Source organism: Lytechinus pictus, chromosome 3 (genome assembly GCF_037042905.1).
Source record: "Lytechinus pictus isolate F3 Inbred chromosome 3, Lp3.0, whole genome shotgun sequence".
In the NCBI taxonomy this organism is placed as follows: domain Eukaryota; kingdom Metazoa; phylum Echinodermata; class Echinoidea; order Temnopleuroida; family Toxopneustidae; genus Lytechinus; species Lytechinus pictus.
Window position 1 is genome coordinate 53,905,868 of NC_087247.1, and position 288,358 is coordinate 54,194,225.

Consider the following 288,358-nt stretch of genomic DNA (forward strand, 5'->3'; position numbering starts at 1 on the left):
TTAAATGCAATGTCGTTTCTTATGTAGAGACAAACACCACCACCTAGCCCACATTCACGATCTTTACGTAATATACAGTATCCATCTATACATACTTCTTCATCATTTACAGATGAGTTTAACCATGTTTCAGTGATGGCAATAATAGCTATTTTACGTTTAGAAAAAAGAAGCCGAAGTTCAGATATCTTATTCAATATTGATCTCACGTTTAAATGAATGAAATGCAACCCTTTTGTCTCAAACTTTTCTTCAAAGGACTTATACACTGTTGTTTTATCAGAAGGTGGGGTATTATTTACATGTTCAGTGTGAGGCAAAAGCGGTTCGGTATGACCAACATTTGTTTGAATGGGGTGCAAGAATAAGGAATCACAAAAAGGCGGTAAAGAGCATGTTAAACAAGTCCAACATTCATTAGGGTTGTAATATAATCTTGTGTACTCCTGTTAACTTATGCCTTCACATTTGGAATGGTGCCACTTATTACAAGTAGAACACAGGAGGCCCGTTTGGTTTTTCTTCACAGGCTTTTGACATTTTCTACATGGAAATTTATAATTTGGACCAGGATTTGTTTCCACATCCCCAGATAATAACAAAAGATAACAAAAATGGTTACTAGGTTGACATAATTCGGCTTGAAAGGTTGCTACAGAGTTATGATAGTACAAAATAGGCGAACGAAAATATTTTAAACGCTTTATCGCTGGAAGACTAACATACTGAGAAATTGTATTGACATTATGAGAACATATTATAGAAATTAAAAAATAAAGTACCAATACATTCATCTCAGTGTAGTCCCACACCAACAAACAGTGTTTAACAAAAAGAAACAAAATACAAAGACAATTAAACGTGGATAAAAAGAAACTCGATTAAAGATGTAAACTTAACTACGATGCTACAAACTACAATACTGCATAAAAGTTCATATTCTTCAGTCATAGAGTCCCTCAGTGTCGTCTACTTCAGCCTCGATCCTATGGCACCCCTGGCAGCCAGACTTCTCCCCTCCAGCTTTCATCTGTCCTCCCGTCTGTCCTGCTCATCTTAGATTCTCCTCCACGAGACTGGATACGGATCAGCTCCATGACGACGATGAGACAGCAGCAGATATACAGAAAATTCCAATATTAAAAATGTCATGGATATAATGGGACAATACAAAGACTGTTCTGAAGTGAGACTAGTAGTGATTGATGTACAGAGCCCTGACCGGCTGACAGATAGTTGACAGGTGGCAGCAATAAAAGAGAGTTTGAGAAGGTAGCGCTCCAAAGAAATACAGAAGAGGAAAGTGACCTGAATGTGAAAGTGAATCACATTATACTCCCAGAAAGTACTATGGGTGGGACAACAGTAAGCACAGTGCTAGATGAATCACACAAAATATATCCAGACAAAATCAGGAAAATAAGTCCATTCACGATCATGTTATAAAAAGATCTCCAAAAGTCTCCAAGAGACCTATATATAAAAATATGTAGCACAATACATGATGACCGAAGTATCCAAACAAGTCCAAGGAAGAAAACTAGAATTAAGAGCACACATGTGCTCCCCTTACAGTCACACCAACACGGGCACCAACACTAGCAAATAGACCTAACGTGACACTAATATGAAATGTGGACCCTTTGATTGCAAGAGGTATAAAAGTCATTTTATTACTAATAACATCAGTATGTTATGCAGGGCCCGCTGGTAGAGCAGATTCCTATATAGCTGAATTTGCTACACAACACAGGAAACTGCCTATATTCACACCAGATACCTAAAGTTTCGTATATGCATAACACAAATAATTTAAAATTGTAAACAAGAAGAATAGAATATAGATAAATGAGACAATGCAAATTGGGATGGGGTATTATAGCGTTCAAAAATGTAGGAAGTAAGTCCAATTGGACTTGAATTTTTCATTTTATATGCAATATGCACACGAAGTAGGGCTACAAAATTTCTACCATCTTTGAAGCCAGGTTTAGAAATTTAAAAAGCTCACGTACCTATTGTTGCACATTGTCACAGGCAGACAATTTTTCAATTTCATTTTAATATCATGAGTTGATATATGTGTGAAAATGTAAAAAGATATATATCAGAAGGAACAGGACATTTTTGTACTTTTTTTGTATCTGCACTGAGGAAGGAGGTGGATTCAAGTTTCACCGTGGGCACGGACGGACAACATAACAATTAATAAATGAGATTATTCGCATCACTTAATTTCGTAGCATTTATTTTCATTCACCCATCGTGTATTGACAAACAAAATTTTCAAAATATTTTTCAAAAATGAATTATGAAATAGTCAATAATCACCGTCGGTAACATATTGAGCAACCCAAAACGGTCAAATCGAAGTACGGTTTTGAGCAGCGAACATAATATTTGAAAATATAATTATAGAAACTTGAGATATAACAGTTCAAAACCTGAAAACATTTTACCACAAAATAGGAAAATGTTAATAACCGGGACCTGATACACACACTCTTAGCCGATCAAGCACACACACATACAGACGGTCATATATATATATATATATCCACCTGTTAAACTATTATTTTCATTTCACATCACGTGCATTCATACAATCTAGTAAAGAACTCATTCTAGTGACGGGGGGGGGAGGAGGGTGTACCAAAGCTAAAGACACAACGCCTGTGTGCAGCAACATCACCATGATTGACGTGCAGATTTTAAATTGGAGAAATTGTCACCATGGAACCATGTGGACATGGCGGAGAGGAAATAGGTTGAATTGTAGTTCATCGTTTCACGATCAGTGACGACAAAAAAGTCACGCTCCGAAGAGAATGAATTTGCCACCCCCCCCCCCCAAAAAAAAAAAAATCAGACAAGATCATGCATCCACATTATTCAGTCTGTCAAAAGATGAAGATGGACATAGGTTCATATAACATTGGCATTTAATTATAATGCGTCGATTCTCTAAATTCCTATTCAATTTCGATATTTCACTGACTTAAGCTGGCTTAAGCTCCAGCTGCTAGGCGGTCGGTGCCTGCCGAGTACCCATTTTCCTCACCTGAGTTGAGTGCAGCAATGTGGATCAATTTCTTGCTGAAGGAAATCAGGCCGTGGCTGGGATTCGATCACTCGGACCGTGACCCTCGGATCCTCGTCATCATGGGCCGCTGAACGATTTTGAAAGTAGTAGTGGTGGTGGTGGGGGGGGGGGGTGAACATGCATAGCATCACAAGTTGGTTGTACATGCATGACATGGTATATAGGCCTACTGAAAATGTTTCATGACATTAGTTTGCTCTGGCGCCCTCTGGCGACAATTGCTCCGATGGAAAATCCTCATATAAACATAACCTGAAGGACCTGAATCTATATCCTCCAATCCCAATTCCAAAACACTAACCGATCCTAATCTTTTCCCTGGATTCTTTTACATTATTTTGAACCAAAAACTCTACCACAACCCTAACTCTAACCCTACACTTATAGTATAGGCAGCTATGATCGCAGCCATCGCAGCAATGTCGCAGGAGCAATTATATAAATGTACCAAGGAAATACCAAAATAATGAATCTAGTCTCACTGCTTCAGACTCTGCATTATGCACTATGCGAATTGCGAAAACCAAGGGTCTTGTTCACAGAGATACGATCTTACGTATACGTAAGCTCCCGAAGGGAGCTAGAGAGGGAACTCTTTCCGCGCGTTTTTGATTTTCCATAGGTTTTGTACATAACAAACATGGCTGCCATTTGGCCAATTTGAAGGTTGATTTTGGAAGGTCAATGTTTAATTCATGAGTAATGACGTCAAAGTACGCATAATGCTCTTGTATGATTGGATAAAACGCTAATGTTTTATTCATTTCCTCATGCATTAAACATATTATTCCGTCCCACAATTCCCTACGATATCTGTGCGAAGTGTCGTTCTTTTTGACTCTGCGAAATTCAACTTTTTAACATACAATAGCAAGACTAATTATCTGTTTATAGAATTAATGTCCGGAATCATGATTTCTGAGTGAAATTCAGTTAAGCTGAAAATCTTTGAGGGAACATCTACATCAAAGTAATGGCATTCTATACAAATAAAAGTAAGTTAAGTTCAATTTCGTGCTTTGATCTCAGTTGTAATTGTAATGTGTTTGCTGGGTTCGGCGTCGCAATCAGTGTAGTGCCTTATTACGGTACGTAATCCACAGTACAATTCCATATTTCCATTTCTTTTTCCTGATCCCAAATAAATCTGAGATCTGACTGACATATTTTCTCAGAAAATAATACAGTTTTTCCTAGAACTAAGTTGGTTAATTGGAATGCTTCATGTCCGTCCTTATTAAATCTGTATTTCAGTTCTATTGTCAAATATCAGGAGTAGATGTGGACTTAATTGTTCAGTATCGGCAAAGCTGCATCAAATCTAAGCCAAATAATATAGTCAGAGCGGGATACGGCCATTGATACCGCCGGTGCCAGCCGGCTGCGAAATTGTCGATGTAGGCAAAGTCATAGTAGGTGTTGGGGAATTTTAGTGTCAAACAAGCTTGAGATGAAGATTAAAGTTTGGCCTGGGCCTAATGATTTTTTGACACCGCTATTTCATCTTTATATAGATCAATATAATTCTCTGCATCTAAAAAGAAATTGAATTAAATTTAAATGATCTAAATCTATTCGGAATGATATCGGTAGATTTTGCCCATGCCATGCCCATGGTCATGGAATGATTTGAGACAGATTTTAACGTTATATTACTAAAAGTAAGGCCCTAGCCTAGGGATAGGTCTAACTTAGATCTAGATTTCTAAAAATAAAATTCTAGATCTGTCTGGTTCGACTTTTTTTCCTATGAGATTTAAGTTAACTTTATTCTAGTCCCTGCCTGGATCACCGTTGGACTAAAATTATAATTAGACTCTAGCCTAACATAACGGAGTTAAATGATTCTTTTTTTTTTTTGGGGGGGGGGGCAACATTTCTTTGTCAGGTTTCAAACTGCTCAATTATCGTATACCATGAGTGCAATTTTTATGGGAAGGGATTAGAAAATTTATAGTGCCCTATTTTGAATTTTATAAGTATAAGCAGAGAGAGGGGCTGATCCAATTGATTTATCTTTATTGTCTTCCTCACTTGACCTTATTTATGGTGAAAGGCAAAGGGTCATTTAAACTTGCGAGCAAGCTAACCTTTTTTAAAATCAAAATCAAACTTAAAGAGGAACTCACTTAGACGTAGAGATTCACATGTTTATAGACGAGTGCAAACAATTAAATAATTGTTTTGCACTGGTGAATGAGCGAGAGCCAAATTATCACACAAATAATAATTATTCTACATCTGTCAAAGCTGGATTGGTGTATATATATTGAAGATTGACAAAAGGCCTCGCTATAGAAGGCCACGTATGCTTGAACCATTTACTGACTCTTATTGTCTGATAATGAAGATGGTCAGTGGAAACAGAGCCAGGTATGCCTATTTCGTCAGTGGAACATGATACAGAGAGAAGGAAGTTTTCGGTCAAGACCAGCTTTTTTTCTAGTTGGGAACTTTGATAGGCTTAGGATATGACTAGCTGGAAATTTTGAAAATATTGTTTTAAAAGAGGAATTTTGTTTATCACCTCTAAAATTTTAAACTGTTAAGTATTGTGTGTATTTTGAATTGCAGATCAAATGGGATCAAGTTCTTAGCAGTCCCAGCCTAGTCAGAATTACAAAGTCAACTACAATTTGCACATCACCAAGAGTAACAATCTGATGAGGAATAGGATATCTGAACTGAAAACTTGCAAGGTATGCTTGTTTTTGTTAAAAAAAGGCCCCCTATTTCCTTTTTTTTTTGGGGGGGGGAGGTGGAGGGCATAGCAACTTTCTGAATCATGTTACCCCATATAGTAACGCTCCATTGTGAGTTAATATTTATTTGGATTCAGATTCACCAGTATTTCCATTCTCATCAATGCATACTTATTATTCATGTCTCTATATTAGTCATACATGAAATCACTTTAAAACTCAGTTACTATGTAGACAGAAATAAAAAGGACAAAATATTGAGAGTAATCGTATGATATATATTTGAATTAGTTTGCACACTTAATCAAAAAAGATCTATGAAAAACGATCTATAAATAGTGATCTATGATTTTTATCTGGCTATATAGATCACTACATGTGCATTATCTAAATAATATTTTGCATGGAAGAGTAGGGCCTAATAAAAAGTCTTTAAACTTCTTGATAAACTGGACTAGATGAGTGAGAATAATTATATCAGCAGCTCATTTTGTACTTTCTCTTTTTGTTTACCATGCAGGTTTCGCAGGCTGTTTGAGTACCACCAGGGCAGATTAAGAAGAAATATGGAGGCCAAGTTCATAACAAGTAGTTACTTAATCAAAATTACACATTTTAAAAATTGAATGAATTTGAATATTGTCAATACAATTGCTTGAACTAGACATCTGTAGAAAAAAATAACATTGGAGTATAAATATTTAGGTCCATAGATTTCACACAAGATTAAAATATTTCCCCAAAGGGCACACCTTTTTCACCCATTATTAATGTTCTAATCATCTACATGTAGTACTTATAGTAGTGAAAGAACTTTTAATGCTATTAGTAGTTTGAAAGGGATAGTTTGTATTCTGGTAATAAAATCAATTCAGAATGGGTTTTTACTAAGGTCTGGACTATGTAACATACATGCCTACAAACATACATAAGACAATAAGAAATAATGGATTTTCATTGAAATATGTGCATTAAAAAAAAACAAGGTGACAGAACAAAGGATTAAGAAATCACTCTCATTCCTGGACCCCATTTCATTAAGACTAACCACTATATTCTAACTTTGCCATTCTGGTAATTACCGTGGAAACATTAAAGCAACGGATCAACAGTGAGTTTTCCATGCTAGTTGCTAGTTACAATTGGGGCAAATTTACCATAATTGAAGTCTTTATGAAACAAGGACCTGTAGTGCTGGACATTAAACTGTTGAATTTATTTTTTTGGGAAGTGAATACCTATGAAAGTGAATATACGTACTCATTTTTTTTTTCGATTTTTTTTTTTTCTCTAGATTTTACCTTAAAAAATACACCCCCTCCCTTATAACAGCCTTGCAATTTCTGTTGCATTCATTAATGTTTTTTGCTGGTGTAATGTGATGCTTTGGCGAGAAAAAAGGATAGGAATATTTTTATAACATATTTCAAAAATAGATTCCTTATTAAACATTTTAATTTGAAATATACTTTCTAATCTTCATATTCGTGATTTATTTATTCCACTGATTCATATTGCGTGAAAGATAAAGTGATGATGATGTTATTACTACCAAACTGTGTTGAGATGAAATATTTAGATGATGGTATGATGATAATGAAGAATACTTCTATATGACTGGAATATGATGGTGCTACTGATTGATTGATTTTGTTTGTCAGATATCTATGGGTATAATACTAGTACAAAAGGTAAGAGTATAACATAAAGTATAAAAATACCATGCATGGCAAGATAGCCCATAAAAGCTATTGCAACATGGCATACTGTGACATTTTATGATCAGGCACAGCCAAAATAAATATTCTTCCTAAAGAGATAAACCTATTTGATTTAAGAGTGGGATAGAAATAAAATGATATGAGAATAATTGTTTGCTCGCATGATTATGTGGTATGTGTGTGTGTGGAGGAGAGAGAGATAGAAGGGGGGGGGGGGTGAGATTGATAGATTTAGGGGGCGGGCAGGTACAACAATTTCATTTTGTTTGGAAGTCACCTTTATAAGACTTGTTGAGAGCCTTGTTGGGATACTGGGCTGTCTTTTGCTCCAAACTTAAACTCAGATTTTTTTTTTAATATTCATAAGATTTGCAACAGATTGTTCTTTTCAATTTCAAAATAAAGACAAAATGACCTTCTGATTGCTTTGCTCTCTTGCTCAGATTTCTCTGATCATTTTAAGCATTTAACCCCCCCCCCAAAAAAAAAAAAAAACCCAAACAAACAAACATATATATGGCTAGTCGTGATGTGTAATTAAAAATGAAAATAATATGCAGTGATGAACACCTGATGAATAGAGCAAGCAGATCCCTAAGTTCAATCCTATTAATGAATCCTTTGAAAGCTTCCATATGTCTTCCAGGGAAATAGCTAGCAAATAAATAATTGTATTAATTGATGTAGTAAAAATCGCGACAGATAATAGTTATTAAAAATATGTAAACAAGAAAAGATGAACTGAATACCGGGGGGGGGGTGAACGGGGAATGAATGACGTAATCCACCTTAAAGACGCAGCTCTATGAATTCATTTCATATGCAATCACGTCGCGCATTATGCTAATTAGTGACACTATACTTATTTGCATATTTTTACGCTGTGCGCGCAGGCCAATTATGACCACGCCTCCGTTTCGCTGGTGTGCCATGAAGTTGCGGTGTCCATAGGCTTGTACGCGAAAAATGGAAGCAATGTGCACTTTTGACCTTCCAAAATTTCCCCATGTCTGACCGGATGCAGAAGCGGAGTTTCACCCCCCTGGTCTTGTTTTAGCTTTACGGGGCTTTACGGTGCGTATCATTTAGACTAGACATAACCCTCGCCTTTACTTCAGTCTCTGGTTTTAGTCTCCCTGCATATATATATAAGAGTCCCTTACACACGGACAAGAGAAAATGAGAAAACAAAGAACGTGTCAAACAGTCCAAGGCCAATTAATACAAGGATATCAAAACGACTTTTGAAAGCTTGAACTTTATTTGCAAATTTCTCTCGACCACTTTCGGGGTAAGAGAAATACACAGATATTTGACATCTATGATACATTATATGGGAACAAAAATATGGCAAAAGAGGAAACAATAAAATATAACGCACCGTTATTAATACTGTCTATGGCAGTACTGTCAAAGACGGTACGGTATACATAGAGCCGACACCTCAATCAAAGACTAGTAGTGCTGGTGACGTCACCTGTTTGGTCACATGCCGATTAAAAGTCACGAGACTTGCTTGCATCATCAATGTATTGTGTTCGTTATGCAAATTCATTCTGTGAATAGCGGAAGCGCCATCCAGAGTCACTGTACCGTAATCTGAAAGATCACGAGACAGAAGTTAGAACACTGCTGAACTCGACCCTTCTTATAAAAGCCGGCAGAGCAACATAATCTGTAGTACTTTGATTGAATACCAGTTCAACGTGGTTGGTAAGTTACGATTTATCTTTTTCCACAGCCCAGGCACAGCTACTGAGCTAGCAAGCTAACTTAGTTAGATCATGGACCTATTAGTATTACGAATGGACGTTCAACGAATCCCCTCCTTTGACACAGAGACCGTCGCATCTAATCCTTTTATAAACAGAGCGCTGGCAGCTGACACCCATCAAGCCGGTCGTAAAACATGCTCTCACTGATTGACAGCGGAAATCAATTGTACGCTGCTCCTACCCATTGCGATGTTGTTCGTTCACTTTATCAAAAGCAACGCACAGCAGTGAACGTTAGCGCTATGAAAATGATAGCAGAAACAAGAAAACAGGCGTGCATAAACGTATTTTTTACGTACATCGCTAACAACCGGAAATGAAATGCATTGACATCACCTTGCAGATCCGTATATCTACGGCAAAAAAGCAGTTGAAATTCGACGAAAAAATCTGCGGAAAAACGTTAAAATCTCAGCTTTTTCGGACAGTATCGATGTCGATAGTAGCGCTTACCTTCGGTCAGAAGTTGATTTTCATTTGGGCATAAAATTCCACAGGATTGATGAAATTTAACGGGATTTTTTTTTATGGACAGACGACAATCGCACATTATAGAGAGCCTAAAATAATGTACTGAAAAACCGGATATGAATTGCGCATTGCATTCTAGGTAATGTTAGGACTTTCCCTATTGGCAATCGGGGCTACAACATGACCGTCTTTGGTCGAAAGAGGGCTAGTGATCGATCGGTGACGATCATCGGGCGAAAGGAGCTTGTGTAAACAATCACCCCGGGCGGTCGTTGTAAAAACTGCGTAAAGAGAAAGTTAAGGGTTAGACAGCAATTTTGACAGCTGGAAACATGTGGTGGTCATAAAATGCTCTCGTTGAATGTCCATTCGTAATAGGTCCATGGTTAGATCTAGGCCTATGGCTAGGCCAAGACCCAAGTATGAAGTAATTTTACTAATAGTCATGATAGTAATTAGATCTAACTTAGGACCCCTAACCAAAGTTTAATAATACAATAGTCCTAACTTAGACTTAACTAGACCTAACGTTAGTAACGTTGTCTTTACTTAGCTGTCAGCGCTAGAATTATAATGACTTCCATAACAACAGTTTGTAATTGTAAGATGTACATGTTGTCTATGATTTTTAAGCCATTTAACTTTTTAAGGAGACAATCAATTTCAGCAGGTCTTTTCTTCCTTGCCTTGTGATTTTTTTGTTACGCCACATAAATTTTTGATTATTTATCTCTTCCTTTCTCTTGCAGAAAGCTTTTTATTTCTACAATGTCAAATCTAACATTCCTCATTGCAATGGGCCTTGTTGCCTGTACTGTTGCTGCCAGTGTGTCAGTTACTAAACCAGACCTTGACACTTATTGGGAAACATGGAAGGAAACCCACTCAAAACAATACCAAGATGGTCCTGAGGAGATGGAAAGGAGACTTGTGTGGGAGAACAACCTCAAGAAGATTAATTTGCACAACCTTAAACATGGTCTTGGTCAGACGAGTTTCAAGCTTGGAATAAATGAATATGGTGATAGGGTAAGAAACTAAGAAGATATCCCTTGTCTTTGTCATTATTGCCTAAAAAACATAGAGTTTAATTAATGTAAAGTCCTTTGGAGGCAGTCTGAGGTATAGTATTGTATATATCCCTTGTCTTAATCCATTGCATCGAGTGTACACACAAAGCAAATTGATAGTTTTTTACTACGAAAAGCGTTCTCATTAAAAAGTTCATTTTCCTTCAAAATGACACATACACAACATGTGGCAGTTCAAGCAATTTTGCATCTGACTAGGACTAGGTGCACCTTGCCCGGACTGCTTGCCAAGGTAGCTAGCTAGCAGCAAATCCGAAAAATTGAATTAAAATTTTCATAAGTCAGAATGAACTTTTTAAATATTCCTTATTTGACGTGATGAGAATCGATCCAGTTCATGAGTTGGATGAGATGTGAAACTAATAATCATTCTCAGAAGTCGGAACAAGCTGAAACTGTTCTCACTCAGCAACATCAATAGTACAATTTTCCCACAGGCTGTTTGCCCTCGGGAGAAGGGTACTATTGATGTTCCTTCGATGTAAATAGTTATAGCCAGGTCCTCAAGCATAATTGCATGTTTGTATAATTTATCATCATCATTTGTCTACATACACCATTCCATCAATGATCATTCTCCTCTATATAAAATATATCTCTTTCATTCTATGAATGAGATAAGTGCACTTAATCTGTGGTTTTGTAAACTATTGCATATTTGGATTCCTTCCTTATTCAACTTCCTACATAAATTTAATTAAGTCGTATACCCCTTTCACAAACCCAATTATGCGGATAATATCCGCATAATTTGGTTGTAAAATCAGAGCGGGACCAGAGTTATCCGCATTATTTCGATGCTGCAATTATCCGCATAATAGCAGTATCGGGACCAGATTTTGGCTTTGTGAACGCATTTCCAAATTAATGCAGATAATTGCCATGGTGCGGTCACAAAAGGTCACCCTTTTCCAACACAACCCCATCGGAGGGGGCGTGTGCAGTTGCCATGACAATTATCCGCCTTTTTCAGGTCGGGCGCTCGTAAAAAAATAGTGCGGATTATTTTAGGAGTTTGTGAATGCAATTTTTATTGAATTATCCGCATTACTCTTAGGCGGATAATTGGAGGATGGGTTTGTGAAAGGGGAATAAGTGTCTACTATCAATACTAGCTGTGGTTCATATAATGACATTTTCAGGAAATACATGAATACAATAATTCAATTATTATTCAGTGCAGGGTGTGCAGCAGTCAGCAGTGTACAATGTTGTTTAATTAGATTATAAACAAAATATTTTTATTTATTTGTTATTCCTTAAAGAAAAAGAAAACATATGTTGTGAATGAAAATAGGAATTACTCTTGATGACTTGCACTGAAAGCTTTACAGAATTCAACATTGTGTGAATGACTAAGCTAAATTATTAGCATCACAATACAAATACCAGTACATGTAGTCCTTGCTATATTTTCTTTGTTTGTATATATACTATACGTTCCTGATTATGCAAACTTGCATGCCTCCTATCTGTGTGTGGGTTTTTAGATTCCCTTTGTTAGATTAACAATAACAGAGATATAGTGGCTATTGGCCAATACATGCTTCTCACCTCTAACCTACTAGACATCACATGTACTGTACATGTATGTAGTTTTTTACACTGTATGAGTCATTTTCACAGATTTTTTCCCCTGTTATTTCTCCCAACTTCCAACAAAGTACCGTACAATTATGTAGGATGTAATATGTACAAAACATTCATTGTAACAAGTGCAGTAGAATTAATATTTATGAGGTCTACAGCAGTGTTGACTCAAAGATTTTACTATTTCGGTGTCATTACATTGAGAGTGTGCATATAGTCAGCATGTGTGACAACAAGTGTTTTTTTTTTTTTTTGGGGGGGGGGCTGCTTGATGCTTCTTCCTTTAAAAAAAGTATAGACGGGTATTGTACATATCTCTACTTATGATGTTGACCCTACATGAACAGTATGTTTTTAAGTTGAATAAGAATAAGAATTGGTAAAGGAGGGGAAATCTGACTCCCTGATTAGTTTTAGGTTTCATTTTCAAGTCTATTCATATCATGTTATTCCAGTGCCAAAGCATGAGACTAAATTTCCCTCAACACCGATTTCCATTGTCCTGTTCCTCCCACATCCTTCCTTTCTATGATGACTTTGTTTCACTTTTTGTCATGAGACCTTGCTATTAGTGTCAGGTGATTTTGCCTATGTCATACAGTCATGTGATCTCAGACTGCCTGTAGAATCCATTATTTTGTGGGTGTTATTCATTCCCTGTACCAAACCAGTGAGCTGTGAAGTCTGAACCTCACAAAAAAGGGTTTTATTTGAGTACAATGTTTGTCATCGTATTAACTCTGAATAAATACGTGAAGATACAGTCATTTACATTTAATCTTCTAGTGTATAGAACCCTATCTTGCATAAATTGCACCTTTTTTTCTTTGCAATATCTTTTCTGATAGCAAATTCCTAATAAGTTTCATTATGGACTACCATTTGTTTCTGGGCAGAGTCAATAAGAGGCAGTCTCATGTTTGTTGAAATTGTAAACTTATATTGTCTTTTAACTTGTGACTCTTTTTATCTTGTCTGTCATGATAAGATTTGACAAACTTTTGGCAGGTCACATGATTGCAGAGACAATTGGGATTTTTTTTGTAGAGAAAAGGTAAAAAGTTTGGTTTAGGTAATAGTACATGTAAGTGTGGAAATTGTCTTCTAAATAAATAAACAGGGTGACTATTTGTTTAAATTAAGTTAGTATTTTAAGCAGACCCCCCCCCCCAAAAAAAAAATATATATATATCAATATTACTAAAGACTGAATATCAACCAATGAAGATCTTTACCGTATTTTCCTATTCTAGGTTTAACTTAACTGAAAATTTCAAACCTTTAATCAACCAAGTAGGGCTGTGGAAATATATGTACCAAGCAGGATTTCACAATTATCTGACTGAATTTTATTGGCCTGTAAGGTTACACTTTGTTGGTGTGGCCATTTTCTTCTGTCCATTTACTCCATTGAGTAACTAAGAGTCACAAGAAGACCCCCCCCCCCCAAAAAAAAAAAAAAAAAAAAAATGGCATGCCTATGCACCAGGATTATAAAGTTGCAAATTGATAAAGCTCCAGCAAATCCTGGACCCTGTTGCATAAAAGTTACCATTATGGTAGCTGTGCCTTCTAGTTAATGGTAACTTCCATGGGATCATTGATTTTGATTGGCCGATCCATGGTAGTTACCAATAGATGGCAAAGTTACCATAATAGTAACTTATATCCAACATAGATTTAATCCTGTATAGTGATTGGTTCAAATAGCATCATGTGAACAAATATATTTCAACTATGATGTTGCGTGACATCAGACCTCAATATATTTTGCTACATGTATTTCTGACATCATTATTTCAGAAAACTGGATATTTACATGTAGCTAAACTCTCAGGCGCACTGGTCAGCGAGCCGTCTCTCCCAGGCAAGTCCTGTGATGCGTCGGTGCAGGCACTTATTTGCGTTCTGCTGAGCGCGGTGGTTTGGGGAAAAGTAGGTCATTCAATGCAAGTAGGCGGTAACCGGACTCTGCAAGATCAGCGCATATATTTTGGTTCTAAATTATTTAAAGTAGGGTATAAAACAAATATATCACAGTACATAGATTTTTAATACGGATTACATTTGTGCATACTCGTAGCATTTACCTTTCCTGATAAATTCATATGAATATTGTATGTTTATGTATGTATACTAGAGGCTAAGTGAGATTCGTACCAAAATGAATGGCTACAGAAGATCCAATACCACCAAGCACCAAGGAAGCGTCTTCTTGAGACCATCTAACGTCCAGGTACCAGACACCGTAGATTGGAGGACACAAGGTTATGTCACTCCAGTAAAAAATCAGGTAATCAGTCATGCATTGCTTATGGAGAGGTTCATTTTCTAACAAGTGTTCCCATGCACTGAAAAATTAGCTGAAGGAGAACTTTGCTCCCAAATGAATCACTTTGAATTGTTATTGGATTTTATAACAAATTGTAGGCTCAGAATGAACAGAAATTTGAACGAAAAAAATCTCCCATCCCCTGGAAACTCTAAGCATGTTCCATGTTCTCATTTGGTAAGTTTCTACAGTATTATCCAGTGGAATAGCGCATAGCTGGTGGGGTTTCCACTTACTAGTTATATTGGGCAAAAACTGGATAATATGCTTTGCCACTTTTTACAATGTAAAACTTGTGTGACTGACAGTCTAGCAAGGAGTATGATTACTGTACTAGTAGGGTTAGTTACAATTTGTCTTGTTACATTTACTTTCCCCAAGATCACATTTCATGTCGTGTGTTTGCAAATTAAACTTCAGATGTTTGTTTTATTGCTTTTAATATGATCGGACATCATTTTTATTGCTTTAGAATGGTATTTAAATTGTGCAAATCTGTGGTACATGTAGATACATAGTCTCTACAATTAAGAAACGATACCTCTTTTTATCTGATGACCATGATAGGGCCAATGTGGATCTTGCTGGGCCTTCAGTACCACTGGATCCCTTGAAGGACAGACCTTCAAACACACAGGCAAACTCATCAGCCTTAGCGAACAGAATCTTGTTGACTGCTCCCGCAAGGAAGGAAACATGGGCTGTGAGGGAGGTCTCATGGATCAGGGTTTTGAGTACGTCAAGGAAAACAATGGCATTGACTCTGAGGAATGCTACCCCTATGAAGCTGAGGTAATTGGAGTGTTTTTTTTTTTTTTTTTTTAATAAGAGCACCTTTAATATACACATTGTACTTTGCAAGGTGGATGGATGTAGATTTTCATTTTGTTTCTGACAGCTAAGTTTAAATTTGACAACTGGGTGGTTCTATTTTTAAGTCTGTCAGTATGTTCACCTTGAACTTGTAGTCTTTCTGCAATTTACTTTGATATTTTAAGGAGGTAAGTACATTTATAAAGAAAGCAAATATTCCATTGAAGTATTGGAAAAATTATTCTGCTAATACACAATCAACCGTGCAAGCTGCAGTATGGAGAAATTAAATAGTAAATGTTCTCATCTTCTCTCTCTCTCTCTCTCCCTCTCTCTACCCCTCCCATCCTTGTTTGGAAACAATATCCCCTTTTTAGCTCATCCGGCCCGAAGGGCCAGATGAGCTTATGCCGTGGCGTGGCGTCTGTCGTCCGTCCACAATTTCAAAATGCTTCTACTTTGTCCTTTCAAATCCGATTCCAATTCTGTTTGCTTTATAGGATAGCACTAGGTGGGGGATTCAATACTTTTATACAGAATTTTGAATCATTAAATATGCTGATTTATGCACATTTTTCAAAATTCACAAAAAATGCTTCTGGAACAATTTTTGTTTTGCTTCCATCTGGTAGAGCTTCATGAGGGTCACCAATCTTCCTCACAGAATTTTGAAATTTTGACTGGAAAATTATTTATGCTAATTTATGCAAAATTTATTCATAAATCACACAAAATGTTTTTTCTCCTTCATTTGTAGATCAATTTCAATTTTGTTTGCTTTATATGATGGCACTACAGGGAATAATTTTCCTGGTAGCGCATCGCAGACTGCTATGCATAAAGTCTTATGTATAGCATATTTTTACATAGGACTGTACATTACTTAGTTGAGAGCTTTACTCTTATGACCAAAAATGCTATTCAAATTTGTAAAGCAAAATTATTACCTGCACTAGGTGGGGATACAAAATTTCTGCACAGAATTTTGAAACTCATTAACTCTGCTAATTTATGCATATTTTTCAAAACTCGCAAAAATGCTGTTTATTTATTTGTTGACTGATTTTGATTTTTTTTGTTCCATCTGAGAGCTACATGAGGTTCACTAAGGTTCTACACAAAATTTTCACTAAAAAATTATTTATTCTAATTTATACAAAATTTATTCATAAATCACAAAAATCATCCTTCTCTTGTCATTTCTTCATCAATTGAAATTCTATTTCCTCGATTTATGTTACCAATATAATTCACTACAGTGTCAAGTGGGCTGAAATTAAAAATTGTGTTTATTTTGTTGCAAGATGCTGGATGACCTCCACATCATTGATGTGCAAGGTTAAGAGTCTATTCTGTGTATAATTTTTCTGTGTAATGTATCTTGGCATTGTTATTTGTCAGTGGTTTAAATGATGCATTTTGCTCCATCTCCTCACTAGGATGAGACATGTCACTACAAACAATCATGTGATTCTGCTGAGGTTACTGGATACACTGATGTTACCAGTCAAGATGAGGAAGCCCTGATGGAAGCTGTTGCTACCGTTGGACCTGTTTCTGTTGCCATTGATGCCAGCCACCAATCCTTCCAATTGTATGAATCTGGTGAGTCTTCAAATGCGATATCTAGCTTTCTACTAACATGCTGATAAATAAAATCTCCTTGTCCACTTTTGTGCGTAGCAAGAAACATTTAATTCTGGTTGGAAATAAAGTGCAGTCCTGATAAGAGATCAGTTTAATCTCAATATTTCAATGATAATATGCTTACTAGACTTGGGATGATATGAACTATCTGATTCTCCTTGAGGAAAAAGCATCTCTTCTTGATTTTAGTTCAGGATAGGCAGTCATAGAGGTTTAAAACTTCAAGCAAACAGGGTTCATGTAATCCAGATGTTGCACATTGTTATCCATCATAGGATCCCTATTCAGTTGGATCAGTATACTTAAAGCTCTCAGTAATGTCTTACTTTACCTTGTAACATTGTCATGTTTGACTTTCTCTTTTCTTTCAATAATATTTGTTAGGTGTGTATGATGAGACTGACTGCAGTAGCACTGAATTGGATCATGGTGTTCTAGTTGTTGGTTATGGAACCTCTGATGGACAGGATTATTGGCTCGTTAAGAACAGGTGAATTATTTTTTTGACATTGATAATGTAAATTTTCCTTTCATCCATTTTAAAGACATGTGCTTAAAGCAAAATATCAACCAAAAGAATTTCTTTTTAAGTTATGTCTGATTGAAGACAACAATTAAGACACCATTTTTTAAGTCTGCTGACAAAACTAGATGAAAAGGAGACTTGTTTAAAACCTTGAGGGCACTGTTTTATGAAGCTTGTTATCTCTGAAAACTTGACAATCTGACAGTCACTATTGTAACACTAAAAGTCAGAACAAATTTCTTTTCAGCCAACTAAAACCACAGATTTTGTTGAATTATGAGAGCTGATAAAATTAGTCTTTGCTGACAACTGATGACACTGCTGCCCTATGTGTGCATTACCTGTACATGGGTAACGGCTTGCATGTTTGTGCCAGCCAATGAGCATATAGTTTGTAGGCTTCAGTGATGCCATGATATTTAAAGGGGAAGTTCACCCTGACAAAAAGTTTATTGTAAAAATAGCAGAAAAAATAATAAAAAATATTGCAGAAGGTTTGAGAAAAATTCATCAAATAATTAAAAAGTTATTAGAATTTCAATTATTTGATTTGTGACGTCATGTGCGAGCAGCATTCCTACATAGCGAATGGTAAAAAATCAATGAAATGTCATTTTCTCAGAAAATTGAAAATGGTTTTCACTGTACCTTTTGTATATCAATAGACAAATCATTTCACACCCGATCATGAATAGAAAAAAAATTAAGTCATCAGGAACCATACAAAATTTGAAATTCATGCATTTTATATTACATAACACATGGGGCAGCTGCTCGTTTATGACGTCACAAATCCAAAACTTTGAACTCTAATAACTTTCTTACTCTTTAACGGATTTTCATCAAACCTTCACCAATATTTTTTACTATTTTTTCTGCTGATGGGCTGATGAAGTCACATCCCCACTTTTCTTTTTCTTATGTTATTACATGAAATCATAAATGTTTTATTTTTTCATGCATGTGTCTCCATAATGAAATAAGTTGCGGCAGTAAATAACTAATGCACTTAATCAGTTGTCAATCCAATTGTTTTAGTTCTTGGTAGAACAATTCTGAATATACCTAATTTTATATAATAAAATACAAAAGAACAAGTGGGGATATGACATCATCAGCCCACCTAATGAATATTCATAAAGACATGCCTTGAACTGTTTCACCGGAATTAATGCAAATCTTTAAAATTCAATAACTTTGTTTATCTTTTATCCGATTTTGATCAAATTTTCAGCAATTTGCTTTGTGAATTTTACTCTATTTATTGAGATATAAACATCCCAAGCCTGGACCATCCCTTTAAAGGCTCAACTCATGTAGTTGTAGAAAGCAATGATTTCATGAGACAGTCTTTTAACATCAGTGTCGATCATTATCATATTGTATGTCCAGGGGGGTGTTTCACAAAGATAAAAGTGTGACTTAAATCGCACTTAAATGCCGACGCGTATTTCAAATGCAACGCGACCAATGCGGGTATGCCTTTTACACCACATGCAACTAGGCATTTAAGTGCGACTTTAAGTCATACTTAAATCTTTGTGAAACACCCCCAGATCTAGTAGTTAAAATCTAAATCTGAAAAGCAAGCACACTGAAGATTGCCAACACACCTTAGCAATTGGAATGTATATTATTAATGCTAGGATAAAGACCCATTACTTGGCAAGAATGAAATGTTGATTTTGTTCATTTTTCAGCAATGATACAATTTCTACCAGAATCATAAATAATTTTCATTTGTACATACAATCTCTTTGCTGGTCATTTTCTTGGATTCTATTTAAACTGATAATCAGAGCTGACATTAACATTTTATATTACATCTTGATCAGATACATGATGATGTTGAATCTAATGTTGTTTTTCCCCAGAATTTCAGAATTAACACTAATTGTGACCATTAGCTATTATTTGAATACTCACCACTGTTATGTTCCCTTTTTACCACCACAGCTGGGGAGAAAGTTGGGGACTGAATGGTTACATCATGATGTCTCGAAACAAGAACAACCAATGTGGTATTGCTACCTCAGCCAGCTATCCTCTTGTCTAAACACACCCCTCACTACCTCTGCTTTTTCCATTGGTATATGTTACCATTTTCACATATTTTCAGTGTTTTCAGATGATGAGAAAGAATAATTCAACATTCTTCTTTATGCTTATTCATATCTAGTAGACCTCTATATACATATACACCATCCATTTATGTGTAAAAATATCTCAGAATGGAATAAATTATCAGAAAAAGAATGAGATGCATCTTATGCATACAAAAGTGCATCTAAAGTTGCAAAAATATAGTGGCAAAAGTGTCATTTCCTGAAGAAAGTATGGAAAAGGGGTAAAATAAATAGATCTGTAATTTACACTAAAGCTAACAATGTTTTACCATGATGACATATTTAACATATCTCTATGCAGGATGTGTGTTTGCCCAACATTGCACCTAGAAGAGCATTCTTAGGTAAAATAAATTTTCAAATCCTCATGTTAAGTTTACCCCCTAAGTGATAAGTGAATCAAACCTGAGTGTGTCCCCTTCTCTTTGCCTTGCAATGAGAGAGGTTTGTGGTACTGATGACTCTCATTTGCTAAAATCTCTTAAGGACCATCAATTATGTAAAATATTTACATCAGTCAGCACTTTTATAACTTCGTAGGCTATTTGTCTTTGCATTATGCCATATGTGCATGTACTTACAATATCATCTGTGTTAATATCATTGTTGAAAACTCCTATGGAAAATTATTATTGAACCCTTCTTTTAGTTTATATTTTTCAAATTTCCTGTGCATTAACATTCATAGGTTTTCAAACTTAAAGTTCAAGCAATCAGATAGGGGCTTAAGTAATGTATTCAAGTTGGTAAACTAAATCACAAAATTAGACAAATTCAAGATGAAGTATACATGATCTTTAGAATATGCTATATGTTTATGCATGTATTACACAAATGCCTCAAATCTTTTGGTATTGTGGCTTTTTGGTGACCATTTATTTCGTTTTTGACAGGCTGATGTTAAAAATGTCTGTGTGCTGCATGTATTTATGTATGAATGGTCTGTAAGCCCACATAAAACAGTGTTGTAGAGGAAGATATATTGCAAAGATATATTATTTTTACTTAATGTATGATTTTTATCTCTCTCTACTTTGTTTTCTTGTGTCTACTAGTGCCTTCCGTGTTGTTATCCATTTCAGAACTTATCACATCTATACAGGATTGAACTACTATTTATCACTTGTTGATTATTGGTGGCACTTTGATTTAAAATGAAAGCAAAGGGTGATACCATGAAGTTTTAAACATTTTCCAACCACTTGATGTCATGATTGAGTACAGATATGCATTGTGCAATTGAATTGATTTGTATGTGTACTTGCACTTGATTTACTTGACTTAATTTTTTTTTTTTTTAAGGTAATTTTCCGTTTCAGTTTGGTAGATAAAGAATTTTTTAATAATTTATTTTTTTTCTTATAAGTGTTTTTTTTTTTTTTTTTAACAGAATTTAAAATGTTATTGGGGTCCTTTTTTCTCTCATGCTTTTGTCTCTGTATGTCTGGGTTGTTGAGTGATGAAACGGCATTCATTGATTTAGATTAGATATTGAATGTTTAGTGGAAACCTCTTTATTATGTTATTTTTTATTGTTGTAATGGGATGGACATTTTTCGTTTGCAGAAACGGGTTAAGTGTTTGATTGTTTATATATATGTGTAATTTCCGATGTAATACTTTAGTAACTTGTTATGTATATGACTTTTTATACTGATAATTATTGAAATAAAAATCATGAAATGTTATTGTAAATTGTGATATATTGATTTATACACAAATACATCATCATGTAGATAGAACTGGAACAATATGGATATGTACATGAGAAATAAAGAAAGAGGTGAGCAGAAAAAAATGACTGGACTTGGAGAGAGAGGGGGAGGGGGTGGAGAAGGTGAGGGGGTAATGAGGAGAGTAGTTGAGAAAAGAGAAGATAGATGGAGAGTAGTAGAAAGTAATAGGGAAAGGGTAGAAAGGAAGATCTAAGAATAGAAGTACCATGGAAGAGTAGAGGGAGGGAAGGTGGACCGGGGGGGGGGGGGTAGAGGATGGACATGAAAAGAAACACGTAATGTGTAGAGAATGTATAATAGCTAAACTAGGAAAGAAATCGGACAATGCATGTCCGTAAATCAAGGCTCAATGGGAATATTTGAAATGGTGATTTATAAGGAAGGAATAAATGGCTTATGTACATCAAAATTTTGTTTATTTACGAATACATTATGATCACCGAACTACATGAACAACAAAACCTTAGTATACTTATGCTCGTAGAATTAATATTATGTAAACATGGCAAATGTAAAATAAAAAGGAAACGCATGGTGCATATACCAAAAAGCACCTTGTCAGACACCAAAAATATGAGCACCCATTTTCTGCTTTGGTTTGGTTTTACTTACCATTAAACATGAAAGCAATGTACAGTGTACAAAAATAATGAATATAAATGCGAGTATTTACATGAAATAAATCTTAAAAAGATACGGATAGATTCAATGCCATTGATATAATGGCCCTGTTCTTACTAGAGGTTCAACCAAATTAACGTAAATTAATGATATAACGTATAAGAATTCATGAATAACAGGTACTTGAATAATTATAAATTTGAAACAAAAACGCAAATTTTTTTATTGTTCATATGTTTTGTACAGGGACAACTCAGTTCCAGAAGGCAACAAAACATTCAAGATCAGCTTTGAGATATTTTTCGACATGTCTCACTGTACAATAACCACTCTCGGATAATGCAAGGTGTGCATGGTACATAAATGTTTACATGATAAACAACATTTTACAAAACACAAATTTATAATTACCATATCAACTGTCAATATATGAAAATGTCACCATTTACCTTCTTATTACACAAGTGGAAGACATCATCTTCACTGTTCATTTGTGTCTACGCACAGTAGACGTTCATGATATGTTTATTGTTCTTTTTTTTTTAAATCACAATGTAACAAACCCTTTGTTCAGTTGTTTCTTCAAGACAATGTCCGAAGGGCTCCAAACTCTTCCCTAAAGTCTGAAAACATTTACAAGGGTGCTGACGATTGTTCCACTAGTCATTTTTATAATCACTCTTTCCCTTTTCCTAATTCTCTGAAATGTTGGTATTTTCTTCTGATTCATACTTCTCATCTTTCACATCCAACTCAAACGAGCCGCCGCTAGGAAGTGTGTTCAGGGACTTCGGACTGAAAAAAAAGAATAGAAGGTAATAAATCTGGTGGATATTTTGTTTTCCTTATTTGTTACGCATATGAGATTTGAATACATGCATGTCCTTATTTTTCAGATAAAATAGTACATGCTGAATATAATGGGAAAGACATGTAGCACTGGATTTTTCAATTTCATTGATTGAATATAGGCCTACCACCATCTTATTTTCAAAGTAACTTGCATTGTAACTTGCTATTGTGAAAGTTCAATCAATTAATTGTCAATATGCAATATGCTTTTCTTTCTCCCTTTCGCAAAGTTACATCATGGATTTATTATTCAGATAATAACTCCTTGGTTAGATTTTGGCCTCTGATGCAATCTTCAGGTTTTCGATTTACTTGAAGCTGTTGTGGCATCGGCCTACTGTATTTAATTTGTATACATTTAGAAAATTCAGAAGAAAAAATATAAATGTTTCGACGCCACAGTTATCATGTTGACTCCATGGTCCAACACAGGGCCTTGGGAATGATTTTTTAGTGGGGGAGCTGAAGTAAATTTGAAAAGCGAGAAAAAACCTTCCAGAATACGTGGGGTGCTGCCTATATATGGAGAATAATACACGCTGCACCACAAGGTAATTTTTGGGGTACTTCAGCACCCCCGCAGGGCCATGGTCCAACAATAGGAGGGATTCTGTACGTTTTGTTTTCTAAATCCATGAAAATCTACTTACCGAAGGAAAGGAGCCAACAAAAGCGGGTCAACCTGACGATTTCTCTCTTTTTCACTGAACAGACGTATAATCTCACTGGTCGGGATCCCAATGATTATCGTTGTAATACACGATATCATGCTATACCACATAAACGATATCTATATTAAATGTTAAAGAAATCATGATTTCGTTATCACTAAGGAGTTCATTTACACCACAGAGGATAACTATCAACATTAATTTCATTTAATTATCAGGTGTACATAATATTGCAAGATTAATTAGTATTCATTTATTGTACTGCTGATTAACCAATTTGTTTATTCATGCATTTAAAATATCTAGGCATATAGCTCTATCCACGGATGGCATCAAGATGACCTAATATAAATGTATTGTCATTTTCTGTTCTAAAAAATGGGGTTATACATGAATACAGTTAAATGACAGTGACTGTTCACTATACTTTTCTTTCTTCTTTTCTTGTTCTTCCTCCTGTTTCGTTTATTCTCTTTTTCATTTTTAAACAATCATAGGGGCAGCCCCTGTATCTTTATCCCTTTTTTCATATATATTGTTTAATTGCATTTAATCTTTTTAAAATATAGCCCCCATTCTGTCTCTGTAAAAATAAAATTCCTTCATGCATTTATAAGAGTAAATTAGTTTTGAGCAAGATTTTTTTCAGGGGGGGGGGGGGTATCAGGGAAACAGAGGAGATATCATACCTTCAAGATCCATAAATCAGAGTCAATGGCCGATCCAACAGACAATCCTATTCCAATAATAGATCCGACGATAAGACCGGCAATGGCTCCTCTAAATGACCAAGAGAGGAAAGAAGAATTTCGTAAATTGTTTCCAAAAGAATAAATGTTCAATGCAAAAAAGGGAGAAAGAGATGAAGCGCACACTCGTTTTTATTTTACTATTTTTAATCATTATTTTAAAAAGCCTTGGCCATATAAACCTATATCGCAAGCGGCTTTTTGATCGGCAGATGGGCGAGTAGGTATCCTTCATTAATGGTGGACCTATGTGGAAAACACAATAATTTGAACCTGGTTCTCTCACCGAAAATCTTAAACCTTTTTATTTATTAACATGCTCATTTATATTGATTTAATTTTATGTTATTTAGAATCAATGATGAGGTTTATATGGCCTTTGTAATATATCAGTCCAAGGTAAGTGGATTGTTTGGGTTATAATATCTGGGTTTAGAGTTCCATACAACAGGGACGACCACTTTACAAACACGACATTAATAACATGTCCTTTTATCCAATAGGTACCATAATGGTAAACGTTCAGAAACAATGTCCCTTTCAGAAAATCGAAATCAAGGAAAGTTTTGATAACTTGTCAGACACCAAAAATTGATGAAAAACTCCCGGGGTGTAATTATAGAAACATGTTTGTTATTCATATTTCGTTGTAACATCTTGTACAAAGTTTTCTCATAGACTTCAGCTTAATTGAAAAAGAAAATCGTGTTAACCACAATGAATACGCATTCTGTGAACAGAACATGGCAAGACAACCCAAATGTATTTGTGTGAACAGTGAAGGGGAAAATGGCATGTTATACGATTCGTAAAAATGTGAATGATTTCCTGTCTTTGGAGTAATAATTGAAGTCATTCCTGCATCGATAGATGGGGATTCTTAAGTGGCAATCGTTTGAGTATAACTACAGTGCGTATAAAAAAAACGGGACAGATTTTAAAAGTCTATAAAATTTTTGTTTCAAATTATAATGTCTATATTTTGGTGTTAATAATACCTTGGTCACATTTGCTCTACGGCGGCCGTACGGCGGCCGTAGATACCTGAATTCGAGAGATTTCTGCGGCGGCCGCAGAAAATCTGCGGTGGCCGCAGGGTCGACGTACGGCGGATTCCTACTTTTTACAGACCGTAGGGGTGGCCGTAGAATTTTAACTCGGAGTTATAACATTTTTTCTTTTCTACGCTCGCCGTAGAAATTAGACTAGCCGTAGGCATGGCGTAGAACGGTCTACGGCGGCCGTACGTCGAGCGTACGGTGGCCGTGCGGCTGCCCTCGTGTTTTTCTTCCCTCCTTTCCCCTTCTCCTTTTGTGTGATCTGCTCGGGAGCCACCAGGCGCGTGTTTAGAATTTTGCACCTCGGGGGCCCGACCTATAATTTTGGCCCATATGCATGTGTACTTTTCAAAAAAAAAATGGCGACCCTTCCTTGTCAGGCAAACAGGTGCCATAAATGCATGATGAATTATCTTATTTCATTATCATATGAAAAAGGGCAACTGCAGACCACTTTTTTAATAATGACTTGATAAAAAGTAATCTATCCATGAATATGATGTAATTTAAAAAACAAATGTGACCAGGAAGCACAGATATTGCCCTTTCACCAGCGGCTAACTTGGGTGAAATATGACGTTATTATCATTATCATTATTATTAGTATTATCATGGGGAGTTAAATGCTGATTTTTGTTGTTTCCTAGGGTGTAGTTCTTACTTAAGACTAACGCGTTTATTAACATATTAATTTTATTCATACAAACAAGTTAACATGGTTAAGGGAGATTTATTTCATAAGTCCAAATAAATAATGCGAACGTGATTTTTGATAGCTTGTGTATAGACCTGAAAATAGAATATTCTGAGAAGTTTTGTAAGCATGAGCAGGATGGGTATCTCTCTATATGTCAGGGTGAGCTGAAAATTGTCTATATTCCAAAATGACCCAAAGTTTGGAAATTCTAAGCATTATTGGCAATCATGAACAGGATGGGCACTTAAAAATTATTCGATCCGAGCGCGAAGCGCGAGCTGAACCTTTTTTATATTCCGTTCCAAAACTAGACATTCTACGCAATTTAGGTAATCACTAGGTAATCATTAACAGGATGTCCATCTAACTAATCATTCGATGCGAGCGCGAAGCGCGAATCACCCCAAAGTTCGATTTGCCCCCCCCCCCCCTTCCTAGGTCGAACATTACTGATCATATAATATTCAGATCAGTGTCAAACATTAATTTGGCGAACCCCCCCCCCCTTTCCTAGGTCGAACATCAATTTGCCCCCCCCCCCCCACACACACACTTTTATTAATCCCCCTTTCCCCTTTTCTCTTCTCTCCTTTTCTCTTCTTCTTGTTTCCTTCTATCTTTCTTTTCTCCCTTTTCTCTTTCTCTTCTTTCCCCTCCTTTTTTATCTCCCTCCTTTTTATCTCCCTTTTCTTTTCCTTTCTTTCCTCCCTCTTTCTGGCGCCCCCTTTCCCCGCCCCCCCCCCTCCCTCCCAACCAGAATACGGGCATGGGCATGGTGCGACACTTTGAAAACTTTCTGAAATGAAATGTCTAATGTAAAATATCATGATGAGTGTGACAGGCAATTCATGGTATACTCACTGTATAGTCCCCCTGCAGCCGCCGTGAGGGCGCCTTGCGGCCACCTAGCGTCTGCCGTAGTATTTGTCAAAAACCTACGGCCAGCGCAGGGTCGCCCTACTGCGACCGTACGTCATGATTTCAAGGACATGCGTCAGCCGCAGATTTTTTTCTCCATAAATTAAAAAATACGCCGTGCGGCGACCGTAACATATGTGACCGCTAGAGTAAATGGCCGTGGAAATTCTGCGGCGACCGTAGAATTGCTACTCGCCGTAGAAATTTTAGAATCTACGGCGGCCGTAGCAAATGTGACCAAGGTATTAGTGCTCTAAGGTCTTATCTTTCAAATGCTATTAAAAAAATAGTTTCATTCATGCTTGAGCGAACACAGAATGTTTTTGTCTGGGGTCGAAAAGGAGGCTTGCGCCAAAATGGCCTAAAATTATAAATATGATGATCGGACTTCTTGCTAATTAGCAGACTTCCTCTTAACCTTTTCATTATCTTTGCCATAATTTTCAAATCATGCGGTCAAAATTCATTTTCAGATCTATTTATTTGCTTGAATTGTTCTGTTGTTTCTTTTTAATATGCTCTCTGTTAGCTTTGAATATTCCTTCTTCAAGCTAAAACAATTTTGTTTCAACCGAAGTATGGGAAAGTGTGGATTTTTTTCATATCCTTTCACTGTGTGCTGCAAAGGTTATGGTGCCTTTTGAATAGTGCCACACAGATGGGCGGGGGCTTGGGATGCTCCCCCCCCCCCCCCTCAATAAAAAAAAATTCATGACCAATAAAAAAAGTGGACAGGAAATAAAAGGAAAGATAGAAAGTAAAACATGATATTATTTTGTAATAAAAAAGTGGGAATATTTGCGTGCTCACTTCGCTCGCTCACAACTTTTTAATACATTTTACCCGATCTGCCGTATCTAGCTCCTTCAAAATTGACTCAATACACCATTGTTATTGAAAGACATGAATCCCTTCCTATGTTTCCTGTCAAGCAATTAAACTTGGTCAAGGAATCAATGACCACTTGAAAAATAGATTCATGTCTTTTAAAGGTACATAACATAATTTGTCCCACATAATAAAAGGATTTGAATAATCACAAGTTACTTTTGAAGGAAAATTAAAAGGTAAGAGAAGTTTAAATGAAAAAACAAAATAATTCAAGTAAATAAATAAATTTGTTAATAAAATTTGACAGCATAATTCGAAAATTGTGGCACAGATAATGAAAAGGTCAAGAGGAAGTCTCCTGATTAGCAAGAAGTCTGATCATCATATTACTCATATTCTGCAATTCTGGCGCAAGCCTCCTTTTGAACCCCCAACAAAAACGTCCCGTGTTCGCTCAAGCATGAACAAAATTTATTTATTTTTAATTGCATTTCAAAGTTACGCACTGTATTATGTGTACGCATATTAAACATGAGATCGATCAATCACTGATAAATGTTGATAGGAAATCTGCCCCTCTTGCCGTCTCCTCAAATACGCGATCATGTCCGCAGAAAATGTCTCCACGCCACATTTTATTACCGTTTTTCGATTTTTTTTAGAATTATCAGTATCATGGTTCTAGTGACGCACCCTTAAAAAGAGTTTTTTTTTCAAGTGAAACAAGCACATAAAAGTTTCAAGAATTTAAGTATTATAATTTTATTCATTATCACATTTCTTTCAGGTATACTTTCAGAATTTTTTAAGAATATGAAATGGATTGCCGATATTAGTGCTTATACTGCAATGCAATATATATAAGCCAGAGCAACGCGCATCCCCCTCTTTTTTCTCCCAAAGTAAAAAAATAAATGGTTTTCAAAATAAACTTACCCAGAATTTGCTCTCTTGTAGAGCATACCAAGTGAGAAGACACCGACAATGGGTCCACCTATTGGTCCTAGTACGGAGTTTGTCATCTGAATCAATGATCCCAACTTCGTGGCGACGAAAGCAAGCCCAATCGTGATACCACCATAAATAACCGCTACAAACATAACATGATGATAGGAAATGCGAAAGTGACAAATATTAACCTCTTTGTATATCGCAATAATAAAGATTTTCAAATGATTTAGGACAGCCAAAAAGTTATTTGAAAATATATGAAGAAAATATTGCAGTACAAGCCCATACTCCGATTTTTTTTTTTTTTAAACACATGTCAGTAAATTTATCACTATCCCCTCTCCTTGTTCCTCTTCTTCTTCCTCCTTTTCTTCCTCTTCTTGTTCTTCTTCTTCTTTTTCATCCTCATCAGGAAATCGAGAGAGGGGGTCCATGTGCTAACCTCGGGAGAGATGGAAGAAATATATTTATTTAAAAATTAATGAAAAAATAGAGAAAGAAAATGTCTTATGGTGCAAGAAACTTGCTCTATAACGTTCACACGATTATCTGCAGCATTATAACTTTGTTCCAAGTTATCTTGCGCATGACTCCTTGGTCATTTTCAAAGTCTTTTCGTGGCATCATTGCAAGCACATCGTTCTGATACGAATGTATCTACGTCTAGTTTGACTAACTCTTGATTTGGAATTGAACTTTGTCGCGACGCCCCACTACACTCTTAAATTAATTGGGCAAAAATCCTAACTTTTAACCAACCCTGGGCAACATACTGTCCATACAACTATTGCTTAAAATCTGCCCAAATTGGGTTAAAAATAATAATTGGGTAATAAATTTGTTCAGTTGGATAATAATTGCCTATAATATATTTATTTTTTACCAACATACATTACCCACCACAGTGGACAGTATGTTACCGAACATTATAAGTGTGTATATACATGACATAATACCCCCCCAAAAAAAAGTTCTTACTGTATATTTTTGAGAGTCTTGTATCTAGATAGTCTTGCTCAGCCGTCTCTTCATGCTCAACGACCTCCCCTACACGACTTGACCTCCACCTCCTCCACGGTTTGACGATGTCAACAAGAGTCACAGCAGCGAGTGAATTCAACCCAGAAGTCACTGTGCTATAAAACGCATAGATACTCATAAAGATATAATTTCTTGTTTATACTTTATTGTGCACTGTAAATGTGTTATTATACAATGTATGATCGTAATTCCTTTGATTTATTTGCAATTATGTTATTGATTATGTTGTTATAATTTATTATTATTATTTATTTATTCATTTATTTTTATTTATTTATTATTATTATTATTTTATTTATTATTGTTATTATCGGTTTTTTGTGGGGGGGAGGAGGGGTAAAAAGATATCGACAGTACACATCATGATATCAATCTGCAGTGTGAGTATCAATCAGAACAAAACTATAGGGACCATATACCCCATGTTTAGAAGTTTTGGTGAGTGAAAAAGTTGTTCATCTGGGCAAATGAATCGAGAAATGATTATCATGATTTCTGCAAGCTTTACAAAAAATAAATATCGGATGGAAAGTGAATTTCTTCATCACATTCATATTATACCTGAAATTATAAGAATTATGAAAAACATATTCACAAGTGTTACTTCTATCCATAATACCTGATCGTTCCTGCATACAGCGCGGCGATAAAGAGGCCTTGGATTCCTGGAATCTTTCCAAACTCTTGACTCACAAAGAATATCAAGATCTGACAAAGTAGAAGAATTATATTGACTAAAACGTGTATTTACAGTGATGTCTTTTTCTTTCTGTAGATGAATAAGCGACAGGACAACAACAAAAGTAAAGAATAACTGATGTTTGTATGAGATGATATTCATGTGGTATGTGAAGACTATGTGGTAAGGTATAATTTATCGAATGACGTTCAACATCTACAAGTAAACAACATCATTTTAAAATCAATGGTATTCCACCTTGTGCCTAATTATGATCCCATGACAATATTGCCTTATGAAATATGATTTGACAATATACATAGTCGCTAGAGGGTATTCATTTGTCTCGCAATCTACTATGGTCAACAAGGAAATTCGTGATCACTCTCGCAAAAAGTGTTCACTAGCTTACAAGTTCACGAGCTTTCGAGTGCCGCTTTCGAGTAGATTGCGAGACAAATGAATACCCTCTAGCGATTATTCCAGTCCGCAATAATGAACCTATTTGGTAATATACATAGTGCAGAATATAATATATTACAAACTAAGAATTCTTGAAAGATACACTCTCTGTCAAGTTTTTTTTTCTATTTTACTAGTCCCACGTTCTAGATAACAATTCACCGCGGTTGTGTCAAAAACATATCGGATTTCATTAAGTTTACCTTCAATATCAATGATCATTTGATTCGTACCTGATCAGATTTTGTGTAATTTGGTTCACCTCTCCCAGTTTCGTCATCTAAATAACAAAATGGAAAGATAAGAAAAGGTCGATAGAAGGAAACGATCAGATAAGAAGAGGTCAGTAAATTAAATACTTAATTTGCATACATCATTGGAAAAAGAAAACGTACCTGTACATGCACAACCCACATCAGAACCTACATTGTGGCGGATTCAAAGGCACGGAGTTGGGGTGGGCTCCATTCCTAGATCGTCCTCGCCTCAATCCGTGATGATATTTTTTGTTCTTGCCAAATCAAATAATATTTTACGAAGTAGTCAACTTTTTTCGGCGACAATGACATCACTTCTTGTCAACGTTCACCGGTATTTTAAACCCCCTTATTATGAATAGGGGTGCACTAACACATGGCATCCGATGACAGGACGATACCAGGCATGGTTTTATGAAAGTTATTATGTCATTCAATGATAGTAAACAATAATACCATATTTCATTGCTTTTTCATTGAATGAAACTTTTCATTAACGTGACTTTATACCCGGATTTGAAAATATCCAGCAATTTATGGGGGTCAGGGGCAGCGCCACACTTGATTTTAAGTAATGAGAGGGGAGGACGAAGAAACAGAAAAGGAAAGAAATAGGGAAAAAGGAGAAAAGAGAAAAAAGATAAAAGAAAATAACAGATTCGTTGGTGGTGCAGCTACTTGATATATTTTATTTTATGAGAAAATAATTATGTTTTACTTATGATTCATGTTCTTTTTTTTTTCTCGGTTTTGAATGATATTTGTTGCATACGTAAACAAAATGTAACGATGCCACATCCGGTGGTTATTGATTTGTAGCGATTATATTAAATGTAACATGATATATATCTAACAAAGAGTAGAATTAACTCCTAATTCAAAATTACTTGTCATAAAAGGATATTATCGTCTGGTCAATGATGACTGTATTCCTGCATATGGGCATTTATTGGAAATTTATTAGGACTTAATTACCTTAAGCCCGTCTCACACGATTCGTTGTGATCCGAATTTCAAATTAATATGATATTCCAACTAATAAAATATTACGGAACAGAGTTCAGAATAGTGGTAGGACTATAATATACTGAATCGAAATTCAGGCCAGTTAGAGCCTCCCTGAATGAATAAAAGCAAATTCAATCCCAAATCGTAATGACGTCATCATTGGCTGCGACTTGAAGCCGATTTGGACTTTACTCCGACCGTCATGACCATGGGGCTTGTCGCAAAGTAAAGATATGATTTTAGTTTTTCCTAACAATATGCCAAACTTTAAATACATTTACTTCTTGGAACTTTCATATTAAATGCAAAATGCGATTTCTTGAAAAATCGCGTAGCACCGGATCGCATTGTGTGAGACGGGCTTAAGTTAAGGGGTAATATTTACTTACTGTTGTAGTAAGCATACATGACAAGACCACTGATTGACACCAACGTTACCATGAACCATGAACATGGTATACCATACCACAATGACCTGAAATAAAAATGAGAGTAAGGAGTAACTCAGAGGAGGTTCATGCTGTGATCAACATCACATCCATCAGGGGGACCAGTCGCTTTGCAGTGAAGCTCCCTTTGGAGGGAAAAGACTGACAATTCACTCCAAATTAGGAGATGAAATTCACTCTATATAGAGATGGGACTAGTCCATAGTCTGTGTGATGGGGACCACATTAACTCTTGTATTTAGAGAGTAAATAATAATCGTCTTCGTCATTGTCACAACCGCATATAGCCAAAAAATAATAATTATACAGCGGTGTCCAACATTACGTCACTTAAGTTAAGCTACAATATTTGACCCTTTTTTATTAGACAATTTAATTATCAAGTGTTAATGGGCTTTTTGGTTACGCGTTTTAGATGTGGATACTTTGGTTAGACACAAAATTGGTTGATTTTATTAGCGAGTTACGCCACGTATGGTACTGGTTTATGGATTTCCACATTCAACGCCTTTTCTGGACACAATCAATAATCGTGTAAACGGGTGTTACATATACACAAAATCAGTATTATGATTTCAGTGTTCTTTTGAACCAAACACTGAATGTACTATAACATATAATCATGACAATAAGGCGACTCCAACTCTTTATTCAACGGGTTCAAAGTTGCCTCCATATAAAAGATCCCTGAGTTTGCCAACAAAATAAATTTATTTGATATACCAAAGTACATTTTGGCGGGCATTAGCGAGAGACTTTTTTTTTGTGGGATTGGAAGGATCCGTGACCGTAATGCCACATGAGATATTAACACAAAAATATGACATTACAACTTTCCCCAGGGAGGGGGAGGGAGATGGCCAGCCGAGGCCGAGAGAGAGGGGGGGGGGTATTGGCTATGGTGGCACTCCTCATCCCTGCCTCTTTCATTGTGTCATTGGACTATATACATGCATGGGTCAGCTTTATAAGGGTAGTATTTTAGAAAGCTGAAATAGCATCGCTTTTGAATTCATCTTCTTCATAAGTTGAGGGATGACATACGCCCAACACTACCCCCTATGAAGCTACGCCCCCTCATTTTATTGAAGGTCACGTCCATCCCAGAAAAACGTTGATTTTAATAAATAGAGAAAAATCAAACTAGCATAAAGGCCCGTTTACACCGCATCCGGCACGGCGACCGTGCACGGCACCACGGCAATCCGGCACGGCAAAAAAAAATCGATCCCCACTAAATCCTATGAAACTGTTTCCACTTCAACGGTGCCGTGCCGTATTGTACAACACGGCGTAATTTGCCGGATTTGCAGATCGATCAGCAAGCCATTTTCAGAGCACGGCACACGGTTTTTTCACTTCTGGCCAATCACAGTCCAGATAAATTACGTCATTGCCCACATATTTTCTGATCAAGCGACAAATCGCCTGCGGTGATAGTCTATGGGAGTTTACGTGTTAAATGCAAAATCGCACATACACGTAGGTCTACGTGTATTACCTGCTGAAGAGAGGTGACTGAAGGAGGACTTGATCTTGCAATTCTTGGTCTGGTAAGCAACTAATTAAGAACAAGTGCCCAGAAGGAAAAACCAGTAAGACCAGTATTTTTTTTTACTGGTTTCCAGTAGATTTTTACTGGTTTCCAGTATATTTTTACTGGACCAGTTGATTTTTAACTGGACCAGTAAAAATCAACTGGAGACCAGTTCCAACAACTGCATTCCAGTTGAAGCAATTAGTAATACCAGTTAAATTGTTTTTCATCAAACTGATGCTACTGGTCCAATAAATGGTTTCCAGTAGATTTTTACTGGTTTCCAGTATATGTTTACTGGACCAGTTGATTTTTAACTGGACCAGTAAAAATCAACTGGAGACCAGTTCAAACAAAGTAGTAATACCAGTTAAATTGTTTTTCATCAAACTGGTGTTGTACTGGTCCAATAAATAATGACTTTATTTCAAGTCAGATCATATGACGAATTATGGAAAATGAATCTTGCAATTCAGATAAAGTTATTACCGTTATCATTTATCATTGTTATCATCATTCTTTTTATAATTAATATAATTATTATGATTATTATGATCATTGTTGTTATCATTCTTATTACTGTTATCATTGTTATTGATTTTGTAATTATTATTATCAATATTATCATAATTATCAAGTATGAACATTATCATTAAAATAATTATTTCCTTTTTTAAATGATTAAGATAAATCAAGATATATTCCTCTGATAGAGTCAACTGGTCTAAAGTAATTCATTGTTTGAAATTGAACTGGTCAAGACCAGTAATACCAGTAATTCTGATGATGCTGATCACGTGGTTTACCTCATTTGCATATTTCCTGTTTTTTAAAGAAAAATCAGGATTTAGAATGGAATATCCTTGCAATGGCACTCATTGTTGTTTAAAAACTTTCTAAATAAGTGTGTGAACTAATTCACAATGAAAATGTGTAATTTCATACATCACATTTAAAATAACAGCAGAAAGATTAATTTACTAACCATTTTTTTCATCACATTTCACTGACCATGGTATATAACAAACCAAATGCATGTAATAAATTGATCCAGTAAGACCAGTACGAGGACCAGTTCGACCAGTACCAGTAAAGACCAGCTGAAAATGGAAACCAGTACGAAGACCAGTGAGACCAGTAACAGCCACCAGAAACAAGACCAGTATAAAATTCCAGTAGTTCAAGACCAGTAAAATTTTAACTGGACCAGTATGACCAGTTAGACCAGTAAACCGATGTTCCAATTTCCAGAGTTACCAGTTAAAATTATACTGGTCTAACTGGTCCAGTGAAACTGGTTTTTCCTTCTGGGTGTCATTTCGCATACTGTAGAACCGAGCCCCAGAAAGTAGAGCACAAGAAAATAAGGCCAAATAATATAAGGCCGGCCTGGGATACGGCCTAACGTTATGATCTAACGAAGATCTATTCTAACGTAAGTTAGCTTAGCCTTAGACTCGGTCATAGGTTCTAACAAGATATAGGCTCCTATCTAATTTAGATAGGCTAGATGTTTATCCTAGCCTAAGTTACATCTAGATCTAACGTTAGACCTAATAGTAATGTTAGACTCGATAATCAATTAGACTGGCCTAACGTACCGTAATTAGGCTAGGCCTACTAAGTAAAAAAAGTTAGGACTTAAAGATAAATGAAAGTAGGCCTAGGCCTAGGCCTAGTTCATTAGTATAGTTGCAGGAAACACTGATTTCACGAGAAAGTGTGTAAAACCGAGCTTAATTGTCACTATATTATCGAGGATCTAGATCTGGTACAGTTACATGAACTGAACTTTGTGAAATCTTGAAATCTACGCTGAAAAATGTTCATACTGAAGATCACCAACACAGATAAGCGCACGTGGGACAGTGTACTATTAAAAATTATTGCTTTGAATGTCGGCCCGACGGCGACGCTTGACCCAAATCCCGTGCTTATTTGCTAATTTCTCAGCAATTACATAATTTCTTCCGGAATCCTTTGGCACATATTTTTTATTTATACAAACAGACACTTTGGTGGTCATTTCATTGGATTCTGTAGACTGTACGAACTCATTTTGAAATCGTTACCACAACTGGCATTTATCTTTAACTTAGTTAGTAGGCCTAACTTAGAGTCTAACTAAGTAACAGTAAAATTAGGCCTAACGTTACTTATAGTTAGATCTAACGTTAGGTAGACCTATAACTAACGTTAACAAAAGTTAGACCTGTTGTTGGTCTAACGTTAGGCCTCAGTAGTCTAGAGTCTACACATAGGTCTAACGTTAGTAACATTAGTACATGTAAGTTAGACCTCTGAACGAATATGATGAATTCCGGGATGAATTATTAAGATATAGACTGGCCTAGCCTATAGTAGTAGTGCTTTAGTTTTAGTAGTAGGGTCTATAATAGATGAGAGCTAGGCACTGAGTCGTTTTGTCAGCAGCAAGAGTGGCAGATAGGAGGGTGGCAAGGAATTAATAAGAGGGGATCTGGAGTGGTGAAACTTGGGTAGCCTGAACTGAAAGAAGTTAGACCGATTGCTCAGTTTGACCATATTTTTGTGGGACCCTCTGGTCGATCTGTTCTAGATCGAAACAAATGATGGAAAGTAGATCTAGACCCTAGTAGGAATTTTGGAGTCCTAGGCTAAGGAGTAAGGCTAACTTAGTTATTTCCCACAAACTCTCTGGAAAAGACTAGGCCTACGAATAAATAATGTAAAAACCTAGACTCTAAATCCTCCCCATATGACGTCATACTTAGGCTTAGCTAATTAACGTTAGACCTTGTTTTCATTGAAATATAGAGTCTAGGCCTAGTCACTAAATTTAGGCTACTATAATTTTGGAGAGAACTTGCATTAAAAAAAGTTATTGTTTCTAGTTTGTCAAAAATTGTCAGTCTGTTATTATGTAAAGGATTTTAAAATGAGCGCACTTTCCTTTATCCAGGGGCAGCTCAATCGTGGGGCGATGGGAAGGAGTTTGGGTTGGCACTGGTTTGCCCGAAATAGAAATCCCCCAGAACAAAAGTAACCCCTTTTCAATATGAAATATGTCCTTTGTGTGCTGGCATAACTTTTAAATCTGCACATTTCTGTTCCAAAAATTGATTGCTTTATTTGTGTAATTTCATTCTTTTTTCATTGGTTTATTTCTTATTTAGTATTTTTTTGGGGGGGGGGGGGGCTGAAGTGATTGGGTACGTATACTTTACAGAGAAGACATAATTTGCTGACATTTTATTCAACAAACATTTCATCCCTAAAAAAACATTATATGGCTTAGCTTATAGGCTCTCATGGAGGCAAAAAATTGTGCCTGTATCTTTTTTTTTCTTAACATGACCCTATGTTTACATGTACTTTTCAAATGATAAAAAATTATTATTTCAAGCTCTTGAAGGAATTTCTAGACGATCACTTTTCTCTACAACTAAGCAAAATCATTTCAGTTAGGAGAATTTCTATTTGTGCATTATAAAAATTGGACCCTGATCAGCAAGCCTGCCAGTTACAATGTAAATGTAAGAAATTGCTGATTGGGCACTGGCCTTTCACTAATCGCTTTTGCAATTCTTTAAACCTTTATTATTATTATTTGCTACTAAAATTTATATGGAATGTGTTGCATGACAGATAACCAACATGGAGGAAGCCCTTATCCTAGAAGTGTAGGAAAATCCATTCCTGTATGACAAGAGATTGGAGATGTTCAAGGATACAGAAGTAAAAAAATGATGTATGACATGACATTGGGCGTCAGCTTGTAATCTCAGGTTGGTATCATTTTACGTCATATTAAATTTTTTCAAACTTCACGATTTTGTCACTATCAATTTGAAGAAAAATATTGAACAATGTAAAAGAGTTATATTTGTATGTGGATGTTTGAAAGCAAATCAAGTTCACAATCTAACAACTGTAGCTAGCTTCTGGTTGTTGTAATTCAATGAATACCAATGGTAAGTTTTGGTCATTATGGCCATTTTTAAAATTGTTTGCACATGTGTAAAATAGTCTAGTGTTTAAAAAAAAAAAATTAAATGAGACACAAGAGCAAGGGTATGTAAATGCAGAAAGAGACCTTGCTTTGTGATGTGGACCAAAAACTATATACCAACCCCTCCTCACAAATACGTAATATAAATATCACGTCACTTTTACAAGCAAAAAAAAATGGAGGCAAAATTATTTACTATCAAAAGCATGTTGTCCAATTTCACATTGAAATATTTCGGGGGGGGGGGTGGGTAGGGCTTGAAATGAGTCATAAACAGAAATGAAAATTTTCAAAGGTTATAGGAATTAGATTTCGTGTTGTTTTTTCATTATTTGAAGGTGACGTAGCGAGTTGAGGGACAACTTCCTAAAAAACGACAGAAATGGAGAGGAAGAGTGGTGACGGAGCTCCCTCAAATGCAGCACGTAAATACAAGTACAGTGAGGCAATGGAATTCCTACTTCCCCACATACATAATCGAGAGTAGGATATTCAATATTTTGTTTTCTTATCCCAGGGAAGAGAGAATATTTGTATATCCAGTTGAATTCATGCAAAGAAATGTATTTTATAAATATGAATTCTGATATTGTGCTCCCTTTTGTGCTGCACTTAACCCAGGTTTAGTTTCTGGGTTCTGACAGGAATTCCTTGCAACAGGAAACGGTCGGGCAACAGCTATGGTATTAATTTGCACTTTGTGCACTCTGCAGGGTGGATATGAGCGCTCTCATACAAACTATACAAATCATTTTGAATTATACATTGATGATTGGCTCATTCTCTCATGTTTACATTAACCCGTTTCCTGTAATTATACATCCACATTTTCATTCAATATGATTTATCATATTTGTACTTGACTACCTGTGTAAAATAGTACAGGTTAATGGGTGTTGCATTTCCTTGAAGTGAGAGCCATTTGCCTTCAGAAAATTACCCTTAAAAAATATAATATAATAAAATAAAACTAAAGATGTTTCGAATATTAATGAAGTAAAGAACAGACAAACTGTATCAACTTGGTACATGAGAGTCGATTTTTTTAGTATTCATTATTATGAGTAAAACATATGAAATAAATTTGAACATATGATTTTTCTGTCAGCAGAACAAGTTCAATCTTGGATCCTGTGTTTGATGTGGACACACCAGGAGAAGCCTGTACCAAGCAGGAAGAAACTGAGCAGGAGAATGGTGGGTGACATCTGTCCACAACGTGGGTCGATCAGTCTTCCTCGTCAGCATCCTCAGGCACGTCCGCAACATCAGTCCAGTCTTCAAGTCCCAACTTCACTTCAAATCGAGGACACAATGTTGCAGTAATTTCAAAGCACTGACAGTCATGGTGACAACATAACTGTAGAAATTTTTTTCTCCAGCTTGTCCCCCTTTGTCCCACACTGTAAAAGTTACCTCAATGCCAGCTCCATTGCTATGAGGTTAAATTTCGGTCGTCTGAACATTGAACATACTACTATAGGAATTAAAGGTTTTGTGTCATCTAACTCCAAGTCGATTCTCATTGATGTTATAAACATCTCACAATTTAAGAATCCAAATATGTTTCGTAGATTAAAAAAAAAGTTAACGGAAAATGCTCTAACTTGCTATGCTCCACCGCTAAAAGGAGAGCTGATATCTTATTCCCTCTGACCATGGAGCTAATAGCTCTATGCTCTGACATCACTCAATACTCATCTGATTGTTAGCTAACAAAGGGACAGTGGTTTGTAGTTTGCCAGAGCTAACAACCTGTTAACAGTCTCAACATAAAAGATGCAATGTCAGACATGCAGCATCACCAACAAATGGAAATCGGTGTGTATATGATTACATCTGAATTACTTATGATAAATCCATATGAAATAAATCATTTGCAGGAAATCTACAACTTTAATGACTGATATCGTATTATAAACAACGACACCATTAAATGTGTTATTCTATAATTTCCACTTGAATTTTTCACTTTGACATCTCCATAGGCGGCGGAAGCGGATACAGGTCCCCCCTAAATTTGAGTTGGGGGACGGTCCCCCCCCCCCTAATTTTTTAGTTGATAACCTTTTTTTTATTTTTTGGCTTCCACCGCCAATGTACATCTCCCATTGTTACAGTTGCAAGTCAGTCTCAATTTGCAGAAATTACGATTGTAAAGGATTATGATCTTCCTCTTTTGTAGATCTGGAAAATATCGTCTGAGCATGTTCACCATTTATTAAAAACATATTTATTTCTTAAATTATACTTGAATTTAAATTCAGGATTTGTTCACAGATAAGAGAAGTTGAGCATTTTGCACATCACAGAAATTTGGTTCATGCAAATACATGTATTAACATGATCACTATGAGGCGCCGAATGTACCAATATTATATAGAACAATTATTTGTTATATAATCATTATTTATTAAATAATAACTATTATTTATATATAATTTGCATTTTATTTGTAAATAACTATTATATAAAATATCATTTCTAATTATTTATATATAATTCCAAGTAATACTTCATTATTTGTAAATAATAATAGTTCGACATTCCATTATTTATAAATAATGATTATTTGTTTTTCATTATTTATAAATAATGATTATTTGTTTTTCATTATTTATAAATAATGATTATTTGTTTTTCATTATTTATAAATAATGATTATTTGTTTTTCATTATTTATATATAATGATTATTTGTTTTTCATTATTTACAAATAATGATTATTTGTTTTTCATTATTTATAAATAATGATTATTTGTTTTTCATTATTTATAAATAATGATTATTTGTTTTTCATTATTTATAAATAATGATTATTTGTTTTTCATTATTTATAAATAATGATTATTTGTTTTTCATTATTTACAAATAATTATTATTTGTTTTTCATTATTTATAAATAATGATTATTTGTTTTTCATTATTTATAAATAATTTGTTGAGTTTTCCATTACTTATAAATAATGATTATTTGTTAAATAATGAAAACGTCTACTTCATTATTTATAAATAATTTTTTCGAGTGCACCATTATTCTCATTATTTATAAATAATCATTATTTAATGTTCGAGTTTTCCATTATTTATAAATAAAGATTATTTGTTAAATAATGAAATATCTACTTCATTATTTATAAATAATAATTTTGTTTCAATATCCCATTATTTATAAATAATCATTATTTATAAACAATTTTTACAGTTTGCCATTATATGCAAATAATCATTATTTATATACAAATAACCATTATTTATTAAATAATGCCATTATTTATTAAATAATGCCATTATTTATTAAATGGTCGCGTCGCTGTCTCGCTTTCAAGATTTTTTTGAGAAACTTTACGCGCGTCCTAGCTGCCCCCCCCCCCCCCCCCCGGTAAAAATTCTGTGTAAGGCCATGATGATAATGTGATAAAAATAATGAAAATGAAAAGTACATATAAATCAATGTGCCAGAATGGCCGTTCACAGAATTTCTTTCGGGGGGTGGGGGCAGACGCGTGTAAACGTTCTCAAGTTGAAAGCGAGACAGCGAAGCGACAAAGCTTGTCATTTGGGCTTGGTCCCGTGGCTGTCTCGCTTTCAAGATTTTTTTGAGAAAGTTTACGCGCGTCATGCTCCGGCCCCGGCCCCCCTGGAAAAAATTCTGCGTAAGGCCATGTTGATAATGAGATAAAAATAATGAAAATGAATCAATAATAAATCAATGTGCCAGGCTCTTTAGAGCATGGCCGTATACAGAATTTCTTTCGGAGGAGGGGGGGGGGGGAGCAGACGCGTAAACGTTCTCAAGTTGAAAGCGACACAGCGAAGCGACCAAGCTTGTCATTTGGGCACTTTTCGGAGTTTTAAAAGTGAAATACGAAGGCTTTCGTGCACACTTTTGGTGAATTTTGTGATAATTTTCAATAGAAAAATAAGTTTTTAAAAATTTAGGGGTCATCATGCCCCCTGTATTGTCGTTGCGAGCATTTTGGGGCCAGGGTGAAATCGCCCCAAACGCCTCAAACAGACACTCCAAAATGTATTTGAAGTGCATTATTAGAACTGAAACTTATCTCTACACCAGGAAAAATTAACTTAACAAAAAAAGCAACAAGAAATATTTATAAAAAGTAGAAGGGCCTGTACAAGTACACTGATATTTCACTCTCTCAGCTCATATGCACTTGATCGACTTCCATCGAGGATTCGGGCTAAATTCCGCCCGCCACTTCCGGGGACCAACCAACGTAGTATTTCGATGAAGAGCACTCCGTCGATTCACCGGTTGTCCCTACCGTACACGCGCGCCTATGGGGATTGTGAACTGTAGGAAAAATCGTATAAAATTACACTTTTTGATATTTCTACGAAGACGAAGTTATATAGAAAATGAAGAATATTACAATCAGACCATATCCCTAGAAAATTGCTTCAAGAAATGTCATTATGAAGAGGAAATGGACAAAAATTTGTGAAGAAAAATCACGAAAAAGGAAATCGCATAATGAATATTCATATCATGGGCGGTCCCACATTTGCATGTTATAGCGAGTTTTCCATTATTTAATAAATAATGGCATTATTTAATAAATAATGGCATTATTTAATAAATAATGGCATTATTTAATAAATAATGGCATTATTTAATAAATAATGGCATTATTTAATAAATAATGGTTATTTGTATATAAATAATGATTATTTGTATATAATGGCAAACTGTAAAAATTGTTTATAAATAATGATTATTTATAAATAATGGGATATTGAAACAAAATTATTATTTATAAATAATGAAGTAGATATTTCATTATTTAACAAATAATCTTTATTTATAAATAATGGAAAACTCGAACATTAAATAATGATTATTTATAAATAATGAGAATAATGGTGCACTCGAAAAAATTATTTATAAATAATGAAGTAGACGTTTTCATTATTTAACAAATAATCATTATTTATAAATAATGAAAAACAAATAATCATTATTTATAAATAATGAAAAACAAATAATAATTATTTGTAAATAATGAAAAACAAATAATCATTATTTATAAATAATGAAAAACAAATAATCATTATTTATAAATAATGAAAAACAAATAATCATTATTTATAAATAATGAAAAACAAATAATCATTATTTATAAATAATGAAAAACAAATAATCATTATTTATAAATAATGAAAAACAAATAATCATTATTTATAAATAATGAAAAACAAATAATCATTATTTATAAATAATGAAAAACAAATAATCATTATTTATAAATAATGAAAAACAAATAATCATTATTTATAAATAATGGAATGTCGAACTATTATTATTTACAAATAATGAAGTATTACTTGGAATTATATATAAATAATTAGAAATGATATTTTATATGATAGTAGTTATTTACAAATAAAATGTAAATTATATATAAATAATAGTTATTATTTAATAAATAATGATTATATAACAAATAATTGTTCTATATAATATTGGTACATTCGGCGCCTCATAGATCACTAGTAATGCACTATCAAATATCAACACATGGAACCAGTTACTGTGAGAATAAAAATGATGGGTACTGGACGGAACGTTTCTGGACTAATGTTTTATTTTGGAAACAGAGATCTAGGATTGTTTGAAATATGACAAAATGTTAGAAACAAAATTTCATCTCTAAACAGAATGGCAATGACACTCCTGTGGCCTGTTTCATAGAGAGGTACAACTATCATAATTTTGTCTTTAATATGGCGCAACATCCAATTATAATTGTGGTTTCCATGGTAGTTGCCATAATGTTAAAGTACTTTTGAAATGAGCCCCTGGACATGAAGAATACTGACAAAAGAAAGTTGATTGTGAAATAAAAAGAATACATTCATCTTCAAGAATTTTTTTGACGCCCCATGCATTTTTTGTTGTTTATATATCCCGTATTATTTTTTTCTGTAATAAACTAATGAGCATCACTTTTTTTTCAACAACAAATATAATGTAGATTGCTGAAGAACCTAAAATATATTTGGAGCTGAACTAAACTCAAAATAAAGATGTCGACAAAATGAAGTCCAGTGTTGCTCTTATTTATTGGGCCAGACCTCACTTGGCATTGCTTTTAAAGAACAAGTCCACCCCAACAAAAAAGTTGATTTGAATAAAAGAGAAATATCCAACAAGCATAACACTGAAAATATCATCAAATTCGGATGTAAAATAAGAAAGTAATGACATTTTAAAGTTTCGCTTAATTTTCACAAAACAGTTATATACACATCCTGATCGGTATGCAAATGAGGAGACTGATAACGTCATTCGCTCACTATTTATTTTGTATTTTATTATATGAAATATGAAATGTAATTTTCTTCTCATTGTCAAGAGAAACAACAATTAATTCCTCCCTGAACATGTAGAATTAGCATTGGTTTAGTCAAGTTGGTCATTATTGTCAAATAAATGAAATATTGTATTTTTCAAACAATAAAAAAAAAGAAATAGTAAGGGACATCAACTGTCTCATTTACATATCACTGAGGTGTGCATATCACTCTTTTGTGAAAATAAGCGAAACTTTAAAATGTCATAACTTTCTTATACATCCGATTCTGCATGAATTATGCTAGTTTGAATTTTTTCTATTTATTCAAATCAACAGTTTTCTTGGGTGGATTTGACCTTTAAACAAATAATATACCGTATTCAAATATGTTCAGAAATAATTTCGAATAACCAATTTAACTAATAGAAACAGAGAGAATAGAAGAATCAAGAAAAGTGGAAGAACTAAGGGTGAAAGGTGAACCAATGAGCACGAGGTCATGAATGAAGAAGAATTTTCTGAATATAAATGAGAAGACAATAGAAACATGTGGAGTTGTAATGGCAATAGAATCTGATATATAAACTAAGGAATGAGATAAACTAAGGAATGAGATGAACAGGTGACAATGGCATAGAAATGGGAAGTGAAGTATGGAAAGCAAAGTGTAAAATAAAAAGATTAATCATGACAAAATTCAATTACATAATAGAACGATCCATTCCGTATAGATATGAGTGAATAACAAAGAATATTTGTGTCTGTCCAATGAGCAGTCCGTCAGATTGATGCTTCTTGGTGGAATTCAAGACAAGATTAATTTATACATAGGACATAGATACACGAAAATCCTTAAAAATTACTTCTTGCCACGCCTGAAGCAGGCTTCTTTGCCTTGGGTTTTCATGGGTACATTGGACGGTTTTTGCCTGCTGGACGGGATCCGTGCACGGCTTTATTGCCGTGCCGTGGAGCAGTGGAAACTGGAAAACAGGACGGCGTGCCGTATGCCGTGCCGGAATGCCGTGCACGGTCGCCGTGCCGGATGCGGTGTAAACGGGCCTTAACGCTGATTTTTTCATCAAAATCGGATGTAAAATGAGAAAGTTATGGCATTTTTAACTTTCGCTTATTTTTCACAAAACAGTGATATGCACAACTCAGTGTTACGTAAATGAGTCAGTCGATGATGTCCATCACTCACTATTTCCTTTTTTTTTATTTATAATAATTTATACAATATTTCTTTTTTGGGGGGGGATTTGACAATGAGGACCAACTTGACTGAACCATATAGTATTAAACAATGCTAATTCCATATGTTCAGGGATGAATTAATCGTTGTTTCACTTGACAATTAGGAGAAAATTAGAATATTTCATATTTCATATAATAAAGTACAAAAGAAATAGTGAGTGGATGACGTCATCAGTCTCCTTATTTGCATACCGACCAGGATGTGCATATAACTGTTTTGTGAAATTAAGCGAAACTTTAAAATGTCATAACTTTCAATTTTACATCCGATTTCGATGAAATTTTCAGTGTTATGGTTGTTGGATTTTTCTCTTTTTATTCAAATCAGCTATTTGTTGGGATGGACTTGTCCTTTAAGTGTGAGTAACCGTTCGCCGTTTTCAACAACCTGCGTGCATGTTTGATAGACTTGGCAGTGAGGAAGCGTTGGATTGCTATTTGACTGACAGCGTACTGGGTGAGACCACTAAATCCTGCTCCGATTGTTGATCCCCAGAATGTGATGCGTACAGTAGGATCCAAGGAAAACCTGAATGAAGAAGACAAGATGTAAAGAATCAATCTTGTGCGATTGAAATATAAACGAATTTAAACCATTAATCCAATAATAAAACTATGCCTGACATACCTGGCGCATATGAATACCATTTTGTTCTCTCTTTTTTTTTTTTTTTTTTCAATAAACGTGTCGACATACTTCCCTGTGGGGTCAGAGCTCATCTTCTGCTGTGATTATATTTGACATGCTGGATGGATCATTATAATTCATAACTTCCACACTCCCACCAATACAAAAATCAAGTTTAATGCACCCTGTATATAGTGCTTTGTACTGTCTTGAACTTCTTAGAGGCCCATCATTAGTAATTTATTAGTAATTGTGAAAACAAGGAGCATTGGCTAACATAATATTACAATGGAACTATAATAATACTAACCACCAGAAATTCAGGTGACCATTTTGTTTATTGTACTCCCAAACGTAGTCAAAACCTCCAGTACGGATAGAACCGAGTACAACTACGATGACGAAGGAAACTAAGAGGACGACGAATTGGATGACGTCAGCCCAAATAACACCCTTGATTCCTCCCTATTTTGGTAATAAAAGCGATCATGGTTTTAATAATACAACTTTAAGACACATCTCGTCCATGCATCGTATATCTCCTCTATTTTGTTTAGGCCTGTGATTTGGTTAGCACCCATCTCTTCCAGCTGTCTCACTTCTTTCCGTTCCTAGATGTTTTCAGGGGGGGGGGTATTCTTTTTATTTGGCAATCGGTCAATTTGACTATTTTCATGGAACAATAATAGTCTTGACAGTGACTTTCACTGACTATTCAACTTTTAGCCAACCAGATACAAGTATTTCAGTAGCTATGACAGCGTCAGTAATCTATCACTTCATACAATGATTTCCAGATCCAATTGGCTCAACTGTTAATTGACTCATCGCCAATGCTAACTTCCGTTTAAAGAAAATGTGTCCTTTCTTTTTTAGAAGGAAAGTATAATAAGCAGGTGCACATTCAGATCGATCTCTCAGTCTCTCTCCATCAATCTTTCTATATTTACCCATAATACATTCATGCTCCGAGGTATTTCTTGATCATCTTATGTAAAACAAAATTACCACTTGAAGTAGGCCTATCCCAAATTTCGTATAAAGTTATCAGTGAATATCAACCATAATTTCTATATAAACAATATATCAAATCCACTATAGGACATACTTTACCAATGCTGTATAGATGACGCATACTGCTCCGCTCAGAAGGATAGTTGCATAAATTGGTAGGTCAGTTACTGAAAACAGATGATGAGGATAATCATAATTATCAAATGCTCCACCTTCATCTTCAGATCATAATTTCATAACCGATTAAATTTATTTCCCCATGAATAAATATGAAATATTGTGTATCGTGGCTTCGATGTTTATACAAGCAAAAGAGGATATTCACCATAAATTAATTGAAATACAAGATCTTGGGTCCCGTATCATTGTTTGTACTATTTATGAAATACTGTACTTGCATTTTTAAAGTTTTCATCATTAGCCTCGGAAAGCAATAACTAAATTTGTGAGTATCATAAATTAATTTTTAGTCAACCTAATATACCCTAATCAGAGACATCTAGGTATCTCAATTGAAACCTATCGATGTACATCATATCCATACACTGTGGATTTTCCCCCTTTTTATCATCAAGGACTTAACCTGCATTATTGCAAGTCAATTGTCTTTCTATTTCATTCAATGTGTATAAAAAATCATTGATCAATCGAAGACCGTTTATATACTTCATATACTTAAACATTAATTTTCAGACACCACCCCATTATGACAATTCAAGTTCAAGTTCAAGTTTATTTAAACCAATCAAAACAAGAGACATTACACAGTTTAACAAAATTGAGAATAGATGATAGGTTTGGGACCCCAAAGAAGCAGAGCTTGTGAGAGGGGCCCCTTGTAAAGTACATTACAACAATAATGAGAAAATATACCAAGAATGGCTCCTACTTATATAATATAGCCCCCAACCCCTGACTCTTTGTGAGATGTGAGGTTTTTTTTTAGTATAATAGGTCTGTGTACCTGCTTGGATTGCCAATGCAGGGGCGTATATCACTATAGCCATGTAGAACTCCGTCTGTAGAATGAACAAAACGGTCCCAGCAATCCGTACAATCACACCAAATCGGAGATGAAGATACTGAAAGATAACACAAACTGCTTCGAAAGAGAGCACTTTTTCAAATTTCATATGATTCCATTTGCCCCCAATTTGTCAAACATGCTCCTGAAAGACTTTACTCTGGTTGAGTTTGAATGAATGCAGGATGGTGGTATATGAACTATAGGAAAGTTTCATGAAGCTTCTAATCAGTTATTTTCACCCCATGGCTTTTATTCACCAGCGTATTTTGAAATGGGGACCAGACGAACTACAGGTGACCAGGGCTGCAGGTGACGTCACATTTCTTTGAATCAATTGAGTTATAGCATGGGTCCATGGTTATAGAGGTAAAAAAGAATACAGGGCACAGGCATCTACATTATATATTCTTATTCCTTCTTTCTCCCTCTCCCCCACCCCCCTCCCTTTTCACTATACTTGGGGAATCACTGCTCCTTGCCCCCTATAGTGACAACGCATTTATTAGTCGATGTCCCCCTCCCCCTTTTACAAATAGTTTCGTGACAACTGTACAATTATATCACTGAACTCTGTACGTTTTTATATTCAGTTTCTCAAATATTGTTTCGCCATAAACCATATCACTATTACCAGCATAGCACAAGCTATTTTGTATAAATCATATGCTTATTACATGTATATCTAAATAAGCGCTGTATGGTCTATATAAAATCGTAGATGATTATTTAACCAAAGCATGTAGTCAATAAAGTAAAAAATAATTGTCGATATTTTCATGTTATTTTATCATTCTGTCATGGGTGTCCGATATGAATAAATTAACTTTCCGGACTGAGTAATCTTTTTTTGTAAACATCATAAAAATGGAAGAGTGAATACTTAGATTGTGGTAGCTATAAACTTACCCACACTCTTAAAATGTTGGGCAACATGCTGTCCACACAACAATTGGTAATTTTTTTTTATCCAACTCTGTGGTAGTTTTCACCTAAAGCACACATTGGCTTAAAATAACCCAGAATTGGATAAAGTTTTAACAAATTGTTGGGTGGACAGTATGTTGCCCAACATTTTAAGAGTGCACATAATTTATCAATGTTACAGTTTGTAACAGATTCTATAGAATATTGAAGCCCGATTGAAGTAATCGTGTACTAGTATAGCGGTCTACCGTAGTGAGTTGCTCATTTTGACATTGTCGTAATTTTTTTCGTCAATACCATTTGGTATAATGTTACCAATATCCATGGTCTATTGATCATACTAATCATTAGTCAGAAAAAGAAGGAGGAGGGTGGGAAGGGGAATGTGGGAGAAAATATGCACATCGTTTGTCTTCATTCACTCGTTTCGCTTGATATAATAAAAGCGAAGTGCTCTCCATCTCAGCAAATGTTTTGGGTGATGGTCAAAATATCATACCTTACATTTTTATTAGACCACGAAATATGCATGTATAAAAATTTATTTCCTCTTTGCACTGTTGTATATTATAAAGTAGAGCAAGTGCATGCTTAACAATTATGGTAAGAAAAAAGTAAACGAATAAGGTTCATCGAAGGCGTTAGCAAGCGAGGTAAAATCTGGTTTAAGATTTTATCACAAAATTATTTTCTCTGATTTTCATCACTTACTGCGTATAAGATGCATGGCAGTTCAATTAATTGTTCAAAAGGGGAAACTTAGAGGTCAAAGTGAAAGGAGAGTGTTTCCCTCTTCGAATCCTTTATCTCACTCGAATTTAGACACTATACTATACCATATAATTTTTTTTTCACAGTTTCTACAAAAGAAGTACAATACATAGGCCTACAAATGTTATGAAGAATAAACATTTCATGGTGTTTTGTCATACAAGCGTAACAAAAGACGGACAACAAGACAATTGTGTTGGTGCGCAAACCAATGTCTTGATGAAATACACATTGATAACCGACTTTCATTTTCTTTTATTTTTAAACTTTGGAACACAATACCCGAAGGCTATTCGTTTTTTAATTGCAAATGACTAGGTCCACCACTCATGAGTGGATCTATAGTTTTTTTTTCTCCAAGGGGAGGGGGTGAACTAGAAGGACCATCACCGATTTTTTTTCTCTCACTATTTTGAACGCGCGAAGTGTGCTTCCTAGGGGGGAGGGTGCTTCCTAGGGGGGAGGGTGCAAGGAGGGGGAGTTACCCCCCCGCGAAGTTTTCGATGTCTCATCCATTTCAAATAAAAAGAAGAGGTCTCCTGTGTCTACAGTAACCTTATCAGCTCGAATTCGAATCGACTTTATTGCTGTGTCAAAAAAAAATGGTTTTCGAAAGAAAATATGAGCGCCTAAAATTGGGAAAAGATCGAGGAACATAATCCCTCTTCCCGCGCAAAGCGCGGAAGCTAAATCATTTAATATAACTTTTGAGAACAGAAAAGTGAATTCATTGAGAGGTATAAAATGCCAAACTTGGTATGAATTTGAGAGCAGAAATTATTATAGACAACGTGGCAATCTATTGGACGAAATGGTCAATGGACAATAAACTGGACCATTTGATCTTGACAAGTCGTTCATATAGACGAAATGCCAATAGACCAAAAAATCATGAACATTGAGCCAGATGGCGTCGGACCGGCGGAAAATTTATCATCAGTAGTTGACCTGAAATAAAGTAAAGGGACACTCAGAACAATATGATACGAAATGTGGTAAATGAAAAGTGGTGAAATGAATAAGCCGATTAGCACAATCTATCATGATCTATTAAGAATATGCATAACTTATATTTTTCTTTCATCGAAATTATGCAAATGTTTTACATCCCACGAGTAATAGTTAATTTTCTTTTGATGATATTTAGTATCTTGCTCTTTTACATTTATATTACATGTGCAATTCATATATATTTTTCAGGCTGGGTGGTCCCTTTAATTTTGAAAGAGCAGGTAGTTACGATGTCAAGTACTCACTTCATATGCACTGATTAAACCAAGTCCGTAGTAGACAGGTATGAATATCACCGCAGTTATAGACATCTTGATGATAAATGAGAAACTAGTCCACCAATACTGGACACCATAGGTGTAGATCTCAGACGGTATGCCGAGGAGAGTGATGGCGGACAGAAATGAAACAGCAGTCGACAACGCGATGGGGAAAGCACTCATACTACGATCAGCGAGTAGGTAACTTATGACAAGAGATAATGTAACAGGTATAACTGGTTGTGAAAAAAATGACAAAATGTTTTTTGCAATGCATATAGACTTCGATTCATAGTTTACAATGTTCATTATATTACAGCAATTAAGCATTTTCTAATTGTATAAAGCTTAACTGAACAAGTGAGAGATACATGGAGTTCGCTAAAAATAGAAGAATGTTTTCTGAAATATCATTTGTATACTATTTTGACGAAGCAATAATAATAGTATATATCATTCACAAAAGGAGATCTGGAACTATCAGCATCATATATCGTTGTTGTCTTTACCATTAGTGGTGCTGGACGATTATAATCAGATTTAGGGGGTGTTGCAAGAAAATATTTGAAATCAATTGCAAATTTTCTGTTGCAGTTTTACAGATGATTAATCGATTCTAACTGTAGCAAATCTGATTAAACTGCTTGTTTCAAGAAGCAGACGAGAAATTAATCGCAAATTCGCAATCAATTTCAAAACTTCTGATTGATATAGGAACTAAAATGGGCTTGCAATTGATCGCAAGTTTCTTGCAATGCGCCAATAGAGTTAGGGAGTCGAACCATGGGTTTGACCCCCAACTCATTGTCTGAGCAAAACGTTCAGGCACCACTGATCACTGTGACGCCATCACCTCCACTACCACTACCATCATCATCACCACCACCACCACACTACCCCCACCATCATCTCAGTTCATCATTATCATCATCGTCACACCACAACCATCACCATCACCACCATCATCATTACCATCATCATCATCACCACCATCATCATCATCATCATCACCACCATCATCATTACCATCACCACCATCATCATTACCATCATCATCATCATCATCACCACCATCATCATCATCATCATCATCATCTTTATCATCATCACGGCATCACCACCACCATCATCGCCACTATATAGATAAAATTTATAATACCTGAATATGTTCTTCCTATACTTATATAATCATCCTATGAATGTTATCATAGAGTTGTGGTTGCGGTAATAGACCCATGTGCTAATAATATGATATCAAAATGATATCAAATTAAGATTTCCATACACAGTAAAAAAAATAGTACGCTGTTTAAGCATGTCACCTTAACAACAAGTTGTTTAAACGTTTTTGTAATTGTTTAAACTTTTTAAACAAGTTGTTTATAAAGTTTAAACAGTTGTTTAAAAAGTTCAAGCAGTTGTTAAAAAAAATTAAACAAAAGTTGTTAGAGTGACGGGCTTAAACAACGTGCTTAAAATTTTAAACAGCGTTTTTACAGTGTACACAATAAATTGTGCTCAAAAGTAAGTGAACCCCACCACAAAACTCCTATCGAGTGTTGAATGCAAACAACAACACTAGGCCTACAATGTTCGGAGAGCCCAGAGAAACAAACTTTATTGAATAACATTTCATCACCATCATGACTTCACAATTGAATATCTAAAACATGACAGAACTTATCGGGGAACTTATAAACACTTAAAACAATTATGTTCATTTTCTGGTGGGGTTCACTAACTCCTGACGTAACTCCACTAGACGTAATAAGAAAGGTTTGAACCGTATTTTATGAATGTAGTACAAATTGAATCGAAATCACGATTAATATGTTTCGAAGTATGCCTATACCTTGAAGTCGTTTTCTGTCCTCCCCCAGCAAAAGCATGGTAGAGTCCTGTAATGATCGAAGCTACCAACATACTAATGAAAACCACATAGTCGATGGCCGTAAATGGCTCTGTATCCCCGGACAATGTCGAGTTCATTGTCGTGTTCGAATCCATTTCCAGAATGACGGGTTATATGCAAGAGTATCAATGTTGCGTTTGGGGAACTTCTTATTACAGTTTTTTCCAATGGAGTTCGTAATAGCTGGGTTAGATTATAAGAGTCCTGTGGGGTGCAGTGTAGATAGGCAGTTGGTGTGCAGTCGCGATGTTACTTTGAAGATAGGAGAGCTACAGTTGACATGGTAGAACCATAGATATATACTCCTATTTATATATATAGTAACGAATTCATTCGATTACCCTGTCTTCAGAAAGGTAAATCAATATACTAATTCCTTTGAGAGAATGCACATTGAAGTTCAACCACTCGGCAACCACTGAGCGAGTCAAGTTCCACTTAAAAATAAAGTGGAAGGTTTTATTGCGCTGTGCTTCAGTTTCACAGGGTCGATACGGTCGTTAATGCATGAGAGGGACCAAAAGGTCAAAATTAAGGTCAGGTCGCTCAGATTAATTGTTGGCGATCGCGTATCTAGAGGAGGGGAATTAGGGATATGAATTATGATATGTACCTCCAGGGCGTACCCCCACCGCCCCCACCCCTCCTCTCCTTGTAGGCAAACTTTTCATATGCAGGATATACATGATATAGGGCACTGAAGTGAGGTCGACTCCTTTGCATTCAAAGAATCACCTTTAAAAATCTCTGGTCAGTGTATTTGATGACAAGTATAGGGCCATAGCTATCTGATAACCAAACAGACCAAAACCTGCAATAGGCCTATACAACTTTTGCCATTTTTCAATCGATGGAATCGTAACTTAATAATGTGCGTTTATACATGTATACATTTCATAAACGCCTAGATTTTCTATAGCTATAGCATTTGAGCTTAAATTGTGCACCATATAAGATGAAATACCCCATGCAGTGGCGTAACAGGCGGGGGGGGGGCAAGCTGTCCCCCTGGCAGAAGTTCAGCGGGAAAATAAAAAATAAAATGGAAAAAGATAAAAGGGAGAAAGGTAAAATAAAAAAGTGAAAAGAAAGGGAAAGAAAGAAAATAAATAGGGAAAATTGAAGGAAAGCGGGAATAGGAAGAAGAACATGTGAGGAAATGCAAAATATCCTACTCAGTGGCGTACCGTGGGTCACGGCATTGGGGGCACCAGCAAAAAAATTTAGTCACTTAGTGAGCGTGCAAAGCGCGCTCAATTGTCAGGTATACTGACCTAATAGAGACATTTTAAGGAAGCACTTGTAGTCATTGTAATCATGAATAACATACGCATCTCAGGGGAGCGTTTCATCAACATTTTTGTCCGACAAGTTGTCAGATCTGACAACTTTCCCTGATTCTGATTGGGTGAGAGGTACTGTTACTATGGTAATTGTCGGATAAAACAGGACTTGTCGGATAAAATCCTTTCATGAAACGCTCCCCAGTAATCAAATAATGCGAGCGCGAAGCACGAGCTGAAATTTTTGTATATATTGACCCCAAACAGGAATTTTTTAAGGAGTCTGATTTAGAGTATACATATCTCACCATAGTCATGTATGTATGAGCTGAAAAATTTTGATATTCAGACCTAAAAAGGGACATTATAATCGAATTTTTGTAATCATGATACGTACCCGTCTCGCTAAACAATGCGAGTGCGAAGCGCGAGCCGAAATTTTTGTATATATTGACCCCAAACAGGGAGATTTTAAGGACAATATTTTAGGAATCCCTTAATATACATATCTCACATAGTCATCTAATGCGAGTGCCAAGCGCTTGCTGATTTTGTTAGAATTACATTTAAACACATATTAAGCACTTGTTGTCATTGCAATCATGAATAACATACGCATCTCACTAATCAATATTGCGAGCGCGAAGCGCAAGCTGAAAATTTAGAAAATTCAGACCTGACGAGGGACATTGTACGGCTTGTTTGTAGGAATTCACGAAAGCATACGTATTTCACTAACCAAATGATGCGAGCGCGAAGCACGAGCTGAAATTTTTGTATATATTGACCCCAAACAGGAATTTTTTAAGGAGTCTGATTTAGAGTATACATATCTCACCATAGTCATGTAATGCGAGTGCCAAGCGCTTGCTGATTTTGTTAGAATTACATCTGAATACATGAAGCACTTTTTGTAGTCATTGTATCATGATTATCATACGCATCTCACTAATCAAATATTGCGAGCGCGTGCTGAAAATCTAGATAGTTCAGACCTGAAGCGGGGCATTCTAAGGCTTGTTTGTAGGAATTCACTAAGACCATACGTATTTCACTAACCAAATTTTGATATTCAGATCAGAAAAAGGGACATTTTAACCCTAAAAGGCCTTGGGGGGAATCCGCCCCCTCCTCGACATTTTTCGCAATTAATCCGCCGCACGAAATTTTTTGACCGCGCCGCTCACTGACTTTTTACTTTCAAGTCTCGCGCAACTTTTGACACCAAATTTGCGATGACTGGGTACGCGGTTACGAAATTACGCAACATTATGTAAGTGCATGTCAGACCCAAAATTGCTCAAAAACGTGAATTCATGTACAAATCCAATGCAAATTGTGTATTTAGCCAAAATTAAAATATGTATCATTATTTCTACTTTTACTGATTAAAATTAATTAATGTTGTCTTGCTTATGATCAGAATTAAGTCTGCAACAATTTCCATCAATAAAACAATAAAAAAACAAATATTAAAAAACAAAGAAATACATAAGAAGTTAAAAAACAATAAAATACATAAGAACAAATCTGCGATACCAAATTTTTTTGATGTACATTTAATCAGAATCCTACAAAGAGTCTGTGAATAAAAAATTAGCAATTTGGGGGCATAATAAGTTAATTAGAGGAAATGTTTTATTTCATGCATAAATTAGCATAATTAATTCATTAAAAAAAATCTTCTTTTTTCAGAAAAAAATTAATCATACAGCCTTGTAGATTTTATCGCACACTATACCACTGTGCAATTTTTTGCGGCGCTCGTGCGATCGACGGCCGAGATCTCAGGGGGGGGGGGGCGGAATCCGACCCCCCCCCCCTCGGCTGTGAGATGGGTCCGAATAACCCGACTCTTTTAGGAATTCATGGAGAGCAGACATATCTCACCAATCCACTGATGCGAACGTAATCACGGACAGGAAATGTTTTATATTAAGACCTTAACATGGGGCAATCACTTTAAGTAGTCATGAAAAAGAAGCATAAGTCACTACATCTACATAAAACAATGATATATTTGGTGTATAATTGACTTGAAAACGGGAGGTTTTCGGTTTATATATCTCGTTAAACAGACAATGCGAGCACCAGGAACAATGAAGACAGTCCCTGAGCAAATTATGTTTCATAAAGTAATGAAAAAAATGTTTCGTATGTAATATAACATAACATGATTATAATATAATATATGCATTATAATGAATAATAATTTTTTTCCCCACTACGTTCCTCTTCCTTTCTCCCTCTTTTTCTCCTTTTCCCCGTTTTTTTTTTGGTCAGCCGATGGGGGGGGGGGCGCATGCCCTTCCCGTAGTTACGCCACTGATCCTAGTGAAATACTATTATATTAGCACGATTAGAAAGAGAGAGGTATAACATTTTTAAAAATATGACTCATTGGCACGGATAAGAATGGGCAAATTTGGAGAAAGCAAAGAGGTAAAACGAAACGGGAAATGAAAGGAAAACCAAAAGCTAAATGGGAAAATCAGAGTATGAAGAAAAGGGACAAGAAAAAAAGAAGAAAGGATTGAAAAACATAAAGAACGGGAAGAAAGGTGGATGGCGTCTATTATAAGCTTGCTTAATTTGATGGTCGCAATCAGGACAAAAAAATCTCATTGGCAAAGGGTTCGCCAAGGGCTATATATCCCCCCTTATCATGTCCTAAGTTACCAAAGTAAAGATTGACGCTGCATGGCTATAGATTTAAAACATTTCCTCTTAATGTTTACTTTGGCTAAGTTTCTAAAGCTACTATCACATAATTAGAATTTAATTTAAAAGTCATTTTTAAAGGCCAAATTTTTCTGGCTTGCTCCGCTCGCTGGCTACTTTACAAATTTTACAACATTGCTATGCTGCCTCAAAATATTTCGTTTATTATCCACAACTGCGTTGAAGTTAAAGGAGAATGAAACCCTTGAAACCAGCTGAATCCATATATCAAAGAGAAAAATCAAAGAAACATATTGTTGAAAGTTTGAGGAAGATTGAAAGAATAATAAGAAAGCATTTGATTATTGAGATCACTAATGCCATGTAGATCCTCCCATTGGCAATGCGACCAAGATCTGTGATGTCACACACGTACAACTCCTTCATTACTTTAGTACTTATTTCACTTATATTCTCACTTTTATAGAGTCTATCACAAGGTGAGGTGTTCTCTTTATGAGAGGACAAGTACAGAGGTTTCACAACATTATATCATTGATGAATCGTTTGTCATATGATTAGAATGAGCAAAAAGAGATGTTTTGGGGTATATTTTCAGTGTCCAAAAGGGGAGAGTTGTTCATCTGTGACATCATAGATCTTGGTCGCATTGCCAATGGGAGGATCTCCATAGCATTAGTGATCTCGACATTCAAATGCTCACAACTCTTCTATTTCTAGTCCTATTTTACTCAAACTTTTGTTGATCTTATTCTTTGATTTTTCTGCTTTCACAAAAGCTAACTTGCTCCAAGAGTTTCATTCTCCTTTAATATGTGTTGTGTATGGACCCGCGATTTGATACAAACGTGGCCATCTGTAATGTTGACGTCCTAGACCAGATCCAGTACCAAGGGGGAGGTACGGAGTAATTGTCATAAGCATCCTACTAAAGCTGCAAAGTGCTCCAAAACAGCTTTAAATTTTGAACATTTTCTCATCTATTCCAGGGGCGGATCCAGCCTACGCCAATAGGGGGGCCGGGGTGGAATTTTTTTAGCCATATTTTCCCCGATCGGCCGCTCGAAGAAGATTTTTTGTTTCTTTGAAGCAGTGGCGTAGCTACGGGGGGGGCATGGGGGGGCACGTGCCCCCCCTGAGATTTGGTGTGCCCCCCCAGGTGCCCCCCCTGAAAAAAAATGGCAGAGCAAAAAAAACAAGAAAACAAGGGAGAAAGAAGAAAAGAAAAACAGAAAAGAAGGAGAAAGAAAAGAAAAGAAAAAAAGAAAAGGAAAATAAGAGGAGGAAGAGGAGTGAATGAAATAATGTACGTGAGGGGAAGACTTGCAAAAATAATCTTTCATGTTACTATATAATTTTTTTGCTCGCGCTTCGCGCTCCCATTATTGAAATATATACCGTCTTCGTGGGTAACTGTAAGCAGTCCTTAAAGGGTCCCTTTTTGACAATGCTAGAACAGTTAATATAAATTTCTGCTCACGCTTGGCGTTCGCAGTTATCATCTAGTTACATACGAATCTTGTTCAGGATCATACATAACATTTCCCAGAATATTAAATTTTCAGGACAAAATACATGAAAGTAAAAAAAAAATCGCTCGCGCTTCGCGCTCGCACTTTTTATAAGGCTTATGAGATTATTTCATGTTTATGTTGTTTTATAAGAATAATACTAAGAAGTGACTGATCGGGGAAAATGTAGGTGAAGATAATTTCGGGCCCCGTCCCCTATTGGCGATAGTCGGATCCGCCCTTGTGCATACACACACACACACCGGAAAAAATTGTGCCCCCCCCTGAAAAAGCAAGGACCCCCCAGTGCCCCCCCAGGAAAAAAATCCTAGCTACGCCACTGCTTTGAAGGGGTAGTTTAATAGTCATTTCTTAGCTTTATTCCTATAAATCAACATAAATATATAATATCATAATCCTTATTATAATGGGAGCGCAAAGCGCGAGCTACTTTTTTTTAAATTCTTATGTATTTTTCCTAAAATTTGAACATTCTGGGCAATTTTTGTTGTCCTGAAAAAGATGTGTATGCAACTAAATAATTACTACGAACGCGAAGCGCGAGCAGAAATGAACTGATGGAAAATGTACCTGTTAAAGACTGCATGCACTTTTAGCCATGAAGACGTTACTTATTTTAAAATTCAAATAATGCGAGCGCAAAGCGCGAGCTAAAATTTTTTGAGGTTTTACACAAAGAATGGATTTTCTAAGCACTTTTTGTAACTTAAACAGAATAGGTTTATAATTAAACAATTGATGCGAGCGCGAAGCGCGGAAATTTCGAGATTTAGACCTACTGAACGAAACACTCTATCATGTTTTGTAAATCATGAAAAGGATGAGTACTTGGGGATCTTAAATGATGAATTATGTAAAGTGTCTACTTGGTTCAAATGCAACAAATTGTCTTTAAACGTAAACAAAACACATTTTATGCACTTTAAACATTATAATACCCATGCAGTTAACGAAGAAATAATGATAAACATTGACAGCGTCACCTTACAACAAAAACAACATTCAAAGTTTTTAGGAGTAACTATTGATGAAAATTTATCGTGGAATAATCATTTACGCCATATCACCACTTCCGTATCCAGAGGTGTTGGGATCATTTCCAAATTAAAATACTTATTACCCCCCAAAACTCTTTTTCTTCTTTATAATGTCTTGGTTTTCCCTCACATATCATATTGCAACATAGTTTGGGGTAACTGTGGTAATACAAAACTTAATTCGATTTTCTTTTTACAAAAAAGAGCAGTTCGTATTTGTACAGGATCACAGTATCTCGCTAGATCTAGTCCTTTATTTTTTAAATTAAGAACTTTCAGATATAAATACATATCAAGCTGCTATCTTCATGTTCAAATACAAAAAGGGAATACTTCCCCCTTCCTTTCAAAATATGTTCACAATCAACAACACCATTCACTCGTATCCAACACGAAACTCTGACAAATTTCATCTCACAAATCCAAAACTAATAATAGCACACAAATCAATTAGACATTACGGTGCAGATTTATGGAACAATTTGTCACCTGAAATTAAGTTATGCTCTACACTTTATTCATTCAAGGCTGTTTTGAAGAGAAATACACCGTTAAAATATAATACCTAAAATTTATGTGTGTTACGTACCAACCGATATTACAACCCTCCCCTGCACTTGCACTCTCGCACACTTGCACTTTAACTTTTATCAACATGATTATAACTTCCTCATTTTAATTTTTCTTTCCCTATCTACTTTTTTGGTAATATTTCTATTATTTTGTGCAATAAAATATAAGTCTCTTTTAATGCACTATTTGTCTGATTTTCCTTCCCCTTTCCTTTTGAGGCCTTTATCAATTTCAAGCTCTAAGCTTAAGATGAAGGTCTCCCACATTTCAAAATGTATTATTGTTGATATATGTATATATATATATATATATATATATATATATATATATATATATATATTTGTTTTTTCTGCTATTTTTTTTTAACAATAAAAAAAGAAGAAATTTATCAGGTATAAGTATATTTCAATTAGATTGTATATTATGCATATGTTATTAATTATATCATTTGCTTATTATGTTATGCTAAGAAAAAAAATGATTACACTTGTATATGCTTTTTTTGGAATGTGGAAATAAATAAATCAAATCAAAACAAATCTTCCTTACATTAATAACGCGAACGCAAAGCGCTAGCAGAAAATTTTTAAATATTTTATTTTATTTATTTATTTCCGTTTTATTTCAACAGGGTAGCCCTTTCAGTTACAAAACCGCTCTACCAATGGGCCCTGTACAATAAAAAACAAATACACATAAATAACAATTTACACACAGAAAACTTAAAACTATATACTTAACTACAAATATTTACTCAAGTAAAATCACATTAAATTGAAATTAAAAAAGTAAAATCACATACAAGCAGAGTATTCATATTAAGTTTAAATTAAATCTAAAATAACACAACCATAATATTTACATTAAATCAAAGTTAATACTGCTTTTTAAAATTCAGAGTTAAAAGTTAAAATTCTAGATTGTTTCTTAAATATGGGAAAAGATGTTATAGTTTGCATATTCTGGGGTAAACTGTTCCATAGATTTAAACCATAAAAAATGCAAAGATTTCTTGTAATACTCTGTTCGAGGTGTTTTGATTTTTAATGGGCAAGAATGTGCATATCGAGTTTGAAAGTTGATATCACGATAAACAATATTTTCCTTTAAATATGTTGGAACTGAATCATTAATCAATTTAAACATGATGAGGTAGGTCTGATACTGTTGTCTTTGTACAATGTTTTGCCAGTTTAATTGTGTGCGAAGAACATTGGAAGGTATTGAAAAATCAGCATTAAAAATCAAACGAGCATACTTGTTTTGAAGTTTTTGTATTTTCTTAATATTGCACTTCCTAGTTCTACCCCAAATAATGATACCGTAATCAATATGTGGCAGGATTAATGCATTATATAACATGATTAATATATTTTGCGGAATATTTTGCTTTATCTGTCTGATACAACCAATTATTCTTGAAATCTTCGTAAATACGTTTTGAACTGATTGAAAAGGTACCTGTTAAGTTCGATCTGCTTGCACTTAGCCATGATGACGCCACATTTCAACAATCAAATAATGGGAGCGGGAAGCGCGAGCTGAAAATTTTAACATTTCTACATAAAGAATGGAAAATTTTGATCAATTTTTGTAATCATGAACAGGATAGCTATATAACTAAACAATTGATACGAGCGCGAAGCGCAAGCTGTTGAAAAATCGAGATTTAGACCTAACAACGGGACATTCTATTCATGTTTTGTAAATCATGAAAAGAATGAGTAATATAGGGGATCTTCCTAATAATGCGGGCACAAAGCGCGAGCAGAAAATTTTTGATATTGTGATCTTAAACTGGATAATGATTTAAATAGAGAACAAGTTGAGTATCTGAATAAACATGCGCGTGCGTGTTTCATATTTAGACCTAGAATATAGGCATTCTAAATTCATCTTTTATCATGAAAATCAAAGCGAGCGTGAAGCGCGAGCTTAAACTATTTGATATTCCGATCTGAAAAAAGAGTCGATTTCAGCTCTATATTTCAAGCACTTTGTAGGAAAATTGCGAGGTGGATATGGATCGCACTTAATATAGAGCTGATATTTTTCATTATAATCACTTTGAGGTTTGACATAGGACCGGGACATCCCTAGGACATGTCATCATATGAAAATGATGACTGTCTTCCTATTCCTCTTGCTAAGCGCGAGATGAAACAAAAGGAACAATTCAATTATTAAATTAATATCTTATTCATTAATGCCTAATGAGGGCGCGAATCTGATGATATTATGGCCTGAAAACTGGACATTTCAAGCACTTTTATATAGTTATAAATAGGATGCATCAGTTAATTTATTATAACCATTAATGCTGGCTCAAATTGCATGCGAGCCTAAATTTTTTATACACTGTCATAGTTTAAATGTTGTATAATCAATATTGAGACATACATAACTCACTAATCAAAATGTGAGTGTGCGGCGCTAGCTGATACGTTTTGACAATCGGACCTGAAAAGGGATATCTTGAAAACTTTATGGAATACACGAAAATAATAGGTACCTGATAAATCGAAATTTGCGAGCGCGCAGCGCGAGCAGAAAATGGTAACATTCAGACCATAAAACTGACATTTTTACAAAGCACTAAAAAAAAATTGTAAATCACACAAAATAATGAAAGTTCGATTTTATTCTCTTGATAACTTTTACCATCTTCACCATGTTCACTCTTTTTAAACTGTTACACCTGTATCGAGCAACTTTTTGATCAGGCCGGGCGGCACCAGGAGGATTTAATAGGCGGAAGATGGCCTACATTACGTCAAACCCCCGTTTGGAGAAAGACCGCAGTTCAGATTGCAAACTGCGGTTCTATACCCCATTTTGCGTTTGTAAATCCCAAAATCATTTCCAAGCCCAGGGGGCCGTTTCATAAAGCTGCTCGTAAGTTAAGAGCGACTTTAAGAACGACTGGTGATCCTTTCTCGCGCGCTAGATCTTCGCCAATGGTGTGTACCATTTACCGCAAGACAGGATCACCAGTCGCTCTTTATTTACGAACAGCTTTATGAAACACCCGCCTGATCAATCCCGCTAGGCCAGGTAATCCCCGCTGTCTCAATTTTACCTCCACAGGCCAGATTATGAGCGTTGAGCCAAGGACGAAATGATAAACAACAGCTGTGCTATTACGTAAGACTTCTCTGCCTGTAGTAGGACCTTCGGAATGAAATTATTGTATTCGATATTTAATCACGTTTTCAAATGCATATTGTATTCAGAAATCCAATGTTAGTCCATTTTCAAGTTCGAACGAAGAAAATCGACCTCGAAATAAGGAAAGTAAGTGAATTAAAATGACGGCATGCTTTGCTCGGGCTGTTGTGTTATCTTCGGACCGAGGTCAAGAAACAGGTGTTTTGATACTTAAATTGCTTGCTTGGGGCAGTTATGGTTTGTCGTACCAATAGGTCCATGGTCGTACTTGGAGAAGAGAATTGATTGAGGGAAACTGGGGTATAGTGTTTTCAAATGAAAGGTTTTCGTCATGTATTTGACCTTATATTTTCAGTATAGTGGTAATATAGAACATAGGTTGGTTGGTTTGTTGTTGGGTAGGCCTATATGTGTCGCTGGGCCTTGTCCGGGGGGTTGAGGCTAATTGCCACGTGGCCGGATGAAATTAATGTAAATAATTTCTGGTTGAAAACCTTTTTTTTTTTGCTCGTCAAATTTTCTTCATGTGTCCCTCCCCCTGCTTCTGCTCCAAATTCCTTTCCTTCAAGCTTTTTCCTAGTCCTGGCTCCCTTTCTTCCTTTTTATATGCTGTGGACTGTACTTTAACGGATGATGATGATGATTTATTTGTCTATGGCTGCACCCAGGCTGCACCCCCCCCCCCCCCCCCCCCTCCTCCTCGGCCTCCTAGCTCTGCCTCGGCCTCGCACGCGTACGCGCTCGCGCGCGTGATGCACAAGCTTCCAGTAATGCAAATGGCGGAGGCGAGGGCACAAGTGCTGTTGTGCGGTGTTGAGCCTGAGGTGAGAAAAATAAAATTGAAGTTTTGTTTTGAATTAAATAGACTCTACGTCCTTTGCTTCAAATTTAGATTAATATATTTTTAAAGTATTTAAACTATTTAATTTTGAACTTCTTCTGTTCTTTCGAAACAAATGATTTGTTATTTCTTAGGCCTAACAGAGGCTAGACTATTTTTCTTGTTCTCTGAGTCTGATTCAGTGATTGAACTTTGAGTTTGAAGCCAATTCGGCGCTAGCTGATGTAGCTTTCATCATGGCGTTTATTGCAATAGATTAACGTTAATTTAAAGCCGGGTTTTAAGCTAGACAGGAATAACCGTCGTTTCTGTGGATTTATTTAACAATTTCTGACATTTTACTATCACCCCCATGTATTGGTGAGTGAGCCAAGTTAGCCAACGCAGTTCAGCGGAACAACCAAAATACAGAGACTGAATGAAGCTTTACTTTAGTTTTGCCTAATTTTAAACTAAGACTAAGTCTACCTCAAGTCACTCATTCAATCAATGAACAAGGTTATGATATAACCTCGTTCTCAATTATAATTATATCTCCATGTGTGGCAAAATAAGGATGGCAATGTTTGGCTTATTTTCTCTTTTTCTTTGGGACAAATGGTGAAATGCTTGATTTTTTTACACTGACAGTTTCCATTACACCTATTCGTCATTACAACTTGGCCCTTTGGCTTTAGTAAATTTGATTCTTTAAATTATTTTTTTTCTTAATTAAAAATAGAGATAAAAAAGAAAATTTTCTTGCCATATTATTTTCCACCAATAGAGGGCGAACACAAAAATATGCCAAAAATTCAAGGTTTTGAGCGCTCTAGTGAATACAAAAATTATTCCCAAGTTACAAATGAAAAATAAATTGCAACTGTATGGAAATTAGTAATTTTGGTCACAAAAGTAATATTTTAATCATTTTTTAAAGTGTGTGCTCTTTACAGCATTGGCATGCCATAGTCCAACCTGTAGGCTGTAGATTCCCCACAGGCAGGGTGGTTGCAGTGAACAAGTGCCTCGAGTAAAGTTTGTGCAGGCTCCACCTCACTACCACTACCGCTACACTCCACCTACCCGAACTTCTACACCCGTATTTCACTCCGTGTCCATCCTCCGGTTATCCTCGAAATTGGTGATTTTGGGCCAGTATCTAATTCCTCACACGTATTATTCACTGCCAATTTCAAAACATCGCATGCGATCGGTCGCAGGTCAAACAGCATAAATATTTATATTATATTGGATGGCTTAGAAAATACCAGAAATATTCTAAGTCTAAGAGTTTGGAAAAATATTCCACGAATCAGTGGAATATTTTTCACCAATTTTGAGGCGAACCGGAGGATGGACACAGAGTGAAATACGGGTGTAGAGTAAGAAATTAAGCTATTTTTCTTTCACGTTATATATTTTTTCTTTAATTTTTACAATAAATAACTTTTTGATCCCACCTTTGTCACTCGGAATATCAGATCGAGTCCACGGTCCCGAAGTTCATGTACAGGTGGAGTGTAGTGTAGCGGAAGTGGAGTGGAGGCTGCACGAACTTCGCTCGAGGTAGCTAAACTTAAAGTCAAATTCGCTTGACCGAATTATCCTAGCCAGGTCAACATGGACAAGGCCAAACTAAAGCCTTTTTCGCTGGTATCATGATCTCAAAATTCCATGACCATGACAATTGACTAACGTTAGTGCATGCTCAGCTGAAAAAGTATCATAAAAAAGTGTATGGCAAGTTCCCCCAAGCACAAGTCTACGTCTGTGTAGTCCCCCTTGTCTGCGTACATGCCTATCTGCCTGATTCTAGAGTAAAAGGAGCCCAGGAGTCGACCGTGCAAAACGAGAGAGACACTGGGGTAGATTGGGGTCTCAATAGTAATCTTAATAAAATGTGGAAACATAAATCATGCACTTACTACGATTATATCGATGAAGATGAGGTCTATCGTGACATACAAATCCTGACATCGAGGCACAGACTGGAACCTAAAAAAACCTGAAAAGTTCTGTCGCTATACCTCTCATTCTTTCAAAATTCAAAACAAAATGGCCGATCGAGAGCGAGGCTATATTCTGGTTTTTTTTTAGGTTCCAGTCTGTGCCTCGATGTCAAGATTTGTGTGTCACCATAGACTTTCATCCACATAATCGTGGTAAGTGCATAATTTCTGTTTCCACATTTTATTAAGATTACTATTGAGACCCCAATCTACCCCAGTCCCGTGTCTCCCTCATTTTGCACTGTCGAAGATACGCAACGAACACAAAATTTACACATGCAACACATACCAGTGGATGTTCATTAAAAAATCTGACTCAAAATGGTGGGAAAATAATGAGTTTTGGGCATTTCATGTGACGGCCTCAAAATGCAGCCTTTCTCATCAAAATACCTGAATCGTGTGCAAAGTGAATGGGTGCGCAGACATGGGGTACATTTTTTTTAAATCTGAAAATGACTGCCTGAGGTTCTTTCCAAGAAAATCCTATATTTCTTTCAAATTTTTATGAGATATTAGGTACACTTACTTATGATAATATAAGAAACATAATTAATTGAAAGATTTTGTGAAATAAAAAGAAATTAATGTTAAATCTTAACTCAAATCGTTAGGTGGGACCACCATCATAACCTTAATTTGTGCATGATCGTTTTGCAAAGAGACTTTTAGCCGAAATTGAGGGATTCGGCATAGGTCTATCTAAGCTCATAGAATGTGAGTGGGTCAGGTCATTTCTTGTTGGTCGACAGCACTGTGTTTGTGTAAATGGTGTGTTCTCTGACTGGGCTGATGTAACCAGCGGAATACCGTAAGGGAGTGTACTTGGACCCCTGCTTTTTGTAAGGTACATTAATAATCTGCCAGATCAGATTTTGTCAAGTAGTGTTTATTTATTTGCAGATGACACCAAGTTACATGTATACAAGCATGAAAAAAATGATAAAGATGCTGAGTTACATGTATTAGAAGGGGACTTAGATTGTCTTGTTTCACGGTCTGACAAGTGGCTATTAAAGTTCCACCCGGATAAGTTTTAATAGGTAAAAAGAATGATGAATTTAATGACTATACAATGACACATGATAATGCCTCACATATATGTAATCTATCACAAGTTGAAACTAGTAATGATTTAGGAGTGATAGACGACACAAAGCTTAGTTTTGACCAGCACTTTCAGTTAAAGATAGGCTAATGAATCTAATTAGAAGAACTTTTTGTCTCGCCCACCAGAGGTGAAGGCGAGACTTAGGGATCCAAATGTCGTCCGTCCGTCACAAACCTTATGACATATAACTCCACAACCGTAAGTCGCTTTTCAACCAAACTTGGATGGTAGATGGACTTTGGGACCTGCATGTTATGCTGCAGTCGGAGGTCACATGGTAAGGTCAAAGGTCATTTTCAGGTCAACGTTAAAGTTTTCATGCAAGACTCTCTTATGACACCTAACTCTGCAACCGTAAGTCACTTTTCAACCAAACTTGGATGGTAGATAGACCTGGGAGACCTGCATGTTATGCTGCAGTCGGAGGTCACATGGTAAGGTCAAAGGTAATTTTCAGGTCAACGTTAAAGTTTACATGCAAGACTCTTATGGGCATTTTCACCACAGATGGACACAGAGGCAAAAAAATCAAATTGATATTTATGTCAAATGCTTTATGTTTTTTAATAATACAAGACCTGAAGTTTCTGGAACAATTTTTTTTTCCAACTGTGGCAGCCATTTTTTATTTCAAAATGGCCACCAGAGTATGGATACAAATTAGTGTTGAAAATGGTATATTGATACATATTTTGTTCTGACAGATATTAAAAGAACAGGTTTGATCATGATATTTTCCCCCGTGATTTAGCTTGCTATTATAACTTTTTATAAAATCCCATAAAAAGAATCACCAGTAATTCATTTATCTGATAAAAAAATGTTGATGAAGTATGTGATATGGTATGTAACGTCAGTTACCAAAAACATGAACTTTTTTTTTTCATTTCCCAGATTTCCTCCTTAGGTAACACCCCTCCCTTCTACACCAAAATAAAAGATAATTAACAATCAAGCCATAGGGTACCATAAAATATGTGTAACGTCAGTTACCAAGTGGAAAATGTAATGTCAGTTACCGAGATGTAATGTCAGTTACCATGATAAAACATTATTATCAATAGTGAAATGCAAATTTGGTCAATTTTATGGTGAAGAAATATTGTATACTTGTTATTTAAGCCTTTCACTGTCTTAATTAAATCACACCAGAAGGAGCTTGCTATTGACTTTTAAAAGGTATAGTTCACAAGGAATACTATATAAAATTATGAAGAAAGTTGCATTCCCATCATGCAAAAAAAATTACTGTGAAATTGCATATGTACATACTTACCAAGTACCTAGTTTGTATCAGACAAAAAGTATTTTTTTATTTTTCGGTTTTCGTGGGGGAGGGGGTACTTTTCCCAACCTATTGCCTGAATCTGCAACATTTGATAAGCTTAACATTGTAATGAATGGGAGTTTCCAGGGCCCCTTTTTTAGTTTCTAGGATTCTTTTGAGCATTGCCGGGCTAAAAGTAAATTCCTGGTTTTTATACCTGTTAGTAAGGTAGATGTGTGATACAATTTTTGTTTTTGGTTTAAAAGTATAGATGAAAAGTGAAATTTGATAGTTCTGATCCAGGGAAAAAATTAATTTTTTTTTTCGGGGGCTCCATTTTTAATTTTTTGTAAAATTTCGGGGGCTCCATTTCTACCTTTCGGGGGCTACTTTTTGCATTTCGGGGGCTCTTTTCAAATGCAACTTTTTTGTATTTTGAGGAATACCTGTTCACTTATTCATGAATTATATTACTTATTGTTTAATATTGTATGATTTTTTAAGTTATTTTTTTTCATGCTTAGAATCTTGGATGTGGGTGTGTGTGTGTTTGTGTGACTGTGAGTTGAACTTGGATATAAATGAATTAAATTTCTAATTTCTACTCCATCTATTCCAGTACAATAACCTGTACTTGGCCATGTTATAAAAGGCCCACATACCCTAACTTTTCCTAAAGTTATTTGAAAACGCAGATCTCAACGAAAATTGCATTTCTCTATTGGGGAGTATAAATTTGGTGAGAATGAACTCATTACTAACTTAAATATACATGACAATGAAGAAATCATCAAACTTTATTGGCAGTTTTTAATAATATACCCGAATTAATAATATACCCGAAATGTAGACTCTGTCTGAAACAGAAAATCACCATCATTGAGGCCTTTACTGAGCAAATTGTCCCCCAGAGCTCTGGCAGAGAGACAGAGCTCAGACTGGCTAGCTATTACATGCGGCAATGCGTTCGTGAGCCTCCCGCGGCCTTGTAAAATAGATGGAGCTTTGTTTGATGATTTATTGTCTGATATTTACCTCATCCCCTAGAAAAATAAAGCAAATGATTTTTAAGTAATAATCAACAAATAAGGTAAGTTATTATGGATGTTAATAGGCCGTTTTGAATAGCAAAGCCGAATGACGACTCACCAATGCGAGGTTACTAGACTCTGGGATTTATTTCCTGTGTAATTCGAATTATTTTATCACAGAATTGTGATATCTGTAGGGGAAAATGTGCATTAGAAATTGCACATGGTGGTAGTCATAATGGACCCTTATACATGCAACCGTTTCCCGACCGTTGCGTTGATATTTTTTTCATACCATGAGTATGGAAAAACGTGGTACAGAAAAAAAGACGCAACTTCGGGATTTCAAACTGTGCTCCTCGCTATTTTCAAGGCTTGTTCTTGATTGTGAGTGCGGATTTTTGATGTTTTTTAAATGGTTAGGCGAGCTCGAGCATATGGTGCTCGTGGGCCGCCGAGTTGTATCGCTCGGCAATAATTTCGGGGGCTACATTAAGATTTTATGTCGCCCCCGAAAGCATGATTTTGGGTGATTTCGAGGGCGACTTTAGGCATTTCCGGGGCGAATTCGTGTATTTTTTTCGCTGTTCTGATCAATGTTGCATGGATCTACTAAAACTGTCTTTTTTCTTATTTACAAATAGTTCAGTTTCAGTTTAGAAGCTGGAGTTTATTTTTTATTGACAGCTTAAAAAAGAAATTAGCAAAGAGAATGATTAAACACATTGTGAAGAAAATTGAAATCCGACAGATATGAACAAGCACTGCTTGCACTGACCAGAATATAAATCAATAAAACTGCATGGCTGCAAGAGATTCAGGGAGGGGTAGACTAGGGGAGGTGACCCTTGTTCATTTTGCCTTTTTTGAGGGGAGGGGGAGGGTTGAAGAAGGAAAAGGCTTAAAAAGTCAATATAAAACTGATGAATATATGTAAATGGGTGCATAGTCAGAAAAATCCATGTGTACAGTCAATGCAATATTAAATTACTATAGGAATACATGTAGCTGGTATGACCCCCCCCCCCCCGGGTAAGTAAAACATACATTTATCTTTTTATAATTTAAACTGTGAAATATTATAAAACTTTTATGATTTTAAAAAACCTTACATATAATATAAGTACCAAGAAAATTATGCCTTTGGAAATTATATAGCACTGGTAAATGTTAATGTGTAATGTCAGTTACCGACAAGCAATAATAAAATGTTCAAATCAAACAAAAGGAATTAAGAAAAAGAAAAAGTTTTTTCATTGAAATGTTCTTAGTATATAAACTCAGGTATACTTCCACATCAAGCTCACTTTCATATGAAGCCCTGCACAGAAGATACAATGCAATGATTCCACACATTTTACTTCCATGTGTTATCTCTATGGGAAATTCAGTGTAATGTCAGTTACCAGCATGGTCGTGGAAAAATTATCATAGCCCCCAAAAGACAAAAACAAATTACTTAATATTTTGACACATCTTAACCTAGTAATGAAGGTATATTACATATTCAAATTATTACTCTAGCTACTCAGGGACATGAGATATTTCAGTTTTACTGAACACCCTGTAATTGCATCCTTTTTGCGTAATGTCAGTTACCGACACATTTTTGCTTGCTGATGCGAAACAAATGTGGTTACATTGAAAAACTTAGTATTAGAGTATACAGCAAGGTTCCCTTTATTAACTCTATCAATAGCAAACTCTCATCATTTGTTGTTCTAGAGATACACACAATTAAAGGTGTGTAAGATTGTGCCGTGTAACGTCAGTTACCGTGAAAATGCCCTTATGACAAGTGTTATTCCATCCCAGTCATTTCACAATGAAGTTTCGATACAATTCTGTTGCGTGCCGTCGCAAATCACGATATTTCTGGTTATTTTCATCAGTGGGCGAGACACAAAATCGCTTTTGCCTTGTGTTTATCTTCACACGGAGAACTTTTTACTCCTTTACAAAGCATTGCATTGATTAGACCTCATTTGGAGTATGCTCATGCAGTATAGAGTCCATACTTAAAGAAACATATTCAAGTTATACTAAGTTAGTACCTGAAGTAAAGAAACTTCCATACAAAACAAAGATTGAAACTAAAACTTCCTACATTAGCATATTGTCACTTTTTCATGTACGCAAAGTCTATGGGGAAAGGGGAAACAGAATTTCCATTTTCAGACATGCTGAAATGGAATTTAAGATTTTCTAAAACGGAAAAGGCAATTTTTAGAAACGGAAATCACTGTCCCTAAACCCTATTCTTTGAGAAACTTTACTGGCTGTGTAATTGATGTGCTCTTTGCTCTTTCCAAACTAATTGTTCATCAAACATGACACCAAGATCATATTTAAATTTCTTCACTCTCTTGATGTGCTGATTGGAGAGCATTAAATACAGAAAATAGAAACATAAATTTTGTTTTCTTTATGTTCAGTGTCAGCTTATTGATAAAGCATTTTTGCTACCTGTAGACCAACTTGCCTATCATTTTGTAATTCATCAACATATTTTGCTCTAAAAAGCAAGAGGGTATCATCAGCATACATATACATGTATATGTACTTTGCATTCGAGATCAGTAAAAGCCAATTTAAGAATATTGATGTTTATTACAAACATTAACGGCCCTAATATTGAGCCTTGAGGCACTCCAATGGTAACCAGGGCAAGTGAAGACATATGATCATCTATTTTAGTTACTTGTGCTCTCTTTTCTAAATATGATCTGAATATCTATCTTGTGACCTTTGACACCAGCATGATCAAGAGGTTTCGCTGGTATGGCGATCTCAAAATTCTATTCCACAATGAGTGCACGCTGTGCTGGAAAAACGTTCTGAAGAAGTGTGATCTAACCTCGTGGAAAAAAGTTTTTTTGAGATTTACCCATCCACTTCAGTATTCAAATATAGGTCTACATGTATGTAATTCAGAGATTTTGGTAAGAATGACTGCATTTTGATGCCGTTACATGAAATGCATAAATATGAATTTAAATAATATTTCGACTTGGATTTTTAAGTGAATTCATATCTTTCCTAGTATTGCAAGTGTAAAGTTTGTGGTCGTTGGCCTGGTGTTGCAGAACGCAGAATAACTTTTTTTAGAATTGCGCAGATACTTGTAGACATGGACAAGGGGCAGAATTAGGGTACCACACTATACATACAATTTATGATATAGTTTTACTTTTAAGCTTGTAAACTTGTGTTCAACATTCAACATATCTAACCAAAGGGTGATGATTCATTTTCATTTGTATTCACTTCATTTTTACAAGTATTGTTAATATATTTCACTTCACTCCAGAAATGATAGGATATTAAAGTGAATGCTGTATTATTTGATTTTTTTTTTAATAACACTTAATAAACATATGCCAATGGACACCATCTAGGCATTTCTTACTGTCTATTTTTCAGATTTTTGTGTGTATGTATTAAATGTACACTGTATGTAAACTTGTGATGATTTAAAAAGTTCTCTCTTTTTCTTCACAGTTCCCCTTTTTCATTCAAGATACCCAATGAGATGCAATACTTGCTGAAAAGTCTTTCTATCCATCCAACACCTCAACCCAGCTCAACACAGCACCGTGCAAACTAAGATCTTGAAGTCAAGTCAACTAATGTTATACTTGAACTTTAGAAAACAGCACTTTGCCAACTGAAGACCTGTTGAAATAGCAACTTGAATTATCATTAAAGAGACTTAAGCACTCCAAAGTTATTCTTCAACGTTTCTATCGTCGGGAGACCAAAACCACAGTTGTAAAACATGGCGAGTCCACAGCAGTGGAAAATGCATGTAAGTTTGATTTTTCAAGCATTTTGAAAATTAATATTTTGAATTACATTGATTCAGTTGTATACAGATTTGAGAATGCAATGGTTGCAAGATGAACGATTGTATTCAACAATGTAAAGCAGAGATGAACATAGTTCTGTGTGTCCTTGGCTCTATGTACATGTAGCTTGCTCACTTTTGTGAGCATAAAATAAACGTCAATCACACAATTTTTAAAGAGGCACTCAACTGAGAGTCATGAAAAATGTAGGCCTATTCTTGGACAAGAGAAGGAATTCAGTTTGCTCTGTTGTAGTTTGAGACAAGGACAGAAATTTATTGTAAGAATCATGATGTATTGCCTGATGGTATGTTTTAAATTTGATATGTTGATAAGTAAATAAAACGTCCTGTTGTAGATGGAGCACTCCCAGACTAAGCATGAAGGGTGATATGGGGTGCGTCTGCGAGAAAGAAGTTTGTTTCAAATGTATACTTGTAAACACTATGAAGGATTTTTTTTAGGAATAAAGCAATCACAAACCTGCTTCAAGTCTAGAACTACAACTTAAGATTGACCTTTTTAACACTTCAAGTTTGTGGTGTCAAAACCTTGTTATATTGTGCTAGTTAATGATGTTCCACAGTTATGTTTGTGGGCATCATGATCTGTGCATATTTGAAACTATATACATGTACATTTACATGTACTTCACAATGGGTAAACATGTGATTAATCAGCCTTGATTATGTCCTTAATTATATTAAGCTGATTTTTCCTCATGATCTGCATTCTAACTGCAGATCTGATGTGTTATTTTATGAAGCTAATCAGCTTAGAATAATCAATTTTTTAAAAACACCCCTACAGTTACAGGATCATTTATTTTGCCGTTTTGAAAAGTGTGACAAAGATGACCTCGAGTTTGAATGAATGGGAGAGTGGTTAGGTAATTTACTTCACATACATGTAGATACAGCGCTTTTGACCATGTGCATACTTGGTGCTTTAAAAAGCCCATTTGCTCCTACAAAAGTGCTGATAGTTTGAAAAAAAGCACATGAATTCCTATTTTTGTCTCACCTGCATAGCAGAGTGAGACTAAAGGCGCCACTTTTCCGATGGCGGCGTCAACATCAAATCTTAACCGAAGGTTAAGGTTTTGAAATGACAGCATAACTTAGTAAGTATATGGACCTAGTTCATGAAACTTGGATATAGGTTAATTAAGTGTTACTGAACATCCTGCCCGAGTTTCAAGTCACATGACCAAGGTCAAAGGTCATTTAGGGTCAATGAACTTTGACCAAGTTGGGGGTATTTGTTGAATTATCAAAACTTTGAAATTTTATGGATCTGATTCATATTACTTAGACATGAGAGTAATCAAGTATCACTGAACATCCTGTGCGAGTTTCGGGTCACATAACCAAGGTCAAAGGTCAATGAACTTTGGCCATGTTGGGGGCATTTGTTGAATTACCATCATAACTCTGTAAGTGTATTGGTCTTATTCATAAAACTTGGACATAAGAGTTACAATCAAGTATCACTGAACATTTTGGGCGAGTTTCAGGCCACATGACCAAGGACAAAGGTCAATGAACTTTGGCCATGTTGGTGGTATTTGTTGAATTACCATTATAACTTTTAAAGTTTATTGATCTGATTCAGTAAACTTGGACATGAAAGTAATCAAGTATCACTGAACATCCTGGGCGAGTTTCAGATCACATGACCAATGTCAAAGGTCAAGGAACTTTGGCCATGTTGGGGAACTGTTGAATAACCATTGTTGAATAACTCCGAAAGTGTATGGATCTAGTCAGTGGCGGACCGTGACCCGGAGGAGACAAAGATTGGAGGGGCACTGTATTATTTGTGCACAATGCTGTGCCCCTCCAACAGAGCTGCCAACCAGTACATTTTTGGCATATTAAGTACGTTTTTGCAACCAGAATTCGATGTACGCTTTTTTCTTTAAAAAGTATGATTTTGGGAAAAAAAAATATTTTTTTAACAAAATCATAATTTAATGAGAAAAATCATCCCTATATGTCTCTATTTCATAAAACTTTCACAAATATGGTTATTGGATTAATGTAGTTTCAGGTAACTTTTTTGTCTCACCTGCATAGCTGAGTGAGACTATAGGCGCCGCTATAGACACTATAGACTATAGACACCAAATCTTAACCGAAGGTTAAGTTTTAGAAATGACAGCATAACTTAGAAATTATTTGGACCTAGTTCATGAAACTTGGCCATAAGGTTAATCAAGTATTACTGAACATCCTGCCTGAGTTTCAGGTCACATGACCATGGTCAAAGGTCATTTAGGGTCAATGAACTTAGACCATGTTGGGGGAATCAACATCAAAATCTCAACCTATGGTTAAGTTTTTGAAATGTCATCATAACATGATAAATATATGGACCTAGTTCATGAAACTTGGACATAAGGTTAATCAAGTATTACTGAACATTTTGCTTGAGTTTCACGTCACATGACTAAGGTCAAAGGTCATTTAGGGTCAATGAACTTTGGCCAAATTGGGGGTATCTGTTGATTTACCATCGTAACTTTGAATTTTTATGGATCTGATTCATGAAACTTGGACATAAGAGTAGTCAAGTATCACTGAACATTCTGTGCAAGTTTCAGGTCACATGATTAAGGTCAAAGGTCATTTAGGGTCAATGAACTTTGGCCAAATTTGGGGTATTTGTTGAATTACCTTTATATTGAAAATTTATTGATCTATTTCATAAAACTTGGACTTAAGAGTAATCAAGTATCACTGAACATCCTGTGCGCATTTCAGGTCACATGGCCAAGGTCAAAGGTCAAAGAACTTTGGCCATAATGGGAGTATCTGTTGAATTACCATCATAACTTTGAAAGTTTATGGATCTGATTCATGAAACTTGGACATAAGAGTAATCAAGTATCTTTGAACATCCCATCCGAGTTTCAGGTCACATGACCAAGGTCAAAGGTCATATAAGGTCAATGAAATTTGGCCATTTTAGAGGTAATTATTAGAATGCTGTCATAACTTTCAAAATCTATAGATCTATATATATACATGTAGTGTATAAAATGTGGATATAGGGGTAATCAAGTATCACTGACAAGTTTTAGGTCACATGATCAAGGTCAAATGTCAATGAACGTAGTATTGTATCATTATATGAATGGTGTTTTTTTATAATTGTTTTATAGTAGTTTTCAGGGTCAGCACTGCTGCTATATTGAATAGCGTGATGCAGGCGAGACCGCCAGAGGCATTCCACTTGTTTTAAAGGAGAAATATATTGATTATGAATATTACCTTATTATATATCAGTGGAAAGGTCATGATGTGGGGATTATCATTTGGTCATTCAAAAATAACGAAAGTAATACATAAGGTGGAAATCGCCAATTAAAAAGCGCTAAATTGCCTCTCCGAAATACGCCTCCCATCGGTCTATGAATTGACTCGAATTTGATGACGTGTATGAGTGTACGAGAGATGTGATTGGCTCTCCCACGTCAAGCTCCACTTGCATGCAAAACCTGTTGCGAGGGTACGTTTTCTCCACACTGTCACTGAATACTTCGATCAAGAAATGAAAGAAAACCCAGAAGTTTATCTAGATTTTGGATTTTCAAATTGATGATTTTGAAGATGAAGAGAATGATGATGAAGTTTCTAGCTCTAGTGACGTGGATGGAGGTAAATTAGGGGAATTACGTCTATGATGATGAGTCGGACGATTCAACTTGCATGCCGGCCGATTTGCTACCAACTCATGCACCTGCTAGTGCCAGCTGCAGTAGGCCTACCGCGGGCCAAAATAAATCCATGAAAATTCCAGCCTGACCAGCCATACAGAGTCTCTTCCCTCTGTCAAGGCTCTAAAGAAGGAAAATAATGATATAACTGTACTTACAAACAAGTGAATATATCCGAATCTGAAGGCAAATCAACTCAACGAATAGCAGCAGACGATATTCACCGACGATAAACTTCACGTGGCCGTGGCTGGGATAAATTGTCACTTGTTCTGTTAGATGTAATTTCTATCTCATTATTTTGACAAAATTAAGAAACTCGGGGAATTATTCATTTATATAAAAATGTAGTAACACCTCGTACTATTTTTAAATTACGATAAAACTTTTTTGAAGCAAAAAGTTGAGGTAAATTAGAATTAGATTTAAAAGATCATCCCCAACATGCATAGCTCGTATGTGATTGTAAACAAACCTTCAAACACACATTGCTTGCTCTCCTTGGCTGAGAGATGCACGTGTTGCACAGCTCTCAATCGGCAATTTGGATGGTTTGTTTACAATCACATACGAGCTACGCATGTTGGGGATGATCTTTTACATCTAATTCTAATTTACCTCAACCGTTTTGCTTCAAAAAAGGTTTTATCGTAATTTAAGAATAGTACGAGGTGTTACTATATTTTGATATAGATGAATAATTCCCAGAGTTTCGTAATTTTTTCAAAATAATGAGATAGAAATTACATCCAACAGAACGAGTGACAATAATTTATCCCAGCCACGGCCACGTGAAGTTTATCATCGGTGAATATCGTCTGCTGCTATTCGTTGAGTTGATTTGCCTTCAGATTCGGATATATTCACTTGTTTGTAAGTACAGTTATATCATTATTTTCCTTCTTTAGAGCCTTGACAGAGGGAAGAGACTCTGTATGGCTGGTCAGGCTGGAATTTTCATGGATTTATTTTGGCCCGCAGTAGGCCTACGTGCAGCTAGCACTAGCAGCTGCATGAGTTGGTAGCGAATCGGCCGGCATGCAAGTTGAATCGTCCGACTCATCATCATAGACGTAATTCCCCTAATTTACCTCCATCCACGTCACTAGAGCTAGAAACTTCATCATTCTCTTCATCTTCAAAATCATCAATTTGAAAATCCAAAATCTAGATAAACTTCTGGGTTTTCTTTCATTTCGTGATTGAAGTATTCAGTGACAGTGTGGAGAAAACGTACCCTCGCAACAGGTTATGCATGCAAGTGGAGCTTGACGTGGGAGAGCCAATCACGTCTCTCGTACACTTATACACGTCATCAAAAAACCCCAATTTCGCGGACGTAATTGAGCGTGTTTGAAGCATTCAGAGAGAGAACTTTAAACTATCAATTAAGTGAGTTTCATCGGTCTCCATAATAATTGATGTACACCATCGTGCTCTTCTTATTTTCCCCTTTAATTTGATATATAATTGTTCATTTTTATGATTTTCAATATATTTCTACTTTAAAAATCATTTTGTTAAAACCAGGGTGAGAAATGCACATGTTTCAATGTTTTTTTTTCATCTGCAAGAGCAGTGCGCATTTTAGCTGGCATGCAGCTTGAGTGCTGCGATGAGCGCGCGCCACGCATTTTAGTATGAAATACAGATTTTTTTGGGGGAAAATACAGATTTTTTATCTCAGAATACAATTTTTCATTCCCAGAGGTTGGCAGGTCTGCTCCAATGCTTTTTCTCCTCAGGGTCACAGTCCGCCACTGGATCTAGTTCATAAAACTTCGACATAATTATCACTGAACATCTCATGCGAGTTTCAGGTCACATGACCAAAGTCAAAGGTCATTTAAGGTCAATGAACTTTGGCCATTTTTGAGGTAATTATTAGATTGCTGTCATAACTTTCAAAGTTTGTGGATAAAGGGGTAATCAAGTATTATTGACAGTATTGACAGGTCGCATGATCAAGGTCAAATGTCTTTTATTGTCAATAAACATGATTGTATCATTATATGAAATGTGTTTTTTGTGAATGATTATGTTAAAGTAGTTTTCAAAGTCAGCACTGCTGCTATATTGAATTGCGTGATGCAGGTGAGACTGCCAGAGGCGCTTCTCTTGTTAATGTTTACACCTCTTAACTCTTAAATATGCATTTATTCCTCTACAACTTTGCAAAGTTTTGTGAAAATAACATGGGTTTAGAAAAAATTGCAGCATTTATTGCACTTCTCAATTTTTTTTATAGAAATCTCAATTTTTTGGGATATGTTTTTGTCATCTGTCACAAAGAATTTGAAGTGCTCTCTCCATAATAGACCAAACAAAATATGAATTGATTCCTATTCTAAAGTGTGCGATCCTGAACTTTACTAACATGGAGTTTGACTAAGTAATAAATGTTCAAACTCAATGTACGGTTTAGGTTTAATGAAAATGAAGGAATTACAAATTGTTTATGAGAATTTACAAGGAAATTCACTGCACAAGGATGTACAAGTATATATCATGTCCCATGTGAATATACAGTGTGACATGCTGTAATCATTTTATTTTTCGAATGATGATGAAATGATGATGACATAAGTTTAGGCCTACACGTACATGTACAGTACATGCACACTGGTGTTTATGTAGATGTATGCCAACTTGAACTACATTTAAAGAAATCCAGATGACTGAAGAATGAGGCCAAGTGATAAAAGATCTATTTTTGTTTCATTTTATTGTTAGATGTTATTGTCAATTATGACTTTTCAGCTGGTTAGTGTACTATCTTGATAAGAATATAATGCTGTCATGTACATGTACAGTATACACACATGTTTTTGTTATGAAGAGGTATCTGTCTGGGCCTGGGTAATTTGTGTGATGTACATGTAGCAGCATTGAGCAACCCCTAAATCTCATGCTGCTGCTGATGTCAGATTCACGTACCGCATTCCTTCATGCTTAAATCTATGTGATGACAGTAGTACATGTAACTTTGTAGGCTTGTTCGGGTTACATTCATGTTTGATTTCTGTTGATATGTGAGTCATGCCCAAGTCTATGGCTGTGTTTATGCATGCTTACATGTACATATCTGAAGGCAAGTGAGCATTTTAAAATTATATTGTAAATACTGTTTAAAACACAGTTCACACACTGTTTAAAACACAGTTCACATGGTGCTGTAACATGTTTATGATTATACATGTAAATATTATTCTCCACTTTTTCAGGTTCAAGAGAAATAAATTTCACAAGTGCTGCATACATGTACATAATTTATATAAAATGTACTTGTACTACAATGTACATGTATGTTTATGTACATGTATGTTTGTGGAAGTGGCTTTTTGAGTGTCTTTAATCAATCAACATGTATACAAATCAACAAGGACATGTAATTAATGACATTATACATGCACCATGAGTGTATTTGGACAGTGCGTCACTGATACATGTAAATCCCCAACATTACTTTTATTATGCCTGTATTTTATATTGGAACACCATTCTTTAATTCAGGATACAAATTACGCACCCCTGCTTTCTACATAGATCTGTTATAACCATACAATGCTGTTTACATACTAAAGAGTCTATATTAATGGCTTTTCAAACTATCAACCATCAAAATTCAAAACAAACTTTATCTGTAATTCATAATTTTGAAAATGTGCCTCATGGGACTATTCTTATCATGGCAAGATACTATACTAATTTTTTTTTTTGGTCTCACCTGCATACATGCAGGAGAGCGAAACTAAAGATGCTGCTTTTCCAATGGCAACATCGAAATGTTAACCAAGGTTAAGTTTTTAGAATGTCATCGTCTTAGAAATTTGTATAATTGAACTTAAAATTTTTAGTTTAGTGATATTTTTTTCAAAGAACCAGCACAGGATAAAATAAAATTATATTTCATTGATAATATTCCATATTAGAGAAGCCAGTTTTTTTAATATATCCAGACTTCTTTCACATGTCTGTTGACTTCAAAATTGCACTTACATGAAGACAGTACATACATGTACATAATGTAAGGTAAACTGATTTCTTATACACAACCTCTTTTGAAATATATTGATATATAATAAGAAAAAATGGTTGAATGTTGGTGATATCTATAGTGCATGAATGGTACATTATATTCATGTACATGTATAAATTTGGAACATTTTACACATGTGCACAGTAGTTCAGCATTTGGAAGCTATCACATGCTTGTGTTGGCCTGTTCAAGCCACATACTATATGCTTTAGGCCTTACTGGGCATTAGGCTTGGCATCACAATTGCTGTGATGTAATACAAGGTTACATGGATTAGACAGACTCTCACTATGACATTTTAGACTGCACATCATGTACATACATTATGTTACATCAATACACAGATGTGTAGTGTGTCTGCACAGACAATTATTTATAAATACTCCCGGGAGGGGGGGGGGGGCCACTTCCATTGACGAGTGGATACCATGCGCGACCATGGGGTCTCGAAAAGCACCCTAAACACGTATTTTCCATATTCTGAAATGTACCCCTTAACAAGTATTGACGTGTGAAACTCTACCCTTAACAAGTATTGGAAACAAAACGATACGCTTGCCAAGTATTCCCTGAATTGAAACCCTAAACAAGTACAGCGATATTTTAATTCTTATATGTCACGGTCGTCGGTTACCTACATCATTGGGTTTAATACAGCCCCACCACATCTCGCGCAAATCGTACTCTAGACACGTAGTGTTGAATATTGGGGCAAAAAGTACAGCCTTTATAAAACATTTTAGTCTTAATTTTTTACACCCTCGCAAATTTGACCCTAAATTATTAAACACGTAGCTTTCCTAGCGAAAATAGATACACTTTTTTCATTATTTTAGTGTTTTTTACACCCTTATTACATTACGAAAAACGAATAAGACATCCTTTTTACGTGTTTTTTGGTTACGCATGGTATCCACTCGCCAATGTAAGTGCCCCCCCCCCCCGGGTAAATACTGTACAGGTGCACATGTGATGTGTCTCTTGTGGTAGATAACTGCTTGCCAATAAATAAAGACAAAATCTAGTGAAATGAAAACAAATGACAAAATGGAAACAAAGGGGGAGTGGGGGCTATATAAAGAATGAGACAGACATTTGTCCGTTGTGTGTTTACAAAGTTTTATCTAACGATTTTTTTCTACTTTTTTTCACTTCACAATCCAAAGTCTTATTTTTTATTGTTGTATTTGGCCTCTTTATACACCTTTCTGTCCTTAGCGTTGTAACTCCCAAGACCAGTCAAACAATTCCAACTATAACAAGCCAAGCTTTTCACCTAATGGTGGCAACCTAACCTTTCACCGATCCACAAGTTACCCAGGCCCTCAAATCAACAATGGGTAAGCTGAACAAAAATATCCAGTTTTTATTTGAGCCTAGAAATTTATATTATGTGGCAGTCACATTTATAGGCTATGATTTTGTGATGTTATTGCAATTTTCCTGCACTTCTTGTATAGTTGTATATTTTTGTTCATTTTATCATTTTGAACATTTATGCAAAAAAAGTTTGAATTTTGTAATTTAAAAATCTTTTCACATCAGAATTTAGAGTATGACTTTCTTGTTTTATGCAATTCATCATATACATGTAGACATTAACCCTTATTTCATCTTCCATTAAAAAAATGCATGATACTCAACCTGTTTAAAGCTTTCTCAGTCAATCCATTATAGTTTGACAAAGAATTGTTTAAAATTATCATTCACCTGTCATTTCATTTCTCTTGATGAGAGATCTGTAGTTCAACTATTAAACTGTTAAACCATTTGGAATGTAATATGCATTGAATTACCCTTTACTTTGATAGATTTAACATTGTGGAAAATGTCTAATGGTAATTTTTTTTTAAATCGTTTCATTTCAGCATTGCACCTGTGCCGGTCAGAGAAACTGGAATCATTGAGAAAATGCTTGTAAGTATCAAAGGCTCGATTAAAGGTTGTTTGAGGTATAGAGGGATGCTATTTGCATGAAAAAATTTGTGGCTTAGAGATTTGATTTGATAAACAAAACACTTTATCGACAATTGAAGGACACAGCAACAATAATGTTTGATAGATTTCAATATACATTCTTTTAAGAAATATTGTGATGCCAGGTTAAGATGCTTAACATATTGACAGTGATGTACATTATAGGTAACCTGCATGTTTTGAATATTTGTTTGCTTAAGCATAATCTTCAGCTAGACAAGAACATGTTTATTGTTTAACTTACTGGATCATAAAATAAACTAGTCTTTCCTCTTTTCTTTCAGTCTTCATATGGTTTTCTCCAGTGTTGTGACCGAGACGGAAGGCTATTCTTCCATTACAGCCATTATGAAGGGCCAATTGATACCCTACATATTGGAGGTGAGTAGAATCATTGCATCCCAAATATAGCCCAATAGGCGGTGCTGCACCATCCCGAGTTTGCTCAATCTCAAGATTTTATCCCGATCGGCCCTCTTCGCGATAAATTTCGAGATTCAAGAAACCCCGTCTCCACCATCGCAAGAAGAGCGATTCCTGCTCGAGCGAGGCATCGATGCATTATGGTCTGACGCCGTGAATAAATAATCCCGAGTGCGTCTGCACCTACGAATTAGCGCGATAATTTGTAAAATAGCGCGCTATTTTGCAAAAAATCCCCAAGTTGACTTGGGATTGCAATCTCGAGATTAATCCTACGGACTAGCGCGATAATTGCGTCTCCATTGCAAATAATCTCGAGATTGTTCAGATCGGGATAATTTGCTGGATCAGAAATAGCGCGCTAATTTGAAAACTCTGGATGGTGCAGACGGCCCTTTTGATTTTTTTACTCTTCTACAGTATTAAAGGCTATCCCCTTTGAATTCCAAAGTCTAAATGTAGTTAGAGGGGATGAATTTATACCAGAACAGTCCGAGACTCATCTCACTCCATCCAAATCACATGCTGGCTACATGTAATTCTTCCTTATACCAGGAACTCTGGTTGACAACAATTCCCACCAAATGGCAATGATAAGTGCTTTATTGTACATCTGTCATGTAAGCATAACTTTCATTTTTATTTCACATGTTCAACACAGTGTTGACCTTAAATTTTCAGTTATGCTGACTTTTTAAGTCAATATAAATATAATAAATGATAATAATAGTTCCATTTATTTAGCGCTTCATACATTGGTTTCTAAGGGCTTTACATTGTAATTATTATTACCCCGTTCATAGGATCTATCACTGTTCCTCACATACAGTGCACCATCTCCACTCCCTGGGGACTATCCTTTCCAGGCAACCATCGATCGGTGCACATGTGCCAATCTAATCACATTGACATCCTACCGGGTACCCATTTAACACTTGGATGGAGAGTGACAAATGTTGATAAGTGCCTTGCCAAAGAATGTTAGCACCAGGTGGGATTCGAATCCTCGACCCTTGGTTTAAGATTCAAGTGACTGAACCAGTACACCATTACACCTCCACATTGCAAGCAGTCAGTCATGCGGGATCTAGTCACATTTCTACTAAAGATTCTAATTTTCTTCCGTTTATTTTCCTGTTTTCTCATGTTTTTTAGACCCTGTAGAATTTGAGATGATCAATGATCGACGTACAGGCAAACACATTGCAAGCAGGATCATGAGGTTACCTCCAGGCATGGTCAGTACAGAGATCCTAGCTCCAGAACAGCTACAGGGAGTGATCGTCACTGAGGCTAAACCACCAAGGACCAAAGGAGTAAGTCTAGGAAAGGAAGCCATGGAGGTTTCTACTTTCTAGATAGAAATCTACATATGTGTTTATGTATTATGAATCGGAGAAAAGCATTGTACATTGTAACATTTGTATGTTTTCATATTTCATACTAATTACGTGTTCGGTTGTATCTAATCATCATTATGTCTGTATACTTTTTTATTTAAGTTTTTTAAAGAGGAAATCTGATGAACGGGTATGAATACATACCCTGTCCGTAATAACCAAGTCTTTATTTAATAGTGAAACAATGTAACAGACATATGACCAGTATTTCCTATAATATATTTCTTAGTTTTTATGACAATTAATGCCATATAATCATACATGTATACATCAATTTTGCAACAAATCATTTGTAGAAAATTTGCGTTGTATACATATGGTAGATGAGTGTACCCCTAAATCTAGAAACACGTTGAACAAGATTAAGAGAAATATAAAATTATCACAAAGTAATCAATAAAACAAATTGTACATGTATATGTGGCCCCTCACGTCTCGTTTTCTGTATAGAGGTGTATGTGGTTACCACAAAACCTCTTTCTGAGGGAAAAACCTATTGATAATGATAGTGAACTTAGATTTTTGTAATGCATAAAGTCTGAATCTCATTGAAGAATTTGCATACTGTGCTCCATGATTTATGACTATCATATTTTGATTCTTTGTCTAGCATGCTGGACCTGGTGAGTTTGGACAAGTTGCTTATGAAATAAGTGGGGTAAGTTGTTGTTATAAATGATTTTGTCAAGTTAAATTTCTCATTAGTTGGTCTGCATGAAATACCATAAACATATTTTGCCTATGCAGGTAAATTTGAAATTGTATCCTTTATATTCAGTATTTGAGTTTACCATTACATTAATAAGATTGTATTCAGCATAGCACATAACTGAGCATGTCCCTATGTACCATTTTGATCTGACCATCGCAATGGAACAATAGAAGTACACTGTACATATACAAATTAAGAAGTGAAATTAGAAAGTAAGTTGGCCGGATAAGAGAGGTCGGACTGTAATAAAGGTGAATAATCAAATTTCTTTAATCTTGTATATTAAAGCTAAATGATAATGTTAGAATGCAAATTGTAGGCTGAAATATATTTTTGGGGTAAAATGTATATATTTTCTTTTTTATTTTTATGAATTTCTTAATTTGTAGTGTAATATTTTGTTTTGTTTGTAAATGCATTATCTACATTATCAACATAAATGCAAATTATTTGATCCAAAAAGAAACATGGAAATAAATGTTTTGGAAACATGATTCTTATAAAACTTAAATATTGGTAGGTAACAAACACCATTTTCCCCTGTGAGTGTCATCACAAAAGATATTACAACTCAGCAAACTCATACCCAGTCAAACCAGAGTCTTGGAATCTGAATCAGCCCCCTCCCTCCAGTTTTAAGGTTAAAGGGATGGTCCGGGCTGAAAATATTTATATCTCAATAATTAGAGTAAAATTCACAGAGCAGAATGCTGAAAATTTCATCAAAATCGGATAACAAATAACAAAGTTATTGAATTTTAAAGTTTATCAATATTTTGTGAAAACAGTTATATGCACATCATCATGAATATTCATTAGGTGGACTGATGATGTCACATCCGCACATTCCTTCTTCTTATGTTATTACATGAAATCATAAATGTGTCATTTTTTCATAGATGTGTAAATGATGTGTCTCAATTATAATGAAATAAGTTGCGGTAATAAATAACTTATGCACTTAATCAGTTGTTAATCCAATTGTTTTAGTTCTTGGTAGAAAATTTTTGAATAAACCTTATTTCCTATAATAAAATACAAAATAACAAGTGGGGATATGACATCAACATCAAGAGTTCAAATGCAAAGGTAGAATTCCTAACTACATTAAGCTTATGAAGAGCTAGCAATGTGTGTCTACTGTAGTTCCATGTTTGATTTGAAGTATGTGATATTAATTTGTCTTTGTTCATAGGAGAGTTTCTTCTTGATGTATAGCTATGAGGATGTACCTGAGATAACTGGCATTAAAAAGGGTGACAAAGTTGCCTTCCAAGTTGCAACTGACAAGAGGTGAGTCTGACATATCGACCTTGATTATTATAGTCGGACCCCTGTAATCAGTAACAATGTAATTAATATAGATTTGTGACTTTTATTCATTTTTTCCAGTTATGTTTGATGCAGCAGTGTCCATATAGATATTCTGATGTTAGACTTGTGAAATTATTATTTGGTAAAACTTCATAAAATGTTCAACTGATGAAGTATACATGTAGATAGATAGAATGAAGGAGGTTCAGCATGAATCTTTTCCCCTGCCATGTTTGACTACTGTCAGCAATACTAGCTTGCTTCTGCTGACTCTGGTTAACACTCCATTGGAACAAAAGAAATATGCATTTTTAGATATATATATATTGTTTACTTTCGTGCTCTTATTCTCCACTGCATTATAAACAGACATTTGTTTTATTGCACTTTTGTTTTTTATTGAAATTCAAATTAAGTTGCCAGTATTGTATGGTAGGCCACACTACCTGTGAACATACTTGCAATCCACCAGTCTTGGGGGTCATTATATACAGGACAAAGAGTTAAAAATAACTTTTATCTATCTTTCTTTGTTAATCCATAATTTGTGAAATGGTCATTGATTTAATGTGATGTTATTTCCTGTCTAGGAATGGTAACATGCAAGCCAGGAATATAAGGCTTCTTGAGCCAGCTCAGGTACCCCGCTATCAAGGTGTTGTCTGCTCCATGAAGGAAACTTTCGGCTTCATTGAGCGGGCAGATGCAGTCAAAGAGGTAAATTTATAGATGCACAAAACTCACTTCCACAAACATACTGTAGACATAATTTGTACACTTCAACCCATTTAATGCAATTCTTCTAAATGTGTTTTTTTACTGTGGGTTGCCAAACTTAAAAAAAACTCTCTTCTAGTAGATGCTTGATTTACTTGTATCAGCACATTTGGCAATGAAACTATGTTTGTGACCATGCATGGCAAAACCCTTAAAATTCAAACTGTGATATTCAATAGGAGTGCATTAAAGTTATTTTGGTCAGAATGGTCAAATTTCAGTTTAAATGTTTCTTGAGAGAGTATACTTTATCTATGGACTGCTTTTTAATACTTTCTTGTACTCATGTTTTTACTGTATCTCGTTTATGTTATGTTTGTATGTGATTGCGCTTTTAATGAAGCGAATAAAGAAGATATTAAAAATGGATGTACCAAACAAAACCAAAGTGCTAAGTTTTAATTAGACCCATATTTTTGTATTCTTGAATTATTCGCATTTTCTTCTTCCTGAAAGTATTTCACTTATTTTGATCCAATAAATTAAAAACTGGATGAGATCTTTCATTGATACTTATCTCTAATCAAGGACAGGATGTGCCCTAATTAGTATGATAAATTTTGAACTAATTTGACAACCCCCTTCTACAGTAATTTCAATGAGTTCTGATCCTCTTTTTGTCACCTTGCACAATAGTGTTGGGTAAGCATGCTTCAATAGACTTGTTCAACTTTAATCCCTCTTTTCTCAAAAGTAACATTCTATGGTAGTCAATGTTCCTTCTCTTTGTAATGAGAGTTAGCAACATCCAATAGTAGTGAGTTATATACCATTTTAAAGCTGAGATTCTCCTATTTTTCAGTATGGATATTCATGCGAAAACACTGAAATGAGAATCCATTTCTTATGGCTTTTTGTGGGTTTTGTCATGCCTGGTCACATTTGATAATGCCTATAAATGATTACAACGATAGTTTTTTTTTCTTCAAAATAAATGCATGAGAAAATGAATTTAGAAACAGGATATACATGACCCATTCTATATATGATAGGAACAGTGTATTTTGGGATTCATCTATATGTCATGCACTGTACTGCAATGTATAATATATTTGCTCTTTCTTTTAGATCTTCTTCCACTATAGTGAGTTTACTGGTGACATCAGTGATCTTATTCTTGGTGATGATGTGGAGTTTGAGATTGGAAATCGCAATGTAAGTAAAGTAAGACATTCAGATAACCAGACCCCAGTTATTCTAGACAACTTTCCCATTATAAGATAGACAATATTTGTTGTCCAGATGAATGCACATTGCTCTAGCTCTTTACTTTTTAACACCACTTTGTTCTCAAGATCAGAAGCCTGGCTATATTTATCCTGAAACGACTAGTCTATTTTAAAATCTGAGTCTAGTTTTCCTTGAAATTTGACCTTAATATGGTCTGTCAGGTAAACTGCAGGAGCACATTTGATTCATGATATCTTTTTCAGTTTGTATTATTGCATTAATCATGCAAATTTTCAATAAAATCATACTATTTCTTTTTTATACTTATTCTTCATTAATTGTTCAATTATTTGTTTATTACAGTCCGACCTCTCTTATCCGGACATGTTGGGACCAGCACCAATCCGGATAAGGGATTTATCCGGATCTGGGAAACCCAATATTGAATATACACAGCTGCTGCTCCCCAATGGCGGTAGCTACATGTTATCTATTGTAGTGGGCATACACTATTTACTGCAGTGTCAGTGCAAATTATAGGCGGTATTTTTACGGAAATGAAATCGATCGATGGCCAAAACTGTTGGATAATTTACCTGCTGAAATGATCGAGGTATACCTCGAAAGCATACCTCGAAAGAAAGAGAATGACTCGATGAAACTAAGGTTTACAATTAGATCATTGCGGCGGGTATCGCAGCTTCTCAATGTCAGACATTGTTATACTGACTGTAGGCTCAAACATGATAGATGGCGCTGTCCGTATTGAGGCCTAGCGTTAGCTAGCGAGATATGTGGTTTTTTTCCCGGGAAACAAAAAGAGAACGTGATGAAATGTTTGCGCTGCGCCATAACTTACTGGAAAATTATCCTGCCTAAGTTCGCTAAGTTCTTTCTGTGATTTGGGTGAGATATTTTCATGAAAAATAATGTTGTTGGAGGTAGACTATATTGGAAAATATATGTAATCAAAGTGAGTTTGTGTATAGGATTGAGTTTAGATTGAAATCTCATTTCCTCACATACTAGATTGAATTGAAAAAAAAAAAATCTCGGCAAGTGTGCGTCTGGATAATAGAGAGATCCGGATAAGGGGAGGCCGGATAAGAGAGGTCGGACTGTAATAAAGGTGAATAATCAAATTTCTTTAATCTTGTATATTAAAGCTAAATGATAATGTTAGAATGCAAATTGTAGGCTGAAATATATTTTTGGGGTAAAATGTATATATTTTCTTTTTTATTTTTATGAATTTCTTAATTTGTAGTGTAATATTTTGTTTTGTTTGTAAATGCATTATCTACATTATCAACATAAATGCAAATTATTTGATCCAAAAAGAAACATGGAAATAAATGTTTTGGAAACATGATTCTTATAAAACTTAAATATTGGTAGGTAACAAACACCATTTTCCCCTGTGAGTGTCATCACAAAAGATATTACAACTCAGCAAACTCATACCCAGTCAAACCAGAGTCTTGGAATCTGAATCAGCCCCCTCCCTCCAGTTTTAAGGTTAAAGGGATGGTCCGGGCTAAAAATATTTATATCTCAATAATTAGAGTAAAATTCACAGAGCAGAATGCTGAAAATTTCATCAAAATCGGATAACAAATAACAAAGTTATTGAATTTTAAAGTTTATCAATATTTTGTGAAAACAGTTATATGCACATCATCATGAATATTCATTAGGTGGACTGATGATGTCACATCCGCACATTCCTTCTTCTTATGTTATTACATGAAATCATAAATGTGTCATTTTTTCATAGATGTGTAAATGATGTGTCTCAATTATAATGAAATAAGTTGCGGTAATAAATAACTTATGCACTTAATCAGTTGTTAATCCAATTGTTTTAGTTCTTGGTAGAAAAATTTTGAATAAACCTTATTTCCTATAATAAAATACAAAATAACAAGTGGGGATATGACATCAACAGCCCACCTAATGAATATTCATTAAGACATGCCTAGAACTGTTTCACCAGAATAATGCAAATTTTTAAAATTCAATAACTTTGTTATTTGTTATCCAATTTGGATCAAATTTACAGCATTTTACTTTGTGAATTTTACTCTATTTATTGAGATATAAATATCTACAGCCTGGACCATCCCTTTAAGAATCTTTCACAACTTTTATGTTAGAATGAAAGTATGACCTACAGCTTTGTTTATTCTTGCTTTCCATCTAGGAGAAAGAAGTGGCCACTCAGATCAAGAAGCTGCCATCGGGAACTGTAGTCTTTGAAGATATCAGCCAGGAGGTCTATAAAGGAGTGATCAACAAGGTCATTCCACGTTTCACCAACAAGAAGACTGCTACACCATTTCCAGGCAGTCTGATCTACAACACAAAGGATGGAGGGTGTGTGAGGTTTTATTAGGCATTGATCCAATGAGACAATGCTAAAACTCTTGTAACAACAATTCCATTTTATTTAATAATTGATGCACTGTCAGGTTATCCTGTATCACAAGGTGCAGTCAAATCTACCACAGCAACTGCTTGTCTATGTAAATGATCCTCATTTCTCAAAAGCCTCATTTTCTGTATTCCTTGAACAAGGTTTCACATTGGAGCATGATGTGGATACCATAAGCTTTAAGATGTCCCTTGATGAAGACTAAATATCTTGTACGCCTTGAATGATCTATTTACACAGGTTTTACTGTAGCATCAAACATTGCTCTGTTCTTTTGTATGTTATGGCAATTTGTTTTGTCCATTCCTTCTCCAGAAAACGTGAGCTTTCGTTTGGGGAAAAAGACACTCTGCGTTCATACACGTTAGTAGTAGCCGACATTGTACATTTCTACATTGCAACAGACAGGAGAGATCACCTAGCGAGGGCCACTAACATCAGTTTGGCTACTGCAGAAACTTTCACCTGTGGAAAAGAAAATCGAGAAACAGTAAGTGTCCCTCGAATATATGTAGAATATAGCTTTTCAAAGGGTCAGGACACTTTTTGTTTAGATTGTAATTTTGCATAAGTTTAATCTATTGGAATTTCAGAAATCAGTTAGACTTGAGAAAATTCAAATTAGAAGAGTATGATAGTGTATGGTTTGCACAAACTGGTTTGAAAATTACTATGGCTTGGGCAAATATTTGACTTCTGGGGCCTGTTAGAGAAAGAGTTGCGTTTAAATGCAAGTCAAAATATTAAGTGCAAGTCCCGAATACGGGCGCTTCATTGGCTGAAAATCAAGTTGCGCAAGATTTTTTGAGTTGCGTTTGATCGCAACTCTTTCTGCAAGGGGCCCCTGGAAGGTCAAGTTACTTCACTTATGCAAGTTTACCTGTAGCTGCATTTGGTTGAGGGAAGCATAGTATAACTTGCGTCAAAGGTTTAATGCAACGAGAATGGGTTAACCAAAGTTGCCATTTTTTATTTCCATTTTAAAGAAAAACTTGGGCACTGTATCGCAAAAGGACTAGCAATCAATAATGGCTTATCAAGATCATTGCTGTATTTACATTTTGTTTAATACCTTGTTCAGTAGTCATTCTGAATGAGAATCAACTGCAAACCTGATGTTCCCTGATAACTAAATTATATGAATATGATTTGAAGGAAGGTTGTGCTTTACATACTGAGGAGCTTGTTAGAGGCTTGCAAGATCTAGCATGGAGTCATGCACATTGACTTTGTTGCAGGTGTTTAATTCCTTTCATTTTTGGTGGCTTAATGATATATTCTCTTGAATGGTCTGTGGGAAAGAAAGTCAACTATATATAAATAAAAAAAATCAATTAGGGCATCATAAGTAAGAATTTCCTACATAAAACACCTTTAGAACAATTCTAACAGGGCTGAGATGATAAAGAAGGGTGTTAAGACTGGTTCAAAGATACCGGGTGAAGGTAATTATACATTAGCCCTCTTAAAATGATGTGTATTCCTTTTGATGAAATGTTGTGAATAGTTTTTTTTTTTGTATATCATCTTCATCTTGAAAACACAATTTTACTTATGACTGGTGATGTACATAATATTATTTGCTAGGCAAAGTTAATACTTGGTCATATATGTGCTCTCAATAGGTCATATGATTAGTAGGGACAGTGATTTTCTGCGATCGCGGAAAACGGACGGAATTCACGGAAAGGGCCTTTTGAAACGGAAAGTGGCATTTCAAACGGAAAATCATGGAAAACATATTTTTCCTCAAAATACACAGAACAGCAACAGAAATTACTCCAAAATCTCAACAAAATATGAATATTAAATGGCCACAAAACCCCAGAAAACACGATCTCACTTCCCTACAATCATGACAAGTCACACATCGTGACTGCACTCGATCGTACCCCACGCCCATGGTTAATTGGGCTTCACATGCACACATCGTTCGAACAACACGGTCGTGTGTTGCTGCCCTCTACGTTCGAAGATGTAGCAACATGGTATCGAGGTATTAAAATCCAAAATGGCGGATAGGCGAAAGTCGTTGACTGCTGATAACGATGTCCAAAAAAAAACCAAATTATCGATGAAATTTCATTTGACCGTAAAATAATGCTAATGTGAAAGGTGAGGATGTATTCATGTTCAATGTGTATGTCAAAATATTTTGTGCACCAGCATAGATCCGATTAGAACGGATTCTATTGCATTGTTGGTACAGTGGCAGATACAAATTTTGACCAGCGCGAGTGTTGTGATATTGCTATTCAATGGGTAAACGGAATTGTCAATTTTTTTTGTACACAAAGTCTATGGGGAAACGGAATTTCCTTTTTCTGGCATGCTGAAACGAAATTTAAGATTGTCTGAAATGGAAAAGGCAATTTTTGTCTCGCCTGCATAGCAGAGTGAGACTATAGGCGCCGCTTTTCCGACGGCGGCGGCGTCGGCGTCAACATCAAATCTTAACCTAAGGTTAAGTTTTTGAAATGACATCATAACTTAGAAAGTATATAGACCTAGTTCATGAAACTTGGACATAAGGTTAATCAAGTATTACTGAACATCCTGCCTGAGTTTCAGGTCACATGACCAAGGTCAAAGGTCATTTAGGGTCAATGAACTTAGACCATGTTGGGAAAATTATTTTCAAAATCTTAACCGAAGGTTAAGTTTTTGAAATGACATCATAACTTAGAAAGTATATGGACCTAGTTCATGAAACTTGGGCATAAGGTTAATCAAGTATTAGTGAACATCCTGCTCGAGTTTCAGGTCACGTGACCAAGGTCAAAGGTCATTTAGGGTCAATGAACTTTGGTCAAGTTGGGGGTATTTGTTGAATTACTATCATAACTTTGAAAATTTATGGATCTAGTCCATGAAACTTGGACATAAGGTTAATCAAGTATTAGTGAACATCCTGCCTGAGTTTCAGGTCACCAAGTTCAAAGGTCATTTAGGGTCAATGAACTTTGGCCAAGTTGGGGGTATTTGTTGAATTACCATCATCACTGAATATCCTGTGCGAGTTTCAGGTCACATGACCATGGTCAATGGTCATTTAAGGTCAATGAACTTTGGCCGTGTTGGGGGTATATGTTAAATTACCATCCTAGCTCTGAAAGTTTATGGATCTAGTTCATAAAGCTTGGACATAAGAGTAATCAAGTATCACTGAACATCCTGTACGAGTTTCAGGTCACATGACCATGGTCAAAGGTCATTAAAGGTCAATGAACTTTGGCTGTGTTGGGGGTATTTGTTGAATTACCATCCTAACTGAAAGTTTATGGATCTAGTTCATAAAACTTGGGATATAAGAGTAATCAAGCATCACTGAACATCCCCTGTGAGTTTCAGGTCACAAAACCAAGTCAAAGGTCAGTCAAGGTCAATAAACTTAGGCCATGTTGGGGTAATTGTTGAAGTGCCATCATAACTTTGAAAGTTTATGGATAGAGTGAATGAAATGTGGACATGGGTGTAGTTGACAGTCTTAAGTCTCCGCTCAAATGTCATTTATGGTCAATGAACGTGGTATTATGTCATTATATGAATGATGTTTTTGTTAATGATTATTTTATAGTAGTTTTCAAAGTTAGCACTGCTGCTATATTAAATTGCGTAATGCAGGCGAGACTGCCAGAGGCGTTCCACTTGTTTTAAACGGAAAATCACTGTCCCTAGATTAGGATCCATTTCATTCATCCTATAAATATGAACAAGGTAGTAAACAATTCTATTATGTTATAAGTTAGGATCTGAAAAAATATTTGAATTGCAGGCACTCCTCATTATCTTCAAATAGAAGGAAATCAGTCTAAACCAAGTACATGTATTACAATTGATTTCTGAGAATCTTGAGGTTGGTCATCACCATGTCATGATAATGATTTCAATCTATTTCTTGTCGAAATTTTTGTTTAATAAGAGCACCGCATTATTCAATAAAAGTTGAAAGCTGTCCCAAAAGTATAATTAAAGTCTTGTCTAGTTTCAATGTGTGGTAGATACAAATGAAGTATTGCCAAATACATAAAGACAAGTAAATCCTGTTTAATAAATTCACCCTTTGTACGTAGGGCACTGTAGCTGCTGTCAAGGATGGGTTTGGATTTATCAAGTGTGCTTGCAGGGAGGCTAGAATGTTCTTTCATTTCAGTGAGATGCTGCAAGCTGTAAGTAGTCTTAACATTCTTCATAGTAAATTGGAATCCCATCCATTCAATTTATTCAATTCATCCACATTGTGCTGCATTTAACCCAGGTGTAGGAAATGGGTGCCTTGCAGGAATATTTATTCCTTGATATGCTTGTGTGCTGGGATTTTGGTTGACTAAGTAAATGGAAATAATAATATGGGCCTTATGCACCCTTCAGAGTTGATGTAAGTGCATAATAGAGATCTGTATTACCTACATGAGACATTCTGGAGATTTTAATTAAAATATATTTTGTCAGCCAATATGGATTGCACAATGGCTCATCCAGGGCCCAGCTTTATGGCTAGAGACCATGATATCCATACCACCTCCTCCCCCAAATTTGTTATTTTCATATCTTCGCATCAGTTCTAAAATATATGGTCCATAATATTCATATTCCCAGCTGATCAAACACAAGCAGAAGATTGTAGGGTGTTAAGTGTATGTGTGCCGTAACATTGACTTCACCATGCTAATATGCTACATGTTAATGATATAGAATCAGAAGTACTGACATTCAAACAGTTGTATAAAATTGCTACAAATCATAGCTTATGGTAGATGATACATAAAACACCTTGTATGTAATGGTAATAATATTGATTGGCATTAATTTTCGAGAGATACCACACATATCTTTCTCACTAGACCCATATGGCCCTAGCCTCTTGTCGAGGCCCTGTCGGCTGCTTTCCGAGCGAACATGGCTAAGCAAGGGATATAGCGAAGCAGAGCGCCGCGAGACAGGGCTTCTTGACATCTGAGCCGAATTTCACCGACTTGTTTTTTATTGTTTTTACCAATATTCCGACCAAGAACTGGTCGGTGAAAATCATCCAATGGGATCGTGGGCGGCTATGACGTCATATTGAATATTCATGAGCTCATCTTAAATGGCGACTCGTGGATTCTTGGCGAAGAGTGACGACGAAATATCAAAGAGCATTGAATATGCCTCTAAAATGCTGAATATTGACCGATTTAAGGATTTGCAAGTCGATGAAATTAAATCTGTACTGAAAGGACAAGATGTTTTTGTAAATCTACCCACAGGATATGGAAAAAATGTAATCTTTCATGCGATTCCACTATGCGTCGATTATCGATCTCCGCTGTGCAGTGAGAGAATGCTGGAGTGGCGTTGCTTCCCCTTGACTCGAGTCTGACCAGCGGCTGACCAGTATCTCCCGGGAAGTTTCGGGGCGGTGATGGGTCTGTTACGGCCAGTACTAGTAGTAGCAGTAGTAGTACCAATACTTTTTGTACATACATTTTGCTGGTTATATCCCTTTTAGTGTCCTGCAATTAAATGAATCCCCTGCAGAATAGTGGACTACTATTTTATTCCGAACCCCGGACGAAACAGCTTTGACATTTCATTGGTTTACTAGGTGACCGGTAATATCATGACTCATGTATATTCATTAGGAAGACGTTCCTCATGAATATATAATTCAGCTCAGATGTCAAGAGGCCCTGGCTCGCACCAGGCCTAATTCGCTTCGCGATTTAGGATTTCCCTCGCTTCGCTCGGGAAGCAGCCACCAGGGCCTCAACAAGAGGCTAATATAGCCCTGGATATACATGTATCTTGGCAATATAAGATGACTTTAGAAAATATATGTGGTATTTATCTCTGTCCAGTTAATATCATACAAATTATTTCTATTTTGAATTTATAACTTGTTTTCTTCCGTTTTTGTTCTTTCATGAATTAAATTTCACGATATGACCACATATTTTATTATTTTCATTGATTGTCACTGCATCATTATGCTTCAAAAGATAAAGAGATATGTATATTTATTCTATATATTTGTTTTTATAGGCTTAAGATTTATGATTTGCAATATCATCAGAGGAAGTTTTTGAATTGTTATAATTAAGGTCTTTGTGATTATTTATGTTAACTGCAATACAGTTGGTTGGCTTTTATTTCTTAGTTAGTACTCACAGAATTTTGTTTTTCTCCTTCATTAGGGTGATATATGTGTGTCTGATGAAGTGGAGTTCTCTGTAATCCCTGTGAGTATAGAACTTATTTATTTAGATTGCCTGATAATATTTAACATGTCAGTGCCAGTAATTTGAAACAAAATTGAGAAGTTTGTTTGATATTAAGATACTTCATATTAGTCATGGAACCTTATAAAGCTTTGTTAATTTAGAAATAATAATGCAACCCTGAAGCTTTCAATTTCATAACTATTTCCTTTGGAAATTGATGAAATTTCATTCACATATAATTTTTTTTCTTTGATTGTGAACGATTTCTTCTGTTGAAATATGTTTTTTATTTAACTTTAAGAAAAAAATGTGGAAATACATTCGAGTGAAAAAAGGATCTTTTATACCTTGACTACTGTACGTCATCTGTTGATAATAATGTTTATGACACATGTATAGCTCGGTGTAATTGATAACTATATTACTGATATGATTTTGACATGGTACAGGATCCAACCTCACCTCAGCGTCAGATAGCTATCCGTATCAAACGATTGCCCAAGGGTAGTGTTTCCTTTGAGACTGTACTTCCTAATCGTGTCCAAGGTCTGGTTGATAAAGTGCCTGCTAACTCGGTGAGTGGTTCTTTCCTTTTCTTTCTTTGAATCCATAGAGGTACAATGTTTATTTTAGGATTAAAAAAAAAACGGTAATCATTCCTTCTACTAGTAATTTTCTGAACTTGTTTAGTGTATTTAATGTTATCAACATTTCTATGCTATTTTTGAAATTGAGTTTAGTCCCTTATAATTGTGCAAATTTCAAATTATCATTACAATAGCAAAAGAGAGCAAGTGACAAAATAGATATATGAGCAACATTTATTTTGGGCACTTTCACATGTGCAAGGTACTTTAGTTTCTTTTATGTAACTTATAACCCCTTATACCGTTTAATGCTAGGAAAATATGTCTTTTCTATCCATTGAACTCTTTTATTCCAAATATTTTCTTAACATTCTCATTGTTCTTCATGTCTAACCATGATAATTAAATTAATTGAAAATTCAACCATTTTCACAGAATAGAAATTACATGTTTATATGGTTTTGTTGCCTTTATTATTTCAGTGGGGTCGTAGCCCTGGTAAGAACCGAGACAAGGAGCTTGATGTAGGTTTCATCACCTATGGTCAAAATGGAAGTCGTGTTAATATTGCATTCCATGCCAAGGATACTGATGTCAAAGTACCACCAGGGGTTGGTGATCTGGTAAATACAATTACTAAACTACCCTCTCCTATATAACATGTTTTGACTACAAATTCTGTTTGTAATATTGAACAAATAATTATGAATTAAGGATTTTTAGTTTACATTTGCCTCAACTCTTAGACAAAGGTCCATTTAATGAGGGAAATCCTTGAACTCCTTGTTTAATGGATATGTATTCTATGTTAAGTTCAAGATTGTTATGTTTATTGATGCATGTATCATTATTGACCTACTACTTGAATATTTGGCATTGTGTGCTATTGTGCTTTAGTCATTTAAAAAAAATCATATATGTACTCACATTAACAAGGTGTTGCAAGAAAACCTATTTTTAGTCACATGTAAATAATACTTGTAAAACATATAGACCTGTTATCACTATACCAAATCAATTTATGCTACTTTTATTAAAGAAGTAGACAGCAGTCAATGTCAGACCTAAAATTGACTTTCTATTAATAATTGTAAGTCTCTTGCAGCACCCCTTAAGCCTGTCTCACACTGTGTGATCCGATGCAACATTATTTTTTAATAAATCACATTTTGCATTAAATATGAAAGTTGCAAAAAGAAAAATTACTTTATTTGAAGTTCTGCATAATGTTTGGAATAATGAAATCATAATTTTGCTTTGAAGCAAGCCCTGTTGTCAGAGTAAAGTCCAAATCGGCTTCAAGTCGCAGCCGATGACGTCATTACGATTTGGAATTGAATTTGCTTTTATTCCTACATTGAGGCTCGAACTGCATTGAATTTTGATTTCAGTAGTCCTACAACTATTCTGACCTCTGATCGCTAAGATTTTATTGGTTGGAATGTTTATGTCAAATGTTATTATAATTTATTTGAAAATCGGATTACAACGAATTGCATAGTGTGAGCTGGGCTTTAGTCACACTTATTTGTAGCAAAATCTTTTTTATTTTAGAATAATCTTTTCTGTTACCATAGTAAAACCCAATTTGTATTGTCTGATACATAAGAAGTATTTAAAGACAGTTCAGTGGAGTGTTTGTTGAAAGGGCTTGTCAGATGTTTTATCTGACAAAGTGTGTTTTATCTTTCTGTTACCATAGTAAAGTCAAACACCTGTGCTTCCCAGCTAATCAAAATCAAGGAAATTTTTTCAAGAAAGGGTACATGTTAATTATTTATATATACCTTTGTGTTGTAACCAGGTTGAATTCAATATTGCTGAGATCAAGAAAGATGGTTCTCGCATTGCAGTCAATGTCACCGTCATCACAAGAAACTCTGGCTCACGTAAGATAGGAGTCATTTCAGTCATGAAGGAGAACTTTGGATTCATTGAAAGTGACAAGCGAGACAAAGAAATCTTCTTCCATTTTAGGTAAAATATGTGACCAACAAAAACAGATTTGAATTTTCTTACCCAAAGTTTAGGAACTGCAGAAAATCTTTCTTTGTTCTTTTATTGATCTGAAATGAATGAATGTGAAATAATGCCTTATTGGATTTCTGTTTGTCATTTATTCTAAACCTCTCAATATTTTGTCTTAGAGACTGCATATATCACTTATTTAGGATAACATGTATGTGGTTGAATATGATATACTACATTTTCTATGCAAGGGTTGACAAACAGAAGGAAGTAACTCACTTTTTGGTTCTTTTCTAATTTCTGGAACCAAAGTATTCTTAAATAATATAAACCACATTTTCTGAAAACTAAAAATGCCATAACTCAATTCATTGCCTCTGAAGCAAATTAAGAGATTCATATAAGGTATTTATAATTTGCCTATTCATTTATCAGTATTAACATGACCTTTTGACTCTTTTTCGTAATGCAGTGAATTCCATGGAGACCTTAATGAATTAGATGTAGGTAATGAGGTCTCATACACCTCTGTGCGCAAAGGACCAAAATTAAGTGCTGAAGAAGTCAAGAAACTACAAAATGGAGTCATCCCACCAAAGGTAGGACTAACTCATTTTTTTTCTTCAGCTCATAATTTAGGTGATTAAGGTGTAATGCAGAGATAACACAAATGAAATAGGATGGTTCTAACTAATTTTGGTGAAGTATACATTGATTACAAGATTGTTTGAAATGTAATACATATGTGATCAAAGTCCTATGAAAGAGTTTATATATACTGAAGCATATAAAATTACTCCCTGTAAATGATTACCAAATTATTTTTATATTTTTACCAGGATGTGAAACCAGGTCAGTTTAATGGAACCGTCATCCGTCCACTGCGTAACGTAGACCCTAACCAAGAAGAATACACAGGACTTGTAGCTGTAGCCAATGACGGTAGGTCACTTGAGTAATTCCAGTATTTGTATATTGATTTCATGTCTTTCTTATTTGTAAAATTCAATGTAGCTGTTAGAAGGAATGGGAACAATATAAAAACATGTTCGGTGAGTACTGAATAAAACAATTATTGTGAACTATATATAATACTGGACGATAAATACTAACAAGTACTTATTATACTGGTATATATACAAACAGTTCACCAGGATTCTAGTAATTTCATTGCAGCATATTTTCTTGCTGCCCATATTGAACAAATATATCAGGCTTTGAGAAAGTATAGTGGAATTATTTATCCGAGGTTGGTCTGGCAATTACTATTTTTCCCAAGGGGCAAAGCCCCGAGGGAAATATAGTAGTTTTGCCAGTCCAACCGAGGATTAATAATTTGCACTATGCTTTCAAATGAAACGCCTGATATATTTGTTTTATATCCTACTTTTACTAATTTATAACCAAAATCTATTCGCTGAGCTTGGAAAGTCCGGTTACTTGCATTGAATTACCTACTTTTCATCGAGCCACCGCGCTCAGCGGAACGCAGATTAGTGCCTGCGCCGACGCATCACAGGACTTGCCCGGGAGAGAGTGCTCGCTGGCCGGTGCGCCTGAGAGTTTAGCTAAATATCCAGTTTTCTGAAATAATGACGTCAGAATATTGGTATAGCGAAAAATATATCGAGGTCTGTCACGCAACATCATAGTCGAAATATATTTGGTCACATGATGCTATTTGAACCAATCACTATACAGGATTCAATCTATGTAGGATATAATATACAAATATATCAGGCTTTGAGAAAGTATAGTGGGAATTATTTATTCGAGGTTGGACTGGCAATTACTATTTTTCCCGAGGAAAAATAGTTACATTGCCAGTCCAACCGAGGATTAATAATTCCCACTATGCTTTCGAAAGAAACGCCTGATATTTTTGTTTAATATTTCTCTTTAACTTTGTGGACCTAGTCCTTCCTGGTTTTTAACCAATCTCGACCAAATCTAACGTTGCCGGACCTAGTCCTTACTCTAGGCCTGTGTCGAGCTAATTGCTAGACAGTTCATGGGTAGGCTGCGCTCGGCTTCTACCCGACTGCACTTAGGCCAAGAGAATGAAAGTTTTAGATTTGCGTCCACCGCCCGCATGCTCCAAAACCGCCCGCATGAAAATTTCATTATTTCAAAAAAATTTCAATTATTTCAAAAAAAAAATCATTGCTTACTCTCCATCACAAAATTACAAGTTCCAAATCATCGCAGGGCAGTAAAAGGTTATATTTACGCACTACGTGCATACGGTATACCACTGCAGCGCACCTTCGATCTTCGCACAGCTAGCTAGCTGTGGCAAATTATCCATAGACTGTGTACAACGGATAGACCGTCTCGGCTTAGCGAATTGGAGATCGCTGATTGGCCAATCGCGCAGATCATGTCATGACTACGTGGTCGCCAAAATAATTCTTTCGGACTGCGTGCGAAAGTATCGATAGCGATAACTATATCCGGTCACATTGTTTACGCGGGAAATGGTCTCAGTTCGTGATCGGATCGCTCCAGTATCGATCAAAAATTATCGAGACTCGGCAATTTCATGCATATTCACGCGACGCTCCGAAACCCGGAAATCAATTGACTTTGTACACGTTGCGATAGACTCTACAAACTCCAACGAACATGATGCCATATCGACGCTAATTCGTAACATTTTGACCGAAAAGCAAGAAGTAATCGAAATTCACTTACCTGTGCGGTATCGGTGAGAAAATAGATCCTCCGAGAATACCTTTCATAATTCATATAAAATATAGGAAAGTGAAATTCTAGGTCGATTTTGGTGCGAGGTGATAGAGAATTGCACACTTGTCTTGGTGGAATACTGTGTGGGGCTATGGAAGGCTTGTAATGCGCATGCTTACTATATTTTCATTCATAAATTGGCTCTTGGCAGTGGCTGGATGACGTCATGTAATAAGCAAAATGTACACGCCCGCTAGATTATGAATAATGAAAGAAGCCTCATGTCATTTGAAAAATTTTCGGACGCAAATCTAATACCTTACTTCTCATGGCCTTAATGAGAGGTCCGCTGCGCTGCGTTGGCCGTTGCTGCAGTGGCACTCAAAAGAATACGCGCGGTTAAAATGTATGCTCTAAAAATTAGTATCGGATCTTGACTCACCTTGTTAGGTATGTTTATTCCATATTAAGGGATCCTGTACGAATGGCCGTCAGAATTAGATTTTCTGCATTGTAATCTAGACCCAATTCCACACTGTTTTTCAGATTGTCGGTACGGTAATTTGGGCGAGAGCTTGTATTTTAATTTATTTACTTTTTGCGGATGATCGATATCTGGGTTAAGTCAGGGAGCATGCGCAATTCAAAGTTGAGAGAAAATATTGAGCATGCGCAGTTCTGCCCATGAAAGTATATCGAAAAATATACGGAGCTACAAGAAAACTATACAGAGCTAATTGCAACGATGTGGTTTCCTATTGAAATTATACTTTGTCACATGATCACGAATTGACCAATCATTTATCTAGAATACTCATGAATATTCATAAGAGGGTTTTATTAATACTATAGAAATTGGTATGCATGTCTTGTATAGCATCTGGGATTATATTCATTCCAATTATTGGGGTTTTTTTTTCTTCAGATGGAACTACTGGTGCCACCTACCCATACTCAATCACCAGCCTGTTGAATATGCATGAGTTCCTTCAGAAGACTGATAGTGTATGCTTCCAGCTATGTACCTGGAAAGATTCAGACCAACTATGGGCTTGTAATGTTGCTGCTGTACGCAGTCTTCTTAGGACCAGGGTGGACTCCATCAAAGGACCGGTAAGTCTGCCTTTTTTTATTTGCTATGTTTGTGTTAGTATTCAGAATTATTTGGTTATTACGGTTGTTTGTCTATGAGATGCATTCGCAGGGGTACTCTTGGTGTGTGTGTGGAGGGAGAGGGGTAGATAATTCTCGACTGGAAAGCAATAGATGATGCGTTCTGTAAATATTGCAAAACTCCAATGAAACCTTTCTGACTAGATATTAGTATACCTCATATTTTTTTCTAAAAGAAGATTTTTAGCTAAGATCAATGTGTTTCATGAATACTTCTACCTATCCAGGCAAGTTCAGAATTTTAGAATTTAGTACCCAAGAATATGAAGCTCTTTTAATCTCAGACATCCAGAAACTTGATTAAAGCTTTTGGAAAGGAATACCACCATAAATGTAGTCATGGATTTACACTTCCCATTTTTTCCCCCTTGTTTTCCTGATTCAGTATGGTTTCTTGGATTATGATACCGGTGATGGTAAGAAGCTCTTCTTTCACATGAGTGAGGTAATCAATGGAGATGTCCATACTGGAGACCAAGTAGAGTTTGTTCTTATCACCAATCAGAAAACCAACCGCCAAAGTGCCGTTAATGTTCGCAAAGTCACGTGAGTTACAAGTACCTTTACTCTTTCATTTCAAGATTTTGTTAGTTTGTTTAAATCACATCTTGGTTCAAATATTAAGGGATAAAAGACAACTATTAGTCTGTTCTAACAGTTCCAGCACATATTTGTTTGTGACATGATTCAATAAAAGTGTTTAAACTCTTGATCTAGATGAAATAACGACTTAGTTATTAATTCATTTGTTTATTATTGTTTTTTGCACTTTTACTCTGTCTGCACATGAACATTTTTCCAGTTAGGCTTTACATTTTTGTAACTTATTGAATAATTGTACATCTGTCAAGGCATCAATTCTTTTGCTATATATTGCAGTCAAATCAAAGTAGATACCAATTCCTGAAAATCCCAAATATTGAATACATGTATGTGAAATATAGTTTGGGTTTAAATGAATGGTTATTTAGATTAGTGAACTCACTCTGACTGTGTTATAGGAAAGAAAGTATATTGTTTGATAAAAAAGTTTTCAGTATGGCATTTTTTAAATGTTATATCAGTGAAAATGGTCTTTATTTACCGATTTGGCCAAAATTAAGATGAGTTACATCCAGGGTTGTAATAAAAAACGTTTTTTTATAAAAAAAATAAAAAATAAAACGTTTTTTATTGTTTCAAAACATTTTTTTTTCAACGAATGGTGTAATTTACTCTAAATCAATTAAAATATACACTTAATACAGTATGATTTAAGCTCTTGATGTTTTAAATACATATTTGGAGTAAGTAAGAGATGACTACAATTTTTGTTACTGAATTTCCAACAGAAAAATCAAAATTTCCCCCCAAATTACTAAATCATTGCAATTGAGTGTCTAAAAAAACCCCACTAAAGTAAGTTAACATTTTATATTAAATTTATTCCTCATACATGTATACATACAGGGTAGTTTGAGTCTTGTCAATCTGGGGGGCGAGAAAAAATTGCACAATGGAAGAAATTGACATAATCTATGGGGTTTCAAAGCTTAATTTCATTACAGTAAAACAATATGCTTTATTTCATTTGAATCAACTATGCCAATTTTAGTGCAAGAAATACAAATTTGGGTTTAAATCTATTAATAAAGCTTATGAACTGCTTATTATTTTTAATTGAGGAATTCTGATCAAATGCATATTAGAAAAAAAAATCAGTATAAAATGTTTGTTAATGTTTTTTTTTAACTTTTTTATATTTCTTATGTATAGTGAGTGATTGTATTACTGACCGGCCTTGGATTATCGAACACGCGCATTGTACGCGTCAGAAAATAATTTCCTACGCTCAAAACTTTGCAACATCCTTCCAAAGGGAACTTGAATAGAAAGATGATGAAAAATGGTCAAAAACACATTTTCAAAGTCTTAATATTCTAAAAATAATAAAATATGGTCAAAATAGCTCAGGGATTTTGTTGTTTTCTCATTTTTCCCATAGAAAACACACGTTCGGTAATACAATACGTTTTTCAAGTGATCAAAAAATTTCACATGCGAAGAGGGGTCCGATTGGAAGCTAATATCGTAAAAAAGACAAACGAATTCGACAAAATTTTACATATTTATATTTTGTAGGTAATTGTGTATTTATGGTGAATTTTGAGAATAATGCTTTTGATATGATTGAATTCATGAAAAGTGTTTGGTATTACGATCCACTGCCATACATTTTTTTTTTTTTACTTTTTGTTTTTATTGCTTTTTTTTAAATATCATTGGCAATAATTTTCCAATCATTATTAAAGACAAATAATGATACAGATACAAATTTTAGCAAGATAAATTTTCACATTGCTGTATACATGAAATCACAGGGCAATTCGAGGTCTGACATGCACTTGTGTAATATCACAACACTTACCGCATACCCATGCATGCATCCCAAAAATAGTGTTGAACGATATGGCGTAGCCCTGTCGTGTTTATGGATTTATCATAGAAAATTTTGAGGGGGCCAGTAAGGTCCCCGGGGATTGTTAGGGTTAAGGTTTGCTAGCTGATTATCTTATACTGTTTAAAGTACTTTTCTTTATCTTTACAAAGTGCAAAGTTTCACCTGCTTTCATGTGTACCTCAATGTGTCAGTCTTACAGTCTATATTTGTAATATATTATGCTTGTGCAACACTTCCATTCCATTCAGGTGCTACCGTACTATTACATGTATTTGAGCTTATTTTAAATAGTGTTTCTTTCCCTGTCCAAAACGTGAGCACAACACTCACATATGTTTGTTAAAATGAGAATATTATTAATATGGATTGATGTGCAAAAATTGAACAAGGAGGAAATGAACATGACAAAGCGATGGAGAAGGGGAGAATAATTGGGAGAAAGAGAAAGAGAAGTAAAAGAGTGGTGTTGAGAAAGAGTTTAGTTAGTTAGAAGAAAATATTACACCACTGAAGAAATAAAAGTAAAAAAAAAAAAACATTTATCTAAAATTACATCCATGCAAATTTACAATACACAAGTCTATGGGGTGTTTTAAAACATGCTTTTTTTATTTAAAAAAAAAACAGGTTTTTTAAAACGTGTTATAAAACATGTTTTAAAACACACCGTTTAAAACGTGCCAACCCTGGTTACATCAAATATCTCTGTTTGTTCCCTGTACACGGTACCATAATATCTGCTCAGAATAGTATACAAATTTGGAAATGATTATTTTCTCTTATTTTTTTCTCTTACGCCTTAACAGAAGCACTCCACGCCCTGAACGCCTTCGCCGCCTGCAGAGTCTACCCAATGATGAGAAGGGTCTTCGTCTGATTGTCCTCCGCCAGCCAATTGGACCCAAAAGTGCTGAACATGGATTCAAAATTGAACGTTAGATTGAATGATTTAGTTGGCCATATATGTACCTTTGAATTGAAACATCTCACTTGAGTTGCATTGCATTTTATTGAATACTGTATCCTCATTTTCTTTTCTATTTTTTGTTCTTTTACATGATTGATGTTAACAGAGATGAAATTGAATATAATTCAGAATTTCCTTTTTTTTAGTGTTTTCTCACGTTTTTCAGACAAGGTTTGAGTTCTTTGCTCTTGATATATGTTTATGGTTGTGGTGTATTACACATACCTCAGTTGAAATTTTGTGTTTGGCACCAAATAAATGGTTGCCTCTTTTATTTTATATGTTTGAATATTTTTTGAAGAAACAATGAAACAAGTAAGAAAGTAAGCGGAATTAAGTTTTGCATTCTATGCACTATTGGAGCTATGGTATTTGCTTCAATATAACAATGAGTAAGTGTAGTGAATGTTAACTCTAACATGCATTTCAATGATTTCCTATGTTGCTGAAATGATTGTGTGTTTGTACTCAATGTTGCTTTTCAGTCTGTATGTATGTATACCCAAATCATACCATTGAAATGTGCAAGAGACTGAACAAAAGTATATTACCAGAAGGGTATTTGGTTTTGATTCACTTAGATATTCATTTGGGTCATGATTGAAATATGACTGCTGTAGTCATAAAATGAAATGATATATTATCTTTGCTTATGTAAATACCACAATTACATTATTTGCAATCAGTTTTATTTATTTTTGGTATGATTTGATTCTTGAACAGCAGGTCCTATTGGTTTGATGTTGAATGACATCTTGAAAGAAAAACAAATACAAATTAATTCAAGATTTCAGTCGGTGATATATTAGCTGCAGATCATTAGAAACATGTATTAAGTCTGTTCCTGTTTGAGATATATTAATGTGGTACTTTGATTAACAGTGCTGCATATATTTATGGCCTTACACTGCTATTATGTTAGAAAAGGCAGTTTTTATTTACATGGATAGATTTGGAGACACACGCAATATTTTACATTGTCATGACATCTGTCAAACTGTAATATTCAATAACTTCTCCAATACGCCCCAACATGATTGACTGCCAATAGGAGTCAATCTAAATATGAAGATTGATTATTGTAAATTTGTAATGAGTCAAATTGTATAGAAATTTTGAATACCACAGTGAGTTAATGTGGATAGGATTGACTACTACAAGGAGTCATGGATAAGTATGTCGTATCTCTTAATAGTGAGGCTTGTAATTTAAATGAACAAATTGGCAGACTCATATAAATTGAATATTCAGACACATTTCTAAAATGAGTCAAAATGAAGTGATTAGGGGCACAATATGTTAGTCACATTGACTTTTAAGGATGATACTATTTTCTAGAGTCAATATGAATGAAGAAAATGACTATTTCATTGAATTGAAAATTAGATGTATAGATGCTTATTCAAAAGAATTAAGCATGTCTATTTGATTAGAATAGGAAGCATGACTGTATCAGCAAGTTGACAAGCTGTTTGAAATATTGGCACACTAGATGTACCATGGCTGTTCTTTTAACAGATGATCAGATTGTGTGTGTTTGCTAGAAATGTATTATCAGACATGAACCTCTTAGTTGGCTAATGTCAGTTTGTAAATATTCATAAATATGTTTTAATTCCAGTGTGTCACTTAATTTCACTCTCTCTCTCTCTCTCTCTCTCTCTCTTTATCTTGATCTTATTTCCTTTATCAACTTTCCATTTTGAAAGTATAAAGAAGAATAATTTACATAATAGACTTCATCAATAGTATTCAGATGTAATGAAAAGCAAATTAATATGTTTGGAATGTTATGAATGTTTTGACTGACAATCCATGTAATCATATGTATTATATATCTTTATGTTGGTCTGATAACACAATCTGAGTTACCATTTATAAAAAAGAGTTATCTGTTTAGTAAATGCATTTCATGTCCATTATATTCCAGATTTATGAATAGACTTTCATCTAAATTGAAAATGGATTACAATAACACATTTCTTGTTAATATTAATGATGCTTGCATATCAAATGTATCAGTTTTGGTAACTTACTCCATTTACATTTCTCAAATAATAAAGTTAGAATTGCAATAAGTTAAATTGTTATGTGGAAGAATGTAGTGAGGTAAAGAATTCTGATTAAATTATGGCCTGTTATAAGTGAAAAAAAAAATCATTATGGATGTTTGTTATTTCTTTTAAAGAATAACTGAAATATCATAGTGCACAACCTGATTGGTACCCTAATATGAGATTTGATTGTTATATTTGTATAGAAGTTTAAGAGCTAATAGCATCTGGTTATGTGTGATGGAAAATAATCTGAATTCATTGATTTGGGTGGAAACACAACCACTTAATGTGCCTTTTTTTCTGTCATAAGAGTTTACAGAGTGATGTTTGTTAATGTAATCCAACCTTTCATTTATTGTTCATGTAAATGTTAAATAGGGATATTGAATAGGGGAAAAATCTTGCCAACCAGATGTTCTATGTTTTTGATTCATTATTCACAATTAAATTAAAGTTATGTCTTTAACCATTTATTAGATAATGATTTACCTTACTTTGAAGAATTTTTGTAGTAATGTTGTTCCATTTGAATTATAAAAATCAACAAAATAATATGTGTCTGGATTAGTGGAGCACTCAATGGAATATACCACATCATTGCAGTATGGAGATATTGTTTTCATAATTGACCTTTCATTTGCAGTTAAGTGCTCCTCAAACCTTTTGGGTACTTACTAATAAAAAGTGATCACTTATCAACCAAGGTAAACTCAAAATAACATGTTTTCATACTGGGAGGTGAATTCATTTTGACTTTTCTCATTTGCCTTTGGGAGATCTCTTAAGATTTACAAGAAACCAGGGTGATTAAATATAAGGTGAGAATAGTATAATATACATATATTTGAGGCTTCTGAATAGTGCTGGGCGATATTTTGATATTATCGAAATTATGTGATATTGACAAAATATTAAATATTCGATAATGCTTTTATGATTATGTTGATATTTCGCAGTAACATGATATGCCCAAAATATTGTCAATTATGAAAAGTTAATCACTATTTATCAACCACAAATGCTGCTCTGTAATGTTTTAAACCAACAACCTTTGTAAATTGGTACCCAGATGCCCACTTTTCATGGACAAGCTCTGATGAAACTAAGTCTTATTTTCATTTCCCCTTTCCTTGCTCTCAAGGAATTGCTGGTCTTAAATTAACATATATATAATGAATTTTCAGCCTTGGCGATATATTGTGTTATCAGCGATATATGGTGTTTTGGGCGATATGCTGGAAATAATCATCCAACATTGAAATAAAATATCGACCAGCACTATTTTTGAATGATCTGTCTAATACTTGTTTCAATGAAAATTGAAATCTAAAAACATGCCTGGTTTATCATTATATGAAAATATTCTGTATGGGGTGAGTTTAGAAATGTAATCTCCATTGATGATTTAGATTGGTACAAATTCAGATGTGCATGTAAGGCTTACTTGTCATATTCCTGCAGTCGTTTGATATACATTGTGAAAGCTAATTTGCCAAGTATATGATTTTAGTATTGTTTTTTAATCAATCCAGAGCAATGAATGTCAGAACTTCTTGAAAGGTTGATTAACATATTTAAATAGAACAAAACAGTATTTTATGTTTTGGTGCTAAATTATTTACTAAGCTTTCAAGGAATGACATTTTGTTGTTATAACCAGGGGGGGGGGGGTTGATAGTCATCAAGTTTCTGCAATCCTTTTTTTTCTCCATTTAAGAATAGGGTCCTTATTTCATCACACTGCCTCTGAGTAAAGTTTTATTTTGATTTCATTTCAAAATGATATTCCTGGTGAAAGGCAAAATGCTGTGATCTTTACAAAGTACATTTATTTCTGATCAAATGTTGCAATGCTGCATTAATTTCAATGATGAGTTGTATTTCCCTTATGTATATTGAGATTTAACTTATTTTCTCACTATATACTGGAGCAATTATTAACATAATTCATTGTAAGTATATTTCATTATTTAGGTGATTCAAAGCTGTGATTGAAGTGCTTCACAGTGATTGAAAATACTTTTGTTTTCAAATTACATATATTATTGTCACTACTCTTGTTATAAAGGATCCAATATCACCAAGTGAAAAATATGCCTTGAATTTTGTGATGAGATAATTTTGTATCAAGCTCAAATGTTTGGAACATTATTTTCAAAATTTTTACCTCTTTTTTTGTCATTATACTAGTATTTTATTGTGAATCTTCATATCATTTTCTTATCCCAGCTTTCATCACTCCCCTTAAACAAAACTGGCTTGATTCAGTTCATACTTTGAATCAGATAAATACTCAATTTAATGTTGCTGAAAACTTTAAATTTGACTGTGCCTTAGAAATTGTAAAACTTCAACTGTTTGTTTGCCATTGTATGATTTGATTGTATGTAAAATGTTATTTTTTATTTTGATTTACATGCTACTGAAGTTCAGGGTTTTAGGTTGAAATGTTCACTTTTGACTTTACTTTCCTTTTTCTCTCTTATTTCTTTTTTTTTAATAGGAGGCTGTTTCCTTGTTTAATGTTTCTTTGGAAAATGCTTTGAAAGTAACGCTTGAAAAATTCAGTGTAAAACTTGATTGTAGTTCTATTTCATTTGTGATCAGCAGCACAAAAGAACAGTTGATGTTCCAAATGTTGGAGAAAAGCCTTGCTTTTGTATACTACTTGTAGTCTATAGTTTTGTATGCCCTTTGTGATGGAAATATTCAAATGTTATGTATCTTCAGGCTTGAGGATCATTCAAATGGATATGCTTTTGTACCAATGTATGCTCTATGCAACTCTTTTTCCTATTTGTACTTCATGAATTTGAAAATTAGAAATGTTGCGAACTTGCATTGAATTTGAACTTGTTGGAAATAAATTTTCTCCAACACTGCAATATTATTGATACTATTATTGAAAAATTTGAAAATAAGAATTTAATATTTGATAAATGTTGACAAGAATTGATTCAGCATTGTGTGTCAAAGTGATGTACATTGGTATGTATTGTTCCAATGTTCTTGCAAACCCTATGTGCTCTCCACATTATTGCCATTTCTTGTTTTCTATCAATCTTTGAAATATATTGACCGCAAATGTGATGTGTGTATGACAATTGCTATATCTCATTTTAAGATGGTACTATAAACCTTTGTATGACTGAAACTTTATATAAGTTATAGAAACAACTATTCAGAAACAAAATGTGCATGGTTGTGCAATAAAGGAAACCAGTAACAAAACAAGTTAACAAACAACAAGTATTTTGTAAGATGCAATTATCAAGGTAACAAAGTGAACAAGAAGAAAAAGAATAAAAAGATGCATTCAAGAAAAGAAAATAAGACTCTTGTTATTTGTGATAGTGATGTATTGTATAGCTTTATGGATGTGTATTTTTAGAAGTTGTGGTGATCGTGGAAAGGGTAAACCCAAAGATGTGGTGGAATTTCACGGGCATGAGAATGTATTGAGAGGGTGAAAATAATGAAGAAAAAAACAGATTCATATTCTAGGATCCAGGAGTTTTCACAGCAGTTCAGAAATATTGTCAGTCACACTTACTAGATAATAATAAAGGACAATATGTGTATCTGTAGCAATCACACTCCATTGTGTCGGTGACATGACATTTTCTCCTGCGACAATTGCTCCAGGGTTAATTTCGAGATGCAGGGTTAGGGTTGCAATAGGGTTTTAAGTCAGGTTTAGGGTAGGGTAATAGGGCTAAGCCCAGGGCTAAAGTTGGTCATTTGAGTGGAGTTTAGAGCGGAGCAGTTATCACCACAGCACATGTCATGCACACCGACTTTGCAGTGAATATGCAAGACAAGATGCCTCAATTATTCATTTCATTTTTTGTTGTTGCTATTTTAACATTGTAGGATAAAGTAAAACCCCTATTCCACGGAGAGCAAGACGACTGAAAGACAATAAAACTTGAATGCTGCTTGTTTTCTATGATCAGCTGCATACTCCTCACACAGCATCAAAAACATCTTTTATAACAAGCATTCATCGATTGTCTTTCACTACACGAAACACATGTCCAACATCATTATTTTCTTCAATCCAACACATGAACATGTACTTGTCTTTGTTGACTGGAGACGAGATATCGGTCATACAGAGCCAACTTTTCCTCCAAAATTATGATGGCGGTATTCAAAACAGTTCCAACTCCCTACTGAAATGATCAATCTCTTTCACCTTTATTTCAATATATCTTATCATTGTGCAATGGGCAAATTAGACTTTACTTCAAAAGGAAGTTTTTCTGTCACAAGTTGTTATGACTGCTAGAACGGTGCAAAAGGGAAAGGGTCACTTTTATGATCATCCGGAATGGGGATTGGTGACATCACTTTCAAGGGGGACAGCGCACAATATATCATACCCCCTCCCATCGCATTTTTGTTGATAATCTTTGTTGCCTGTGCTATTTTTCATGTGGGGTAGTATTGCCGGTATAAACCCTGGGTACATGTAGGTGTCCTATTTATTTACTGTAAAGTGCAATCAGTATTCTGAAAAGCATAAATATTGTTACTACTTGCATTACATCTTCTTTTAAATCTCACCTTCTTTGCGCAATATTTGTAATACCCTTCACAGTAAGCCTGATAATTATACTCCTGGGCCCCATTGTATAAACTTTACTATTATGATAACTTTGTCATCCAATGGTAACTGCCATGGTAATGGTGATCAACAGCCAATCAAAATCAAGTATTCCATGAAAGTTACCATTGGATGGCAAAATGCAACAGGGTCCAAAGATTTAAAAACAAAGAGTGTCACTAAGGCGAGCACATAATACGCCCGCCTGTAACGCGGAAAATTGAGTTATTGGTCAAGCAAGAAAAGTGGAAGGTGGCGACTTCACCTTTGACCTTCTGACCTCAAAATCAATAGAATTGCTGGGATCTATGCTAGTATCATACACACCAAATTATATGAGCCTAAGTTAAGTTCAACTAAAGTTATCGCATTTACAAGGACTTCAGAAGGGTAAGATGAAAACATGTCACTGTGATCTTGACCTTTGACCTTGTAACCTCAAAATCAATAGGCTTCCTGGGATCCATGCTTGTATCATACACACCAAATTATATGAGCCTAGGTTAGGTTAAGCTGAAGTTATTGCATTTACATGACTTCAGAAGGGTAAGATGAAAATATGTCACTGTGACCTTGACCTTTGACCTCAAAATCAATAAGCTTCCTGGGATTCATGCTAGTATCATATACACCAAATTATGTGAGCCTAGGTTAAGGTAAATTGAAGTTATCGCTTTTACAAGGAAAAGTTAACGGACGGACACCGAGCGTGATACCAGAATACGTCCCGTCTAGGAGCATATAAAAAGGGTAGGTGTGTTAATTTTGTATGATGTATCTTCAGGCAGCAGATGTCTTGCTCATCTTGTTGGTGTGTTTGTGTGGGTTTTTTTAAATCGTAATGAGAGGATAGATGAACTCGAAGCCTTTTTAAAAATGCCTTTTACTAATGAAGCAAAATTTCACAGGGAATTTGACTTCTGTTTGGAGAAGTATACCCGCAGGGCAAATTTGACATGATTTGTTTAAATAGAATTTAAACCCAGCCTCACCTATCATCAGGTAAGTCAAGCACCTTTGCTATAGAGAGAGTGCTCCTATTTATTGAAATTATTGTCATTCTTGACAGATTTGGATTGGATGTTATTTTTGTGGTATGTTTCAGCTGACTTATAACACAAGTTGTAACACTTCTCAGAATACCAATTAGTGAGAACTTTGTTGGTGTTATAACCCCGGGGGGCCACTTACATTGACGAGTGGATACCATGCGCGACCAAAAAACATGTAAAAAGGATGTCTTTTTCAAGATAGGGCACGTTACGTACGTAACGTAATAAGGGTGTCAAAAACACTAAAATATTGAAAAAAGGGTATATATTTTCGCTAGGAAAGCTACGTGTTTAGGGTCAAATTTGCGAGGGTATACAAAATTAAGACTAAAATGTTTTATAAATGATGTACTTTTTGCCCGAAGAGTCAACACTACGTGTTTAGAGTACGATTTGCGCGAGGTGGGGCTGTACTAAATCCAAAAGGTAAAGGTAAAACCGACGTCTGTGACATAACAAATGAAATATCGCTGTACTTGTTTAGGGGTTCAATTAAGGGAATACTTGCCAAGAGTATAGTTTTGTTTCCAATACTTGTTAAGGCTAGGGTTTTACACGCCAATACTTGTTAAGGGGTGGATTTTCAGTATATGGAAAATACGTGTTTAGGGTGCTTTTCGAGACCCCATGGTCGCGCATGGTATCCACTCGTGAATGGAAGTGGCCCCCCCCCCCGGGTTATAACCTGTGGCTTATAATGGAAATTATAACAATACTCAAAGAGTTTTCAGAATACCACCCCTGGTTTATAGAAACATGTTATGGCACTCTGAATGATAGACTGGAAAAGATTGTGACCTGTAGCCACTCATAAATCTGCATTGTAGAAGTAAGATGGCACTTTCAGGTTAAAATGCAAGTGTTCAATAAATATGAGTCATACCAAAACAATGTTTTTTCTTGAATTACAACATACATATATATATATGTGTACCTATTTTTTTTTATTGATTTCTACAATAAAATGCTGTTCTAAATAACAATTTTACAATATGCATGATAGTAGATGTTTATTCCAACATCATAAAGCCCCAAAATAAATTGATAAAATGTCATATATTCTGCTTAGTTGGATATTACATTAAAGTCTAGAAAGTAATAAGAATAAGTATAGTACAACATAAGCTTTCTTTTTTAGTAATGAGCTGGCATTTAAACCTTCAAAGTCTGGTAGATGGAAAAAAAACTCAAGTTCTTAATTACAAAAGGTCAGAAATCGGTCACAGTTTGTCAATTAAGATGTCTTGTCTTATTCTAGTTTGAATTTGAAAGTCCATGTAAAAATTAGCCAAATGAGTAAAACAAATCTGAAACAGTTCCTTTCTTTGTCTACTATGTCAATTTTGTTGCATTTTCAATTTATAATAGACAATTTCAAACAACATGTACATATCTGCACTATTTAATATTATTTTCAAATCTAGGATGGCTCTGCTCCAAACCAAATTTCTTGCACAAAAAGAGGAAATGGATAACTTGATCTTTCTCGTCCTTTTTAACCAATTCTGTTATCTGAAAACAAACAAGAACAAATACATGTACACAAATGCATCTACATTTATAGTTCTGCAAGGAAATTGCCTTAAAATGTAAAACATACTACAAATAGATGGACTAAACACAAAAGGCACTCCACAATAACAATTAGGTAAACACACATAGCACTCTTGCAATGTTTAAATGCAGAATGATTGCCATTATCATACTTTATCAAATTCATTAATTATTAAGCTACATCACATGAGAAATGGTGCACATTACTAAAGAAACACATGAGAATTCATAATAACTAGTATCAAGAAAAAATCATTTATCATCACAAGGTTTAACTAAGAAATTATATTTACAGAACAAAACCATTGTGATGCAATTTCATCTACCATTGTAGACACAGATTAACAGCATAATGTTGCGCCACTATCTATGTAAACTTAATTCAAGTCAGGCATTAAGGCAATACAAACAAAAAATGTATGTGTAATATGATATTGTAGTCACTTATATATGCAAAACTTTGTTACTTCTCTACAGATTTATTTACAGATAAAGGAAAACTGTACAATCTAATCTCTTAAATTACATAAAAACATAAGTTTAATTAATTCTTTTCATTCACAAGCTTATTAAACAGCAACAAATTTCATTAAAAAAAGATTTTTGCAGTTTCTGTATAAATAATTATATTTGCGTTCAGATTGTATGAATTTTTATTTTCTTATAATTGGTCTGTCATGTAAGAAGATCAGTCTCTTTTATTTTGATATCTACATTGTTATCTATTGATATCATCATTTCCTTCAAATCACAGAATAATATTGTATTCTAAGGAGTAAAGTATGGTTTATGAATCAGTTTTTAGTATTGCAATAAATTTCTTCAGATTTTCACAAGTGATATTCAGCTATTAAATTAAAAAATGTATATTGACTTTTTAGAAATTAAACTGCAATAAAAAAAAATGTAACAGAATTTTCAGAAGATCATGGCAATAAAGGGACCCTACTAAAAACAACAACAAACAAACACTTGGTTCCTTAATATAAATCAAATGTACTTAAAGAACACAGTCAAATATGTAATTATATCTGTTGAAGCAATTTTCCAGTGATTTTTCAGTAATCTAAGTAATAATGCATTTAAATTCAACTCACAAGCATTAGGCCGAGCAAAGGAATAGGAACAAAACGTAATTTTGGATGTTCAGAAGTATTTCAGTTCAAAATCAATAGCTAGACATCCTGATGATGAATATTAGTGACAAACATGCATTATCTTATATTTTGTAGGAGTTCAGATAAGTAATGAATTATACATACACTATATATACTGTGCTTTTGATATATACTGAGGATTTTCTTTTATTGAATATTATATGCTTGCTAGAAATGACTCAATCACACAACTCATTCTCAGTTCTCACTCATAACTATGAAAAATAACAAAACATACAGTAAAATATAGTTATCTATTTTTCTTACCAAATGTAGAACTACCATTGCTTAACGTCTTATGCATACTACAGATTGCTTTTATTAGATCATTACATGAATATATCAACATATCAGGGTAGGAAGATGACAATCATTATAAAATGGAAAAAATAAAATCTTATTTCAAACAAAGCGATGAAAATAATACCATAAAATAGACAAATATTTTTAGAGAGATTATAATACAAGTAACCCACTGTCAACAAGAATATCTTAGTCAAAATGAAATATGCCTATAATTATTGTACAAATGCAATAATCTTGGGTATTGATGAACATGTAAGGAATTCCAGACTAGATATTTTCCAAGAGGATAGATTTATTTTGTCAGACATGAATAGAATTAATTCTGCCGAACTTAAGAAAAATAAACAGCATTTAATCAAAGATAATGAAGAAAAAAAAGTATATATTTACACATACTCACACATGTAAAGAAGTAAGTAGCATAGAGATAAAAAGGATGAAAATATATTCTTATTCTAGACAAGAAGAAGCATACAAGTAATCTTAATATATTAATTGCTTGATTACCATTATGCTTTGCTCAAAAGAAATAATGGTAACAATTAATCCTCTTAACATTATCAACTCACACAATCAATTTCTTCAGATATACCATCCTATATACTTCAATGTCAGAATATTTGTTGCAGATTGAGCCACACCTCAAGGGTCGTAACATATATTCTGGAGTTTTGATATTGCAAACTTGCTATATATTTCTAAATAATTTCAATAATAGCTTAATGTTGCTTTATCCTCCGTGAGATCAGTACAAAGGAACAGGGATAATAATAGCTTAGTTGTTATCTCCATGTCAATGGAGGGAATTTTACTAAATTTATAAGAGGATGCTGTTTTCACAAAAGCATCAAATGTCAAAATTTGTGGACATCCTACAGGAACTTGTTGTAATTCCATATTCTTCTTTCTCTAGATTGTCCAAGAATTTTAGAGTTAACATACTGCAAAACAGATCTTGGATTCTAGACAATAAAATCTTGAGAAAATCAGAGAAAATGAGAATGTATAGATGTACTCAACTTCAGATGTAGGGCATAATTTGCAAAACCCCGGATGCCATCTTAAAGGATTAAGAACTAAGAAATGAGAATGGTGTATGTTCCAAGTACAAGGGATGTATCATATAACAATAAGGTATGGGGATTCCCTTTTCTATCAGATATATTATTTTTTCAGGGTCGGGTATGTGTTGCACTTTGTAAGTAGGTTAAAATTTTGGTCACAGAAAGGGATGAGTTAGTTCTTTATAGAAGGAAAAAACATTTATTGTTCATCTACATTTTTTCATTATGGTTTCAGGGCTTTACTTCAATATCTGGAGGAGAGCAGGCCACATTTATTTTAGGGGGCAAATTTCATAAACTTGTTACAATAACAACTTTTCAATTACAGTTTTAAGCTACTGAACTCACTCAATTAGATTGGTTGATAGTAACTTATTATACAAACTGTGCATTTATTATTATAACACTTCTTAATGAAACAGGACCAAGAAGTAGTCTCTCAGTTGCGGGACATGATGCAGCGTTCAACATGAACCTGGAAGTCCACCTGACTGATCTGAGGATCTAGGAGACATGAACAGACAGGACAAAGCTTAGCAAAGTGCCTCTGAACATGCCTGACAAAATCTTCCTCAGGGTAGTTGTATGGGAACTCAATCACACACTCTGGGCATTTCTTAGGCTCCTCCTCGGGTGGAGGGGGTGGACAGGTTGGCATGGGAGGGGCCATGGGGTCAGGTGTCGGGCTTGTCATCACTTCTTCTGGGAATTCCTGGGCATCTACAAACTGTGCATCCTCCCTGTGAAATTAATTAAATTAAAGATGGTGGTACAGTATGCAAATGTATTATTTGTATCCTAATCAGGTAATGCAACTATTAAAAAAAAAAAAAAAAAACTATGTATTACTTGCAAACATGACACACCAAAGCCTAAATGATATCTATTCTGACTGTAAAACACCTCATTTGATATATTTATCATTAATTTACCATCAACCAAACAAAAAATTTGGTAAAGATTTAACTATTTTTCATTAGTATATGCATAAATACAAGAATATTAGATACAAGTATAACTATGGAAGACCATTCTACATGGTAAATATATAGATTCATTTCAATTCAATGATATACACCTGGGCTCATGAATTAAGTCTTGAAGCTCTCATCGGTCACATGGTATTGACATTCTGCAATCATGCAGCTGAAAATCATGCAATTTGTGAGCATACTCAATGATTTCTATTTAGTCTCTACCCCTCTATGTGAAAATATAAATTGATAGATTTTCTACAGATTTCATTATGAGGACTAGTCAGATTTTATAATTGTTATTATTATAATTGTTTATAATTAACTCAGGTCAAGGTCCTTTACATATCTCTAAATGGGGTTAAGTGTCATTATCAACAATTGGATTTGCAGAAACAGGCAATCTCTATATTATTTGTCCCATTAGATATATGACTGCACTTTACCTATCATCATCAGTCTGTTCTGTTTGAACCATCCCACAATCATTCTTCCCTTCCAGTTTGGAGGACATCATCTTGATTGCAGCTATCTTCCCTACAATTCACAAAACATAAAAACCAGTACACATCAAGGATCAGTCTATCAATGTCAGAAGCTTTGTTGATAAAGCAAAAACAAAAATACCATGCATGACTAAACCCATCTCTTCATGCTTACATGAAACAATACAACATGCAGGGAAGATACACCTAGAAGATATACCTAGAAGTAAAACTACACCGCCTCTAGTTCTAGTTTACAATATGTCACTATGACATTCGCAGAAGACGGTACACCATGTGTAAAGTGAGAGACTCCTGCTCCTGAAAACAGACAGTCAACCTGCCCGAAACATTAAGTTTACTCTCCTGCTGCTGCTATGACTCTACTCACCGACTCAAGCCAGCCTTCTCTCACCGACTCAAGCCAGCCTTCTCTCACCGACTCAAGCTAGCCTTCTCTCACCTACTCAAGCCAGCCTTCTCTCACCTACTCAAGCCAGCCTTCTCTCATCGACTCAAGCCAGCCTTCTCTCACCTACTCAAGCCAGCCTTCTCTCACCAACTCAAGCCAGCCTTCTCTCACCTACTCAAGCCAGCCTTCTCTCACCTACTCAAGTCAGCCTTCTCTCACCGACTCAAGCCAGCCTTCTCTCATCGACTCAAGCCAGCCTTCTCTCACCTACTCAAGCCAGCCTTCTCTCACCGACTCAAGCCAACCTTCTCTCACCTACTCAAGCCAGCCTTCTCTCACCAACTCAAGCCAGCCTTCTTTCACCTACTCAAGCCTGCCTACTACTCAGCTTTCCACTCCTTCTGGTTTACAGTCCTTTTAAGGACTACACTCATTTAAAAAAATACTCTACTTTCAAGCCTCCACTTTCTCGCCTTTCTAATTCACCTCCAATTCTATCCACTTTTCTTATCTCAGTCCTTCCAGGACTTTACACATGGTGTACCACAACACTTTTCTGCGATTGCTCATACCACAAAGCATCATCTTACTATGACATGTAACTAAATTCTTAACAGTTAAGTATATAGATCTCAATTTTTGTATGAGCACCATGAAATTTTCAATTGCTGCAGAGCTATAAATGTAGCTACAATTGTTGCATAATACTTGCTACAGATTTGTAAACTATAGTCCCACAATTTGTGTTTTTCTATTGGTAAAAAAAAAACACATTGTCCCATATATGTGATTCCATGTAGGTAAATGTATGTTTGTAAATGACAAGTACCTTCTGGTAGGACATCTGGTTGGAGGGGCTCTGGCAGTAAGGCAGGGGGAATGGAATCTGAAGCATCAGACAAGACTGCATCTTCAACCATATCAGGAGGGTAGCGAATACTGCCCAAGTTCATGCTATCAATAGACACTTCCATGAGAGCTGAGGGTAAAGCGCCTTCTCCATAGGGATTGCCATAGACAGAGTCTAATGGAGAAGGGTTACCACTCTGCATTCTAAGAATGGATGAAGGGAGATGGTGAAGATGGTTAATTGTGAGTAAATTCCAAGCATGGAGGACACGGGAGAGGAAACTAAATATAAATCAGTAAGTGAAGTGGCACATAAAAAACAAAACAAACTTTAACATAAGAAGTGATACAATCCATGCATAAGTTATTCCACGCTTGCTGTTAGGAAATGTAAATGCAACATTTGCAACAGCCACCATTTAAATTTACAAATGTATTCAAGAAGAATCATTTTACTTGTAAAATGTGGATTTGAAGTCCCCTTTTCCTCAACAAATTGTACTTTTGACAGTTTTATTTCGATTCTAAATCTGAAATAACAAAATTTCACTAAGACCACAATATATGTATGGCAAGTGACTGAATATCTTATATTGAAAACAAAGTAATTGCTTCACCAATATGAAAAGTCATAATAGGAAATAAAACCCTTTTAACTTCTATAATTTCTTATGTATAATTACAGTACGATATATATCAATGTTTGAAATATTAATCATTCTCCTCTCCAGAATGTATATCAGATCCAAAGATTCAAGATCCCATTATTAACATTCTAATTGAATACATTTGGATCATAAATGAAAGCTCATTTAACTTACGGAGGAGAAGGGCTGGTCTGCTGAGCATATGGGTTAACAAATTGTTTTGGTCGGTCACTAGGTTCTTGAGGCGCTGGAGCTGACCTGCGCTGGGACTCCATGTCAAACTTGACACTCTCATAGCTGTGTTTCATGTTGGTGTAGTCATTAAGCATCTTATTGTTCTTGTCCTGTAGCTCAGTATTCTTGCTCTGAAAGAAGATGGATTATTTAATATTGGTTATTTAACAGTGCTATGCTGAGATAAGAGAAGGGGTAACATTAAAGACACCGAACACCTTACGATTAATCTGCAACCTGATTTTTTAAATAAAACGTAGTAGAATTTGATGCTGATATTGAGACATGGAATATCTTACTGTGTAATGCTCAAAATCATCATATGAATACCTATGTTCAAATCTGTGACTATGCTATCATCCTTATTAGAATAAAGGCGAATTTAATATCTAGTCGTAATGACGTCATAGTGGTCGTACCATTGGCTATGATTTGAACCTATAATAAAAAGATACTTTTCATTCATATTTTCAGAAAATGAGGAAATTGCTATTTGCTCCAAATCGAATGTGGACCAGTCGTAAGGTGTGCTGTGGCTTTAAGGGAAGAGAGGAGAGAGAGAAAGATAAAAAATGAAACTAATGCTTTATACATCAGTTGAATATGTCTGTATAAACCAAACGTAATTAAAGTGTAATTTGTGTTGAAACACTTTAATATTTGTATGAAAAAAAAAAAGTGTTACAAAAAGGGAAGATATTTACCTCTATAGACTGGTATTTCAGCTGCCATACACGCTCCAAATGTGAAGCCTTCTCACGCTCCTCCTGCATAAACCACATAAAATCATAATTAAGAAAAAAAAACGTTGGGTGTTGGGTACGAAATATAGATAGTATCTTCCATGAAAATTACAATAATGGCAAGTTTACAATACACAATACATGTAAGGCTTTATGAAATAGGCCTTGGGGAGCTGTAACACAAAGGTTTGTCTCATCAATTTCTAAATAACAATGGCCAATCAAAATCATTATGGTAGGTGTATTTTCTCCAAACCTTTGTGGTACATCCAGAAGTAAACTTTATCATTGTGTTCAGGAATAAAAGCAATATTCTTGATAGTGACCTGATACATGCGCTTGAAGCTATCAATCTCCTTCTTCCTCTCATGAAGTTCCTTGGAGAGAGAACACATCTGTTCATGCATCTCTTTCAGATCAAATGTATCATCACGAGAGGCTGGCCTCTGGAGGGCTCCCTCCATCTTCACTGCTACGGCAGGCAGTCCGGATTGAGTACCCATCTCTTTATTGGTTCCTGCTGCCTGGCTGCCCTGTGTGGCTTGGTTGGTTGTTGCCTGACTAGCTTGGGTAGTCAAGTTAGAGGCTTGGATACCTGGTTGATAAAACAACAAGTTTCCAAAGATAAGACAAAATGCTTCTAAACAACTATTTATTTTGTACTTTTTTTTTTTTTGGGGGGGGGGGCAAATGACTAATAACTCTTGGCAAAAGGAGTACGACCCCTTTCACCAGAGGCTGCAAAATATAGAAAGGATTCTCTCATGTTATGATCTTGATGTAAGATGTAAAGTTTAAAGCTAAGTACCTGTAGTTACAGCAAACAATGAGTTTATAAGAAAGTTTTTATAAACAATATTAATGGTCATCATATCTTCATAAATCAAGATGGTTAGGGTTAGGTACTATTACATAAATTCAACTTTGGGAAATCATGAATTCATGAAATCTAGGCTAAACTCGCCTGCATTACGCGATTCGATATAGCAGCAGTGCTGACTCTGTAAACAGCTATTAAATAATTATTCACAAAAGAAAACCCTCATGATAATAAAATACTATGTCCATTGCCCCAACATGACCTTTGACCATGATCATGTGACCTAAGACATGTGCAAAACAAACATTCATACTTGATTACCCTTATATCTATGTTTCATGAACTACGTGTGTAGATCCATAAACTTCCTATGTTAATATGATGCCAATTCAACAAATACCCCCAACATGGCCAAAGTTCACTGACCCAAAACGACCATTGATTTTGGTCATGTAGCCTGAAACACGCACAAGATATTCAAGGATACATGGTTACTCTTATGTCCCACGTTTCATGAACTAGATCTATAAACTTTTAAAGTTATTATGACAATTCGACAAATACCTCCAACATTATAAAAGTTTGTTGACCCTAAATGACATTTGACCATAGTCATGTGACCTAAAACTCGCACAGGATGTTCAGGGATACTTAATTGTTCTTATGTTTACGTTTCATGAACTAGATCCATAAAATTTTTAAGTTATGATGACAATTCCACAAATACCCCCAAAATTGTCAAAGTTCATTGACCCTAAATGATCTTGGACCTTGGTCATGTGACCTGAAACTAAGACAGAATGTCAGTAAAACTTGATTACCCTTATGTCCAAGTTTCATTAACTAGGTCCATATACTTTCTAAGTTATGAAGACATTTAAAAAACTTAACCTTGGTTAAGATTTCAATATGGCAGGTGAGACAAAAAGGACACTGAAGATCATCAACACAAACAGGCACAAATGGGGCAGTGTATTTTTAATGCCAGAAAAAATGAAGACCTGATACCTGATTGGAATACCATGCCTATTTTGTCAATTTCTCAGCAATTACACATTTTCTACTAAAATAATTTTGAATATATTTTTGTGTATTTACACAGACAAATACTGGTTGGTCATTTTATTGGATTCTGTTCTAACTCATTTCAGATTGTTTCCACATCTGACTTTTACATCTAACATACATATCATGTATTTGGAAAAAAACTATAATTTATTGCATGCAATATATTCTTCTATATGTGCTTTGAAAATACCTTAATCTGAAAAGCTCTTATTAAATGACAACATAGTTTCTTATTATGAAGTAGAGTTATGCATGGTAGAATTATTTACGTACTTGGTAGAATTGATATTTGAATGCTTTATGTACATGTACATACACCTCCAGTATTAAGTGCAATCACGTTGAAGTAAAATCGGTTAGAAGTAAGAGTTGCAATTTTATCTCTCACATTTTTAAAGGTTTTTAACTTGTTGTACTCGTTACATACAAAATCTTTACTTTCTCTTTCTCTTTCCTGTTGTCTTTTTTTTTCTTTCTTCCAATTTTCTGTCCTTCCATTCTCCCTATCTCTTTTCTCTTCTTTTAGGTCAAGTCCCCTCCAGCTGCAAGTTGATTTGAATGGATGGAGGAGGTATGGCTAGAATGCTCAGTGCTATCCTTGTTTCGATCCTCTTTCCGTTTGGGTCGGCTTGTTGCTGGGGCGAAATTGTACTTTTGTTACAAATTCCTGATTATGTGTTGAATGTATAATTTAAATTTTTCAATGCATGCCAATTACTCTTTATCATAGTTCAGTGCTCCATTCGACTTTGTTAACCGCCTTTTGTTCTTTTACACTGATTTATTGTTCTCTTTATAATTCAATAATCCACAATGTTACTCAATGATTATGCCAACTGTTACACATTTCTTTTCCCCTGCTGTTCTTACTGTTTCGGTTCCACATGTGTTAAATACTTATTGATGTCTTATGCTCATTGATCAACCTAATTCCATATCGCCACTCTCATTTTTTTTCAACCTTCCAAGTTCGAATGGAGAACACTCTTTACAGTGTATTGACTAGCTGTTTCATGTGTTTTTTAATCCATATATATCTTGTTTGTTTGCACTTTTGTCAATTTTATATGTCAATATTTTTATCTTTTACAAGCATTTGCAATTCAGCCTTTGGCTGCAACAAATGTTTATTGATGTATCAATAAAGACCATTATTATTATTACGTTCTGTCATTCTTCAAGAAGAGCTGTTCAATTGCAATCAATGAATATCAGATACAGTGCAAGGGCACTTTTGATAATAGGTATACACAACCTAAACATAGTTTTCTCCATAGTATAACAGGGGTAAAATAAAAAATGCATGACCATGCCCTCTCTCATTAATACTCTTCTTTATTTCCCTTTTTGTAATCATTTTTATCTCATCTTTTTACCTTTTTTTTGGTCATCACACATACCTGTAGTAGCTTGAATAGCTTGTGATGCCTGGTTGGTGATTTGACTTCCTTGGGTAGCCTGGCTACTAATTGCCTGTACTGCTTGAGATGTCTGCTCTGAAACCACCTGACTACCTTGACTGTTACTCACTACCTCCAATGTTTGAGTCCCTCTCATATATCCATTGCCCTCTCCACCTATACACAAAAACAAAGACAGTATCTAAAATCTTCAAGAGAATGCATGGTGTAATTTAAAAAAAAGAAGAGAGAAATTGTGAAAATAAATGCAAGGATTTCTGCAAACCAAAGAGCTTTTCTGGCAGAATGGGTAAGGTTTGGAAATGGTAACATATGATTGGACCATGAACAACTCTTATCATGATGAAGGCTTTATCCCATCAAAATCTTGGGACATAAATTTTTAAGTAGTAAGTTTGGATTGATTCATAAATCATCATCATCATCAGAACTGTTATTTAATTGAAAGTTTGCCTGATGTAATTTTAACAATTTATGGAATCCAAAAGACTTTTTCACAAATAGAGAGGTACATGCAGAAGAGGTGATAGAGGGGTATTTTGCCAAAATCAAGTGACTTAACAGCCATGACTTCACTTATTAACATCAACTTGATACCACAATGGACAAGTAGTTCTTCAAAGCAACCGTTTCATCTTACTTCTTAATTTAGATTTATTAATCAACACAGCCCTTGAGGTATCTGCCATCACAACAAATTACTTGAATGATCCAAAACACTTACTTTGAGCAATAGAGGACATGTTTTTCTCCACATCCTTCCATTCAGATGTGCTGTCTGTTGATGCTGTCATTGTTTGGCTAGATTCTTTCATCACTTTTCGCTTTTCCAGCTTTGCCTCTAGCTGGCGACATTCACTGTACTTCTTCTTGTACTCTTCAGCGCCCATCTGCAGACGGAGTCGCAATTCCTCAATCTCCCGCTTCAGCTCCTGGTTTTCATCGCGGTAAGTGGCCTCCATGGCATGCTGAAATAGAACAGAAATGATGAAGAAGATAACCATTAGAATGAAAATCATATGTGATACAAAAGATATATTAAAGAGAACCAAAACCAAAGTAGAAAATCAATCTGCGAAGAGTAAAATGAGAGGATCAATATATAAGTAGCTTTATTACATTCAGTTATAAAATAAGAGAGCTTCAAAAGTTAAAAAAGTTTTGTACTTTTTATGGGGATCCATAATTTGGCAAACATGTTTCAAAATGGCTGATGTGTTTGTACAAATTTTAAGATTTTCCCCATCTCAAATGGCACATTGCCTCCTTATAAGCACAACAAATGTCATGGGAAAATATAATTCACACCACATGTCAAATCAAGGGTGATATAATCAGAAACATGTAAAATAAAGGAGATAATCAGACAATTTGTGTAAAAAAAGAGAGTTGCCCACAAAATCAGCTACTTTGAAGCATGTTTGCCAATATAAGGTTCCCTATAAAAAGTATTGCAAGATTGTCAAACTTTCCATATATCTCTTATATCATAACCAATTTTGTTGAAACCCGTTCAGAATTGGTCATCTCATGTTATTCTTTCCAATTAGATTGCTTCTCTCATAGGGTTTTGGTTTCATTTAATACATCACTAAGCAAATTTACCAATATCAAAGCTTTCCAGTGTTGCCAACATTATCCCAAGGCCTACCACCCCTCAGCAAGGAATTAAACTTCAGAATAATCAACCAACAGGAGCGTAAATTAGTCAAAAGGAAACATCAAAGGACAAGGGAGATATGACATGACCCCAAATGATTAACCATTACACTAAGACAATACATTTTCAGCAGATTCAATAGATGACATCACACTGTGTCTTTTATAGCTGATGGGGTGTTGTTAAAACAGCATTTGGAATTGAATTTACATATCAATTTCAAAATTGCAATTGAAACATTAATTTCAATTAAAGTAAATTACTTTTTTAATTGCAAGAAGTATACATGTAATCAATTTTTGCAAATTTCAAATCGATTGCAATATTTATAATTCATTTTGGGACCAATTAATGACTTGCAAAAGATTTCAATTTTTTTTACAACACCCCCTAGGAAGACTATCGAGCTGCATGATCATGTATGATGATCTGCTGAGGAATGTACCTACCATCTTCTTCTGTAGCTCTGCACGTCTGCGGACCTCCTCCTTGCATTGAAACTGTGTACGTCTGACCTTGTCTTTCAGGTCCTTGGTAGCAATCTGTTGGGCCTCCTGAGATCCTTTGGTACCCTTGGTTGCCATCTCCTTCTCCTGTACATTTTAAAGAGCATCAGTTTGTATAACAGATCATGTCAGATAATTGTAAAAGATGCTATGACAAAGTTGCTGATCTTACTCATGTCTTGTAACATGTCAGGTTCTTTATAATGAACTTGCTATAATATTCCATGGTTCTAATTGATTTAAACCTTACACCTGTGCAGTGGGAATAAATGTAAATTTAAGACTGGAAATATACAAGTAACTGACATTTTGTCTACTTTACTTTTTATAAAAATTCATATTTTCTCAATGCATCGGTATCCTTCAGAAACCCAAAAATGGCTACTTTTCCTCTGTCATTTGGTACTTATTCAGATTCCTGAATCTAAATCCAAACCACACTTTGCCAATGTTTGTTTACAACTGCTTGGTCAAATACATAATGTCAATGAAAGCTGCTGCATTATTAAACATACCATTTGGTAACACAATTATGATAATTATCATTTATTTGACCAAGGCATACAACCATACGTAATACAAATCATGAATAACCTTTACATAGCATGGACGCATAAAAACAAAAATATAGCAGTAACACATGCCCATCAGGGTTGATAAAACCAAATGAATGGCTGTTTATCAGAAGCATGTCACCCCCTTATTACTGATATAATTTTAAACATATATTTGCCATTGATTTAGTTAAAATATCTGCCATTTAGTACAGAATATATATATATGAAGTTGTCTACATTTGGATTAATTTTAATTTTGTAGTCCCACCTGTGCAAGTTGTTGTATACCATCCTTTAGAGCACTGATCTGTTCTTGTAGAAGGGCTGTTTTCTCTCTATTTTGATGGCTTTGTAACTGCACTCTCTTCTTCTCTTCTTTCATCTCCTTAGTCTGACGATCCAAGGCCACCTTCAATGATTCCTTCTCAGTCTTGGCAGCCTTTATCATAAAAAGTATCAAAAATATATTTTCAAGAGATTTTCTCCAGTCACGATTGATGTGAAGGCAGAGTTTCTATTAAAAGGAAATACAGATACTACAGGCCACATGCCACATTTATTTGATTTGAGAATAAAAATACCTTACTTTATCAGGTAACTCTAACGATTGGAGGGGGGTTGCCTCCCCCTTGAAATCTTGGCTGTTGACCATGTGATTGTATTCAGCATGCTATATTTACAAATTTTCATAATTAATCAGTAAGATATCTTTGTAATTAAAATGATCATACTAATTCATGCATAATTCACGCTTGAATTCAGACTTTTTGCTGAAATTTTTAAGCAATAAACTTGACTTGAAAGAAAAAAAGTAATGAAATGTAGCAGTGAAATATTAGTGCAATTCAGACTTATTAGTTAATTTATTACTTACTGAATTAATACATTTTTGGAAAAGAATCTGGAAACCATCTCAATTTTGAGCAATTTTTTTCTGAGGGCAACTAAAGTAAAGCTGTGGTAAATAGATGGTAGGCCTATATATAATGTGCAGTATGAAATGCCTATACAGTGTCCAGCAAGCAAAATAAACTTGAATCATAGTAATCAATGTTCTCTCTTTGACCATGTTTGCAGACCTGGATCCTGTTGAATAAAAGTTACTATCATGGTAACTTGGCCATCAAATGGTAACTTGCATGGAATCCTTGACTTTGATTGGCTGTTTAGCATTGTTACAGAGCTGCCAAGTTGTATTTTGCATTTTCAGTATTCTTATCCCCCAAAATCAGTATTTTGACAAAAAAATCAGTATTTTTTACCCTGTGAGATAAATATGCAGACCTGCCAACCTCTGGGAATGAAAAACTGTATTCTGTGATAAAAAAAACTGCATTTTTCCCCAAAAAAGTGTATTTCATAATAAAATGCTTGGCGCACTCGCTCATCGCGGCGCTCAAGCTGCATGCAAGCTAAAATGCGCACTGCTCTTGCAGATGAAAAAAAAAACATTAAAACATGTGTATATCTTCACCCTGGTTTTAAAAAAATGATTGAAAAAAAAACAATTTACCTGAAATTACATTGATCTAATAACCATATTTGTGTACGTTTTATGAAATATAGAGATTATTTTTCTCAATAAATTATGATTTAGTAAAAAAACATATTTTTCAAAGAAAAAACGTACTGCCGTATTTTGGTTGCAAAAACGTACTAAATACGGCTATAACATACTGGTTGGCAGGTCTGTTGTTACCATGGTAGTTACCACTGGATGGCAAAGTTACCATAATAGTATCTTTTATGCAACGAGGTCCAGGACCTACAAACAAACTGAGAAAGAAATGGTGAGCAACTTACAACCAGATCTTTGGAGAGCTTTTCTTGGACCATCTTCAATGAATCCAGCTCCTTGGCCAAGATAACACGGCTTGATTCAGCAGATGAAAAGCGACACTCCATCATCTGCAACTGTTCCTGCAAAATAGAAAATACAATCACACAATGTAATATGTAACCTCACACCATAAAAACAAAAAGGTGTTGTAATGTGTTGTTTCCAGTTTGAGCTACTCAATAGCGTTCTTGATCAGAATGGTCAATTTCTTTCAGAGGTAATATCTTTTTATGTACTTTAAAATTTGAAGCACGTTATCAATCCAACGGTTCTGTGTTTGCCAGTCTTTATCAGACCTATTTTTCGTGTGCTTAGGGTTATGTCATAATTTAACATTTTTGAAGACCAAAATATTTCCTTTCACTATGCCTGTTGTACAATAGTTCTTATTATCAATTCCCCTGTTCATCCTATCTATGAGCAAGATTATTTTATTCATGCCATCGTTTCTCTTTTTATACTTATATCATAGTTTGTATGTAATGGCATAATGAGTGTCACACTTGGTATACCTGATGCTTTACAAGAAGCTAACATTGTCATTTAACAACTCTTCACATCTCATATTTTGTAACATTTGACACTAACCTTCTCCATGCTAGATTGTTGTAACTCTTGTTGCATCTTAAGAAACTGTTCTTTGATACGGACCTCACTCTCTCTAACCTCCTGGTGAGTCTCATTACTATGTGACAGCAGCTGCTTCAGGTTATCAATCTCTTCACACATCTCTGTGTTGTTCTTTTCACTCAATTCCAATTTGCTCTGCACATAAAAACCATGTACAATTTTATTTGATAATCTAGAATAATGTAGTTATTAAAAATAGCACGCTTACTTAAACCCTTATCCTTTTCACTCATTTTCCATCATAAATGTCAGCTGTGCAACATTTCAACTGATTCAATTAAAATGTGATCATTATTACACCAATTATAAATAAATAATCTCAATACAGTAAATTTACTATTCTGTTCGCTCTTTTTTAAATCATCTGTCTTGATTATTTTTTGGGGGGGGGTCTGTATAAAAAAATACACACAAATGGCATTGCATTTCTTCCTCCTTGTCACAACCATGACATTTGGCAAAAACATATTTTTCTGTTATATATAATTATATACCTTTATCCTCCATGGATTGAATAAATTGATAAAGAAAATTGAAAGTTATTAGTCTAGTTATTAATCTTTTTCCTTTCCAATCATCCATGTGAGTCCCCTTGTCCTTGAATTTGTTCTTTATATGTTTGTTGATATTGCAAAATAGATTACCAATAATAATAGAAAAATTGCAAATTCTAAATTTCTATCAAATGTAGTTATGATTTATAATTTTGTATTAGTAGAAATTTGACATGTGCAAAGGACACAGATTCCCGCTAAACGCGATCAGAAATTCATTCAATATGATTGAATTTAATATCGTGCAGAAACCAATATGCATATATATATTGAACAAATTTAGACCTTTGAATCAACTCACATATAATGAGCTGTGACCTTTGACCTGTGGACTCCAAATACAAACTTAGCCTGTATTTTGATGTCATCTACCTACACACCCAAATCTTTTAAAATCTGTTGAATATTTCGTAAGCTATGCGAAAACCAACTCGCATATTTAATGAGCTGTGACCTTTGACCTGCGGACTCCGAATTCAAACTTAGCCTGTATTTTGGTGTCATCTACCTACACACAAAATTTTTTTTAATCCATTAAATATTTTTTGAGTTATTGTGCGGAAACCAACTTGCATATTAAATGAGCTGTGACCTTTGACCTGCGGACTCCGAATTCGGACTTAGCCAGTATTTTGGTGTCACCTACATGTACCTACACACCATAAATGGTTAAAATCCACTGAATATTTTTCGAGTTATTGCGCGGAAACCAAGTGGGGGGATGGACAGACGGACAGAAGGAAGGACGGACGGCAGGGGCAACGCTTAATGCCCCCTCCGGACTTCATCTGCGGGGGCATAAAATAGAAGTACCTTTAGACTAGTTCTGTCTGACATCACTTGATTGTGTTGTTTCTCCAGTTCATCTAGCTTGTTGCGGAGAGCAAGCTCTCGGTTGACAACCTCCATGAAAGCACCCTCAGTTTGTTGGAGAGAGCTCTCATAGTTACCTGCTTCCTCAGAAAGATTTGTAACCCTTTCTTTGGCTTCAGCCAGCTCACATGTCATACTCTTCAGCTTCTCATCCATGGATTTGTTGTCATGAGCACAGGCCTTCAATAGAAACAAAATCAAAGTGGTGGACTTTTGTACATGAATAAATGCTCTCATTGAAGTAAAAGTTTAGTTCTGGAAATGGTAAAAATATTTTGTCGGCTTTCATTTTCATATTATTTTAATATCATTCAGGAATGAATTATTATTTTTTTCATACAAGAAAAAGTACTCTGCAAAAGATTGCTCTTCAACTGTCATTGTATTGGAATATGAAAAGATATTACTTAAAACCTATGGCATTTTGTACGTGGTCCTAATAATCTGTTTGGTGCAAGAGCATTTTGGGGAAAGTGTGTGGATTTCATATTAATCAATACAACTGTCCCAGAAACTCAAATGGATATGTTTTCTTTGCTTTGTATTTGTTATGTATACCATCGAATCTTTCAATAAAAAATTATGCTACTTGAAAAATTTGCAACAGCCCCCCCCCCATTAATGTCCAAAGTCCCAAAGTTGCAAAGGTGGTATAATCAAATTTGTGGTTTGAAAACATGGTCTATGTAGATTTCATCCATTAATCATGCTTCATTCAGTGCACTAAAAAGAAATTTGTACCTCTGGTAGGCATTAATGAGCCAAATGTTTATGTTAATAAATTCATATAAATAGTTGGCTGATTAATACAGCAACCTTAATAACATAAGTCAATCTAATATCCTGTGGAAAAAGTGCGCATTAAAAATTTGATGCTTTCTAGATATAATTCATTGATAAAATCCAAATAAACCATGGCTTTAATATATGGATTCAAAACAACCTTTGTGAATTCAAGCCTATGTATGTTGAGAAAAGAAATACAACATGAAGTACCTCCTTATTCCTATCATAAAAAATATATATAGCAACCCAGCGAGTCATTATCAGTGAGCCTGATATTCCCATCCTATTACCTCATATTCTTGTGTGATACTGTCTAGTTGGTCCTTGGCATCTTGGAGCTCCTTTCCCAGGGCAATCACCTTCTCTTTGAGAGACTTGCACTCTTCTTCAATCTCATGTTTCTCCTCCTGAACTCGTTTTAGCTCCTCCACACAATACTCACTCTGAAGATGATAAAGAGAAACATGGAGAAAAAAGGATTCAAACATCTACACAGATGCATACTCTGAATGAATTTTGATTTCCTTTTCACTAATACATTTTTCTCAGTCTGGACATCCCTCTATCTCCCCTCTAATCTTTCCCAATTCATCTAATTGTAGTACTCTTTGTTTCAGTGAATCCATTTTAATCAGGTCACCTTGTACTATACTGTAAAAGATATTGCGGAATATGAATCAAACTCATGACCCTAATAGGGTTAATTGTAAGGCAAGGTTCAGAACCACAACACCATAATGTTTTCAGAGTAAATGTACAACTGTATGATAATAATAATAATAATAATAATAATAATAATAGTCAGTTCTTGTATAGCACATAACACATGAATAACGTCTCTATGCGCTTCCAAAGGACTTGGATATTATTACCCTGGCTGTAGCTCAAGCAGCTTTTACACGCTCAGCATTTCAAGGAATAAATTCCTGCCAGGTACCCATTCACCTCACCTGGGTTGAGTGCAGCACTATGTGGATTAATTTCTTGCTGAAGGAAACTACACCATGGCTGGGATTTGAACCCAAGACCTTTGTTTCAAAGTCCGGAGACTAATCCACTGGGCCACAACGCTCCAATACTAATTCAAATTTATCTTACAGACTGCCTTTACAGTGCTCATTGGGTTTGAAATAAACAAAGAAAGTGGAAGACAAGGTGACTAATGGATGACTCCTGAATCCATAGGATGCTTTATGACTCACACGTAAAAGATACAATAAATCTTGTGATTTGTATTAACTATAAACCTGTTACAAACTATGCACAATACTACATCCTAATAGTTACAAAGATTGATATCATGTATTGATGTTACAAGACACAGGTATATGTATACCTTATTGTGTATCATGAGGATATCCATAGAATCATCAAGTACTTGGACAAAGTCATCAGCTGACTGCTCCAGAAACTGGAATGGGGTGCTGGCTCCTCGCATCTTACCAGCCGCATCAATGTAGCACAGCTGGTAGTACTCACAATCTTCATCCTTGGGTAGATAGTAAGCTGATGAGGGTAGAAATCATTTAAAAATGAGGTCAAAGGTATTTTTTAATACAAAATATCATATACCAAACATGCAAAATCTCCATTAAGCATGTACAACTTCATAAAAAAACAAGCTTTTAGAAATACAAAGGATCATGTAACTGAATAATTAATAAACAACCCTTGTGTGGGACTCCCCACTAAAACAATGGAGGCTAAATATTGTTGTGTTCTCTCCTTTTTTCCCACTCTTCCCCCCCCCCCCCAATTCGAGCCTGTCAGGTCCGTGGCTCGGCTGTTGAATTTTTTGTAGCCTGACAAGGTACATATAATTCTAGTGGGAAACTCGGTGAAGGAAAAGGTCTCAAAAGGATTATATAACCCAAATATGTGAGAAGTCCAGCCTCAAGGATAATGTGATTTCATTTTTCAGACTTTTTAAACTAATGACATTGTGAAAAAATATTATCAAAGAATTAATTCACGGTAATACTAGAATTCAATTGGAAATGTACTGTGCCAAACCCTTGACTGCAGATTTGCAATGTACAGCACAATGCTTTACCATTGGTAAATTATGAATTAATACATTTCAGAAGCCCCCCCCCCCCCTGCACGATCTGACCAATGCAGTGACATGCTACATGTATATATCACAAACAAGAGGGAATTTAGAATTTATAATCCAACTTAACTATTTGTGAAAAACCACCTTAGGGTAAAAAAGATGTACATGTAGGTCTATTCACGATGGATGTATCTAAAATGAACATCAAAGAAGTGATATTAGGAGGAATTGATTGTGTGGTTTCATCTCAGTTTAGAATTCAATAACATGCAACATTTACATTTACAATAGGAAGAAAAAAATCACCTGTCCTACCTGTAGATGTAGGTCTACAATGCACAAAATATGAAAGATTTTTTATTGTCATACATACATACTGTCCAAGTGTGTGGTTTTGACTTGGTTTATTTAGGCTATTCTGTGCATATGAACAATTAGCAATTTTTGTGTCGCCCACCACAGGTGAAGGCGAGACTAAGGGATCCAAATGTCATCCATCCGTCCGTCCGTCCGTCACAAACATTATGATACATGACTCTGCAACCATTCGTCACTTTTCAACCAAACTTGGATGGTAGATGTACTTAGGGGACCTGCATGTAATGCTGCAGTTGGAGGTCACACGGTAAGGTCAAAGGTCATTTTCAGGTCAATATTAAAGTTTACATTATGTGCAAGACTCCCTTATGACACATAACTCCACAACCATTGGTCACTTTTCAACCAAACTTGGAAGGTAGATGTACTTAGGAGACCTGCATGTAATACTGCAGTTGGAGGTCACATGGTAAGGTCAAAGGCCATTTTGAGGTCAACATTACAGTTTACATGCAAGACTTTCTTATGACACACAACTCCGCAATTGCAAGTCACTTTTCACCCAAACCTGGGTTGTAGAGGTACTTTAGGAGACCTGCATGCCATGGTGCAGTCAGAGGTCACATGGTTGGTAAGGTCAAAGGTCATTTTCTGGTCAACGTTAAAGTTTATGTGCAAGACTCTCTTATGACACATAACTCCGCATCCGTAATTCATTTTTCATCCAAACTTGGGTTGTAGATGTACAATGTACTTAGGAGACCTGCATATCATGGCCCAGTCAGAGGTCACATGGTAAGGTCAAAGGTCATTTTGAGGTCATCGTTATGACATAACTCCACAACCATAAGTCACTTTTGAACCAAACTTGGGTTGTACATGTAGCTGTACTTGTGTTCAGAGGTCACATGGTAAGGTTAAAGATTATTTGAGGTCAACATTAAAGTTTTTGTGCAAGACTCTTATAAAAAATGTTATCCCATCTCAGTTATTTTACAATGAACTTTTGATACAATTCTGTTGCGTGCCCTTGCAAATCACGATATTTCTGGTTACTTTCACAAGTGGGCGAGACACAACATCGCTTATGCCTTGTTTAATACTACGTATGCATTAAAGCAGTTATCAAGATTTAGGATGAGATATACTAAAACCTGCTACATGTTCATTTTAACAATGATGTATTCTTTCATCAGTACTAAAAAATACTGTGCACTTTGTTGTATAATGTTTAAAATGTACTTAACAGTCAATATGTGCATGTACACAGTAAGAGATTTTTATCATTAATAATATCATGCAGTAGCATGGTGTGATTGTACTATTAACATACAACTTGTGAACTCTATAGAGAGTTTTCCATCAGTACACACATAAGTATTAAAATGTGCAATAAAACTTGGCTACTGCTCAATAGAGTCATGTTGCAACTCTAAATCCCCAGTTTAAAAGACTTTTTGATGACTACTTCCTGATCAATGTGAGCAAAGGATAAACTTTGTTATACATGAGCGGTATGTAAACAAAAACTATTTTCAGATATATACTTTTAGGCACATGATTGTCAGTTTTCATGCGGAATTCAACATCATTCAGATGTCAATCATCCAGAGGAAAACAATATTTACAATCGATGGCCTTAATATGTAATGCCAATGGAATTGTCTATTGCTAAAGTCATTAATTCATTTTCCCTGGTCCGACAGTTGCCCAAGAACTTCTTGCTGGTAAAACAAATTTGCTCCCCCCCAGAAAAAAAAGTTTTTATACCAATTTTGGTATTTCCAATGCTTTTCAAAGTCTGGGGTCAACAAATAATTATCCCCTCCCTTTGACAGCTGGCTTTAATACAGTTTAGCAAGTGACTTGTGTTATTTTAAAGAATGCAGCCTTCTGATTTTATATTTTGGTGGACTTTGTATCCGAATTGTGATTTATAAAGTTCATCCATGCAGAAATGGGATATTCGGTAAATGTTTTACAACAGCCATATAAATGAATCTAACATGAATCAACCTGAATGCATATCATGGCTGGGCCGATAAAACCTTGTATCTTTAGATTGAATATTTTCACGACAGCTGAGAATAAGCTAGATTTTATAACATGGGTAGCAACCTTCTTTTGCCTCAAAAGAGTTCTTCACAGGTACATGAGAAGAATGGTTTCAGACAATGTACTGCCACCACTGCTACAATAGTATCTATAAAATACTGCCTTTTCTATAAAGCTGCCCTCAAAATTTAACAAGTGGAATGCCTCTGGCCGTCTCACCTGCATCACGCGATTCAATATAGCAGCAGTGCTGATTTTGAAAACTACTATAACTCGCACAAGATGTTCAGTGATACTTGGTTACTCTTATTTCCACGTTTTATGAACTAGACCAATACACTTATAGAGATATGATGGCAATTCAACAAATACCCCCAACGTGGCCAAAGTTCTTTGACCTTACATGACCTTTGACCTTGATCATGTGACCTGAAACTCGCACAGGATGTTCAGTGATACTTGATTACTATTATGTCCAAGTTTTATGAACTAGACCAACACACTTTCAAATTTATGGCTGTAATTCAACAAATACCCCAATTTGGCCAAAGTTCATTGACCCTAAATGACCTTTGACCTTGATCATGTGACCTGAAACTTGCACAGGATGTTCAGTAATACTTGATTACTATTATGTCCAAGTTTCATGAATCAGATCCATAAACTTTCAAAGTTATGATGGTAATTCAACAGATACCCCCAATTCGGCCAAAGTTCATTGACCCTAAATGACCTTTGACCTTGGTCATGTGACGTGAAACTCATGCAGGATGTTCAGTGATACTTGATTAACCTTATGTATAAGTTTCATGAACTAGGTCCATATATTTTCTAAGTTATGATGACATTTCAAAAACTTAACCTTAGGTTAAGATTTTGATGTTGATTCCCCCAACATGGTCTAAGTTCATTGACCCTAAATGACCTTTGACCTTGGTCATGTGACATGAAACTCAGGCAGGATGTTCAGTAATACTTGATTAATCTTATGGCCAAGTTTCATGAACTAGGTCCATATACTTTCTAAGTTATGCTGTCATTTCAAAAACTTAACCTCAGGTTAAGATTTGGTGTTGACGCCGCCGTCGCCGCCGCCGTCGCCGCCGCCGCCGCCGTCGGAAAAGCGGCGCCTATAGTCTCACTCTGCTATGCAGGTGAGACAAAAATTTTATCAGCCGAGCCACATGTGTTCTTTGTACATGTATAATATCATTAATATAAATACCTTTAAACGTGATATCATGGGTCCATTCATCACCATCAGTTAGCTGGGTGGGGTTGGGAGCCCATTCAAATGCCCTGTACTGACGAGTTGATGTCCAGCCCACTTTGAAAACTCCAATCCAGTCCCGAGATTGGGGCCTGATGGCCGAAGTCAGGGTGTAGTTGCACTGGAGATCACTTCCTAGTGGGGGAAAAAGGTTTTATATGGCAAACTGTCAAACCAAGCAAGTACTTGTAGCCCTCATTAATTACCCATCACACTAACATATATATATCCCTGTCATAAGGGGTATAAATACAATTTTGCTAAATGATTATAAGAGAAATAATTGCCAATTAATAAAAGATAATCCTTCCTTAAAAAAGAGCACCAGAGTATATTCATTGCACATGCTGTATACATGCACTCATCCATGTTTCATTTGCTTGAAATAACATTTACATGTATGTTGTAATAAACAAAAAATTCTCTTGAAAAAAAATGCTTATTGCCAACTACTCTGATTAAGCTTGATCATGACATGTACGGTAGTTGAAAAGAGAGAATTAACAAGGCATGTTGGCTCAGTGGCAGAGGCCTGCCTAAATAACAGGAGTCTCTGTGTTCAATCTCTGGTCATTAGCCTATACCACAGAATATGGATTCAATAATGGGACATTCTGCCATCTAGCTAGGCACTCAGAATTAATAACAAAATAATATAGGATTTGAACAAAACATGGTCAAGGGCTGCCAGTATATTCTATATCCAATTTGAGCAATAGCTATTGTCAGTGTCTTGCTCCTTAGCAAATTGTAACACATTTAATTGAAATTGAAACTTGGAAATTAAGAAGAAAAAAAATCAAGTTTTTTCAATGTACAAACCTAAATACATGTAATCACAAGACTCCTGGTAAAGTGTGGAATCGCGCAATTCAGGCTATTCTGAAGTAAATTAAACACACTACGGTATATTTGAGTTTTTCTTTAGCAAGCAATTTTACTCAGGTGACAAGTGGTGAATATACATAAAACTTGCATTGTTGTGATTTGTACCTTAAAGGTTAATGATTTGTCAAGTTCAATTTTAGCTATTGGGATCTTTTAATGCAAATACATAGGCAACTACATGTAGATCTTTGCCCACATGATTCTGGAAACACAAGCAATTGAACTTGTACCTATGGACCTATCAAATATCAAAGTTTTTACTAATTATAAAATTCTGATCAGCATATTATCATCAGATGCTTTTATATTATTCAAAGGAGTACATGTAATGTAAGTTTCTTCACTAAAAACACAAAATGACTATCAAGAAAAACAAGTTTTTATCAGAATTGCTGAAACAGCTTGCTGAATCTGGACATTGCTCTACAACAAACTATTCCCAGCAAGTATTACACAGCATTTTATGCATGAAATATAACCAGCCATTTTCCCTTTTCCATATGTCTAATAAAGAAAAAAAAAATTCCTTTCAAATACTGCTGATTATAAAATAAAGATATTTTCAATGGAACAAAGTACTGTATATGTCTCCATGTTTATCTGTGGGATTCCCCAATTATGCCCTTCTCATGCACATACATGTAGAGTACTGTACATACCATACACAGGACAATGTTTTGCAGCTTAAGGCCAAATTTTGCACATTAACACATCACATTTATTTAATGGTATCGGGTATGTACTGTACAGCAAATGTTCACTGCATACATGTACATGCACATGTTTACAATGAACCTGTATTGATCAGAGGTACCGGTACTGAGACATCAATAAAGGAAAATTATTAAAAAGAAAGAAAGAGAACAGTATATAACATCACTAAATATCATAAATACAATGATCTAGTGGTGTATACAGAAAGTTATAGACATTTACATTTGAAAAGAAATTTTCAAAGCACAATTTCACTTTGTTTTGAGTTCTCATGACAAAGAAAAAATACAAAGAAATGAATGAAAATGGTACAGTAAATTGTGATTAAAAAAAGAACTTGAGAAGGGAAACTTCCATACTCCAAATTCAGGATAATGTTACATTTTGTGGTTTGGTGCAATATAGCAATTTTGATGCAGAGCCTATTAAATGTCATAAAATATCATTATCTTTCAATTAATTCTAAATATCTTGAAAGGCAAATACCGCTGGGCAATGAGATGAAAATACCGAAATTGCTTTTGTATCACATGTATTGGCAACCTTAGTTTTGGTAAATCCTCCAAATGTGCATGTCAATATTATAATTCCAATTCATAAACAGGATATATAAATGTGAGCACCCTAAAATGGTTATGATGTAATGGATATGAAAAAAATATGTGTTTTTGTGGATAAATTTAATGATTTTACATTAAATTTATTTTGACTGCTTGCCTGAGTGCTTAAAGGACAAGTCTACCCCAACAAAGAGTTAATTTGAATAAAAAGAGAAAAATCCAAAAAGAATAACGCTGAAAATTTCAACAAAATCGATGTAAAGTAAGAAAGTTTTGACATTTTAAACTTTTGCTTAATTTCACAAAACAGTTATATGCACATCCTGGTGGGTATGCAAATGAGGAGACTGATGACGTCATCCACCCACTATTTCTTTTGTATTTTATTATATGAAATAGAGAATATTCTATTTTTCTCCTCAGTATCAAGTGAAACAACAATCAATTCCTCCCTGAACATGTGGAATGAGCATTGTTTATATATGATTCAGTCAAGTTGGTCCTTATTGTCAGATCTATAAAAAATGAAATATTGTATAATTCAAACAATAAAAAACAAAAGAAATAGTGAGTGTGTGACATCATCGTCTGTCTCATTTGAGTTGTGCATATCACTGTTTTGTGAAAAATAAGCAAAACTTTAAAATGTCATAACTTTATTATTTTTTATCCGATTTTGATGAAATTTTTAGCGTTTTGCTAGTTTGATTTTCTCTATTTATTCAAATCAACATTTTTCTGGGGTGGACTCGACCTTTAAAGGGCTGAAAAGGGCGCTACTTTAAATAATAACTACTGAAAAAAAATCCAATGACCACTACACTTTTGTACTGGAATGTTAGATGATACCAAAGTATATTTCACACTACTGAACCTTTACCAAAGCTTTAGATGGGCTATAACTTCTACATCTTTATCAAACTGGTCAGAAAAAAGAAATTTGCATCTAGCTGTTGAATGAAATAATCATTCTGACCCCCCCCCCCCCCAAAAAAAAAAAAAGGCACTGACTTTCACTTTTTGACACTTTTTATATTTGAAGAATAAAGACATTATCAATGGTTAGACCAAAAATTATTGTGTATGTAACCTGAAATCTAAGAAATGAAAGTAGAAAAATCAAATTACATGTAGTGTTGCAACAGCAGCAGCCTAACAGGGTTATCTAATCAAAAGATGACACATAGTGAAAATTGAAAAGGCTAATGTTGTTAGATATCCTGTTGTGCATGGCATATACATGTACATGTCCTAATAAAAATAATCCATATTAGTCCACATCATAATAAAAAAATTAACATTGATCAATTTACCAAGATACAGAGCCAGCTAATTATCGAGAAAACTTTTTTTCAAGCATAGTGAAAAACTGTTTGAACTGCCTGGATTGTGCAATACAATGCATAATATCCTTGGTTTAAACAGTACAGGGATGCCACTAGGTGTCCTCCAAAAACCCTGAATTTTGTTTGCGGGCAGGGGCAGTGTCCAAGGACAGTGATGACTCCCTATAGCATGTAGCACAAGAGTTTCTTGCGAACATATTCCGACATAAAATCTCCATTGATATCTTTATCCTCCATCCATGACAAGTTCCATTTGTTCTTGATGTTTAGTTCCAATGCCTTGGTCCATCCTCTCTATCAATTTCGTATTAATCTTGGCTGTTTATATCCAATGCAGTGGCAGAGAATCATAATCCAAAGACTCTGGTGATGATGGTCACAAGTATTTTCCCACAAATATGTCAAATTCAATGGAAAAGTTTGATGATACACATGTAGTTCACAAAAATATCCAGTTAGAAAAATTAGGCCGATCCCCTTCGTACACCTTGCGCTTACAACGTACTAAATACGGTCGCAAGTCACATGGCCAGTGCAGCAAGTTTAAAAGCGCGATGCTGAGCACAGTCTATACCGCTGCCCCCGCCAGGGATGGCAGACGTTGACCGGTCGACGCGTGATGGTTTGGAGAGGTAATTTATGGTAAGCATGCGTACGACCGTTGATCAGCACGCGCGTGTATACATCTCTCATTCGGTCAATCAACATACAGAGCGATCAAGAGAGAGGGGGGGGGGGAAGAAATGAGGGATATTCCGATTTTTTTTAATACAGAAAACAGGAAAAGTCTGAAACCCGGAAATAAAACAGATAATTGGGAAAAAATCGGAATTCCGAGTAAAACCGGAAAAGTGGCATCCCTGAACAGTAAAGGCTAATATTGACAATATGTACACCAGAATAGAACTCATGTCAGTAGTGTACCTAATTTTTCATTTAATTTAATTTAATAACAAAATCATAAAAAACAGCAATGTTTGAATATCACAGTCCAATGTTAATATGTACACATGCATCGCAGACTATAATAAGAACATACTGTAACAATAGGCCTACAGTGTGAATTTTATACAGTGCACCCACCTTCCCAAGACACTCATGGTGTTACAAACAATTCTCTTACATAATGTAAAGAAACCAAAATAAAATCTACAAATTAACCTAAAAATTGAAAACTTGAACATTAAAATTTTCAAATGAATTGTCTTGAAAACAACTAAAAAAGTGGAGGGTACCAAAGTCTTTGTAAAAAGTTTTACAGTATACAGGTATTGACTGGTTCCTGGTATGATCATATTGGCTTAGTGGATACAAAGTATGGTTAAAAAAACCAAAACAAAACAAAAAACAATGGTATGACTCAAGCCTACTAAAAAGCCTTGCTACAAGCTACTGAAATACTCAAAAGTCACATGTATCTGATTTACGGAGACCAAATTCAAATAATTGACAAGATAATACATGTACTACATATTATGCTTGCAAATATATTGAAAACAATACAAAGGACTCACCTGGCAAATAACACTCCTGAACATTGTTGAAGATTACCTGGGCAAACTCAGATACATTGGTGCTCACTTCTTCAAAGTTGTCTAAATGAGTTGAGGGACCACTCTGTATGACAGGGCTACTATCATTATCAGTTAACTCTGCCATTCCTGTTTCAGATAGACTACTCTTTCGATTGCTGTTGTTTCCTGTTCAAATGAGGACAAATATAAATGTAAAATCGTTGAAAAAAATAAATGCACTAATCATCATGATGATATTCCTGGGATACATTACATGCACATATCCCTACTTCATTATTTTGCAAGAAAAAAAATATTACATTATAATATATATAGTTGTCATGTTATATGCCTTTATCTGCTACATGTACATCAAAAGAATACCTGGTAGAAGATTTAATTTGTAAACTTGAATAACAAGACAGTTTTATAAATAAGCAAATCTGCTTTTACATGTAAAAAAGAGTGTAATAAATCAACCGAGCTCAAAATGCTCAAAATTCATATGCACCCATATCAAATGAATATAGTACATGGACAATAACAGCCTAATAAAATTAAGAAATTCAGTCATGCAGTATTACACAAGCATGTATTGATATTCTCTTGAAGCCATTCAAATGTGTTTCAAAATTTTAATTAAAACTTTCAGCAAAATTTTTAGATTTCTTTGAATGTTTAAAGGAAATTTTTCATTTCATTATAATGGCCATTATTTACCACCTGACCTACCTAACATTCTATCAATATCATGTCATCCTACATTTAAGTATCCATGGCCATTGCATTGCCAATTTACATATAGAAGAAAAAATTGTTTAAAGGCCAAATCCACAACAAAATATGCATACATGTACTGTATAAGTTGATTTGAATAAACACTAGCACATCAATGATGTGGAGCTCATCCGGCATCTCGCAACAAAATTTAACAAAATTTTTAATTTCAGCCCAGTTGACACTGTAGTGAATTATATTGGTGACATAAATTGAGGAAACAGAATTGAAATTGGTGAACCTAATGAGGCTCTCAAATAGAACCAAAAAAATCAAAATCAGTCAACAAATAAATAAGAAGCATTTTTGTGAGTTTTGAAAAATATGCATATTCAATGAGTTTCTAAATTCTGTGTAGAAATTTAGTATCGACAATTAGAGCTTTCATATAAAGCAAACAAAATTGAAATCGATCAACAAATGAAGGAGAAAAAGTATTTTTTGTGATTTATGAATAAATTTTGCATTTAAATTAGCATAATTTTCTAGTCAAAATTTGAAAATTCTGTGTGGAAACTTAGTGACCCTCATGTACATGTAGCTCTACCAGATGGATAAAAAAATCAAAATCTGTCAACAAATAAAGAAGAAGCATTTTATGTGCTTAGCATATTTATAGCATATTTAATGAGTTTCAAAATTCTGTGTAGAAACTTTAAATCCCCCACCTAGTGCTATCATATAAAGCAAACAGAATTGAAATCGGACTTGAAATGAAATAGTGGAAGGAGAGAAAGAATGAAAAGAAAAGGAGATGAAGGGAGGAGGAAACAAAAGTTTAAGGAAAGAAAGAATGAAGGAAATAAAAAAAGAAATTCAATAAAGAAGGCAGGTAAGAGAAAGAAGGAAAGAAAGAAAAATGAATACAGAAAGTTAGAAAGGATCAGGAAAGAAATATAGATGGAACAAAAAAGGGCAAGCAGGAAGGATAGAAGGATGAAGAAAGAAGGATAGAAAAGAAAGAAAGAGGAAAAAAGTTCAAACTTCAAGCAAACAAAAAATCCAATCATCTAACTAAAATCATGATATTCAGTGTTTTTTAAATATATTTTTAGAATTAAAAAAAATAAAATGTCTCAAAAATGAATAAAATTTCAAAGTGAAACATCGTCAACTTAAATATTAAATAAAACATCGCGGCATCATACACAACAAGACTCAAAACGAAAGCTGAAACAACTAGATCTAGTTATGAAAACTCAATAACTAGTTCCTCCGATTACATCTCCAAATCAGTACGGTAATCTGAGTATCCATAAAATAATCATACCAATTACCCGCTGATTTTGTGATTATTTTGGTGGAAAAACTGTTTATCATGTCATTGTTTGCACCATTGAGAATCTGCTCCGATCCTACATGCCTAGCTAGTAGCCTGCCACACACAGGCAGGAGGCCAGTTCGTTTGCAACGTATTGGGTTAGTAAGAAAATCACTGCAGAACTTGCAAAAATTTAGTTACCGGTATCGATTTAATTGTTGTCTCTGCTTCGTCATCTATTGGTTATTTGATGATAATTTGTCTTTTTTAAATGTATTAACTATATTTTGTTCAACATTCTAAAATACGGGACAAATAGGCGTCCCGGGAAGGGTTTGTCGGGACGCCGAGACAAAGGAGCAAATTACGGGACGATCCTGGGAAAAACAGGACCTTTGGTCACCCTGACACGCACATAGAGGGCGGCATGATGTAGTTTCGCTACTAACAAAGAGGGCAAGATGGCGACGTAAACATCGTTAAGTTACATCCCATCTTCTAATAATAAATTTCTGTTTTTTTTATTTTATTTATATTATATATATATAATCAATAATTTATAAATGTCAGAAATTAAGTTCTAGCCCATTTACATGATTTAGGGAAAGTAGAACTAGAAATCTTGGTGGTGACTGGTAAAAGTTTCAATTTTGCCCATACTATTTTGTACATGATATGGGGCCTTATGTGCACAATCCTTGGCTCTGTGGAGAATAAGCCCCTTTAAAAAAAAAAAGTGTTTTAAATGACCGCATAGACTTGTGTGTTGTAAGTTTGCATGAATGTGTTTTAGATAAATGGTTTTTTTAATATTTTCATTTCTTAAGTGGTGTATTATTTTCTTCTAACTAACTAAAAGTATTTAGCAACACCACTCTTTTTCTCCTTTCTCTTTCCCCCTTGATTCTCCCTTTCTCCATCTCTTTGTCATGTTCCTTTCCTCCCTGTTCAATTGTGCACATCAATCCATATTAAGAATATTCCCATTTTAACAAACGTGTCTGAGTGTTATGCTCACTTTTGGACAGGGAAAGAAAGAAACACTGATTAAAATAAGCTCAAATATACGTAGGCCTACATGTAATAGTAGCACTTGAATGAAATGGAAGTGTTGCACTTGTAAGCATAATAATTATTAATATTTTACAAATATCTAGAACTGACATCGTACTCTTGAGGTACACACAAAAGCAGGTGAAACTTTGGACCTCTCAAAGATGAAGAAAAGTAGTAAAACGATCCCAGGGGACCTTAACGGCCCCCTTAAAAATTTCTATGATAAGTCCATAAATATGACAGGGCCACGCCATAAAGGGGTGTATGCATGGGTACGCGGTTATGATATTAAACAAGTGCATGTCAGACCCCGATTTGCTGAAAAACGTGATTTCATGTATAAAGCCAATATGAATCTGTATCTTTATTTGTACTTTTTGATAATGAATGGAAAATTATTGCCAATAATTTCCATTAAAAAAAAAAAACTGTACATAATATAAAAAAAACATAAAAACCATTTTATACTGACTTTTTTTAAATTTTATATGCATTTGATCAGAATTCCTTAGAATAAAAAATAAGCAGTTCAAGGGCTTTATTTATAGATTCAAACCCAAATTTGTATTTCATGCACTAACAAGAGTGTCGCTAAGGCGAGCACATAATACGCCCGTCTGTTATGCAGAAAATGGAGCTACATGTATTGGTCAAGCAAGAAGAGTGGAAGATGGTGACTTCACCTTTGACCTCCTGACCTCAGAATCAATAGAATTGCTAGTATCATACACACTAAATTATATGAGCCTAGGTTAAGTTCAACTAAAGTTATCGCGGTAACAAGGACTTCAAAAGGGTAAGATGAAAACATGTCACTGTGATCTTGACCTTTTGACCTCAAAATCAATAGGCTTCCTGGGATCGATGCTCGAATACCATACAAACAAAATTATATGAGCCTAGGTTACGTTAATCTCAAGTTATCGCAATTTACAAGGACTTCAGAAGGGCAAGATGAAAATATGTCAGTGTGACCTTGACCTTTTGACCTCAAAATCAATAGGCTTCCTGGGATCCATGCTAGTATCATACACACAAAATTATATGAGCCTAGGTTACGTTAATCTCAAGTTATCGCATTTACAAGGACTTCAGAAGGGCAAGATGAAAATATGTCAGTGTGACCTTGACCTTTTGACCTCAAAATCAATAGGCTTCCTGGGATCCATGCTAGTATCATACACATAAAATTATATGAGCCTAGGTTAAGTTAAACTGAAGTTATCACATTTACAAGGACTGCAGCAGGGTAAGATGAAAACATGTCAGTGTGACCTTGACCTTTTTACCTTAAAATCAATAGGCTTCCTGGGATTCATGCTAGCATCATACACACTAAATTATATGAGCCTAGGTTAAGTTAGACTGAAGTTATTGTGTTTACAAGGAATGCAGAAGGGTTGGATGAAAATATGTCACTGTGACCTTGACCTTTTGACCTCAAAATCAATAGGCTTCCTGGGATCCATGCTAGTATCATACACACAAAATTATATGAACCTAGAATAAGTGAAACTGAAGTTATCGCGTTTACAAGGAAAAGTTAACGGACGGACGGACAAACAGACAGATACATGTATAAAATCTTCGCGCTTGCATTGCCTGTTAGTTGATTTGCATATTTTGTTCAAGGGTCTGAGCACGGACGCGAGCGTCGCGTAATGTTGGGGAAGTACAATAAGAAACAAGATGGCGGCGTAAACATCGGGCAAGTCTCTTCCGTCTTTTCACAATATTTTTTCATTTTTTTTGATGAATTCTTGTTTAAAAATAACAACGAGAGTGTAGAAATGTCGGAAATGAAGTTTTATCCCATGTACATGATTTAGAGCTAGATCTTTTAGAAGGAAAGTAGAAATCTCGGGGGCGAAAGTTTCAGGGTTTTTTGCGGTACACGCAGATGAATAAGGAGGACTCCCTGGCTTCGTATGAGAGTAACCTTACGTTAGTAAATGATTTTTCTCTCTAGAAGCCGCCTGGCTAGTTTAAACAGAAATATCTCTGTCAATATTTGACATCATGAGTTGATTTATGTACCATTCTTTTTCTTATTTCACAAGCTTTCCAATGGTACCAAATTTGTTGGGATTCCTTCAAGATTTCAAAAAGCAACTGTCTCCCCCACTCAAAAAAGCTAGTTTAATATTTTTTTTGACAGAACAAAATCTGCATATTTTCCCCTGTAAATTGGAATATCTCCGTCAATATATCACTATCAGACAATGAGTTAAATGAAGCACCGTTATTTTTCTTATTTCACAAGCTTTCCAATGATATCAAATTTGTTGGGATTCTTCAAGATTTCAAAAAGTCATCGAAGTCGAACTCCCTACTCTCAATTTAAACAGGAATAACCATCGTTTCTAGGGATTTATTTAACAATTTCTGAAATGTTACCGGTAGGCCCTAGGTCTATGTTACTAAAAAGTAAAAAAAAAAAATCCTAAAATCGGATTTCCGCCGAATGTTAGAACTAACATGTCTAACGTTACTGGATACTGCTAAATAGTACGGGCCTCCATCTTCCAAGCTCACTATTTATTTGTGAGTCGAGTGGAGCCAACGCAGTTCAATTCAGCGGAACAACCACCAAACGGGAATATTACAGAGTCAGAGTCTGACTCTGACAATTCAGGTCTGACTCTGACTCTGAGCTCATTCAGACCGTCATTGTCAGGCCTCAACCTCACCAAATCAAATGAACTCACAAAATACAAAACGGCTTACTTTTTTAATCCACGTCTGCATTTCCTACTTCGTGCAATATCGTACTAATTTCCGTAGATGTTCGACGCTTCTGACCGATCTGTATATCTGCTCAACACTTTTGTTGTGAAAATAACATATGACGAAACATGCCCTCTGGGTTGACCTATAGTCTTTATCAAGTCTATTAGGAAAAAAAAGACACAAATAAATAAGTCAATCGTAAATTATGAAATAATTCCACTAATTTCTTCGTCGTCAAATTTAAAGCCTTTTTTTATAGTATTGATTGAATCACAATTACAATTTGCCTAAGTAAGCTGATTTATCTTTAGATCTATAATTTTTCATAAACTTTCCTGTTTATAGACTAGATGTCATACTGAAATGGGGAATTCCAACACTCAACAGCTTGCATGCATAGAGCTGGTTCATGCATGGGTCTATGCGAACATTGTAGGTCCAAGATGCAAATGTCGAAAGTATTATTGCAAAATACAAATTCGGAGAACTTTTTCCTCCGAATCTCTCGTTGACGACACCCAGTGGCGTAGCTAGGATTTTTTTCCGGGGGGGGGGGGGCAACATTTTTTCTGTTTGTGTGTACGTGTGTGTGTACCGTATGTGTCTAGGGCGGATCCGACTTTCGCCAATAGGGGACGGGCCCAAAATTATCTTCACCTATATTTTCCCCGATCAGTCACTTCTTAGCTTTAATTATTTTTATAAAACCAACATAAATATGAAATAATCTCATAAGCCCTTTATAAAAAGTGCGAGCGCGAAGCGCGAGTAATTTTTTGTTAAACTTTCATGTATTTTGTCCTGAAAATTTAGTTCTGGGCAATGTAATTTGTGAACCTGAACAAGATGCGTATGTAACTAGATAATTACTGCGAACGCCAAGCGCGAACTGTTCTAGCATGATCGAAAAGGGACCTGTTATGACTGTTTACAGTAGGCCTATAGCGCGAAGACGGTATATATTTCAACAATGGGAGCACGTAGCGCGAGCTAAAAAAATTGACAAAGGCGACCTCATAAATGGTCATTCTAAGCACCTTTTGTAATCATAAATGGGATAGGTATGTAACTAAACAATTGATGCGAGCGCGAAGCGCGAGAGGGAGAAAATTGAGATTTTAGATCTAAAAGCGCGGGACACTCTATTAATATTATGTAAATCATGAATACATGGTTAATTGGGTATCATTAATAATGTGATCATGAAGCGTGAGCGGACAATTATTGATATTCTGATCTGAAACTGGATAATTTAAGCACATTTTAAATAAAGAACATGCAGGCTATCGCGCATGTATTAGATTTAGACCTAGAATCTGGGCATTCTGATTACATTTGTTTAATCATGAAGATCAATAATGCAAGCACAAGCTGAAAACATTTGATCTGAGTATTTTGTTATTATTTCAACAAAGGACTGGTACATTCTAAGGACATTTTGTCATCATATGAAAATTATGAATATCTTCCTAGTATTCCTAAGCTTGTCGATATTCCGTTCTGAAAAGACCCAAGTTAGTTATTAGGAATTCATGAAAATGTTTTTTTCTTATTTGTTAATCTAATATGTGTATTGACAGCGTGGAAGTTGTTAAGGCTTCAAAACTTGATATTTTAAGCTCCATATATGGCGCGAATCGCAAGCCAAATTTTTGTATAGTAACATGAAAGATTTGGTTTTTTTTTTGCAAGTCTTCCCCTCACATTATTTTATTCACTCGTCTTCCTCCTCTTATTTTCCTCTTCTTTTTTCTTTCTGTCTTTCTGTCTTTCTCCTTCTTTTTTTTTTTTCTTTTCTTCTTTCTCCTTTTTTTTGGCTCCGCCAATTTTTTTCAGGGGGGCACCTGGGGGCACACCAAATATCAGGGGGGTACGTGCCCCCAAGCCCCCCCCCCCCGTAGCTACGCTACTGACGACACCCCCATCGAGTCCCGATCGAGTATTCGTGCGAAGTTCTCACGATGTTCGTGCAAGTGCACCGTTGAAAAAAAAATGATAAGGGGATCATCTGTCCTGCAGCCAAAATATCATGCACACAAAATACAAATAAAAAATCCTAGACCGAAAACTTTTGTCTCTGTGTTATCAGTTATTGTTGTTGAGTTGTTCCAAGAATCAGTTGCGAGGGTCGATCTAGTGTGAAGATGGGAGTGTGGGGGGGGGTGAATGGGTCTTCGTCCCATCCGCCCTCCCCTCCACACTAAAGGGAGATTAAATTGATAGTGAAAAGGAGAAGCTTAGGGAAATGGAGATGTGAAAGAAAATAATTAAGGGACCAGAGCGAGCCTTTGAGAAGAAAGAAGGAAAAGGGAGGGAGAAATAAGGGAAGAGAGAGAGCTATATAGCTAGAGGCCCGGGGGCGCATTAAAAATATTAATGTACACCGTGATGAGTGACCAAATTATTTCTAAACACCCCCTAAACGAGTTTTTTTTTTGGCCCATAAAAGTTGTCGCCAGAATAGGCCTATGACCCCGGGGAAAACATACTCTAAACACGTTTGGTTAGTCTTTAAAAAAAAGCTTTGGAAAAAAACATATTATACCCTAAATATGTTTGGCCCCCATGGTTAGTCGCCTGCATTTGAGTGTCCGAAAGTCCGAGTCCACACACAAAGCTTCATATCAGGGAACAGTCGTTTTCACGAGAGTAATATTTCAAAAATCCGGGCCATAATCACACCAAATTGATATTGATTATGAAAATTTCATTTACTTCCATCAATTTCATGTAAATATTATTACAATTATTAATTCACCATTTAACGTCTCGCTATTCATTTGGAATTGTCCATTTTCACAACTCTTGTTATATGACAAACGGTCCGAAACCACCCATAGTTTCGAGACACTGGCACCTTTGTTTTTCCACTGAAATGTCCCTAAATTATAAGGATAAAAAAGTCGAAATTTATTGTCATCTCAATGCTAGATAGATTACCTACATGTTGGTATATAATACTTTGTGATTGGTATAATCATCATATGGTTACATTTCGTTTTTCTCAGAACTTTGAGATCGAGCAGACACAACATGGCATTTTGCGTTGTAGAGACCCTTTCGATTTGAAACAATTAATACAGTCCAACTCAAATTAATTTTGTACTATAAAGTTTTGCCTACTGATTATAATATAACTACAGTTTGGGAAAGCAAATATTTATTATTATCTAGTCCAGAATTGATTTTGATTTGCAAAAGGGTCTGCGTACGTATAGTATAAACTAGCAGGCCTAGCATCGTCTGCTATACGAGCGAACAGGACCGAAACTAACCAAGGAGATAGTTAGAGTGATATCTCCTTGAACTAACCATTATGCGCGAATGACAATAATATTGACCAGTCTTTCAAAACCACCCCTTGTCTTGAAAATCGGTGTTTTTGATACCCTTAAAACGAGTACACGCGTGGCCGCGTCCAAAACTGAAAAAACACCCCCTTTAAACACGTTTCTTTTGGTCACACATGTGCACAGCAATTATATGACTGGACCCACGGCACCTGACCCACGGGGAGGGGGAATAAATAATTAAAGAAACTGTAACTTAGTATAAAGAACTTGATAGGAGGGCAAGAGATAATAATTTATTGACAGATATAGACAGTGGCGTAATTACGGGGGGGGGGGCATGGGGGGCACGTGCCCCCCCCCCCCCATCGGCTGGCAAAAAAAAAAGCAAAAAAAAAAAAAAAACGGGGAAAGGGAAAAAAAGGAGAAAGAAAGAGAAACGCAGTGGGGAAGAAGAAATCATTGTATCTTATAACATATATGTTATATTATATTATATTATATTATGTTATATTATATTATATTATTTTATATTACATCATATTATATTATATTATTTTATATTACATTATATTATATTATATTATTTTATATTATATTATATTATACATATAAGAACTATATTTTTCATCAATTTATGAAAGATTAGTGGCTTAGGGCATATATACAGTGCGTCCCCCCAAAAAACTATACACTTTTGAAATGGCTGCCAAATAAAAAATATAACACTTTGGGGGAAATAACTTATAGATATGGAAAGCCAATAAAGTCAACTTTCAAGTGACACCAAAAAGTTGGAAAACTATTCATGCTTGAGCGAGCACTGCCCACTGAAACAAAGGGTATGAAAATTAGGGTGGGCCGGAGTTAGCCTTCCAATTTTTTTCAGGTTTTTTGTTTGGTACTTGCAAAGTTGAGGGTTATTTGGTGAATTTAAGATCAGTTGTGATCAGTTTGTTGTTTGTGAAAATTTAATGCGTTATTAAATTGAATTTATTACATTGAAATTTAATGTATGAGTGATCGTGAATTGCAATTTTAGTGCAGCATTTTGTCTTTATCATGTGGATCTCAACAATGTGTTTATGAAAGTCAGGAGAAGAGGGGGTAATATGACTTAGGTATAGGTGAAGTACGTTGATGGGATAAAGGTCAACAGAACATTCAGCAACCCCTCCCTCCATCTCAACCCCCCCCCCCCCGCTTCTCTCCTCCTCAGACACTAAGCTCTGCTAGGCTGGGCAGGAAGGCCTTACAGTTTTTTTGAGTGGTTAGTCCTTTGGAACTTGCTAAGCTAAATTAATGAGTGAGATAAGTTTTGGTTTCTTAGGCAAATTTCATGAGTTACTAAATTGAAATTTAATGCATGAGTGAACAGGAATTTAAATTTTAGTGTAGCATATTCATCTTGTGGGCCTCAGAAGTGTGTTCGTGAGAGTCAGAGTAATGTGATGGTATCTGTTACAAGCAAGAGGGCGAGGTATGCTAAAACTTGGTTAAAAGGGCATTCCTCTTCTTTTTGTCCTTTTACAAATTAAAAGTCATAATTATGTACCCTCCCCTCCCCACCTCCATTTCCCAGCCCCCCCCCCCCTCTCTGTCTCACTTCCTGGATTGTAGCCTATTCAAAACTAAGCTGCCAAGTGACCGATGGCTGATGGTCACTTTTTTATTGAATTATAACCAAGAAATTTAATGATTATGATGATTAATGAAATAATTTATTGAAAAAAAAACTGAATGTTTGATTGATCACATTGCACATTGATGATTTACTGATAAATTGTTGATGAAATGATTGATAGGAAAAAGTTGATGCCCCAATTCAAAATTAATCATTAAATCAACATTCCGCTCTGGACTTCACGCGTACATGACAATAGCCATCAGTCTTTCAACAGGAGGGGAGGGCGGGAAAGAGGGAGGGGGCGGGGGCTGAATGTTCTGTTGACCCTTATTCCATCAACCTACTTCTCCCACTTAAGTCTTATATCTCCCCTATTCTCCCGACTCCCATGAACACACTGCTGAGATCCACATGATAAAGTTGAAATGCTGCCCAAAAAGAGATCCAAATGATAAAGTTGAAATGCTGCCCCAAAAGTGATATTTGTGTTCACTCATGCATTAAAGTTCAATTTAATAATTTATAAAATTTGCATAAGCAACCAAAACTGGTAACGGTTGATCATTAATTTATCACAACGCCCTTAACTTTGCAAGTTCGAAAGGATTTGCCTCTTAAAAACTGACATAAATTGGAAGGCTAATTCCAGCCCATCCTAATTTTCATACCCTTTGTTTCAGTGGGCAGTGCTCGCTCAAGCATGAACAGTTTTCCAACTTTTTGGTGTCATTTGAAAGTTAACTTTATTGGCTTTCCATATATGTAAGTCTTTTTCCCCAAAATGCTATATTTTTTTATTTCGCAGCCATTTCAAAAGTGTATAGTTTTTTTGGGACGCACTGTAGAGGGCCTATCTGTTCATCATTCCTGGTGCTCGCATTGTCTGAGTAATGAGATATATATATATATATAATTCTGTTGTACTAAAACATCACATTTTCAAGTCGATATACACCAAATAAATTTCCTCGCACTTTGAGTTTTTAATGTTGTGACATATGCCTTTATTCATGACTACATACTTAAAATGATTGCCCCATTTTAGGGTCTGAATATCAAACATTCCCTTCCGTGCTTAAGTTCGCATTAGTGGACTGGTGAGATGTCTGCTCTTCATATAAAAAAATTCAGCTCGCGCTTCGCGCTCGCATCATTTGGTGAGTGAATACGTATGGTCATAGTGACTTCCTACGGCAAACAAGCCTTTGAATGCCCCTCTTCAGGTCCCAATTTCAAAAATTTTCAGACTACAAAAAGTGTTTCATGGGTTAGATGTAATTCTAACAATATCAGCAAGCACTTGCATGGAGCTCGCTTTAGATGAATATGGTGAAATATATATGCTATTCATGAATTCCTTTAAAAAAAAGTCCTTAAAATGTCCCTGTTTGGGGTCAATATATTACAAAAAAATTCAGCTCGCTCTTAGCGTTCGCATTGTGTTGTGAGAGAGGTACGTATCATGATTACAAAAATTTGCTTATGATATCCTTTTTTAGGTCTGAATATCACAAATTTTCAGATCGCGCTTCGCGCTTGCATTATTTGATAAGTGAGATACATATACGTTTAAGCACAGTCCTTAATATTTCTCTATTAGGTCAGTATACCTGGCAATTGAGCGCGCTTTGCGCGCCCACTAAATGACTCAACATTTTTGCTGGTGCCCCCCATCCCATGACCCAGAGTACGCCACTGTTTCTTTATTTTTTTCTTATTACAATTTTTTTATTTAGAGTGGACTGTTTAATTCGATACAAAATACATTGAATTAAAAAAAGACATAATTAAGATGCTTTTAGAAAAAAAAAAATATCTCGATCTTCAACATGGCTCTGCATTACTAACTCTATAGTATACATGATATATTCAAATTATTGATTGATTGACTTAATTCGTCAAGAATATTACAAGTTATATGAGAAAATGGGAAGAATCCTTGACAGGATAACCCATGAAAGCCGAAAGGCTTATTTCTATTGGGTACTATTGGTAGTATAAAAACAAACTAAGACAAGTACTAGAATATGGCAAAAAAGACATCCAGTTTGCAAAAACCTGAAGCAAACAATGATCTATTAATTTATATGAAACAAGATTATATTTAACATACCCTATATCATTTACAAAAGACATTACAAATGAACATAAAAATCAAAACGAGAAAGCAAAAAAGCATAATGGTTATTAGGAACTCTTCATCTGTAACCTTCAAAGGGCTCTATAACGCCCCCTTTATGGACCCTTCCTACATTAAGCTGGCGTATACACTGGCGTACTGGCGTACAGGGGGGGGGGTCTATTGGTTCAACACTGAAGGGGAAATAAAAAAAAATAGGAGGCAACGTAATTAAATGAATGGAAACAATGAATTTGCTGAATTTATGTACAAATCTATCTAATAATTAGAATTTCATTTCAAAAGGCAATTTTTTTTGCTCGCTCGCTTCACTTTCTTGCAACTTAAAAAAAAAAATTCTGCTCGATATATATGCCATATCTGGCCCCCTCCAAAATTTTGCCTCATACATCAATGCCGGTTCATAACATGATTATGACCGGGAAATATTTGGCTCTTGCCCCCCCCCCCCGACCCCTAGCTGTTACGCCCCGGCCTGATTGCCCTCGTTATAGGAGCCAAACTGATTTTGGTGCGAGCATCATTGATGTTCCCCTCAAGTCCGGCCAGTCAATATTATATAAAATAATTGTTTCATGATGCAAGCCAAGTACGAAATAATAATTTTGACTGTGCCCCCCTGTTATAACCAAAGTGGGAGGGGCGAACCCATCAAAAACCCAATATTTCATCTGTCCAATTCAAAGACATGGCCAAGGGGGCTTACCCTAGTATAGCTGCTCTTTGTTTACAAAACAACTCTGACTGATGACATCCGGGATATGCATGGGAGTGATCTTCATGCATGCAGCGCAGTATGCACGGTGGTACTGGTGACATCGCGCCGCAATGCAGCCGGCCATATTCAGATATTGCGCTCATATGCGCTGCATGCATCGTCGTCTGGCTTGGCCTGCTGCCGAAATCGTGGAGTTACGTTTTACGGATTACATTCGGTTTGATTCGGTCAAAGGCACAAAAATATATTATAAGTAACGATGCAGCTGGAGGGAGCTACGCTAACTGAGCAAGTGATATAATTCAGCAGGGATCATATTCATATTTATCTTTCATTCTCAGTATTCAGGGTGTATACAGGCCTGGTGACTTGGTGTATACTTCGCTTTTATTCTACTAGCCTACCTCTTCTCTGCTGAGAGAGTGAGACACTGCACTGACGCTGAGCGCTACCGCAAGTTCCATGGTACGGTACGAGCATAGATAGAGCTATAGTACAGCCTGATCCAGAGGATTTTATTGTGTACGGGCCGGGCGGACTGCATTGGAAATGTCGAATGCAAAATAATCGAGGAAGTGCGGAATCCTAACAATACGTCGTTAGCCAGCCAGCTTGCGTGTACATGGTGTAGTGGACAATTCTTTGACCTGGTTGACTTCGTCCGTTTTCATAATCTTATCTTATTGAATCAGGCAGTTAATTACCATCAACAGCTTTTCAAGTATCGTAATTTGGATTGAGAATGGCTAATGTAAACCATCTTGGTCATGGACTGTGTCTGTGTAAACTGTTCCTGTATTTTGCTGTTGCAGGTGAGTGTCGCTGTCGACCCCCCTCCCCTGGCCTATGGCAGTGTATCCTATTGCCGGACACCTTTATTTCAGTGCTTTAAAAATGAAAACTAGACTCTAGAGGAAAATCAATCAAGAAAAATTTGCACTTGCTATTCCATTTCCAAATATGAAAATTAATATGAATATGATAAAATTATTTTGTATTTACCAACCGTTTACTTTGCAAAAATTATTTTTGTGCGTGACAAATTGCATCATGATTCCGGACGCATGAAGATATTCTTGATTATAATGATGTCAGAAAGGATTGGTGTGATTTTTTTCTCTTTTATATCATAATATGAATTCTAAGTTTTTGTTTGCTTTTTTTATATCGAATCTGAGCAGATGTTGGTAATAAATTTGTGTTTGCTAACCAATTTGATTTTTTTTTAACTGCATGTTCCATGGCACTTTCCAATATTATGCTTGATCGTTCGTATCGTGACGCTCATCAAGTTCTATCGATGCGCTGTTGATCGTCGTCGGCTCCGATATAACGATAAACCTTGCACATGGTACCTTGAGAACAACCGCGCCGTCGACGATCACCCACAATACACCACACCTCAACATTCGATCGAAGGAGAGGACGAAGTTGAAATTTGGCAAATCAGGCCCATATTACCGTCAGAAAATATATTTATATCAGTTGTTTAAATGTTAATGCAAAACTATGTTATATGATATTTTAAGCATTTTCTGTCATTTTTGAGATAAATAGGTAAAAGTTGGATTTTTTCGCCTTGTTTTTGCAATCTTCTATGTATTGCTCTGTGAAATTGAACCGCGGAAGTCCGATGGTATGAAATTGTTTTCGTGCGCAGTAATATGCGCGTCCGGAATCATGATAGTGTCCGGTAATACAATACGTGACTATATATCTTGAAGACTTGATGGGGTTGTGCCTCACGAAACCGTGGCTGAAATGGAGGTCTTAAGAAACTGACAACAAGGGTAAAATATGGGGTCTTGGGAACTAAATATGTGGCGTGAAAAACAGGGTCTACGGAACGGGATGGCAGTACAGACTAAAGAAGTATAAGTATAGTAAGGTCTCTAGCGCTGTGCATTCATCCAGGAACGAGGTTTAAAGCCAATATAACCTCGTTTTTGGCAGCATACAGTGGCATGGACAAAAAGAACATCAACTATTTTCCTCCCCATCCCTCGCCCCAAGTATCACGATTTGATCTCACTTGATCAAGTGTGAAACTTCACATAACTTTATATTATAAAGACCACTATAAGTGATGAATACCAAATAAAAAATGAATGAAAACTCAAGGAATTTTCCACCTCTGATGACAGTTACTTGTCTCGATTAGTACAATGGTATTTAGTATTGACAAATCAAAAAAGAAAAAATATCATGAAACCATAAAGGTTCATCCACCCGTTTGGACGAAACTACTTGTGATGAATTCTGGTAACGAAGTCTCGATCAAGGATAAAGACAAATTGGCAATTTTGTTTCATCTAGATAAATATGTTTAAAGAATAAAAGTCCAAATGGCTAATTTTTACTTATGCTTTAATATTTCTAGATTAAGTAGAATTCCTGTTCACTCATGCTTTAAAATTCAATTTGCCTAAGAAACCAAATCTTATCTCACTCATTAATTCAGCATAACACCCTTAGCTTTGCAAGTTCCAAAGGACTAACCTCTCAAAAAAATGTAAGGCTAATTCCCCTCTAATTCCTGCCCAGCCTAGCCAAGCTTAGTCTTTCAGGAGAGAAGTGGGGGGGGGGGGGGGTGGGTAAAGATGGAGGGAGGGGTTGCTAAATGTTCTGTTTACCTTTATCCCATCAACACACTTCACCTACATGTACATGTACTTTACATGTAAGTAGATGTAGGTGAAGTGCGTTGATTTGTAGATCCTATCTTACCCCGTATTCTCCTGACTCTCATGAACACATTGCTGAGATCCACAAGATAAAGTCAAAATGCTGCAACTAAAATTTGCAATTCATGATCACTCATGCATTAAATTTCAATTTAACAACTCATGAAATTTTCTCAAACAACAAACTGATTACAATTGATCATTAATTCATCAAAGAAATTGGAAGGCTACAATGTAATTCTGGCCCAGCCTAATTTTAATACCCTTTGTTTCAGTGGGCAGTGCTCGCTCAAGCATGAAAAGTTTTTCAACGGGTTGGTGTCATTTGAAAATTGACTTTATTGGCTTTCCATATAAGTCTTTCCCCCCAAAGTGATATATTTTTTTATTTAGCAGCCTTTCAAAAGTGTATAGTTTTTTTGGGATGCACTGTAGTATGAGTATATCCAGAGCATCATTTATCTGCTTTATTCCTTTTCCCTTTTCTCTTTTTTTTTCTTTCTTGCTTAATTGAGTTTCTTTTTATTTTTTTATATCTTTCTTTCTTTTTATCAATCGTCCTTTCTTTCGTTCGTTATTTCTTTTATTCTTCCACTCTTTGCTTCCGCCGCCTGTGAGGCTGTGACAACAATAATTCTAGTGTTAAAAAAAAAAAATAGTGAACAAATATTGAGTGTCGGGTGAGAAAAAGACTACCGTCGCTAGATCACGGAGCTTCTTAATATTATGCTTCACCGGAAACAGGTCGAAGCATATTTTATCCAGCTCTATGGTCGGCACTGATCAGCGGTGGTCGTGCTACCAGTAGCTTTCTTTTATTCAGCGTTGCGGTATATACATGATGTACATGTACGTGGGAGACTATGGGTCAGACAAGAATAAGGACAAATTTCCTGATGATTTTACCAGATTTTGAAAATAATTTTACAATCAAGGAGTATATTTCACCCATTGGACATTGGAATCCAGTTTGAAGGATAGGTCCACTCCAACTAAAACTTGATTTGAATAAAAAGAGAAAAATCCAACAAGCATAACACTGAAAATTTCATCAAAATCGGATGTAAAATAAGAAAGTTATGACATTTTAATGTTTCGCTCAATTTCACAAAACAGTTATATTCACATCCTGGTCTGTATGCAAATGAGGAGACTGATGACATCATCCACTCACTATATCTTTTGTATTTTATTACATGAAATATGAAATATTCTAATTTTCTCCTCATTGCCAAGTGAAACAACAATTAATTCCTCCATGAACATGTGGAATTAGCATTGTTTAATACTGTATATGGTTCAGTCAAATTGGTACTTAATGTCAAGTCTGTAAAAAATGAAATATTGTATAATTCAAACAATAAAAAACAAAAGAAATAGTAAGTGAGGAACATCATCGAATGTCTCATTTGCATGTCACTGAGTTGTGCATATCACTGTTTTTTTTTAAATAATCAAAACTTTGAAATGTCATAACTTTCTTATTTTACATCCGATTTTGATGAAATTTTCAGCTGTATGCTAGTTTGATTTTTCTCTATTTATTCAAATAAACATTTTTCTGGGGTGGACTTGACCTTTAAGTAAAACCAAAATCTATGTTTGGTTCAACACAAAAATTGGTATTAAAGTCAGACTCTTTTACTTCTATCGTTACTATTGGTAATTGAGACTGGAAGCGGCACTGGCCTCAGAACAGTCCCACCCCGTACTTTTCGCTGTAAGGCGGATGGTACGCGGTAACAGTGGCGCTGTGCATGTATATGTGGGTGCTAGCGGTGCATGGAAACTTAATGTTATATTATAATAATTATTATTTATAATCAAGGTTCAAATTTTATTATTTGTTAAATAATAATTTATATCTATAAATTGTTCAAAACGTCATTTTGTAACATCGCTTATGAATGCTACATACATGTACGTATGTCATATCGAAGCGGTGGGCTTTTGTTAAAAAAAAATTTCATTTAGACCTAGTAAAATTCTAAAAATCTAGACAAAACATATACATGTAGGCCCGAATTGGGCGAAATTAGTACCCATGGGAGCTTGCACTAACGTACTACCGTCCATGAATGAGGAAGATAGTAAAATGTCAGAAATTAAATAAATCCCCAGAAACTACAGTTATTCCTGTCTATGCAGGATTAGGGATTAGTGGGTGACATCATCACTCATCAGTCCCCTCATTTGCATATCAGTATATCACTGAGTTGTGCACACATGTTTTATGTAAATTGTTTTGTGGAAAGTATGCAAAACTTTGAAATGTCACAACTTTCTTATTTTACATCCGATTTTGATGAAATTTTCAGTGTTTTGCTAGTTGGATTTTTCTCTTTTTATTCAAATCAACTTTTGCTGGGATGGACTTGTCCTTTAAGAACATACTACCGGTACTAAAAATTAATGCAATGTGATTTACAATGTAAGTTAACTGAGGGGTATAATTCCATACAAAACACAATGGAAAGGAAAGAGGTTGCTTTTAGGAGGGACTCAAACAATTCAAACAATCCCAGCAATGTGAATGTTTGTTTTTGTTGTGGTCAAGCAATTCCTCTATCATACAGTACATCCATTTGAATAAGATCTTTTCAACACCTTAGCTGATGTAATACCTTCTAGTAGTAGTACATTGTATATATCGATAATTAATTCCTGCTTGACTCAGCACATTTAAGTCTAGGATAAATTTCCTAAATTACAAGTTAGGAAATGAACGTCTACTGTGTGTCTGCGGAGGACCCTTTACTGTCTGATGTGGAGCAAAGCTGGCAATAAACAGGTTACCTGCAGTAGTTGTATCATCTCAGTAGTTAGTCATCTCTTCACCAGATGGTACATGCAGAGTATTTCCATTCCTAAAGAGGATTAGAACACCAAATAATGGATCCAGTACAGACTATGTACATGCACAGTTACATGATGTTAGTTACATATTTTAGATATGAATTATTTTTTTGAAAATTTCTCAGGGGTTATTGAACTGTTTCCTCAGGAACTCTGGTCCTTTAATATATTTTGAACCTAGTGGAACATTGATTGACATGATACCTATTAGTTTTGGCAAATTATAGCATTGGTGCTTTTCCATTCTAGTAAATCCAAGGGTGGGCCACTGCACTGTACATGTACATGTAGGCCTACATGTTCATAACTACACATACATGTACATGTATAAAGGGCCCAGAAAGTGATAATTCATGGGGAAATAAAATAATACAGAAATTGCCTGTCTCTTAGTCTTATGTGATCTTGTCAGGCTAATGCAATACATGGTGTAATATTAATTTGGATGGCATGAAACTTTCAAGCTACATGTACATACATGTCCATGGAGCTACATGTATTTGGACATTGTTCAAATTTTACTTCCTACCAGGCTCACAATCCTGATTGACTGATGATTTGATTAGATTCTAGAAGTTAAAGGGGAATGAAACCTTTGGAACACGATAGCTTGTGTGGAAACAGAAAAATCAAAGAAACAGATCAACGAAAGTTTGAGAAAAATCGGACAAATAATGAGAGTTATGAGCAATCACTAATGCAATGGAGATCCTCACATTGGCAATGCGAAAAAGATGTGTGATGTCACATGTGAACTTTCCCTTTGCTGGGCTATAAAATACCCCTATAATGTATCTTTTTGCTTATTCTTATGGTGATACAAACTCTTTATCCATGATGTATTCTTTAAAAATCTGTATTACATGCCCTCCTGTAGAAAGAACACATGGTCTACTGATGGATGTGATAAAAGAGGCAGTTTAAGTTAAATATATACTAAAGTAATGGGGAGAGTTGTTCACAAGTGACATCACACATCTTTGTCGCATTGCCAATATGAGGATCTCTATAGCATTAGTGATCGCAATATTCAAATGCTCATAACTTTCTCATTATTTGTCCGATTTCTCTCAAACTTTTGTTGATCTGTTTCTTTGATTTGTCTGTTTTCACACAAGCTATCATGTGCCAAAGGTTTCATTCTCCTTTAAGTATGTGACATACAGTATCTGACAGTGACTGACATTGGAAAATACATACAGGTATATTTTGATCTCTCACAGCCATGGAACCAATAGGGTCAATGATCATGGAATGTAATCCTTATCCTGCTAAAGCTCATATACAATTTCTTAAAAATAAACAAACTATCCCCAATAGATTGGTATCTATAGCTTACATGTACTGATCACTCATTGCCATAAAATTTTATTCGCACTTATTACCCCTATCTGAAAGAGGGGGTACTTGAAATGAAGTCTTAATTAGAGTTAGACATAAGTTCTGGGATTAGGGGGCACTGGGGCAGCCTTCTTATTTGTACTTTCTGTGATATTTCTTTCTTGCGCTAAAGCATTAATGAAGTCGGCCTTATTGCCTTCTCCTAGTCTTCTTATGGAGACCATTAAAATAAAGTACATGTATTGTCTTTTAGTAATTGTTTGTATGCTTGTCAGTTTAAAATCTATTTTCATCTTCAACAATTACACATGCATAGATGTATATGTAGGGGGAAATACATGTACATGTATAAAACAATAACATCAAAAATCTAACAGTGCAACCGTCACTCTCTAAATATACATTTTAATGGAATAAACATCTTGGTGTTACATGTCGAAAATTGGGAAATTCAGTAGAAACATTTCATAAACATTTCATTAAAAAATTTGGGGAAATATTTAATTTTTCATAATCATTGAAAATCATTATCCCCCACCTATTAGGCAAGCAATTTTGAAAAATAGAGAACAAATCAAGATAATCATCAGAAAATATTTTTATCAAAATTATTTGAAGACATTTCTTCCTCATAAGAGAAAAGTTTGAGGAAGGATCGTAATATTCACAATTTGTTGTCAAACTTTAGCGTGCGTGTTGTTTTTAGAATGAAGAAACTTCAAATTTTGTTTCAAATTGTCAATTTAATTTGGATGTTTAGTTTCGATTTAGCAGCAACATATCAAATCCTAGTAAGGTACTGGACATGTACATGTATATATACCCAGTTGTATGTCCAGATGGGCTGTTTGTCCAGACAAGACTGTGATTTAAGGAACCTTTTGATCAATATTTCATTAAAAGATAATAATAGATTGAAAGCACAGATGCCCACAGTTGCTATTTAAAGGCCAATTCCACCCCAGAAAATTTTAATTTAAATAAATAGAGAAAAATCTAACTAGTATAATGCTGACAATTTTATCAAAATCGGATGTAAAATAAGAAAGTTATGACATTTTAATCGTTTCACTTATTTTTTACTTCACAAAACGGTGATATGCACAGTTCAGGGACATGCAAATGAGACAGTTGATGATGTCCCTCACTCACTATTTCTTTTGTTTTTTTATTGTTTGAATTATACAGTATTTCATTTTTTACAGATTTGACAATAAGGACTAACTTGACTGAGCCATGTACATGTAGTATTAATTAAACAATGCTAATTCCACATGTTCAGGGAGGAATGAATTGTTTTTTCACTTGAAAATGAGGAAAAATTTATAATATTTCATATAATAAAATACCAAAAAAAATAGTGAGTGGATGATGTCATCAATCTCATTTGAATATAGACCAGGATGTGCATATAACTATTTTGTGATATAAAGCAAAACTGTCATAACATTCTTATTTTAATCTGACTTTGATGATATTTTCAGTGCAATATATTGCTTGTTGGATTTTTATTCAAATCAACTTCTGGTTGTGGTGGACTTGTCCTTTAGTGCATGAATTTCTAGAAAACCCAGATCAAAAGATTTTTTTATAGATCTGCTTAAAGGGGTGGTCCAGGCCAGGTTTAATTTATATCTACTGGATAGACAAAAACCTTCTCTTTCCTATACTATATTTTTTTTAAGAAATAAGAGGCACAGTTATTTTTTATTGAATTTTCAATTTTGCCAAAATCATATTCTGGCACGAGTCTGTACGATCCCAGAATGCTATGCGCAGCTTTTTCTGTGACGTAGCATCTCCACTTTGGCTTCGCTGGCTGCTGCTGCATGCTACGAGCGCGAGCGAGCTAGCTAGCTATCGCTCGCACGTATGCGTATAGATCATCAGCGCCGCATACGTACGGTATTAGCTACATGTAGTTTTCTACTTGCATTGATTGCGGCCACCGTCGACCCTGTAATTCACAATTTGTTTGTTTCTCGCCGTTTATTTCATAATTTGAACAATTAATATGTCGGGTCCTGCGGGATATGCATTCCAACCAAGGTGGAATGCGGAAGAGTTGGAGAACCGTCGAAGAATAGAAGAAGAAGAGGTGGAGGAAGATCCGATCGTACCGCAGCCAGCGGCCGATCGAGTGGGGAGAAATGACTGGTGTCGGTGCGGGAACTGCCCGGTGATGCCGACGGCCAGAGAGAGCATTTGGTCCTCGCAAACGACTCTACTCGCGTTATATTTGTATATTTTTATGTCAAACTTGTCAGTCCCAATATTGTGAAGCCACTGGGCACATCTCTCTCGATCTCGGATCGGATTTGGTATAGAAAACGCACTTTTATGGTTATTTTCTCCCGGCCGAACCGAGCAGCCGTATGCCTGACACATAGGCATATTGCAGCTGTGAGACGTCGCGCGCTGGATTGTTGCGAAACCAAAGTGGAGATGGTACGTCACAGTCACGTGACCGATCTCGCTACATGTGCGCGAAATTTAATTCTTTTTGCCCCAAATAACCGTTACAAGAAATGCTCTTAAAAATCTCCAAAGTCGCTGAGTAAGGAGATAATACTTTTTGAAATGGCTCCTGTAATTATTTACTACGGGCTAAATATTTTTTGGAGCTGGCCTGGACCACCCCTTTAATACCAGGTTCCTACTATCACAATTTGTGCCATGATTGAAATGGTGGTCTTAATTGTTGAGTAATCGTAATGATCATATCAGGTCATACCCTCTTCACACTGGCCACAAACACCGCTACTTTACCGGGACTGTCCCGAGACTGTAGCGGTGTTGCCTGCAACATGAATTCTTGGACCCGTAATTACAATAAACTACCCCGGGATAAACTTGCCTTGCTATAACTCTGCAACAAACTATCGCTAGGCAAGCCATAGTACATGTAATAGCAGTGGGACAGCCCCGCGACTGTCGCAGTGTTCTTCAGTGTGAAGACACACCCCTACAACACCGGGATAAACCACCTGTATGTTTACTATAATGTGGGGGCGTCGTGGTCTAGTGGTTATGACTCTCGTCTTTCAATGTGAAGGACATGGGTTCAATTCCCCGCCCTCACGTATTTCCGGTGTATCAGAGTTGGGTCACTAATGGGGTCACAAGCCTACAAATGTTCTGTTACGGAGTTAATAAAATCCCTTGCTGCAGTGTTAATGGGTACATGAAATTCATCATGGGACTGTGCCAGGATAACTTTTCTACTGTGAATGCATTTATAGTGGGTATATATAGCGGTGTCACCATCCCGTGACAGCACTGGGATAAATTTGAAACCAGTGTGAAGAGGGTATCAGAACAGTCTCGGCAACAGGATTGATCGTAGAAATTCCAGAAATGGTTCAAAAGTGATTCGTAAAGGATTGCATCATTTCGCATGATATTGAGTGAGTACGAGGTATGAGTGTCTAGGCATTGGACCCCTCAAACCTACAGGAATAGTAATGATCTCTTCTCTGTTTTTGAAGGTAAGTGCTTAACTTAAAGGTATTGTTTAACTTTGTGAGCAGCCGATTTATAAAATTCTCAAACCAAGATGAAACATGTGTACAAGTGCATGTATTAGAACTAATAAACCCTGAAAACAACCATTATTGAGAATGAAAAGCTAAAACTAAAATTTTGTAAATAGGCGTCTTATAGACGCCTAAATAGTACACATAAGTGTATGGGATGAAATTAAGATGGTGTTTTCGGTCACTTTATATTTCAATTTTTGAAGCACTAAAAAATTATTTTCGAACACGATTTTTTTCTGGGCTTCATTTTTGTAACATATCTCAGACACAGGTGACAAGTGTGACCTTCTAGCTCAGATTTTTTTAAAGTCAAACCAATATTAACCAATCACTTTAAGTTATGAGCACACTTTCCTCAATTCTCTATCTTTTCATACTGCCTTCTCTTCGCATACCAATGCAATGCGCGCAATTGAGCTTTGCCCGAAGCTGAGATTTATGATGCTCATTTTCTGAATGCAAGGGTCATTGTGCAGGGAAACATGTAGTGTCCCTTAGTTTCATGCTGCAAAGTCTACATGTAAGCAGGTAAAATGGTACCCTTTTTGACATCACCTTTTCTCCACTTTGCGAAATTGAGAGGTTACCCTATTTTAAATAATGGGGAAGTTTTTCCTGCACCCGATATTGTGCATATCACCACCTTTCCTAACAAAGTTCAATGGGAAAGAGCTCTCCATGAATGGGGTATACAGTATATTTGTTGTTATGAGAGTGAAGAGATATCCTGTGCTTTCCTATATTAAAAACGTCAGTGAAAGAAAACCGAGTCTGATAATTGAGACTAATAATCCAGAACGTAGTATGTGTAGTCTCCCTGTCTAGACTGAGTGTCCCTGCACTAAGTCAGGCAAGAGGCAACACACTTCCTGCGTTTCAGTTTACAATCCAATACCCAACTCATCATAGTATAGTCTTTCCTGGAGACCTTACAAGCAAACAGGAGTTTTGTAATTAAGTGTTAATCAAAATAGTCTACATGCACTTGCTGCTGTAATTTCAATTTAGCATAATTAAAGTACATGTAAGCCTGAATTATCTGAAAAATCACACACTTCATTACAGATCATAAAATGGAAGATTTTGGTAGTGAAGCTAAATTGAGATGAATACATGTAGATTGTTCAGCATTTGTAAATTCTGCCCTTGAAGCATATTTGCGGTGTTTAGTGCATGTTTTCCAAGGTTTGTCTTCATAAAAAATGACACTTCTCTCTCTTGTGTTTTTGTGCATATGTACATGTACATGTAGTTACCAAAGAACATTGAATGTGAAGTTACACAGAGTGGCATTTTAGAATATAGGAAATATGGTCTTTCCATCTGAAGCTAATTTTAGTTTTCATCTTGTGTAGTTATTAGTTTTTACTTTGTCAAATCAGGGAAGTGGGAGGTTTGGTTCTCTGTAAACAATAATATAGACTAAGTGGTGTACTATAGACCAAGTGTACAATGTATGTAACTTGTAAGACATAATGGGTAGGCCTATATACATGTAGAGCCTTACATGAAATTGTAAGTGGGCTAAATAGAAATGATTATAAATACTTTGGCGGGCTTTCTATTCGAACTCATTATCATATATGGTTCTTACCCACTACATGTATCTCACCCACTAGAGGAGAAGGTGAGACTTGGTGTGTATACTTCCATTTTTCAGGTCAAAATCAGTGTTTTTTATGTTTTTAGTTCAATACGTGGTTGCATCCTTTCTCAATTTCATTCAAACAACTTTTCAAAATGCTGAGTGTAAACTAACAAAAAAATTTGTTTTTTAAGATCGTCTTTTCTCCAGAATCTCAGTTTCTGGTGAAGTATAAACGACCGCGATCGTAATTAAGTTTAAATGAGACGTCATTTGGAAATATTTCCAGTGTAAATGAAAATCTGCGCGTAAATACAGTCACATGGTAATGACCAACATGTTTCCTTTTTTAGTGAAAAATATATTATTGTTGTTCATACTCTAATTTGTCATCACAATCAATATGAATAAGCCATTGCTGAGCCAGTAGCAAAAATAAAAACTTGTAACTGATGTTGTTTTCTAATGTGTAATTATATACTTTCTTATGTCATATTTATTATTATCCTCACCATGGTGGATATTCTATGGCTATTCAAAGGAAATTAATGAAACAATAACTAAACGATCGGATGTTGTTCGAAGTTGAATTAATGTTTGTCAACAAAAAAAAAATAACACTTGAAAGAAAAAAAAATTGAGAAAGGGCGTACCCAATTTGACCTGGCTTTCCTGGTCAATGAAAATTATGGTGCATACAGCAAAGCCAGCTGATCGTGATTTTGCCTCTGAAAAATGAAGCATAAAAAGCACTCCCAGAACCATGTTCACGAGCGATTGGCGTTGTGAGATAGCATTCTAAAATGTTGATTTTGTCTTTGCACTGGAAGCATAAACACTCCCTTTAGGGATTCAAATGGTGTCCGTCTGTCCATGGTCTGTCTGTCACAAATATCTTATGATGCTTTACTTAGCAAGAGCTGGTCCAATGGCAATCAAATTTGGGTGATACAGCACTAGGAGTACTATCATCTTGCATTGCTGTCTTGCTGTTGGGAGGTCACGTCGTTATAGGCCAATAAATTCAAGCAAGAAAATTGAGAAACCCTGCTTTATTATTATTTCCATGTTTGCACTACAGTACATGTACTAGTCATGTGAAAATTTTGTTATCTGTCGATGGAGTTAAGAAATTATAGGCCTGAAAGGGGAAGCTCACCTTTAAAAGTGGATACCAGTAAGTTTTATTAATAAAAGCAGAAAAATTAAAGGAAAAATATTGTTGAGTGTGTTATTAAAATCTGTCAAAGTTTAAGAGAGAACTTCATGAATTTTTGAAGTTTTACGTTACATGTGTGATGTTATTCGAGCAGCTTCCCCATAGGTCGGTATCATGTAATAGAATTATAGAAATTCCATAAATTATAATTTTTGTAATAGAGTATAAGGAATATATATAGAAGAGGGTATGAATTATAAAATGATGTGTCTGATGATATATCCATGCAGCACAAATCACTTTCAAGTTTTTTAGAAAAAAAAGCTTTTTGGGGAATTTATATCACACGACATTAAGGCCCAGTCCCACTGCACTCACGGATGCAAAGAGGATGTAAAGCATAAAAAAATCTTGCCATCTGTTAGAAAATGCTTTTCATCCATTGTGTGCTCATTGTTAACGTGTTTCATGGGCTCTATCCATCGAGCATCCATCCAGTGTGATTTCATCCACGTAAAAAGTTTTGAGCTGCACAGAACTTTCAACTGATGAACATTCCAACGTGTATGATGTACATGTAAATCCGCAACATTACGAGCAACAAACGTCCCACGTCCGTGATCAGCCGTTAAACGTCCGCTGTATCCTCTCTGCAGGCATCTTTCTAGGCATCCTCACAACTCACATCCACTGCAGCTTAACAACTGAAAGAGGGAGGAAAGATAAGGTGCATACATGGAACGTCTATACATTTTTAGTAGCACGGAAATAGAAAGGTTGTAAGCGTATGCATCTCGTAAATTAAGTATTTAAACCCCCGGTAACCCCTTTGAGGCTGTCATCCACTTCCATCTGCTTTCATCCACTAGGCTTCCGATGAACATCAGTTTAACATCCCCGCTAAATACTAATCACGTCCGTTCTTTTCAGTTATGTTTTCACAAATTTTTCGCTAATTTTGTCCATATCTGGAGTGGATGAAAATGGATGGAGCCACCCCCAAAATTTTCCTGTCTGCTGTTTCCTTTTAATATGAATATGTTTTGTGTCCATCAGCCAGTGGGACCAGACCCTTATGGAGGAGCTGCATACATGAGATGTCACAAAAAGAAATTTCTCTCAATTATTTTTTGATGTATTTTCATCAAACCTGTACCAACATTTTCCTGTAAGTTTTTCTGCTACTATTCTATTCAACTAATTCCCCTCTCGAATGGTTGATATCATTCATAGTCTTTGGTGACACAGAAATGTTTAATAGCTGTCCACCGTTTTTTGCTGAAAGATCACAGGTGGTCTTTGGTCAAAGAAATATCGTAATGACTCTTTCTACAATGTAACATGAAGTACAATGTACAGTGTATATGTTTTTTAGAATAAACACGAAGGTCTTCTTTAACCTGCCAATTGATGAGATTTTCAAATTATTTTTGCTTTCCTCTCCTGGAGAGGTGAGGTACTTACTTAGCCAAGTGCATGTATTGAATACCAAATCGGGGTGGGTACAATGCATTTTAGCAAATTTAAGTAAAATGCCTATTTTTCTGATGTAAGTTTTGAATATCAGCGCATGTCCTCATGATGTATGATGACATAGGGTATTTGGTTCAAGGATGCACAAAAAAATATTTTTTTTTTTCGGGGCTCCATTTTCAATTAATTGTAAAATTTCAGGGGGCTTTGTTTCTACCTTTCGAGGGCTACTCTTTCATTTCGGGGTATCCACTTTTCGTAAATACGTTGTTTGCATATTGCGCCACCAAGGACGATATGGCACATCCTGCTTGCTTAAAAATTAATTTAATGCTTAGCATTGTTTATTTAATTGCTATTTATTTTTCTTCATTGTTATTAATTGTTAAATGATTATCTCATTCATTGTTGTTCATTTAGATCAAATGTTTATTGTACATTCAATTTGTCTAAATGGACCTCAGAGATGTTATGCGTGAGATTTTCATGACTCGGCGTCTTTTCGCGCGCGCGGCCAGTACTTACACTTGTATGTTTCGAAAAGGCGTGCACACAACGCGCAACGCACAAATCCTGATGAAAATAATAATTTTGGCCTTCAAATTGCGGGATCCGCGGCATATTTCCAGAGCACTCGAAGGCTTAGTTCAGATTTAAGAACTGGGGTCGCCCAAAAATACGCTAAAAGAAAAAAAAAAGATTTTGTTCAGAGTTCACAATCTTATTTTCTTGCAAATTTAGGATGGTATCTTCAAAATGCAAGAAAAAAGGAAAATTTTTACTATCAAAATTATGGAGGGATCTCGTGCATTCTAGCCGGCTTGGGGCCGCTCAGCAGTGCAGAGCGGCTTAACCAGTTATTGCTCAGCAATTATTTCGCGGGTCACTTCCAGATTTTATGCTGCCCCCGAAAGCAAGATTTTGGGCGATTTCGGGGGCGACTTTTGACATTTCTGGGGCGAATTCACCCGCCAACCCCGTGTATTTTATCCCTGCAAGGATATAATTTGGATTGTGAGATGATCATAGCATTGTACAATGTAGACAACATACATATACACTCTACTGTACATGTAGATGGCTCTTTGACTCTCTCTGAATAATGATGCTCTGTCATCGTAATGATCATCTACATTTAGGCCTACATGTATTTGTGTTTGAGTAGAGTAGAATAATGTTGCTCTGTCATCGTCTTCATTTCGTCCTACATGTGTGTTTGAGTAGAGTACATGTAGGAGTCAATTTACCGCTGGACTGTACCATATAAAGTTTAGTCATTGTACATTCAAAAAGTGGAATTGGCCGATGATGCCGACAGTGGAAGTATTTTGACTGATGATTGGGGCCTCTTTCCTGCCAGACAGTTCCTCTTATTCATCATGCAGTAAGTCTGTATACCGGGTATTCAAAGAAGTCTTAAAGGGGAATGCAAGTCCCGAACCGTGGGGAAATTGAAATGTGCACAATTTGCAAAAGTCTTATTTACTTACACACAATCTGTCCACCATCATGCGAACCTGTCAGACTAGTGTAATAAAAATTTTGACATTAGGTCTAGGAAATCCAACTGAACTCTGGATCATAATTTTACTTTGGGTTTTCGTCATTTTCAATGACCCTCAGTGTAAGTCCTAGACAGATATTAAGGTTGTAGCAGGCGTAGTGGAGCAGTGCAATGATTGGCCCATTTTATTTTGTGATGACCTGGAGATCGCTCTAAGGTAATTTAAACAAGAGTTTACCTGAAACCGCTGAGAAAGCATGGCAGTAAAACTGTAATAACTTGTGAAAATGAATTTGAGTGATATTTACGTTTTTTAAAAGAAGAATAGTTTCTTCCCTGACATTCGTTTGATTGTTGAGTAAAAATACATAAAACGTTAAAAAAGGAACTAAAGACTGGAATGTACATGTATAGGCGATGACCCTGACATTCGTTTGATTGTTGAGTAAAAATACATAAAACGTTAAAAAAGGAACTAAAGACTGGAATGTACATGTATAGGCGATGGCTGCTTCACAGTCACGTTGCATACATGTAGTCTTCCGCATGGTAAATTTCCAATTCGTCCACTGCCAACTTGTCCACTCATGATGCTCATCACATGGTCTACCTTTATTTAGTCTAATGGCAGTCCATCAACATTTCGTCTAACAACCATTTGGTCCATTCATCACTTTGTCTAATGACTAATTGGTTAATGACCATTTGGTCTTATTACCAGTTGGTCTAATACTTGTTTTATTTTCATTCATTTGGCCAAATTAACACTTCGTATAATTAGACCAAATTGTATATGGACTAAATGGCTATTGGACCAGCTGGTTATCAGTTGAAATTGTGAGTGGACGAAATGGCAATTAGACCATCTAGATATTGGACGAACTGATGGTAGACCAAATGATAGTAGACAAGTTGTTAATTTGACGAATTGGCATTGGACCAAATGAAAATAAACCTTCCGCCTCCGGTCTATTTCTGATGTTTAATTTTGCATAAGAGCATCAGACTTGTAACTTTTAGGCCAGGACTAAGCAGCCTCAGTCTAGATTATAGGCTTCTGTCGATGATGGGATTACTGAAACGTACTTTTGCATAAAAAAACATTATGTGCAAATAAAATGGGCTGAAGATCTATAGTGCTCTCTTTGGTCCAGTCCTTTCATCACCATGTAGGCCTATCATTTACATCTATCCACTTATCTTTAGTTCTAGTGTATTGTAAACCTCTTCCTTCCGAAGCTGTTATATTAGAACTACTGTGAAAGAAAGACAGACAATCTACTGTATAAGCTGTAATTTTCGCGGGGGTTTTATTTTCGCGGATTTCGCGAATTGCCGATCGGCCGCGAATTTAACAACACGCGAAAATATTGACACACTTCTTAGTCAGTGCCAATGTCCCCAACAGCAAAGCTTTGCTATTGTAAACATACTGTGAATTGAGAAAATGGAGATATGCACCTCTATAAGTACAAAAAATAAGGCTTAGAAAGTACAGTTAGTGATTCAAAAAGTTAGCTAGAATTTCACTTTTTTTAATTTCTCAAACAAAATCATAGCCTAAAGTATTTTCTAACATTATTTTATCAATATCTATACACTCACTGTAATATTAAAATGTATTTTCCATGAAATAATTTGATATTATTGTCATCAGTTTTCGGAACTGAAGCGGCTACCCTGGGTAAATATACCGCTATTATTATTATTATTATCTGATTGACTCTATACACACGTATTGGCAGCTATGTGCATACTCATTAATATTCATAAGTCACATGACCAGAGCTTTTACAAGTGAAGATTCTGTTCACAAAATTCCACATTTTTGCACTTTTACCAACTTTTTGAAAAATGAATAGAACAAAACACAATTCTAAAGATTGCTTAACCCTATAAATTACAGATCAAACTGTGGCATGATGAATTTTCAGATCTAAAGGTAAAAAAATTGAAATTTAAGCCACCTTTTTCCACAGTTTGTAACTGTTTTTACAGGGACATATTTATGTACAAAACACACATCAGCATGGATACTTTAAAGAGTAGAGATTTGCACGTGATTTGCACTAGTTTTACTTCTTTTAAATGCTGTGGAAATGTTTTCTACATCTTCCGATCGCGAATTTAACAACCCGCGAAAATGTCGGGACCCCCGCGATTCGCGAAAAATTCTGTACGCGAAAATAACAGCTTCTACAGTATTCAAATTATTGACACTGTGCCTACATGTAATGTCTAATGCTTTACTCTTGCACATTCTGTATTTTTCCCTATGGTCTGTACGTTTGTGGAAGAATACAAAATAAGTGTTACGGTTTGTTTATTATGATGCCTTGCATACATGTATCTCCCTCTTTCAGAGTCTTTCTTGCCAACAAGGCATTTCAGTAGGGATAACCATGCATTGTATGCAGTGGGCCTCAATGAGCGCAAACTGTTCTGCACAGTAGCCTTGTAGAATTAAATCTGAATTATTCTATTTACCCCTACTGAGAAGCAGTGCTTGGGCTTTTGAGCGTGCTGTCTTAAAAAAAAGCATACACACATTACCCCGCACACAAAAGCCCATGCAAGTTGCATGCAGTTGCACGCATGTCAACTTGCACAGCTCGTGCTGTACAACAGTCAGCAGCCAGAGAAAGCACACATTATGCATGCAGCCTCATTTATTATGAATGCTGTAATGCAGGCAATGTGTAATGGCCAGTTCTCTTATCGGGTGGTTATGTTATTTTGCATCTGAATGTTCATGTCCATGCTGTAAGCTGGCCCTCCCGGTTTAAAAGCCTGTCAAAAGCTTTGGCAAAGGGTCAGTGTAGAACTCTAGTATTATCAAACATTACAATATTACATATGTACAAAAGGGTAATATAGTCATTGAATGCATTTTTTGCCCATTAGAATTAGAATATGACATGTTTGTCATGATCTAGTAATGAAATGGAAGAGTGACTTTCATATTTTTTTAGAGGGGGGAGGGGGATTTTTCAGAACTAGAGATTATTTTGGTGTTGAGGCTTGAAGCTTTTGCTTATGTGCCCTTCATTACTGGTTTATAGATGAGGATTGTAAGGGTTGTACTTAAGTGGATGTGATCTCCAGTGTTTCTCAAGTGGATTTTTAAAGCTGTTTATGGTTATACTTTAAGGGTGCACAGTGAATTACAGTATTGATGATGCTTGTAATTTTTGTTCTGATTTTGTTGAAAGCTGTCTGACTCTGATGCTCTGACAGAAACTCAAAACATTCCCTCATCAGGGTCAATGGTCTCTCCTTTTATTTTCTCTCCAGTGTCTCCCATGTGTTGGGGTCAATTTGATAGCAGTCTCAAACTAAATCATTCTGATATCCCCCCCCCCCTTCTCATCTTGTGACCTTGCCTTGTGGAAGTTTATTTCATGATGCTGTCAGAGCATAGTCTGCTATGCAGACTCTGAATGGCTGGTGAGGTGGGATCTCAGCGCGCTGCTGCTGGTTTGCGAAGCAAACCAGCCTGAAAGGGCGAGCGAAGCGAGCCAGTAGACCTAGTTTGCTATGCAGACTCCTTGAATCAGCTGTGGTACACACACTGCAGATGTGGGTCTACATTTGTAGACTAGTCAGAGCATGGACCTATAGGTCCATGGTCAGAGAGAGCAATGAGGAGAGCATAGAGGCCGTTCTCATTACGCTTTCTAGAACTAGTTTACTGAAAACCGATTCAGGAAACCAGTTTGAAAGATCGCTTTGCTAGCGTTCCCACTTGATCACATGAAAGTGGTTTTCAAAATCACTTCATGTGAAGTGATTTTGTTGCTATGAAAACGCTCTCAGTGGGGTGACACGTTTCGCGCGAAATTCGAAACAGCAGTGCAGGCATTATACACCTGTCTTATGGAGTAGCGTGCTCAAAATGTGCGAAGATCCCTTCCCGAGGAATGGTTATGTCCTAACTTACGTTAAAACCAGTTTAACCAGGCAAAGTGATCTTGAAAACTACATCGCGAGGTGGTTTTCTGAACCGGTTTGGAAGTTCGCTTCGACCGTTCTCACTACACGTTAAACTAGTTTCCACTAAACTAGTTTTAGGAAGGTAGTGAGAACGGTGTCTAACTGTAAGGAGCAATGTGAAATTGTGATTGTTCTTGCTTTTTGATACATACATAGCCCAGCAAATGTTTTTCATTTTTATGCTTACTTGTATACTCTACAGATTAATGTATGTCAAGGGCTGGTGTTACATTAGGGTCATACAACATGTGTATTCCTTGTGGTGTTGTGCTCCTATATTGTTTGTACTCAAAAAGCTTTCTGAAAGTTTCTAAGCTTTTTAAAGGTCAAGTCCAACCAAGAAATAACAGTTCATTTTTATAATCAATATACATGTAGAAATTCAAACAAACATAAATTTAATGCTGAAAAATTCAAAAAAAAATTAGATAGTTATGGCATTTGAAATTTTTGTTTATTTGTCACAAAACATGCCATGTATATGCACAACTCGAGAGATCCAATGACATCACTCACTAGTATTTCTTCTTTTGTATTTTTATTGTTTGAATTATACAATATTTCAATTTTTACAGATTTTGCAATGATGGCCCTCTTGATTGAACCACAAAATGTTTTAAAATTGGTATTCAGAGAGAAATCATGTAACTTTGTTTCACATGACAATGAGAAGAAAATTCAAATATTTCATATTTCAAATGGTAAAAATCTAATGAAATAGTGAGTTAGTGATGTCATTGACTCTCATTGCATCCCACTGAGCTTTGCTTATTAATGTTCTGCGAAAATTTTGATGATTTTTTTTCTTAGTATTCAAATCAACTCATTGTTGGGGTGAATTTCCCTTTTAAGTATGGCCAAAAAAGTAAAAGTTGGGTTGGAGTAATATAGGTCATTGAAAAATATGGAGTAATTAGATCAGTGTTTTTCTCCCAATATATGCATATATTGTCAGTGATTTTTTGAACCGGCACAAAAGACCCCACTTTCCTTTTTCTTATGTTATTACACGAAATCATGTTTCATTTTTTCATACATGTGTAAATGATGTGTCTCCATTATGATGAAATAAGTTGCAGAAATAAATAACTAATGCTCTTAATCAGTTGTCAATCCAGTTGTTTTTGTTCTTGGTCGAAAATTTTTGAATAAACCTAATTTCGTGTAATAAAATACAAAAGAACAAGTGGGGATATGACATCATCAGCCCATCTAATGAATATTCATGAAGACATGCCTAGAACTGTTTCACCGGAATAATACAAATCTTTGAAATTCAACAACTTCGTTATTTGATATCCAATTTTGATCAAATTTTCAGCATTTTGCTCTGTGAATTTTACTCTATGTATTGAGATATAAATATCTCCAGCCTGGACCATCCCTTTATACCGTTTCATCAGTGTCCTGATGAAAATAGGGATGAAGAGGGGTTAGAAAAGGGCAATAAATAATATGGCAATAAATGCATGGGTGGTAGCCTTGTCTGGTCTGCTAACTACCATGGTAATGATGATCAACAGCCAATCAAAATCAAGGATTCTGTGCGAGTTACCATTACATGGGAAAGTTACCATAATGGTAACTTTTATGCAACGGGGCCCAGAACGAACGAAAAGAAAATTGTAAACATTACTTCTTACCTATTACAAACAGGTTTATAAACATATTTTAGAAATATTATAAGCAAAAAAAAAAAAAAGGGAAAGAATGCCTATTTTGATTTTTTTAACGCATTTTCAGTATGTAAAAAACAAATGAGAAATTGTATGTTCGAGGCTATAACTCTATGGATTGATCAGATCAGTTATATACCGTAGCTTGGCTTTCCACATTCAGCTAAGCTAGCGTGCGGAACTTGGTTCTGGGGATTTTGGGGAGAAAAAATTTGACCTCTGAGGTCATCGAAGAAACTATTTCCCTGGCGAAATTTTTGGTGAGCTTTCAAACTGGCCATTTCACTGGCTCACCGGGGAAAAGCGCAGTATGAAAGGGGTATAAGAAAAAGAAGGGGAGAAAATGGATATAACAAAAGTCTACATGATTTTCACTCTCAGTAGGACTATTCACTATACATAAACTATTCACACAATGAAGCCTTTCATGACAGAGTGCTTCAGAAAGTCTGATTTGTACACTCTGTTGACATTCTATGAAACAGCTTTATCAGATCCCCACTGAGCACTGACCAGACCAAAATGAAAAGCAGGCATGTTACAGCACCAACCTTTGTTGACAATTACTGAGGCATGTCATTCAAGATTTACTCAATAGAGACCTCAAGTGCTCCATAAAATAAATTGCTCAATCAGTGTAATTTATAATGTAGGCCTACATGTATATGTACCAGAACATGTAAACAGTGAGCACTTTTAGAAATGTACGTCCACATAGTGGACTGGTATGAGATGACGTCATTTTTTGGCCTGCCATATGCCTCAGGTCCTCACACACGTCCACTATCAGAATCGAGAACCTCGCCACATCCATTTTGCGGTTTGCCTAAATCATAGTGGACGTGTACTTGAGTGACGTAATTTTTTGACCGATCAAGCCCAGCATGAAGATCAACCTTTCCCTTTTAAAACACAGTTTTCAGTGACTTTTCACAAAATTAATGTAAGTTGTACGATGCACTATGTTTATCATATTTGGAATTGCTTTCTGACCTCCAAAATCTATATCGATATATATCCTAACTCGAGTAAAAAGGAATCAAAGCAAGTGAAAGGGCACGTGTGCACAAGTTGCACTTTCGCATCACCTGACCGGGTCGCCAGGCGATGGTACGCCAGATCTTCCGGGTCGGGCAGCGTGTCATGACCCGCTGGTTATCGCGCTGTTTCAAGTGGACGTACGTACATGTACAAGTCGAGTGAAATCTAAAGTATTCGCAATTGTAGTGAACAAGGGCAGACGACGACGTTGACTCAAACGATCAGACGACTGCTACGTCGTTCTCGTTCACTGCTCCTAAAACTCTCCAGTGATGTAACGACTGTACAGTACTTACATACATTAACACTTAGGCCTACATGTACAGTGTAAGTACTACATTTTACTAGTTTTCAGATTTAGCCTACTTTTACAACAAATCCAATATGGATTGGCTACAATAAACTACATTTACAAATAGATCAGGGAGGTGTAACATAAAGTTGGCAACTGAAAAGTCTTCACAGAGCACTTATGTCACATTTCTTTGCTCATTCTTTCTGTTAAGGACCCTGTTTCATATTCATTGGCCCAAATTCACAAAGGTTGTTTTTAAACCATTGGTTGAACCCATGGTTTATGCAGTTTTCCTGTATAAATAATACCATGTAGGAAATGTCCAATGCTGATGCATGCTTTTGTCACAGTGTGCCAAACTGACGCCTGTTGCCATGGTTATTTTTAAGTACGCTATTTTATTAATGAGTACACTGTTTTGAATTACGAGTCCACTCTTCGAACAGTGGACTCATGAATAAAATAGCAATAAAATGTCGAATCAACATAGCTGCATGTCTTTATGAAACAGACCTCAGAAAGCACAAAGACATCTTTTATGCTACAGTACATGTATTAAGATTTCCCTGGATCACCATGTGTGTATTAAAAAACTTTCATGGTAACACAACAGACAATCATGCATGTATAATGGCACACCACATACATGTAAATCTAAATTACTGTTAGTGGAGTACTGTACCCTATTATTATTTTATATTTAACATTTTTAATAGATAAACTTTTCTATACATACAAATGTGTACAAAATATATGTATTACAGCTTAAGTTCAAGTCTCATACTGTATTTTACAGGAAATTTGTTGAAATAAATTAATAAAACTAAAGCTATAATGAAAAATAATACCAAATAAAACTTAGAGCTACATTGAAAAATAATACCAATCAGTTTAATTCCTGTTCTCCTAACATCAGTTTTCAATTTCCTTGTTATGGTTGAAAAAGACTAGATTTTGTTTAACGTTAGAAACATAATATGAGATACATATAAATACATGTAGGCCTTCAAGCCTTGTTTTAATAGCACTTTCATATCAACAGGAAGTATTTTGAATGAAAATCTGAGCAATTGAAAACAATATCTAACAATCAATCTTGCCATTTTCAATGACCATGTGTAATCATTGCAAAGAGCCCAGCCCACGTGTTGCTCTAGCGAATTATGAGTGTACAGCTTAGGCCCGGGGGGGGGGGGGGGGGGGGGGGGGGCACTCGACCAAAAAAGTGGTGGGGGTGTGCCGCGGGCGAGACAAAAAACGGGGGCCTTGGAGCGGGCTTATTGTAAAAAGGAGGGTCCTCGGAACGGGCTTTGGAACTAAATGTTTGTGAAAACGGGGGTCCTTGGAACGGATCGCCAGAGTGTGAGTACGTGCGTATGCATCCCTATGGAACGGGCATGCGTGCATGATGCAGCTAGCGCGGCCTCCGCCTGGTGCGCTCGCGCAGAGGCGATGGTCGGACAGCGCTCTGCGGCCTCTCATTGTAGCAGATCAATGCGACCGGAACGGCGTAACTAAAAATATGCGAAGCTTTGGAGCGGATTTCTTTCTTCTTTTTTTCTCGATAAGAAGAAAATGATATACCTTGGAGCGGCTTTCTTTGTTCTTTTTCTCAATAAGACAAAAATGCTATGCCTTTGAACGGAAATTTGAGTGTAAAAATGGGGGTCCCCTCCGCGGCACATACCCACTATGCATTATATACTGAGTGCCCCCCCGGGAGCTTAGGCCCCCAAAATTTGTTGTAATGGGAGTAACCCACCTAACCAAAAATATAATCAACCCTACTTTTTTTCATCTTTACTGTGATCGTTAGTATCAATATCACATACTGTGCTGACTTTATGATCAAATTTAAAACACAGACATGTTGTGGACAGGATTTTTTTTCCTAATTCCTCAAAATTGTCCAAAATTGAACATTCACTGTGATTTTTTTTTTAATGTACGTCACTGTTAATTCTTGTGTTATACATGTATTCTGTATGAGGTGGAGCATAAGATGTCTCAGGCTGTAGTGTATGGGTAACCAGTTGATATAGCAAAATGATTCATGAGTTTATGTTTGTATTTATAAATACAAGGGGATATGACATCATCAGCTCACCTAATGGATATTCATGACGATGTGCATGACTGTTTAAAAAAAATATTCATAAACTTTAAAATTAAATAACTTCGTTAATTGTTATCCGATTTTTTAATGAAATCTTCAGCATTTTTCTCTGTGAATTTTACTCTATTTTTTTAGATATAAATATTTTCAGCCGGGACCATCCTTAAAGGAGAATGAAACTCTTGGAGCAAGTTAGCTTTTGTGAAAGCAGAAAAATCAAAGAATAAGATCAACAAAAGTTTGAGTAAAATAGGACTAGCAATAGAAGAGTTATGAGCATTTTAATGTCGAGATCACTAATGCTATGGATGTCCTCCTATTGGCAATGCGACCAAGATCTATGATGTCACAGATGAACAACTCTCCCCTTTTGGACACTGAAAATATACCCCAAAACATCTCTTTTTGCTCATTCTAATCATATGACAAACGATTCATCAATGATATAATGTTGTGAAACCTCTGTACTTGTCCTCTCATAAAGAGAACACCTCACCTTGTGATAGACTCTACAAAAGTGAGAATATAAGTGAAATAAGTACTAAAGTAATGAGGGAGTTGTACGTGTGTGACATCACAGATCTTGGTCGTATTGCCAATTGGAGGATCTACATGGCATTAGTGATCTCGACATTCAAATGCTCATAACTTTCTTATTATTTATTCAATCTTCCTCAAACTTTCAACAATATGTTTCTTTGATTTTTCTCTTTGATATGGATTCAGCTGGTTTCAAGGGTTTCATTCTCCTTTAAAGATACATGTAAATGATCTAGATTACATATATGCACTGTATGCATAAAAAAGCTTGGCACACACATGCTAAATGTTGCATATTGTAATTGTAATATGTATGTTACATGTAGCTATTTTGAGCCAGAATTTAGAAATGGTATCAATTTTATTTTTAAGATTTTAATGTCTTTAAAAAAATTTGTTTTGTTTTGGTTTGAAATGATCACTTTCATTTTTTTTTTGCTTTGTTTACCCCAAAAATATGTATTTCCTAGTTTTAGAGCTTTTCAAATTTAAATTCATCACTGCACATTTTATTTTGAACCCTCTTTGTTCTGTTTGATTTTGTTCTCTAGTTATCGTCATTGACGGAGCGAGTGTGAACCTGCCTCTAGGTAGCACCCACTGCCACCTGTACAGCAGCCAAGCTTGTGAAAAAGATGGCACCAAGTGTGGCAATACAACTGAAGAGTGCGACAACAAGGAAGCAGAGGTACCGTCCTGCTACGTCCTCTGGAAGAATGAAACTTCCTTTGGAGGTGGTGTAGAGGTGAGTCAAAAACCTGGGCTTAAGTCTTATTAATGGTTGTACAATGCTTTTTTCATTTTGCAATAATTTCAATGTGGTCAATATCCTACATTGCATGTATCCTAAGAATAGACACCTCCATGTACAGACACCTGGATTCGCATTCTTTAGTATTCCTAACAGCAACTTTTTAAGACAAGATTATTCTCAAGTTTTAAGGGGGCTAGAATAGGCATTTTTAAACTTGAAAAACCTGTTACATTGAAGTACTCTATCAATATTATTTTCTTGAAAAAAATTGTATTTAATATGCCAGCTATCAATATTGTGCAGCTGTGGTCGACATGTATCTTCCACTTCTTGCCTGGTAAGGTTGCACTTTCTCTCAAGCCTACATGTACTCATATTGACTAGATTTTGAATCTGAGTTTCTTTGTCTTCTTCGAGCTACCCTGCACTGCCTCTTATTCTAGAGATTTTTGCAGTACAGGGAACCAGTAGGTGCAATTTACTACATGTAGGTGAAGAACCTTCTTTTACATGAATAGTGCATTAGTTTAAACTTGCATGATACATATAGCTTGGACTCTCCTGTATACGGAACCAAAATTAGCATCCTTTCCAGTGGACAGCGGGTTTTCCAGCTGCATTCACACGTCACCTGCACTGAATATTGCGATGAGGTACCCTTTCACACACCCTTAGCATCATTTTTGTCTCGCCTGCGTAGCGGAGCGAGACATAGGTATCACTATTTCCGGCGTCGTCGTCGTCAACAATTATGATGTACACCCAATAACTTTCTATAGCTTCGAGGTGGGATCACCAAATTCATACCAGAGGTCCATCTCCTGAAGGCACAGGTCAAGTTCGAATATGAGTCAAATTGGAATAAGGTCAAAGGTCAATGAACTTTCCATGACTGGCACTGTGCTGCGTTGTACACATAATAACTTTCTATATCTTCGAGGTGGGATCACCAAATTCATACCAGAGGTCCATCTCCTGAAGGCACAGGTCAAGTTCGAATATGAGTCGAATTTGAAAAAGGTCAAAGGTCAATGAACTTTCCATGACTGGCACTGTGCTGTGATGTACACATAATAACTTTCTATATCTTCAAGGTGGAATCACCAAATTCATACCAGAGGTCCATCTCCTGAAGGCACAGGTCAAGTTCGAATATGAGTCGAATTTGAATAAGGTCAAAGGTCAATGAACTTTCCATGACTGGCACTGTGCTGTGTTGTACACATAATAACTTTCTATATCTTCGAGGTGGGATCACCAAATTCATACCAGAGGTCCGTCTCCTGAAGGCACAGGTCAAGTTTGAATATGAGTCGAATTTGAATAAGGTCAAAGGTCGATGAACTTCCCATGACTGGCACTGTGCTATGTTGTACACACAATAACTTTCTATAGCTTCGAGGTGAGATCGCCAAATTCATAACAGACGTCCATCTCTTGAAGGTACAGGTCAAATTCGAATATGAGTCGAATTTGAATAAGGTCAAAGGTCAATGAACTTTCCATGACTGGCACTGTGCTGTGTTGTACACACAATAACTTTCTATAGCTATGAGGTGAGATCGCCAAATTCATAACAGAGGTCCATCTCTTGAAGGTGCAGGCCAAGTTCAAATGTGAGCCGAATTTGAATAAGGTCAAAGGTCAATGAACTTTCCGTGACTGGCACTGTGCTGTGCTGTACACACAATAACTTTCTATATCTTCGAGTTAGGATTGCCAAATTCATACAAGAGGTCCATCTTTTGAAGGTGCAGGTCAAGTTCAAATGTGAGTTGAATTTGATTAAGGTCAAAGGTCAATGAACTTTCCATGACTGGCACTGTGCTTTGTTGTACACATAATAACTTTTTATATCTTCGAGGTAGGATTGCCAAATTCAAACAAGAGGTCCATCTCTTGAAGGTGCAGTTTAAGTTCGAATGTGAGTTGAATTTGATTAAGGTCAATGGTCAATGAACTTTCCATGACTGGCACTGCTGTGTTGTACACACAATAACTTTCTATAGCTTCGAGGTGGGATCGCCAAACTCGTAACAGAGGTCCATCTAAGTCATATAGCATACATGTAGTTTTGTTTGACATGCAGTCTCTTCATGACTGCAATATGCAGGCGAGACAACGCTTGGCGTTTGCCTTGTTTGTAAGACGTCTTTCGGCATGGATGGGACTGGAACCGACGCACATTGAGAGCATACAATCTTATCCAAAACAGGCACTTTTACCAACTGAACTACATGTATACTGACTCCATGTGTTTCAAAATGCTCGTTCTGCCTTTAAAAATGCACCACAAACATTCTCTATGTGCCGTAATAACGAACACAAACTCTGCTCCCAACTTAGAAAAAACTCTCTAGTGGCATAATCCAACATTGTTTTTAAGAGTATGAATTATCATAATCTCATGCTGGAGCATTTTGAAAAATCTATATTATGCATGTCTCCATTTTATTAATTTTTTCCAAGTCCCTGTCTCTTACTAAAAGACAATATTCCCTTTAATACAGTAATACCTCTGCACATCTGCTATGCAGTCGTCTTTTGCAAGTACTGGTAGTTATAAAATATTTCAGGGAAACACTCTTCCTTTGATGTCTAGTATTATAGTCATGCTCTTTCCTTTGTAGTGTCTACCGGTAGTTTGATCATGCTTTTATTGAGCTTTTTCCTTTGCATTGATCTCTAGTTTAGAAGACATGCTTACATTGAGCATCCATACAGATTTGCTATCAGTGGTCAATGGGGAATATTTTTTTAGCAAACAAATATTTTATCAACTATTTTACTACATGTACATATGTATAATATTGGCCTACATTATGACAAGTAATGACAATGTCATCAAATCAGTAAACCATTTGATTTTTAGCTTTTTTAATGTGGAGTTATAATGCAAGGGGCAATAATAATCATCTACAACATACTGGTACTACATGTACATGTATCAAAAACTAAAAATGAAATTTTATGTTAAATCCATCACACATGTATCATTGTGATAGATTTAACATTAAAATTTCATTATGAGTTCTACTTCCAATTTGAAAAAATCTGATATTGAGAATCTACATGTACTATAAATTCAAAATAATTGATATTCCATTCATAGTGAGTTTTCACTGTGTTTTATACATGTTTGTAAATCAGACGGAATTGGAAAAAGATCATTGTGATTTGCTGTCAATTTACAGCTCATGAGTTTAATTTGAAAACATAACGAATTAGCCTGTATTTTACCTTTTCTGTTCAACCCTATCTGGAATTGTAAATTTTTAGGAAGAATTATTTCAGTTTCATGCTCTGGAAATGTTTGAATTTTTCTAGGTAATTGAAATCATTAAAAAAATGTGAAATAACCTTGAATTTTAATTTGAAACATATTTTATAAAGAAATGATTTAAGAAATAAGGAACATAACAAGATCATTTGATTTTCAATGAGGTAAGTATACATTTGAAGCCTAACGATTATCTGAATTATATCAGAAGCTACATGTATACAAAGAGCTGCTCCTTGTGTGCTGAGGCTTTACATGTAGGACGGATACACCCACAGCTTCTTGATAAGCTGCATGATTCACACCCGGATCCATTCAGCCATTTCACCTCAAGTCTGTTCTTGCAGGCAGGATACAATCATCTATTTACACACATTTCTTTGTGTCGGGTCAATGTGGGATATGAGATGCTATCTTAATCCGCATCATCTCTTTCACTATTCTCCATGTCATTCATACATGTCTCATATTTTCTCCACATCCCCCTTTCCTTTCTTTATAAGTTCATATACATATGTACACGTAACAGTAATTTAATTTAAATTTCTTTTCACTTTTGTCTTGTTATGAACATGCACTATTATAAACTACATGTGTATCCATGTTTATAGTTTACTTTCCAGTTGCTACACTTTCATGTAACAAGGATGAGGTGAATACAAACTAGAATATAACAGAATCACATTGTCCCAAGCTGTTAGCCAACAGTTTTTCTGAAAGTACCTGTAGAACCAGTCAGTATATGAAATTCAAGCTGGATGCTTGTTTGCTCGTCGGTACTTATGATTTCAGGTTATTTATGTACACTGTGTAAAATCATAAATGTAATTCTTTGTAAATAATTGTGACTGCGTTGTTACTGTGTCATATAATCAGTTTGTAATCTGTATAGACTGATGAATAAGTACAAACGGGTAATATTAGGAAAGTGACCAATGTTGCTGAGGCATATCCATACACGGGGTAAATTTTGAATATCTACATATTTTAAAATTTGCCAAAAGGGTGCGAGAAATCCTTCAATTTTGCTTTTAAAAATACATATACAAAAGCGCCACAATGGTAAGCTCGGTCGCTTCACTCTCTCACTTTCAAGTTTCTTTAAAAATTCCCCTGGGAAAAAAATTATGATATGGCCTTGCGTGAAGGAGGGATGTATGAATATTATGGTCACGAGCCTTACAGCTTAACCCAGCCTGACCCATTGCAACATAAGGGCCGTCTGCAACAGCCCGAGTTTTCAAATTAGCGTGCTATTTCTTATCCGGCAAATTATCCCGATCTAAACAATCTCGAGATTATTTGTAATGGCGACGCAATTATCGCGCTAGTTCATAGGATTAATCTCGAGATTGCAATCCCAAGTCAACTTGGGGGATTATTTGCAAAATAGCGCGCTTTTTTACGAATTATCCTGCTAATTCACAGGTGCATACGCACTCGGGATTATTTATTCACGGCGTCAGACCATAATGCATCGATGCCTCGCTCGAGCAGGAATCGCTCTTCTTGCGATGGTGGAGACAGGGTTTCTTGAATCTCGAGATTAATCGCGAAGAGGGCCGATCAGGCTAAAATCTCGAGATTGAGCAAACTCGAGCTGATGCAGCACCCCCTATATTTCTTGCTGAGTAATTCAGTTGGATAAGTTGAAATATGCGTTTGTATTTTTGTCTACATAATATCCTGAGCAGTGCTAGGTACCACTTTATATCTAGAAATGTTTGATAATGAGTATTGCCGGCTGTTGGTTAACATTACTAAGGTCTTATTTTAAAAAAATACTGAAATTTGAAACCTTTAATATTGTTCATATGGATGGAGAAAAAAAAAGAGGAAGAAGAAGAAAAAAAAAATCAAATTCATGCAGACACTTTTAAGATATCTGTGACTGAAATTATTTTTTCATCTTATCAGGACACTGTGATATTTGCTTTTACCCTGCTCTTCAATAAAAACCATTTTCATCTTTGTTTTCCTTTGGAGGTAATGATGCGGGGCTGTTGGCAGAACCAGGGTGATTGTCTTGATATGGACTACTGTATGAGTTCTAGTCCTGCTGACCAAAACCTTTTCTTCTGCTGTTGCATCGGGAGCCTGTGCAACATGAATTTTTCATTCCTCCCAACTCCAGAGCCCACTCCTACTGTTACACAAACAACCGTGACAGGTTAGTATTGCTTCCCATAGCCTTCAATGGTGAAATGAAATACCTTTATAACAAACTGTGAATTAAAACTCCTTGTATCTGATACAGTTTCATGGACTGGTATTCTTAATAGAAATTATATTTAAATCATCATATCAGTCTGAAATGAGGTATGCCACATAGTCTTGTTTTCTGAAGATCCTTGGGATCCTTTTTCAACCCACTTACAGATTTGAAGTCATAGAGCTGTCCACATTTCCTGGACCAAACACTGTTGTCACTTTTGGTAGCAGCTCTGTCTGCAGCTACTGTACCATAGGTTGCATCAGTCCATTAAATTCTAAATCCAATTTAGCTCTACATGTATGTTTACTAGCGTTCTAATTTTGCCCGCAGAAATTTTGGAAAAAAAAAATCAACTGGATTTATTTTAAAATAATTTGATTTTTTTGGCATTAAAATTCATTCTTGTATCTATTTTGGAGTAGTGCACTTGAAAATTTTCCAACTCTTTTTCATGACATTCCTCATGTTGGTGGTAATTCATTGATGTTTTACCTTACAATCACTTTCAAGTGAGCACTATAGAGCCAGCAATTGTGCAATGTATTGGCCTTTGAGATGAGGGTGGCTTATTAATAAACAAGGATCCACATTGCTATCTTACATGTATAAAACATATACAGTATGCCTCATTTTTGCTCAGTTATTAGAATAATTGCACACACTTGTTTCCTTTCAACAGTCCAAACACCATCGGCTATGCCTTGAGTGTCTAAGAATTATAATCCAAAGGTACTTGTAGTATGTAATTCCTATTAACTTCCTTCAATGATGTGTATTGTGTACTATATTTAATTTATTACTTATATAAAGTTAGAAGATTTATCATTTTATGACAGGACCCAATATAGATCTGGAAAAGAAGAAGAAAAATGAAATGCTGACCAAAACCATCCTGTATTCCATTGTGCCAATCGTTGCCATCACTCTGGTAATTATCATGCTTTACTGGATGTGCAGACGACACCGTTACCATTCCCTGATAGCCATCCCAACCACAGAACCAACTCCATCACCAATGAACAGCCTACCTCCTATCCAGCTTCTGGAGATCAAAGCCAGGGGACGATTTGGCGCTGTCTGGAAGGCAACCTGTCTCAATGACATTGTTGCTGTCAAGGTGTTTCCTATACAAGATCGCAACTCCTGGGCCAATGAACGTGAGATCTACAACCTCCCTCACATGCGCCATGAGAATATCCTCAACTTCATAGCAACGGAAAAGCATGGGGAGGGTTTAGAGGTGGAGTACTGGCTCATCACAGAGTTCCACCATCATGGATCTCTTTGTGACTACCTCAAAGCCAATGTCATCAGCTGGAAGGAGCTGTGTGGTATTGCCCTCTCCATGGCCAAGGGCCTGGCTTTCTTGCATGAGGATATCCCAGCCACCACTGCTATACCTTTTGTCAAGCATTCAGTAGCTCACAGGGATTTCAAGAGTAAGAATGTGCTATTGAAGAACAACACAACAGCCTGCATCGCTGACTTTGGATTAGCCTGTGTCTTTGAAGCTGGCAAAAATCCAGGAGACACTCATGGGCAGGTGAAAAGATGTTCTTTCATCAAGAAATCAATATCATTTTGTTTAGCTGACATCAAATACTGTTCTTACTGCAGTTGGCAGATCACAAATTAATTTTGTGGTTGAAATTAATGTGATTTAAATTGTTCGACAAAACTAAATATTGAAAACCTGAAAAAGTATGTGATGTGTGCAAGGGAAGTAAATATCAGTTGGATAGTTGTAAAACAAATAATTACTTGGATGATAACCATGAGCTAACATTCTCTTCAGCATTGAGGCATGTGTTAGATTTGTGATAAGGTTGAGAATATTTCATTTAGAATAAACATTTAGGTAGCCTTTTTAATGTGCATATTTGAGTTTAGTTTTAACGTGCATATTTGTCATCAGAGCAATTGATGTGAATTGGAAGTGAAAGTCTTCATACTCTGTTTTTATGAGTTGCAACGAGTCATATCAGATGATTAAAAATGAATATAGGTATAGATATTGTCTTATTCAAATGATGTTTTTTTCTTAACTGAATAGGTTGGAACACGACGTTACATGGCCCCAGAGGTACTAGAAGGAGCCATCCAGTTCAAACGAGATGCTTTCCTACGTATTGACATGTATGCCTTTGGATTGGTTCTTTGGGAACTTGTCACAAGATGCACCATACAAGATGGTAAGTCACTTTTTCTCAGATATGTAGAGGAAAAGACTAAATGAGGAAGAGAGGGGATGGATAGAATACAGGGAGTTGAAGTGTGGGGAGATTGAAAGTTTAAGGATTGGGTACTATACTATTATGATTATTTTTTAATTGGTATTTTAGACCACAGGAATAATATGTAAGAATGAATAGATAACAGTATGATAAAATGACTACATGTTCATGATACACGAAAGTGAGAATGAGGTGGCTCAGTTGGTTGAAGCCTGCATTGTGTGTCAATGTACCCCTCCTCTGTTTCATAGATGCAGGCTGTGTTACAGTGGAAAACACTCTGTCCCTCAGATAGGACATTGAATGGAGGTGCCTTATAGAGGAGAGTCACTTCCTTTGTACAATAAGAACCCACTGCACTATACACATATGATTAGGAGGAGAGACCTGCAGGTCATGGTGATATAATTTTGTTTTCCCCTCCCAGGCACAAGTGAAGCCAAACAAATAAATTTTTTTTTAAGTTTGCAATAATGGACATTAGTATTCATTTCAAGAATTGAATGTTTTGATTGATTGTGGTCTCTTTCAGGACCTGTTCCGGAGTATAGATTGCCCTTTGAAGAAGAGCTTGGGCAAGGCACATCACTAGAGGACATGCAGGAGTGGGTAGTGGTCAAAAGAAAGCGACCAGTCATCAGTGACCATTGGCTCAAGCACAGGGTATGCTATCACCTCACCTTACATTTCCCCCTCATCACTTTAATTAATTTCATTATTCCATGAAATTTGTTTTGGTGACAAGACGTAAATTGCATTGGTTTTGGCCATAAAATGTTACTAAAACAATTTTGCTCACGACTCCAAAAGTCATGAAACAATATGCCCCAAGCATTTCATTCGACAGATTTATTACAAAAACTATTGATGGGGGTTAGAAATCCCATCACAACAAGATGTCCTATCCTTTATCTTCAGAGCAATTCATGTTAGGGCATTTGAGGCAGATGCAAATGTCAGGACACCCATCTGATTGCCAATGGGAGGGGTATTTTATTGTCTCTTTGCTTGCATTCAACCTTAAAATGTTCAAGCAAACTTTCTTTCACATTGATTGAGCTTGTTGAATACTAGAACATTCCTTGTTGGCAAACTCTAAAAGCTACATATTTACAAAAGCTACATATTTACATATTTACGTCTCCTTGTAAGAAGAACCCTGTTGAGAAATACAATCACTCAAAGGCAGAAACCTTTGTTTATTTGTGTGCCTTTTAAAGCAATACTCTGACATGCTATGAATATTCCTTGCAACTGCCCAATAGAGGAAAATAAGGACTGACAGTTGATATTTCCCTCTTTTGCATTGTAGGGTCTTGAGTTATTATGTGAGACGATTGAGGAGTGTTGGGACCAAGATGCCGAAGCTCGTCTCTCAGCTGGCTGTGTAGAGGAGCGAATAGCACAGTTCAGTCACAGCCACATGAATGGCCACCATCATGTGTCACCGTCACCTATCATCATGCAAACGATGCACAATAGCACAAGCTTTGAGAACACTGGCAACACAGAGAGCACAGACATTGCTTTATACAGGAATTCCCCATCTCCGCCTCCCAAGGAGTCCAACTTATAGGGGTTGTAGGCATGTGGTTGCAGATACTGTCGTTGTGTGTGTTAGAAGACACTGGGTTTAATACCCATTGAGTAATCATGCAGCGGGAGTGTTGTGTTGCCATGTGAGAACAATCTGAGACAACTCATAACTGAATGCCAACCGGAATAGAGCAGTTGTGTCTGTAACTAAAAAGCCAAGGACAAAAGGAAAGCGTTTGGAAAATAAAGAAGTGATTGCCTGCTAAAACTGGAATGCTCTAGAAGTGCCCACCAGTCCAAGATCACAGCCTATGGTAAAGAAGTGATTTGAGATGGGTTTACAGTGTGTGAGTGACATCATCAGGCGAAACTTCTTTTGAATGCCTTGGTAGTGATGTGAAGCAACTATGCGCCTTGCTTACATCTGAATGGGCTGTCCTGTGAAAATCAAAGGGAAAAAACAAGAAAAAGTTCTGCGCCAAAGATATATTTTTGGATGACAGCTGGAGAGAAAGAAGGACATAAACATGACTCACCACCTTTCTGGAATGAACTGGAAGTGATTTATATAATATGGACGGTTATTGATGCTTTCTAAATGTTTGTAAATAGTGCTCCCTATGAGAGGACATACATGGTAAAGACAGTACAGGGCAGTCAGTGAAAGACTGTGCTTTGACATCAATATGACTCACATGCTAAAAGGTTATGTAGAGTCACATTGGATATTTGGTGTATTCTGCAAGTGAGCTTTTTTTTGTCTGCAGAACTGCTATGTTAATGTCTTTGCTGCATGAAGAGTATAAGTTTTATTTCAAAAACTTTTTAACCACCCTTTTAATTGTACATATATATGTAAATCTTTCTTTTGTTTTAAAAGCAGTGTGAGACTTATTTTTATACATATATAGATGAAGCAGTGAATGGTGTAAGCAGTAATTAGAAAACAAACAAGTGTAAAGGAAGTTTATCTTGTTCCTCAGGAGTTTAGCATCTGCCAGCTTTGAAGTCCATATATGAAATGGTAAGAATATCATATAGATAAAATTAAGGCCAAGAAATGCATTCAAAGTAGAATGGGTTTTTAGTATATTTAAAAAAAATGCTGCATACAAAAACAATTATAATGCGTGTCCATTGAATGGGGGAGCCTCCTGTTTGACAAGTTTTTAAATATTACCTAATGCTGCCATAGTAAAGTAGATACATGAGATAGATATTGCTGATGAATTGAAAATAATCCAATAACAATCCCCCCTCTCCTTTGACATTGAATGTTACATGAAGCTCCTGTGACATGGAATAAGTTTGAATGGAGAAGGGAGATTATATGTTATTGGAATACCCACAAAATTAATTTTGAACTCAATAAAAGCCAGTGTATTTATGCCAAATGAAACTGTTTATTGTGACGAGGTATACAGCATATTAGTATTATGAGTATTGCCATGAACATACTATCTATAGAATGGATCAGAATACATAGTAATTCCCCTGAATAAATCATTGCCATAGTAAAGCCATTCTTGTTGCTTTATACCATGTGGGTTTTGTATCTATGTACTTGCTATGCTGCCACCAAATTGTTTACAAGAGTTGAGTGTATTATTTAGTTAGATATGTAGCAATCGTCTTTCAACTGAAGAGAATCATTGTTCTTTTTTTAGTGCAGTGTAGGTCTACTTTCCATTGGCCAAACTTGTCTCACACTGCCCTAGTCATGACATCATGTCCCAATGACCAAGTATTTCATAAGACATGATTCCTGGACTTTATGAAGGATGGAGTCTGTTCTGCTGGGCATTAAAGAAGTCAATGTGGATAGTGTCTCATTATTTTGCTGATGGATGGTGAGGGGGGGGGGGGGGCAAAGGGATGACTGATGACTGTTTTACTGAGAATGCATGAGTAGTATTGGCAAACACAGGATGCAAAGGCCACCCTATTCCATCCAATCAAGACATCTCTCTCATCAATGGCAGGAGTCACACATTTGCTATTACATATTTTGTTTGTGTGTGTGATTGTGAGTCTTAGCCAGACCAAAATGATACAAACCAACACATCTGTCATGTTTTGGTAGCAATAGAAGCTCAAAGTATGCATGTATTGTATACACCTTGTCTATCTTGTATCATGTTCTTTCTAATGTAGTATTATCATGTATTGTGTCTCACAGCAGTAAACCTAAAACTGCCGTTTTAGAGTTATATATGTATATATATATATATTTGTATTATGAGTTCATCCAGCAGATCAGATATTTGTATATTTGTTTTAATAATTAGTATGGCATTCAATAGTTTCTGACTTTTTAAATTCATTTCAGTAGTGCTTTTGGCTGCCATATTTGCTTCTCAGGATTGGGGCCCTGTTTCATGAAACTTGTTATAGAAAACAACTCTAGAATTCTTCAACTTGTAATGAAGAACAAATCCTCAAATCAGTCAAATGGCAGGATTTCAGTTGCTTATGAATGTGACTTGTAACTTTCCATCGATAACAAGTTCATGAAACAGGGCCTATGTGGATGCTAGAAGGTTGATAGGTACTGCCTTTCTAGCTCTCCAAACATAGTATCTTATATTCTACAACATCAATCCATTAAGTTAACTACCTTGGCAGTATTATGAGTAAGACATAGACATATGAAGTATGAAAATAACCTTCCGCAAGGAGGAATTTTAAATGGCAAAAACTTTGCTCTGATCACTCATGAGCAGTATCCTCAAGACATGGCTTCAATGTAGATTTATCATTAATGTGTAATTGTGCACAACAAAGACAAAAGCATATTAACTCACCTGTAAACAGTGTATTCATTTTTAAATGTGGAACTTTTCGAGGAATCGTTATAACTAAATTACAAAATAGTTGTAAATAAGCCCTTTGAGGCTTTATAGATTTCAATTAGATGATCAATGAAGCCTTTCTCATTTAATTAAAAAAATCTGAATGAATATCTTTTTACTTGTTCTGCTACCCAGAAACATCCCTTCTCTCTCCCCTCTCTCTCTCTTGCTCTCTGTAATCATTCTCTATCTAACTTTCATCTTCCCTGCCCCCACATGTACTTATTGAAGCCATGACTGACATTAGATTTATAGAAATAAAAAGACAAGTCCCTTTTTCTTCCTTTCAATTCCCTCTTCCTCTTCATTTGCAACGGCACTCCAGTGCTTTTTCCACTTATAAAAAAACAAATGACATATTATAATGAAGGCTGAATATAAACCTAATTGTTACGATCATCTCAATTTCACAGTCTCCAATTCTGACAAAGAGAGGGGGGGGGGGGGGGGGGAGCAGTGATCAAAAGGAGATGAAAAATACTTCTAAAATGAATCTCTCTTCTACATGTATATGTCAATCAGTGAATTTTCCATACAGGATTGTCTACATGTAATTATGTTGTAGTTCATGTATCGAGAGTTTTATGTTAAGGACTCCTGCTGTTTGTATGCAGTCTGTGACAATACCCAATTTGTATTATATTTCATAAGTCATGCAATATTGCCTTTCAAATTCAATAATGGCATAGTCGTAATTTTTACAATTTTTGTCTTGTTTATTGTGTTCAAGAATCAATTTATGACGTGAAATAAACGTATTGTCACAAGCATTTATTTTGAGGATGACAATAATTTATCCTGACCAGCCAGTCAATGTCAGCTCAGGAGACCAATATTATTAAGACTTCAAATATCACGGGACCATAACTTTAATATTTCCCACGATCTTTGTTCTTTTTCCTACCTCATATTGACATGTCAATAATTTGCATTAAGTATCGATAAGTAGAGGCAAAGACCAATGAATTGATGCTGACAGTCCTACGCACACTTTTCACATTATGTTATGCAGCATACACTCTTATTTTATTGTTAACCACACCTTGCTTTATGTGTTAAAATGCCAAGCTAAGTGTGAAAATTGTAAAGTTTTGTTGGGGAAAATAATATTGGTAATGAGGAAGTATGTTGATGTGGTTAAGGTAATTAAAATGAGACAAAAGTTAACTGCAAACTGCATTCATTGATGGCAGGTGCATATTTTCTCTCAATTTCTTCAATCTGGCTGCATACTGTAATATGCTGAAGAAAGAGAGAGAGGAGGGAGGTTATCAACCTCAAATTAGGTGTTTATAAAATTGGGATTGGATGGCAAGGTAACTTGAAAGTGCAAGTTCATGGGTTTATTTTTTCAGACAAAGAACATGGATCAAATTGAATAAGGTTTTATATATTTGGTCACATTTCAAATCTTTAATAGCATTTCATGCTTGCATCTTTATGTATCTGGAAACCTTGATCACAAGCTATATGTACACCAGAAAGTCTCTCTGAGGAGTGTTTCATTTAGCAATTAGTCAGTGATTGTCACTCACAAATTTGCTCTCAGTCAGATGTAAGTACATGTAGCTCAAAAGAGTTGTAGACATTAACTGAAAATCACATCATGACACATTGTCCTGGCCTTGTCAAACAATGTTTTAATGTATTCACTTCCTCTTCGACATGTCCCTAGATGTTAATGTTATACAGGATCATGTGCCAATAGAAGGGTCAATGTACAGGGTAGATAGTTATCATCAATTAAGTTATCTTTTTTTGTAGTTCAAGCTAAATGATTGTGAAAAGCAAGATCTATATGTTTCTCCTTTTTATTTTATTTTTTTTAGTAAATATCATTGAGGAGGCTCCTTTGAACAAAAATGACATCATTATTCTGTATATTGTGAGTTAAACCACACCATTTTCTTTGATAAACAGGTGGGGTGGTAATCAGATGTACAGTGTTGGACTGGGGTTTAATATCAAACTTAGAATCAAGAAAACTTTGACCAAGAATATATTTGCAGGGTTAGAATAATGTTCAATACGGCTTGAAAATTTGTATTTGGACCCAAATTCTTCTAGTTAACCATTATAACAATAGATTGTTGATGCAAAATATTGTGCAGAGATGTATTAAGTGTCATATCAAATCAAGCATGTACATGTATTAAAATAAGATACTCATATAATTATATTATCATATGTACATCCCATGTTGAATACTTGTTTATACTGCTTACTTGCTGATTAACCCTAAAAGAGCCGGGTATTTGGACCCATCTCACAGCCGAGGGGGGGGGGGGGTGGAATCCCCTGAGATCTCGGCCGTCGATCGCAACGAGCGCCGCGAAATTTTGCACAGTGGTAGTGTGGGATAAAATCTACAAGGCTGTATGATTAATTTTTCTGAAAAAATAAGATTTTTTTTAAAATTAATTAATTATGCAAATTTATGCATGAAATAAAACATTTGCTCTAGTTAACTTATTATGGTCCCAAAATTGCTAATTTTTTATTCACAGACTCTTTGTAGGATTCTGATCAAATATACATTAAAAAAAATTTGGTATCGCAAATTTTTTCTTATGTATTTTATTGTTTTTTTTATTTCTTATGTATTTCTTTGTGTTTTTTTACTTTTTGTTTTTATTGTTTTTTTGATGGAAATTGTTGCAGACTTAATGCTGATCATAAACAATACAAAATTAACTAATTTTGATCAGTAAAAGTAGAAATGATATATTTATGAATTTTGGCTAAATACACAATTTGCATTCGATTTGTACATGAATTCACGTTTTTGAGCAATTTTTGGTCTGACATGCACTTACATAATGATGCGTAATTTCGTAACCGCGTACCCGGGCATCGCAAATTTGGTCTCCAAACTTGCGCGAGACTTGAAAGTAAAAAGTCAGCGAGCGGCGGGGTCAAAAAAATTCCGCGCGGCGGATTAATCGCGAAAAATGCAGAGGGGGGCGGATTCCGCCCACCCCCCCCCCCTCGGGCCTTTTAGGGTTAAGGCTCAGAAAATAATTTGCTTCAGATTGATTAGGCATAGGTAGTGTTTTAAATTTGCAGTTAAACCAACACTCAAACTCTTGAATTGAATACCAAGTTGGCTGTCTTGGTCTATGCATATTTGTCAAATTCTCATGTTTTGTGACTGGAGATTAAATGCCAGCCTAGGAGTTATGGAATTTATAGATTTCTCTGCATGCTTGAGACAAGGAAAGTAGTTATTTATGATATTAAAACATACAGTGTAATATATCATGGCACAATTAATTTAATCTGCATATTTATTCCTGATATTTATTGTCATGATATGAAAGCATATGTGCGTTTTAGACGTCTGCTTGCCTTATGCCAGCTAAGAATATGAATGTTCTTATGATCCCTATTGGCATGATATCATGTCTATTTTATTTAGATTATCTAAAATATTCAGCATGCACTGCTCATATAGATCATATGTGTTTAGGAAATCATCCTGTAGATGATGTTGCCAATATGATTTTGGCATCTGACTAGTGTGTGTTTGTGTAAATATGTCATTTGATTATCATTTTTGCTTACTAGCTTGTAAGTGTATGTTAGAAATTGTGTAAAGACAGACATGAAGAAAAAAAAATCAAATAATGAAGCATCAAATACTACCTCAAGAGAATGCACTTTTTTGGCAGGTTACACCACAGGAAGATGCCATAGTGCTTATTACACTAATAGATGGTGATTGTGTCTGAATGAATTACAGTATACTGTATGCTTTATATCCGTCTTATTAGAACTGCCTGTTTGCAGAGATGCAAAGCTTTAATGTTTAGCACAAGAGGTATGCATCAATACATACTACTGAATTTGCTCCAATCAATATTTTTTTAATTTTAATCTCATCATGCTACCCTTTGTGAATTTGAATTTTTCCTTTTCATTATAATGTATGTTTCTTAAACATCTATTTAAAATGCGTTTGGTGCTCTGGATAAATGATATGTTTTAGAACTGTAGAAAAATTGTGAATCCTTGACTCTCTGGCCTTAGGAAAGTGGTTAATTTGTGGTATTTTGCAACTTCCCGCTTCCAAAAACAGAAAATGTAATGGAAACCTTCCCAAAAAGTGTATTTCCGATATCCATTTCATGCGCATATCTTTGCCAGGGATGTTCCCAGAATAAACACAATAGCCATGATCTGGGCCAATATCATGTTATTTTGTCCCAACAGGCTTGTTGAACTTAACATGGTATTAGTTTTGGAATGAGGATGACCCTGAAAGTTTGTGATGATATATGCACATTGTATGCAACCCTTTTATCTATTGATAGGATTTTACCTTGAAATCATGCAGCACAGATGCTGCTCAAACTAAAGACCAGATGACAATACCCAAAGTCTTTTGAAGTGCATAGAGGCATAATTTAGTGTAAGTTTTACGAGAAGAGTATATTATTAATAGTATTATCAACGAATGTAGAGGGCAGTAACACACGTTCTTTAAGTATTTTAAGCAAGGGGAGTAAGAGATGGATCCCTACTGACTTTACAACTATATGGTATATCAATATGATGCACTTGGCATAACCTGGCTGACCACCTATCTATAGTAACTTTGATTCCCTGTGATTTCATTTTTCATTGAATCATGTACTATAGGAACCCATCGTAAGACATACTCGAGTAGGTGAGTAAAGATTTCAAGCAAATGTCTTAAAAAAGCAAGGTGTAATGTTAGTTCTTGATAGAATTGGGATATTTTTATACAGGTAACAAAAGGTTGCCTTAGTCATTTATTGGGACAGAAATCTACTTGACTTTTGAGGAATTTAGGTTAAAACAGGAGGTATATGACTCATGTTTTGCATTATCTTGTTAAAAAAAAACTGCTTTGACTTGGGTGAATATTTTAGTTTGTGTATGCAAGTTTACCTAGACTCTGATAGCACAATAGCTAAGGAATCAACTGAGACCGTTAGATTCTCTTAAATGTTATTAGATTATACACCATCAGTAGTCTACTTTTATTTAAAAAAAATCTTTATTATTCTTTGATTTATGGCTTCTAAGGACACTTGGTGAAAACAATAGCGAGTTATACCATTGTTATCTTGTTATTGTGCTTTCAATTTTTTTCTTAAGACATATAACAGATTATTTCCTGAATAATATGAACCTCATGAATATGAAAAGAATGTTGACAAATAAAATGACTTCTAGAGCTACATGGTTTCAGAAAAATTATTTTAAAAATACAAATAACTCAAGTTTGATAGATGAATTGAAGATCATATCATTAACTATACCTGAAGTTAAGGGCATTTTTTTTTATAGTGAATTCAAGAAAATAACATAACCCTCTTATTTTGCATGGCTCATGGTTCTGGTTTCTGCTTCTGAGATCTGTATCAGTCAGTCATGCAGACTGATTTTGATTTTATCTTCATTGTTATTGTTGTCATAAAACTGTTATAGAGCTTTCATGATGAATATTGATTGAAATTAATGTATTGTGATGTCTGAGTTATGTTTTTTTCAGAGAACCCAGCCATATAAGTATACGCACATACTGCAGAGGCTTATGACCAAATGTTAATATTTCACAATGATGTGCTAAATTTTAAGAGCTCTTTACATTGTAATTTAGTTTTTCATGGTCATTGATCTGTGTTGACCTTTTTCAAAACTGGCTTTCAGTCTGCTACACATACTTAATTGGTATTAACTAAATTGGTCTGTGAAAATTCTGCCTTTTTTGTATGCTGTAAATTGTCAACAATTACCCTTCCTCTGCCAGTGATTGTATTGTTATTATTGATGTTAAATCTTAGAATCACAAAGCTGTTGCGACAATAAGACTGTTGTCAAGACTACCTCAGGAAAAATTGACAGAATAAATATGGGAAATAATGAGTGAAGTTTACACCTGCTTAAGCACGCTCCTATTGACATGAATGTAATGGTTATCTGTATATGTTCTAACAACACGAGGGGTATTTGTATAGATCGATATGAAATATCATGCACTTTTGATAAAATATTTGATCATCAATTTAAAGCTTTGGACCTTTCAACGTTCCTTGTTTTATGGGAATATTTTTAATATACAGCTCTACAGCAAGACAGTGTATATTTAGATTTAGTATTATGATTTGTTTTTCTCTCAAAGATTATGTGTCTATGTGATTGATTTGTACCTCAAAAATACAACTTCCTGTCATTTTTATGATAGGATTAGTTTAGTTTGTATTATAGATGAGTATAGGATGCTATATGTTGTAGAATCTGTGAGGATTAAAGGAAGTATCATGTCATGTCATTTAATTCATTAAATAAGTGTTACATTACAAGAAACAATGCTTCCAGACTGTGGATTATGTCATTTGGCAAAGCGGCTGTCTCGTCCTTGATGGAATTTAGTTTCTTTTTTCTTTTCCTTCTCCCCCTCCTTTTCTTGCTTTCTCTCTCATTCTCGTTGTTATATTCTTTTATTTCCATTTATCAACTCATCCCCTTCTTTACTCTCTTGCCAATTTTTCATATAATTTTTTTCTCCATTTTGCACACTTATCTTTGCAAATGTTAAAATGATAAACCATTATATTGTATTGGATACCAGAGATATTCCAAAAGTCAGGTCCAATGTAGCACAAAGTACAGATGAGTGCATTACATGCCCGAACTAGTGGAATATTTCTGGGATTTCATGAAATAAAACCAATATAATTATGAGTGAGCAAATTATGTCACTTATCACAATCAGTTAATAATGCCTCAATTCATAACATCAGGCTAATCTTAGAAATCTGACTTGCATTCAGCTCTTTCATAAACTCATTTCCTATTGATGTGCTCTATGCTGCACATTACATTGCAATGATTATTGTGCACGTGTGTATTTCGCACATACGCACGAGACTGTGATACTGTATCATACTTGTATTGAACAGCAAGTTTTGTACAGTTGCCTATGGGATAGTCGTCAGATATATTCTTATATTGCTCATGCAAATAATGCAGACCGAATATGAGGTTTTAATACATCATTAAACCACCCCCAATACAATAAATATGATTTATTGAATTAGGCCTAATATAAAAGATATATTTTGTTTTGTAGGTACTGGCATATAATCATGCCTAGGGAGCGTTAAACATTAACAATAAATTATCTACTGGTATATGGTATTTTAATAACCCTCTTTATTCCAAACTTATTAGATTTCATGACCATAAGTAAAAAAAAAAAAGTCTAGGTAATAATCTATACACACTGAGATAATTTTACAAGGGATTTGACTGAAGAGGCATTCACTTCTGAATGGATTATTTTAATCCATCCCAAACAGAAATTCTGCTTCCTTATCACGATTCCTGTGTATCATTTTTATGGCAGCTTTTTAAAGAAAATTTGTTTTTATGATCTTACATTCTCATTGTACTAATTTGATGAAGTGCCAAAATGAGTGGCAGTTTTTACCATATTATTACACTGGGTTGACATAGTGAGTGTGCTTGAAATTGTATACACACACACATAACAAACACAGTTTCTTTGTCCCTGCTTACTTTCTTGTGAGAATGATTCATGCAACAAAGGGTCTACAAGATTCTGGGGCTTAATTCTGTTTTATTCCTGGCAAACAAAGCAATGTCCTTTCTATAGTACAATCCACAGAGAACAGATTTCAAGAGAGTAAACAAGAAAAGCATAGAGAGGGCAACAAACCATTGTGATGTCATTGTGAAGAGTTGAGTGAAGGAGCAGAATGGGGAGGGGGGGGGGGATGTTGTGGTGTTGAAGCTCATTATATGACCTTGCATGCTTCAATTCCTATCAGGTTTTTGACCTGGCTAGCTTCGTGAAGGAGAAAGTTTTTGGGTTTCTTTGTAATGGGTTCAGTAATGGAGAAGCTATGTGTGCCTAACCCAAATTAAACCACATCATGCTGACATTCCAGTTGAAATATAAACCCTAGTTCTGTTTATAACCATGTTTTCTTCTTAAATTCAGCACAGGATGGGTGTAGGAATGGGGTGGAATATGAAAAGGATATGCAAATTATCTATTGTGTTAATTGCCTTTCCTTGAATTACTCATGTAAACAGACTTCCCAGTACCAGGAAAATTGGGAGCGTATCCAAGGTAAAGGAAATGGCTGACACAAGATTGCATTCCAATTGGAAGATTTCTATAGGTGGTGGCCCCTCATTTAAGATATTTAGAAATACCAGTGCTCATTATTTGGATCCTCCTTTTTCTCAAATGAATTATACAGAATAAAATAGAATACTCCTGTAGAATGGTTAATAATGCTACCCTCCCCCCCCCCCCCCCCCATTACAGTGAATGCCTATTATAATACAGATATATGAAAATATTTAGTTACAGGGGAAGTTCACCCTGACAAAAAGTTTATTGTAAAAATAATCAAATAAATACTGGCCAAGGACTGAGGAAAATCCACCAAAGAATAAAAAGTTATAATTTCAATTATTTGATTTGTAAGGTCATATTGTCGCCTGAGAAGCATAGTGACGTTAACTGATTTCACGCGCGCAAAAACGATTTCCAGAAACTCGCATTTTAAGTTTGTGGACAATGTTTGAAGATGGATTTCGCAATGTTATCGTTAAGTATTTCCTTTAATTTTTCGCACATGAAAACTTAAAGATGTCTTTAAACTCATATCAAGGAATTACGAGAAAATATAAGCAATTCGAGATAATATAGTCTATTGAAAAGTTAGCGCCCTTATGCTTCTTGAATCTTTGTGGATCGGTGGGCGCGCATCGGGGCGTTAATTACTTAGCGCCCCGAATCTTTGTGGATCGTTGGGCGCGCGTGGGGGCGTAAAGCTACTTAGCGCCCTTATGCTTTTCATTGGTTATTCAATTCATGATAAATTAAAGGGCGGAAACCCGTACAGTGCATGCGCATTTTGAATCGAGTAGTGTAAACCACATGATTATGATTGTTCCGTTCTCCTTTTTAATTTTTTTTTGGTACCTTTCACAGGTCATTTGTATTTTTTTGTTTTTCCTCATCTTCATCTCCCTCTTTTTATCGTCCTTTCTTTATGAATTTCTTGTTTTTATTCTTCAGTTTATTTCTAACATGTTCGTCTCCTTGTTTTCCCCTCATTAGTGGTAAACTTTTTTTCTCTTTCGTGTTCTTCTCTTCATTTTGTGGCTTCGTCATATTCCCATTTATATTATTTCCCTCTCAACTTTTTTGCTTTATTTTTCATTCTCTGATTTATAACCTTGTTTTCTATTTGTATTCTTATTACTTTGTTTCATTTTCTTCATCTTTTTCACTCTCTTTCATACATAATATTTTCATAAAATACATTCAATAAATGAAAATAAGCTGAAATAAAAAAAATATCATTGCAGCTATTTTAAAGACATATTTTCAAAAGCTTTACCTCTTTTTGTTGAGCACTATCTCTATTCTCAATAAAGCAAACTTTTAGTGCAGGCTATCCAAAAATAAGGCTACCTGTAAACTCTAGCGTCATGTATACCTGCACAAAGTATACAGAAATTGTAAAACAAATGTCAAAGGACACCAATCAACTATTGTATATAAAATGTCTTATTTTTTATTCGTGATATACAAATTGTCCAAAATTTTCTTGCAATTTGATCAAAATCTTATTCTTAATCCTATTATGCTTTCTTGTTCTCATACATATCAATTTTACAATGATATTAATTGTTTTAATATATTCATATTCGTCATACTCTACAGCACTTAAGATCAGAGAAAAATATTTTACTGATCACTAGTAATCGCATGTTCATCCATTATGACGTCAGTGTGCATAGCGTGGCATTGTTTGTGACGTCAGTGCGCGTAGCGTAATATATGCGCAGATCATGATGCGCACAAACGTAATACGAGTTAACGTCATTATGCTTCTCAGGCAACAATATGCGAGCAGCTTTCCTTCATATCGACACGGTAAAAATACAATGATATATCATTTTCTCAGAAAATTGAAAATGGTTTTTGTTGTACCTTCAGTATATCAATACACAAATCATTTCACACGCACTCTGAAAGTAAAATAAAAGATAAGTCATCACAAACCATTGAAAAATGAAATTTATTTGGGGCAGCTGCTCATTTATGACATTACAAATCAAAAACTTCAAATTCTATTAACTTTCTTAGTACTTAATGGATTTTCCTCAAACCACCAATTTTTTTAAAATAATTTTTCTGCTATTTTTACTACAAACTTTTTGTCAGGGTGAACTTCCCCTTTAAGCCTATTTAGGATACCAGTGATCATTTTTTTGATCCTCCTCTCTTAGAATAAAATAGAATACTCTACTAGAAGAATAGTTAATAATGTTACTCCCACCCCCTTGCATCACAGGAAATGCCTGTTATAATACAGAAATATAAAAATACTCTGTTAAAGATAAGTGAAAGTAGTTGCAGTAAACACTGATTTCATGAGAATGTCTGTAAAACCAGGCTTAATTGTCATTATATCATCGAGGATCTAGATCTGGTACAGTTACATAAACTGAACTTTGTGAAATCTTGAAATCTACGCTGAAAAATGTTCACACTGAAGATCACCAACACAGATAAGCGCACGTCGGACAGTGTATTGTTATTGCTTTGAATGTCGCCCCGACGCTTGACCTGAATCCCGTGCTTATTTGCTAATTTCTCAGCAATTACACAATTTCTTCCAGAATCCTTTGGCACATATTTTTTATTTATACAGACACTTTGGTGGCCATTTCATTGGATTCTGTATGAACTCATTTTGAAGTCATTACCTCAACTGGCATTTATCTTTAAAGGGAAGTTCTCCCTGACAAAAAGTTTATTGTAAAAATAGCAGAAAAAGTAATAAAATGTTGGCGAAAAATAATAAAAAATCAATGAAATGTCATTTTCTCAGAAAATTTAAAACGGTTTTATTGTACCTTCAGTATATCTGTACACAAATAATTTCACACCTGCTCCTAAAAAGAAAATAAGTCATCACGAACCATTTAAAAAAATGAAATTTATGCATTCTACATAACATAGCATATGGGGCAGCTGCTCACAAATAAAAAACCTGAAATTCTCCAATTTCTTAATCGTTAATGGATTTTCCCCAAACCTTCACCAATATGTTTCACAACAAAGTTTTCGTCAGAGTGAACTTCCCCTATAATTCCCTTACAGATTGCAGGTCTCTGATCTAAAGGAAATGATTTGATCTACAATGTACAATACTTAATAAAAACAAGTCAGAAGGTGCTAATCAATTAGGATTGGAATCTCAAAAACATTTTTACATAAATAAACATTGGAGAATAAGAAGCATTATATCATACTCATTCTCATACAGGGCATATACCATACATAATAAAACTGCTACAAAGTCTGGCAAAAAAAAAAAATCTTGGACGGAAAGGAAAGAGAGAAAAATTTGAAAAAAAATCCACTTGAAATGAAAAAAAGTTTAAAATTGTCAAGTCTCAATTTACTTTTTTCTGCAATAATTGGAAATGTAACTTCGAAGTGACATGTTTAGTGGTACAACTTTTCAATTGTTTTAAGCATTATCTCTCAGGGTGTACCAGTAGCCTGTCTCCTTAGCTCAAGATAAATCATGGTAAATGCATTTTATACAATATATGTTGAGTTCACCAAGACACAAGCAGCATCTTTAGAGATAATGGATGAAGAACCTATATCCTATTCTTATACCTGCTCTTAAATAGTGAAAGAGACATGAAATACATTATTTAAACATGCAAAGCAGGGGGGAGGGTACAAGTGTATAATGCAGATATTTTTTAAACATATCAACCAATGAGAAAGAGAAGACATACTCGATACGATGAGAGATGAAAATCAAAGAATGGTATTCAAAGATCATCTAACCTTACAATATATGATGTGACATGTAGGGGCAGTACCAGGGTAGTTTAAGAAGGGGCAAGACAAGCTCATTAGTTTTCTAAAATGAATTACAGGGTTAAGAGTCTATACCTCTCTTTTTCATGCTTTTCTTTCCTATTTCTTCTTAACTACTTCAAACATTGTGCCCCCCCATAGCACCATTACTGCAATATGTAAAAGGTTCTACTAAAGCCAGGATAGTGCTTAAGAGACTTCTGATATAAGCACTAATAATAATAATCATTATTCATATTTTAAAGGGGAAAAATTAAAATTCTTACACAAAAAAGTGCTTTAAAGCAAAATATATACATAATTTCCAGGTAAACTGATGTATAATGCGCCAAATGCATTTTAAGATGTATTTCTGAATCTGCCCCCCCCCCACTACATCATTTTATTTATAAGCATTCACACATACACCCTCCCACACCTTGGTATTCTTTTCTTTCCTTTAAGTATTGTCTCTATTCATCCATTTATTGGAAAAACGGCTATAAAAGCATACAAACATGCACATCTTAGTATTGAAATCCACTCGTATCAAAATCATGTTCTTATTCAGAAAAACAAAACAAGTGCACCCATCTTCTATCAACAAAAATATCAATTTTATTGAGGAAATATTGTTAATGCAGGACAGAACATGTAACAATAACATCAACCTTCAGGTTTATAGCAACAGTAATTATCAACTTTGGACATGAAAGACCCAAATTTATTATGTAATTATATTTCAAATGTATATATGCTAATTACATCAGAACCTCTAAGTGCTATACAGATATACAAGTGGAATGCCTCTGGCGGTCTCACCTGCATCATGCGATTCAATATAGCAGCAGTGCTGACTTTGAAAACTACTATCAAATAATTATTCACAAAACACACCATTCATATAATGATACAATACTACGTTCATTGACATTTGACCTTGGTCATGTGACCTCAAACTTGTCAGTGGTACTTTATTACCCCTATATCCATATTATATACACTATATCTATAAACTTTGAAAGTTATGACAGCAATCTAATAATTACCTCTAAAATGGCCAAAGTTCAATGACCTTAAATGACCTTTGACTTTGGTCATGTGACCTGAAACTCGCATGAGATGTTCAGTTATACTTGACGACTCTTATGTCCAAGTTTTATGAACTAGACCAATATACTTACAGAGTTATGATGGTAATTCAACAAATACCACCAACATGGCCAATGTCCATTGACCTTGGTCATGTGATCTGACACTCGCACAAGATGTTCAGTGATACTTGGTTACTCTTATGTCCACGTTTAATGAACTAGACCAATACACTTACAGAGATATGATGGTAATTCAACAAATACCCCCAACATGGCCAAAGTTCATTGACCTTACATGACCTTTGACCTTGATCATGTGACCTGAAACTCGCACAGGATGTTCAGTGATACTTGATTACTCTTATGTCCAAGTTTCATGAGTCAGATCCATAAACTTTCAAAGTTATGATGGTAATTCAACAGATACCCCCAATTTGGCCAAAGTTCATTGACCCTAAATGACCTTTGACCTTGGTCATGTGACGTGAAACTTATGCAGGATGTTCAGTAATACTTGATTAACCTTATGGCCAGGTTTCATGAACTAGGTCCATATATTTTCTAAGATATGCTGTCATTTAAAAATCTTAACCTTTGGTTAAGATTTGGTGTTGACGCCGCCGCCGTCGGAAAAGCGGCGCCTATAGTCTCACTCTGCTATGCAGGTTAGACAATAAATCAGACGGAATGAAAAAAGTATATCATTTGCAAATTTTGCCTTTTTGGATTTAAAGGCCAAGGCAACCCCACTAAAAAAATAAATAAATAAAAAGAGAAAATCAAACAAACATAATGCTGAAAATTTGATCAAAATTAATGTAAAATAAGAGTTATGAAATATTAAAATTTTGCTTGATTTCATGAAACAGTTAAATTTACACCCTAATTAGTATACAAATGAGGGGACTGATGACGTCACCCACTTATTGTTTCATTTCTATTTCATGAAATATGAACTATTTCAATTCTTACAGTTTTGACAATAAGGAAGCTCTCATTTGAACTGTTTGAAATGTTGCAAAAATCAATTTTCCACCTGTTAAAGGTCAAGTCCACCTCAGAAAAATGTTGATTTGAATCAATAGAGAAAAATCAGACAAGCACAATGCTGAAAATTTCATCAAAATCGGATGTAAAATAAGAAAGTTATGACATTTCAAAGTTTCGCTTATTTTTAACAAAATAGTTATATGAACGAGCCAGTTACATCCAAATGAGAGAGTCGATGATGTCACTCACTCACTATTTCTTTTGTTTTTTATTGTTTGAATTATACAATATTTCAATTTTTGCGAATTTGACGATTAGGACCTCCTTGCCTGTAGCATAAAATGTTAAAATAATGGAATTCCACATGTTCAGGGAGGAATGAAACTTCATTTCACATGACAATGATGAGAAAATCAAAATATTTCATATTTCATATAGTAAAATACAAAAGAAATAGTGAGTGAGTGATGTCATCAGTTCCCTCATTTGCATACCGACCAGGATGTGCATATAACTATTTTGTGAAATTAAGCGAAATTTTAAAATGTCATAACTTTCTTATTATACATCCGATTTTGATGAAATTTTCAGTGTTATACTTGTTGGATTTTTCTCTTTTTATTCCAATCAACTTTATGTTGGGGTGGACTTGTCCTTTAAGGGAGGAATCAACCTTATGGAAGTTTGTGGTAAACACCACGTATGTAGTCCTGAAAAGGACTTGGTTGTTCGATAGCTATTAAAATAACTTTTGTCAACGTTTCAACCAGCTTATCTGCTTATATACAGAAGTGTTTGAGTAGATTATCATTCCTGATGACGACCAGAAGACGCTGGCCAAAACGTCGACAACAGCTCCATAAAGAGCTATCAAACAACCAAAAAAGATAAACAGTCATTTTCAGGACTTAGTACATGGTGTTTTACCACAAACTGATGTAATCCTCTCCACTATACAAACCTTTAAAAGAATCAAACCTAGCGAGCCCGCCAATTTTGTCTAATTTGCATATTGCCGACCCACGGCATATTTGCATATACCCCCGGCTTATTTGCATATACGGATTACCGGCCGCACCGCATACCGACGCAACGGATCAATGCCCACCTATTGTTCTCGCGTTCGTGCGTACGGTCCTGGAGATTAGTATAAATAGAGTACGTTTTCAGATAATTTTCGTCACTTGATAAAGAGTTGCAGCGGCACTCGAAAGCTCGTGAACTTGTAAGCTAGTGAACACTTTTTGCGAGAGTGATCACGAATTTCCTAGAAAGCCAGTGAACACTTTTTGCGAGAGTGATCACGAATTTCCTTGTTGACCATAGTAGATTGCGAGACAAATGAATACCCTCTAGCGATTAGAATCAAACCTTGTTTCAATATTAACTGAAAAAAATTAGGATATTTTATGTGATAAAATACAAACGAAACGGTGAGTGGGTGACATAATCGGTCCCCTCATTTGCAAAATGGCAAGGATGTGCATGTAAAAATGTTTTGTGAAAAAATTTTGAATGTCATAGCTTTGTTATTATACATCCGATTTGATAAAATTTTCAGCCTTATGCTTGTTTGATTTTTCTTTTTTTATTGAAATAAACTATTTTTCTGGAGTGGACTTGGCCTTTTAAACAGGGTCCATTTATAATTATACTGTAAAAGGTTTATAGAAATCATCAACAGATGTTACAATATACATGTATACTGTTACCTGATGTGTAACCTATGGGATTGAATGATTTATAAAGTCCATGCTCATACTTGTCATGCTTGTATCTGTAACCAAGTCTCGAAAAATGGTACAGAATACAATGGCAGCTATGAGGAAAGTGACAGTGCCATATTATATTTATAGTGCATATTTCATGCACGGGTTAATATGAATGTCCTATGATTTTCATGTTTTAAAAGTGAACCCATTATGCCATCAAAAGAAATCTAAACAAAGCCTAGCAGCCGCCCAGTGCACAAGTTGAATCTATGAGAATGGAGACCTTCTGCCTACGCATCCAATGACGTGAGTATCTGCACCAGGCCCAGCGCATGGGATAAGGTCACAATCCCAATTAAGGGGTGGAATACATGGAAAAATGTGGATGAATAACATTTTAATTGTGTAATTGAAACAACCATCAGCCTACCAGACTGCATTGTTTCTACACACAATCTGCCCATCTGGATTGGATACAATAGCTTTGTATTTTCCAACTGGGAAGCTAACAAATGGACAGAGATCATTCAAGTATTGGAATGTCATGCTGTAGATTAGAAAAAATGAAACTAACGAGAGATATTTTTCAACATATGACAAAACAAGAACCAGGTGAGTGTTTTATATCATTTGTACCAATGTAAGGTCATTATTTTTCAAATGAAGAAATTTTTATCAATGCAAGAAAATACTTTTTATTCACTCAAAAGATTTTGTGGGGGATGATAAATAGTTTAATGATAGTTCTTGATATCAAGAGCATCAGGCCTCATTTTTTGCCATAATTGCTTGAAGAAGTGTATATTTATTACGAGTGACTGAATATAGGTTTCTCTGGAAAAAATCTCATCTGGCCATTAAAATTCCCTGCTCATAAGAATAATTACTTGGGATTTGTTAATGATGAAGCGTTGACCAAGAAATTGAGCGATTCTTGGAACATCAGCTACCATCTTGCACAATTGCAGCTGAATGGGAAACTAATGTCCAGACACTCATAAATAATAATGATATCATTGAGTGTCTTAGCCCAATGTAGGTGCCCACTGAACTCAAATGATTTTGCTAGCTGTAATGTGATCACCAAGATGTTCCATGGTTCTTTCCAGCAACAAAATACAACAGCAATCTCACACCACATGAAAACAAGGTGAGTGAGTGATTTTGCATTAGTTCATATAATATATATCAGGAAATTATCATGAAGCCATTGGGTTTTTAGCCCAATGTTGGAGCTCGCTTGGACAGGATGGGTAAGAGCTTAAGGATTCTATTAACTGTGATGAGGTCACCAGTATACTCATAGCTCTGTATTCTTTCTGAGTCCTTGTAGATGATCCTGTACTGTGCTCTGCTGGCTTCACAAGCTCTAAAGCTACTAGATGCTCAAATGCCTGGAATACAGAATACATAAAACAAACATGATATCATCCTTCTGAGGTGAATGTTCAAATCAGGAAGATTATTTGTTTACAGAGTACTTCATTCAAATGTTTGTCAAGTTCACTTGTACTAAACAAATATCATTATAGAAAATCAGTAACCAACTACCAGAATTTTGTTATTATAACACCTTCGGTTTCAAGTGAGATCTACCATTGTTACAATGCTGAGCAGCCATTCAAAATCAATGATTTCATGGAATTTGCAACTGGATAGTAAGTTGACCTTATTTCGGATCTGTCAGTAATATATGGCTGCTTTTATGAACATGAAAGAATGAGCTACATGTAATAGTAAAAAATAAGAGTGTGATGGAATAATGTAAGATGAGAGGAAAATAAAATTTGTCACAAAGACAAGAAGACAGTATCCAAGATTATTTTTTTACTTGTCTTCCCTATCAAAATGAGCTGAAGTACGTGATCCTGTCTATTTTTTCCTTTCGTCCTGCCTAAATCAACTTGTCAAGATCCAGTATTTCATCTTCTCTCTTTGTTGAATCATTTTCATCCCGAATCTTGTTATCTTAGTATGCTTTCAAAACTTCCACAGACAAATCAACAGGACTACATCACACAAGCTGATATTGATATCACTATCCAATGGCCAATTTCCATTTTGAGTGTGCATTACGATAGTTAGTGCGGTAATAAATTACGCATTTCTACTAATGCATAAATCCCTAATGTGGCAGCCATGTGTGTTGCTGCCCGAGTTGTGCTTTTATCAAGGCTTTCCGATTACATTTTCAATATCCTGGCCAATCAATACAGGCGACAAGTTCCGAACGCACGCACATCTACAAGCGCAAAGCAGCGGCACAAATCGCGATATATAGCGACTGGTGCATACGTCTGTTAGGATGATGACGTCATCCAAGATGGCAACTTACGTTGACCAACGAAAGGATCGAAGATGACTATGTTTCGATCATCATTTGAAAGGAATTAGCGGTAACTGCGGTCTGAGGTATGATATTTCTGAATTTTATATATTTTTTCGTAAGTTTGAATGTACTTTCTTTTTTATAATGTGACATTTTATGTACAAAAAAACGATCCGAAAATTGGGTTTCCGCCGAATGTTAGATCTAACGTTACTGCTAATACGTTGGCCAACAACTCTTCAGTCTATGTATGGGTGAGTGGAGCCAACGCAGTTCAGCGGAACAACCAAAATACAGAGACTGAAGCTTTTGGTCTAGTGTGATTGATGCACGATCGTTGTCGATTTGTTGTCTTGATTTGATTATGGTTAGATATTTGTTTTTATTGCATCTTTTTAAGACATATAAATTTTATTCGCTTGTGCCGGTTTCATTTTTTTTCTGGTTTGATTTATGTGTTTTGTTAGAAATGGAATCATCATACCAGAGAATGCACCATGCAGGATTCTGAAACCCAAAGTTGAAAAATCTCCTTACTGTGGGAGAGGGACACCCCCTCTCCCCGGCTCGGTCGTTTCGCTTCGTTATATTTTACAAAATCAAAATACTGTTTTTTTCCTCTCAGAATACCGTTTTTGCTTTTTGGAGGTTGGCATCTCTGAGTACTTGGATGCATGTTATTAACAGCTACAATATTATTGATCAATGATCAATACATTCATAAATATGTAGGTGGGGGGGATTCCATAAAATATGAAGTTCAATCCCTCTATGTCTAGATATGTATTGTTTGATAATAGTAAATAATTATTCTCTGACAAGAATATGAAAGACTTTAATCTCTGAAGCTGAGACATATTTGAAAGTCTTTCTTCTTTTACTATCATATCATAGTCTTGTTATTAGAGCATGCATAATTCTAGGTAATAAGAATTGAATGAGGCATACCTTTAGTACAACAGATTTGTCAAATTGCTGGACAGTGTGAGACTTCTTTTGAATAAACTTCTGATATTCTGAAAAAGAAAAAAAGAAAATATAATTTCACAATGACAACACATAACAATGTTTACAATGATAATTCCCTTCGAGTGTTTTTTTAAAGAAATTATACTGCCAAAGAACTTTCAATATATCATAACGGTTCTATAGCCAACCCAATCAAATCCAATCCACGAGCGGCTGTAAGATTAAAAGATTTAGGAAAATAAATAGAGAAATATTCAATAAAGCTAAAACTTGTCATAAATACAAAATTGCAAAAAAGCAAGTGTCTAGGCTTAGACACAACTCTTTTTTTCACAGAGATGCATCAATAAATGGAAGAACCTCATCTCAGACGTGATCGAGAGCCCATTTGTAAACAGCTTCAAATCCAGTTACTTTAAATTTTGGAACTCAAGGAAGGAGAAATTTGACCCAGATGAAAGTTATGCTTGTCCATGTTCAAATGCTGTCCAGTGCTATTAAAATATTGTTCAGGAATTCTTCATGAGAAGTCTACGAGAAGCAAGAGTTTTTTTAACTTGCCTACATCCAAGGTATTATCCAAGGAAAACAAATTGTCAGGGTGATATAATTAAACAATAAGAAGCAATATACCCAATCAAACTAGTGCCACAAATCTTGAAAGATGCATAATGGACATTGACACTTGGTTGAAGTTAAACTCGTTACTTTTGAACCATAGTAAATGTGAGTTTTTAGTTTTTGGCTCAAAGTTTCAACTTAACAAATTCAACATTTATTCCATTTCTATCTCAGGCAATGACATCCCCTTTTCAAAATCATGTCGCAATCTTGGAGGTATTTTTTATTCTCACATGTCCATGTCCAACCAGATTACAAGCATTTGCAGATCAGTTCGTTATCAATTGCGCAATATTGGCTTCATATGAAAATATCTCACTCGCTCAGCAACAGAGAAACTGGTACATTCACTCATTTCCTCATGATTTGATTTTGGTAATAGCCTCCTTTACAACTTACCAGATTCTCAACTTAGGAAATTGCAAAGGTTGCAAAATGCAGCTGCGCGTATTGTAACTCTCGCAAGCGCAGCAACATCACCTCTATATTGAAACTCTTTACTGTTGCCCCTGAAGGAATGCACAGTCTTTAAAATCATTCTTTTGATTTTTCATATAGTCAATGGAACTTCCCCCAGTTACATTAAGCCTTTGATTCATAATTACCAACCGTCAAGAAATTTACGATCCTCATCATCTAATCTCTTACAAATTCCAGATGCTAAGAAATCATGCGGGGAACGGGCCTTTGCTCATGCAGGGCCTAACCTGGGAATTCTCTGCCACAGAGTTTGAAAACCCAGACTTCAGTGACCACCTTCAAGGGCAACCTGAAAACAAACCTGTTTAAGAGTGCTTTTTGATAGCCATTGACTCATTGTTTAGACATGTATTATATGTAATTAGTTTTGGTTGTTCTGCTCTGAAGCGCCTTGAGCATCTGATCAAGATGGAAAATGCGCTATACAAATCTCATGTACTATTATTATTATTTGATATGGGTGATCACTACAAGGAAATGGTAATAAACAGGCAATTCTATAATGAACCTTTTTTGTATCTTCAACCCCCAATTTTCTCCTCTTTAGCTACACCTCACAAACTGCTCAAACCATGATAATTTGGGAGCTTTACAGCTTTTCCTGTAAACTAAAAAACATAGACATATCATTCCAGAAAATCCCACATTTAAATTATAATAATATGCAACATTTATATAGCGCTTAATAAAAAATGTTTCTAAGCACTGCATACTATTACCCCCAGCTTTCGCACGGCTATCCTGATCAGACGCTTGTTCTAGGGAGTTGGACTGTTTACATACTTTACGGGAATGCATAAAGGTGACCTATGACATAAATTTGAACCATATATCAACTACTTTAATGAGGAAGTTTTCTTACCATTATAAACCATCTCAAAGTTGAATGGATCTCCTTCATAAAGGTCTGTGAGGTGACGCATGGCAATGATAAGACACAGTTGTAGTATTGATACCCCTAAAAGATAATCATATGATACATCACACATAAGAAAAAAATGAACCATATTCAGTAAGCTTAACAATGCATAACATCAGTGGTCTATGTATAGCCATATGTGAAGCATCGTAGTTTTTTTTTTTCAAAAGCATGTTTGATATCCAAACTTTCCCAATTTCCCTGTAATAATGAGCATGATATTCCTCACCTTCTTTTTCTGCAGCACAATTTAGCTCAAAGAAATAGCAATACAGAGGCTCAGAAGGATAGGATAACTCTGCTTGAACTCAGACAAGAAGGTTTGGCAAAAGTCATCTTCGAGTCCTGGATGGACCCGGAACTGAAAAGGGCCACAACCAGCACCAACCACTCCTAGTAGTTGATCGCTTTCGATCTCAATTACAAACCACCATTTCTCTAGTCGACATTTAAAGTCATTGATAAAAAAAGACAAAACAATTACAGCATTCGTTGCACTTCTAAAAATTTCAGTGGAGTTTCAAATTCAGCGGTATATTTCTTGTAATCTTCCGTACTATTACATCAGATATGAGAGCTGTCCTAACTTAAAGGCCCAGACTGGACCCAAAAGTGAAATTGACAAATTATATACCAACCAAAAGCTTATAAACAACTTAACACAGATGCAAGCTTCATGCATTTTCACCACTTTCCAGCTGAGCATTTTGCTTCTATAATAGGCTTTCTTGTAAGTGCTTTCACCGGCCTTGAGACCATGTTGTCATGTTGTGTTAGAAGTGTTGTGATTCCATAGGTTTGTACACAATTTTTTTTTTCCGCTTTTCAGATAGCGTATTTTAATTTCTTCACTTCTATCAAAAGAGATGTCATAAATATCTTTCCTGCAAGCTTGAATTGATGAAATCTAAAAAAGATTTTGAATACTTTTCACCATATTTCACTTTTTGCTTATTTGGCCTAGCTTTCTAATTGCATCTGCAATCAACGATATCACACACAAAAAATGTAGGTTTCCATCCATTTGAGCACTGAATAGTTTTCAGTGCCATATTTTCTGTAAAGTGAAAAAAAAAAATTCAGAATCCGAAAATCAGAAAAATTAACGATTCTAACACAACATGATGTCATGGTCTCAAGACCGGTGAAAGCACATACAAGAAAGCCTATTTCATAAGCCCGATAATTTGGAGTTATTCTTAAGCAAAATACTCAGCTGGAAAGCAGGGAAACACATAAAGCTTGCATCTGTGTTAAGTTGTTTATAAATTTGTCAATTTCACTTTTGGGTCTGTTCTGGGTTTAAGTTAGGGCAGCTCTCATATCTTATATAATCATACGAAAGATTACAAAAATATACCGCTGAATTTGTTACTCCACTGAAATTTTAAGAAGTACAACAAATGCTGTATTTTTTTTGTTTTTTGTTTGATCAATGACTTTAAGTGCCAACTAGAGAGATGGTGGTTGTAGATAGGCCCGTGCAAATACTTTCTTCATCATTGGTATACATTACTGAACTATACTGGAAAGTTTGAAGAAATTTGTGTGGGTTTTGACAGAGAAATAGGGATGTTAACTCAACATTGTGGTCACATGAGGTCTAACAAAGTCCCAAATTTCTTGACTTCGCCATTTTATCCCACTCTCAATTTGGCAAACTTCAAAGGTCAATAGAAAAAAAGATGCAAATGAATTTTTTGTTGTTGCATATTTGGCTTATATACGAACTAAAGAAATCCTGTACAAAATTTGATGAAAATGACATGGATTTCATTTTAACTGTGGAACTTCCTTAAAAAGCAAGCATTAGATATTCATGGAAGGTCTTGTGGAATTAAACAAGTCTTGACCAATTAAAATTGTGCAATTATAAAGAAAATTGAAGTCAATTCAATTGAGCCCATACCATGTAACATAGCAGCTTTTGAATCAGCACTGTGTAACTTTCGACTCTCTAGTAGTTGTTGACCTTCAAATGTTGGACGATCTGCACTTATTCTTGCTATTGGCAACAACTGTAAATAAAACATAAATGGTCATAACTAATTCTGACTCATACCTTTCATGATAATCTTGTAGTCTAAAAGAAGCAAATGAAATGCAAAGATCATATATATTGTACAACCTACATATATATTTCACTTTGTCCCTGAAATATTTTTAAAAATGAAAATGATGTATGTCATCTAAAACGTGCCATGCGTTTGTGAGACATTTACCCATCACACTTTAAAAGTGCAACAAACATGATATGTTTTCATTTGTGTTTCTTTAACCAATTGTGTAAATAAAGAAAAGTTACTCAATTACCTGATATGCAAGTCTATATTAATGAGCAAACAGGCAAGTTTCAACTCAATCCTCTCTAAATCTTCCTCCCTATAAAAAGTGACGAATCACTATCATTTAATCTTGAAAGAATTCAACCACTCCATTGAGCACTTCTAGAATCATATGTTGAAACAGACGACTGGTACGGGATGACGTCATTTTAAGGCATTGCGCATGCATCACGTCCTCACCCTCACCGACTATCAGAATTGAGAACCTCGCCATTCTGCTGTTCTCCTAAATCATAGTCAATGTGCACATGAGTGACGTCATTTCAACCGCTCACACTCAGCATGAAGATCAATTGCAATGGATCTTTTCCCTTATAAAAGTTTTAAGTGACTTTTCAGAAAATCAACGTAAGTTGTATGATGCATTATCTTTATCATACTTGAAATTGTTTGCTGAACTCAAAAACATATATCGCTATATCTCCTAACAGGAATTAAAGCAAGCGAAAGAGCAAGTGTGTACAAGTTGCACCTTCGCATCACCCAATCCAGTCGTGATGCGATGGTACGGCAGATCTTCCGGGATGAGCAGCATGTCATGACCCGGTCACTATCACGCTGTTTCATCTGGACGTACGTACACGTTGAGTGAAATCTAAAATATACATATCTGTAGTGAACATAGACAGACAACTAGGTTGACACACATGATCGGTCGACTGGTATGCGGTTCTTGTTCACTCATTCTAAAACTCCCTATTATCAAGTGGAGTCCCTTATTTATTACACACATGAAAAAAATTAATGTATCAATTTTGATAAGATGTCTTTATCTAAAAGGAATTCAATTGTAGGGTCAAAAGATGATGATTCACATCATAATTTTTGTCTCTATCTTCTAGACAAATCTTTCTTGATCAGATCATGTGATCTTGGTGTTAACACAAACTGTGATATTCGATGCCCATAAGATTTGCCTCATTACATCAATATTCAGTTATTATCAAGTTATCAGAGTCAGAAATATTACATCTAGTGAAAGAGAGGTTCACAATCAGCTCATTGCATGCACTTTCTTTTTTGACAGCTCGCAGTTCAGTAGATAATGCAATGTCAGACATGTCTAACAATTACTTGACTTAAAGAATATATTTTGGATTTACCAACTAAAAAAAAAAATTTGGGGGGTAAATTTATCTATACTTGGTAAGCATTATTTAGTATGAGGTATCGCTTATTTTTCTCTTGAACATTGCATTTGCTGATTTGATGTGTAATATTGACTCCGTTTGATGCAACTTCTGTACATACTCTTCACTCTACATGAACTGTCAAGCTTATTCTCCAATGCCATGTATTGGGTTTCATGAAGAGTCCTCATATCTTCAACTATGACTCGCCTCCACATTCTAGCAAATACAGTGGAGTGCCATGCCCACCTTCAAGTATAAACTGCCGAAATGGGCTACCAGAAATAGTGTTAAATTTGCCTTGGATCTCATCCTTAAGGTACATCATACAGTTCCCATGGGACTCTCTTGTACTGAATCTTACATGTATCTGGGAGAGTTGACACAAGTGTATCCAGATCTTAATCCTGAAATATGCCAGCATCATATTATGATTAACAAAGTCAATGGAACATGAAGTTGCCAACTCCACTGAAGCTGATCCCGAAGCTGTTAATAACAAGTCATTGCTTAGTAACAATGTGCATTCTTCTCTTAACGAAACCCCTGAGAAAGTATACAGATAATGTAACATGAACATGAATCTGCATGATATATAAATTAATCAATCAAAGAGTTGATCAACTTTGTTTGGAAATGACACAAGTCAAGCATACCACACCGACGAATTTCCCTCATATAAATCTACAACCATCAACGTCTGCCTTTCCTCCTCTATGTAATCAACCTCCGCCTCCTAGTCCACTCAGAACAAGCCCCCTCAACAGCCACCTCTTCAAGCACTTCTTCAGCTATTAGTTTTGCACTAACCCCACCCAACAAGTCATCATCAGTGCCAACAACAGTTTCCATATCAACAGAACAGACGCTATGTCCACGATATAACCCATCAGGTGACCGTACTCACCTACAGCTAAGCCCCCACCATTCCTATTCAAACCACAATACCTAATGCAGACCTGCCAACTAGTACGATTTTCCCGTATTTAGTACAATTTTCAATTAAAATACAGGCATATCATTTTTCTTTATCTTAATACGTCTTTTCCTTTTTCAAAAATATATATTTTTTAGGTTATTTTTATAAATCTGGCATTCCATACTATAAAGCGATTTTGAAGCTGCCGCGCACGCATTTTGCACGCTGGGTTATGTGCATCGCCACTGCACGTCACATTTGCAAACATGTGGTGCCACTGCTGGGCACGGGCGTCACGACTGACCAGCTCCGCCGGAGCTTCGGCAGGACCCCTGCACATGCACCTGTTGAGCACCCTGCAGGAAATGTGGATCGCCACTCTTCGGAACGTCAGGGCTTCGGTGGAATTTTGACCCATAAAACTGTTAATATGGCCTCCAAATCATCAACCAAAGGTGGAAAATTCAAGCGCAGGAAGCAGTGCTACAAGTCAGAGTACTCTATGAAATGGGATTTTATTGTTCAATCTGCAAGAAGAGAAACTTTTGTGTGATGCACTGTACATGTATGTGGATTGGACTTCAGCATTGCTCATGGCAGAGCATATGATATCAAACAACATAACGAAGCACACACATTGTGCTCAGGATTTGAAAAAGCAACCATCAATTTTTCAATCCTTTACAAAGCGACCCAGTGCTAGTTTTGATGTCATCAGAGCAGAAACTTTGTGGACAGAATATATTGTGGATCACAACTTGCCATTCTCATCTAAAATCTGATGATTTTACTAGTGTTGTCAAGAAAATGTTTGCTGATACTGTGATAGCAAAATCACTGCACAGTTTTCATATCGTTGCACCAAAACTACTTCAATTGCTCATACTTTAGGACATGATACACAGGTGAGTCCTGCTTTCATTTATTATGATTAGATCTGTTATTATTATGCTACAAGCAGGAACTAACGACAGACTCTTCTCCAAATAAAAGAACAATGGAGGAAGTAAAAGGGAGTGCTTCAAAAGCGTAGATGTTCAGAGTATAATCATTGTGTGAAACCCAGGTAAGATTTCACGTGTGTAAGTGTTTTATTGTGTTTCTGCCCTATCTGGATAGCAGTGTGCATTTTATCATAAAATAATTTTTTTTTTTACAGAATACAATTTTTAATTCCCAGAGGTTGGCAGGTCTGGTAATGCGAAAGAATCTCCTACAACACACTATCTCTGGTAAACTGTCATTTGCATCAGTGGCTTGCTCTTCACCAATCTTTCAATAACTACATGCAATTATGTGAATACTGTAGAGAACCAAACCACAGCACATTGCAGTGTAGTCACAGTGCTCCACTCCAGTGCCGCCAATGTTTGCAGCCAGGACACAAACTTCAAATCTTCCCTAATAACATGCACTAAGAAAGTGACCAAGAAGAGAGTGTCTCCAAGGTCACTGTAAATGTACGCCGTGATTCAGGTGATATTGATAATACTAAATCTTTACACGAGTCGGTTGACAATAAAGTTATCAATAATTTGAAGATTATGCCTAATATTTCTTTAAATAGGCCTAAAGAATCCCAGAATTATTCTGCTAAATTGCCAAAAGGGATGCAAGACTTTTTAAAACTGTAATACATACATCCCATCTAAAGAAATGTTCACCCATTTAAGATGGATGCATTTTGATAAGAGTAAAATATATTTCAGATGTCTATTCATTCATAAATGTCTTAATAATTTTTCAGCTGATTGTTTTGAGAATGTTTTTAAGACATTTCTAATACATGACAAAGTGCTCATCATGATGAAGCACATATATTCATCTTACTGACCCCATTCTGTGCCACAAGAAGGAGTTCGTAAGAACCCTTGCATTATCATAGTTGTTTTGCTTTCATCAACGGCTGTTTACTAAGCCTAACTCGTTTACCTTGACAGCTAATCACAGCTCGTCGTTTAACGTCCATTGTCTTTTTCAGTTCTATTATATATTATTTTGTTCTAGTGTTCTGTTCATTTATGGGATTTTACTGTGATGAGTGCATGTCAAAAATTTAATTACGTCTGTTTTAATGCCATTTTCTGATTTTGCAGTGCCAAACACTCATTAATCAAGACTTAGTAAAGGTAAATGCCGTACACATTTTTATGAGTGTGCTTATGTTATGATGGCTGCCTTCTATGGAATAGTCTCCTTCAAGGTTTTTAAGAATGTTAAAAACTAAAATAATTTCACACTCTCTGTAAAAAGACATTAGCTGAATTTTGCCTTGGCTGATCAGCTGGGATGCAATATTGACTCCTATTGCAGGTGCTTTTAACTATCATCTCTATAATTTTCATTTTCAGTCTTTTAATCATTTTTAATTAACAATTAGGCCAAGAGCATTAGGTTTAACATGGAAATTCTTGGTAACAAGCTGATTTTTTTCAGGACAGGTCCAGAAATATGTCTAGAATAACATACTAAAAGTCCTCATAAATCCCCCTTGAGGGTTTTCCGTAATCCAAGATGGTGTCCAAAATGGCCACCATTCACAGAAAATCGACATAAGTCACTCATTACCCACCCTAAAGATAGATTTTGTGCGCATATTTCATGGTTTTAAGGGGTGAAAAGAGCTATTGATACATGTTAAAGTGAACATAAGCAGAACAGTATGCCTATAAGTCCAAGATGGCGTCTAAAATGGCCGCCAAAGCCTAAAAATCCACAATTTATCTATTATCTTTAATTTTGTGTCTATTCAATGGTTTTGAGGGTCGAGTAGTATATTGGGACAAATTACAAGGACCGTCAGTGGTCAAAATGTTAAAAAATCCAAGATTGCCTGAAAAAAATGGGGTCTAAAATGGTTGCTATTACTTACATGAGAGATATTTTGGTGTCTAAACCATGGTTTGAAGGGTCAAATAATACATTAGGACATATTAAAAGTAGGCCTGGGACGAATACCCTTTTTGCCATTCGATTGTTCGCCAGAGTAAACAATCGATTAGTTCGATTAATCGAGATTCCTGGAATATCAGAAATCACACACACAAAAGTTGACCTACTTCCATGACCTACCGGTAGCTGCGCTAACTGGTATGATGGGAGTGGAACTTGGAATAAATGCATTGTATGTACATACAAGGAACATGTACTTGCTCTGTTTTGTCATTTATCCCGCCCTCACTGCACACAATGAACGAATAGCAAAGGAGATTGAGAACTGTGCGTGACCGCTATATGGTGCATGGATGTGTTGTATGTATTAGCTATGCTTGCACTTGCTCTGGTATGTCATAAATCCCGCCCATGAGTGCACACAATGGACGAATAAAAGGAGTTTGAGAACTATGTGCGTGACCTCTAGAATGCATGGATGTGTTGTATGTATGTATTGCGTATGTTAGTACTTGCGCTGATATGAACATACATGTAGGTCCCGCCCATGAGCCCATTCCAAGAACGAATAGCAAGGTGTGGCTTCTCAGGACTGATTCAGAGGATTCGCGTACAAGTTAACTATTATGACAATATGGGCGTATTTGTTAGCGCTTTTGGAATGATTATTGGGCGTGGCTGTAATCACATACAATGTATAATGAGCAAACTGAGCTCACCCGACTCAGTGCGTCCAGCACAGCGCCTATAGAGACGTACGTGCACATCAGCCCAACACATCTGAATTGTGCGCGGTCGCCGCGGCTTAGTCGTCATTGTGTGTCATGAAAGAGATACGATCTTTGGAATTCGTTAATTTTAGCATGATTTTCATTTGATATCTTGCACTTTGTTTTCAAAAATCTAAGTTTACAGTCATGTACTTTTGATAATCGAATGTTTCAAATCAGTAATCATCATCTGGCGAACATTCGATTAGTGTAAAAAGTAACATTCGAGTGCCGATTGTTGGCAAACTGATCGAATGCTTCGATGGATCGAATTTTACTCCCAGGCCTAATAAAAAGGACAGTAAATAGTCCAATATGTCAAAAAATCCAAGATGGTTTCCAAAAATGGAGTCTAAATTGACTGCTGTTACTGAAAAATTGACATAATTCGAAGACGGCACGAAAAATGGAGTCTAAAATTTACATAGTTCATCTATGCCTGGGAGATAATATTTTTTGTCCAAACCATGATTTAAAGGGTCAAATAATGCACTAGGACAGGTTAAAAGGGCAGTAAGTGGTCCAGTATGTCATGAAATCCAAGATGACTTCCAAAAATGGAGTCTAAAATGGTTGCTTTTACTTACAAATGGACATTATTCATTAGAGTTCATTATTTTTATATCTGCCTGGGATTTATTATTTTGGTGTCTAAACCATTGTCTAAAGGGTCAAATAATATATTATGAAAGTTCAAAGACAGACAGTGGTCATGTATGTCCACAAATCCAAGATGGCTTTCAAAAATGGAGTCAAAATTGACTGCTGCTACTAAAAACAAGTGGAATGCCTCTGGCCGTCTCACCTGCATCACGCGATTCAATATAGCAGCAGTGCTGATTTTGAAAACTACTATAACTTGCACAAGATGTTCAGTGATACTTGGTTACTCTTATTTCCACGTTTTATGAACTAGACCAATACACTTATAGAGATATGATGGCAATTCAACAAATACCCCCAACGTGGCCAAAGTTCTTTGACCTTACATGACCTTTGACCTTGATCATGTGACCTGAAACTCGCACAGGATGTTCAGTGATACTTGATTACTATTATGTCCAAGTTTTATGAACGAGACCAACACACTTTCAAATTTATGGCTGTAATTCAACAAATACCCCAATTTGGCCAAAGTTCATTGACCCTAAATGACCTTTGACCTTGATCATGTGACCTGAAACTTGCACAGGATGTTCAGTAATACTTGATTACTATTATGTCCAAGTTTCATGAATCAGATCCATAAACTTTCAAAGTTATGATGGTAATTCAACAGATACCCCCAATTCGGCCAAAGTTCATTGACCCTAAATGACCTTTGACCTTGGTCATGTGACGTGAAACTCATGCAGGATGTTCAGTGATACTTGATTAACCTTATGTATAAGTTTCATGAACTAGGTCCATATATTTTCTAAGTTATGATGACATTTCAAAAACTTAACCTTAGGTTAAGATTTTGATGTTGATTCCCCCAACATGGTCTAAGTTCATTGACCCTAAATGACCTTTGACCTTGGTCATGTGACATGAAACTCAGGCAGGATGTTCAGTAATACTTGATTAACCTTATGGCCAAGTTTCATGAACTAGGTCCATATACTTTCTAAGTTATGCTGTCATTTCAAAAACTTAACCTCAGGTTAAGATTTGGTGTTGACGCCGCCGTCGCCGCCGCCGCCGCCGTCGCCGTCGGAAAAGCGGCGCCTATAGTCTCACTCTGCTATGCAGGTGAGACAAAAATGGACATACTTCATTAAAATCCACCTGAGAGATATGATTGTGGTGTCTAAACTGTAGTTTAAAGGGTCAAATAATACATTAGGAAAAGTTTAAAGGACATTCAGTGGTGCAGTATGTCCAAGAATCGAAGACGGCTTCTAAAAATTGAGTCTAAAATGGCTGTTCCTACATACAAATGGACATAGTTCATATGATATCTGCCTGGCAGATATGATTTTGGTGTGTAAACCATGGTTTGTAGAGGCAAAATATATATTGGCACGAGTCACAAGGACCGCCAGCAGTCCAGTATGTCCAAAAATCCTAGATGGCTTCCGAAAAACAAATCTAAATTGACTGCTGTGACTGAAAAAATGACAAATTTATTAACAAGTGGAATGCCTCTGGCCGTCTCACCTGCATCATGCGATTCAATATAGCAGCAGTGCTGATTTTGAAAACTACTATAACTCGCACAAGATGTTCAGTGATACTTGGTTACTCTTATTTCCACGTTTTATGAACTAGACCAATACACTTATAGAGATATGATGGCAATTCAACAAATACCCCCAACGTGGCCAAAGTTCTTTGACCTTACATGACCTTTGACCTTGATCATGTGACCTGAAACTCGCACAGGATGTTCAGTGATACTTGATTACTATTATGTCCAAGTTTTATGAACTAGACCAACACACTTTCAAATTTATGGCTGTAATTCAACAAATACCCCAATTTGGCCAAAGTTCATTGACCCTAAATGACCTTTGACCTTGATCATGTGACCTGAAACTCGCACAGGATGTTCAGTGATACTTGATTACTATTATGTCCAAGTTTTATGAACTAGACCAACACACTTTCAAATTTATGGCTGTAATTCAACAAATACCCCAATTTGGCCAAAGTTCATTGACCCTAAATGACCTTTGACCTTGATCATGTGACCTGAAACTCGCACAGGATGTTCAGTGATACTTGATTACTATTATGTCCAAGTTTTATGAACTAGACCAACACACTTTCAAATTTATGGCTGTAATTCAACAAATACCCCAATTTGGCCAAAGTTCATTGACCCTAAATGACCTTTGACCTTGATCATGTGACCTGAAACTTGCACAGGATGTTCAGTAATACTTGATTACTATTATGTCCAAGTTTCATGAATCAGATCCATAAACTTTCAAAGTTATGATGGTAATTCAACAGATACCCCCAATTCGGCCAAAGTTCATTGACCCTAAATGACCTTTGACCTTGGTCATGTGACGTGAAACTCATGCAGGATGTTCAGTGATACTTGATTAACCTTATGTATAAGTTTCATGAACTAGGTCCATATATTTTCTAAGTTATGATGACATTTCAAAAACTTAACCTTAGGTTAAGATTTTGATGTTGATTCCCCCAACATGGTCTAGGTTCATTGACCCTAAATGACCTTTGACCTTGGTCATGTGACATGAAACTCAGGCAGGATGTTCAGTAATACTTGATTAACCTTATGGCCAAGTTTCATGAACTAGGTCCATATACTTTCTAAGTTATGCTGTCATTTCAAAAACTTAACCTCAGGTTAAGATTTGGTGTTGACGCCGCCGCCGCCGTCGCCGTCGGAAAAGCGGCGCCTATAGTCTCACTCTGCTATGCAGGTGAGACAAAAATCCACCTGAGAGATACGATTGTGATGTCTATACTATGTTTTCAAGGGTCAGATAATATTTTGGGACTGTTAACAATGATTTGCAATTGTCCATTTTGCCTAAAAATCCCAGATGGCTTCCAAATCATTTAAAATTTAGTTCATAAAATATCCACTTGTGAGGAATAATTGCGGTGTCAACGCTTGAATGCATTGGGGGAAAACCGATGCTATGGCTATGGTTTCAGGGGTAGGTAACAGGCATTTCGCAACAGTTTTACCCCCTTGTATTTTGCACATAATGAAAAGCTGAACATCCTTGTTACTTGTCCTATATTTGCTTATTCATTTCTCACAGGTGGATATGAAGTATGACCGTTTTTTAAGAGATGGGAGTTACATGCCATTTTGGAAGCCCTCTTGGATTTCCATGCAAAATGGACAATTGCATATCATTGAGGAGTCCCAGAATATTGTTTGACCCCTGAAACTATAGACACGAAAATAATATCTCTCACGCAGAAGTATAATTAACTTATGGCCCTTTGTAAGTAATAGCAGCCACTTTAGACTCCATTTTTGGCAGCCATCTTGGATTTTTTGGACATACTGGACCACTGAGTGTCTTTTTATCTTCCTATGTATTATTTGACCCTTTACACCATGGTTTAGACACCAAACTATTATCTCCCAGGCAGATATTAAATGAACTATGCCAATTTCTTTGTAACAACAGCCATTTTAGACTCCATTTTTACCAGCCATCTTCGTTTTTTTTTTACTAACTGGACCACTGGCTGTCCTTTTTACTTGTACGTATGTATTATTTGACCCTTTAAACCATAGTTTAGACACCACAATCATATCTCTCAGGGGGATTTTTAATGATGTCAATTTTTCAGTAACAGTAGTCAACTTAGACTCAATTTTTGGAAGCCATCTTGGATTTTTGGACACACTGGACCACTGCATATCCTTTTACCCTGTCCTAATGGATTATTTGACCCTTCAAACCATGGTTTAGACACCAAAATCATATATCCAGGCAGATATTTTATGTCCATTTATAAGTAATATCAGCCATTTTATACCCCATATTTAGAAGCAATCTTGGATTTTCGACTTACTGGACCACTGGTTGTCCTTTTTACTTGTCCTTATGTATTATTTGACCCTTTAAACCATGATTTAAACACCAAAATATTATCTCCCAGGCAGATTTTAGACGAACTATGTCAATTTTAGACTCCATTTTTACTAGCCGTCTTTCCTTTTTATGTCAATTTTCAGTAACAGCAGTCAATTTAGACTCCATTTTTGGTAGTCATCTTGGTTTTTTGGACCACTGAGTGTATCCTTATGTATTTTTGACCCTTCAAACCATGGTTTAGACGCCAAAATCATATATCCAGGCAGATATTGAATATACTATGTCCATTTGTAAGTAATATACCCCATTTTTTAAAGCAATCTTGGATCTTTGAACATACTTGACCACTGACTGTCCTTGTAACTTGTCCAAATGTACTAATTAAACTTTAAAACCATTGAATAGAAACAAAATTAAATATACTAACATAAGTAATCAATGAATTGTGGATTTGTAGGCTTTGGCGGCCATTTTTAGACGTCATCTTGGATTTTTAGGTATACTGGTCTGCCTATGTTAACTCTAACATGTATCAATGGCTCTTTTTACCCCTTTAAACCATGAAATATGCACAAAAAATTTATGTCTAGGGTGGATAGTGAGTGAGTGTGAATGGCGGCCATTTTGGACGCCATCTTGGATTTCGGAAAAACCTCAAGGAGGATATATGAGGACTTTTAGTATGTTATTCTAGACATATTTTTGGACCTATCTTGAAAAAATCAGCTTGTTACCTGAAATTTCCTTTCTTAAGCCTATTTTCGCCTAATGCTCTTGGCCTAAATCTATAAATACTTTAGCTGTAATTTTATCTTTGTCAAAATCTAATGACCTGATGACTATTTATGTATTATCCTTATGAGCCGGATTCATTGTTTTTAATATTGTATATAGTTGTATTGCTAGCTATCCAGGGTCTTGTGAAAGATCAGCTTTTCTTGAATGAGGTCCCCTAGTGAAATATGAATAAATGAATAATATGAACAAATAACTTGATTCTATTATAGCCATAAAATAAAATAAATCAAAATGAATTCTTCAATTATCATGAACTGATGACCTCTTACCATTAGACTGTATAGACTCCTGATTGATTTATCCAAGCTGTAAGTCTTCTCCAGAATCTCAGTCACAGTGCAATCACCTGTCAGCTCCTGATCAAAACATACCAAATGAACAAATAAATACATTCAAATTGTGTAAACAAAACCTTAAAGGAACAATATACATTCTCTTGAGCAATGTAAATTGAACCTTTCTCCCACTGGGTGATTTCATGCTAGAAAAATCAGCCATTTTCACAACATTTTTCAATCTGCTGTCCAAACAAAAGAGGACCTTCAATTTATTTTATGGTAATGATAAAGTACTTCTGGGTAGTCATGTAAAAAAAATGACCTCCAACAAAAATATGTCGTCCATGGGTGAATTAGAGGTGAAAATGTTGCCTGTCGTACAGGAAATTTCCAAGTCCCGTACAACACACAACATTTTCATCTGTAATTCACCCATAATCAAAATTTTTATTGGTAATCAGTTTTTCACATGACTACCCACTATAACTTTATCATTGACAGGGTTCCAAGCTTTTCAAGAAAACAAAATTCCCTGACTTTTCCCTGATGAAGGCCTATCTAGGCCGGGGTATTTTGGGAGATCAAAGGGGGGGGGGGGGGGGGCTCCCAGGCCCCCCCCCCTTGGGATCTCGGCCGTCGATCGTGCGAAATTGGCATGCAGGCTGTCTGGGGTATATTCTACAAAATTCTGTGTTTATTTATTTCATGTTAATTGCTATTGATTGATTATGCTTATTTACGCGTAATAAGTATGCAAAATCATACTTTTTCTCCCTAAACGAAGCTCCAAATGTTCTAATTTTTGGTGTTATTAGCAAATGTACGTGAAAAAAATTGTGATATCAGATCAATTTCTTATGTATGAGAAAATTTCTGAATAATGGCTTTCTAACATAATCACATACCTTTACATGATTGTTCCACTCCTTGGCAAACATTTTGTCCATAAAATTAGATGGCAGCGTAAGGGTTTCCTTGAAAACATCACAATACTGTTCAAAGGTCAACGTGTTGAAGACATGAATCTGACGATGAGAGAACCGAGACTTCACTCTCTTCTCCAAAAGTTCCACAACATCCTAAACATGGAAACATATTTCAAACATTTTACTAAACATTTTACAACATATAATCTATCAAACATTTATATCTTTGTCTGTTTTCATCTTGAAATAATATAATATACATCAATTAATGTTTAAGAGATTTACCTTCATGGCTCTTGACAAACACCCACTATAGTAATGAAAATTTGATTTAAAAAAAGGTCTTTATAGTTGATATCTATTGACTTAAACCATGATCAATGCCAGAATTCAACTGTATCCTTGCAAGTATTTCAAGCCATTTCTTGCTATGCCAAATTCACAAAGATATACATGTACATTAAAACAAGGTGAATCAGTGTTCTAAATATTGACAGCCAAATGTCATGACTCTTGTGTTATAGTACAGTAGCTTTCGTCACATGCTTTTCTGGTAATAGAAAAACCATGTAATTTTCATCCTGAAGTGGGATAAATAGTAGTAAATCAAGCATTTGTCATATTTGTCATATTTGGTTACCTAATTTTGGCTACCTAATAAATTTGACTATTAATTTTAATTAATAATAATAATATTCCGCATTTATATAGCGCTTAACACATCGGAACGACGTCTCTAGGTGCTTTACAGATATATTATTACCTCAGTCATCGGATCCTTGCATGCCCGCATATAATGTATGCACCTTCTTCACTCCCTGGGGAGCATTCCAACAAGAGTTATAAGACTCAATTGCTAGGCATACTTCAGAGGCTTTCGCATCCTACCAAGTACCCATTAACACCTGGGTGGAGAGTGGCAAATTGTGGGTTTGGCGGTAACTAATTTGTGAATAACTTTAACTGATTGACAATCCCATGAAGTATGTTTGTTTGTCTCTGCAATATATGTGGGATCTTCATGATTTGTCTATGTTGTCTAGTTCATATGAAAAGTTATAAACTGAACTCTAATTATCATGGTTTGAGCAGTTTGGTGAAGAGAGGTAAGAGCAGAGGAAAATACCTAAGAGTTACCAACAAGAAGGTTTATAACATTATATAATTGACCTGTTCAAGATTTGTATTACATTTGGCTCCCACAGTTAGAACACTGATTTAAGATATGGTTTTTAACTGCTTTGTGAATATGGACTAACAACGACACCCAAGGACCTAAATACTAGTAAGTTGAACATACAGCATTAGAGGCAGTTGGCAACTCATATTTGAGCATAGATGATAGTTTGTGAATAATGCCACCACCTACCAGTCTACAGGTAACTCCTATGACTGTGATGGGTGTTTGAGCTGACTGACATACATCAAATAGATTGTAGAGGAGTGTCTGGTTCTTATGATGGGCAAATAAATCAAATTCATCTACTATGAAGAGAATGGACTGGGCACCACTTGAATCTGAAAGGATAAATGGATAATTTCAACTTAAAGAATACAAAACAAGAAATAGGGAAATATTATCAACAAAGTAAGCTTTAAACACCCAGAACGGACCAAAAATTGATATTAGCAAATCACAAACCAATTGAAAGCTTACAACTACATCATGTACTAAACACAGCAATGCAAGCTTCATGCATTTCACCACTTACCAGTTTATATAGATGAGTATTATGCTTAAGAATAGCTCCAATTATCAGGCTTAAAAGGGCTTTCTTGTGCTTTTTTTCTATGTACAAACCTTTGGAATCACAACCCTCTTGCTACATTGTGACATCACATAATTCAGGCCGTTAAGAAGCTCAATTAAGTTTATTGCCGAAACCTATTAATCTTATATTTTTTCAGCAAAATACACAGTTATCAAGCAATAAATATGCATAAAACTACAATGTTGTACTATGTAGCTTCTTTATTTTCTGTTTGTCTGAGTCTTTTAAGGATACACACAATCAGAAGGAACAATTTACAGTCATATACATCATCATTGATAATTTGTTTCGACATTTGCAAGGAAATATTTCAACATTATTCCCCTTGTCAATTTGCCACTCTTGGGACAAATTTATTCAAATGCAAATTTTAGACAGCTGTCTTACAGTCTTACTAATTTTTTCTCATTTCAGCTTGACTGTTTGACACAGATTTCATGCATGGGAGCCAATTTCAAATGTATTTTTTTGTAACTAGTACAAAGGCCATGCCTTTCATATGCTGTTATTAACAACAGATGCAAACAGTTTGTTTGATTCAATAGTAGCTTGTAAATTCCATACATTACTATTGTCATGAAACATGCACAGATTCCATGTTTCAAGAATTCCTCTTAGAACTAGAAACTACCTGCTCCTTCTGACGTAAGAAGTTGGCTTTGAATATTGCAGAAATGAAAAGATGTAGAAGCTTTCTGAAGCCGCGGCTGAATATAAATATGTATTTTTCAAATTAGTCAAACTATGCAGAGTGATAATGAATTAAAGTCCTAACTTTCAAACTAATTCTAATTTAAAAAAATGTTTATTATAACATATTAAAAAAAAAAATGTAAATGCCAGTATATAAGGATAGAATCTCACCCTTCTTTAATGACTCAAGCAGGAATGCCAGGTTTTCAGCAAAGGATCCCTAAGATTAAAACAATAAAATACACATAAAATTTTAAAAAATACATAAATATTCTTTTAAGATGTAGATGAACGAAAATAACACCCCTCCCTCTAATAATAAAAACAATAAAACTCAAGATTAACACAATGTACAATATCCATGTGTATCTTAGTGGAAAGAAAACAATAATACATTACATCTGATACTCATATGTCTCACATATGAGGGAAGCTGGCTCAGTCGGTAAAGCGTCTGCCTGTCGAACCAAAGGTCGTGAGTTCAAGTCAACCCCAGGAGGATGACTGAAGTCTTTGTTGTGTGTAAACGTCTCTCCCCTGTTCCATAGACGCAGGCTATATTAAAGTGGAAAACACTCCATACCTCTGATAGGACATTAAAATGGAGGCCCCGTGTAGAGGTGAGTAACCACCTTTGCATGTTAAGAACACACTGCACTATTACTAGAAGAGTTTGGGAAAACCCCTGAGTAGTGGTCCACCTGCACTCCCCCAATCTGTTCTATCAGGAGAGACCTACGGGTCATAGTGATTCAGTTCGCTTTTCGCCTTTCAGGCACAGGTGATGCCAAACAAATAATAATAATAACATAATAATAAAGTCAGTGTTATTTCAAATAAAAATGCCCATCACAGATGTTAATAAAAACATTGTAATATCATTTCTCTTTCAATTCATCACATTTCCAGAACTTGGAAAAGGTTTTCCATTATTTACTATAGCATATCCAATACTACTACTACTACTAACAACAAAACTGAAAAAATTATACAAATAATAATATCAATAACAATAATAATAATGATAATGATGATGATAATAATAATAATAATAATAATAATAATAAAGCAATTTAAGAAGCTATTTAAAGATTACAAACGTCGACAAAGAACAGACATTGACCTTAAATGCTAGTTGGATTGAAGCAAAGTAGTAAAGAAACACAACCCATTTCTTCTTAGAACTCACAAAGACTTTGTCCTCAGCAACATTCTCCAGTTTGAGTTGTCTTGTAATCTCCTGGATAGCAATCCTATCATCAGTTTGTAGAAGACCATTCAGATGAACCTGAAGCAGATTGTTGTAGACCTTACGGTCCTTCATTACTTCAGCCACGACATGTTTCAGCAACTAGAAAATGAAGACAAGTTAATAAGATTAATGGATCTGAAGCAGTTAGCTATACATGTAAATCTTACAGTTCTTCATCTAGCCAGGACATGTTCCAGCTACTAGGAAAGAGAGACATGTCAATAAGATAAATGGATCTGAAACATATTGGACGAGACCTTACAGTCCTTCATTCCTTCAGCAGGACATGTTTCAGCAGCCAGGAAACAAATGGATCTGAAGTAGATTGGTGGAGACCTTACGGTCCTTCATTACTTCGACCAGGACATGTTCCAGCAACTAGGAAATAAAGACAAGTCAATAAGATCAATGGATCTGAAGCATATTGGACAAGACCTTTATTTTACAGTCCTTCATTCCTTCAGCAGGACATGTTTCAGCAGCCAGGAAACAAATGGATCTGAAGTAGATTGGTGGAGACCTTAAGGTCCTTCATTACTTCGGCCACGACATGTTTCAGCAACTAGGAAACAAAGACATGTTTAATAGTACAGATCAATGGATCTGAAGCAGATTGATAAAGATGTTATGATTATTTAGTTTTTCAGCCAGAACATGATTAAGCAGCTAGGAAACAAAGACTTTGTTCTCATCTGCTTTCTTAAACCAGTTTAGTGGAAAACACTTTTAACATGTAATGAAGTGATCTTCAAAGGTATTCTAAACCAGTTTGGAAGTGGTTGCTACAAGGAATATTAACACCAAAAATTAGCATTCCAAGAGCTTATTTAGTGAATAAGAGTGAAAATTATTTATGCATAGATTAGCATCATTAATTTATATTAAAAAAAACTGATTATTTCAGAAAAATACAACACTGTAGAGTTCTTTTCCCGCTTTGTTCGATTAGAGTAAAATACAGTGGACTGCCAACTTTGAATTAAGTCAATTTTCATTCACAATGTACACAAAGTGCATTAACTCTATTGTCTATGAAGACACATGTGCAGTAGTGATAAGTGGATTGTGGGGGCTCTTTCATAAACAGTATAGTGTGGCCAAATTCATGCTTATGTGTTATGTTAGTTAAATTACAAGTCCACCCCAACAAAAATTGGATTTTAATAAAAAGAGAAAAATCCAACAAGCATAACTGAAAATTTCATCAAAATCTGATGTAAAGTAAGAAAGTTATTACATTTTAAAATTTCGCTTAATTTTACAACAGTTATAATGCACATCCTGGTCGGTATGCAAATGAGGAGACTGATGACATCATCCACTCACTATTTCTTTTGTAGTTAATTATATGAAATATTTTCAACTCATTGTCAAGTAAAACAATGATTAATTCATTAATGCAATTACCAATTAATACTACATGGTTCAGTCAAGTTGGTCCTTATTGTCAAATCTGTAAAAATGAAATATTGTATAATTCAAACAATAAACAAGTGGAACACCTCTGGCAGTCTCGCCTGCATTATGCAATTCGATATAGCAGCAGTGCTGCATTTGAAAACAGTTATTATGAATAATTATTCACAGAAAAAAACACTATTATGATGATAAAATATGTCCATTGACCCAAAATGACCTTTGACCATGATCATGTGACCTAAGACATGTGCAAAACAATCATTCATACTTGATTACCCTTATGTCGATGTTTCATGAGCTAGATCCATAAACTTTCTAAATTATGATGCCAATTCCACACATACTCCCAACACGGCCTGTATTTTGGTGTCATCTACCTACACACCAAACATTTTTAATATCTGGTGAATATATCCAAAGTTATCATGCAGAAACCAACTCGCATATATAATGAGCTGTGACCTTTGACCTGCGGACACCGAATTCAAATTTAGCCTGTATTTTGGTGTCATCTACCTACACACCCAATTTTTTTTTAATCTGTTGAATATTTCATAAGTTATCATGCGGAAACCAACTTGCATATTTAATGAGCTGTGACCTTTGACCTGTGGACTCCGAATTCGAACAGAGCCTGTATTATGGTGTCATCTACCTACACACCCATTTTTTTTTTATAAATCTGTTGAATATTTCATGTCATGCGGAAACTGAGCTGTGACCTTTGACCTTTTAACTGAGGACTCCAAATTCAAATTTAGCCTGTATTGTGGTGTCATCTACCTACACACCCAATTAAAAAAAAAATCTGTTGAATATTCATCAGTTATCAAGCAGAAATCAACTCGCATATTTAATGAGCTGTGACCTTTGACCTGCGGACTCCAAATTCAAACTTAGCCTTATTTTGGTGTCATCTACCTACACACCAATAATTTTCAAAATCCATTAAATATTTTTCGAGTTATTGCCCGGAAACCAAGTGGGGGACAAACGGACGGACGGGCAACGCTTAATGCCCCCTCCAGACTTTGTCTGCAGGGCATAACAAAAGAAATAGTGAGTGAGAGATATCATCATCTGTCTCATTTGCACGCCACTGAGTTGTGCATATCACTGTTTTGTGAAAAACAAGTGAAAATTTAAAATGTCATAACTTTCTTATTTCATATCTGATTTTGATGAAATTTTCAGTGTTGATCTAGTTTGATTTTTCTCTATTCATTCAAATCAACAATTTTCTGGGGTGGAATTGACCTTTAAGTGTACATCTTCTACACATGATCTGATCTAATGTGGTGATGCGTTATATACCACACGTAACCAAGAATGAAGTGTGATATTAAAACACACTTGACTCTTTGTGAAACAAACCCTGGTACATGTATCATGCTAAAATGTTCTAGAAACAAACGACTACTGTTTACCTTAATAGCATTTGGCTACCCAAAATTGTACCACTGAGCAAAACTTTGGTTTCCCTAAGTATACTACTGTGGATCAAGAATCTCTTCAATGCTTACCATTGACTTTCCACTTCCACGAGGACCTATGACCAATGCAGAGTTGCTTTCCCCTTGGGTCGCACATCGCTCTATGATATTCAACAGATGCCTGTAGAGAAACACAGTCAAGACTTATTTGAATGGTATCAAACATTTTATAATTATGCATGGGAAATAAACCATATTGAACCATATTTTTATTCTTCATAAGAAGTTGGACTTTTAAAAGAAAAATCAGAGACTCAGAGTTTAAAAGGATTTCACACTAAAAAGAGCAGACTGATCAAGTTTTAATGAAGTTACGTGTGTCTTAAGCTATGGATTTTGCAATAAGAAATTTTTAATGTAACTACCCGAGGGTAAAAAAAACAATATTAAAACGGTATAGCTGGAGGCTGCAAATCTGTGCTAACATTTTTTCCCTAAGCATTAGAGTTGTAGAAGCTAACAGGACCAAAACTAGGGCATGAATTTCTAAACATATCAATCATCGGCCTATTGAATTCTTCATGATTTCCACATATTCATACTAAGAAAAATGGCAAATTCATCTTTGATAGGAGAGCTACCCAGTAGTCCCTTCTTACTTTCTCTGGTCCTGTAGGTTGGGTAGACTGCTTGGAAGTTCAGAACCACAAACTCTGCTTCGTAGGATTCTTTGTACCTCACAGTAAACTTCATCTTCAGCTCCTAACAAGGATGTCGATGGATTTGATTTGTTGCTTGAAATACTCTTCCTACTCTTGCTCTTTAATGGCATCTTGTAGATAAAAAATGAGCTCAGCACTTGAAGGCTTGTACTTGGATCTATATTCACTTCAAGTGTTAAGTACAGATTACCACCTGTAGGAATGAAAATTGAGATATCTCATCTAGATAGATAGAGCCATGAGCATAATTATACTTTTTGTATATAATCAGTTACACAATACAATTATTTCAAAAACTTTTTTTCATGTTTGCAAAACTAAATGTATTACATTCAGTTCATATCATAACTTCAATAATAATTTGGACAATAAAATTGCTGCAATACAAAATAACTTCACTACCAAGTTAAATTGCAACTCTGCAATTAGGTGATATTCTTAAATGAAGTTTGTGTTGCAGCATGTGACACTCTCTAATCTCTATGCATAAAGAAATCTTATAAAAAACAATAGGGCACAATTAGCACAAGATTACAGCAAATCAAGAAAATTACCCAGCATTAACAAAAGAACTTACCACAAAGAAAAAAAATATGCTGAAGATCTAGTAATCTGATGGGTGAAGAAATTTCCTACATTTTTAGTGTATAGAAAGCCTAATATCCTAGAAAACAAGGATGATCCATTTGCAGACCGGCGCCCCTACTGCTAATGTGAAGTTAGAACTTAGAATACTTTGGGCTTGGATCTCGTGATTCCACAAAGTCCTCAGCAATACAAAAAATGTTCAGTAGGTCTAGATGAATCAATGATTTTTTTAGTGTGTGTTGTCAGTTCCTATAGATTTTCAAATGTAATGTGCTTGAGTTTTCTATCCTTCCTGACATATACCTGGTGCACTGATCTAAATATTACCTGGATGGGCAGTGAAGCGTCACAGACTAAAACCATCGCCTGCCATCTTAGGACCATAAACACAGCAAACAACTTTACCTGTTTGTTTTGCACATAGTGGACAGGATTGTAATGCCTTTTCCCATGTTTTAGCATCGCAGAAAAAACTTATCATTTTAACAAGGCTAATACCCCTTCTCTATACATGACCATCTTTAATTCTTAGAGTTCTTTGCTCCCTTCTTTCATTTACCCTGCTCTTCAATTTGATATTCTATTAATTCCTTCCCTCTTCTCTTTACTCTTTTCTTTTCTAAATCCTCTATTCATCTTGTTGTTTGTGTGGATATCCCTACGTCCCAGCTGATCTTTTACGTGTTCACAATTATTCAGTTTTAATTTCATGCAAATTGATGTAAACGATGGTTGAAATATAGCTTTTACATCATGTTCCATATTAATTTTGGTTTCCTCTCCATAAAATGGTAAATTTGGCCTACACTTGCTATTATGATTATTTTCACAACACAGATGAAAACACAATGATTTTCTATAATTACTAGATTAGCTGATATTTCTAAGACTAAGTATCTGATTGCTATCATTTTACCATTTGGCCCTATTACTTAAAATTTGTGCTATTTTCATTATTTTCAAATATCATTACATTTAGGCGTATTACCAACTGTTTCATAAAACAGCATGCATTCCCAATTCTATCAGCCGATATGTCGCATGCTTGGGTCTAGTTGGGAGAGTGCCATATTTGGAAGGATGCTGAATTTCCCGCCATGGGGAAAACCCGCGGAGGCCATTGCAGATGTTCTTGCGATAGATCGAACATGTGCGATCTCGGCAGAAATATTTCTGGCGGAATCAGAAATGATTTACATGATTTAGGGCTAGATCTTTAAGAATTAAAGTAGAAATCTCGGGGGCGAAAGTTTGAGGTTTTTTGGCGGTACACGATGTAGATGAATGCAATGGAATCCCTGGATTCATAGAGTAAGCATATGTTAGTAAATGATTTTTACTCTCTAGAAGCCTCCTGGCTAGGCCAGTGCAGGTCCCTCTATTTCCTAGGGAAATCCATCTTAGTTTATATATGTCTCTTATACATATATGGCCGGTGGTTCAAGACTCCATGATGAAGAAGTATATGTCAAAATATAAAAAAAACATCATCATGGAGTCCTCAAGACTAGATCTAGACCTAACTAGGCACTTCAGGTGAAAATAAGGAAAGGCTGTTCCATCATGTTTTTATGCTCACAATGAGGCTCAATCAATATCTACGATTCACAAAACTGTTTGAATTTTCAAATTCCGACTTCTAGAAGTCGAGTTATTGTCATCTTTGTGATACAAAAACTGGGCTTTTTGTGGACAAGACGATTGCGCAATCTTATTATTCTCTTTGTTTTGGGAATGGCACACTTTCTACTACATAGCTTATGGGGAATTTACAAGCTCTTTATTTCAATCTTTTGAAAGCTTTTTTGCAATGATTTTGACTACCCCCGGACGATAACCCCCCCCCCCCCCCCGGACAACTACACTGTACCCCTATCCAAAAATCTACACCTAACCCTATTTCGGGGTAATTGTCCTGTTGTAGGTTTGTGCACAGGGTAAACATGACTTGATATGGATTTCTTTTGCTTGAACATTAGAAATTAAATTTTCAATGAATATAATTCGAAATAAAAGAAAGAGAATCAACAACATAATCTCAGAATTTTTAGAAAAAAAGAATAAAGAAAGATTTATTTCAATCTTTGTGCTTTCCCTCCTTTATTTTGTATTATACATTGTTGTCATTTGTGTTATTTTATCTTTGTTTACTTGTATTGTGAGGGGTCAATTTTAATAAGCCATCATTTGTGCTTTGTATGATCCCCACTAAACTAATATGTATTGAAAATTGTATTGATTTGTATATATTGTTGCTTTTTAAAGTGGAAATAAATTGAATTGAATTGTATATTATGATTATTATTTTTATTGTGGTCTCAATAATATAATTAATATTATTATTGTCTCATTATCATTGTTTCATTATTGTTGTCAAAATTAATGTTGTAATTATAATCATAATTACAACATTATTATCATTACAATAATTATTGTTGTCTCATTAATATCGTCTCAATAATTATTACAATTATAATTACTATCATAATTGTTATCATTATAATTATTTTATAATAATTATAAGGCCAACATAATAATTATTTTTATAATAATGATTATTGATGTCTTGTTAATATTATTGTCTCAATAATTATTACAATTATAATTACTATCATAATTATAATTGTTATCATTATAATTACTTTATAATAATTATTATTATTACAATAATAATAAATATTATTATTGCAATATTAATATTTATTAAATATAGTAATATCTATTCAAGAATATTTTAAATATTATTGTAATAATAATTATCATTGTCTCAATTATTATTACAATTATAATTGTTATCATAATCATTTTCTAATATTATTATTATTGCAATAATAATAATTGTCTCAATAATTATTAGGCCTATAATTATAATTATTATAATCATTTTTATAGTAATTATTATTATTGATGTCTCATTAATATTATTGTCTCAATAATTATTACAATTATTATAATTATAATTGTTTTCATTATAATATTTTATAATAATATTTATTGCAATTATTATTATTGTTGTCTCAATTAGGCCTATAATTATAATTGTTATAATTATTTTTATAATGATAATTATCAAAATAATAATCATTTTTATGGTTTTAATAATTTCATTATTATTGTCTCATTATTATTTTGTCTCATCATTTCATATCTTCAAAATAGTAATTAACACCATAACAAGGTCCATAATCAGATATCAAATTCATGAAACATATCTCATACTTGTAGACCTATTTCTAAATCAAATTCGTGAAAGGAGCTTTTTGTGCCATTCAAAAATACGACTTCCATTAACAATACCATATTCTAGACATTCAGACAAAAAAAAATCAACAAAAAATCAATTATCAAACAAAATTCTTGAAGTTTACTTGCAGTTTTGTTCTTAATACTTATTTCGCAAATTCTACAAAATAATTTTCAAAATAACAATTTAAATTTCATAATTAACAGAGCTCAAATCGTAATAAAAAAAAATACAACGGCTGAAACATACTGTGTCTGAATACCCAGACTAATCTCGAGCCCATCGCAGCGGGGATGACGTCACTCACAGCTGTTCGTATACGCTCAAAACAATCCTGCTCAATCAGTTGAGTCAGATTCACAAACACCTCACAACACTCAAAATTGAAGTTCATTTGCGCTGGCTCTTTACGAACCAAATTCAATTCAGCTTTCACAAAGTGTTCTCAAATATTCAATTACATTACTTACCGAGTTTACATAAGATCCGATGTTTACGAGAAGGCGGTTTCAAGCAAAGAAGAATTAATACCTTAAAATTAGGTCCTGCCATCTCACTACGGAAAGTGAAACTCTGTGTTGTTTATTTCCGATATTTGCCGAATGTGTACGAAGCAACCACGAGAATGTTTTACCAATCGAAATCAGCGGAATAAAGGTAGAAACTGACTCTGTTTTAATCGAGCAATTCCGAATGCAACTGTAGCACTCGGCCGAAGTGCCGAGCGAACTGTGTGTGTTAGACATGCGCTCGTCATTCCAATGCAAAAATCTATGTCTAGCTGATTTGTCCTAGTCTTGAGGACGCCATGATGATGACTTTTATTAAAATCCTGACATATACTTCTTCATCATTGGCGTCTTGAATCGCGTCTCATAGAACTAAAGGAGAACCATGTAAACACGGATGGATTTCCCTAGGAAATGTTCTCAAATATTCAATTTCATTACTTTACATAAGAGTTTACATAAGATCCGATGTTTACGAGAAGGCGGTTTCGAGCAAAGAAGAATTAATACCTTAGGAAATCCATCTTTTAAGACAAAAATCATGTAAAGTTTATGAATTTTATTGATTTTTACACCTTCCTACGCCTAATGCGTAGGAAGGTTAAAACTAAAAATTATTATTTCACAAATACTAAAATTTATTACGTGATTATAAATAATTAGTATAATACTAATAATTATTCATAATCACGTAATAAATTTTAGTATTTGTGATATAATAATTTTTATCTATAAATTGTTCTTCAAAACGGCATTGCTAATCGGAAGTACGTCATACATAAGCAGTAGAGGCGCACGTCCAATATTGGAGACTGTCTCCAATGTGGGAGATTATCTCCAATATCAGAGACTTTTGTAAAGAATTTGGGTATCCAATTTCAGAGACAGTCTCCAGTTTTGGAGTCCAATTTCCTTTGTTTACATTTGCTGCAAAAGGATTACCTTGGCGGCAAATAATAATGTGATAAGCAGATTCCTCATGAAAAATTACCCCTTTTCACCGTCTACTTTAAATATTCACCGTCTACTTTTGTTTTGATAAGGATTTTTGTTGTCAATCACACACAAAACCTCTGTTGAGTGAGACAAAATTTTGGGTGGAAAAAAATCAAAAAATTTTGTTGGTGTTGTTTCTTTTGTCCTTTTGCAAAGCAAGTCTCCAATGTGGGAGATTGTCTCCCCTATTGGAGAGAGTCTCCCATATTGGCCGTGCGCCTCTACTGATAAGCGGTTCAAGGGTCGACGTAGACAGCTGGCAGCCGTCTGTTTCGAGGAGTTTTTAAACTTTTTTTTAATTTTAATTTCTCCTCGTACACAGACGGCTCGCTAGCGTGCAGCCACCATTAGGGGACTTGCAATGCAAAATCCCCCCGTCGGGGCTCTTCAATTTTTGTCTTTAATGAATAAAAATTTTGAAAATTAACGCGACCAAAATGCAAATTAATATTCCCTCTTGGCATTAATTGCCAAAAAACAGAGAAAAATCAAGTTAAAAGGAACAAAAACAGTGACTTACCTCGGCTGTCGCGCAAATTCACTTCCCCGTTTTATCCGATCTTAAGTACATAAACATATTAATAATTATTGCCATTGAGTCCCCTGTACAGATCGCGCTAGAACTTCGGTCTCTGTATTTGGTGAGTGAAGCCAACGGAGTTCAGCTGAACAACCAACATAACAGAGACCGAAGCTTTTGGTCTAGGGTCGACGCTATTGTATTTGCGTTGTTTACATGTGGATCGAGGGGTCTACGCGGCATCAGTTAGTTAAGAAACCTTCATTTTTTAAACATTCTTATCTATCATTTTTTAAAACCTTCCTACGCATTAGGCGTAGCCGTAGGAAGGTGTAAATATCAATGAAATTCATAAAATTTATGTGATTTTTGTCTTAAGAGATGGATTTCCTAGGGAAATCCACTCTAGGCGACACCGCAATACTTACCCGTGTTAATAAAGTGGGACTCCGCTCACGCGCGTTTGGGCCTCCCTAGCTTAGAACTAAGCACTAATATCACCTTAAAAACTAAATCTACAAGGTATGTGTAATCTATTTAGTAATTTGATAATGTTTAAACGGTACTCACCAGTTCGTTTGATGTATTTTCTCCAGAATTCCCACGGATTTGTCCCAAATCTTGCGACAAACCACGTCGCGGTAGACAGCTGTACATTTTTTTTTATTTATAAATAAAGCGCCCCTTACGATTGTTGTTAACAACGCGGCCAAATCGTTAGGTTTTTTGCACTGTGTCCAAGGCTTTTTTATTTTGTTTGATTTTTTATTTTTTAATAAATATTTTGTTCAATAGCGATTTTTACGTCAAATATTAAATTTATATCACAAAATATTTTTTAATTGTAGAAATATACATAATATTATGCAATAATTTATTCTATATATATTTTATAATAAAATTTATAATTGTTGCGGTCTTTAAAAAAGGATAGTCGATTGATCAGGTGATGACCACACGTATCACGTGATCTGAAAATCAGCTTCATACCGCTTTGATCGCACTCGACGGTGACCGGACTGACTGCCAAAAAAAGATCGAAAAATGACTCAAATGTAAGTTTCCCTTTATTTTATTAAATTCAAATTAGGAATAGGAATATATTTAATGGGCAATCTTTTAATAAATGATAAACAAACGAGGACAAAACTCATATTTTGGGAGTAATATCATACTTGGGTGCAGGAAACAGTACGGTTAGAAATAGAAGTTCTAACCTGTTTTTAACGCATTGTCGCCTATGAGGTCCATACATGCTAATGTTTGGACCTCATTGCCTTGGTACTAGGACTAGGAGTGGGGAAATCCATGATCTAGGCCTATGTTTACATGCATGCATGGTTCTCCTTAGACAGCTGGCAGCCGTCTGTTTCGAGGAGTTTTTTAACATTTTTATATTTTTTTTAATTTCTCCTCGTACACAGACGGCTCGCTATCGTGCAGCCACCATTAGGGGACTTGCAATGCAAAATCCCCCCGTCGGGGCTCTTCAATTTTTGTCTTTAATGAATACAATTTTTGAAAATTAACGCAACCAAAATGCAAATTAATATTCCCTCTTGGCATTAATTGCCAAAAAACAGAGAAAAATCAAGTTAAAAGGAACAAAAACAGTGACTTACCTCGGCTGTCGCGCAAATTCACTTCCCCGTTTTATCCGCTCTTAAGTACATAAACATATGGCCATTGAGTCCCCTGTACAGATCGCGCTAGAACTTCGGTCTCTGTATTTGGTGAGTGAAGCCAACGGAGTTCAGCTGAACAACCAACATAATAGAGACCGAAGCTTTTGGTCTAGGTTCTCCTTTAGTTCTATGACTTTTATGAGAGACGATTCAAGACGCCAATGATGAAGAAGTATATATCAGGATTTTAATAAAAATCATCATCATGGCGTCCTCAAGACTAGATTTGTCCGCCCGATCACTCGCGCGAGCAAGTGAACAGGTGAAGTGCCTGATCTAACGACTTTTTAACGTCGACTATCACTTTGTACCGCACAAAAATGAGCGTGTGGGACCGTTATAAAACATGAGAAAAATAGTCTAAGTTTACTTCACTGTGAAGTCCTTTATAAGTTAATAATAATCCATATGATGGCATTATATTCGCTAAATAGTGTAATTAGACACAATGTTAGGCCTAAAACTACAGGATGCAAGTACAACCACAGACACAGTTCTTTACCTTTTTATACCGTACCTTTAAATCTTGCTTCTTCTTCTTCTTATGTTTGTTTGAGTGGCGATTAGTCATATTTGACTATTGTCGCCATTGACATTATTAATAAAAAATCTCACTTCTCACATAATAATATTATTACCAATATGATGTATACATATATAAAATATTTTTTTTGTATCCTTCTGATATGAAAGAGGATAATTATGATATGTACAAAAGTTTGCAGTAACTCTTGTCAAAATGGCATATAAACAAAACTTCACCAAAAACAAACCGCTATCTTCAGCTCAGTTCCAACTAGTTGCGCTTGCCCTGCCCTTTCAAAGATGCAATCATACCGGTCAGCACGGTACATTGTGCCGATTTTTCGGACATAAATGCCTAGGTCACCCATGCATAGACGAGGGGGCGCTAGTGTACCTGTGCTTACAGATGGGTTAAACATTAAAATAATTTGTTTCTTTTTTTTAAACAACAACAACAACAAGGCGAAAACACTTGTGGGCTTTGTTAGTTATATGTGCAGAATATATCATATTGTATATATTATATCATACATTATTATGTATATATATATATTTTTTCTTCTTTTCACATTAGACTTGTACAAACATATCCATTCATATTTCTTATAGACAATACAATATTAAAATAGTACATCACTCCTTACTAAAACGTTTCGTTCTTGAAACGAAACGTAAAAATGCTTTTTGTATCCCTGGGTCATCTTTTTTTAAATACTCCATTATTTGTCCTGGCTGTGATTCATTCAATTCTACAAGGAGCATTGATCTTTCAATTATATATTTTGGACAATGTAAAAGATAATGTCTGACAGTTTCTACCTCAGGACATCTATCACAAAACCCTGTTGGATGGATCCCTAATCTTAGTAGATCTTGGTTAAGACCAGCGACTCCAAAACGGAGACGATGGAGTACAGTTTCCTGTCTTCCTAGATTACATTTATATGTGGATAGCACTGATGGTTGCAATTCTTTCAGTGCTGAGTTAGTTTTATTCCATCTTTCTTGCCAAATTATCTTACAACTTTTTGAAATAAGTTGCATAATTTCTGATAATGTTATTTGATTATGAATTTCTATTTTGTTTGATAAAGCTTTTTTTGCGCAGGAGTCTGCTATTTCATTTCCTTTTATTCCACAGTGACCAGGGATCCACTCCAGGTATACCTCTATACCTTTATATTTGAGTCTTGTACTAATAGTTAGAATTTCTGTAATGATAGGATCGTCTTTCCGATTCTGTAAAGATAAAAGTGCACTTAATGAATCACTGAAAATAACAACACCTGTATATATATCTAAATATTCTATCCATTCCAGTGCGAGAACAATCGCAATTAATTCAGCCCTATAGGAGGACGTGAAATTCGATAGTCTTTTGCCTTGGTAACAGGAAAAATAAGGTACATAAAAAGCAGCTGAGCTAATCCCCTTTTCAGGGGCTTTGGATCCATCAGTGTATATATGGAGTTGGTGTGACCATTTTGTATGTATCAATTCCAAACTCAATTGTTGTAATTGTATTGGATGATCCGATTTCTTGATTTGTGAACTCAATTCAGTAGATACAACTGGTGGACAAAATAACCAAGGTGGAAAGGATGGAGAAATAATATTTTCGATACTAATTTCTTTTCCTATCTTGGATTGGAGCCTGTAACCAAACGGTTTACTAACATTCTTACCTTTAAGATAATCGAACTGCCAGCATGGTTTGATTCGTGTTATTAATGGGTGATTATTATGTCTTTCTATATTTTGTCTATACTTGCTTGATAACATTTGCCTTCTTAAATCTAAAGGGGGTTCTCCCATTTCCACCTGCAGTGAAACTAACGATGTTAATGGCAGCCCACCAGCACATATTCTGAGTGCCTGATATTGCACCGAGTCTAACAATTTTTTTGTAGTTACTGGAGCACTATCATAAGCTTGACAACCATAATCAAAAATTGATCTAATAATTGCCCTGTAAACCATAAGTAAGGACTTAGATGAACTTCCCCATTTAGTTCCTGTTAAACTTCGCAATATATTTAATTTCCTTTTACTTCTTGAAACTACGTTCTCTATATGGGGATGCCAAGACAATTTACTATCAAATATCATTCCAAGGAAACGGTGATTATTTTTATAAGTGAGTATACTCCCTTCAAACTTGATTGTTGGAGGGGTAACGTTTGAAAGCTTAGTAAAAAATACCGGAACAGTCTTCTCAATAGAAAAATTGAAGCCCCAGTCTTTAAACCAGGTACATAATACATCTAGATAAGTTTGTATCCTTAATCTAATATTCTCTACATTTTTTCCAGAAAACCATACTGCACAATCATCAGCATATATGGATAATGTCACTTCAGGATCAATTGGAATATCTCTCATCATGACATTATATAGAAGGGGACTCAGAACACTCCCCTGGGGGAGTCCGTTATGGATTTGAAATGTTCTGGATTCAGTATTTGTAACTCTTACCTGAAAGGTACGTTCTGTTAGATAATTTTCTAAAAAATGTAACATTTTTCCTCCTATACCACATTGAGTGAGTTTGTACAGTAATCCATCAATCCAAAGACTGTCATAAGCCTTTTCGACATCCAAAAATACTGCAAGAGTGTGCTCACTGCAATTGATAGATTTTTGAATGTCATTTTCTAATAAAACAATATTGTCAGTAGTACTACGACCTTTTCTAAAACCACTGATGAAATTAGGCAATAAGTTATTTTTATCCATGTACCATTGCAATCTGTCTTTTATCATACGCTCTATAACTTTGGCAAAACAAGATGTAAGTGATATTGGTCTATAGGAGATAACATTTTTTGAGTCCTTACCAGATTTCAAGATTGGTACTAAAATTGAGTGTTTTAGAGAACTCGGGATATCCCCGGATTCCCATATTCTATTAATAATGGTCAACATAATTTCTTTTGTGCTTTTTGGCATATTTTCGTATACAATGTATGGAATATTATCTTTTCCTGGAGCAGCAAATTTACTAGATATAACTGCTTTCTCAAATTCATTCATCGAGAAAGGTTCATTAATAACATGTTCATTTTGGTAGAAAGAATTTTGTACTTCCTTGGTTAATGTTTTATTGGAATCTTTATTTTTTTGTCCTAAGGATTGGAAATAAGTTCCAAAAATCTCTACTCTCTCTGTTAAGGACGTAATGGCTTTACCTTTCTCAATCAAAATAGGCATATTTTGTGATTTTTTGACAGGTACACCATTTAAACGTTTTATACATGACCATATCTTTGTCTCTGGCATGAATCTGTCTAGTCTTCTGCAAAAAGCTTGCCAATATTCTCTTTCCGCTTTCCGGAGAACTCGTTGGGCTTCTGCCTTCTTTTTTTTGTATTCGTTAATTCTATCAAGTGTGATTTTTCTTGATAGGTGGTTTCTTATTCTATTTCTTTCTTTAATCTTTTCAGTACATTCCTTGTTCCACCATGGGACAGGATTTTTCCCCGTCTTTCTTTTTTTCGGGACTGCTTCATGAATACATTCCTTCAAGCGTTCCATAAATGAATAAAAAATGTTCTTAATACCATCTTCAGATTTAATTATTTCATTTTTTATGATATTTTCACATTTGTATGCAAATATGGGCCAGTTAACATTCTTGAAAGAAATATGTTCATGAGGCATGTTATCTTTGGCCTGATTACTTAGATTTTCATGATTTTTACCTTTCTTTCCAAGTGTTATTTGTATAATAATTGGAAAATGATCGCTCCCAAAGGAATCTTCCATAACCTTCCATATCGCCTTACCGGCCAGTGATGGGGAGGACATACATAGATCTAAGCACGAAAGCTTTCCAGTACAAGGATCAAGTCTAGTTCCTGTTTTATCATTCAATACTATTAAGTTATTCTCATATATAAATTGCTCAATGGCTTGTCCATTTCTGTCGGTTTTGTCACTGCCCCAGAGGGTACTATGAGCGTTGAAATCACCTAAGATTATTAGGTTATCTGTTTCATTAACATTCTTCAACAATGTGTTTAGAATTGATTCGTTTAATTTTTTGCATGGATTATAAAAGTTGATGATAGATATTTTTTTATTGGTGACATATATGTTCACATGTTGTAATTCTAGACTTGAATCATTGATTGGATCTTCGTACTTAATCCTATCATGAATATATATTGCACAACCCCCTCTTCGTTGACCTTCCCTATTTCTTGGGAGGCATGTATAATTTGGAATACAAAGTGAACTATTATCATAAAACCACGTTTCTTGAACACAAATTAAATCATATTCTTTATTTATTTTTAGATGATTAAGTAGCTCTTGTCCGTGCCCTAATAAGCCCTGAGAATTCCATTGAAGAATGGAAAGTAGGGCAAGGAAAGCGTTAGTTCCTGCGTTGTTGAGTTATGATTTCCTTTTTTTGTTGCCGCAATCTTCTTGCAGCGGTTAGAATTAAAGCATTTATTTCTTCTTCTTCTCTCCCTTCAGTTAATGACATAATCAATTGACATATAAAAACAACAATTTGCTCATCACTAGCTAGACTTATGAAATTAGGTGTGGTGTTCTTTGCCGATGTACCGGCTGACCTGGTAGCCTGGTCTTTAACTGCAGACAGTGGCGTATCCCTTTGTTGGGTGTCGACAGGGAGGTTAGTCTCCATAGGTAGTTCACTTGAAACTGTTTCTACCTGTGTATTTGTAACTTTACTCTGGTCATCTGTTAAGTTGGTTTTTTCTCTTAACTTAGGTACTGATTGGGAACATTCTTTAGCATCTTCAGTGACTGTCTGTGTGACCCTTTTTTCACTTTGTGTTTTCCAGACCTGGGATGCTTCAGCATATGTTAGCTTTCTTATTATCTTTATTTCTTGTACTTCTTTTGCTTTTTTTGCCTGCTGGCATCCTTTAAATGCAGCGGAGTGTTCACCTCCACAATTGGCACATATTGGTGTCAATTTCTTTGGGCATTGATCAAAATTATGGTGATCTCCACATCTAACACATCTAATCTGAGATCTACATATATCAGCAGTGTGACCATACCTTTGACACTTAAAACATCTGAATACAGGAGGGATATATGGTTTTACTATAAACATCTGGTAGCCTAGATTGACATTCTGAGGGAGATCTGCCCGACTAAAAGTAAGAATCACACTCCTCAAGGGAATAAAAGTAGGCTGATTGATATCAACATCTTCTCTTTCTTTGTCATTTTTGTTTCTCTGATATTTCTTTACTATTCTTTTTACTGCTGTCACTTTCTGGTCCCTCAATTCTTCAAGAATATCCTCTTCTGATGTTTCAGTTGGGACACCATATATCACTCCTTTAATTCCCGACCTACTTTCCGTGACCTTTACTGGTATATTACCAATGTTTTGCATCTGTGCGATGGATTTCATTTGCTTTAGGTTGATACACTTTACCAGCAACCCAGTGCTAATTGGTTTGATAAACTCTACTGGTTGTGAACTCACGTCTCTGATCGCTCTTTTAACTTTTAAGGGATCAATATTCCTTAAATTCAATTTCTTCTGTCTATCTATAGGTGCTATAAATAGCTTGAAATCAGACAATCTTTTGGTCGAAGTAAAACCTGGAGTACGATATGATGTATTCGAGTCAGAGTCTGACGATGCATTTTGATTAATATTTTCAATTGTAATCTCGTCACTCTTTTCTCTTTTTCTTTTTTCTGGTTGGTACGAAGTGCTTTTTTTTCGACGTGGTCTTTGTATCATCCAAATATTATCTTCATCCGTACTCGTTATTGTGTGGTCCGGCTCGGATGCCGCCGGCCCAGTCGCCATGATTGGCCTTTGGTAAAAGGGCGGGAAATTTGAATGTTAGTACGGTGCGTATATAGGTGCGACCTGCGACATAAAGTAAGTGTGAAGTGCTTAAAAAGCCCACAAATGTTCGCTTACCCTGTCACTTGACCATATAGCGATGTTCCAAATGCACAATTTAGACTAACAACGCGGTATTGGTATAATTTACAGAATTTTCCTGATATTTTTTTTTTCCTGATATTTTTTTCCTGATATTTTTTGCGCAAAAATCTGACCACCGACTCATAATGTAGCCGAAACGTTCAAACGGAAAAAGAAAAAATCAAAATGTTAGATTTGAAAAGTTTTGATAATCATAATCATTTATAAAAAGGAAGGTATAACGACGATTTGGAATCCCCGAGGCCATTCAATGAAAATTTTCGGCTAAAGTAGCCAACTCCAGTAGGATGATTCATAAAACGTTCAATTAAATGGATTGGCCTTCGAAACAATATGCTGTAGTGTAGGCCTACTGTAGTTAGAATCTTAGATCTTTAGTACAACGATAGAAAGATTAAATGTTCAGATTTAACATGATAATTATGCAGGACTATTTTGTGGGATCATAGTCAGTTTTATTTTCATAACACTTCATACTCAATATTACGCTCCGTATCACTATAAACAAATATATGGAGCTCTAACGTTAGTTACCGCTCTACTCCGGCCTTACACCACATGCGTATACAGATGTGGGGCTTGAGGGTGCGGGCCATATGTAAACCAAAAAAGTTTCACGACCACGAAAGAAGGAGAATAAAAAGGTAGCGAAAGGAAAAGGGTGGAATATGATACATATATTTTAAAATATGTCAACTAAAAATCTATCACAAAATTAGATTTTGTATTAAAAAGTTCAAATTTTATGCTCGCTCGATCACTTCTCTTGCTCGCAAATTTCTTTTTTGCTTTAGTAGACTCACAAAGCCACCGACACCCCTTAAACTACAAAAAAAGAAAAAGAAATATCATACAAAACAAAACAAGATTATTTTGATGAACGTGATCATACATTGCCCTTTTTATTTTCCTGTTCATTTTTTTTCCATCCTTTTATTTTCTATTCTCTCCCTTTACCACCTCACGTAAATTAATGTTTTATATTTAATCTTCTTTTATGTTCCTCTTTTCTGTTCAAGCATTCTTATACTACCATCTGTGATCACAAACTTTACATTTAGGGTTTTAATAAGATATATTTTTTTAAATATTACGAAATTTCTCATTACTAAAACTTTATATACAACTCACACGTTTGTTAAAGTGACCAAAATTCATTTATCGACTACCATCATACTTTGATAAATCATTATTCTATATCTAACTATCACTCCTATACATGCGAAGCGACTTGGGATCGAGCATTTACGCCCCTCAATTTCCAACTTCCGACTTCTACAATATTGTGCACCGGATCCTTCTGTTCAATCTAAACAATATAAGAAAAACCTTTGGAATCATCTCGTTACTCGTTATTCCGCTCCCTCGACCCTCAATGTATGTTATCTTGAACATAAATGATTGTGTAGGCCTGTTCTCTCTCTTTTTTGTATACGGCGATGAATGAGAGAGCCAGCCAGGAGTAAAACTATGATAATTATTTTTGCAATTAATCAAGTTCCTGTAGTTTTGGTGAGTTCTTCTGGCTCCTCATCTAGCGATATAAGATTTCAACACCACCACAAGTACTAGGTTGATATTCCTCTGCAAGCTTGGTCAGATTTTGGTGGTTGAGTGTCATGAATTCACGCTGCTCTCGATCAGTCATGTTGATTGCTCCTAGTTTCTGGTAGAATGTCTTCCCGCCGAAATTCCATCTCGATACACCCCACATGAGTGATTTACACCCTGCATCCAGACATGCCTATATAGAATTAGGAATAAAGATAAAGAGAGAGAGTGAAATATACATGGGGGGCGTGTAGTTGGACAAACTTGACAAGTTGTCGGTCAAAGTTCGTTGCACTTTGTACTATCTCACCCATAGGGTCTAAGTGCACTAAAATTTATTATGTACACATTCAAAAGCAAAACATAAGCGCACCTCTGGTTTAAGTTTAATTGTCATTCTCAATAAGCAGATATCTTCCCTTTTCTTTTTTTAATGATAAAAGCCATTATGAAATATAAAGCAAATGGTCACATCTTAATTTCAGCGAATTGGAAAAACGTCCTCTCACGATATGATTGAAGACGAATTATGTATATACATCCACAGTGGCGTACCGTGGGTCACGGCATTGGGGGGGGGGGGCACCAGCCAAAATTTTGAGTCACTTAGTGAGCGCGCGAAGCGCGCCCGGTTGCCAGGTATACTGACCTAATAGAGACATTTTAAGGACAGTGCCATTAAACGGATATGTATCTCACTGGTCAAATAATGCGTGCGCGAAGCGCGAGCTTAAAATTTGTGATATTCAGACCTAAAAAAGGACATTATAAAATTCTTTTGTAATCATGATACGTACCTGTCTCGCTAAATAATGCGAGCGCGAAGCGCGAGCTGAAATTTTTGTAAATATTGACCCCAAACAGGAAGATTTTAAGGACTATATTTTAGGAATCCATTAAGAGTATACACATCTCACCATAGTCATCTAATGCGAGTGCCAATAAGCGCTTGCTGATTTTGTTAGAATTACATCTAAACATATGCACATAAAGCACTTGTAATCATGATTAACATACCCATCTCACTAATCAAATCTTGCGAGCGCGAAGCGCGAGCTGAAAATTTAGGAAATTCAGACCTGAAGAGGGGCTTTTTAAGGCTTGTTTGTAGGAATTCACGAAGACCATACGTAGTTCACTAACCAAATGGTGCGAGCGCGAAGCGCGAGCTGAAAATTTTTGATATTCAGATCAGAAAAAGGAACATTTTAAGGACTGATTCTAGGAATTCATGGAGAGCAGACATATTTCACCAATCCGCTACTGCTAACTTAAGCACGGACAGGAAATGTTTTATATTAATACCTTAAAATGGGGCAATCACTTTAAGCAGTCATGAAAAAGAAGCATACTATTGTACATAAAACAATAACTCGAAGTGCGAGGAAATATATTTGGCAGTTGGTATATATTGACTTGAAAACGGGAGGTTTTAGTATAACAGGGTTATATATCTCGGTAAACAGACAATGCGAGCATCAGGAGCAATGAAAATATAGGCCCTGAGCAAATTATGTTTCATAAAGTTATGAAAAATGTTTCTTATGTAATATAACATAACATATTATTATGATATAATATAACATTATAATGAACAATAATGTCTTTTTTCCCACTACGTTTCTCTTTCTTTCTCCCTCTTTTCTCCTTTTCCCCGTTTTTTTTTTTTTTTTTTTGGTCAGCCGATTGGGGGGGGGGGGGGCACGTGCCCCCCCATGCCCCCCCCCCCCGTAGTTACGCCACTGTTAACATCCAAATCACTTACAGGAAATTACAGTTTGCAACATCACTACACCAACAGCAATTATTTGCTTACCATGATCACAATCAAGATTACTAGCATGAAATTTGTTCAATAAATAACACTCTTTACCTTTGCAGTAGTCTTGAACAACACTGGGGCTAAGCTGTTACCTTGTATCAGAAATAAGCAGACGAACACGATCACAAAGTATGCATTTCAATATTGTTCTCTATACGGATCCTTTAAAGTGCCATCGACTTGACGACTTGGCGAGATAGTTTATGTTGCCATGTCGACATAATAACCTTATTATGCCGACATGGCGAGATACGTTATCTCGCCAAGTCGACTTATAAAAGGTTATATGTCGACATGGCGAGATACGTTATCTTGCCAAGTTGACTTATAAAAAGTTATATGTCAACATGGCGATATATTTGGACTCTCGCCGGGCCTTGGACACTTCATATCTTGCCATGTCGACATATAATGTTTTATAAGTCGACTTGGCAAGATGAAATATCTCGCTATGTTGACATATATCGTTTTATAAGTCAACTTGGCAAGATACCGTATCTAACCATGTCGACATATAACTGTTTAAAAGTCGACTTGGCGAGATAACGTATGTCGCGCCATGTCTACATAACAAGGTTATTATGTCGACATGGCAAGATAAAGTATCTCGCCAAGTCGTCAAGTCGATGTCACTTTAAAGGCTCCGTGGTTCTCTGTTAAGCAGAACATTATGTTTCTACACAACATGTAAAGTTCTCTTTGATAATGATGGGATGATGAAGATGACGACGATATTAATAATGATTACGTAATAACAATGGAAATTATAATAATCAAGTAAATAAACATAAGTTAGTGCCAAGGTAAATTCATTTAATTTGCACAACAAATGCAGCCTTAAATACAAACCATAATTATTATGGGCTGCTTTTTTTACAACCGTGTAAACTAGTTTAATGGCTCCCTAAATCACTGGTTGGGAAACATGGGAACACATATTTTGTTACAGAAATGATTATAAATACATAAGTAATCAAAATGGAAATTAAACTTGAGAATAATTTTCACAACCTACTGAAAGCCGGAAAAAAGACTTTGATCACGATAATGCTTTTGGAAAACAAGATATATATATATATATTTTGGGTATACTTTGGTCTGCGATTAATATTGTGTTTGCCTAATACCGGACTTTTTTGTCCTCTTTTAACATTGCCTTTTTTTGTTTTACAATATCATATAAGTCCTGCTATTTTTACAAGACAAGCTATACAGCCCTCCCTGTTGGGCTAGTCAACTCTGGCAAAAATCCAATGTAGAGAAAAAGCAGCGGGCTACATAGGCTAAGGCATCTTATCACCATCTTTAGAGACAGACTAGCTCTCAAGTTATTAACATACCTCGGTGTTTAGATGAGACAAACATTCCGCTCATATATCCAGACTTTCCTTTGTAGATACTGTACATTTCATTGAAGGTTGAGAAACCGATGATTTCGCCACGATCATTTTTATTAAGTTGTTCTTTTGAGAAATAGCACTCAACTACAAAGAAGGAAAAAAGCGGGTGTTCGGCAAAAGCATCTCTCCTCAAAACTGCAGGAATAATAAGAATACAGAGAAAGGGCGATTGGTTTTTAATTCATCAATAATTAGTTTTTACTTTATACAATGTAATCCTTTTATAGCAAACAGTGCTCTTGTAAGATACAATTCTGAATTATGATGATTTTGATTATTATCATTGTTATCATTTCATTCAGTGTCACCTGTGCCAGGAAGGTTATAGTAGTAAAAGCTTATTCCCGACGTCGGTATACTTCCCCTATTGGCAGTGGCGTACCGTGGGTCACGGCATTGGGGGGGGGGGGGGCACCAGCAAAATTTCGGGTCACTTAGGGAGCGCGCGAAGCGCGCTCAGTTGTTAGATATACTGACCTAATAGAGATATTTTAAGGACATGCAGTGCCATTAAACGGATATGTATCTCACTGATTAAATAATGCGAGCGCGAAGCGCGAGCTGAAAATTTATGATATTCAGAGCTAAAAATGGACATTATAAGCAATTTTTTTGTAATCATGTTACTTAAATGTCTCGTAAACAAACAATGCGAGCGCGAAGCGCGAGCTAAAATTTTTGTATATATTGACCCTAAACAAGGAAATTTTAAGGATTATATTTTAGAATCCATTAAGTCAGAGTATACATATCTCACCATAGTCATTTAATGCTAGTGCCATCCTTTGCTGATTTTGTTAGAATTACATCTAAACACAGTCATGAAGCACCTTTTGTAGTCATGCTTATCATACGCATCTTACTAATCAAATACTGCAAGCGCAAAAGCGCGAGCTGAAAATTCAGGAAATTTAGACCTGAAGAGGGGCATTCTAAGGCTTGTTTGTAGGAATTCTCTAAAACCCTACGTATTTGACTAACCAAATGATGCGAGCGCGAAGCGCGAGCTGAAATTTGTGTATATATTGACCCCAAACATGGATATTTTAAGGTCTATAGTTAGGAATCCATTAAGTCAGAGTATACATATCTCACAATAGTCATCTAATGCGAGTGCCAAGCGCTTGCTGATTTTGTTAGAATTACATATAAACACATGAAGCACTTTTTGAAGTCATTATAATCATGATTATCATACGCATCTCATTAATCAAATACTGCGAGCGCGAAGCGCGAGCTGAAAATCTAGGAAATTCAGACCTGAAGAGGGGCATTCTAAGGCTTGTTTGTAGGAATTCACTAAGACCCTACATATTTCACTAACCAAATGATTTTTTTATATTTAGATCAGAAAAAATGACATTTTAAGGACTGATTTTAGAAGTTCATGAAGAGCAGAAATCTCACCAATTCACTAATGCGAACGTTAGCACAGACATGAAATGTTTTATATTAAGACCTTAAAATAGGGCAATCACTTTCATTAGTCACAAAAAAGAAGAATGTGTCACAACTGAAAACAATAACTCTAATTGCGAGGAAATATATTATTTTGTTGTATATTGATTTGAAAACGGGAGGCTTTAGTACAGCAGGTTTATATATCTCGTTAAACAGTCTATGCGAGCACCAGGAACAATGAAGACACAATTAAGCAAATAATATTTCATAAAGTTATGAAAAAATGCTTCTTATGTTATATAACATAATATAATGTAACACTATAATGAACAACAATTTCTTCTTTCCCCACTACGTTTTTCTTCCTTTTCCCTCTTTTTCCCCGTTTTTTTTTTGCCAGCCGATTGGGGGAGGCACGTGCCCCCCATGCCCCCCCCCGTAGTTACGCCACTGCCTATTGGTGCTATAATCTGCTATTATCATAAAATCTTCAAGTTTAAATATTATAATTGACCCCAAAATCAGTAAAAACCTAATATAAGTTTTAAAAATACAGTCCATGGATATTGATAATTTATAAAAAATGGACCAACAAGAAATTTTGGCATTCTAATTCCAATATTTTGCCATGATACATAACTGCTCACCAGACATGATGCTACTATCTTATGGGATATGTTAAAAACCTCAAGTCGATTGGTTTGTGTACTGATGTATAAATCAGTTGATGAGTTTATAATTTATTATAAAATGCTTACTTTCTTCACTTGTTTCTACAGTAGTGTCTCTATCATCACTTCCAGGATGTTTCTTTTGGTGACTAAACTCAGCTGTCTCATTGATGAGTCGAAAGAGGGCACCACAATCACAAGGCCGACCTTTTCGTATTACATAATATACCATGATGAGAGAATTCTGTTATGAGAAGAACAAGGCATGGAGAAAATGTATTAAAGGCAAACAAGAGAGACAAAAGGAGAGGAAGGGAAGGAGAGAAGGAGAGAGAGAGAGAAGTGGTGGATATGAGAGAGGAAAATTTATATTTGGGGCAATCATACAAAATGATGGGGTTACATCAGGTGGTTTTTTTTTTAAATAGATGTTCGGAAGTTACGAGCGACTTTACGAACGACTTGTGATCCTTTCTTGTGCTACATGATAATTCGCATGTCATTGGCCTACCACCCATGTTCCAGTCATTCGTTAAGTCATGCATAACTAGCTTTATGAAACATCCACTTCCATCCTAGAATCACACGTATATACGCAAGCTCACAATGCGAGCTTCTGATTGGTTGAAATCCATGTTGCCCCCTTTTTTTAAGTTTAACTCTTTTTGCACAGGTCCAAAGGTTTCTGCCTATTCTCAAGGACATTGAAATGTGCCCATGACAGAACTTTCTCTGTTAATGATATAATTTTTAAAATTAATGCCTTCATTAATTGATATATACTATATGCTAAAAATGAAAATAAAAACTCAAGAAAAGGCGGTATTAATTTATTTCAAATAGAAATGAGAAAAATGAGAGAAGTTGGAAATCTCATCGAGAGCCATTAGCACCATAATTAGTTGTAAATGAGTATTTGTTATGTTTTGGCGACATAGTTTGAAATGGCATATTCACCTTATGCTGTAGACGATGGTGCTACTGGCTTTCCATATTTTTTTGTAAATCGACGGTGTCATACTGTCTTGTCCGTCCAATCTATAGTTTCGGTTTCTGGTGCATTGGTTGTATTATAACAGACATTGCATACATTAATTCATTATTTTGTTTCATTTATCTTACAAAAATATTTGGCCTCATACTTTTAGAAATATAGTGTATATAAAAAAAATTTCAACAAATTAATTCCAACACCCACATGTAAATATTTGCATTGCTTTATTAATTTCCGAGGACAAATATTAGGTTTTGAGAGGACCATTGTTGCCATGAAATTTATTTTTTGCTCTATCCTCAGACAATTAACGATTATACAAGTGAGCACGCACCCACCGTCAACCCTACACACACCCACACACATACCACTGGCGTACAGATTGGGACGCTTGGGGACAATGCCCTTATAAAAGTTCCATAACCAAGAACAAAAATCAGAGAAAACAAAAAAGAACAGAAAAGGAGAAAGGATGAAATTAGACACTAATCCTATCTTCTGAAATTATCATGAATTGTTAAAATATATCATAAAATAAGCATTTCGTATTTACAAAGTCAGAAATTTTGGTCGCAGTTCTTTTCTATGAATTTACGTCTCATTGGCCTACACAATATTTTGACTTCTCAAATTTTGTTTGGCTTATTATGCCATTGACTGACAATGTGTTTTTTATAAGACATTTCATCCAAATCGATTACACAAACTCAAGGTTAATGATTATAAAACAAAATTTACAAATCTTTATTTTGTGTTAACAGCATAGTCTACAATAATCGCTTACAAACTGCTGAAGCAAATAATTATGAAATCAAATGCCTAAAAATATATACTAACACACATCCACATACCCACTCCCACAAATCTATGTGATCCTGCCCAATTTCAGTCATAATATAACCGCATTTTGCAGGATCGCATTATTTTTAATGGGACTGTCTTTTACACACACTAAGCTAATATGGCTAAATAAAGATCTCCCATCAACATTTTAAAAAGATCTCTTTTTAATGGACAAAATGCATACGTAATTGTGTTTGTGCCGAAACACCTGCAAGAGCCACAATGGCTCATGAAATACTGTTTGAAATACTCGATAGTATAATATCATGCCTTCATACCTTAAAAGAGGTGTTGACTGGCAGCTGCTTCAACGTTGAGAGTACCGTTGAATTGATGTGCAAGTTCTTATGAAATATGTTGATCTCCTTTGCGGACATAACAATTTCCGGTATTATTCCTGACATGAGTGTTAGTAAAATGGGAACCAGTACATTTCCTGAGGTAGTGTAGAAAAAAGTTTATCTATTCAAACCTTCAAAAAAGAAAATCCGTTGACAGTGAAGTTTGTGAAGTCATCGAAACTAATAGCGTGTTGTCAATCCCTTCTTGCTATTAAGCTCTCCTATATAAATAGATTCATGTAAGAATGTCAGACGAATACTCTTGAACTAGAAGTCGTTCAACATGCAATCATGATTACGGTTTACAAGGACTGTAGTGATTTATTTTGTGCAGGGACACACATAGGAATGATAGGATTGAAGATCAGAGAAAATGTATTGTTAGATATCCTCCATTACAAAGACAACCAAGAACATTATTTGCCGAAAATTGGTAATCAAAAACTGCAATTCTGGACAAACGACATATTTGCACTTTTTCGTCACTTAAAACTAAACTGCTCTTACGGTTCACCAATTTTCGACAAAGACCTACCAGCTATTCTTTGTCTTTTGACGGACTTTTTCAATACATTTAATGTGTTATTGAATCATCCGTACGTTTCGGAGTGAAAATCCTCTAATGAAGCAATCACACTCCTTCCTCAGTCTCTACCATCGCCTTTCCGTCCATTATCGTAATGAGCCAAACATTTTGAGGGAGTTAAATATGGCGTATCGGGAAAAAAATTATAAAAAGTTGCGAGCGGAGTGAGCGAGCAAAAATTTGGACATTTTTATACAAATTCAAATCAATTTGTGCAATTTTGAGCCATAAAAATACACGAGAACGAAAACGATTATTTTTGCGAATGCGTGGAAGGGGGATCGATGTGGTTGATCCTTTTATTCCATTGATTCCTATTGCAGTAGCTAGCGTTCTCGGAAACTTTCCCGTGCTGTATAGTAAAGTCTCTAATCACACAAAACGACACCGACTCCTGACTGATCAAAGATATTATTCCGAATGTCAATTGGTACTGGATTGGAGTAAGTAACATTGGTGTGACTGTAGCTTCCATTCAACGACTCTTAGCCATTATACAATATCTATTTCAATCTCTCTCCCTCGTTGAATATAATTATGAAAATTAGAATGCTAATTTAATTTGTCCACATTTTCCAGAATCATTGAAAAAATGCTAAATGGTATTGCCATTCTAAGTAACATGTAGTAGATGTTAGACAGAATACAAAGAGAATACTCCTGAAGAGTAAAGAACTGATTAAATTGGATAATTCTATCATTTATTCGACAATATGTATATTTTATCAAACTTTAATATACACTCTACAAAACTGAAGAGCTAATTTAGCTCCTGAGGAGCGTGTATTAGCGACTGCACTTCGGAGTGCTGATTTGTCTCGTTTAGTAGCCTTATTTCAGATAATTTTCTATTCTAGTTATCGAATAACACAATGTTTTTACTTTAAAAAATTGATAATCAAGAAGCGCTTATGAAAATTGGAAGATTCATAACGATGATACACCATGTGACGCTACTTTTTAAAGGTCAAGTCCACCCCAGAAAAATGTTGATTTGAATAAATGAGAGAAAAATCAAACTAGCCTAATGCTGCAAATTTCACCAAAATCGGATGTAAAATAAGAAAGTTATGACATTTTCAAGTTTAGCTTATTTTTCACAAAACAGTTAAATGCACAACTCAGCGATATGCAAATGAGAGAGTCGATGATGTCCATCACTCACTATTTCTTTTGTTTTTTATTGTTTGAATAATACAATATTTCAATTTTTACAGATTTGACAATAAGGACCAACTTAACTTAATCATAAACTGTTAAAATAATGGTCATTCTATATGTTCAGGGAGAAATAAAACTTTGTTTCACTTGACAGGGAGGAGAAAATTAGAATATTTTATATTTCATATAATAAAATACAAAAGAAATAGTGAGTGGGTGACGTCATCAGTCCCCTCACTTGCATACCGACCAGGATGTGCATATAATATAACTGTTTTAAGCGAAACTTTAAAATGTCGTAACTTTCTTATTTCACATCCGATTTTGATGAAATTTTCAGTGTTTTGCTTGTTGGATTTCTCTTTTTTTTTTCAAATCAGCTTTTTGTTGGGGTGGACTTATCCTTTAATCTTCCAATAGAATTGGCACAAATGAAATTTCAAAGTTTACATCATCATATATACTTCGTACTTGTGATACAAATTATATCAATGCAATATATTTGATATCATGGATCATTTGATTTTAATGGAGTTGATTTGTAACGTGAATGCTCGAAATTTATTGAAAGTTGTCCCTGGATGTAAACCATAATTTCAAAATTAATGGTCCTAATTTTAAGGTGGATTTTACATTCGTTTAAACTGTCACACATAATGTGGTTGACATCTTAACAGCATGTGATAATCATCAACCCCGTGTAACTCTGTTTTTGATGAGGTTAAATAAAAAAGGGATTTCTCGTCGACCAAAAATATTAATTATGGATACAGAATGGGTCCACATACATGTCATATGCCTCATCGACAATTCGACTAGCAAAAAAAAAGGGTGATAATCAACAAAAAAAATGGTAAATAGTTTCCCCCTAGAAAAGTTGACAAGCAGAAAGAATAGGGTAGATTTTGCGGTATTAACTATTTAGGGGGGGGGGGGTTACGGCCCTTATAACATACCGAATGGACTTACTGCTGAATTTTGGTACAGGGACAATTTTTTAGCAGTTCGTCTACTTTTCAATGAAATTCAGTCGGTCATATTGTAATTGCCCTTGCAGTTGATTTTGTTTCACGAAGTGCTATCTGAAACGCAATATTGCTTGGATAGATAATGCTGAAATACATGATGTTGCATGGATGGCGCCAGGGTATTTTGATAAGAGATGGGGGGGGGGCAAGATGATCTAAAGGTGATGTAGTGTTCTTTTTTCTCTCCCTTTTTCTTTCTTTACTCCCGTTTTGAAAAAAATTATGGGGGTGTGAGGTCGCCCTCGAAGCGCAGCTCCTAACTCCATGTCATGAGTATTATCCTATCACCCATAACAATTACCTCTAAATCCACGTATACAGTGGAATTCAGTTAAGGCATACATTATTTATGTATTTATAAATTTGATTTTGATTAATTAGATTAATAGGTTGATCCCAAATCCCAAATAAAAGAAAAAAGATTGCAAGAAAGATATAATTTCCACATGTAAAGATATACGGTCACGTTGTATCCAAATGCAAGGTGATACGGCTTGAACATAAATGAATGAGACTCGTGAATTTAGATTATTACTTGACTGTTGTTATGACGTTTTTAATTAAACAATTTCAAACATTTCCACGTGGACACTGTTATATAAAGCACCCATGGAATGATATTCTCCATCAAACTTTCATTTTCTTCCAGTAAAGTTTCCTGCATGATCACTGTTCCATAATCTTTATCCCAACTTCCGATGGGTTAAGCCTATAGTTTGGAAATGTATCCAAGTTTAAAAATAAATTGTCATTGGAACACGCACAAGAAGTAGGTTCTCTGTCTATGAAGTTATTATACTGACAATGAATATCACACCAAGAAATTATACTTGCACCTTCTCATCAGCTATTCAGGTCAAAGTCAATGTCCTTAACCTCATCATCTTGGTAACATAGCCCGTAACCACGGTGATGGCTCCTCAATCTCAGTCCACTTCCTTTTGAAGATGCAATTGAATACCTTCCTGAATACAGGATGCTTCCAAGCGTAGATGATAGGATTACAACATGATGCCGAGTATAAGAAGAAGACTGTAAAGAGACCTGAAGACTGTGTACCCGGTAACAAGACAATGACCAATGTAGGTAACATGCACGAAAAGAAACAAACCACGATGATAATCATATTTATAGTTATCCGATTCTCCGTCTCATCCACAGAACTGTTCTCCTTTTCATTGGGTCTTGGAGAAGCCTCTGTACAATGCGACTGGCCACTTATCGTTTCAACTGGTATGATATTACTGATATTCCCCGATGAGTTGGTCTGAGCTGTTGTACTCGGTGTGGCTCTGCTGGGACCAAGTCTAATGTGAGCCACTTGGCGCAAATGTTTTCTTACATGGATGTATATCTTCGTGTAACACGATGAGATGATTATCAACGAACCAGCGAAGAGCAAGCCGCAGATAACATCAATGACGCGACTTTCTTCCCGAAGTTGACACAGTGACAGATTTTCTTGAAAACCATAAGCAACAACGCCGGTTGGTCCTAGTGTTATTAGAACTACAGCAGAGGAGAACCAAACACCACCTATCGCCACCACCATATTTCTTTTGTTATATAGAAAGTTGTATATTCGATGCGACTTGGTGATCAGTATATAACGATTTATGGCGATCAAATCAAGCATTGATACACTGCACGTGATCAGTAAATAATTAAGAATGGCTGAAGACATGCAGACAAAACGGAAAACGCTTCCTTCGTCTTGGAGTATCAGCGCTATCACTTGGACAGGGATGTTAATGGAACAATTGAGGAAGTCACTGAGGCTAAGACTGACGACAAATGCGTTTGGTAATGTCTGCAACCTCCTGCATACAATCACAGAGAAGATGGTAAGCGTATTTCCTACTATACCAAGAAAAGATATAATGCAGAGGAGTATGGCGACGCTGACTCGCTGATGGAAGTTGTCTTCATCGTGCGACATAAGAGTGGGTATAGGGGTGATATTCATGGTTTTTGAGTGATTTGTAGTCTTTCAAGTCTTGATGATGATTCATGCCAACCTTGTGCCTGCAGATTTCGAATGAAAATAATAAAGATTCGTTAAGTGGAGCTTAGTAACGTGCCATCAAATGCACATTTAAACATTAAAGAATAAAATAAAGACTGACGATTTTAAGAACCGACTAACAAAAACTATTTTCTCGGGCCTTACAAACCATCTACCATTATAAGACTTTTGCCCACTCACTGAGGAACATTAATCAACATACAGCCCAACTACAGTCCAAACCCAATGCATAGATTAAGAAGGATTTTATGAAAATTTGTAATTCTATTTGCATTATCATCGAATCATTAAACGTGATTAAGTCTGGTTTTATCCAATTAAAAATTGAAGAACGAGTGACATGCCACGAAAGCTTTAAAGTGCCATTTACTTGACAACATGGCTAGATAAGTTATCTTGCCATGTCGACTTATAAAAAGTCACTTGTTGACATGACGAGAATACACTATATTGCCAATTAGAAATAAAAGGTCTACATGTCGTCTATATGTCTTCATGACGAGTTACTTTATCTTTTAAGTTGTCCACAAAAGTTGTTTGTCATCATGGTGAGATAGTTGTTTTGCAAAGTGTACTTATTATAGAAAGTTGCGTGTTGTCACGGCGAGATATATCCACCGCGTAGAACACCAAGCCAACTTGGTTAGATACATTGTCGCCATGTCGCCTTAATGAGGCTATCAATTTGAAATGGCGTGATGAATTATATCGCCATGGTAGATGGCACTTTAACGCTTCCTCAATATAGAAAAACGTTTGACAAAATATATCTAGCGTACAAGTAATCGCATGCTGTTCCACGTGAGCCGACATCATTAAAAAAAATGTTCGTGTAATGGCACGAAACGAATCGAAAATATGCCATGTCCATCGTCCATGGGATTTTCACATGGCTTTACTTTATTCAAAATTGAAAACTGAAATGAAAACATAACGTCAAAATAAAAACACAAATTCAATCTGCTTTTACGCGTTCATACAATAGTCTCTCCCATTTAATTTATGTAATGTGCAATCTTTTAGTATCAGATCAAAGCAATTTTAGGAAGGTGTTTGTTTGAACCTTGTAAATTATGGTAATCATGGTATACCGAAAGGCATATATGAAGAAAGGAGTAGACTAAAAAGAGAAAGGATTGTAAAGTGGAGAAACATACAAAGAGGAAAAAAGTTTAAGAAATTATTGAGGGCTCCTATCCAAGTCACGGCATAATTTTCTTCATCAATAAATTCAACCAGACTCGACCCAGGTGATGTTAATAGGTTCCCTCAGAAAGAAATTCCTCAAAAAGCTGTCTACACCGGCAGTTTAGCTTATCTGGGATATTATATATAGGAGTGCCTTGGGCACCTAACAAGCATATAACAAGCATAAACACCCTATATTATCGCATTATTTTCATTGTAACAAATGAAAACAAACAATCCATTTGCATGACGAGTGGATACGAAATGACGAGAGTTATTCAATCATCAATACTCCTATTGCCGAGGGGTTCACCATTTTGATAGTGTTCGTTCGATAATTGCCTAAGTGTTTTTATGAACCTATCTAAGGCCTTTGACACCATTGATCACAACATTTTGTTAAAAAAACTAGAATTATGGAATCAGAGGGGTCCCACTCCAATGGTTTTATAGTTACTTATCACACAGAAATCAATATGTGGTGATCGATGGTGTCAGATCCCATTTTAGTAATGTGTCATGTGGAATTCCACAAGGACCTGTATTAGGCCCACTTCTTTTTCTTGTTTGCATATAGTTTGTGGCGGGGTCTCAAGAGAGACCTATGATTCAGATGAACTGTTTGAAAATTGGCAGTGCCCGAAATGTATTCTCCAAAGTGTATTACCTTTTTGGAATGATCCTGATCTATCTACTGAAGTCGTGTATAACTGTAATAATATTTCTGTCGACGCACAAGATGATAGGTCAACCGAAACTAATGATTTTGCTCTAAAAGATATTAAAGGTATAAAATTAGCTCATCTTAATGTCAGAAGCATTGTTAATAAAGTTGCTGATTTACAATGTTGGCTGAATAATAACCCTTATGATCTACTAGGAGTGTCAGAAACATGGTTAACAAAAGAACATTCTGATAGCTTGATTTCTGTTAAAGGTTATAAGTTTGAGAGGAAGGATAGATGTACTCATGGAGGTGGAGTGGGATGTTTTATATCAGAAAATTTATCGTATATAAGGAGATTGGATCTTGAATCTGTTGCCTTAGAAATAATTTGGTTGGAGTTGCAACGTAGCAATAGTAGCTCATTATTTATTGGTATATTGTATAGAAAACCGGATAATCATTTAGATTTTTTTGACAGTCTTGAAAGTAATCTTGAGAAATTGTATACAGTTACAAACAACGTCATCCTTCTTGGTGATTTTATCTGTAATATGCAAACCATAAATAATCTTTCTAGAAAAGTTTCCAGTCTCCTTACTACAATGCAAATGACACAGGTTATATCTGAACCCACTAGAATTTCACCACATAGCCAGTCAGTAATCGATTTGGTATGTATTTCTGATGCACTTGTTGACAATATTATTAAGTCAGGAGTGCAGTCAGCTGGACTTAGTGATCACTCTGTGATTTTTACTGCAATTAAAGGGAAACATCAATTCCTTTCTCCGAAAATAACTAAATGTCGTTCATTTAAGTACTTTGACAGTGAGAAATTTAAAGATGATGTAAGGAAAGTTGATTGGCATGAGTTTTATCCCTGTGGGACTGACGTTGAAAAATTGTGGCACTACTTTAAAAACACACTCCTGGACATTTGTGACAGGCATGCCCCCGTGATATCAGTGAGGCAAAAACAAAGAGGGGTACCTTGGATAAATGATGATTTTTTGGTGTTAGCACGCAAAAGGGATTATTATCGAAAGCAATTTAGAAAAACAAGATTAATTTATTGGTGGAATAAATTTCAGTTTTCCCGTAACAGAGCTAATAACTTGATTAAAAATTTGAAAAAGAAGTATTATCAGGACAAATTTAAGGACTGCGAAAATGACATAAAAAAGAACTGGAACATTTTATCGAAGCTTATACCTAAGAAAAATAAAACCACGAGTCATGATGTTAAATTAACAATTGATAATGATCAAATACCTAACAATGAAATAGCTCACGTTCTAAACAAAGCCTTTAATGAAGTCGGCTCAAGGTTGCAAGCCGCTTCGGGTAATTTCTCGAAAGATTTATTAAACAATTTACAAACTCTGTTTATTCCAGATTGTGAATTTAAATTTTATGCGATCAAAAAGGAGTATGTTTTGAAAGAACTATTACATATTGATTGTTCGAAAGCGGTCGGAGTAGATGGCATTCACCCTAAGTTTCTTAAGCTGGCAGCAGTGAGTATAGCTGGCCCTTTAACCCATTTATTTAATGCAACTTTACAAACTAGTGTTATTCCAGAAGATTTTAAAACAGCAAGAATTACTCCTGTACATAAGGGAGGATCATTTGATATTGACAATTATAGACCAATTTCTGTGCTTCCAGTCCTGTCCAAAATACTAGAGAGAGCAATACATGATCAATTGTATAAGTACTTAAATGTAAATGATCTACTTGCAAATTGTCAGTCTGGCTTCAGACCGTCTTATTCTACTGCCACTTGTCTAACTGAGATTACAGACTTTTTGTATGATAAAATGGACCGAAAACATGTTACTGGTGGTATTTTCTTGGACTTACGCAACGCTTTTGATGTTATTCCTCACAATTTTATACTTGCAAAACTTAAGTACTATGGTATTACTGGCAATGAATACAACTGGATGGAATCGTATTTAACAGACAGAAGGCAATTTGTAATGATTAACAGTTGTCGCAGTGAATTTTTGAAGATAAAATCAGGTGTCCCACAAGGATCTATACTGGGTCCGTTGATATTATGTATTTTTATCAATGACATGTGTAATTTGAAATTGCATGTACATTCTAAAATGTCTCTTTATGCTGATGATACCGCCATTTTTAATCACGGTGAATCAATTAAGGAGGTACAAAAGTATTTGCAAGATGATTTTGATTCAATAAGTAAATGGCTAGACTTAAATAATATGCATTTACACCCGCAAAAAACAAAAGCCATGGTATTTGGTCAAAAGAAAAAGTTGAGGGGTGCTCATTTGTCAGTGAAATTCAGGAACATACAATTAGAAAATGTAAAAAAGATTAAATACTTAGGTGTCATGCTCGATCCGGGCTTGACCTGGTGCGAACATATTACTAATATCGTTTGTAAAATATCTCGGGCAATAGGTTGTGTAAGGCGGATTAAGCACTTACTGTCCTTTGATATCATGAAGAAGCTGTACTTTTCTATGATTTTACCTTACATTGATTACTGTATTACATCTTGGGGAAGCAGTGCAAGAATACATTTAGATAAGATACAAAAACTTCAAATTAAATATGCCAGAATGCTTTTGAAAAAAGATTATAATACATCACAAATTTCTTTGTTGCAGTCACTGAAGTGGCAATCAGTAGATCAGCGTATAAAATATCAGTATTGTGTTCTTGTATATAAAATAATGAATGATTTAGTTCCAAATTATTTAAAACCTTTAGTATGTAAACGGCCCGTGAAATACAGGACACGGTATTCTTTACGATGCCCCCTTCAGCTTCCCAAAGCTAGAATTGAACATAAAAGAAAATCTTTCGCATATGTCGGACCCAAATTATTTAATGCACTTCCTTCAAATTTACAAGTTTGTACCTCCTTGTTAGTTTTTAAAAAATTATGCAAAGCCTTTCATACGAATTGATAAAGAGCGAAATGATATTCCATTGATTTACAATGCTATGTATGTTTAAATTGTCACTTCCCACCTTATATTTTGGTGTTAATTGTTTCTGATGTTAGATATTTTGTATTTTGTATTTTTGATGTTGTTTGTTGTTGTTGTAGTTGTTCATAGTTATCTTGACATGTATTTTAAACTGCAGGGCGCCTTTCTAAAGCAGTTTTAAGAACTGAACAGGCCTACCCTGCAGTATAAAATAAATAAAACAAAATAAATAAATAAATAAATGACATTATTAATTGTTCTCCAAGTCTTAACCTTTCTCTGTTTGTTGACGACACCACTGTTTCAATATCACACAAAAATATACATCATCTTGTATCGTTAGCGAATATTGAATTGGATAAATTAAACAAATGGTTTGCTTGCAACAAATTATTCCTTAATCTTGAGAAGACCAAATATATGATTATTCGAACAAAAGGAAGGAATGTCCCATCTAATCTTCCTGATGTTCACATTGGTGGTAATCTCATCACAAGGGTTGACAATATACAATTCCTTGGTGTGACTTTAAACGAACATCTCTCTTGGAAATCTCATATTATTTCTATTAGTACAAAGATATCAAGATCCATTGGTGTTCTGTCCAAGTTACGACATTATGTTCCTCAATCAATTTTGATTACTTTATATAATAGCATCATACAACCCCATTTGAATTATTGCAACGTTGTCTGGGGCTACACCTTCAAATCACACTTAGATAAACTACGTATTTTACAAAAAAAGTAGTTCGTATTATTTCAAACGCTCCCTACCGCACTCATACAAAGCCTCTATTTTCTCAACTGAACATAATGCCATTACAGGACTTGATATCTTTTAATTCCCTCGTATTTATGTATAAATTTTATGCTAAAATCTTGCCTCCTCTTTTCAATGACATTTTCGTCCCAAATTCTACAATACACTCTCATTTTACTCGCCAAAGCAATCAAGTTCATCTACCCTTAGCTCGATCAACTGTATCTTTAAATTCCTTTAAAACTTGTTTTCCTAAGTTATGGAATAACCTCCCCTGTAACATAAAATCTAGTTCAACTCTTTCTAGGTTCAAGAGACTTATCAGAAAATTATTAACATGTGATTAAAAAACTTTCAGTCAATTATTTGTTTTTATCTTATTGAAAGTCCCCCCCTTCCCCCTTCTCTTCTCTTCTCTTTTTTTTTTTTTTTTTTTTTTGCGGCTGTTGCATCGGTGTACTTAGTGTAATTATTATTATTTGTTGTATATATTTTTAGTGTACATTTTAACTCGGTGGCCCCTTTCTATAAGCTCTGCTTTTTTCGGGGTCACCAAACCATCATTCTATTGTTATATTTAGTATTTCTATAATTATCTATATTGGTATGTATTTATGTAATTGCCTGTACCTGATGATGGTTGAATGAATAAATTGAATTGAATTGAATAATTATACTCGAAGTTCCATGAATAATGGATATGTCACAATTGATGGTGCTTACAATGTATACGTAAAAATTCATATATATACATTATACATGTTATATATACATGTATACACACATCTCCCCCCAACACACACACATACACACACCCTTACACACCATCACTCACACTCACACACACACCCTCACACACACACACATATATATATATATATATATATATATATGTATATATATATATATATATATATTTTTTTTTTTTTAATTAATGTTGACAATAAGTAAGAAATAAAAACGTGAAAAATTTGCCTCGTTGTTCGAGAACAAGAAGCCATGAAAATTGAATTAAACCACATGCAACGATTCAGAAAAAGAAGAAAAAACAGGCATTGCAACGAGCAAGCCGATATATTTTGTTCGTCTCAGTAATGTTGTAGTTCGTCTGGATTTTTTTCTTCTTTTTATTCCACTAATGGTAATGTGATGGCAATGGCTTTAGGCCTTTATTTTAACAATCCACATACTCTATCAACTGATGTAGAATTTCTAAGAAAAAATTGCACCAACCAATCAAAGGCTGTGATTTCAGTAGCCAATAGCAGATTCGTAATGTCATCAGTATAATAGGTGTTATGAAACATGAATGTTAACCCTGTAGACATAACTCTCATCAGTATTAGATATGAACACATTATATAATTTGAGCCGATATAGGTATGATCTCGGGCTCGGTGTAAAAATAGCAGAGGTAAAAATGGCAAAGGTAAAAATAGCAGAGGTAAAAATGGCAGAGGTAAAAATGACAGAGGTATAAATGGCCAGTCTTAAGCCCCCATGCCAAAAATCCAAAAGCCCCTCCATGTATAGTAGATTAAATATGAAAGGTTCTGATAAGAAAATAAGAATGATAATGTTGGACTAATGTAAAGGGTAACATTTTACATCATACTTTAGATTTTCTGCACCAAATTGATAACACTTGAGTTAGTATTTCTTTTTTTCCTGGACTTACATGCACGGCCTTCTCATGTCAAATCGCTCTTCTAATATTCAAATTTGAAGCACACGTTGGATCCTAAGTATTTTACTTAAAGGGGAAATTCACCCTGACATAACTTTATTGTAAAAATAGCAGAAAATACTTAAAATGATATTGGTGAGGGTTTTAGGGAATCCATCAAAGATTTGAAAAACTATTAGAATTTTATATTTTAATGGTGACGTCATTTGCGAGCAGTTTTCCCATATATGGTGTGAAAATATCAATGAAATTTCTTAAAAGAAATGAGAAAGGTTTTTGTTGTACCTTAAGTATATCAACATACAAATCATGTCACATCCGCTCCTGAAAGATTTTTTTTAGCAATCATGAACCACTGATTAAAAAATTGAAAAGTATACATTTTGGTGCATAAAATACGGGGTAGCTGCTGCTGCTCGTATATGACGTAACAGATCAAAAACTTCTAATAATTTTCTTAATCTTTGATGGGGTTTCCGCAAACCTTCACTTCATTTTTCTGCTATTTTACAGTAAACCAGTTGTCGGGTGATCTTCCCCTTCAAAACACGTCGATAGAATGGTACCTAAGAAACGTCTATAAATTTAAATCCCTGATTCGCTACACATGCGGTAACCATTACCATAGAAACTAGTTTAGGAACCTGACATCCACTTGGACTAGCTGCAATGAGGTATTGCTCTGTAAAATTTAATATTAATTGCTATTATTATATCATTCACATTAAACTATATACGTATCATATCAATATCTATTCGGATCCTTTATGATGTTGAAATATGAAAACGTTTTGTTATTTTTATGTTATCCAAGTTATGCAAGTGGTTCGAAGAAATCCCGAACTTGTCTATTTCAGTGTTTTAATGGTAGCGCACATTGGTATTTACATTAAAATTCGTTTGGTATGTGATGAAGTGCTGTTCTACTATACGAACTGGCCAAGATAAATCATCATCACTCACTAATTGAAATCATTTTGGGATGAAAATATTTTAGTTTAATCATATCAACGATAAAGTATAGACCTAATAAAATGATGAAAAAAATCAAAATAATATCTAATCAGTTCATAATACTCATTTCGTCGAGAGGAGTTCATTCAAGGTCAATAATTATGACTGATATTAATTGGAAAGGCTCTGTCTTTTCCTTGTTGATATCTCGCTGCCTTGATTAATTGCGATGAACTTTCATGGAGCTGCTACAAGTGATGATTTTATATTTATCCTAATAATCTTTACTCCGTTAGAGCCGACATTCGAGATGACATTGATGAGCCTTTTTAGCAAACGAATTGTATCATGTGTATTATAATTAATGTACATTGCACTTTAGATATTCATGGATCATGAAAAGGACTTGTTTCTTTTTAAAGGTAATATTCCAAATGTTTGTAACTCATAACTCACTTTATTTACATAGAGCTTGATTTTGATTCCGATATCAGATATAACAAAAATACTATACAAAATTAAATCTAATGTAAGTCATTCATATGAATAGGAAAAAGTGAAAATCAATGCAGTGTTGACGGAACATCTAATTTCTTTCTTGTAGTCCTTATCCACAAATCATATTCTGACGTTCACATTCAAGTTGATCCATCCAGACTTTTGTCGCCGTCTACTCAAATGTTGTGTCATGTTGAAAGTAATGTGTTACGTTTGGCTTTTACCCGTCATAGTTTGCGGAGTGAATAATGCATCATCCCACAATGCATTAGATCGATAACTACCGGCTGCTTTAATTGAAACCAAAGCCACTCAGTTAATGTTGACACATTGTATTAATGTGGCTTGTTCACCTTGCCGATTGGAGGATAGTATTTTAATGATGTTTGCTGTCTTAAAGGACACGTCGTTTTTACTACAAGGAATAATTTGGGTGTATCGCATGATGTTGTTCACAAGAGGGAGAGGTGTGGTGGAATGAAAGGGGTCGTGTTGTGTGTGCGCAAGAGAAAGGGTGTGTGCTGGGTGTGAGTATATATGTGTGTGTGTAGAGAGAGAGAGAGAGAGAGATGGAGTGATGTTAAGGGTATGAATGAGAGTGAGTGATTGAGAGAGAGGGGGGGATGGGTGGGAGTGAGAAAAGGAACGATTTATCGCAATTTTCTTCAGAATATGCAAGTCTTCGAATCGCACAAATTCGAGTAACGAATTTCATGTGTCAGAAAAATTCGTTAACTTTGAACTATGGTTCTATTCCGTGTGTAATCTGAAATGATCGTCTGCACAATACCAGCACCCTCATTAATGTGCAAAACCGGGATCACCATCCAATGGTTATATGGAAATACAAATCCATTAATTCGGAAAACGAACAAAATTCACACCTCAGGCTCAATAAAATATTTTGGGTTTTGGGGTTTTCTTCTTATTCCGTCAAGTATATGATAGAAGGTATGACTGGAAAGAGGGATTGAAGTTCAATAGGAGTTCATGTCATTCTTTCACACAACTAAACCACTTACACATTTCCTTTCACCCATTATAATCAATCTATTTCTGGCCATTTAAAAACAAGCGTCAAGGGTGAGTAAAATAGAACCGCAATTTCAGAAGCGATTTAATCAGGACGTGATACCTCTTGCTCAATCTGACCCTAAACTCAAAAGATGGCTTCTACCTGCATAGGAGGTCCCTCTTCACTTCCTTATAAAATACTCAATTTGATTTGAAGAACAGAGTGGGTTTTAATGTTGAGTACAGGATACCATCTATAGTCCAAAGTACACAGAAATATGCCAAACCTATCACGGGCTCTGAAACACTTCAAATATCCAAGCATCTTTGTGCATTAGAGATGAAACACGAGAATTCGTGTCGCCGAAAGTTTGTCCCCTTTAAACCTTGGATTCTAGTTTCCTAATGATAAAATATCCTATCAATATTGTAGAAGTATCGTGATATTCCCTCATTCGATATGGTCGTGAGAGAAATGATAAAGACTCGTCTCCTAAGAGTAACTTGTACCGTCAGACCTTTTTTCAATATAGTGTTTCTTTGGTTAATTTAGACAATAAAACCACAACAAATCAATCACACATCAATCAATAATTACAATATTAAAAGTTAATTACACAACCATTCGAAATAAATAGTTTGACAATATTTAAAAAAAGTTCTTACCCGAAAATAATGTTTCTAACCAACATACAAACCGAAGCTAAAAATCAAGTGTAGAAATCATATTACCTTACAAGCTACAAAGTACAACAACGTAAGTTTAATGTATATTTACCGGTTGCTATCTTAAGTATTTTTCTTGAGAAAATTCAAATCGAAAATGGTTTTGATGGTCCAAGATATCTCCGATGCTCTATGGTGAAGACAATAAAATTACATAAATAATAAAATAAAGTATAGTTCAGTTTTAAATGCACAGACTTATGTAATCACAACACTTCTGACACAGAAAGACGTCATAGCCTTTAGGCCCGCGAGAAGCACAATAAATTTGTTTTGGAAAACCGGCTAATTCGAGTATTTCTACAGCAACAAATAAGCGAGAAATGAAAATGCATAAATCTGGCATTGTTGTGTCTTGTGACTTGGAGGAAGTACTTGTAAGTACACAATTTGTCAATTTTACTTTTCACATCGGTTGGGGGTCTTCAAACTCTAAAAAATATTGGGTAAAAGTGCTCCATGAGGGTAATAAGTCAAACCAACATTGGGCATTTCTTTTGTGCAATTTTATTTATCCAGTGTGATGAAAATTTTGCCCATTCTAAAGTAATTACTGCTTATTTTTTAACCTTACTGGACAATATGCTTCCCGTATATGGTAAAATACTGCCACAAAATTGTTTGGACACATAGTTATCCTCGTGGTGGTGAAAATTTTACCCAATATTTTTTACAGTGTATATCATGTAAATGACGCCGGGGGGGGGGGGCGTCCTCCTAGATCGCCGCCCACAGTTTTCACCTTCCTTTTCTTCGTGTGTTCAGACCCTTTCTTTTTCTAGGATATCAACAACTGAGCTGGCAAATGCTTCAAGTTGCTAATTATATACTTTACCGACGAAAAATTCGAAATTCATATGATGGAACCGTTTTGCATTGATTCGATCGAGCCAAATGATTAAAAGTAATAATTGCTGTATTTTTTAGATAAAACCGCCGCAAATTTACCACATGCGTGCTCTACTTTGAATAATGAGGAAATAATTGAATGATGGAAATTTTTGATATAACATACCGTGTCGCACTATAGAAAAAAATCAGATTGGCGGTTGGCATCCTCTCGATAAGCCTCATCTTGTTAATTAAAATTTGAGTGCAATTACTGATGACATGGATGTGTAATTTAGATTGATGATGGGACTAGCTATCAAATAGTTTAATATTTATTCATCTATCGAGGTTGATATCTGTGTCATGAAAGTATGATAGACACACCCATTTGTTCGAATTAATTGGGAGTGTCTAGGGGTCTATCTTTAATTCTATGGCATATATTTAAATTATTTCAATAACAGTCCAGTGTAACAACAATAAAACTCAGACGATTTGAAACTCACGGCTTGGAGTCATCAATCAAAATCACTCTCAACGTACATGACCTCTCTTTGGATTCCATACACGATAGTTTGCTAACATTACTGTTCTTCTTGTTAAATCATCACAGAGTGTATAAAATATGACCTATCATCACAAGGTAAACTAGTGACAGAGTTAAATAACCATTCCGACAATATTTTGAATAACGCAAAATTAATTTCTATAATCATATACAAAATAATTCAGAGAGAAAAGCTATTTTGTCTCTAAATTTTCAAGATGTCAATAATGCATTAACACTTCCCTTAATTTTCCAACATTAATTGATTAATTTCTTATGTTTGTATTGTTTTTTTTATTTCAAGCAATTATTGTATATGTGTCAGGATTGGTTTAAAAAAGAGCGTGATGTGCCAAAGAAAACAGATAGAACGGATGAAAGCGATTACATAGGACACAACAATACAGTCTCGTATGTTCATGGGGAGATCATTCTGTATTCATCAGTTCATTCACAGTTTGGAAGATAACAATAATAAAAAAAGGCGGGCACCAACCAAAGTTTCAAAATGATAAAAATTTTCAAATATGGTAAATCAACCTGTAATCACTTTATTAATTAAACAAAAACAACTTTATTCGCTTGGGCGTTTGGTCTCATTCTCAGATAGTCTGACACCGCATGAGTTAAATTCATTTGTTCTACTATCAGTTCGGTCTCATTGGCGTTTGGTCTACACTAAAATTGTTCTAATAGCTTGCTAGTGAAAATTTGAAGTCCATTTCCGAATTTGTATAAATTCTATTTCGTCTACTTATTAATTCCTACGTTTTCAATTGAATATTTGGTTCATGAACAGTTTATCTAACCATGTAGATTATGTGGTGTTAGGCTATGGGTATAGAGCCTAACTAGAAATTAGAGAGAATGGTAAATGGGTTTAATGACAATTAGGTGGTACCTATAGATGAATTAGGAAAATACCGTTTGGGATGAGACGAATGAAAATTAGACTAAGCGGGTGGAAGCTCATTAGCAATTTACATTTTATTTCATATTTGATCTGATGTAACTTTCCGGTGTTTTGATTAAAACATTATTCATCATAAAAGCAATTCAATTGAATAATACTTTCACCATGGTCTAAATGGTCCTTATAGGTTGTGTTTTGTATATAGCTGTTTTTTCTGAAAAAATATGAAAGAAATAACAAAATAGACTACAGTACATGTATTCGTGTTTATTTCGAATACGATACCATTCACATTTTTCTGCAATAAGCAGTATTACTTATTTCAATCAATTCCATCAAAATTTCTTCCGGGGAAGAGAACAGTCGGTTGGAAAAAAAATCTTTAAAGCGGAAAAGGCAGTTTCTGGTCAAGCAATTCTTCATTTTGCATCATTTCGCCTCACTTGTTCGTTGGTAGGGAGGAAAACACAAGAATCATTACTTTGCACGTCCTCAGTAAATTTAATGAATTTTTTACATGAGGTTCGTGTCCGACATTTAATTTTGATGATAAGATTTCGACAGTGCACTTAGAAATGTTGAATTAGAGAATATTGTCAAACATGAGCAGCGGTTGCGTATTTGACTAGATTGAATTTTGCCCCCAATCCTTGAAAAAATAAAGTATAATCTCTTTAGAATATGTGTATCACATTCAAGTATTTGGCAATCGGCAGAGATGCAGAATTTTAACCTGTTTTTTTTTGTTAGGGGCCGTTTAACAATTTGAGGTTTCCCAAACCTGTAAAGTTAGATTAGTTAAAATACTACTTTTTACGTATGTGACTGTTTTCAATCCCCTTTTAACAGTAATTCTGACTATAACGGAAATATCTTATAAATATACACAATCAAGCTAAACAACTACATGTACTTTGTTTAGTCCTTTGTAATAAAGTTAGAATTCAAATAATGATTTGTTTTACATGAATATAATGTAATCATGTAAATAATTTCCTGCACAGAAATTATATCGTCAAAATGTCAAATTTGTTCATACATGCACTTCGAAATGATGAGATACTGTTTACGTCACAGTCTCTTTTGTTACCTATAAGAGCAGTTGTTGTAACAATGGTGAAATACTGAAAAGAAAGCTTTATGCGTGGAATCCATTCAACAATTGAAAAAAATGCAATATTAACAACAAAGGGCATAAAGATTCAAATTAAGGCCATTTCCTTTAATTATTCAATCATAATTAGAATCTCTCAAAACATAAAATGTTAAAAAAACGTGTGCATTTATTGTTTTGTATAGTACAATAAAGAACCCTTTTAATTGTGTTTAACCTTTAACCTGTCAGACTTTCGTACTCATTACTGACAATGAAGATGTACATTTGACAGTTAGCCATGGATCTTTTGAAGGACCATCTTCAAAGAATGGTGGAATGATTTCCACTTCAAGGACATATTCCCCATTATAAGAAGCAATGATTCTCTGGGACCGGGGTCGTTATATAACCTTTTATTTGTATACCAGTATTCTTATATTGTATGTTTACTGACGTTTCTCTTCATTCTTCATCATTTTCTTACATAACATAATGATAAATCGGTGGATGAAATAAATTTTAACATCTAAGGGGATGTTTATCGTGATAAGAATTACAATAATTTATACAAAAATAATGATATCAACACTTTAAACTATTATCAATATTTCTATGGAAAAAATAATTTCGTTTTTGTCTCGCCTGCAAAGCAAAGCGAGACTATATAGGCGCCGCTTTTCCTACGGCGGCGGCGCACAGTGGGCCGGGGCGAAACAAAAGTGCGCCAAAAGTCATTTTGGGCAATTTCAGATTTTTAATTTTTGTCATGCCCAGCTCAAAGACAACACTTTGAAGAATACTTCAGCAAAATATTTCATTCGGGAATTTGCATAAAGGTTGTTAATTTCCTACCTCAAATCGTAAAATGTGACATTTTGCGAAATGCCGCGTATATGACAACTTAGTTGAAAAACAAGCCATTTCACAAGAGTTTTTTCATGTAGGAATCTGAAATGGCACCCACATAATTCTGATATATTCTTTTTTCTCGTGAAAGGGTTCAAAGTAGATAAAAGACACATTTCAGGAGGTTTATAGGATAATTATTCCTCGAAATAGGCGGATAATTCATGTTTTTTGCATTTATACATTAGAAAAGTTTAGATTTCCATGGATTTCCGTTTAAATTCTATCATCATCATTTTGCCAGATGTCTATAGCTTTAAGTCGATACCAAATTTAGCTGCCCGTTTTTGCCCCGTTTTCATGTTAGAGCCGATTTTACTTGACACAACACCCCAAAACCTGTTAAAAAACTGTAATTTTATACCGCGCAGTCATCGCAGCGCACCGTATGGGGTGTATATTGCCGTTCATTTTTGCACGGCGAGGACGATTCCCCTTCCATTCCATGAAAATTACATGAATTCCGGGCATAATGCAAACAAAATCGAGGTTGATAACGCATATAAGGGCTACCCGCCCCTCTTCCAGAGATAAAAGTTACTTGTAGAATAATTTCAGCCAAAAACCCTCCTCATAGTGAAACATTCGTGGTGTTATATACTCTGCGTTTCACCCAAGTCTACACCGCTTGATAAAGCACGGTTAAGTATTTTTTTAAATCTAATGATAATTTTTATGCCATAAAATATTTTCAGGATCTCATACACACTTTTTAGGCATAAACCAACATTCACTCTGGTCAATCTTAAAGTAACACATAACACAAAGTTTATATACTGCACATTGTTTATCGTAATTTGTCTTTTCACGGATAGGTTTTAAGTAGCCAATCAAAATTTGGTATCAAAGTGACGTCATATCGGCTTTAAATTATGTTCAGTCGATTCTACGCCCAAAATTACCCTTAATCAACATGTTAAAATAAAAATATAACCTGGAATATAATTTTGGCGCACTTTCAACTCATTCTGGCCCACTGTGCGGCGGCGTCAAAATCAAATCTTAACCTAAGGTTAAGTTTTTGAAATGACATCATAACTTAGAAAGTATATAGACCTAGTTAATGAAACTTGGACTTAAGGGTAACCAAGTATCACTAAACATCCTGCCATGGTTTTAGGTCACGTGACCAGGTCAAAGGCCATTTAAGGTCAATGAACTTGACCATGTTGGGGAAATCAACATCGAAATCTTAACCTAGGGTTAAGTTTTTGAAATAACATCATAACTTTAGAATTAGAAAGTATACAGACCTAGTTCATGAAACTTACACATAAGGATAATGAAGTATTACTTAGCATCCTGTCCGAGTTTCAGGTCACATGACTAAGGTCAAAGGTCACTTGGGGTCAGTAAACTTTGGGCATGTTAGGGTATTTGTTGAAATTTCCATCGTAACTTAAACATTTTATGAAGGTAGTTAATAAAACTTAGAGTCTTAGACATAAGAGTAATAAAGTATCACTGAACAACCTGTGCGAGTTTCTGGTAACATGACCAAGGTCAAAGGTCATTTAGGGTCAATGAACGTTGGTCATTTTGGGGGAATTTGTTAAATTGGCATCATAACTTAGAAAGTCTATGGATCCAGTTCATGAAACATAGACACAACGGTGATCAAGTATAATGATTGTTTTGCACACATCTCAGATCACATGATCATGGTCAAATGTCAACTATTTTTATTATATAAATGTTTTTTTCCTTTGTGTATAATTATTCAATAGCTGTTTTCAAATTTAGCACTGCTGCTACGTCGAATCGCGTAATGCAGGTGAGACTAATAATAATAATAATGATGATGATGTTAATGATGATAATAATAGTAATGATGATGATACTAATAAAGATGATAATGATAACAATAATAATAATATTAATAATAATAATAATAATTGCCGATTTATAATCTCGACTATCATTATCCAGTAGGAGTCCAATGAATTCCCATATCTTGCTAAGATGGGATATAGACGTAAAAATGGTTTTAAGATAGGAAATACATGGTATAGGCCTGCAACATATAGCAGTCAGAAGAATGCAAATGAGTATTTACGGTACTTAACCATCAAATATGAAAAATCAATTTCATTATAAAAGCAAGCTAATGGAAATGCTGAAAGTCCTACATGTCGAAGTAATTGGTGCATACTTACGCTTATGATTGTGGTAGAGTCAGTTCTGCAATCAGACTTAGAAACATTCTCTCGATAAAGCGAACTGTTGAGCAGACACAACACGAGCTGTGAAATTATGATAGAATACACACCAACAGGAAATTTTATTTTAGAACATCTCAACTTCGTTAGTCTGGCCAAACAACCTTGGTCGGATCGCGATACATCCAGAGAAAAAAAAACCCATAATGGTCATTCCGCTTAGAATGTTAGTCTGTTCTTCCCGAGTGAATCCTGTTGCTGATGTCAAACGGAGACGCACTGCGGTCTCGGATTGGTGGCTCGCTATAAATAAATACATTAAAATTAGTGGTATACTGAAGTCTGTAGACTTTAAAGAGAATTAGACTCTTGTGTATAATTTTCATCACTACCCCTCTGTCATTTCTATCGTTATGATTAAAATTGTGCTGTATTGTGCAGCGGACCGCGAGATGAATAACAAAGACAGCAGCTAGCCATTGCGATGATGGGGGTAATAAGGACCGATCATGCCTGTGATCGTGATCGCTTCATCTCAGTTGATTGTATGACGTGAATTATTCATGAGGGATGATAGTGGAGTTTATGCGGGGCTCTGAGCAGGTAAGAGGTCTCAATGACGTTATTTGGCTCACGAGTCGTGATAGTCTGTACAAAACCTTTTATTGGAAGGTCGCATGAGCCATATGTCATGCCATACTCTAAACAAAAGTTCAACTTTGCACTTGTCATGAAAATACCACACTGGGACCACCTTCTAAAAGAGCACCAACACATTTGCAGTCTTGGAACATCTGTATAGGAACTTAACACATTTAAAAAAAAAAAAGTTAAACGTGGTCACAAGGTGATACGCTAAAGGTGCCTTTAATAGAGTCTGGTATCTGTGTGAATTGTGTTCATGTGCACCATACGAGTGTTTTCATTCTATTGCTTGTATACCACTTGGTTTTACACCTACAATTGTGTATTTACAGATTATTAGGACAAATTTCAATAGGGGAAAAAATTATTGTAACAAAAGTCACCTTCTCGATTTCACCCTACGAAGGATCGATGAACCGAGCATTTGATTGTACAATAAAATGAACCAAATCTCACACCTTTCCTTCTTTAAAACCTTTTTATTTCTCTAATTCTCTTAAATTTTTGAAATATATTTTTTTAACGATTTCCAAAAATGCTGACCAAGATGGATATCATTTAAAAATGTTATCCATCTTGGTCATCATTTTGGAAAATCGTTTTATTTATCTTATTTTGTTTGCCATAGTTATCAAATGAGGCCCAAAGTCACCATGAGTTGAATGAATAATAAAATTAAACGAGCAAAACTCTGAAAATTTATCAAAATCGGATGAAAGATAACGAACTTATGGAATCTTAAAATTTTACAATATTGCAGTGAAACCGTTGTATGAACAATGGGTGTGCTGATGTCGTCATATTCACATTTTAAAAATCTTTTGTACTCTATCATATATTAATACAATTATTCCACTTTCCGCTACAAGAATTTAAATACAGTTGTTTGAAAAAAAAAAAAAAAATTAACATTGATTTAAAATTCAATGTGTAAGATTATCATTACTGTAAGTTATTATGTTATATTTGTATGTTCAAGGATTAAAAAATGTACTATAATCAGCTTATATACCCGTGTGAAAACATCTGTTTACAGAAATATTGGAAACTTGATAAGTAAATTACTTAATTATTTCTATCCGTTTTCGATGAAAGATTAAGTGTTCTCTATTTAGTCAATGTATATTATTTTGGGGACGGTGTATACCCTTTAAACATCAGTCAATATTGACGTGTGTATTGTTCCTCTGATGCAAACTTGCGAACTCCAACCATGGAGGAAACTCCCTGTTCCAACCAATCACAAGTACGTCTTCGAAATGCTTATGACAATTAAAATGATAACGATAAGATCGGCCATGGTGCATGATAATATTCATTAAAATACTCTTATTGCCTTGAGGAATCAAACTCAAACACAATATAGGTTACCACCTATAAGGTCTTTGGTTACCACTCTCACACACACAAGCATGTGTGTACCCTAGTCAGTACAACAGAATACATGCGAATATTTTACTTTGTTTCCTTAAATATGTTTGTTTAAAAAATATATTCACTTCCAGACCCACACCAAAACCCACACACGCTCACACACACAAAGTCTTTTTAAAGTCATATTGATGTACATTATTTCAATGTCTAAAGCATAAACTTGCGCTTTTTTTATTTGATAAGAGCACAAAGTAGAAAATTGTGCTTAATTCCATTTTATTATTTTTTTTAACAAAGCAATTTTCCACGATGCCGGGCTTGGATCTTGGCCTAGGTCTTATTGTTTCTATGACAGAGTGCGTTCCAAAAATTAACCTGATAAAGTTTGAATTGGGAAGTATGACTAAATTGGCTCACGACGTGGAATTTACGGTGTTTATGTAAATTTAATAAAAGCAGTATATTTTGTTTCGGTTTGTCACGATTTTTTTGCCGACAAGTAATTACAAAAAAACCGTGACTACTCGACCCTTTGAAGCCTTGTAAAATAATCATAGGTTTAGGTATCTAATTTTCTATTCATATTCTATTCATTTTTTTAAGTCAAGCGTAAATTGAGAATAATTATGTTCATGAAATAGCTCTGATTTTTCACGAAACGAATGTCTAAATATTCATCTATATCAAAAAAGTGATGCGTAATTCTCCCTAATCTCTTTGATCACAGAAAGTGATTGATGATTTTAAACATTGGCGGTGGTGGACTCATCAATTTACTTTAAAGCATAGTAATTATTGAGATCTTTGTAAATAGTAATCAGGGTCCTCATATTGTATGACCATTTCATTTCACTGTTGATACTGATATGTACAGGTGAGGTATAGAGGAAATGAAGTATATAAATTGTATTCATTACCACGATGCCCCTTCCACACGAATGCATTTGACTGACCTT

At 35.3% G+C, this 288,358-nt stretch overlaps 10 protein-coding genes and 3 long non-coding RNA genes across 15 annotated transcripts; 6 read left to right on the forward strand and 7 right to left on the reverse strand.

Moving 5' to 3' along the window:
• The first annotated feature begins 4,010 nt into the window (after positions 1-4,010).
• On the forward strand, positions 4,011-7,183 carry LOC135153760 (uncharacterized). Its single transcript, XR_010293267.1, has 3 exons — positions 4,011-4,098; positions 5,678-5,802; positions 6,326-7,183. It is a non-coding gene; the product is annotated as an uncharacterized LOC135153760 (long non-coding RNA).
• Positions 7,184-8,434: 1,251 nt separating this feature from the next.
• LOC129256996 (procathepsin L-like) lies at positions 8,435-21,585 on the forward strand. Of its 2 annotated transcripts, none has more exons than XM_054895231.2 (7): positions 8,435-9,239; positions 10,522-10,801; positions 14,594-14,746; positions 15,353-15,577; positions 17,038-17,203; positions 17,630-17,735; positions 19,728-21,585. In XM_054895231.2, the coding sequence occupies exons 2-7, from the start codon at positions 10,541-10,543 to the stop codon at positions 19,825-19,827; spliced, it is 1,011 nt and encodes a 336-aa protein (XP_054751206.1). In that variant the 5' UTR covers positions 8,435-9,239; positions 10,522-10,540; the 3' UTR covers positions 19,828-21,585. The 2 variants fall into 2 exon arrangements, with proteins under 2 accessions (XP_054751206.1, XP_063953438.1); XM_064097368.1 differs by lacking the exon at positions 8,435-9,239 and adding an exon at positions 9,306-9,467.
• On the reverse strand, positions 21,217-32,900 carry LOC129256219 (sodium-dependent multivitamin transporter-like). The gene is made up of 8 exons (XM_054894470.2): positions 32,818-32,900; positions 31,397-31,443; positions 30,642-30,730; positions 29,960-30,117; positions 28,967-29,120; positions 24,467-24,557; positions 23,757-23,896; positions 21,217-23,049 (listed from the first exon to the last, which is right to left on the reverse strand). The coding sequence occupies exons 1-8, from the start codon at positions 32,867-32,869 to the stop codon at positions 22,947-22,949; spliced, it is 834 nt and encodes a 277-aa protein (XP_054750445.2). The 5' UTR covers positions 32,870-32,900; the 3' UTR covers positions 21,217-22,946.
• A 1,173-nt stretch (positions 32,901-34,073) lies between these two features.
• LOC135153761 (uncharacterized) lies at positions 34,074-39,771 on the forward strand. Of its 2 annotated transcripts, none has more exons than XR_010293269.1 (4): positions 34,074-34,430; positions 38,042-38,181; positions 38,744-38,888; positions 39,517-39,771. It is a non-coding gene; the product is annotated as an uncharacterized LOC135153761 (long non-coding RNA). The 2 variants fall into 2 exon arrangements; XR_010293268.1 differs by having other exon boundaries at positions 34,075-34,430; positions 39,514-39,769.
• Positions 39,772-44,349: 4,578 nt separating this feature from the next.
• Positions 44,350-54,019, reverse strand: LOC135153762 (sodium-dependent multivitamin transporter-like). The gene is made up of 6 exons (XM_064097897.1): positions 53,467-54,019; positions 51,600-51,819; positions 48,586-48,703; positions 47,721-47,788; positions 46,918-47,072; positions 44,350-46,508 (listed from the first exon to the last, which is right to left on the reverse strand). The coding sequence occupies exons 1-6, from the start codon at positions 53,619-53,621 to the stop codon at positions 46,304-46,306; spliced, it is 921 nt and encodes a 306-aa protein (XP_063953967.1). The 5' UTR covers positions 53,622-54,019; the 3' UTR covers positions 44,350-46,303.
• A 10,521-nt stretch (positions 54,020-64,540) lies between these two features.
• Positions 64,541-113,252, forward strand: LOC129256995 (cold shock domain-containing protein E1-like). The gene is made up of 22 exons (XM_054895230.2): positions 64,541-64,625; positions 73,544-73,850; positions 82,869-82,990; positions 83,519-83,567; positions 83,912-84,008; positions 85,206-85,366; positions 86,061-86,108; positions 87,358-87,455; positions 88,067-88,193; positions 89,322-89,408; positions 91,627-91,799; positions 92,173-92,347; positions 95,931-96,026; positions 98,034-98,078; positions 98,510-98,635; positions 99,130-99,270; positions 100,452-100,624; positions 101,088-101,214; positions 101,455-101,557; positions 104,229-104,416; positions 104,862-105,022; positions 107,723-113,252. The coding sequence occupies exons 2-22, from the start codon at positions 73,821-73,823 to the stop codon at positions 107,853-107,855; spliced, it is 2,460 nt and encodes an 819-aa protein (XP_054751205.2). The 5' UTR covers positions 64,541-64,625; positions 73,544-73,820; the 3' UTR covers positions 107,856-113,252.
• A 3,274-nt stretch (positions 113,253-116,526) lies between these two features.
• LOC129256994 (tax1-binding protein 1 homolog) lies at positions 116,527-151,446 on the reverse strand. Its single transcript, XM_054895225.2, has 18 exons — positions 151,284-151,446; positions 145,463-145,648; positions 140,396-140,575; positions 136,078-136,247; positions 135,032-135,184; positions 133,896-134,135; positions 132,487-132,663; positions 131,862-131,978; positions 130,327-130,497; positions 129,445-129,588; positions 128,060-128,303; positions 127,315-127,491; positions 124,353-124,621; positions 123,988-124,050; positions 123,224-123,414; positions 122,383-122,606; positions 121,103-121,193; positions 116,527-120,422 (listed from the first exon to the last, which is right to left on the reverse strand). Exons 2-18 carry the CDS (start codon positions 145,605-145,607, stop codon positions 120,122-120,124), a joined length of 3,057 nt encoding a protein of 1,018 aa, XP_054751200.2. The 5' UTR covers positions 145,608-145,648; positions 151,284-151,446; the 3' UTR covers positions 116,527-120,121.
• A 30,003-nt stretch (positions 151,447-181,449) lies between these two features.
• Positions 181,450-197,006, forward strand: LOC129255494 (activin receptor type-2A-like). Its single transcript, XM_054893845.2, has 7 exons — positions 181,450-181,814; positions 185,415-185,608; positions 190,884-191,067; positions 191,949-192,655; positions 193,166-193,304; positions 193,879-194,009; positions 194,659-197,006. Exons 3-7 carry the CDS (start codon positions 190,887-190,889, stop codon positions 194,920-194,922), a joined length of 1,422 nt encoding a protein of 473 aa, XP_054749820.2. The 5' UTR covers positions 181,450-181,814; positions 185,415-185,608; positions 190,884-190,886; the 3' UTR covers positions 194,923-197,006.
• Positions 197,007-210,231: 13,225 nt separating this feature from the next.
• On the reverse strand, positions 210,232-220,764 carry LOC135153635 (origin recognition complex subunit 4-like). The gene is made up of 4 exons (XM_064097369.1): positions 220,660-220,764; positions 218,694-218,789; positions 216,710-216,777; positions 210,232-214,826 (listed from the first exon to the last, which is right to left on the reverse strand). The coding sequence occupies exons 1-4, from the start codon at positions 220,667-220,669 to the stop codon at positions 214,632-214,634; spliced, it is 369 nt and encodes a 122-aa protein (XP_063953439.1). The 5' UTR covers positions 220,670-220,764; the 3' UTR covers positions 210,232-214,631.
• A 9,409-nt stretch (positions 220,765-230,173) lies between these two features.
• On the reverse strand, positions 230,174-245,034 carry LOC129256992 (origin recognition complex subunit 4-like). Its single transcript, XM_064096017.1, has 9 exons — positions 244,925-245,034; positions 240,560-240,815; positions 239,991-240,081; positions 236,986-237,147; positions 235,968-236,016; positions 234,701-234,849; positions 233,311-233,484; positions 232,397-232,483; positions 230,174-230,206 (listed from the first exon to the last, which is right to left on the reverse strand). The coding sequence occupies exons 1-9, from the start codon at positions 245,004-245,006 to the stop codon at positions 230,174-230,176; spliced, it is 1,083 nt and encodes a 360-aa protein (XP_063952087.1). The 5' UTR covers positions 245,007-245,034.
• A 4,972-nt stretch (positions 245,035-250,006) lies between these two features.
• Positions 250,007-251,171, forward strand: LOC135153636 (uncharacterized). The gene is made up of 2 exons (XR_010293114.1): positions 250,007-250,092; positions 251,002-251,171. It is a non-coding gene; the product is annotated as an uncharacterized LOC135153636 (long non-coding RNA).
• Positions 251,172-255,049: 3,878 nt separating this feature from the next.
• On the reverse strand, positions 255,050-263,983 carry LOC129255493 (thialysine N-epsilon-acetyltransferase-like). Its single transcript, XM_064097370.1, has 5 exons — positions 263,603-263,983; positions 261,575-261,731; positions 259,356-259,550; positions 258,067-258,107; positions 255,050-256,386 (listed from the first exon to the last, which is right to left on the reverse strand). The coding sequence occupies exons 1-5, from the start codon at positions 263,726-263,728 to the stop codon at positions 256,177-256,179; spliced, it is 729 nt and encodes a 242-aa protein (XP_063953440.1). The 5' UTR covers positions 263,729-263,983; the 3' UTR covers positions 255,050-256,176.
• Positions 263,984-267,231: 3,248 nt separating this feature from the next.
• Positions 267,232-268,459, reverse strand: LOC129256218 (G-protein coupled receptor moody-like). The gene has a single exon (XM_054894469.2). The coding sequence runs from the start codon at positions 268,404-268,406 to the stop codon at positions 267,321-267,323; it is 1,086 nt and encodes a 361-aa protein (XP_054750444.1). The 5' UTR covers positions 268,407-268,459; the 3' UTR covers positions 267,232-267,320.
• Positions 268,460-288,358: the final 19,899 nt, after the last annotated feature.

Excerpts from the sequence above, each read along its gene's own strand:
- LOC129256996 (XM_064097368.1), top strand. The coding sequence starts at position 9,436 with ATGCTCTCACTGATTGACAGCGGAAATCAATT. Across the intron at positions 14,747-15,352 it reads TCACTCCAGTAAAAAATCAG|GGCCAATGTGGATCTTGCTG; the intron begins GTAATCAGTCAT and ends TGACCATGATAG. Across the intron at positions 15,578-17,037 it reads GCTACCCCTATGAAGCTGAG|GATGAGACATGTCACTACAA; the intron begins GTAATTGGAGTG and ends TCTCCTCACTAG.
- LOC129255493 (XM_064097370.1), bottom strand. The coding sequence starts at position 263,728 with ATGTCAGGAATAATACCGGAAATTGTTATGTCCGCAAAGGAGATCAAC. Across the intron at positions 259,551-261,574 it reads TGTAGAAACAAGTGAAGAAA|TTTTGAGGAGAGATGCTTTT; the intron begins GTAAGCATTTTA and ends TTATTCCTGCAG. Across the intron at positions 256,387-258,066 it reads TGTTCAAGACTACTGCAAAG|GCATGTCTGGATGCAGGGTG; the intron begins GTAAAGAGTGTT and ends AATTCTATATAG.
- LOC129256992 (XM_064096017.1), bottom strand. The coding sequence starts at position 245,006 with ATGGCAGGACCTAATTTTAAGGTATTAATTCTTCTTTGCTTGAAACCG. Across the intron at positions 240,816-244,924 it reads TCGGATCTTATGTAAACTCG|GTGGTAATCTGTACTTAACA; the intron begins GTAAGTAATGTA and ends TCATTCCTACAG. Across the intron at positions 237,148-239,990 it reads GTGGAAGTGGAAAGTCAATG|TTGCTGAAACATGTCGTGGC; the intron begins GTAAGCATTGAA and ends TTCATTTTCTAG.
- LOC135153762 (XM_064097897.1), bottom strand. The coding sequence starts at position 53,621 with ATGGATTCGAACACGACAATGAACTCGACATTGTCCGGGGATACAGAG. Across the intron at positions 51,820-53,466 it reads GGACAGAAAACGACTTCAAG|TTACCTACTCGCTGATCGTA; the intron begins GTATAGGCATAC and ends TCTTGTCATAAG. Across the intron at positions 47,789-48,585 it reads TGCATTGGCAATCCAAGCAG|TAACTGACCTACCAATTTAT; the intron begins GTACACAGACCT and ends ATCTGTTTTCAG.
- LOC129256219 (XM_054894470.2), bottom strand. The coding sequence starts at position 32,869 with ATGGTAACGTTGGTGTCAATCAGTGGTCTTGTCATGTATGCTTACTAC. Across the intron at positions 31,444-32,817 it reads CATGTATGCTTACTACAACA|ATGACGAAACTGGGAGAGGT; the intron begins GTAAGTAAATAT and ends TTTGTTATTTAG. Across the intron at positions 24,558-28,966 it reads TACAAGAGAGCAAATTCTGG|AGGAGCCATTGCCGGTCTTA; the intron begins GTAAGTTTATTT and ends TTGGTCATTTAG.
- LOC129256218 (XM_054894469.2), bottom strand. The coding sequence starts at position 268,406 with ATGAATATCACCCCTATACCCACTCTTATGTCGCACGATGAAGACAAC.
- LOC129255494 (XM_054893845.2), top strand. The coding sequence starts at position 190,887 with ATGATGCGGGGCTGTTGGCAGAACCAGGGTGATTGTCTTGATATGGAC. Across the intron at positions 192,656-193,165 it reads CAGGAGACACTCATGGGCAG|GTTGGAACACGACGTTACAT; the intron begins GTGAAAAGATGT and ends TTAACTGAATAG. Across the intron at positions 194,010-194,658 it reads ACCATTGGCTCAAGCACAGG|GGTCTTGAGTTATTATGTGA; the intron begins GTATGCTATCAC and ends TTTGCATTGTAG.
- LOC129256994 (XM_054895225.2), bottom strand. The coding sequence starts at position 145,607 with ATGGCAGAGTTAACTGATAATGATAGTAGCCCTGTCATACAGAGTGGT. Across the intron at positions 131,979-132,486 it reads AACAATCTAGCATGGAGAAG|GAACAGTTGCAGATGATGGA; the intron begins GTTAGTGTCAAA and ends TCTATTTTGCAG. Across the intron at positions 129,589-130,326 it reads GTATACAACAACTTGCACAG|GAGAAGGAGATGGCAACCAA; the intron begins GTGGGACTACAA and ends TAAAATGTACAG.
- LOC135153635 (XM_064097369.1), bottom strand. Across the intron at positions 216,778-218,693 it reads CTTTGAGATGGTTTATAATG|AATATCAGAAGTTTATTCAA; the intron begins GTAAGAAAACTT and ends TTTCTTTTTCAG. Across the intron at positions 214,827-216,709 it reads ACAAATCTGTTGTACTAAAG|GCATTTGAGCATCTAGTAGC; the intron begins GTATGCCTCATT and ends TCTGTATTCCAG.
- LOC129256995 (XM_054895230.2), top strand. The coding sequence starts at position 73,821 with ATGGCGAGTCCACAGCAGTGGAAAATGCAT. Across the intron at positions 88,194-89,321 it reads GGGCAGATGCAGTCAAAGAG|ATCTTCTTCCACTATAGTGA; the intron begins GTAAATTTATAG and ends TCTTTCTTTTAG. Across the intron at positions 89,409-91,626 it reads TTGAGATTGGAAATCGCAAT|GAGAAAGAAGTGGCCACTCA; the intron begins GTAAGTAAAGTA and ends CTTTCCATCTAG.